Source organism: Adelges cooleyi, unplaced genomic scaffold (genome assembly GCF_023614345.1).
Source record: "Adelges cooleyi isolate 19-005CV unplaced genomic scaffold, UGA_ACOO_1.1 ACOO_flye_CR_arks_rails_tigmint_CR_PRNA_30, whole genome shotgun sequence".
Taxonomy (NCBI): Eukaryota; Metazoa; Arthropoda; class Insecta; order Hemiptera; family Adelgidae; genus Adelges; species Adelges cooleyi.
Window position 1 is genome coordinate 13,300,773 of NW_026095971.1, and position 288,358 is coordinate 13,589,130.

General features: G+C 31.0%; 21 protein-coding genes and 2 long non-coding RNA genes across 49 annotated transcripts; 8 read left to right on the forward strand and 15 right to left on the reverse strand.

Annotated features, from left to right (window-relative positions):
* The first annotated feature begins 12,381 nt into the window (after positions 1 to 12,381).
* On the forward strand, positions 12,382 to 14,184 carry LOC126838577 (peptidyl-prolyl cis-trans isomerase NIMA-interacting 4). Of its 2 annotated transcripts, none has more exons than XM_050573099.1 (4): positions 12,382 to 12,530; positions 12,604 to 12,731; positions 13,145 to 13,264; positions 13,915 to 14,184. In XM_050573099.1, exons 2-4 carry the CDS (start codon positions 12,615 to 12,617, stop codon positions 14,071 to 14,073), a joined length of 396 nt encoding a protein of 131 aa, XP_050429056.1. In that variant the 5' UTR covers positions 12,382 to 12,530; positions 12,604 to 12,614; the 3' UTR covers positions 14,074 to 14,184. The 2 variants fall into 2 exon arrangements, with proteins under 2 accessions (XP_050429056.1, XP_050429057.1); XM_050573100.1 differs by having other exon boundaries at positions 12,392 to 12,500.
* A 555-nt stretch (positions 14,185 to 14,739) lies between these two features.
* On the reverse strand, positions 14,740 to 91,331 carry LOC126839239 (collagen alpha chain CG42342). 10 transcript variants are annotated; one of them, XM_050574413.1, is made up of 26 exons: positions 90,719 to 91,331; positions 50,800 to 50,861; positions 48,089 to 48,124; positions 45,366 to 45,401; positions 39,550 to 39,621; positions 38,958 to 39,032; positions 37,070 to 37,135; positions 35,920 to 35,958; positions 34,132 to 34,170; positions 33,191 to 33,332; positions 31,545 to 31,621; positions 30,626 to 30,715; positions 30,412 to 30,456; positions 28,581 to 28,613; positions 26,284 to 26,322; positions 25,938 to 25,980; positions 25,815 to 25,867; positions 23,978 to 24,022; positions 23,856 to 23,906; positions 19,739 to 19,765; positions 19,581 to 19,634; positions 19,427 to 19,453; positions 18,464 to 18,499; positions 18,266 to 18,400; positions 17,990 to 18,161; positions 14,740 to 15,651 (listed from the first exon to the last, which is right to left on the reverse strand). In XM_050574413.1, exons 1-25 carry the CDS (start codon positions 90,969 to 90,971, stop codon positions 17,997 to 17,999), a joined length of 1,740 nt encoding a protein of 579 aa, XP_050430370.1. In that variant the 5' UTR covers positions 90,972 to 91,331; the 3' UTR covers positions 14,740 to 15,651; positions 17,990 to 17,996. The 10 variants fall into 10 exon arrangements, with proteins under 10 accessions (XP_050430370.1, XP_050430369.1, XP_050430374.1 ...); XM_050574412.1 differs by lacking the exon at positions 48,089 to 48,124 and adding an exon at positions 48,737 to 48,772 and having other exon boundaries at positions 17,990 to 18,164; XM_050574411.1 differs by having other exon boundaries at positions 14,742 to 15,651; positions 17,990 to 18,164.
* Positions 91,332 to 98,088: 6,757 nt separating this feature from the next.
* Positions 98,089 to 113,621, reverse strand: LOC126839379 (putative peptidyl-tRNA hydrolase PTRHD1). Its single transcript, XM_050574682.1, has 3 exons — positions 113,498 to 113,621; positions 100,672 to 100,865; positions 98,089 to 98,442 (listed from the first exon to the last, which is right to left on the reverse strand). The coding sequence occupies exons 2-3, from the start codon at positions 100,855 to 100,857 to the stop codon at positions 98,269 to 98,271; spliced, it is 360 nt and encodes a 119-aa protein (XP_050430639.1). The 5' UTR covers positions 100,858 to 100,865; positions 113,498 to 113,621; the 3' UTR covers positions 98,089 to 98,268.
* On the reverse strand, positions 101,046 to 104,514 carry LOC126839377 (TWiK family of potassium channels protein 7-like). The gene is made up of 2 exons (XM_050574680.1): positions 103,751 to 104,514; positions 101,046 to 101,748 (listed from the first exon to the last, which is right to left on the reverse strand). Exons 1-2 carry the CDS (start codon positions 104,303 to 104,305, stop codon positions 101,263 to 101,265), a joined length of 1,041 nt encoding a protein of 346 aa, XP_050430637.1. The 5' UTR covers positions 104,306 to 104,514; the 3' UTR covers positions 101,046 to 101,262.
* On the reverse strand, positions 110,209 to 113,621 carry LOC126839376 (aspartate aminotransferase, mitochondrial). Its single transcript, XM_050574679.1, has 2 exons — positions 113,498 to 113,621; positions 110,209 to 111,688 (listed from the first exon to the last, which is right to left on the reverse strand). The coding sequence occupies exon 2, from the start codon at positions 111,629 to 111,631 to the stop codon at positions 110,357 to 110,359; it is 1,275 nt and encodes a 424-aa protein (XP_050430636.1). The 5' UTR covers positions 111,632 to 111,688; positions 113,498 to 113,621; the 3' UTR covers positions 110,209 to 110,356.
* A 270-nt stretch (positions 113,622 to 113,891) lies between these two features.
* Positions 113,892 to 115,325, forward strand: LOC126839378 (uncharacterized). Its single transcript, XM_050574681.1, has 2 exons — positions 113,892 to 114,685; positions 114,764 to 115,325. Exons 1-2 carry the CDS (start codon positions 114,107 to 114,109, stop codon positions 115,028 to 115,030), a joined length of 846 nt encoding a protein of 281 aa, XP_050430638.1. The 5' UTR covers positions 113,892 to 114,106; the 3' UTR covers positions 115,031 to 115,325.
* Positions 115,326 to 117,550: 2,225 nt separating this feature from the next.
* LOC126838917 (E3 ubiquitin-protein ligase RNF19A-like) lies at positions 117,551 to 140,042 on the reverse strand. 3 transcript variants are annotated; one of them, XM_050573707.1, is made up of 14 exons: positions 139,749 to 140,042; positions 139,552 to 139,688; positions 129,495 to 129,692; positions 128,535 to 128,644; positions 126,275 to 126,473; positions 126,090 to 126,204; positions 125,327 to 125,517; positions 124,480 to 124,624; positions 124,270 to 124,406; positions 124,089 to 124,186; positions 118,859 to 119,063; positions 118,621 to 118,777; positions 118,251 to 118,532; positions 117,551 to 118,146 (listed from the first exon to the last, which is right to left on the reverse strand). In XM_050573707.1, exons 2-14 carry the CDS (start codon positions 139,559 to 139,561, stop codon positions 118,089 to 118,091), a joined length of 1,905 nt encoding a protein of 634 aa, XP_050429664.1. In that variant the 5' UTR covers positions 139,562 to 139,688; positions 139,749 to 140,042; the 3' UTR covers positions 117,551 to 118,088. The 3 variants fall into 3 exon arrangements, with proteins under 3 accessions (XP_050429664.1, XP_050429665.1, XP_050429663.1); XM_050573708.1 differs by adding an exon at positions 129,857 to 129,957 and having other exon boundaries at positions 139,552 to 140,042; XM_050573706.1 differs by having other exon boundaries at positions 139,552 to 140,042.
* LOC126838918 (uncharacterized) lies at positions 120,377 to 123,366 on the forward strand. Its single transcript, XM_050573709.1, has 2 exons — positions 120,377 to 120,795; positions 121,880 to 123,366. The coding sequence occupies exons 1-2, from the start codon at positions 120,451 to 120,453 to the stop codon at positions 122,783 to 122,785; spliced, it is 1,251 nt and encodes a 416-aa protein (XP_050429666.1). The 5' UTR covers positions 120,377 to 120,450; the 3' UTR covers positions 122,786 to 123,366.
* A 211-nt stretch (positions 140,043 to 140,253) lies between the features above and the next one.
* On the forward strand, positions 140,254 to 142,704 carry LOC126838920 (uncharacterized). The gene is made up of 8 exons (XM_050573711.1): positions 140,254 to 140,406; positions 140,581 to 140,675; positions 141,165 to 141,260; positions 141,324 to 141,478; positions 141,590 to 141,683; positions 141,940 to 142,091; positions 142,193 to 142,404; positions 142,490 to 142,704. The coding sequence occupies exons 2-8, from the start codon at positions 140,597 to 140,599 to the stop codon at positions 142,554 to 142,556; spliced, it is 855 nt and encodes a 284-aa protein (XP_050429668.1). The 5' UTR covers positions 140,254 to 140,406; positions 140,581 to 140,596; the 3' UTR covers positions 142,557 to 142,704.
* On the reverse strand, positions 142,548 to 145,829 carry LOC126838919 (pre-mRNA-splicing factor 18). The gene is made up of 4 exons (XM_050573710.1): positions 145,504 to 145,829; positions 145,306 to 145,426; positions 144,232 to 144,404; positions 142,548 to 143,395 (listed from the first exon to the last, which is right to left on the reverse strand). The coding sequence occupies exons 1-4, from the start codon at positions 145,564 to 145,566 to the stop codon at positions 142,724 to 142,726; spliced, it is 1,029 nt and encodes a 342-aa protein (XP_050429667.1). The 5' UTR covers positions 145,567 to 145,829; the 3' UTR covers positions 142,548 to 142,723.
* A 172-nt stretch (positions 145,830 to 146,001) lies between these two features.
* LOC126838922 (uncharacterized) lies at positions 146,002 to 147,097 on the forward strand. Its single transcript, XM_050573715.1, has 3 exons — positions 146,002 to 146,355; positions 146,417 to 146,582; positions 146,769 to 147,097. Exons 1-3 carry the CDS (start codon positions 146,181 to 146,183, stop codon positions 147,034 to 147,036), a joined length of 609 nt encoding a protein of 202 aa, XP_050429672.1. The 5' UTR covers positions 146,002 to 146,180; the 3' UTR covers positions 147,037 to 147,097.
* On the reverse strand, positions 147,055 to 148,454 carry LOC126838921 (transcription factor IIIA-like). 2 transcript variants are annotated; one of them, XM_050573714.1, is made up of 3 exons: positions 148,299 to 148,454; positions 148,068 to 148,149; positions 147,055 to 147,979 (listed from the first exon to the last, which is right to left on the reverse strand). In XM_050573714.1, exon 3 carries the CDS (start codon positions 147,916 to 147,918, stop codon positions 147,103 to 147,105), a length of 816 nt encoding a protein of 271 aa, XP_050429671.1. In that variant the 5' UTR covers positions 147,919 to 147,979; positions 148,068 to 148,149; positions 148,299 to 148,454; the 3' UTR covers positions 147,055 to 147,102. The 2 variants fall into 2 exon arrangements, with proteins under 2 accessions (XP_050429671.1, XP_050429669.1); XM_050573712.1 differs by lacking the exon at positions 148,299 to 148,454 and having other exon boundaries at positions 148,068 to 148,291.
* A 753-nt stretch (positions 148,455 to 149,207) lies between these two features.
* On the reverse strand, positions 149,208 to 153,700 carry LOC126838294 (uncharacterized). Of its 2 annotated transcripts, XM_050572608.1 has the most exons (7): positions 153,199 to 153,700; positions 152,960 to 153,078; positions 151,624 to 151,782; positions 151,056 to 151,308; positions 149,719 to 150,602; positions 149,518 to 149,661; positions 149,208 to 149,450 (listed from the first exon to the last, which is right to left on the reverse strand). In XM_050572608.1, the coding sequence occupies exons 2-6, from the start codon at positions 153,062 to 153,064 to the stop codon at positions 149,524 to 149,526; spliced, it is 1,539 nt and encodes a 512-aa protein (XP_050428565.1). In that variant the 5' UTR covers positions 153,065 to 153,078; positions 153,199 to 153,700; the 3' UTR covers positions 149,208 to 149,450; positions 149,518 to 149,523. The 2 variants fall into 2 exon arrangements, with proteins under 2 accessions (XP_050428565.1, XP_050428566.1); XM_050572609.1 differs by lacking the exons at positions 152,960 to 153,078; positions 153,199 to 153,700 and adding an exon at positions 152,658 to 152,820.
* A 112-nt stretch (positions 153,701 to 153,812) lies between these two features.
* LOC126838295 (AP-1 complex subunit sigma-2) lies at positions 153,813 to 160,919 on the forward strand. 3 transcript variants are annotated; one of them, XM_050572612.1, is made up of 7 exons: positions 153,814 to 154,016; positions 154,153 to 154,416; positions 154,485 to 154,631; positions 156,071 to 156,249; positions 156,312 to 156,420; positions 156,653 to 156,790; positions 160,562 to 160,919. In XM_050572612.1, exons 4-7 carry the CDS (start codon positions 156,071 to 156,073, stop codon positions 160,604 to 160,606), a joined length of 471 nt encoding a protein of 156 aa, XP_050428569.1. In that variant the 5' UTR covers positions 153,814 to 154,016; positions 154,153 to 154,416; positions 154,485 to 154,631; the 3' UTR covers positions 160,607 to 160,919. The 3 variants fall into 3 exon arrangements, with proteins under 3 accessions (XP_050428568.1, XP_050428569.1, XP_050428567.1); XM_050572611.1 differs by lacking the exons at positions 154,153 to 154,416; positions 154,485 to 154,631; positions 160,562 to 160,919 and adding an exon at positions 159,378 to 159,796 and having other exon boundaries at positions 153,813 to 154,016; XM_050572610.1 differs by lacking the exons at positions 154,153 to 154,416; positions 154,485 to 154,631 and having other exon boundaries at positions 153,815 to 154,016.
* Positions 160,920 to 163,097: 2,178 nt separating this feature from the next.
* Positions 163,098 to 211,246, reverse strand: LOC126838730 (FMRFamide receptor-like). The gene is made up of 4 exons (XM_050573390.1): positions 210,859 to 211,246; positions 182,719 to 183,055; positions 169,957 to 170,327; positions 163,098 to 166,325 (listed from the first exon to the last, which is right to left on the reverse strand). The coding sequence occupies exons 2-4, from the start codon at positions 183,047 to 183,049 to the stop codon at positions 165,840 to 165,842; spliced, it is 1,188 nt and encodes a 395-aa protein (XP_050429347.1). The 5' UTR covers positions 183,050 to 183,055; positions 210,859 to 211,246; the 3' UTR covers positions 163,098 to 165,839.
* A 9,480-nt stretch (positions 211,247 to 220,726) lies between these two features.
* On the reverse strand, positions 220,727 to 224,724 carry LOC126838513 (60S ribosomal protein L21). The gene is made up of 5 exons (XM_050573006.1): positions 224,584 to 224,724; positions 223,103 to 223,244; positions 222,894 to 223,027; positions 222,375 to 222,504; positions 220,727 to 220,856 (listed from the first exon to the last, which is right to left on the reverse strand). Exons 2-5 carry the CDS (start codon positions 223,229 to 223,231, stop codon positions 220,773 to 220,775), a joined length of 477 nt encoding a protein of 158 aa, XP_050428963.1. The 5' UTR covers positions 223,232 to 223,244; positions 224,584 to 224,724; the 3' UTR covers positions 220,727 to 220,772.
* LOC126838514 (uncharacterized) lies at positions 220,976 to 222,364 on the reverse strand. Of its 2 annotated transcripts, none has more exons than XR_007685706.1 (3): positions 221,613 to 222,364; positions 221,353 to 221,482; positions 220,976 to 221,223 (listed from the first exon to the last, which is right to left on the reverse strand). It is a non-coding gene; the product is annotated as an uncharacterized LOC126838514 (long non-coding RNA). The 2 variants fall into 2 exon arrangements; XR_007685705.1 differs by having other exon boundaries at positions 220,976 to 221,482; positions 221,613 to 222,130; positions 222,261 to 222,357.
* A 156-nt stretch (positions 224,725 to 224,880) lies between the features above and the next one.
* LOC126838515 (uncharacterized) lies at positions 224,881 to 225,631 on the forward strand. The gene is made up of 2 exons (XR_007685707.1): positions 224,881 to 225,180; positions 225,445 to 225,631. It is a non-coding gene; the product is annotated as an uncharacterized LOC126838515 (long non-coding RNA).
* Positions 225,632 to 236,034: 10,403 nt separating this feature from the next.
* On the reverse strand, positions 236,035 to 256,652 carry LOC126839109 (ankyrin repeat domain-containing protein 17). Of its 8 annotated transcripts, none has more exons than XM_050574144.1 (33): positions 255,996 to 256,652; positions 254,028 to 254,205; positions 253,777 to 253,918; positions 253,562 to 253,706; positions 253,101 to 253,248; positions 252,876 to 253,027; positions 252,687 to 252,815; positions 252,324 to 252,609; positions 251,899 to 252,200; positions 251,309 to 251,839; positions 250,777 to 250,905; positions 250,046 to 250,175; positions 249,707 to 249,939; positions 249,222 to 249,597; positions 249,047 to 249,150; positions 248,346 to 248,439; positions 248,000 to 248,278; positions 247,567 to 247,898; positions 247,303 to 247,504; positions 247,082 to 247,236; positions 246,608 to 246,783; positions 246,253 to 246,511; positions 245,870 to 246,170; positions 243,990 to 244,336; positions 243,597 to 243,916; positions 243,131 to 243,403; positions 242,934 to 243,060; positions 242,749 to 242,842; positions 242,588 to 242,665; positions 242,104 to 242,507; positions 241,080 to 242,039; positions 240,629 to 240,886; positions 236,035 to 236,272 (listed from the first exon to the last, which is right to left on the reverse strand). In XM_050574144.1, exons 1-32 carry the CDS (start codon positions 256,230 to 256,232, stop codon positions 240,638 to 240,640), a joined length of 7,872 nt encoding a protein of 2,623 aa, XP_050430101.1. In that variant the 5' UTR covers positions 256,233 to 256,652; the 3' UTR covers positions 236,035 to 236,272; positions 240,629 to 240,637. The 8 variants fall into 8 exon arrangements, with proteins under 8 accessions (XP_050430101.1, XP_050430102.1, XP_050430100.1 ...); XM_050574145.1 differs by having other exon boundaries at positions 248,114 to 248,278; positions 253,777 to 253,939; XM_050574143.1 differs by having other exon boundaries at positions 242,588 to 242,662; positions 253,777 to 253,939.
* A 1,448-nt stretch (positions 256,653 to 258,100) lies between these two features.
* On the reverse strand, positions 258,101 to 264,630 carry LOC126838751 (transmembrane protein 135-like). 2 transcript variants are annotated; one of them, XM_050573427.1, is made up of 9 exons: positions 264,518 to 264,623; positions 264,299 to 264,455; positions 264,102 to 264,232; positions 263,409 to 263,535; positions 263,117 to 263,271; positions 260,315 to 260,528; positions 259,233 to 259,400; positions 258,890 to 259,030; positions 258,101 to 258,630 (listed from the first exon to the last, which is right to left on the reverse strand). In XM_050573427.1, exons 2-9 carry the CDS (start codon positions 264,446 to 264,448, stop codon positions 258,349 to 258,351), a joined length of 1,368 nt encoding a protein of 455 aa, XP_050429384.1. In that variant the 5' UTR covers positions 264,449 to 264,455; positions 264,518 to 264,623; the 3' UTR covers positions 258,101 to 258,348. The 2 variants fall into 2 exon arrangements, with proteins under 2 accessions (XP_050429384.1, XP_050429383.1); XM_050573426.1 differs by having other exon boundaries at positions 258,102 to 258,630; positions 264,299 to 264,630.
* Positions 264,631 to 266,780: 2,150 nt separating this feature from the next.
* LOC126837876 (stress-associated endoplasmic reticulum protein 2-like) lies at positions 266,781 to 268,674 on the reverse strand. Its single transcript, XM_050571832.1, has 3 exons — positions 268,372 to 268,674; positions 268,155 to 268,227; positions 266,781 to 267,207 (listed from the first exon to the last, which is right to left on the reverse strand). Exons 1-3 carry the CDS (start codon positions 268,453 to 268,455, stop codon positions 267,170 to 267,172), a joined length of 195 nt encoding a protein of 64 aa, XP_050427789.1. The 5' UTR covers positions 268,456 to 268,674; the 3' UTR covers positions 266,781 to 267,169.
* A 2,834-nt stretch (positions 268,675 to 271,508) lies between these two features.
* Positions 271,509 to 274,451, forward strand: LOC126837873 (MTOR-associated protein MEAK7-like). The gene has a single exon (XM_050571829.1). It carries the CDS (start codon positions 272,012 to 272,014, stop codon positions 273,230 to 273,232), a length of 1,221 nt encoding a protein of 406 aa, XP_050427786.1. The 5' UTR covers positions 271,509 to 272,011; the 3' UTR covers positions 273,233 to 274,451.
* Positions 274,452 to 274,494: 43 nt separating this feature from the next.
* LOC126837874 (stress-activated protein kinase JNK) lies at positions 274,495 to 286,623 on the reverse strand. 2 transcript variants are annotated; one of them, XM_050571831.1, is made up of 8 exons: positions 286,344 to 286,623; positions 278,753 to 278,969; positions 277,820 to 277,949; positions 277,475 to 277,672; positions 277,257 to 277,391; positions 277,056 to 277,185; positions 276,164 to 276,322; positions 274,495 to 275,809 (listed from the first exon to the last, which is right to left on the reverse strand). In XM_050571831.1, the coding sequence occupies exons 2-8, from the start codon at positions 278,893 to 278,895 to the stop codon at positions 275,538 to 275,540; spliced, it is 1,167 nt and encodes a 388-aa protein (XP_050427788.1). In that variant the 5' UTR covers positions 278,896 to 278,969; positions 286,344 to 286,623; the 3' UTR covers positions 274,495 to 275,537. The 2 variants fall into 2 exon arrangements, with proteins under 2 accessions (XP_050427788.1, XP_050427787.1); XM_050571830.1 differs by lacking the exon at positions 286,344 to 286,623 and adding an exon at positions 278,010 to 278,202 and having other exon boundaries at positions 278,753 to 278,876.
* Positions 286,624 to 288,358: the final 1,735 nt, after the last annotated feature.

Here is a 288,358-nt window from a genome sequence, read left to right on the forward strand (position 1 = left end):
GAGGACCAAAGGACGATACCTTCATTATTTACTATTTAGTTGCACTTAAACGTTAATTAAAAGGACAAAACACAAACATCTACTTATTACTTAAAGAACTAGAGGTCTCTTAATTCAACACCATATATCACACTACCACATCACGTCAAATATTGTACAGTTTCCTGTTCTTTAACTAATAAACTGAATGCTGCAATACATTTATTAACAATGTTATTAACCGTGACCGGGAACATTTTATAAAAAGTGACTTATTATTTTTAAATTTGCTATTCTAATAGTTATTAATAATTTTAACTTATTTAATGAAACAAAATTGCTATTAAAAGTTATATTTAAATCATGTGTATGACAACACCAAACAAATATTCTAAATCTTTATGCTAAGGGTGTATTATATATAAATATAAAATGTATTTTGGATTGTATGTACATTTTTTTATTTATCTACTATGATCTATAATTGTTTTTAATAACCATATCAAACAAATGGTAATAGAATATCAAATTAATTTTATTTTTAGTACTTACAAAAAGTAGGTTAGGATAGGTTAGGTTAGCATTTTAATGCATTTTCTTTTTTTTTATGATACCTAAAAATATTTTGAATTTCATTATTTAAAAATGATTTAAAGAATTTTACTTAAAAAATGGTTTTTAAACATTTTATAATTACCTATATTATATTTATCTTACCATTTGGCATATTCTTGGTCTACCGCGGTCTACGATAGTAAGTAGAAAACTAAAAAAAATATTGCCTCGACGGTGTACTAGTGTAGAGACCCTGATAACAAGATTCCCGTAAATATTTTTTTAAATATAATATGGTTCTTTGCTGACGCTTTATTTTTAATGTCAGTCGATAACCTTATTTGATTTTATGAATTATTGTTATTATTAAATAGATTGCTTTTAAAAAATAACATAATATATTTAACTGATGAGAAGTCAAGCGTACAATAATAAAGAATACCTACTTAATTAATATAATTACACGAACATTTTCTTTCAAGCTCAAATGGACTACTGCATTGATACTGTTTATACTGATTGGTAAGACAGTTTGATAAATTTATCATTTCACTGCATTAAATGATATTATTAGTAGGCACTCAATTCGTCTAAAATATAAAAATCTTGTACATTGTTATAGAAAATATATTTTTCATTTTTATTTATAGTGTTTTTCCTTATCTTGACTTAAAAAGTGTACAAATAGTCACGTGTCTAAGTCATCATTTCTCTCGTTCCGACGCTTAAGATTAATAATAATCATAAATCATCATCATAATATCGTTAGTCATTTGTCTTATTTTGTTTTCGTTGTTGTATTATACGGTGATGATTTTACAAATGTACTACTTATAGCTTTATAGCTGGTGTATAGCCTGTGAGCGATAAAAATACAATCGCATCTCGTCTTAGCGTATCTGATCGGTTGACGACAATGTGCGGGTACGTAAACTGGGGCCTTAGTCGGTTAATATCGCAAGCTAAAATTGTAAACTCTACTTTAGATCGAAAATCACGTTTATAGCCGAATCAAATGTTATTTAATATTTTTTTTTTTTTAGTAAAAGACATTACTCGCTATATGCACTTTCATTTTACCATTAATCCGCAACGTCAAAAGTTTCTTGAAATAAAACGACGGTGACTCTTTTCGCCGTTCTACGACAGGAGTCCGGCATAATAATGCTCCCGTTAATATGCTCTTGTATGTATTTTATCAGATCGGTCACAAATACCACAAGCTTTTATGTGCACGTGCTTCGTGTAATTTAACCGGAACGGTCCATTACCGGTGCACGACGCTCGTTGTTGTTATTATTATTAGGTATGCTTAAAGTAGCAATAATTGTATGATGATTCTGTCCGATATATGCATAGTGCACACAAATACCGGTACCGGGCCTAGCTAGTCTAAGCCCGCACACTCCCCCAAGGTCGGTGGGATTTCCCACGTTTTCTCCCAGTATCTTGGTGCGAGATCTGTGAAACCACAGCCGCCGCCATCGGGTACAAAGCTGTTATACCCGTGAGCCAGCTGGGAATCGTGATTCAACGGCCGCACTTATTGCCCTAAGACCAAAGGTCAACACGCTGCCGAAGACCGCCGCTAACAAACAGACTATAGGTCTGCCCAGTATAAACTTGTATCATATGTGTATAGGCCAAGAGCGACTCCAACGTCAGCACTATGGTCATATTATTATACTGCAATATAGTGTATGTACCACACGCAGAAAAAGCGGTATAAGACAGTAAGTGTACATAGATTCTTTTTTTTTTAAGCGGACACGGGAGGTACGAGGCGACCCGGTCAGTCGGTAAGTAGGTTATTCCTTCCGGTTCGGTACGCCAAGACAAGTCCTGTATATGTATGCGCACGCTCACCACTCGATAGCGAGTTAATATTATACACGCACCGAAGTATATTTAATAATCTCCCTTTCGTTTTTTTATCCTAATAGTATATTATTTAAATATAATTTCGCTTACACCAGTCTTCCCCGACTCGCATCCAATTTATCGAGTTTCGCAGGTTTATTTTTTTGTTTATCTTTCGTTAATTTATTGACCGCGAACTGACCGCATAATGTACAGTGGATACTAATATAATATACACGATAATGTGTAATTATAGTATTGGGTATCTGTACCGCGGTTTTCGCTCTCTTTCGATAAATATAGTATTATATTATTACATACATAAGTATATTATATGCAACGGATATTGCTCGAAGTCATAACCACTACGGCTAATAACAACTGGTACACCAAACATGTAACAAAAACCGATAATGCGCCTTGTTGTTACATTATATTTTATAATCCTCTAGTATGTGTAGCTAGAAAAAACCGTAACCATGTGAAGAAACCGAGCAACGGTATGAAAGAAAAGGAAAACGAGCGATTTCGGCAGGCAACTTTATATCGGGTTACTTCATGCACAAAGAGTCCCAAGAGCATAAAAAAGTCTCTTGAAGAAATTAATATTTTCAAATTTAGTTAACTCTAAATACACGCTGAACTCATACACGCATTCGTGATTTTTTTTAAGAAAATATGGATACAATATATATACAAAGATTTATTCGCATGTAAAAATATTCTGAATTTTTTTAGAACACTAAATGAATATAATAATGTGCACAGCTATAGTTGTAATTACAATTTTCATATTTTTTATTTTACATTAAAAAAAAAACTAAAAAACATTATGGTATAATATAATTTCTTATAATATATAACAATCTATAAAAACAAATTAAATTAATATTAATTTAAGCAATTCGAATAACGTTTTTAAAAAAGTTACCAAATTTACATAACCTAAAAGTAATAATATCCTTTTAGTTTCGTTTACGTATATTTTTGATAAGATTTTCAATCTTCGATCTTTTACAAACAGGAAGCTCTGGGATTGAATGTACAGCCAATGAGACATTTAATTTTATACTACTATAAAATGTTCTCTCAGTAAACGGATTAGTTGAGTAAAATATATACCCAATAATAATAATTATTATTATCATCATTATTATTGTAACTCGTCTAATTGTATTAACTTGTTTTGGTCCTGAAATTTCTAAACGCTTATTCTTTTATTATAAAATATATTGCCGTAACTCGTGACTTGTTCTCATGGTTGCTAAAATATGTCGACATTAACAACACCCAACTAAATTTCAATCGTAACCTTTAGGGGATAGTGAATCATTGTTTTCATACTGAAGTAAAAGAAACCCCTTTTTAAATCCTAAGCTCGTGTATTCCTTATTATATTATTAAATGTTAACACGAATACGTTAATGTATTATAATTATTTATCCTTGAAACTAGCTGACTCAACGACTTCTTGTTTGATATGTAATACAAATTTCAATTAAGGTTTTATGTACTGTAAAGCTATGTTGTATGTATGCTTTAGGAAAAAACTCCTTTTTTTCGATAAACGTATGCGTTGTACTTCGATCGTTATAATATATTAATAATATCTTATGTTTCAATGGCGTACATTTTTCGTGACTTAAATAATAAAAAGATGTCGGGAAACCAAAAAATCAAATACATTTTTTTTTAATAATCTGATTTAGGAAGTGAGACGTTGTATGTGAACATTTGGTTAATATACATAATACATAAGCTTAATTTCTATTTTTTTTAACTTTGAGATAGTATATAAGTACCATTACAGTAAGGTATACTGTATAATAATTGTATAACAATTATTTGTACAATACCTTATTATGCATAATATCAATGGGTTCAATAAATTATCGGTTGCGTTATATTTACACATAAACTGTTAGATAATCGATAATGAATAAAAATACAATTAACATATTTTTTTCTCGGTTTATTCAATACCTACCGAATTGTACAAGCGCACAAACCAGTTAACCGCATGCAACTGTATTGCTGCGTTTCATTAATAAAAAATAGCAGCACGGATTTTCTTTATTATTTGTGGTCCATCCACGTAGGCTACTAAAATTATACAACGTTACTATCATAAATAAATATATGTAAGCTTTTTGGGTGTTTTCCTCGTTTTAAAAGGGAATGGGTTAACTAATAAAACATTTGGCCCAATAAAATACCTTTTAGGAACAAAATTTTGATTTATAGACTTCAAAATGAAGAAATCGGTTTAGTGTTTTATTGTGAGTCCAGACACAAAAATTAAAAAAAAATACTAATCATTGTAACAATAACATCTTATCGCCTACGCATCAAAGCTAAAAAAAATCATTAAAACACGACATCTATTTTTTTAGTTATAGGATTTCTTTTCAAGCCAAAAATGAAGGCGTATAAAATTGTATTTTGGGAATTCTTAATAATATTCAAGTCACCTCTCTACAGTATACAATGTTTTCTTCACATCGTCTGGCATTATTTGTTTTTACTATACACAATACAATTTTTATATCACTGCTAAAATTATTTTCAGTTATAATACTGATATTATTATCATTATTTACCGGTCCGTTATACTGTTATGACATGTTATGATAATCTAAAAATCAAATAAAACATTAAGGTACGTTTCCTGAAAGTGCGTTGAACATAAACACTGGTAACAACACCAACAAAATAGATTGTGAATGAAATTAAGAGAAAGTAAATGCAGAAAATTCACATGGTCCATGTTACAAGCGTGTCTTCTAGTATTACAATATGTAATTTTATAATCTTCCGCTTCTTTTGTCTACGTTAAAACAATAAACATCTGAAGCGTTTACACGGTTATTTATTACAACGGTAATTATTAACAGCTGGCTTTTGTTACCGTAAGTCTGATAAGATATTAAATGCGTAATGTGTTAAATTATTTAATATTAAACAAAAACCTTATAGCAACAAATTAATATGAAAACAGAACACTATAATATGATTTGATATCACAGATATTAATAAAGTAGACAAAACCCATCTCTTAGATCAATTTCAAATACTTAATTTTAATTATTTAGGTACACACGTATACGTTATGATTATAATTTATAGTTCATTTTTGAACGAGGTATTTAAGAATACTAATAAAACGTCACCCATAAGAATAATCAATACAATGAAAATATATTTTCTCTTTTACTATATTTTGTAAAACTGTTTAAAAATTTAGAATACTAAAAAGTATGGCTAATAAAGTGTAATTTTGTTACAAGATAAATTTAAACAAAGTACAACAATTACATGAAATATAAAATAATATATTTATCATAATGATAGTTTTATTATTTTACTAACAAAACATTGTTAAAAAATACTAGGGTCGGTGTTTGAAATCCGAGTTCATATTTTATTGTATTTATTATTGAAATTATAGTTCATTTCTAGTAGTTATTAACATGCAAGAGGAGTATGTTGGACACAAAGCCTCTCAGGATTTAAGGATCTATGAACTACAATCTACAATTACATTTAATTAAATCTAGGGACAAAAATACGTTAGATTACTTTTAAGAACTCTATACAACATGTACCTATACACTATACACTTAATATATTATCATAAAATATACAATAGTTACAAAGATTACCGCAAATAACAAATTTTCGGTAAATACCGTATTTACTGGTATTACCGTTATTACTGGTAGTATTTAAATACCGTATTACCGGTATTCAAATATCAAATACCACTAGCCTTATTTTAACGGTCTGTTCTAATGTAATGAACATATCTATTTTTTTATTCATATATATGAATACATTACCTATCTATTGACTGCCAATCCTTAACACTATAGCATAGACATTTTATTGAATAATTATTTATGTTGTCGGGTACTGAGGCAGCTGAGCGCATTACTATAATATTATAACTATACTTAATTAAATATTTGTATAATAAGTATTAATGTTAGTTATGTTTTTTTAAATAAAAAATTGAATATCAACTTATGAATAAAAATTAAAATACTGTCGGTAAACAAAAAAAAAAAAAATCGCTTTTCTTAATAGCAAATTAAATGGTGATGGTTTTGAAAAGGTCAACGAAAAAACAAAAAATCAATTACGTGGCCTGTATTGTTTGTTCATTAGTTATTATTATCTGGAACCCTTTTGTTCCATACTTCACTCTACAGAAAAATGTAATTTGTCAAACGCCACCAATGGGAAATCGCTAATGTTATTATATATATTTTCCGAAACCTACTGCTGTGGAAAAACATAACTCGTTTGAGCCTAAAAACTGTACACCTCTAGGTCGAACATTTCATAGCAATCAATAATACGTTGACTTCTGCAAGAAATATTACAGACATATTAAATCCGAAAAAATGTTCTACGTAACACAGTAATCTCACAAAAAAAAAAAAAGTTATTCTTATGTAATGACTTATGAACGTCATTGTTAGAAGGTTTAGACAGTTTTCCCAAATCCCAATAGTCTTTTCTGTCCGGTTAAGTGAAATTCGATTCAAGCACTCATAAACATTGTATGAAACAAAAATAGTTGCGGGATAAAATAGTTACTGAAAGTATATTTTTTGTTAAAAAAACAAAATCGCAGGGATTTAAATTTTGTGCATAATATTTTAATAATAAAGACCAGCTATTGAATACAAAAACGGTTAAAAATAAAACTGATGTGAAAACGTCATCATTCCGTGCATTTTATTCATTTCATTTATATTCTCTACAAAAACTCTTTAAAGATTCTCCATACATACAAGAACACACATTATGAATTAATCGTTGTGCTACAAAGATAATCAATTAGGTTAGGATTTACAAATACAATTTTTCAATAATGTCTGTGAAATGTCAAAACGATAGTAATAAAAAAATCTATACTTCTTTAAGCGAGATAGTGTTGTTTAGCTAGAAATTAAGAATTATTTTGCTTGATATTCCGTATATGTATTGGAACAGTAATACATTTAATACATTGTCGAACAATTATTATTATCTACTAATAAAGAATAATAAATGATGACGCCTAATACCATGAAAACAAATTGAAAAATTGACAAATGAAAAATTGTTTTTTTATAATATGAAACTTTAGAAATTTAATTAATTTGTATAATAAATCTTTAATAAAATAACAATTAATGTCGTATCATTTACTTAAAATTGATCATGCCACTATCACTCGTTATTTAATACTATGATTACAACTAAATAAAGAACACAAAAAAAAAATTGTAAACGAAAAAACAAGAGGACTATAATTCAAACCTAATTATAAAGATTTTATGTACCTGTACATCAGAACTAAACGAACCTAAATTACGTAGTTTTTCTGGACAGCATAAAAACGTTGTCTAGCATACGCTCTTATGAGAACAGAGAACTTCCATTAGTATACCCTTGTAAATTATAAAATAACATAATTTTCAACAGAATTCCGATATTAACACAAAATTAAATTCTTCATGCAAAACTGTAATAACCTGAACATCGACATTTTAGGACTTCTTTTAAGTATTTCTAAAACAAGGTTTTTGTGAGTAGAATTTTAAAGAAGCCGTTCTATCATATTTGTAATTATTGTGATTTAAAATTGCTTGTATTTAAAAAGTCCAAATAAAAAAATAATCTCCCTCATCTCTCATCCTCGTCTATGAAATCTGATATTTTTAATTAAACAACATTTAACATTATGTAAGCATCGCTCAATATTATTTAGATTCTTCAGGTATTTCTGAAATTTTTATATTTTATAACCTTTTATGGTTCTCTCAAATGTGAAATGGCGAAGAAAAAGCTATTGCAGAAGATAGCCTTAAGTTATGTCGTTAACGTTTAAAATTCGTTATTTCCATCGGACTGACTTACTAAATAATTTACTTGAATAAATTATTTGTGTTGCTTTTTCTAGACTTACCGTTTAGGCAGACTAAACAAATGTATAACACGGTCCGTTCGTAATCGCTTAGGCACGCTGCAACCTTATCTCGGTTGACACAGAAAAGTGTGGCAGATCCGTTATTCTGTCGTGCTGAATATAATGCACACAACATGAAATTAAGTTTATTGTATTTTATAAGTACACTAAATGCCGGCGTAACGCGCAGCAGTGGTGTATGTTTACATGAAATGAGTTTTGGTTGACAAATTGATGATTACAAATTATTGAGGTCAGATAAAATCGATTAATCCATTAGGCTTACCTATACGTATAGAGTATCTGTACCTATACCTGTAGTCGCATATTTATGTCCGGCCAAAATCGTTTCGGGTTAGTGCCAAGGCGGATCATTTGACCTAAACGGGTAGTGTTTTTTTTTTTTTAAATATATATCGGTGAAATACCGCTCTGGGGTTATTCGAAATTAATCGAAGAGAGAACGCATTTTAATTCATCGTGAGCAAATAGTAGTAATAATAATATATGCGCCATAATTAATTCATACACGATCAAAATATGAAATGTAATAAATAAGCAACGTCCGCCCGGATGAAGTACGTGCCTGGCAAACGTTTTATTAGAAAAATCCAAACGGTGATCATCATCGTGTACCGGATAATTATTAAGAAAAAAACAACTATCTTCGATTCTCAGGTTGCAAGTAATTTAAACGGAACGTAGAAAAAAAGAAGAGGTATTTTTTTTATTAATATCTTAACCACTTGTGGTCATGCGATCATCCGGTTAGCGCAGAAAGTTGCGGTAATTTCGGTAAAATATTATATTATGTAGATACACACAGTTTCCTTTTTTTTAGAAATATTATTAACAACAAATAAACCTGTCACGTTATATAGCTACATAACGTTATATACAGCCAGGTGGGCAGTCGCTTTTTCAATTTAATATTAGCATATTATGCATTCTGAAAAATGCCGTAGCGTTGGGTTAATTAAAAAAAGTAAAAAGCTGTAAGTAGGTAAACGACTTAACGCCTTCTTATTTTTCTTTGGCCTAGCGCGCAGCGTTTACTTACTTATATATAGTCTATAGAAATTAAAATTGTTATTATACTAAAATATTTGTTTTAAGAAACTCAAAAAATTCCACAAAAAAGGGAGGTAATGACTCATATAAATAGAATACCCTAAAAGACAACATATTTCTTTATTCCTATGCACCATAAAAGTAAATTTTTTCAAGTTGCAACTTTTACTTTTAAATACATCATACATCTTTGAATTATTCCACATCCACAATGTGTCTTTTATTTGTGAGAACACTTTCCAATGTTTTTTATCTTTAAATTAAACCATATAAGTTATAACCTGCATCCTGTCAATTTGTTTTTTTTTTGAAAGTTGGGGCCTATAGTAATGCCATTAAATACAAAATCTAATAAAAATCAATAAGTTATTTTATTGATAACAGTAGGATGGGTTAAGAGAACGTTAAACCCCCTCCAACTCGGGTTGTTCAGTATGGGCAATTTTTTAAAATCTAAACTTTAAGCTAAAACTATTTTCATAACCTGAACATAGCTTCTCATAATAAGTTGTACTCATTCTATGATAGTTTTATAGCAAAAATACTTGTTATGAAAACAAAAGATAATAACATATTCTATTTTTAATATCTTTATTGTTTAGCTTGATACTCAATGTTAAATAAGATACTTTTTACTTTTCTAGAACAGTGATAACTCTTTTTCTAAAAATTATGTTGATGAAAACGATAGGCTCTCGTCTCTAAAATGTTGTTTTATTTAATTTTCATCATGGGTAAATTTAACTCTAAATCCATCATGTTTCTAATAAAACGCATTTTTCGTAGTTAGTTTTACACTAGAAAATTGGGAGTATAACATCCTCTAGGTAGTAAAATAATAATTCTCGATGGCTTCAAATGTATTTATTTAAATGTGTTGTTATTGATTCTATGTAACAATACAATGTATAATAAGAAACCTATAGTTCTTAAAAACGAATGTTATACAAACGCCATTGCACAAGTTAAACAAAAGAGTCACGCTAAGTAAATTAAAATTATAATTTTTAAGGATAATATCAACATTTAAACAGCTTTTATGACAAGCTGAAACAGTCTTAAGCGCCATACTACACCAATGCAACGCGATATCAAGTAGCAAAATCATGGTTTTAATTTTAACGTTTTGCAGGAAAATTATGTAAAATAGCTGTAGAACAGTTACAACCACGGTTGTCTACTCAGTAGACAACCGTGGTTACAACTATGGAGTATTTAATAATTAAAAATGCTAATTTTGACCGTAGACTTTTGGCTGTGTTACGATTACTGCGACAGAACAGCGTTTGAAATTTGGCTATCATTAATTAGCCAATCATTATTAGCCCAAGAGCCAACGCCGGACATATCTCTGTGAAATGCTAATCATTGTTTGGATTACTTAATAGTAAATAGAAGCAAATGAACCTTTGTAGTAGGGTTGCTTGCTGTGCGGCTTATCGCCCTATACCAACCTCTCAGTAACGAATGAATGAGTTTTTTTTTTACAAAAGCCAAAACGTTTCTAACCAAAAAAATAAGAAAATTTGGTAAGCCAGAAAACGAATACTTCCTTTCTACTGAAAATAAATCTATTTAAGAACACTCTATGTTTAGTTTATTCTAGTATTGTATAAATATTATTGTTTGGTATTTAATTGGGACTGAAAATCGTTTAAACGTTAACGAACCCTTAATGATCGTTTTCACACTGGTACCTGGAATTGACCATAAGTAATGAACTAGATTACGGTAAAATATTAAAACTTTGTATAGACACTAATTTTGGCATTCGATCGTGTCGTTCGGAGTTATTTATTTGGCTGGTAGAAATATTGTTAAATAACAAATAAATATACAATTCTGTCAAAATAATAACATATTTAACATAAAACTTTCTTTGTTGGGAATGTTTGCGCAAAGTTATAGAGCAATTAATGTCCATATAACTTTCTCGCAAAGTTTTAACCGGTGAGACTAAATCTAAAACGGTCTGTCCAAAAACATTAAAAGTTTGTAAAATCAAACGAAAGTTTCGGTACCACGAGATCCTTTTGTGATTAATAACCAGGGAGTGTTGTTTGTAAAATTAAACTTTAATATAATTATAATTCGCAGCAGCGAGCAATTTGTTAAAGGCTTCTTTGGACATATTCAATATAAATACGTCAAAATAATTATTCTTCGAGTTTTTGATTGTGTTTCATCAGCATGCGTTTTCCTTCAAAATTCCGTTAAACAACACCGGGGTCACAAATTATCATATAAATTAGAAATATGATAAATATTGTTGACACTCAGTTAACGAATGAAGAAAGGAACTTAAGCTTTAGACAAAATAATTTATTTTATTCAGTGGTAATCATTACTTTTTATCACACAAATTGTGATCTCACTTCATAGAATTTTGTTGAGAATATGCCAAAAATTAGTTGTAGTTTGTTCCTATCATGTTGTCTAAATATGCTAAAAATGTACAATTTAACACTTTCTAATTTTATCTTTTTGATTTTGCAGTGGTCACTGGAATTATATCATTGACTTTTTAAATTCGGTTGTCATATTAAACCAATAAGGAAGAAATTTGCCTTGGATTATAAATTTGAGTATGACCGATCACCCCCTTCTCCTCTCTTCCACCTTTAGGCTTAAAAGGTAAATCCTTCAGGTAAATATTAGTAACTTGGAAATTCAGACCTTCTATAACTTTCAAAACTTCTGATTTCATAACTTTTCAGTTATCATAGAAAACTACAGGTACGGTACCGTACATATTATTATTTTAATTAAAATTAAAAATGTGTCATTTACAAGTTGAAACGCTTTCTAGCGGACAACTAGATTGATTATTATTTATGATTATTATTTTTGTTTAGGAGAGTAACCGCTAGATACCGTTAGGTACACATTATTATATTTCATATCTAACAAGTAACCGCGTTATTATTAGTTATCACTGGATTTCCTTATCAGTTATTTTCAAATGAGAATTAGATTACACTTAAGACTTTTTACTTTTTGTAAAATACTTCTAAATAATAATAGGTACCTAGTTTTATTAATTATTTTAGAAGACAAGATTAAGATTACTATTTAGGTATACTGTTTAAATTTACAACTTTATATTGTAAGTAAATATTTTAATTTTTATGTAGTATACCTACTCACATTAAACATGTATAATTTTATTATATTTCAAGATAATATTATCATGCCTCCCAAGAAAAAACCTGCAGCTTCCGGTCCTAAGTCCGGTGGTTCCAAAGGATCTAAAACAAGTGATGACGGTGGCAAGACTAAAGAAACGAAAGGTGGAAGTGCTGTAAAAGTAAGTTCAGAATTTCATTGATGGAAGTGTGATTCATGTGGTTACGTTTTATACAGGATTCGATTGCCTGTATAAATTATTTTATCACGATGCTGATAAATGTAATGGCGGAGTTATGGAAATGTTCTGATTTTCGATTATTTCATGGCGGTTTCATGTATATGATTTTCAGCTTATAATTATTATTGTTTAAAAGAGAAAACTTAATGTTTATTAAAAAAAAGGTAATTTTAATTCATAGTAAAAGTATGATTGATCTCACCTGTTCCTACTAAACTAGTAATTCATCACTAAAATATAAATGATACCTATTAGCTCTCTAAAAACAACCTCTATTGAGAATTAATAGTTTTCTAAATAACTATATTTACTTGTACATTTAAATCATATTATAATTTTGTTTGTAATTTTAGGTAAGACATATTCTTTGTGAAAAACAATCAAAAGTTTTGGAAGCATTAGAAAAATTACAAGCTGGAGGAAAATTTAATGAAATTGCAGCACAATATAGTGAAGATAAAGCAAGGAGTGGAGTAAGTTTTAATTAAATGAATAAGACTGTACAACACAATTTCTGAACAAGAACCAAAATACATCCATGTCATAGGATTTTTCACGTTATATCTCAATCTGGGCTTTAGATTTTTGTAAATTTTTTCAAAAGTTGTAATAGACATAGTTTCTTGCTAATAAAATTTGAAGTTATTACACGTATAACAACTAAATTTTTTTTTTTTATTCTTAATTATTAATAATACTATATCTTTATTATTTTAACTATATAGGGCATGTCATAATTTACCTCTTATAATGTATTAAATTATATCTTTAACTATATGAGAAACAAAACGATAACAAGTAGTCGAGTGCAGGGGGAGAGGAAATGTGTAGTACTCAATGTTGCTAGTGCTCCATTGGCTGGGCGAGAAATCGTTTAGGTAAAACGAGTTGCCCCTCTCCATCGACAGTTTATAGTCCTGTTTAGGAATAAGTTAATGTTAAAATAGAACCAATTTCTTGGATAATTTTAACATATTTGATTGTTTGGTGAAATAAGTCTTAAGGTTTTATGTGTTTATGAGATTACATTTAGATTTTTAATGTTTCTTGTACAAATATAAAATATACAAGTACGTTGGATCAATATTTTAATGGTGTATTAAATTATTTTTAAAATTTTTAGGGCGACCTAGGTTGGATGATACGCGGTTCAATGGTTGGTGCTTTTCAAGATGCTGCATTTGCCTTACCCATATCTAGTTTGTCTAGTCCAGTATACACCAATCCGCCAGTTAAAACCAAATTTGGCTATCACATTATAATGGTTGAAGGAAAAAAATGATTATTTAAACAACTGCACTAACTGTATTAAAATAATTGTTTTTATTATAATTCTACTCGCCTAAGCATAAAATTTCACCAATAAAATATTATGTATTTGTGATATTAATAATGTTACTATTTTATTTGAATTTTAAAAAAATATGTCTTCATCCATATGCACAATTTACATAATGTAAATTATAAAGTAACATAATATAACTCATGACTAAAAATAACAAAAAAAAATTTACTGGCAATAATAACTAAGTTTATTTTTAGGAAACAGTTTTTTTCTGTTTTCAATTACATAACATACTCAACAAAATATTATTCAAAAATATGTCACAAAATTACATTACATATGTATTTTTCTTGATATGTTTACAAACTGAAAATGTATATTATTGTAATTAGATAATAGCATGTTCACATAATTTTAAAGTTGTTAATGAAAATATGTTTATTCATCAAATCTAACATTTAAGTTTAATACAAAATTTAGCTTTCCATTAGTGTTTTTAATGATACTGAAAAACTTATATTGTTTTTGAAGTTTCAAAAATGATAAAAGTTGTTAATTTGAGTCAATAGTAATAATTATTTAAATAGTTTAATTAACTATATAAATAGTTACTCTGACGAAATAATATAAAATTAGTTTAAGGTAAAAGGTAGTGTTTTCCTTTTATTCTTAAGTAGCTTACTTAATTAACTGTTTAAACCATTATTTTTAACAAATAGAAAACTAAAGTACTTAAAGCAAATTATAAATTATGATTTTTTTATTAATCTACTAAAATACATTAACAGAGGTAATTGTACATTCTACTGAAATTAGAAACAACAATCTGAGTTAAAATAATATATTAATAAAAAAATAGTATTAATATAATTGAACACAATATAAGAGCTTAAACAATGTTCGATAATAGTAGAGATTTAATTATTGTTAGTTACCTAATGAGGAACTGGGCATTTAACAAAGTTAATCATTGGTGAGATTATACACAAAAGTAGAAGACAATAAAGTATATTTATAATAGTGATAGGAATTGGAAAATCCGGATTTTCACAAAAAAAACGCTTTTTAAGCTACTTAAAAATCATTTAAGTGTTAAATAATTTTACAATATAAACCTCTATATCTAAGTAACATTTTTTTGATAAATATGTGAAAATAAAACAAAACACCAAAGAGATAAACTGCTTTTGAATTTCGGATTTGTTGAAATCCGAAATCCGAAAGCATTTTATAGACAAAGTTAAGAGTTTTTTTTTTAAATTTTTATCAACAAATTTTACTTAAGTACACATCTTTATATTGTAATAGTATTTAACAATTATATGATTTTCAAATGACTTAAAAAGCGTTTTTTTGAAAAATCCGGATTTTCGGATTCTCATCACTAATTTATAATCGTTCGTACGGTTTCTATAAAAATAGAAAAACTACTTTTTTTAAAATTTAAATAACTATTTACACATTTTACGATAATGTATAATATTTGTATCAATGTAGGTACGTCCAACAGCTTGCTGTCCGATAGCCACAGATACTGATCTAAGACAATATATTGTTGTCGACGCTGCTTTTCTTCTGAAAATTATTATTATAGTAAAACGTTAAATTCTTCATAAATATTTCTTTTATGATAATATTTTATCGTATCGCTGTTTCTTTTGCTGTTCATTGTTTTATTTCAAGCCATTGAACCCAACTGTACTTTATCGTCGCTCACCATACTCCTCAGTCCATCAATATATTTTCCCTATTCACCTAAGTAATCTGACCACGTCTCCTATGTGCGTTAATCTGTCTGTTCTTTATAGTTTATGCCTTATAGTTTTCTCCACCTCTCGTTTCCTACACGTTAAAGTCTTCTAAGCTTGTATTTTTTCACTTTATTATTTAGTTATTACCTAAGTGGAAGAACGTTGGTAGGTTTTAAACGTAATCACGAGGCAAGGTTTAAAACACTTAAAAGTAAAAAGGTATGTTTTCAAAATTAAGTAAATCATATAATTGTAGAGTTCAGAGTTACTGCTGTCCCATGATAAAATATAACCACTGATATATCTTAATACAAATAATTTTATACTCCATGTTAAATTTATTTTCAGAAATTAACAGATAATAATAATTTATAGTTTTTTTTATCGCAAGATTCAACACTTTAGGTGTTGTAGAACTTTTTTTGAACTAGTCAACTATTTTTTTTTTGTGCATTCTTTGATGAGTACTTTTTATGAAAGTTTGGAACAAATAGAAAAAAAAGCTAATTAATCTGTAAAGTTATAAATTATTACTTTTTATATGAACTTTTTATGTTATAGGTACTTGTTTATTTTAAAAGTATATTATTTCAGATTTTTAAAAATATACATTGTATTTTTTGTATAAAGAAAAAAATTGGTTATTTACTGTTTTTTTGTTGCTTATTATTATAAGTTATAATTTATAACTAAACAGTGTAAAAAAAGTATATCGATGTCAGTGGCGTAGCTACCGTAAGTGCAGGGGAGGCGGCACCTACCCCTTATGCGCATTCTATTTTATGGCGTTTTTATACGGTTTACTATACACGTCAACACGTAATATAGGGCGCATAAAAATGTCTTGTTCCTGGGCGCTTTAGTCTCTAGTTACGCCACTGATTGATGTATACCTGCATATTTTTGTACATTAGAAGGCGTCGCACCGCCCATTTTTAAGGAGTAAAGTATAGGCAATTTTTTACAAAATCTTAATTTAAAGGTTAATCTGTTATGTGTAATTATTAGTTCAATAACTAGGACTCTATTTCGGTAGTTAATTTATTTTTTGGACTATCACAGCATCCTTGAAAGCGATTTAAAAATGTTTTTTCATCTCTACTTTTTTAAGCAGATTGAAAATAACTCGCTTAATTTTGGATTTAGAGTAAAAGTTTTTATTATAAAATTAAAAGAGAACAATATTTCGGAGGGCAAGACTAATTTTTTTCATTATTCTAAGTATAACGCTCAATACATAGTTTAGAAATAACGACTATTTTAACATTTTTAAATTACTGTAACTTTTCAAAAAATAAATATTTTTTAAAAAATGTACCGTCTTGTCCTCTGGAATATTGTTCTCTTTAATTTTATAATGGGTACTTTTACTCTAAAACCAAAATTAAGCGAGTTATTTTCAGTTGGCGTAAACGTGTTTTTACCACTGAAAATCACCGGTGCGACGCCCTCTTAACGATAATAATTTTGGATACTGGACTACTAAATACATAAACAGTTGTATACCGGTTGTGTATCATTTAATAGTAATTTTTAGACATATCATGGTTTTTTTATTAGACACACCTGGTCATCTTATTTTATGAGTTCCTGTGCTGAAAATATTGCAGTCGCAAACTGTGCATTATTTGTATTACCAAATACCAATAAAGTATCATATTTATCGTACGTTTTCTTTCAAGCATATCCTACCTTCACATATCTTAGTTCTTTTTTTTTCTTCAAAATAACCACTATAATTATACCGCACACTTTAGTCTTTATTCTATCATAAGTGGTTTAAGTCCTATGTGCCACAGCGCTTTATTACATGTCATACTATGAAAATTATTGTATCATTATATTAAACGGTTCTACAAAATTTCGGGGAATTTTGTCCAAAAGATGAAACCTACACTATCCGAAGAATTTTACCGTGTCAAAAAAACCAAAATTGTCCTAGCACTTGGTAAAATGACCCCGTTGGTGTAAAAATGTACTCCCCGCACGTTGTTAATGGTTAATAATCAACTAAAACAAAAATCCTTAAACCGGCAAAGCCGCACTAAAAACACCCGAAATTTCGTCAAACCGTGTTTTATTAGTATTGTCATTAAAATCGTTAATAATAGGTAGGTATGTCATTCTTAGTAAGTAGGATAAAAATATAAAAATCTTCTCACGATAAGGTTATTTTTTAACACTTGGGTCATAGTTGTTCGACTCTTCAGTGTACTCGGTATCTCCATAGTCTCCGGCCGTCTCCTCGTCGGCACCTTCGTCGTACTCATCGTGCGGCGCCTCTGTTGTGTGTGTTATCGACGACGAGCGGTACGACTTAGTCGTGGTCGTCGTCTCCTTGGTTAGTGCACACGTTGTTAGTTGGCCCATATTATATGTATTTATTAATCTAATTAGTTCACACGAGTACCGTATCGAACACTCGGTTTTGGGTTTACCTTTTGAGGTCTCCAACCGCATCCCGGCAACGGCAGACCGTCCAAACCGATCGGACACGGTGCGTCCAGACCCGGCACTCCTTGGTCGCCTTTGTCGCCCTTGTCTCCTTTTCGGCCTTTCTTGCCGACCGGGCCCTGAAATCCAATACGGTTTATTTTTTGTTCCCTCTTTACGGCATATCACTATTTGACACTTACCGGCTCGCCTTTGTAGCCTTTGTCTCCTTTAGGACCCTAAACGATCATAAACACAAGATATTAATAATACACAACGTCGTGGTCGACAAACACGTGCATAATATTGTAATAACAGTGACGGACCAACAACTACGCACCGGATGAACGTTTACGACTATGGCCATAATATTATGGTCAGGGAACCATATTATATGACCATAGACCATAATATAGATGGAAGGGATCGTCTCAGAGAGACAATAGTATATTTTATTATTTTGTTTTATAGTTAAACCAAAATGAAATTTAGTTTCAAAGAAAAACCTCGGCGACGCTTCAAGGTCCGTCACTAAAATTTGGGAAAGACAGTTCCGAAGAATTAATTAACCATTAGCTAAGCGGGTGTACTAAATTTCTTACGCGAATATCTTTAAAATATAACATTTAAAATAGTTTTTATGTAATTATTAACAGTCAATCTAATCTTGGAGTAAAAGTTTCTTTATTTTTATGTGACATTACCACAAAGTTTGGCTTAATTAATGAATTTTATTGTTTACTACTTTTAAGATTAATCTAAAGTATAAGTTACACAAATTTCAGTTATTTAAGATGTCATCGGCAAAACATAGAAATAATATACAGTGCGAAAAGAAAAATTAATAGTAAAACTGTACAAGTCCTAAATAAACAAAAATTTCAATTACTATACAATAATTTGAACACTGATGTTAATGCGTTTCTTCAAATTTTACACTCCAAAATCAAAAATTCAGTTTTTTTATATGTAATACTTAAAGTACTCCCAAGCAGAACTGTATTTGATTTAGGCAACGCGTTTTTAAAAATTAGTGTTAATACATTAAAATAGATGAACGAAGTTAGTATGTACATATGAAATACATTTAGGAACGCGGAGAAGAATAAATAAATAAATAAATAAAATATAATATAGAGTTAAGGTTTTAGATGAATGTGTTATACCTCATTACCAGGAATGCCATCCGTACCCTAAAACAAAACAGAACTAGAAGTATTTCATAGAAACCATGTTAGCCGTTAAGGATGGAAAAGACAGTTAATAAATTAATTAACGAATGTTGTTTTTTTTTTCAATTTTACTGTGCAACATACATACAGGCAGGCCAGGATCTCCACGTTCCCCTTTGGTACCAGGTTCCCCTTGACCACCCTAGAAATAGGCGATAAAGCGATAGAAATAGAAAAAAAGCTACCGTGGCTTATTAATTATATTATTATTTTTTAAGTTACACATTTTTATGGTATAATATTTACCTTCATTCCGTCCAATCCGGGAGGTCCCTATAAAAAATAATGATCTTCTTAATTACATTTGGATATTTTGTATTATGTTTTTATAAAATATGTGATGTGTTTGGCTTTTGACAGATACGTTCAAGAAGGTTAGTAAATGGTATAGCGTAACTGTTAGATAGGTACTCACCCATCAGGCACATGCAGCATTCCAAGTCGGCTTTCATTATCAAAACAAAACGAAAATGCAGCGTCCTAATTATTATTTTAAGTATAACGAGAAAAAGTTGAAGGCTTTGCTAACCAGTACTCGCATTCTTGTCAACAAGTACGAATAGCTTAAAGGCCCTCTCCCCTCTCTTCATCAAATATATGATTCTACAAATTTAAAATACTCGTTTGAGTATAAACGTGAAACGAGATTTGATAATTTGACAATTTTTTGCTGAATTAAATCCCAAATTTATTATTACAAACTATTAACTATACTTAGCAGTAACATGTTATATTGCGTACGTTCAGTTAGCATTTTTTTTTAATTTGAAATTGCAATTGAGGCCACCCGCGAAAGGTGTACACTTTAAAAATGTATTTTTATTTCTTAATATTAAAATGTATTATTCAATGAATACGACTTAAAACTAAATATGCACTCTCAATTGAAATCAATGGAACCTTTTAGAAAGTTAAATGATCAAACAATTAAACATTCACCAATGATTCAAAGCGTTTTGTAGTGTATGGACAAAAATAGAGCGACAAGTTTCAAAGTAATTATAAGTGCTTAAAAATGAATTTTCGCTAAGTAAATTTAAACGCTACATTCATGTGAAAAAAGCATATTTCAGTAAAAATAGTAATATTAACAAAAGAAATAGATGTCTCTACGAATGTATCAAAAAAACACGAATAAACAGGAGGGGAAAAGAGTTAAGTGAAAATATTTACATAATTTGATATATTATACATTTAGGAAAAGCTACGACCCGGCTATTGATTGCTCAACACAGTCAAAATCTTTTTTTTAATTGTTTTTATCATATTTTATATGTGTTAAAAATGTTTAAAATTGTTACAGTAAATAAGTAAAATACATGATTAGTTATACAAATTAATTTTTCTGTAATATATTATAAGTATTACAATTATTTGTATTTTAATGACTGTACTTTTTTTCATGGCTATCCACTACTTATCTATCAAATGGACTTGTTTAATAAACATAATTTTATTAATTCGAAAATGTATTAAATCAATTAAATTTGTTCGTTTAATTCACCTGTTTTGATTATAGATTATAGTGCTATTACTATATTATTCAATAATCATCCCAACCTGGCGAGTTGCTACATTGCTAAATTCTAGTTCAAATATTACATTATTAGTTTTCTTCCCAAAAACTTTTTTTTATGTATGGTTTTTATTTATTTTTATAACTTTTAAGATACTTGTTCTATTTTGCCCAAACACTATAACGAATTTGTTAGGTCAGATAAAGGTATACTCAATGCGTGCAATATATTTTTTAATTTCAGTGTACATAACATGATAATATTATTGCACTTAATAACAATAATAAATAATCATACACCTACTAGTTACTGCCATATAGTGTGCGGTCATTCGATTCAAACGGTAGACAAAATGCACTAACTAGTGTTTGCTTAATATTAAATTTATTATTATTTAAAAATTAACATAATACAATGTATTCATTTAACATACATATACGCATTATACATTACGTTATATTGTATATAAATAGTTAATAGTATCGCTATACATATTTAAAATACAAAAAAATTAGATATTTTATCGTCCACGCAAAAAAAAAAACGTACAATTAAAGGTCTACACAATATAAATTTAATAATGTTTTGAACGATATTATATGCATAATATAATGTACTGTTTTAATGGCTTATTCGGAGCGCAGGTATACATGAATAATACTTTGATATAATATAAATAACTTTTACAGCATAATAATCATCTCCATAAAAAAAAATCGCTTAATATCTATTAATATAAATACTATATAATTTTATTAAAATAATATACTATGTACAAAATACTGAACGCACGACATGACTCGTGTGTAACATAAAAAACTACGTTAAATACAATAAAAAAGTATTGAGTGTAACATAGTTCTATTACATAGGTAAATAGTTATAGCCAGGTAGGTACGTGTTTTGTATATTTTTGTTAGTTAAAATATTGTGTTATCCGACACCGAAAAAATAACACTTTCAAAAAGCATTTCGGTAGAAACATAAATAGCTACAAAATGTAAACTACTACAATATAACATAATTTAACGGTCGAGAAACCATACGAGGATCCAACTCCTGTTTGTGTATATAAATTATAATAATAATAATAATAATAATATAATAATTTTGTTTGTGAAAACTCTCGCCAGCGTCTACCCCGGGTCTTATAATAGGAAAACTTTGCATGGATGAAAAATGGATTTCCATGAGTTTGGAAGTCGCCTAAACTGATACGGTGAGCTCGGTGGAGACATATTATTATTAAAGGCGAGTGACAGAAGCCGCCAATCATAAAAATAAATGATAATATATAATAAATAAAAAAATCAATATTATCCGCCAGTTTATCAGATCAAGCGAGATATATGAGCATGTACTACGAGAGACCAGCAATTTTTAATTAAAATTTCACCTTGTTTAATTAGTAGACAGTTTTATCCGCGAAATAAGTTTTAAAAAACGTATTAAACAAATTAATTTAGGGCCGACTAGAGTCTATTACGATATAGATGCTTTAGAGGCAGATTTTTCCTAACAGAGAACAGATATTTTTTTTTAAACAGTGTAACAATCTACAAAAATATGTTAAAAGTAAAAAAAAAAAATGTTATTACTAACAGTTTGTGCTAGGATTGGCGATGGTGCAGCGAATTTCCCGTCAGTTAAACCGTAGTGTCTACTTCAAATTTAGTTTATAAATGTTGCTATTAAATTTCAGGAAAAATTATTATTATACATTTAATTGACCATGTTTGTAAATTATTACAATGAAAAACTTGACTCTATGAGAAAGACTCGCTGTTTGTGTATTACTTTTTTTTTTTACTGACAAATTAAATACTCTAAGGCATACGTTGTGTATGTTATACTGGAAACTCGATGGCAACATTTTGACATTTTAACAGGAAGGTAAATACGGGACATGTTTAGTTTTGGTATTGTAAAATTATTGGATTTTAAATGTTAAGCGGTAGTGCCTGTAAAATATATTAATATTAAAAAAAATACCTCAAATCATTTTTTTTTTTGCCCAGGATGAAAACGAATTTCACAAACTATCATTACTATTATTATTATTATTATTACCTAATAGTACTAATACTCGTACGTCGCGTTTCCTATAAGTTATAGCCTGTATAAATTAATATACCTTTATAATAAAATAATATTTGACAAATAATATTGTACAGCGTTAATTGTGTTATCCGTCGCTCGTAACGAAATAATTGTATAAATAAATATATACGTTAAAAATAAGGTAGGTAAAATAAAATGTCAATAACGCCGTCTAAAATTTAAAAATGTTTTTTATAAAGTAATAAAACAAATTAAAATAAATACATGGTATCGTGATTACGGATCTAATAAGACTACTATTTTATTATGTTAGTCACTTAATATTATTTCACAAACTAACTGGAGAACTGATCACCGCAAAATAGGTATTAATTTAAAAAAAAATAAAACATAAATGTTAAAAAAAAATAGCGTCAGACAAATAAATACAGAGAGAAAACACGTCTAGTTAGTTAAAAACTATATTGTAGCATAATATTATATATTATTATTATTATTATGGTACAGCAATGAAGATTTGTTTTGTTTTTAACATTTTTTTAGGGTTGTTTATAATGGATAGGGGTTAGTGTTCGCATCAAAGAAGTATAACTGCCTTAAACCTGTTGAAAAAGCATTTGTTTAGACATAGTAATATTATTTTAGGGGCGGCACGGGTTAATCATAAAGGATTAAAAGTGTATACACGTCACATAATATGATATCATAATATTATTATGTCAACTAAAACAAAAAGAAACGGCTTGGTTTGGTTTTCAGTTAAACGTGTACGGGTTATTCCTTACCATGGGACCGGGTTTGCCCGGAATCGATTCTGATCTTGGTCCCATTGGCCCCTAATTGACAAATTAAAAAATAAGAATTACACAATGACCAACGCCAAAGATCAGCAGTTTTTTGTACATACCGGTAGCCCCATTGGTCCGGGATCGCCTTTAGTGCCTTTTTCGCCCTAAACAGAATATGCGAGTGAATACATTGTTAAATAAGTTCTATCATTTTAAAAATTCGCACAGGAAAAATGTATAGCATGAAATCTACACAAATGTGTTATGTGTTTACTGTATTATTATATAGTAGTATTACCATTATTAATATATTATAATATAATTTGTAAATTATAAGTTAACCGACCCTTTTTGCTCCCAGACGCGACGGAAAGAAATTAAACGGTTTGGCCGGAACTATCTCGTTTAAAATACATAATTTTGATAATAAATTAAGTGGTCCCAAAACGGTTCGGTTGTGTTAATTATTATCCTGTGACAGTGTGACTATATTGTAACTAGCACCGTTGATAAAGATAAAGCCAACACGTAAAATAAAAGAAAGTATGTATAATGTAAAACTAACGTATAATTACTAAATTCCCATACTATAATAATAATGATCATAACAGTTTGCTGAGATCAAGTTTTACGAGATAGAAAATTCTAATGAAATTATTGAACAAACATTACTCTCTTAAATAATTAACATACTTATTCCCAACTTTATATACTGTATTTTCTAGGGTATTATAATATTCAGGAATTCAATAGTTTACAGCAACTGGGTATAAGCCAAATTTACGTTTTTTTTTTAAAACATACTATAAAGAAAGAAATTTGAACTATAATATATTTCGTAAATATAACTTAATGAATCCATCATCCTTTTGGCTAGCCAAAAGAAAATATCTATGCAGTTTAGACTTTTGACCTCACTAATTTAATACTTAGTTTACAAAGTGACAGCACAGTTTACACCTTAACTAATTGTAAAAAAGGGAATGTACTTTTTACAATTTCGATTTGTTGTTTGTTAGAAAACCAAATAGAAATGATGATAATTATTTGTTATCACTCATTCTGGACAAAACGGGAAATAATATTTTCAATTACATTACATTACAGCTGATGACTGGTGAAGTGCAAACATAGCCTGACAGCTAAATGAGCTTAATACACACAATAAAAAAAATACATTTTAACAAATGGAATTGCTAGAACGTATATAGGCACAGTAAACAAATAATGTTCGTGCTTATGACGGACTAATTGAATAACCCGAAAAAAAAGTTATTATAATTTTCTAATTGAATTGTTGCGAAGACCAATAATAGAAAATGGTTCTTCATCATCTTGTCACAGTCATTCAATTAGACAATGAAGATAAAAATAAATTAAAAAGCGTACGCGACCGAAGACTATAAAAAAAAAGTCTTGTGTAAACACCGCGAAATTAAATGTCAATAGTTTGCCGTATTTTCTACAGGTTGTGTAAGAATAAAATCTCATTACTTTAAAGTCAAATCCCAACGAATTGGTTTAATTTACATTTTAATACGCTTTTGTTAAAAAAAACCGTAAATACTCAACGCCGACTTTGTTAATTTAGATTATTTTTTATAAACAGTAACGTTTTGTGATAAAATCTTATTTTATTAAAAAATGATTAATTTCTCAATTCTCGCTTGAATGAGTTACAGTGCGATGTCGGATCATTTATTCAAATGTACTTACAAATATTGTAAATTGTAAAACCTAATACTATTTAGTTAATTTATAAATTTAATAGACTATATATCCTACAAAGTTTTATACATTCCTATATTATATCTTTAAACGAAGCTGCGAAGTTATTTTTATTAAGTTATAACTACATTTTAAAATTGTAGGTTGACATCTTGAAATATGTTATTTTATTTGTCAAGAACTTAAAAATATAATTTCAAGGATTATAAGCAAAAGGCCAATACTCACGGTTTCGCCTTTATCTCCGTCTCGGCCTCGTTCGCCCTTGATGCCCGGCGGACCTAATCAAACAAAATCAATGTTATTTTAATAAAAGTTTTTTGATTTTTTCGCTATGCTTAGGACCCAAACCTTGAAGCCCTGACGGTCCCGGAGGTCCAGGAGGTCCCACCATCTGAAAATTATTTTTAAAAAATGACATTATAAGTAGGGTTTAATAGTCATAGTCATGTAATCCTATATACCAGTTCATCTTGGCCTACGATTGACATGATAAAATCGATAATATTTCTAATAAAAACTTTTAATACCATTATATTATAATTTGAAATTTCTCGAAAAAAACCTTTTTTTATTTCGATATTAGATTTGTAAGACAAGTACGTCAGTGATCAGTTGTCAGCTGAAGGTTGAGATGAACTGTCGGATTATACAAATATTAAATATAGTGCATTTCTTTTCTTTAATATACACTTACCGGTTCGTTTGCTGGTTCAAAAGCGCCGTCCCCTTGGAACTGTAAAAAAATAGGGTCATTCATACATGTAATAATGATTACAATATTATGTTCGCAGATCAGTTAACAGAGGAGAGGTCTCGTTGGCGGTAGGTCTGACAATAAGTAATATTTTGTTGAACAATAACCCTCCTAAATCAAGGCAAGTTATTATGATATTGTATACTGATGTATTGGGGTTTAGCTAACTTTTCGGGCTAATCACAGAAACCATCTTCTGCAATCAATCGAAAACGTCTGCGTTGAACAAACAGTGGCGTAACTTCTATGAGATGTGAACAGTTGTTACAAAAGTATACACATTTAATTTTTAAGGCGCATCTGTACGGTATACTCACGGTCTTATAGTCTTACTTATAGTCTCTATACGTCTTACAGTTATATATTTAAAGAAAATGTTCTGACGCTTACGGCTTAATACACTTTTATAGCTCAATTAAATTTTACAAAACATAAAAACGAGTAAGAAAAAATTATTTTTTACAAACGATTATCGTTTTGTTTCATTCAATTCAGTACAATTATCTGGGTATAGGCGCATTTCGAGGAGGCCAAAGGAAGATGTTTTGTGTGTTTAGAGCACAATCCGATCCAAAATTTAACGTCTGTTACATAATAAGTGTCAACTGTTAATGCATTTCTACGTTTTGCTAACCAATATTCTGTCTCTGTGTCTCATTAGTCATAACCCATATAGGTATTAGCAATGAAATAAGAATAAACATGACGATATAAATTATTAAGAACCCTTGTCCGGATGATCTCAGCAATGACGGGCCTCATCTAGGTTAACACCGTTATATTGATGTAAAACATGTATTGTACACTGCAATAATAATAAAAACAAAAAAAATGCATGGTTTAGGGGTCCTATAGGTTAATACTATGGTGAGCTTTTAAACGTTCGCGACAACAAAAAAGAGGATGTACGTCTCAACGAGTCTACGAACCAAATTGCTGCCGGGAGTGGCAAGTATCATAAACTCGAGTACCGTATAAAGTCGAGTATCATAAATATCATTTGTCATAAAGACCATGTGCGTTTTACAAAAGGTCAAGTGTAAGCCACGACGCAATTTTGCAATGTACCATTATAATATAACCGTGCTAACCGAGATGTTTGTATATAACATTATATATATATTTTTTCTTTGTCTTTTAAATTAAACGTTTGTACGAGGACTATAGTATGTATATAACAATGATGACAATAATTAAATTGTATTTAAAATTTGTTTTATGATGAAGCGAGAAATGTTAACATGAATAAAATTCCTAGTTTCAGGGTGTGATCAAATAGTTCCTTGGCTTAGAAACTTTACCAGTTAATCACAAATTCAGCAAAAATCATGAACTAACTCAAAATATTGCAATTCAAGAATTGTAATTTTTTACTCATATAATCCAGTTAATTATTTTCGTACAGTAAGTAAGTTACACGGAAAAAATGTGTTGCCAATTGACAGTTTGGCTACACCAGCGACAACCAGATTTTGTAATTTTACCTTCCAAATAACGTTTCTGGCAAATAAACATATAGTTAAGGTAACTATAATTGTGGTGGACTGATTAATGATTATATTAAAAGAACCAGTTAATACAACTGTATTAACTGTATTGTTTTCCGTGTATTTTTATTTAAACATTTTCGGGTGAGCCAAATTCAATGGACCGAGTGCTTTTCTAACATTGAGATCACTTTTGGTATTTGACCGAAATTAAATAATCGTAATAATTTTTAATGTCTAATCGTTTGAATCTTTACCGCAGAATATACTATACTACTTTACCGAAGTACACAGTTTTGAATTACTTGTTTGCCATGTGGCGGAATTCGGCGCAATAAATTCATGCAAGGAAGCAAAATAATGTTTACTGCGGAATACTCCGTTTTTTTTTTGGATTCGCTTATTATGTTTTCGCGTCACGCGTGTACTTTGGTAAGGCCTTAATGCATACACGCGCTATAGGAAAACGTTTGCCAAAAACGCCATCAACGTTTGCGAAGAAACGTCTGAAACGACTTACGGGTAAAAAAAAGTCACGTTTTCCTGTAGTTATGAGTAAAGTTTTGTCGGGGTTAAAGAAAAAACAAATACCCAAACATGTACAAAGGCATATCGATAAAAGCATAATGGCCGAAAACGGATACCGGTGTTTTAGTAACAATAAAAAAAACAGCTAATGTGGACCATCAGCTCCTTGATACCTCTCCTCGTTCTCACATCGCTCACGCTTAATATTGTTATGTTACTCACTTGACGTCTCCTGATCTTCTTGTTGTTATATTTCTGAAAAACAAAAATAACGTCATTAGTATGCGGCGCAGAAGGTTAATCATGAAACCCTACGAGTTCCGGCCGACGACATAATATTATCAAGTAAAGTAGCTGTGTGTGTGTGTGTGTGCACGTTTTATACGGCTAATGCGGACGATTACTCTTCTTCCTTGTATACTTTTCTCCCTCTGAGTGTTTTATCGTCGGCCTAGCGCGATTAAAAACATACAATTTATCATTCGTCGTAGTCTTGGTCGCCGCCGCCGCCGCGCCGTCGTCCAACCGAAGGAATGCACACACACACGCGTGACACAAGCCAGATGATTTATACGGAAAAAATATAAATCGAGCGAAGACTTTAAGATTCTTCTTTTTGGGTTTTTTAAATTTTTTATTCAACTTTCTCTGACCACGCGTGATGCACGGAAAGAAAAACATTAGAAACGACCGATAATAACGTTTTATTTTTATGCATGCACATGTTGCATATAGATAGGTGATGGAGAAAATACACAATAAATTTATAGTTGGCCGAACTAATTATTTAGTAATTCACTTATTCCTACTATACATTTATTTTGTCCCTATATTAACCATAATTTTACTAAATCCAACTATATTATGGGTACTGTTACTATTATTTCGCATTGTAACATTAACCTATTTTTTTTTTAAATGCAACTTTTCGACAATAGTAAAGCAATAAGTAGGCTTAGAACAAATGTTTATCAATGTTAAAGGAATTCTCTCAAAAACAGAAAACTCCAGAAGTTTTGTTTTAGAACTTTAAAAAGAGTTGTATTAATATTATTTTAATATAATATCTATTGCAAAAATGTTTGCGTTCGACTTTATTTTAAAAAAGTGTTGGTAATTATAAGTGTTTTAAAAAACATTACCATGTGTTCTACGAGTTTATATTAAACTCCAGCCACTCGGGCTGCTATAACTTGTAATTTTGGGTATAATCCCTGTCTTTGATGTTTTACACTCAGATATAGCAACTAGTCCAGTTTTAACTATAATAATATATAGTTCTTAATCGACTAACAATCTAGTTAAGAGTTGCTGTGCTAATTATAGTTCTAGCGTGGGTTATGTCTACTGGCTATAGTGTTGTTCCTAAGAATCAGGAGATACTGGCCTAATACATTTGACCAACTCAGTCTGTCCCAAGTCCAAGTGTTTTTGTGTGTTACATAGTTCGTTATTGCTCTCAAACTAAAAAACCATTAGGTACACGATCTTAAAAATTAAAATTAAATAAATGTTCAGGTTTCAGATACAAAACCTGTTTATTTTATTGTAATTTAATATTAAATTGTATTTTTTAGGTTAGGCGCACAGCCGAGATCATGCTTGGTTTAAAAATTAAATTAGCTACTGCATCAAAGATAACATAAATAAAGTAAACATTTAAACATATAAAGTTCCTATTAAAAAACAAAGAATAATTTTGAAACTACAAGTAGTTTTCTATTACATATAATAAATTGAGTATTTAGTTAGGCCTTTTAAATGACGATTGGTTAAATATTTATTGATGTACAATATTGTTGTATGGATACTATCAAAACACTTACTAAGTACGAAAGTACACTACTTTTGAATATTTGGTTTATAGCTAGTTTTGAAACTAGACTAAATAGTAAATTTACAAGTAAAACGAACATATTTACCCCATTTATGTTAAATAAACGTTCATTATTAATATACATTTATTACGGTGACGTGATTTAAAACGGTTAGGTTAGCATATTATTTTATTTTATTATATTTTTTAAGCGGTACATGACTTAATTTTACTCACCGACTCTCCTTTATCGCCTTTGTCACCTTTCTGTCCTGGATAACCCTGTATAAAAAATGAAATTAATCAAAAAATAAAGATATAAAAGCAAATTAATGCGTTTGTAATTCCGTCAATCAGTCGAGACGTTTGAAAGTACATGGCGAAATTCACAAGATCACTGCCTTCTGTTATACTTTCGTTTATAGAATAAGTGCGTTCGCGTTATACTTACAGGAGGTCCTGGCAAGCCTGGAGGTCCCATTAAACCGGGAGGACCAATATCTCCGTAATCGCCCTTTTCACCTTTAGGACCAGCCGTGCCCTGAAAAGAAAAAAAAACAATAAAGGTACAACAAATTGTCGACGGCGTCGAATGAGACTTGCAACAAACGGTTTAAGTATTAACATCAAGAAAGAAAAAAATCTGAGCAATAAACTGTTACATACAATATATATATATATATATATATACTTGTATAGGTGGTACATTGAAACATTTTATCCGAAATTGTTTTTGTTTCAGTCGCATTACGGCGAAATAAATAACCGAATCTACTTGCAAATAAATGCAGTGGAATAAAGTGGATGCTATTATACAAAACTCAAACGAATACCAAGTGTTCTTCAAATGTTAGCCTTGCATATTGTGTACACAAGACAAACGCGTTTATTCCACTTTGGCTGCACAGCTTTAAGCGTTTTTTTTAAATTAACCTTTGAAATGACCGACAGAAAGTAAATACATGAAAGTTAACTAGGTTATTTGACTTATTTAATATCTTCTATAAGCTTTGCTGATTGAAAACGAGATTCGTTTGAAACAGCAAACATCGAGAAAACCTTTGCGCGGGTATTTATTTGACTACATCCATCTTTTTTTTTAGATTAAGTTCCACAATATATATATATATATATAGAGAGAGAGAGTGTGTATATATACTATATATATATATATATATATAGATATATATACTATATATATATATATATATATATATAGAGAGAGAGTGTGTATATATACACTATATATATATATATATATAGAGGATTGAATTTCGAAATCAAACAAACACAAGGCGATCCACGATGAAATATTTTGTTAACCTTTCGAGCCAAAATTGATTACCGAGCGATATGATTTGTTTACTTACCGGCAAGCCAGGAGGTCCTTGGGGTCCTGGTAAGCCTGGTTCTGAAATCCCATCCGTGCCATTGCGACCTGGTAATCCTGGAGAATAGTTGCAATACAAAAACACATTTCACATAGAATTTACGATGAAACGTTAAACAACAATAGAGTAACGTTGTAGAAGAGTACAATTTTTGTTTTGTTTATCTACATTACGAGACTTATCTAAACTAAACATATCATATATCTAAGACCGTGCATGTATAATATTATATTATATATATTTCTACTACAGGACTACTACTACTTTCTACTGCAGGCTGCTAATTTTTTTATTTGGATGCTATGTTGCAAAACGCATGCATTTAAAAAAGATGCATTTACCGTATAGCTTTACTTATCTAATTTATTTACGTATATTATGCTACTATTATTATGCGGCCTCTTGGAAACACGATGCTCACTTTACTTGCACCAATGCCCTTAACGCGGTCTAACATATCTATTTGTATGATTATAGAAATTACGTTTCATGCTGACACTCTTGCCTCTCACATTGAATCCGGAAAAGCATAAAAATGATTTGGAAGTTTCACTTATCCTAATAGATTTTATAAAATTATTATTTAAAATAAATATGTATTATATATAAACTAAATGGCTTATTTTAAAATGCATAGGTTTTTTTTTGCTAAAGAGAGTATCAAACGTTATAGTAAAATTGACATAATAATAATTAATATGTACGATGTATAATTTAATATTATTACAATGAAAACAGAACGAATGTAAAGGATGGAAAATAATAGCTATGCCTCAAACATATCACATAATATGTCTGAGAAGCCGATTGCGTTAGACAGCGAGCTAATCCCTCCATTGGTAACGCCTATTGCAAAATGTAAATAATGCACTAGGTGTCCCCCCCAGAAACATGCCAATATTATAAATAGGATTCGACACACGTGCATTCGATCGACTATTCGGATTCAATGTAAGTTTAGCTTATGCTGGTGGTGTCAATAATGGTAATATGATAATATTCTGCTTTATATGATATATTCCTTTACCCGTTTGCCTCTCTTTCCTCGACCTTTCTCGCCCGGCGGTCCCGGTGGACCCACTGGACCCACATCGCCTTTATCGCCTCGCAAACCGACCGGACCTTAAAATGCATAGGCAAATAAAATACAATAGGTACAATACATGATTTTATTGGCAGCATTTCTGTCAACATAGTGTCTCGCTAAAACGCATTGTAAAGCAAATTTTCAAAAAATAAAATAACTACTACTATAATACTACCAGTAGCTAAAGTACTACTAGTACAACTTTTAAAGTAAACTAGTTCTATAATGATAATTCTTCCAGAAATAAGTTTATACAACCAAATATATGATATGATAAAAATTGTAACTGCGATAAATAGTTGGTTAAAACTTTACCTAAAAATGGGTCACAATAAAATATAAAGATGTGAAATAAGAATGAAATCAAACAAAGCGTTTTGGGAAAAAATCCGTAACTACTGTATAGTAAGTGAAAATTTATCGATGCTATATTATGGATAACATTATTAAACGGTATCAATAGTATGTATTATAGTTATAATATCACTATTAACACGAGGATATGTTATAATAGTTTATCAATAGTGTTTGTGGTTACCAGGTGGTCCTGGAGGTCCTGGCGGTCCCTCGATTATGCCGGTGGGAAACTGATCGCCCTTCAGCGTCGTTGTCAAGCCTCGGTCACCCTTGTCGCCTTTGATGCCTTTCTCGCCAACAGGGCCCGGTAGACCGGGTGTGCCCTATAAAGTCGATCACCAGTTGTTTGTTATACATACGCATAATGCATTTTTAAAACACTGGCAAATAAAAACACTGAGCCGTCGAGACGACAAAACAGTAGCGCATTATAAGTATAACATTTATGTTTGTTATCAGACAAAACCCAATTAATTTCTATACTCTTCTAGAAAGGTTTGGAATACAGTCGTCAAATAAAACACTCTAGTGCGAATCATAATAATTATTATAACGAAGCGCCACAGCTACGATCATGGCGGCAGCTTATTCCTGGACGCTCGAACTCAACACGTACATATTAAAGTTCAATTGTGAGAACGAAATCGTGGAGTTATGTGAGTCGCGAAGGTTCTTAAAGGATTTCGCCGGAAGTTATCGTCGTTAAACAAAACGTTATAAACGCGATTTTTCGAAATCCGAAACAGAACAACAGTTGCCGACTTAAACGGATTAAAACCTGACAACAGTCGTTGAACCCCGAGGAGGCTCGGGGAGAATTTACAGTTATAATTATCATATTACTTTATTGACGACTGGCCGAGTGTAAACTTTAATGCCGAGGAGATTGCGAAATTCTCTTCGATTAACGTTGGCCTGGCGGTACGCTCCGCTTCTCCGATGAATTTCATTAAGCTCCACTCCCCCATACTCATACGACTTTTCGCTATGTTTTGACCTTAGATAGTATTTCGTAATTTCAGCTGACGCCAACACAAAGTGTGTATAATAATAGACATTGTCGCGGTTTGTATGTTTTTAGAATAAAAAAATTCAAATGGCGATGTTCTACGCCGTCCTTACCTGCAGTCCTTGTTCGCCTCGGTCGCCTTTAGGTCCTACCTGTACAACAACAAAAAAAAATGTGTTTTTTTAATAATGCCAAAACCGCGTTTTATACGTTAAGTAGAAGTTAACGACACGTTAACGAGCCGGTTGTACACAAAAAGATCATAAAAATACATATTTTATGTATTTTACATAAACAACCATCTTATGTCGGCGTTAATAATTTATTTTTTATTAAACAAATTAGTGTCTATAACAAAAGAGGGGATTTTTTTTATGATTTTACAAAATTGCACTTAAACAATAGTCCCTTGTGGAACAAAGTATAGTTACGGGAGGTTTGTGTTTTTTTTTTATAATTATTTGCCCGATGAGCTAGTATGAGATCTTTTAAATGCAAACCTGTATAGCAAGGAACGATGGTATTCTTTTTAAAGAAGTATCAATCTATAAAGGAATTTTTTAAAATAATTATTATTGTTATTATACAGTGCACTATATATCTGACCCTAATAAGTTTCTGTTACCCACCTGTTAAAAATATACACTTATAATAGAGTGGTTATTTTAGCGTTAACTAGCTTATAATAGTCTGGATAAACATTATATAACCGCACAAACAAGGGGAAAAGTATATAGATATAACACGATATTTAATTAACCCTTCACGTGCGTGACAAGCTATTCTACGCCACAACTGAGTAAATATTTTCAAGGCGCAAAGGGTTGTGTATGATTACACGCCTGAGCTGCTCTTTTTTCTTTCTGCAAATAAAACCCAGTACGATTTTCGAAGGGGAAATTACCACAAGAAGAGTACATTTACAACCCTTTAGTCATTTTAAAGACCCTCTAGATATTATTCTCAAACCTACTGTGCAAGCCATAATTCATTTCCTTGGACTAAAATATATGTATAAGACTTGATGTGAAATAAGTGTACCAATAGTGTAATTTTCTTAAATCCGACATTAACCAACCTTGTTATGTATTCCGATAAAGTACGGAGGAAAAGTAATACTTTCCTAAAAAAGGCGAAGAAGGAGATAGCGCAGAGTGGGATAAGGCGATTTTATGATCCCCAGTCGCCTATTTAACTCTTATAGCATTAGATTTATTCGAGCGATTTCCCCTTGCCACTTGGTGTCCAGACTTACTCTATTTGAAGAAAAAATATTTCTCTTTTTACAGTAGGCTTGTTTAGCCTTTGCCATCCTACATACCGACGCCCCGTGTACGAAAAGTAGCACCGTTCGTGAGTTCTGACGATGACTAGCACCATTCACAGAGTCTTACGAAAAGTAGCACCGTTCAAGTTCTTACGAAGACTAGCACTGTTCGTGCTATTGTTCCCATTGTTGCCAACAGTGCTAGTTTTTGTAAGAAATTCGCGAACGGTACTAGTTTTTGTAAGAAGCCTCAAAGGGTGTTAGTTTTCGCTGGAATTTGAACGGTGCTACTTTTCGTACTTTTCGATACTGTGTCTATATGCCTTTTCCCATCTTTTGTGATTTTACTCCTCAGTGAAACTAGTAGGTAAAATTTAGAGCTATTGCTAATTTAACAAACCCAACTAATATTGGGAAATAATTTTTATAATTAATGTTATGGAAAAATATGTTGTAGCCAAATCGCGTAAATATTAATATTAATCTTTCTATTATTAAAAAAACTTAATTATACATAAGTTAGGTAGACATGTGTCACAGTAAATGGATTGTACTAAACACTTCTTATTTCAAAGGTAACAAAACGCTATTCAGTATTCATATTACAAACGATGAAATTCGATACAGTACTTACCAAACCTGGAGCTCCGGGTGGTCCTTGTTTACCTTCTACCTGTAATTAAGAAAATCAAATTATTAATTAATTTTGTTTCAACTTTTAGAAATAATTCAACCGACGGTATCAAGTTTTCAATAGTAGTGCCCTTTATAAATGCGTACCAAAGTGAACATATTTATTCGGATTATACGTACAGCCTAAATAATTTTAAAAATATCACTGATAATTTGTAAAAGCTCTAGTTTAATTAAAAGTATACTATATATTATATAAATTTAACACTTTATTCGAATATAATAGACAGTTTATTATTGGCAAATTATTATTATTCTTTAACGTTTTGGTAGATAATAAGTAATTATAAAGAATTTAAAATTAAATTAATTATAACGACGAAAACAATATTTGATTAAAATAGGAGCTATAATTAAAAATGAAATAATAAAAATCACTAAATCTCATTGTTTACACAAATATGTTCTAGACATAAAAACTATATTATGCAAAAAATAATATTATACGATAATTCTTGTTTAGCCGAAACAAGAATTATTGATTTAATTATTATTAAATTTGTTTCACTTTGGCAGGTGACATACTGACATTCTAGTTTCAAAAATTACAAATTACCATAATTTATTGACATAAAATAAATTTTGTTATATACATCCAAACGCTTGGCATAATTGATAATTTAAAATATTATGTTAGACTATTATTATCTTTATAAGCATGCTTTTTATTTATCAAACTCTTTAATTTGTACCATCGATATTCATCCATTTTTGCCACAGAGAGGCATCATTAGTTGGTCACACCAAACGTTCTTGCCAAGTTGCTGCTAAAAATAAACCACTTACAACGGCTAAAACTATGGAAAGTTGTTTCACGGGCTAATATTTTTATTAATAATTAACTATTCAAAGGGTGGCTAACAAAATGAATGGTAATTGTTTGCTATAGTAACCATATGGTTTTGCGAAACCACCTGCACGACCCATAGAAACCACTAAACCCCATCTCCCCCCTAACTGATACTGATATATCAGCGTTAAATTATATTTATTATCATTTAAATTTCGTCTTATTGTACCGACTCCACCGTGGAGCACATTGAGCTACAATGCACAGTTTTTATACACATTACATATGTATTGCAACTTACCCCCATTGCGCCCTCGGGTCCTCGTGCACCGACCGGTCCTGGCGGTCCCGGTTCTCCTGGTTCACCCTGTAAACAAGTCGTCCGGTTAGTTTGAAATCATAACAATAACAATATTATAAACATGCAACGTTACGCATAATATAAAATAATATATTTATTTTATGTTCTGCGAGCGGGCGCTAGTACAATCGACCCTGATTGGACGCGTTCAACGATAAACCTCATTTTTAATTAATACACATAAGCACATAATTAATTTAACCGGAATGGTTAAAATAAACAACAATATTTGCTCGACACTGTGTTGTTTTATGAAGACTTTTTAGTATGCTCATCGCCATAATTATTTTTTTTTAACCGTCAAACCCAACAAATACAAAATATTATATTTTAAATTCCCACTCAAACATCAGTGCAAATAGTACGTTTTCCGAACGAAATGAAGTTTCTTTTTTTTGTTAAATAATCACGGACTAGATACTATCTCGTAAAGTTAGTACAATATAGTTGATCTAGTCGAGCGAATATTGTAATAATGTGTAAAGCGAAAGAAAACCTATTGTCACAGCAAACGAAATAAATAAATACAACGAGCGGCTGATATGTTATTAAATAGAATCTGGCATGCAAGAATGTACTCACTTTGACCATGACTATGCTTTCGGCCGATACGTTATGTCCACGTTCTTGTAGTCCCTATAACCAACCAGCCACCGACTACCGTAAATAATAAAAAAGAAAAACAAAGCATTTCATGCAAAAATAAAAATAATAGTTCAAAGTATCATAGTAGGTAGAGAATTGGACCCGTGGAGGAAACTTGTGAGAAAGATCAAGTATATGTCGTTAAAAGTCTCGGGTATAACAATAATTATAGTCATAATCGTAACGGTACGAATTATAATATTAATATCATAACGCGTTTGCCGTTTCAACTGTAAAGTTTACACCGTTAACGCGTTAACGTTGCGGCGGGTATTAACAGTGTTAAATTTAATTTTGAAAAGTACAGAAAAGTAATTTAATAACGAAACTTTAACGCGTTCCGTTTGGATCGTAAGCTCTTTTAATAGACACTTGCTGGTCGTCTGTGCTCTCCAGACGTTTTACTGCACCGGTTCCCTGAGTTATGTTATTCCAGTCCGGAGAGTCGTTGTGGTATTTTAATATTGTACTATTGTTATTACTTTTGCTCGAAAATACTAGTAATAATGCATGCGTTTCCTACGTTGTATGCCATTTAAACGTAAAACAAACGTTTACGGAGACCGTGGGATATTATGCATACTGCAAAATAATATACCCATGTCGGGCGCGTGGTCAACAGATACGGTTTTTCGATTCCGCGTAGATCGGTAAAAGTGAAGTCATGCAAAAATAAAATATTTAAAAACGTGTCTACCGTTGTATTCGCATACAATTGAAAAATAAAACCCTATACGGCAAAACCGACCAATGTAACACTCGGAGACATAAATAATAATACGTAGAATTTTACTCGATAACCTTTTTTTTTCGATCCAATGGTTTTCTTGTATAAGAAAAACAAAAAAAACCAACCGTAATACCCTCTAAACAACGTTTAAAAGAGAGAAATCGCCGGACTCTCACCCAAATACACACGCGCCCTCTCACAAAAGAACTACTATAATGCACACTACTATGCGGTTAGCTACTACAAAAAAAAAAAAAACAAGAATAAAGTAAAGAAATAGATTTACGCCAAAAGAAAGAAAAACAGTAAATAAAACATAATGAAGTACATATTATTATCTACAAGAAACACCAGCGAAACTATGTATATGTATTATATAGTATTGTTGTTATATAAGAATAATAACCAAAAATATTTTAAAAAAACACCCAAGAGCTTTAATATTTTGTTCACCTTAACGGCTACGATTTCTGCGTATCCGAGAGTACCTCCTCTCAGTGTGGTCACAGATCGTTTACTGCTGCTTCCCTGTAATTTAATCGGTACAATATTTGGTGTAATAGTACAAAATAATATACTAAGTCAAAATATTATGAAAGGTATCCGACGACATATTATGAGTAGGTACCTAGTAAAAAGGTCGATAGTACATAAAATAAAATAAAAACAAGTTTAGAGCATCCTTTCGCGCATAAGTAAATAATAATTTTTTAAAAACAAATCTTGTCCGCTTTCGTCCAGTATTGATTTTCGTTAAAACCTTTTTAAGGCCACTGTAGACTAAATATTTCAATAATAATAACATGTACATCGATACTATTGAGACATTTTCTTCTGTCAGTAAAAAATATTCATAAACAGGCGGGTTTCAGTTTTTCTTTTTTTAACATGTTTTATAGTCGTTTATAGCGTAAAATGTAAATACACAAATGTATACTTTATCGGGTTGGAGACAAATACAAAAAAAAACTTGTAGAGGAAATAAGAGAAACAGAGGAAGATATAATTAAAAAAAGACTAAGTATATGTTATGATCTGTCGTTACCTTGACCGCGGCGTATATGTCAAAGTTCGGCGCTCCGGAATCGCCTTTCTGTCCCTTTTCGCCAGAATGACCCTATAGAAAAATTAAAATAGTATATTTATTATTTAAATTACATTAATAGACACAGTTGTATATACATAAACAAACATATAATCAAATGCCACAGTTTGACTTGAATGAGTATGAACTAATTTATTATGTTTGGCATTATAAATGCGGGTTAAAAATCCCAGGATTCTAATGACACTTATTATGAACACGTTAATCTACCAAAGTTTTGGAAGTCTTATACTGCATATTTTACACGTAGGGTTGGAATTGTTGTTCGTTTAACTTCTGTTTGTGTATACTCGAACAACTCTCAATATGATATATTTAAAAATTCCGAAACATTAGTAGACAGGTAGATGAAACAACATATACACAATTTGATAATAATGACTGCAGGTAAATTGAGTCCACGATTAATTTTTAAATAAATATTTCTTTTTTGTGTTTCAATAGGAAAGTATTAACTTATTAAGTAAAATTTTTATAAAACAAAAATGTTTCTCCAAAACTCTAAATTATACTAAAATGGCAGTGATGGTTCCATATTTATATGAACGGCTATCACTTTCAAATTATGCATAGTTAACAATTTCAAACCCATTTGCCAAAAGTGACCCTTGTTGCTTACAGTAAGTCGCACAGTATATATATATATATATATATATATATATATATATATATTTACATACAATATACATAATTTAAAGTACACACTGAAGATTATTCGTACACGATTACATAAATTATTTATACACTCGTTTTATATCCCTTTGGCTGATTTTTCGAATAATATACAAACAAAATTGCACTCGCTTTAAAAGTAAAAGATGCTACAAATTGTTCGATCCTGGTCGATAAGTAAAGTAGATTTTTCAGTTTTCGTTCAAAAATATATAGAAACACGTGATCATGTTTTGTTGGCAATTTTACGACCGTATGGACCTTTTCGACCCTCGACTAACGTAACATTGATGTCCGGTGGATGGTAATCGACCAAAATATTTATTCCCCCATAAAAATCCGTACAGCTTGTATACCGTACAATATTGCTTGTGGTCCGGGGTCAACTGTGAAAACTATGTTTTGACTTGTTATTTTACAGTTTTACGGCTGAGTCGACGCAAGCCGGTTGACACTTAAACATCAACGATAGATCACATCTGCAGTATGGCCTGGATTTAACTACCAAAACATAGTGTACACGGCGGTGGTATTGACGACCATGTGATATTAACGGTTTCTTCTCATGTAGGTACCTATATGATTCAAGTTTCTGTTTTGTAATATCCAAACGTTTGCTTTGCATGTTAATTTAGTATTATTATTGGGTTATATTATTATAGTGAGAGCGGTATCCGATGACAAAACTGGTTTTTTTTAAAGTCCCAAAAAGGAGTCGCTACTCCAACCCACACCGGGCCCGTTTACCGAATATAATCGGTAATTAAATTCTATATCGCACGATAAGTTATGTATTACATTGTGTGTAATATTAGGTGTATAGAAAATCTATAATATATATGCCCACGGAGGTTTGTAATTAAGATATCTCTACAGCGTTTTCGGTGATTTAAAACGGAGTAATAAATTTTCAAAAACACTTTAATTATACACAACCTTTTTGGTTTTCGCCGGACAGCACCCAATTAAATCCATTCTTTTTGGGTTTGTGTCTATATTATTGTGTTTACATCGACTTGATAACCGAACGACGATCGTGTGTAGGTATACATATATTATTATAATTTATAAGGTACCTATCATCGCAAGCACGAGGTTTAAGTATTGAGCCATTTTTATTTGTTAGCGCTTGGCAAGTGCCAACGATTAGTAACGATTCGTCTCGCGACTCGGATACGGATGGCCGTAAAAAGACTTACAATAATAATGTCGTCAAATTTAATAATTTTTATTATTATTGCGGTATGCTACGAACGAGGTCTCGACTTTAAAATCTGAGACGTCAAGACGTTAAAAACGTTTTTTTCCTTTTTGCGTACTTAACACAAAGAAACGTACGTCAAACACGGACTAATGATCTCATATATATATTTTTATAATATTTCAGCGTTTCACTGTCTTTTATTTGTAGTGGGACGCTTAGGACATAATAGGTATATCTTTTCACTAATAATTTTTTTTTTATATTTCTTAATCTAATAGCCTATATATCTATTAGTGATAAAATTATATACAACCGATTAGTCAAGTTATGTTTTTATGTCGTTTTTCTTACATCGTATTAAAACAGTTTTGATTTCTTTTGTTTTTGTATACTTTTTTGCAACTCTATAAAATATCTAAACATTATACATTTAGTTTTATTATATCATCATTATCATCAGCTTTACAGGCCTTTAATGACCAACACTGCCATCATGATATGATAGTTTTGTTATGTATCGAAAGTAAATATTAACTCATAATTGAATGTTCTAATTAGAAGCTAAAACATAACAATTTTAATGGAAAATAAAAATACTCATAACATAACACAAATTATAGCTCAATTCACTCATATATAAATAGACATCAATTAGAAAAGGCAACCTATTAAACATAGTATTAAATTATATTGTTTATTTAGGTCAGTATACGTATCACATTATTAGTTAAAAATTAAAACTTATAAAAGATTGTTAATTTAGAATTGGTCCAGTTATACGCAGTGTCAATAGTTCCAATATCATTAAGGAGACACGGAGAAACTACGCCCCCTCACTATGGTAGAAAATAATAACGTAAGCCTAAGTACGATGTTGACATAATAAAGATCTTTAGTGTACTAACTGTAATTCAACTAATACCCTCCCCGCGTTAAAAATTATTTTTAGATAATTTAGGAAAGAACAATGTTTACTATATTTCTATTATTATACACACAAGGAAACTATTCTGCCCGTGTAAGTTACAACGCTCGCTGGCTGTGGTTTTAACAGCTTTGAAGATGTTTGTAGTATTTTAATGCCGTGATTTTACAATAATATTAGTAGTGGATGGACGTCCTAGGAGACAGAGAAAAAACAATAACAATATTGTGTTTCAACGTCAAAACCGAGGGATCTCATTTTAATATGGCCCGACTCTAATGCAATAGATCCAAAAAAATCATTACGATGGTGAGATTTTAACACCTATTGACGGCTGGCCGCCTGTAGTTTACCATTTGGAAATAAAACTTAAAAGTCTAGTCACGAATTAAAATCAGCGATTCATTGACAAATGCATCACGTCAAATATAGACTGTAACACGCTTAAGTTATAAGGTTTAATAAAGACTACACGGTAAATGGTATCCATACATAAAAAAAATCACTTTCATTTTTAATTGATTGTTTTAAAACGATAAAACAACTAGAAAAACTTGAACAACTTAAGAGGTTGAGATTCATCAAAAGAAAACGCATACGTTTAATACATCCCCAAAGATAACAACATTTATTCTAGTATAGTTTTCGGATTAGTATTAAAATATTCTTATTTAAAAATAGTTTTACAGAGAACTTAATTTAATAAATAAAATTGTTAAATTTATTGAATATGACGCAGGTATGATTTTTAGGTTAGTTAATAAACATAAATTACCAAAGTAAGTTATGACAGCCTGTTTAGTAGTAATTTAAAAGTATTCATTTTTTGTGGTGCATGGTATTTTATAATATTTTTAAATTTTATTGCTTGAAAATAGTAAAAGCCAAGACAGAAATACCAGTAAAAATAATAATTATCGCAGGAGACAAATAATATAAATTAAATTCGTTTTAAATCAAATTTTAATTAAAATAATATTTAATATTCAGAAGTAAATAAAAGCGAGACTAAAGAAAACCAAAGCGCGACTGAAACTGATTTAAAAGTAAATTACTCCTGGCATATTAACAAACGTTTTTTCTTTACTATAATAACAATTGCGGTTCTTTCTTGTAGCGTTTACGAGCGCCGTTTTTTATATTGTTACATTTTTGTTTCTCCGGGTGATTTTCTTTTAATATGCCTCAGCAACTCTACAATTGGCCGTTGGTTGCTTTTTAATGTATCCGTTTTTTCGGGTTAAAAATGCTGCACGCACAAAGCTTGAGGAGCTATGAAAAATGCTACATTCAAACTCTACCAGCATTTATTGTGGCCAAATTCCGATGACTGCGAAATTTACTGCCTGCAAAGACTTTGTCAGAGAAATTCGCAAATACATTAAAGCTTAGATCCCTTTTACCGCCATGTCGAAATAAACTGTAAAACGAGAAAACTTTTGGAATTTCCACGCGATTTTCTGTTGCGGTAATTACCAATATCCTAGAATAACCTAATCGTATGCAGTTTTCATCGGGTTTGCGGTGTTCGTTACGATTATTTTTACATAATAATGTTAGCCAGATAATTTGTTTACTACAAGTATGCGCTATACTTAGCTGATCCGCCACCGTAGCTACCTACGTATATTTGTTTGAGACAGAGATCTCGTATACATTCACTATTATTGTTGTGTACTCGGCTAATGGTAAACGATTAAAATGTAAATGGGCGCGCGTAGATGTCACACAAGCCAAGATAACGCATTATAAGACGGGCCCAGAGTGTATTACGGCCTATTAAAAATTAAATGCACGATATATATTTTTTAATAGACGAATTAACAGCAATATCGTGTTGAACGTTTTCGGCCGGTCGTCGTGTGATGTACAAACGTCTCGTTTCCTATAATAAACCCGTCAAATTAGGCTTTCACTCTGCATTTCGACGACAAGCTAATGACGGTGCAGATACGGTTCCATTGGCTTTTATAATACAAAATATCATACATACGCTCTTGGCCCGACACCTCAGTAGGCGTTTAAAATACTATATACCTACCATATTATATTAGTGTGTGCGCAAACCATAAAAAACAAATACACATTGAAAATGAAAAATCATTAAACGCGGTGCCAATTTCATGCGGCTGTAGGATAATTAAATTTAATATCCTGTCGGAGACACTAAAAGGCTATAATACAATAATAATAAAAATTATAATATTATTATTTTTTTTTTTACTATCGTACGTCGTCCATTGTTTGTAAAAATAAGAAATACTCATTGTTTACATAGTAGTTAAATTAACCCGTGTCAACGTGACCGTCCAAAAGGACAATAGCGTGTACTATGCTAATCGTATCATTCCTATAGTGGTGACCAAAACAAAAAGCTTTTATTTTTTATAAAACAGAGACACCGTGTTATTATTATAATATATGTTATTTATTATAACATGTTGTTAAATTAGTTTTCTTGGAGAACACCGGGAGGATGCAGTTATTTGCGGCAAATAAGTGGGCGATCACTTAGTCCTAGGTCTTAAACAATAGGTTGTTTCCGTTGGTGCTACCGTTAATGTTTATTTTCTGTACATACAACGACGACAACCTGAAGTTTATTTTGGTTTTTACCCCTCGCCGTCATCAATTTCTTTTAACCTTCGGCGCACAGTCGCGTACATTAGGTGCCGTTTTACCGAATAACAGCACTCCGGAGGTATACAAATATTTCTACGTTTGTCTTCGAGTCTTATTGCCTCGCATGTGCCAGCTGTAAACCCATCCTGTTCAGAAAATTTCTGTGTGATGCTACTAAAATTAATATAGTGGCCATAGTGCTTTCTAATGTTTAAGCTATTACGGATACGTTTTAACTTTGAAAAGTCGACGGGTTCGGGGACAAACAGCCAAAGGGTATATAAATAATAACATGATAATTCGAAATTAGTTAAGTTTTAATGAATGACTTACGGCGTCGCCTTTTGGTCCGTCCAAGCCGATGGGACCCTGTAAAACACACACAAAACAATACAAATGTAAATTAATAAAATATAATGAGTGGGTATTAGTAGTTTGTCTTTTTCAAAGAATAAAAAAACAATATAAAAACAAGAAACCATGGTGTTAAAAAGTGTAATAAATTACGGCATAACAATGTGTTATTTGCATAATAATATGCGAATCACACTCTATAATAAATATTATTATAGAATGACGTGTAAATGAATGAGAGAATAGGTAATTGCGATGGCATGCGGTTAGTTAAGACTTAAGAGGTATGTATAAGCTAATTGTGGTAATCATGCACATGGATATGGATAGGATGGCAATAGTAGTACTGCTATGGGAAAAGGATGAATAGTGTATCCATGTTGCGACTAGTTGAAAAAACAAAAATCAAGTTTGTCTTAATAAATTTAATGGAACGCAAGCCGAACCGGGGGTCGGTGAGTTGATTACATAAACAGGAACTGCCATACAATAAATGTATGTACGAAGGCCTATCTATAACAAATTGCCTTAGGATTAACGGCGGCGTATGTAGGACGGGTTATCACGAGGCAAACCATTACACGCCGCCGTAGTCTTCCCCCGCGGAAAGAATAATGTTCAATATCAATATTGGTTTGGTTTTGATTTACTCGGTAATGGAATATAAGATGAAAAAAAGAACAAATAAATAAAAGAAATCATCCCCGGGCGCGTGATTGTTATCTATTTTTTACGCGCCACTGGTCTTAACATATTGACGAGGTACGTTTACAATATTTTTGTTTTATCTTAGTTGCTTTTACCTCCTGTGGAACTTGTCAAAATCATAACGTTCGGATGAAAAATAATCTTACTGCAACTCTCGGGATGGAAATTCGAACAGCGAACAACACGATATTATACCCGAAACCGATTGGATTTAAACGCTCAGATAGAGGTAATAATAATTAGACGCTGTCTATGAACTCTCGAATTGTATTATAATACGAGTATACAACCCTTTCCCTTACTCCGAATAAGGGTCAATGGTCTCCGGGTCCGTGAAACGACAGTATTTGCGCTGTTTATAATATATTATACTAAACAAGGTAAACGACGGGGTCATTTAAAGCTCTATCGCCGTTCGCGTTGGGGACTCGAATAATTTGATTTTTTCCCTTCAGTTTCGAAACCATTTCCACGGTCCAACAGAGACAATACAATACGGCAGTAACGCGATAAGCCCTCTCGGGATCCGACGGCAAAAACCTTTGGACGGGTGTTGGGAACTCGATTGCATTCCAGCGGTACAAGGAAGGTGTCCAATTACTCCCAATTTAAAATGATCTCACTAAATTCTAAACTCCCCAACCCCCGCCTCTCAACCAAAAAAAAAATTAGTTCATTACTCGATGAAGTTTGATTTATCACTTTATCATTCCTATCGGGAAATTTGGTTTATTTTTCTCACCTTTATAACCATAAATTATTCAGCGAATTCAGGATACTGCTATAGTAGATTCGGTACCCTAAGGATGATGTGGCTTTTGTGCATGACTTATAACCGACATAAGAACACAGACGAGACAAAAATAAATCGAGTTAATTAAGCGAAATACTCGTCTGATAGCGTGTTTTTTTTAATAAATTTAACTGTCCGCATACACGCTAGAGTGGTCTATTTCTATGAAAGCACACTAATCAGGCCAACCCCTCTACGCCAGTAATGCCTTGTCCGATTTTAACTCGGTGACGCATTCAATACGTTATGGTGAAAATATTTTTTTTTTATCAAACCCTCGAAGAATATTATATAATATAATGCCATACAAAAAGTTATATAGTTATATATGCACGCCAAGTGATTGTATAGTAGTATAACAGTTTATTAAATACATAATATTATGAAACTAAACGCTATAAAAAAAAATATCTGTCAATAATTTGAAATAAGAAATATTAAACTACCTAAATGCTACGGGCTCCCCTCGAAGTTAATTACAAGCATCTACATAAGTAAAATATATTATTTTATTTATTCGGTATTTAATTTTCCCTGGGAGCTATCCGCGCAGTAGTCGAAACACGTGTATTTCTTTGGAAACCGGAAAGTCTTCTTTTTCAATTTGTTTTTAGTTGTGTTCGGCCTTGGGCTTAAACTTATTTCCTTAACTTCCTTCGGTTTCCTCGTAATTGAACATAGAACAGTTAATACCGAAAAAGCAAAATTATTTTTAAATAAAATACTTATATAAAGTCAAAAGTCGCGAACGAATCCATTACACGCCATCAATAATATTGATATAGATATATGAAGTAGACGGGAGTGTGGAGTATACTTTATTTACAACACCAAAGTATAAGTAACAAGCGGTGGCATAATTATTAATGTATAAAACGTACGGAATACCACAAAGTTGTTTAAATGCTAATGGTTTTTCGCATAATATAGTATTAGGTGTATTACTACAGGTGAATTGTTACTAAAGAGCGTTTTGAATTTTTAAACTACAGAAGAAAATGAAGATATATTATAATATTAGGTACAAAACCAGCGGTAAAGAAAGTTCAAAAAACAATAGCCGATGAAAACGAAACACCGTTCAATATATTATATTAAAACTAAAATCAGAAAATATTGTTTAGTGAAAACCATAGTATATTATTGTGTTATTTTTTTTATTAATATTATATATTGTGTTTTGGTTTTGGATGGTTCTTACCATCAGCCCTCTGGCCCCTTTCATTCCTCTTGGGCCCTAAAAAATAAAAATAAAAGAACCGTCGAATTGAGTTTTCCTATAAATATATACATATAAACCTAATTGTTTTTACAAAATCACGAGATTAGGAACAGGGACGTCGAACGCGCTGGGGGAAGTAGCAAAGGAGAGCGTAAGGTATTCAATGAAAATTATTTTTCCAAAAACTCATACACACAGAGTCGATTTGTATATGAGTGCAGGTCGTGCAATTCTATGGTATGTAAGTACCGTGTGTGTGTATGTGCCTAAGCGTTTATTATGCGTTTCTGACAAAAAAAAACTGCAGAGTTTGCGGCTAAAGTATTTGTGTGCCCGGGTGGGCGAAATAAAGAAGACATTGCCAAAAAAACGTTCGGTCAAAATACGAGATAAAAATATGAATATTTCATTTGAAGTTAAAAGCCGTCATGTTGTTTTTTAGGAGTCTGGACAAAGTGATGATGTCGACGGTTCATCCAGCCAAAATATGAGAAAAAGTGTATTATAGTATTATAAACCGTGTGTGTGGCAACATGCGATGCTATTGCAGTAGGACGTGCCAAAACAAATAATCGCATAACAATAATATCATTTCGAAAATAAGAAAAATATGCGATGAATAAATACCGGAAAACCATTTTTTCCAGGAGGACCTGCCGGGCCCTGTAAAACATTAGCACAACAATTTGTTTTCACTTATTTATGAAGAATAAATAGAATATATTATTTTTATCACAAAGTTATGTGAAACAGTGGAAATCGTTTGTAACTGTCAATTTTTGCAAGCATGAATTTTAAATAAACTCTAAAATTTAAATTTATTTTGAAAAGAATAGATGGTTTATACCAGTTGACTAATCTATAATTATTTTTAATATATGTGAAAATAAATGTTACTAATGTTAATAAAAATATAAATTTTGACCAAATTTATCTTAAATAATTTTTTCAAATGAACTAAATATTAAAATTGTTTAACGATGTTCTACAAAAAAAAATATAATTAAAAAAAATTAACAAATAATTGTTCTTTAAAGTTTATATTTAATTTAAAGTGGTTAAATTGAATGGATGAAAAAATAACTTAATTAAAACGGTATAATTTTTAGTTTGTTATTTTACATTATTTTTGTATAATATTAGTTTTCTTGACAAATTCGTGGGCGATAGTAAGATTATAAATACTTTGCAGATACTTAACAAATTATTTATGAACAAATGACTGAAAACGATAAATATATGTTTTGAAATACCTACTCGTCTGACTGATGTTAACATATTAATGGATTTCTCGCGTTTATTTTCAAAACTAATGTGAGTACTAAAATAAATCTGAAGTTGATAAAAACATTATGTCGACTCGTAGTTAACAAGCAAGTAGTATTTAATACTGTGGGCCAAACAAAATCTGCTGACTGTTTACTAAATCGTAGAACTAAGATTTTTATGACCATTATAGCGATTGAAATTTTGAGTTATAAACAAAATATTACAATAAACGCTAACGGATAACTCTATATATAAATTTAAGGTAACCTCAAATATTTTTCTATTTTGGTAAAAAAAAGTATCATTAAACAATAACAAAAGTTTATGCAGTTGAATAGTCTATTCTGAGAAACAATCAATTAAAACTTGTATATTAGAACGCTAATCTCCATACGTCACTACTCGTGCATAATGAAAATTAATAGAATGGTCCTGAATAGTAGAATATCTGTCAAAGGGTAACTGATAGTTATTTAATTTGACATAATGAATTGTTTTTCATTCAGAGCGTTTTTGCGACCAAATTTATCAGAAAAGGATTGCACGTCAGCCGAAAATACCATATTATTATTATTTTTTAGCTTCAATGCGTTAGCTGAGAAGGTATTGTTCTATTATTATTCTACTCTGTTGTGAACGCTGCTGATGCCGAAATACGCGTACGCACGCCTACTTAAAAATGTATTATTTTTTGTGGTGAATGGTATCTTTTGGTTGTTTTCTTCTTTTTATTATTATTTATCAGTGTAATAAACCTCAAACTATTAACGGTTGTGCTGCCCTTTTCCGGTTTCGTAATCGTTATAGTGCACTTCAATAACAGCCCTAGCCCCTACGATAATTATTCATGGCACTATAATATATACATAGTATAATTTAAATACGGAGCCAAAGAAAAATATCCGACAGCACTATTACTAGCCGTTTGTCCCGGCATGAATAACGTATAATCAATAATGAAAATAAATAGACTCGTTATAACAATCTATACAAGGTCCGTTTGTAATAACATTAATCCGTAATGATCGACGTGACCTAACGCTTTGCCAAAAGTGTGTTCCACCGGGTAGAATAAGTCGTTGAAATTCTCTGCGCATAACATACTATGGTAACCGCGGACTATGGACATTGAACATGAACACATGACCGACACACGAGATGTTATCCAATTAAACGCCCACGGGTGCATTGCTCCGTTTATAAGTAAATATTTAGATTAGTGTGTCGTTAGATTTCAGTATCACATTTGAACTTTCAGTATGCAAAATTATATTCCGACTAAGAAATGTCACCTACTTATTTTATACTTTACCAAAATAATTATAACAATTGACTTAGAGTGTCGTTACAAACGATTTCCCCCGTCAGGGCGAGGCGTCGGATTGATTGCTTTCGAAATTACATAACAAATGGTTACTTACCGCCGGTCCCGGTTCGCCTTGATCACCTTTCTTGCCTCGTTTTCCCCTTTTACCAGGAGGCCCTGAAAAATGACATAAACGTATTCGATTAGCATCATCTCGCCTCTGTATATATACAACACAGTGATAATTTAATACGGCAATTAAGTCGGCACAACAGCTGCGGGTACCCTTCAAAAAGAAAAAAAAAATCTGGCGGGAAACGCTGTAAAGTTTTGCCGGAGTGACGAACGAGAAATATATGGTAATCTGACTGGGGAGGGCTAAGTCGCGTTAGAGCAAATGATCAATGATGCCCGACACCAACAGTCGCCCCTTCACCTCCTCCCCCTTTTAGGACAAAGAACCGTCGAACGTCTTTACTCAACGTTTTTGGCGGACAGTCCATGCGGTTAAACGAAATAAAAAAAAAAAGTTTAACCGATTCTTTTTCTCAATTCCCTTCCCTTCGCCTATGGATATTTCATATAATTTATCACTCGCCACCAATTGTCGTCTGTTTAACACAATATTACAAAGAATAGAAAACTACAAAGCGGAATGCCGACTGGCGTAAACCACCAATTGTTGTTAGCGACACAGAAAACAAATTCCGTTTATTTAATTTTTTTCTTCTCGCCATTTTAATCGCTAAACGTGTTACTCGAGTACACTATTTAAGTGACCGTTGGGTTTTCTTTAAACTGGTTTTGCCGTATGTGTGGAATATATAAACACACATAACCGAATCCGTAATGTTTTAAGCAAAAAAAAAATTACACTCTAGTGAATAGACTATAGATATGAAACTAAGTAAGTGGTTTAACTATCATTGACGTTTTCCGTTTATGCAATACGAAGTACGTAGGGAGGATGACACTTTACTATGTGATATCATATCACGTTGTATTTACCTTATGACAAATGTAGTAAAATATATTTTCCCTTCGAATGTAAAATAGAAGGCATTTTCGAAATAATCTGAGAAAGGTAGAGGAAGGAATAAGGACCTCAATTTTGACTTGAGACTTTGTATTCAGCGTAAAATTACATTAACTTAAACTCCCTCGCTTAAACTTAAACAAATTAAAGGAATTTAACTATTTCGAAATAAATAATAAACTACTGAAACTTTTACTTTCCTAATTAAGATATCTTTAGTAACTGCCTATATGAAGTCTCTACAGAAACGCCTTCGTTTTACTACTCAATACTATTCAACAGTATAGATTTATGGTTAATTAACCGAGAAAAATACGAATCATCTCATACGAGGATAAATATCGTTAGGTATACAATATATGTAAGTACGTTTCTGACAGACGACCATCAGACGAGTCTAATACGCGGTTGTATAATGTGACCGGCACGCCGGGTGGTAGTTGTAGTGGGCAAAGAAAGGCTTTTGGAGAGAAATGGGAAACTCGGACATGCGACGATCGGCCCCCGCAGTCGTACAATAATACAAGAACCAGATGTTTACCTGTCATTATCGGTAATTGACCACGGCGGACTCAGTTGTAAAGTTAAACGGCTGCCTAATGCACTCCGTTGTGTGCACAGTCTGAGTAACTGCACCGGAATTGTATAAAATATATAAGCGTGTGCAAGTATACATTATTTTAAAAACAAACGGATGGACATGTGTTTCACCTAAAAGCATTTCCGTTTACTACTACAATACGTTTTGCTGTTTTTTTTTAAAATTTTACTCGTAGTACTATAACACGAAATTCCTTAGAGCGTGCGTCTCTTTCCAGAAGTGGTAGTAACAAGGGAGGGACTGTTGTTATGGACCCCGGGGCTTTTAAATTGGTGCTGTTAAACGATCGGATGCGACCTAGGGATATATATATATATATATATATATATATATGTATATGTTCAAGGCGGGCGGTATAATAACATTATGTATTATATACACAAAAGCAATTTAAACTGCTCGTGGGATACACTGCCAGTGTCATGGTGCCCTGCGTATAATCGAAAGCACATTTTAATGAGGAGCTAAAATACCTCGGGCGCCAGATTTTCCGCCATTTTTAGATGATAATAACGTTTATCCACGATTTCCCCCACTATCTCTTTCTTTCATTTAGTCTTTTACCCCTCTGTCGTATGTTATACTCATGTTTTTATCATAACGTCATGTTAACATAAAAAGGTAATTATTTAAAATATAATAACTCCTCAGAATATCACCTCAAATCTCATACGGCGTATTTGAATTCAAAAACATTTACTAGAAACGCCGCTCAATTTAAATCCTTTTAGAATTTAAGATAGACTTTAATAGAAAGGAAAAAATAGTAAAATTCACATTTTAAAAGAATTCAATATTTTTTTTAACAGTTCAATGCGTGCAGACTCATAAAAAATGTATTTCCTAAGCACTAACTAACTAAACTACATTAAACATTTTATGAAACGTCCAAATTTTACCTTATTGTACAATAATGGGTTAAAAGCGTTAAACCAATATTAATAGCGACCGCTGTACGTTATATTTCCCTTTTACCCATTAGAATCACGTTTACTTCAACTTGGATATTTTACAGGGAATCTCGTGTTGTATAGAAATGTTAGAATCAAATTAACGCACGAAAACGATAAGCTTATAGTCTTTAATGGGGACTCTATGTCACCTGTTCTATTTAATCTAGTATTAGAAATGTTATAAGGGAAACTAATATCGGACCCCAGGAGGGGGTGTCACTACAAGAGTCTTCCATGGCATTATTGGCATATGCAGACGATTTGGTCCTTATGGATAAATCACACGATGGCCTAAGAACACTATTCGGCCGTTTGGAGGAAGCAGCGAAGAAGGTTAGCTTACAAATCAACGAAGGCAAAACCGAATACTTGGTGGTGGGGAGAAGAGATAGTACGAGAATGTATCCTTCCTTAAGAGTGGGTAACCATGAATTCAATCGAGTCAAACAATTTAAATACTTAGGTTCGGTATTGACCGAAAAAAATGAAACTGAAAAGGAAGTAGCAGCAAGAATCCTGTCGGGAAAAAAATGTCTTTACGGACTCACAAAGATACTAGGGTCACGGTCCCTGTCGAGAGAAATAAAGATACAATTGTACATTACACTATTACACCCTATATATACATACGGAGCAGAAACATGGACATTAAGAAAAACGGAAGAAAATAAATTTATTATTTTGAAGAGGAAAATCCTAAGAAAGATCTTTGGTCCAGTAAAAGACGAGGAAACTGACGGATGGAGAATAAGAAAAAACAAAGAACCAGACGAACTCTTTCATCATCCAAACATGTTAAATATAATCCAGAGTAGTAGGTTACAGTGGGCTAGTCACGCCTGGCGTAGTCAGAACCCACTACTGCATATGGTATTGGCAGAGAACCCAGAAGGGAAAAGGCCTCTTGGACGACCCCGTTTAAGATGGGAAGACGTGGTAAAAAGAGACGTAAAACCGTTAAATGGAGGCTCAGATTGGAAAACAAAAGCAGCTGACAGAGAGACTTGGAGGATTGGTTGTTTGACGGGATGGTCCTAGTGGCCGTTAATACTCAAGAAGAAGAAGACATGGTAGATTATAATAAATGATCTTTGTCAATGTAATTTTTAGAAAGGTAAATACATGGATTTATAAACAAGATAGTATAATCAGGGATACTGTCATTATATTATAGTGTATAAAAAATACATTACTGGGGTAGGTTTTCGTTGATTGCTTACACAAAAAGATGTTTTTTTTTTTGAGAAGTTTCATGAGAAATCACACACAAACCCGGCCGCTTTTAGGGATTTATTTTAGCCGCCGGTGTGGGTTACAAGAAAAGAAAATACCAAGTTGTAATTCGACCTTGCCGGCCACCGCGCACTGATCCGACGGCTTTACTGCATTGTACCCATTACCCGCTAATCTCGATGGAGAATGTATACGTGTGCTGTGTGCGCGGTGGAAGTTATCGTCCGAAAGATCTGTAAAGGGGCCGGGGCTCGCGTCCATCATGATCGTTTCACATTAGTCACGGACTGGGTACAACAACGATAAGGCTCCACAAGGGAGAAGAAAACGGTATTTTCTTTTATTTGTCCCGGCCGCACGTTGTCGATACAACGCTAATACCCCGGGCAACGGAACACCTGAGCTTTTAGGCGCTAAAAATAAACAAAAAACGATTAAAGTACAAACTGAAAAATGGCTGTAATCGTTCTCCATGAAAATCGCATTCCACATCCCCTTATAAAAAGAAATCAGTTATCACGACTAATTTTGTTTAATGTTCAAAAAGTAATGATTTTAGTTTCCACAAGACCCTAAAATATCAAGAGATAACAATCGTAGTTTTAATAACTATATTCAGGTACGGGTCTAAAAAAACCCAAGAAGTGTTTTAAAAGTAATTTATCTAAAAGTGGTCTACCCGTTCATAATTTGAATTTAAGCAGAAAATAAATGATCAGTTGTACACTATATTTGTTTCCTTATCTTCAATGCGGTATTGTTTTTACAACAATGATTTTTTTAAATTATTATTATTAATTCACTTATATGCCTAGATAATATCTCCTAAACTGCTGAACTGGTTTCCTCGTGTAGCAAGTCTATAGATAAAAAATCATACCTAATACACACACTTTACTGGGCCAAAAATATAAAAGCCTAACCTCCCCTTCAAATTCCATTAAGACACCCTAACAATGTACATAGTTTCACCCTAACATTACTCATTTTTAAAAATAGTTTTTTTGATTTTTCCTTAATAAAAAAAATTATTAAAATTACAGAGTTTTGAGAAAATTGTATAATATAATATAGCACCATTCTAGATCTATTCTCAATCTAATTTTCAGTCCCTATGTCCTAAAACTTCGCCCAATAAAGAGGGAGAAAAGAAAAAGATTTCTAGGGGAACGGGCTTATAATATTTTTTCATTTTGTCAACTTTTATCGATAGTACTTTACTGTCCACCATATTTTAGGCTCTCGCTTCGCTACTGCTCCAATGATATCGTCGTCATCGTGCCAAGAGTGACCAAGTGTTAAAAAGTGACCATACTCAAAAACATGTATAAATAAACATGTTTTTCACTTGGTCATTTTTAACACATTGTCACTTTGGTATAAGACCGACGATATAAGTAATATGTCAATTCAAAAATATTATCAGCGAATTTTGACCGCTTTTGCGTTTTATTCGCCGCGCTTCGAGAGTAGTAAAAATAAGAATAAAATGGTACCACAAAACACAATATAATTGAGTTGTCCCATGTGTAAACGTGTGCGTAGATTATAAGAGAGTAAATAGACGCAAACAAGGGTCTTCCCTGGCGGGTACGGCTAAAATTTATGGGGCACTTAGGCGTTTCGTCCGGTAGTGTACTACGCGTTATTGTTCAGGCGATATAAAAATGAATAAATAACGTATTATTCCAAGGTATAAGCCGACGTGGGGTAAAAAGGAGGCTCACAAAATAATAATGGTGGGTGGGTAAAAAGACGATGATAAAAATATAGGCGCATAATTTCCTAGTTATACACACTACAATGCTATCGCGGTGGGCGTATTGAAGTCTCCACTTGTGTTTAGTCTTATATGCTTGTACCGTATATACGGAAGATATAGGTAGGTACCATAGAAATTTATTAATAAATCCGTTGCGTACCGTTCGTTCAGGGGTAAGTGTATACAACATAAATAATGTCATGCGGGTATTATAACTTTTGTATCAGTATCCCGAGCATGCCATGTGTTGTTGGCGTCATGACAAACCAAAGTTTTGGCAATGTTTTTAAATTATACACGGAATTGCACGGAGCATGGTGGTCACTAAATATATTGGTACCTAAATGGAAATTAGAAAAAATGCAAATAATCGAACTTGAAATCGGAACAATTGCCAAAAAAACTTGACAAAAACATTTTTTTATGTATAAAACAAAAATGTTTATTTTGATTCGACATTTTATAATATCAATTAAAAACAAGCTTTAAAATATCAGTTTAAAATGATTAAGCTTTCTTTTAGTTTTAATTAAAGGATTATTTATGATATATTTTATTACATGAGTTTATATTATTTTAATAATCATAACGCGTTAACTTATCGAAGCTATTTCATTATTTATGTGTTATATGTGTTCAAAAACCAAAATCACTAACCGAGAATGTATTAGTGTCTTAATGAGTAATTACGTTCGAAAAATATTATTTGTTAGATTTGCTAAGATGTTTCTAGCAGAAACTTACACCAACGATTTTAACTTAGTGATTTGTAATGTCATATTCAGCCGTGTTAACTTATCTATATTAGAAAAGCATACGCAATAATTGATTATTGTTATTTTTTTCAGTTGCCTTAAGGTGGTATAATCCTAAAGTCAATTGTTAGAAAAGTCTACATTGACGGTACAAACATTATATAATTAAGACAATTGACGCGTTGAATATTTTTAGATTATTTAAATCCATAAAAAATAATAATAAGTATATTTTACATATAAGTATTATACGATTATAATATAAATTGTATATTATGTACAACAGTATGTATATATAAATGCTCAGTCATCCGTTGAATACAAGAAATCGCATTTAACAGTCAACTGCTTTTCACCAGTATAAATATTAAGAGATATTATATGATAGGTAAAAGAGAAATAAGTAAATAACCTTTATCGGTACTACAGGTATCCTGTAGTAGGTAACGCCGAAGGTGTCTCTTGCCTCAGCCAATCATTAATCAATGAACACGATATAAGATAAGTGATCGAAAAAACGTAACAATATACAAGTCTTATCGGAGGGACTGAAATGCGTTTTTGAACCGATGTCTTTGTTTACGTGAAAAAAGATGTAAGCGCAAAAAGCATGCTACGAGACCGTTGCATAAATCTCAGCCTGTCTGCTTTTCCTTAATCTCTGCAGTAACGTTCTCGTAAATGCATGGAAAAAAAGCTATTTCCGAACATACACTGTCACCTCGTATTTCTCCATCAGTCTTGAAGTGATCGGAGCAAAGAAAAAATACACACACAAAGCAGCCTGTGCGCGCACTTAAACCGCGAACCTTCGTCGTTCGTTCCTATATATTCTGTCTGTCGAATCGAAATACCCCAATCAATTGCTCGAAGCTCACACGGTCGTCAGTCGTAGGCGTATTGACGGGATTTCGATTTTTGGAACTGAATAGGAAAAAATACATCTACGCGTGACAAGGAACGGACAAACTTCAACGTTGTAATGAAAAAAAAAATGCCACCGACCGTTTATTGTCTGCAGTACTGATGACCGTTTTATTAAACCAGCTTTGTGCATGCGTGGTTTTGCTGACTTTTGTTTTTTAGTCGCTTACAAAAAACAACAACATAAAAAAAAGAAAAGAAAAAATAGTCAGAAAACCCTAAGTATTAAATCCGATCGAGTTAGATCTTCTCGCCTAACGCAATAAGTTGACCACGTGACCCTCAACGAAATTTCCACATAATATCTCACTCGTGCACAGAATTGGATGTAAAGCGTTTAACTCGGCCGAAGGGTCGTATAGACAGCCATCGCGTCGTCGTTATTTAACGAGTGTACTAGCGATGGGCGGTCCGCTAAAATATAACTTAGTCGAGTAGGTACGACGAGTGTTGTACTTACCCGAAACTCTAGTCGGATCGTATATTATAATGCATTCGTACGCAGTAATATTATTTTACATTTATAAACGAATATCGACTTAAAACTATTAGCGTGACAGTAACGTCGTATACGAGTTTAATATTTACGCCGCCACACGAGTGTCGCAAGTCTCAAGAAGTCTGTTCGATGAAGACGCGGACTGGGGCGAGACACACCCTCCCCAAGTATATTTAATTTATACCAGGCGTTCATTAGTGGGATTCGACTCTACAAGCTTCCCCTGCAAATATCCCCTCCACCGCCGTCTCATTGCTGGCTGCACGCAATACCCGTCGTGCCATCCCAACGCGGATCAGACAGACCTTTGCAACGGTCACGTATCTCCCCGGATTATAATTGCTACGTCGGGATATGGTTCGTTAGCTGTGGAAAACCCGTCTCAGCCGCCGTTACCTACACTGCTCGTCCAAGTATTGTTATTTTTTATATATCATAATTATCGTTATAGTCCGTTTCTTACTCGCAAAACCCAAAATTGTATCCGACACACGTGACTTTTCCCAATTCGCGTTTCAAATCCGCGATACGTGTTTCTATACATGTATCGCCGGTTTCCGAACACCGTAGTGCCTCGAATTCTAACCAAACAACATAAGTGCAGAGCGAGTTTCAATTATAAAAAAAAAAAAAAAAAAACGCATTAGACCACTCGACAGATTCCTTTGGGTAGACGCACTCATTCCTACAACTCTCAGACCACACGGCGGTGTTTACTATCAGAATTTGTCCGCCAAAGCAAATATCTAAAACCGTTGCTATTCCACATCGTTTAACAAACCACTTACGGCGTATAAAATAATAATATGCAAATGATATAATATTTAAGTGATGATAAAACTCGTGTTTGCGATTACTATATTATACTCTGTAACATAACTTACATAATATCAAACCTAATTTCCCTCTATTTGTCTCTCTCGCCAATTAGGTACCACTATTAAAATAATATCAATAACAATTTAAAGACATATTACGGTCGGCAATAATATTGGGACATTAGTCATGTATGAATACGGATTTTCTCCATCGGTAGGCAAACATAAAAAAAATAAACTAGGTGACGTTGGAATACATTTGATCTACGTGACGTGTAGGATTGTGAAAATTATAATTACCCACCTATAAATATTTGAGATCCTGTAAAGCGTCGTGCGATCAAAAATGGTATAACTTTATACGTGTTTTAGACGTGATGCGACGTGCGCGCTCTCCAGGATGACTCTGGAGTTTTTTAATACAACAAACACGGGACAATGGAAATGTACAAACATAATGTACAGGGAGTATAACATCTAACAATATACACAAGAGAAGTAAAAAATATACCTCGGACAATAACGTATTATTATGGAATAAAAATCAACACCTCAGCGGCAGCGATACCACAAGACACCGGTGGTGGTGGTGAGTTGAGTTTCTACGCAGCATTGTTATCTCGGTTTATATGAGGTTAACGATTGGTAACCCGTATGTATTTGGATACAGGTATCATTAGACGGGCACACGCGTGGACCGCTGAAGAGGGCAAAGGTCGAGATACCTAAGTCCCTAGGAGGAATAACAGTATGTACAATAGTATGTATAATAGGTAATGGAAACGGTAATTATATTTACATCTTGGTTTTTTTTTCGACCAACCCTCAACCGATATTACTCGCAGAATAGGTTTAGCAGTTTAAATACATAATATAGCAGTAAAAATATACGACACCGTGTCTTTAATCACTATATTAATTATTATATTACATTTGTCGGCGACGTTCACACGACTCGCTCTTATCAACCGTAATAATTTTCTCTACACTTCTTTACAATACAGAATAACAACAATAATAATTTGTTTATATTTTCTACGCTCGCAGTCCAGCAACCTTTCTATAAACGTTTTTCCGATTATTGCGATAGGGAGATTAAAGATCCTTTATACATGTATATATTTCTGTTATGATCGTAAGTCTACTTGGAAAGTATTATTTACCGGAGCAACTTCGGATGTGACATCGTAGGTCGCGACACAATGTTATGCACCCGCGAAAAGTACCATTGATTATGAGAACAAACAATGCTTTTATTAAGATATAGACTACGTGTAGAAATATGTACATTTATTAAAATTTCATCACCGAGTAAGAGGGAGAATTGTAAAAATTAAAGAGAGGATGATTTGGTTAAATTATATATGAATACATTTCAAGTGTCCTTGGCAATAATTGCATTTTTGTTATAATCATATATTTTATTATTATCATTGTACACATACGTTCATCTACGATTAAGACGAACCGTTACCGTTCACACGTTCTATTCATTATATCTATATGTTATTACAGTTGAATTCCATTAACTGCAGTTTTAAATACAGCGATAACATAACTCTTCGTTAAGTCGGTGCACGACTGCTACGTTAAAATAACTTAACGGGCATCTCGACAGTATAGTTGTTATTGTGTTAATTTTAAAGTTATGTATTTATCGCCGCTGGTCGAAATTTTATACTTAAGTATAAAGGAACGCCGTTGGAATAAACGAGGAAGTTCTTTAAAACGCACCAGCTCCGGGGCAATAACGCGAAGAATAAATTATTATTGTTATAACTCGGCGGTCTATAGTTTTAGCAAGTTTTCCGCGTTCAAAGTAATTAACGCCTCCCCTTTCCTGCCTAATCACTAAGTGCCGTTTTGAATACCTCCTCCTAATAACTCTCCTGTGAAAGCCATTTTTCGAGTAAACGGTTGGCAGGCGTGGAAAGAAAAATAGGCTTCAAACGGGTCGCAAATATGATTGACAGAAAAGGTCGGTTTGACGTTGATTCGCTGCGAACGTTCTCCGGAATCGAATTACTGTCGGGTTTGATAACACTCAAGGGAAACAATAACCTTACACGGTACGACTTTCGCCGTCCAAAATTATTCCACTCCGAACGGCATTGTCCTTATATTACGATATATACAGTGTATTTTGTCCTTAATACAGTTTGCTGTTTGACTGGCGAGGTGCTAAGCTTAACGTTTGCGGACACATTGATACAACACAACAGCATCCGTCCACTACTATAAATGTATCGTGCCGTCAACACGTCATCTCGTACTTGAAGCCGAGATGTATATCTCAAACAGTATATTATATGTGTGTTCGATGCTGTTGTACGTACGTTTGGAATTCAGTAACGCCTCCGGACGACGCGATGGAGACGTCGGCTATCAGTGAAACGGGATCGTTTCATTGTGACATTTTTATAGGGTTTGTGCGCGTCCACGTAATTCGTCGTCGATTGTTGCCCCGGCGGGCCACATTAAATTTCATTATTTTTTTTTTTACCGTTTTGCAATCACACGTTTTTGTCGCCAGAAACACGCGTTGTACACCTTCTTATCGAGCGGTGCATCTGAGAGCGACGAGTGATGATTAACGGCCGCAACAATACAGACCGAAGGAAGCGTCGTTGACCGATGTGTTTTCCTTTATAAGCAAAAATCTCATTAACATACGTGAGGATACAACAGGTGGACGCTCGTCTCTTTACTTACCCGACGAAGAATATTCAAAACGACCACCTAAAAATTAAATAGACGCGAATATTGCTCGCGTTTCTTTTGCCGTTAGCAGCGACGTGTCTACGGCACTTCCCCGATTTCCGGTTTGGCGCCGGAAGAGGGCGTTCTTTTGGCGGATGAAATTGTATTGGTTTCCTGCGAGGGAAAAACCTTTCGATTTGGTGAAAAATAAATTGAAAAATAAAATACAGAGCCCCTCGAAGAAAAAAAAAATAATAACCTATTACCGACCAGATTTATGAGTTTTGGTCGCTAAAAAATAAAAATAATAAACGAGAAATCAATGACTGTACACCGTTAGCGATATAGATGTCAAGCCGCAGCTAAGTCCGTACAAAATCTAAATAATGTGATGTCGCCTTCGCATGAATCTCGTGACAACACTTATAATATTATTTTTGAGTTTATTAGACGCCCACGATAAGACCAAGTTTCCCTCGGCGTTCGTTATTTCCGGATTTAACTAGTGTAGTCGCGTTGTTCTTCGGTTCGTGAATGACGCAGAAAACCCCCTTGGGCACAATTATTTCCGACGCCTTATTAAATCTGATTAAAAACCATTTTTTGCGCTATTACGTTCTGTCAGACCCTACTCAGCATATACTTGTTAGTGCTTTAATTTTTTTGAACAAGCAAAGAATAATAACATCACTAACCGAGATTTTGAAATAGATTGATTAAAATAATATTAACGATTAATGCCTCAATTAAAGAACTGCAGAAGTACTTAAAACTCATTGTTTCATGACTGTATTGGACGGTTTGAAATTAAATGTTATACTATTTTGAAAAAAGTTACAAAAAGTTACTTGTAATATACCTAGTTTTATACTCAGAGCCGAATGTTATGTTAAAGAATTAAGAAACATTGTTTTCATTTAAAATATGTTTTTAATAATAGTGCGTCAGACTTGTTTTTTAAACAATATATACCCATTGGATATTATAAATTATACTCTGGTATGATGGATTAAGGTTTTGTCAATAAACAAGTAATTTCATACATTGTACATTACAAAAATAGAATTAAAAAAAACACAATTGCAAAAGCTCAAAATCTCATTGTTTACGTCCTACAATATCCATGTTTGATGTCTCATTTGTAAAATGTTATACGTAGATATCCTTCTGTATATTTTATATTTTCTTTACTATTACAATGAATAAACAAAAATAACCACTCTCGTTTAAAATGTAAAAAAGTACACATACCTAAACAAAAGCACAACCAGCATGTAGCTCTCGCTAGTAGAATCAAACAAACATATCTCTTTATTTTGACTGTAATATTTATAAAAGAACCAAACTTGAAATTTTATCTATCAAAAAATTATCAGTCATAACATTTTTATTTAATTGATAAGTACTCAATAAAATATTTAAGTATCTAAATAAAAAATAACAAAACTTAAGGAATAAATATTATTCATAGAAAATCAATAATATAAATATAATGTTGAAATAAGTCAATGAAATGTTAGAAAAAATAATTATTATTTTTATTTGAAAACAATTGTTTATTAGGTTTGATGTGCATTTGTGAATGTAGATATTTAATATGTAGATATCTTGAAGTCAACAAACATTTTAATTACTTGAAAATGGGCAAAACAATAGTTTCATGATAATTCAAGGTTTAAGCTTCGTTCCTCCCCTAATGTTTTATGATATTCTTTTCCGTTGCATTTATTACTGTATATAATATTTTACCATTAACGAACAGTAAAACGAGCGGTGGAATAAAAGGCATTAATTAACGAACTGAAGTCTGTGGCGATAAATCAAAGCATTAATAACACAATATGGTTACTAAGCAAAAGTTTGGGCATGAGGAAATTCAAATTAGATCCTCGAAACCCATAAAGTTAGTTCCCAAAGTCGATGACAGTGCGGCAGCGACGGTGATGACAATAAAAGCGCGACTGAACTTCTTATAAACCTACCTTTTAAGTATTATGAGCACTACAGTGTCTTTTGAACGTTGCTTAATGGGCTAGACCACTTTTCTCGTTTATACGCCTTTTTGATAACGCCAAAACAAAAAAGAAAGACAACAGCAACCACTCGAAAACTTTATTATCGAAATACTGTGAGATGGGCAAACGGAGAAAAACACTCAAATATATTATAATATTATGCACGGAGTGTTGTCGGAAACTAGCAGAGCTGAATACTTAGTCGTCCGGTGGCATACATCCACCTCTTTTTTTTAATGTTGTATTCAAATTCGCATTATCGGCCAAATGATCTTCACCACTTTTTTTAACGACTTTTGTAACAAAATAACAATTTCGATGTACCCTTGGCGATAGTATTGCCGCCCGGCAATTGCACCATAAAACTCCAATATACTACAAAATATAATGTCCACAATTAATATTAACATATTTTTGCTTATAAAGTCCATTGTTATTATACATTTAAATTTCTCTGGCATTGGCCATATCGTACCGAGAGGCAAACCTAGGTCATCTTTCTGATTAAAAAAACATTCAATACAAAAAAAAAAGTTGGTCGAGACATTCTTTTTTTTTATTTGGAATTTTGTATACAGAATAAATAACTCAACGTCTGAAAGTCGCGGTTAATCTACTTATTACCGGCAGAGTATCGAGTTTGAAAAAACTGTATACCTCTCCTATTACTTTGTACTAAGCTGCGTCTTAATCCTCAACCGCTGTCACGGCATTATAGCTTTCTTAATTATATTTATTGTATTTTTCGAACGTTACAGTACTTAGTACTTACATTAAATTCGTTTTAATTACATTTGTATAAACTATTGCGAAGAAGTCTTCTGCTAAGGCATTATATAATATTTCAAACTGGCGTAGTAAGTGCTGTACTCCAGAACGACGGCAATTCGTATGCAAACGTTGTTCTGTATGGAAACTTGGCTAGATTAAACTAAATTTTGAGTGACGCGTTGAATATCCACAAAATAATGTATTCATTTCGATGTACACTTTCCCATTCAATATTAACGTTGCCTTTCCAACGCGTTTACATACGCAGCTCATAACCACTGCATAAACTAACATTATATGCTTTTGCACACACAGCAATATTTCCCCTGATGTCCCGTGCATATTCCAAAGCCACGGTATTTGCCCACAAACCCTCTCCCAGTGGGATAAAATATTATAATGGATATGCTAGTCAAATTCTGGAAATCAACCAACTACTATTATGATTTGGGTATGGGTGGTCTTTGACTTGTATGTAAACAGACTTTTGGATGACATATTTTGATATTAACAATACTATCATTGTAAATTAAATATCAGTCGTAATTTAGACAAGTTTAATTAGCTTGAAGCAATACATTAACTATTAAAATAAATGATTAAATATTTATAAATTTATTTACAGCTTACGTTGTCAATGTTATCGCTAATTATGAGTAAACGTTTTTCAAACTGTTAACTTCAATAATGATCTAAAACGAGCATACAATTATCTTAGTTATAAAATTGAATATACAAAATTATTTTCAATAAACCGCAAACAACTAGAATACGAATACGAAAGCCGTAAAAATGTTAAGCAGCTGCCGTAAAAGTAATAATAAACAAACATTTTATTGTAATCAATCAACTCGATGTTTTTTACTTATTCAATGGCAACCACACAAAAGACTATGGTTGTTCGATTACAAAACAAAATGTTCGCCGTTGCGTTATCCCAAACAAAGATCTTATTATTATTGTTATATTATTATTTGTGATCCGAAACAGTGTACAGATATAATCTTGAATCTGTCCGTTACTTAGGTATATGTATTTCTTTTGATATTTTGTTTTCTAATACAGCGTAAAATATTACAATTGTATTTTTTTATTTTTGTAAAATTTTTTTTATAGTTATTTTGTAAATTAAATTTGAAGTACGTACCAACTAGTACGTACTTCTAGCTATTTACTGTTTAATCAAATACAAAATAACAACCTATATACATATTAATCAAAAAAATATATCGTTTATTACTTCATTCACATTATAGTCGAACGTCTTATTTGTTTTTTAAGAAATGTATAAATAAATGTATGCTATATAATATTATGTATGTACCTCTATGCATTTATACATATATATATATATATATATATATCCATAGACTAGCTATTATTTAATATTATACACGGATATGCGTAGGTAGACAAAGGGTAAATAATTGGATGGTCCCACCGAGGTATGTAGACAACGAAGATCGTCCTCGAACGGGATGCGAGCGTGACCAAGAGGTATGAACACAAGACCGCGTTACAGCGAGATCCACGTTGCTGTTATCGATTCTTTTAATGTACAGACTTCTACGCCGAGTATTACATTTATCATTACAAGGTTTACACCAAAAGACCCCGTGACGCCTGAAATAGGCTCATGTACTTTTAAGGGAGCACGAATAATTGAGAGTATAGGTGTTCTTATAGAATCATGACTGTCCGTCCGACATTTATTTACCCCTTACGGCGACTTATATAATATAATAATAATGATAATATGCTATAATCTTCAGTGTAATCGGATATACTTACATCGGATTGGCAATAATACGTATAATGGGCACGACCTACTTACAGCTATACTAAATTTAATATTATTATATAGTAATATTCGTATTATAATAATTTTTACGTCTCCTCGAGTTAAAGATTTGGAGGGTTTATGCCGGCGACGATAATTAGCCGTCGTGGTTAGAAACGTTTTTATCGTAATATTTTAGTAAAGATCTATTAAACGGTCGTGTGAACAATATAACAATACAACAATATAATTAATAATAAGACATTATAATAATTATAATTTAGACCCCGAAGCGCCGTACTTCAGTTAGACTTAGGTCGATTTATTTATATATACCTATCATAATTATAATACCTTAGATGAAAAGTTAAGAAGGTTTACAATGAAGATTTGTTGCCTGTGTAGTGTACCCGGATTTCCTAGTAGCTAAACCAAATCCTTTATACAATATAAAATAAAGACTAGTAAATATTAATTCGAAATCTTAGTAGTTTGGGGACTTAGAATCAAAGTTAATATTAAGTATTATCTATTTCAACCCATTGTTTTCTACCACTGCAATACGAATAAATAAAATAACATTTCCACCCTACTACTGGAAAAACCATTGATCAAATTTCATAAAGAAACATCGATTTTAACATATTAAAATGATAAGCAAAAAAAAAATAGTCGGAACCAATTTGACTATTTTTATAATGTTCATTTGGAAAATTATACTGAAAGTATTCCAACTGAAATATTGATAATGTTCTTAATTCAAATTTTACCAGTATTTTAATTTCTTCTAACAATAACAATAAAACTGCTCCGCGGCAATTCTAAAAAATTACTTAAAATAAACTATTCTCATCAATATTTAAGGTTGCGTTTTCTAATGTGTCTTCGTAAGCCAAAAGACGTTTAAGACGTTTTAACCGGTTCAAATTTTAAGGAAATTGGCGATCTCAAAGTGTGATAAAAATGTATTATATTTTAACAAGAAGACCGTCGGCCAAATTATTCCCACATATTTATACCGTCAACGAACATGGTACTAAATTGTTATTGATAAGGTCATTGAACCTCTTATGTGTATTTTGTTCATCCCGGCGCAATGCAATGAAACCACTTGATTCCGGCTGGACACAAAGATTATTGCTTATTACGCGAGCGTAAGAATTAGTATTCTGATACAGCTACTACTATTTAAGTAGGCATGTCTAAGAATGGTAATTGTTTAATATTTTAGGGGAAAAAAATCCAAGTACTTTTTGTATGTTATACAAACAAATCGGTCGAATATTGATTAAGAGCAATGAATGGAGAGTTAAATACTTCATATCTAAGCGAGTTAAAACCGTAATAGCCACGTCACATGGATTTTAGTCCATGTCAAATACAACCCATTGAAAGCTCTTGACAATATATTATGTCATAATGTAACAAGTAAGTATATTTATAGGTATATGTTTCGAAGGGAAACGCGTCAAATAAAAATACTTAACCGGCAATCCGCAGCAAAAAACTGCTCTCATTCCACACACGATAGAAGATTACTATAGAGATAAATCTGAAAATGTCGACAAAGCTATTTTCTCTTTTATCGCCATGTGTCCATAAATCAAGACTTGTTTGCAAACGAATCCTACCGACAAACGTTGTACTTCCCAATACGCACTACTTCGATATATCCGCAATTACTACAATACACTGAATTGTAAGTGTGTACTTTCTCTGAAAAATAAATCGATGATAGCATTTTTCAATATTTTAACCAGATGATAAACTGAAATTGAAGCAAACTGTTCTTTTTCTTCGCTAAAAATGTCTTCATCCGATTCATAGCAGAGACATATTCTGAATTTATTTTATGGGACTGTTCTAAAGTTGTATATTTGTATGCATAGATGTGCACTTCTTGTAATGATATTGTACAAAATACAGTGTGATTGTTATAAAACTTGCTGATGCTTTATTATATTTTTTTAACGTGGATATTATGTTTTTGGGCTGGAAATACATCGTTATCTTCATTATTTCGTGACACCTTTTTACGGGAAATTCATTTCGCCAAACATATTATGATGTGATACTTTAATGGCAACTAAACAACGGAACCACGGAATGTTTGCACCTCGTTACAGATCATAATCATATCCTTGCTTTAATGTTTTTCCGTAAAGCGGAAAAAAAATGTTTTTTTTTGTCATAAAAAGTATATGTATTATATGAACAGTAAAATAATATCGGTGCGGTTGGCGCTATTTATAATAGGGTTATTTCGCGCTGAAAAAATTAACAAAAATACACATAAATGTACCTCTTGCTCCTCGTTCAAATGACGGGGTGATTTTAAATAAATAACATTATTAGAGTACGTTTAAGTATTATGACCATAATATATTATAGTGACAACAGAACGATAAACCGACTAATTAGACGTGTATGCTCATGGTTTTACTTCTATTTACCCTTATTTTACTTTACGAGTTTTTTTATAATGCAGTAAACGGCCGTTTTTATTGGTATTGCCGAACCGGTCATCACCGTAATATAATACAAATCTCCCCAAGATGCTCCTGCTTCACAACACGCACTTAGTATGCACCGTAAAAACGTGCCAGACGTGCTCGTCTGATAAACATCTCTCGTATATGCGTGTGTATGCGCGCAGACCACTGTCACATACCATTTTGTCAAAACTGCATTCTCTTGGATTTCTTTTCCACGACGCACGCACACAATACCGTAGGTTTTATATTTAATAAATGTTTTTTCTCCCCATTTTTATTCGAACGAACCATCCGTAAAATATATTATGTCAGCCTACGTTGAACTTAAACACTGGCGAGTCACAGTATACTTGAGTCACCCGAGTCTGGAGTTAACTACACTCTTAAGATGTTGTTGGAAAATTGCGAGTTAGTATTAACTATTATGTCAATATTTTCCTATACGGTTCATACTTAATGATTTTCGTTATCGAATATTTGGTACTTAACTCAACTGCGCTAGCTTATTAGGTTTAACTTACACTCAATACACATAGAGCTATTGTCAATTATTTAAAAGTCACTTCTTCTATAAAACAGAACAGGAATCTACTCTAGTTTTGCCTCAAAGAAATGTATGCATTGTAGCAAACACATTCTTTATAACTACCTACATGATAACTGATGATATTGTTCGATGCTATTTGAAAACTAACTAATAGGCAGTTGACAGTATTGGTAATCGATATTTTTTCGCTAATTTCGATTGTTTCATATTGAAATCGCTACAGTTTCCCTTTTATCGTGTGTTATGATTTATCTGGTAGGCAAACGATTACAAAACGACAAAAGTTTACGTGTATTTAATCTTATTTTTATTATCTTTGAAACGATATTTTAGTCATTTTACATTGGTGTATAAAATATTTAGCTTAACAACTATGGACGGATACGGATATACTGTATTGTCGCCAGCAAGAACGCCGTACGGACAGAGATACACACAGATAGGCAGAACAGTAGTTGCAAAGCCAAAGTAAGTACTAGTTACTTTTTCTTCCCCCAATTGATTGTTGCTTCGACCGCCGTCGACAGTTTAACGAATTTATAAATAGCGCCGATAATATACTACCGACCGCCCTGTATATAGAGAGTAGCTGGTAGACAAAAAGACCGCTCTCCTCGTCCTTTGCCGGATATGTTTTCTCGGACCATTAAACGCCACTTGTGGACAAAAAACGTTTGGCGGCCGCACGTACATATATTTATAGACCCCATGCGTTCCCTAGCCCCGCAGTGTGTGTAAAATGCGAAAACGTAGTTGCGGCAATAAGCCTTTGGGACGTTTTATAACTCCGACTGCACACAGAGGTAGTCGCCGTTTTTGCAAATAACAAATGAAAATTATTTATTGTCCGTATAGACTTTTAGTACCCCTCGGCCCTCTTTAACGACACGAAGCCGCGCCAATCCGTTCGTCTATCCACTCTCTCGCCAAATGGTTTTATTTAATGGCACGTACATTATACTCTTAAGGCTCTTGTCGGCAATTGCCTAACATATTTTACTACGAGAACGGATTTATTGGAAATTATAAATACACGGCACGTTTAGTATAGATATGAACTCGCGTTGAATAAAATAATAGTACTTTTACATTATACATCAGGAGTCGGCATGTATATGACAAAGCATTACTTTAGATCCAAGTTCTTCACTGATACAAATGCTGGTAACGCTGAACCATCAACTGAAGTGTTGGTAAGGAGTTGTGGTTCCAAAAAACAAACGTAATACGGTAGTGGCGCCCGCGGTAAAGATAGGTCATAACCAGATTGACTACCTCACTCGGTTTGAATTCCTCTGAGCGAGAGCTCAATTTGGGAAGAGCCCCAGCGATACGACACTTGATAAGGAGTTAAATTATCCTTCAAGTCGTCGTTGCAGTAAATTAGTATGGTACACCGTCTTAGAAAAAAAATAAACGAGCGAATGACAAATTGACATTCAAAGCTGTCGTGTCTATCTTGTAAACGAAATTAACTCTAGGACGCTGTCGTTAGTAGAGGTAAGTGTCATCGTAATCGTTTCCACTCGTACATTAATAATCATAATACAATTATTGTATATACAGGCGGGTATATTAACATAAAGTGGCGGGGGAAGCGCAATGTGTGGCCGTCAGATATTATTGTAATTAGCTGGTTGGCTGCGAACGGCCACCCACAGGTCCGTCTCTCTACTATACAGTCACTTTTGCTTTTGACCCAATTATTATCCATATAAGTACATATCCACTCGTATACAGGCGAAGAGAATAAATAATAATATTGTAAATGAACATGTGTATGATGTGAAGTGTAAATACGACAAAGTGAACGTAAACAACCCCCTGCCGACAGCAAACAACGTCTAATTGAATGTGAGAGGTTCGGACACGGCCTTAGCGGAGAGATTTACTCAAACCCGATCGTGTTGTATGTATCTTAAGAAGTTCAACCAACCGGAGGGAGCCTTCGCGTCCAAACCGATTGTTATGAAGTCATGTATCGAGCCGGCACAAGCGGTAAGTAGATTTTCTCTGTTTGAATAACAAAAACGAGTCTGTTTGATCAGTTCGGCGCAGACTCTGAGATTATGATGTCGATTCTGTGTCGTATCAACTACAGTGTAAGAACTATGGGGGAAAATGAAAGAAATTAAATCTGAGGTTTTATAACATTTCAACCGTATCGAAACTCGAGACGATTGTGATCCGAACGGCAAACGGATTTATTCCGCTCAAAAGAGCAGTTTCTTAGGGTTTTTGCACATCTTCTATAAACATAAACGACCCAGTTTAAGGCCGCTGTTTCGTGACCGCGTAGAATAACATACTCGATCATAATATATTATTATAATTTTTTTTTTAACCGACAACAGCTGTCGATCACGATTTGTCTATAATCAGCGACTATATGCGTGTAAGTGTTAGTACTGTGACGCGGTGTGCATAATAATACTATAACTTGATTGCCACATCCTTGACGTCTATTTGCCTCTCTCTGTCTTCGAGAGAACCGTACATAAGAACGCGGAGGTACCGCCTCTGCTTCAAATAGGGTGAGAGATACTTTTAAGTGCAACTCGCCGAGTACCGATCCCGGAAACCACCCTCTCGCCTATCCCTTTATCGAGGTAATAAAAATATAAAAAGCAGGTCGACGAGTTGTTTACAACCCTGTACGGGCACTGTGCGTACGTGGCCCCACGCGGTCCCTTTTACAAGCTCAATAAAATTCTCGGCTCTACAAAATGATATTATCGGCCCTTCGGCCTGGCGCCTCTAAGTCATTAATGAAAATACTGTCGAGGAATGTACATAAAAGCCGGCTCGTTTGTAGTATACTATGAAATTGCTCGTTGGCTGTCTGTTTTGTTCGAATCAAACTTCGTTTAATACACTATTTTACAAAATAAGACTTAAACAGGTTTTCACTTTTCGTGGCCTGCACAAAGCCATTAATATTATCAAGTCGTGTTAATGTTCTTATTCGGCGTTTGCAGTGGGTTGTAACGTGTCCGGGACGTGTAAGTACCTATAACGTCAAGTAGTAGAGTAAGCCTTGTTTCAAGTGCAAAGATTGGTGCATCGCACAAGCTTCAGTAGCGTGGAATATCAGCACGTGTTACGCCTCTTAGCGTTAGATATACATGTGCGCGGTCGCGGTCCGATATTAACCTGGTACAATCAACGAACCATGAGGTTATTAAATTATTCATTTCAACTCAAAACACTTGCTAAAACTCATATTTCTTAACAACAATAATGATAAAATAGGAGAAAAAAATCGAATTTTCGTATTTTCATCATGAAACTTGTAATACAAGACTATATTATAATGGAATGCAATGGGCAAATATAATTTAGCATATAATATATAAACTGTATATCTAAACAGTGATTTCCACGCCTATAACTCGACAATCGAAAATATTCTTGTCATGTCACACACATGATCAATATGACAGTATCGCCTAACGCCGTGATAGCTATTATTGAATCGTACATGCATGTTAAATTAAACGGGGGTTTTCGCCGTTTGCATGAATCATTTACCCCGTAAAATCATACAATGTCAAAAAAAACGCTTATGCGGGGATAAATTATGCAACACCCGGTGTTCATATGGGCAAGTAGACCCTGACAGTGGTTGGCAACACGCGATCGTTCGAAATCAATTATACCGACCAACGACGGACTGCTACTCCGAGATTATATTATTGCTCGTAATGCTGGCTTGTATGATAACTCTTAGAGTACATAATATTATTGTAGTATTATTTCCATCGCATTAAAATTCCAGAACTTACAGTAGAAACTTGGAACCGCCGTATACGACAACCAACGCTTTTTTATTTGAGCATCACCGGACAAAGACTTATTATATAGTTATAATCTTCTGGTTTTATGTAATCCACATAATTAAAGCTAAACGTTGTCGTTTTCTTATTCGCATCAAGTGGTCGATGGAACACTCAACCTCCAACTATACTTGGGTATAGGAAGAGTAGCTAGTGTGCTCTAATGAAACTACTTAAATATCCCTCCTTATCTGGACTTTAAGAACGTTTTTAAGAAATTCCCTAATGTTTTTCATTAGACTTCTTTATTCTGTATTAGTAAAATATAATATTAAAAAATTCCTTTTACCACAAAAAATACACTTTTTAGTAGTACTGTACTCTTATTCCCGTAGTAATGATGTTACCATCATCACTTACAACAGACTGTAGGGTATATTTTAAAAAATACAAATCGTTATTTATCTACATATAATGGTCACATTATAATAGGTATCCTAAATAAAGCGTACCCCAATTCGAATTTATAGTATCAAAATGTCGTTTAACTGTTCTCTTTTTTTGTTGTGTTTGATAATTTAATTAAAATTATAGGATTTCTCCTGGTCGAACTTTGTGAATATTATATACCACAAGCTAACATGCTAATATATATGAGTACAAAACTTGTACTACGTTATTATATTAAGATAGTTTCTAGTTTGTAATCTATCTAGAACCGTTACACCCTTCACTCTTTCCAAAGTACATAATGATAAATAATGCAATACAACCGTAAGGCGTGAACTATCACACTACACAGTGAACGAAAATTGCAAACCCTAAAATCATAGCAGACGATCTCTAGATTTGACACTTCCAATTATTATTAAGCGCTTTAGGGCGTGCGTTTGAACAATATAAGCCGTTTAGCACACTAGAGTGTAATTAATAAAACTTAAGTCAAACAATACTCAAGACTTACCCCTTGAATTATTATAAAATCATTTTTCGTCAAGTTTACTTTTCTTACTTACTACGTCTTTTCATCCCATCGTTTTTTACTGCAAACTTAAGGTGGATTTTTGTGTGCAATGTTTTATCATAGGCAATACGTCGTGTAAACAGCATAATCAGAGTACTTGAAAAGTTGAAAATAATTGACGTTAAGAGCGTTTAAATCATTAAACATATTACATACATATCATTTTACTATAAGATGATGTTATAAATATTAAAAAATATACCCCAGTTCATAAATAAATCAAAACGATACACGTGTCTCATCTGTAGCTGCATATAAATAAAATAAATGTTATGGCAGTTAATTCGCTAAGATTTTTCTTTTTCATCCCATGTTTTTTTGGTTGTCCCGGAAAGTTTTTATTGTTATTATTTTTATTATCTAAACAAAAAGAAAAGTTTAAATTTCCTTAGAAAACTACAGTAAAATATATACTGATTAAAACTACCATCATGTCATTGAAAAAATAATTTTGTAAGCTTTAGAATACTGAATAGCACGACGCAACTAAGTTTTTTCCACAAAACAAATAGATTTTTTTTTTAATATTGGTCTAAAATCAGCGTAGTTGATTTTTCGTAGAAGAAAGAAAATGATGGAAAATGTACATTAGAAAACATTATTATATTTGCAAATAAATTTACGTAAATAATAGAACCTAGAATTATAATTCTTTAATAAAAAAAAAAATAAACTTGAGCAAACTGTCATTTCAATTTACATTACGTTTGCTAAAAAAAACTGAAATAATATCCTAGGATCTTAGTAAGTCTGCCAAAAGCCAAATGAGTGAAACACTAATCATAATATACTATAACGCCGCCAACGCTAATGTCCACTCTATTTTGTAATGCAATAGCCCAAAACATAAAAAAATGGCAACTCCAGTTAAGTTTACATGATAGCCAGGGAAAGTTTAAGAAGGCTTCCAAATGTCTGTTCAGAACCTTTTAAAAAAGTCCTGAACGGGAACACTTGTTTTATGCTGTTACAGAGGTAAACTCAATAGTAGAATGCCATGAATGCATCAACTTAAAGTTTAAAAACGTTTGGCTTGTAAAATATCAGAAATAATCACCAAAATATGCAAGGGTTTTTATTTATTAACTGTACTACTCTAAATATTTTGCAGAAGTCCATCACTTTAGAAAAGTATTTTTATTACTTGTAAGTTTCTAATTGTGATCGACGCTACCGGCTATGCTGTTTTATAAGAGGACAATGGGGATAGGGTTATGAGATTATCGTAAATTGTCAAACAAAGGATCGTTACAAAGGTCGGTGCGGTTTATTCTGTAGGTATACTTTGTCGTCATTGTTATAGATTTAACTAATTAGCCAACCTAAGAGGTAATTTTCACATTCAAAAATACAAATCGCAAGGCAAAAACGTTTAATTAACTTTTTTAGTTATTAGTTAAAACAAAAACGGGTTTTAATTCGTATAAAACTACTGTAATTTCATTTAAAAACTAACACGGGTTAAATTTCTTGTTTCATTACATATTATAAATATTTGTATTGTTTTTTGTACCGCAAGATCTTAATTTTTTTCTGCCTATTCATGCTGTTATAAGTTAGTATAGCACTAGAATATAATAGAAACGTTTTTTTTATTACTTTCTTGCTTCAAGACATATTAGCGTATTAATTATTATTTATTATTATTATACCCTAAGTATAAACCGTATTTTACATATTTAATATACAAACACTCTACGGCATATTAACATAATAGTTATAGAAAGTATCATAAATAAAAACAATTGTATTGTATGGTGTATTAAAATATTGTTTTTTATAACAGTCGTTTCTGGCGTCCGGACAACTATAAAATGTTCTGATAATCAAAACATGGAATTTCTTAGGAGTCCAACTGTTACTACTACTGTTTGATAAGTTCGTAATTCAAATTGTCCTTTGCCCCGTGTTGAATATTTAGCGTTCAAATTAAATCAACATCATCGAACTCTAAATTAAGAACAGTCACGGTGTGCGTCCGGAACGTGGGAGTGGCTCACAAAAGTCGCTGTCAGAAGTTAAATGAGTATTCTCTAATAATATTGTAAGGGAGAAGAGTTTTAATGGAATGAATTAGCATTTTGTAAGCGGATCTTTGCACCGTCGTTGTCGACGGGATATGAAAACAAACGACCCTCCTCGTTTTGCATAAACAAAAAATGTATACATAGGTATATTGTTTACTGAATGTGCATAAATTACACGAGCTCTAATAACGCGGAATGAAGTGTTCGCCGGAAGTGGCCGACTCGTACTCGGCTAAAAGTCTACTATACATCATACTACAGGATTTTGGGGCAGCAAAATGACCGTTTTCACGTTGACCGTGTCCGCTTTGACATTATAATATTATTACGGTGGGAATCCGACGGAAATCGTGGGGACTGATCGATGTAGGCCCTCGGATTTATAACAAACAAGGCGAAATTTATTAACGCGGGTCTGGTGAAATCCCCTATGGTGCGTGGGAGGAAAAATCCGTGAATCGAAAGAGAGAGAAAGAGACAAATGAAGAAAATCACCAAATGTATGCGAGCAGTGATTCGCTCACGGTAGTCGGGCTGCCAGAAGAGAATCGATAGAGGCGTATAATATACATGTACCTGAGTTTATATATACCGCATCGATTTGATCTGACCGTGTGGTATGTTACTATGCTGTGTATGATTAAATATGTATATTATACGGTGCACGTGTAGTGTATTACAGGCTAGTTCGCGGCCCGGTGAAATTACGAGACGGCCAAAACGGCGGCACGGCGTTAATATACGATTATTGTTTTTATTATTATTATTATTATGATTTAATATATTTTTCGACGGACCACACACAACGGCCGCGGTTTTCTGTGTATATGTACATTCTCACGTCAAAACAGAAAAAAATATTAAAAAACCGCCCCCGACCCACCGCCGCGGTAAACTCGTTGCACAACCGACCAGTGTGGTGATTAACAAAACGGTTTGACGGCCGTGTACAGGGGTGTTTTTTTTTTTTTTTAATTTTAGTTATTACCTTTGCATTTGGAATGAAATTTGGTTAACGCAAACAATAAAGTTTACACGTGTTGGCGATTGGTCGTGTGGACCAAAATAATAATTATATGTCACGACGATCGGAGTCCATATACATTATAAAAACTTTCGCACCGCCGAAAATGCAAATTCGTTATGATAAATTATTTTAACGACAAGCCCAGAACTCAACAGATAACTTTGTAAGGCATGGAAAAATTATTAGTATTTTATTTTTTTCTAGTATGCGCGTATTAGATCACAAATGGACAAATAATGGGAAGGATTGTGTAAACAAGACAAAGTTCCCAAAATAACAACAATACGGGGATAGAAAGCGGTTGGCCACTGCTTTTGGAAAACTGTCTACATCGCTCGGTAAACGCGCTCTAGTTGTATTGTCGTTTGACACGAAAAGTACAAGATGATAAGTGTACAACTCTTATTGAAGAAAAATATATTACGTGATTGTGACGGTTTCCAGATCGAACGCTTAACACACAATAACGGGCCGTCAAAGTTATTTTAATGGTTCCTTCTGAGAAAAAACATTAAATCCAAAATATCGACGAACAAATAAAAACTTTCTAACGCCAAAATTTAATATATTATTGTGTTTACCAAACGTGTTGTTCTCTAAACAGTAATCATTAACTATAGACTATACAAACAGTGCATTTCTCATATATTTTTATCCTGTAAAGTTTTTCTTCGTCATTAGTACACTGCACGCCTACATAAAACAATACAGAAAATAAATAATTTTAACATTAAAAACATCGTCACATATAAAACTGTTTTTGAATAATTAACTATTTAAAAGAAACAGTACTTTTTTCAAATGCTTTTTAAATAAATATTTAAACACTACTGAAATGTGCAGTATAGCTACCGGATGCCACGGCACAGTTATTTTTAATATTTAAACAGACAATTTAATAATTTTGTATCGGTTGACCGCAACTAAAACGTTTAAATTAATTGCTGAGTTAAAATGTATTGAACTTAATGGTTCGAAATGGAAAAAAATATATTCATATAGATCAAAATATAACCATGGCTTAGCAAAATGTGTCGTGTAATAAAATAAAACCCCCTATGTCCTTACAACAGAAACAATGAAATAAAAATAGAGTTGGTGACTCGTATGGAGTGTGGGCAAGATTGACAGAGAAATTGAAAAATGAGCGTATCGAGTGAAGTAATTTAAGTCACGAAAAAGACTAATAGCCACAAGTCAACGACACGTCGAAAGACGAATAGGGTAGAAAAGTAAAGGTGACGAGTACAACACTCTATCGAGTATATATACCGAGTGTAATGTAAGGTGACAAAGGAAAACTGTATGTATAATTTTAGAGGGGAGACCGAGTGGTGTAAGCCCTAAACGGAATAAATGAAGTAGCAGAGAAACAACGCGACGATGGTGTTAATGATTGATGATATAATAATATCGTTGTCACGGAGCGTTCTTTCAATTACAAAATATTTAATTATCGTTAAGTGTTATAGTGGTTAATTCACTCTCGGTGACGTTTGGTACGTATTGTAGTTCAATAAAAATGATTTTTTACTAACCGAAAATTAATATAACCATTTGAATGCATTGTCAGATATTAAGAGATAGAGTCTAGCCGCTAGTGAAGTATATAGTTGTTGTACTTCGATTTATGTTCATAACACAGAAAATACTGCAATATTCTGTTTCAGTGCACTATAAATGTGCAGTACTTAGTGAAATTAAAATATACCTACATAAATTGGACGCCATCAGACGAACAACCAACAACGCTCACACAAAAACAAAGCATTTCTGTTTTAAAACACACTGAACAACTAATAGAAATCCGTCGCTTTTGATATATTTTTTTTAAAAATAAAACTAAAAAACGCAATCAAATTTCCATAATAAACAAAATAAGAATGTTACACAAAAAATGTTGTTTCTTAAGGTTAGGTATGTGCTTCTGTGTGCGTCGCCTCACATTTGGTTTTATTTCCCGCAAAATTCCAATAAAAATCATTAAAATTCACACCTAATCAATCATCAAACGATTATTAGGTATAATATTATATTATTATTTTAAACAAAAGCCAGTCGAGTTCTATCAGAGAGTCATGTTTTCAGGTATTATTATAACTGAAAATGATAAAATCACTTTCAAATTAACACTTTGATGTGAAACTGTAGATGGTAAAATATAAATATTTATAAAAACCTTGTATTGACAATAACGTGCATAAAATTGTATTTTGAGTATTATTGTGGATACGATTAGGGTTGATCGTCGGTCTACAATGTGTTGTCATTGTTACGTCTTCTAGGGGAAAACAATTTAATTTTTAATGTTTATCGATAGTGCTATGTCTAAATAATGTTCCATACAAATTTGGAACTAATTGGACCGTTTTAAAAAAAATTATAGAGTGTCGTAATTTTAAGATGAAAAAATATGAGCTATATAAATTGTTGGTACAATAAAGTATCTTCCGACTTGTAGACTGATATAGACTTACTACATAAAGAAATCGGTTCAGCGACTTAAAATATATCGTGGGTCTAGACACAAAAATAAATACAAATACCAACACATAATGATAAAAATAATACCTTCTCAACTCCGCATCGAAGCTAAAACGTTTATGTTTATTTATGTTTGTGTACTATAAACTGCGGATTATGTCAGTATAATCTTATTTTTTAACCCAAGCGCTGGTTATAATAACTTGTTTCCTTAAAGAGTAATGTTGGCAATAATATTTAATATTAAACAAAATACCTGGTATTATAAATCATAATAGTGGTGTACAAAACTGTTGATATCAACTAAATATGCAGAAACTGCAAAACATTAACTCAAGAGAATCCAAAATAATAAATATTTATTTTTTCAACAAATCAGAAGTGATAGGTATATAATTTCAACAATAATAATAATGATAATACTGTATTGTTGGGGCAATAACGAGAGGTTTTCGCCCGAGTGACTTAAAACTAACTGAGAAATTAATATCCAATTGTTTTGCAAAGGGGGCAATCACAATCGAAAGTTTGGCTTCAGCACGTATCAAAAATTACAGAAGATAATGAAAGAGCGAGAGGAGCTGTTGAATAATTTGTACATGGCAACGGTCCTTTGGTTATTTGATAGCACACACTTTATAGTTAATCTCGTGTGTGAATTCAGGATATTCGGCATGCAAACATCAAACGATGGTGCACACATTAAACTCAGCTATCAGTTAATAGTATTGTATTCACAGTTGGTTTCCAGGGCAAATTTAGTCGAATTACGTAATCAAACGGATTCCAGACGACTCACAGTTTTATTTAAAAATGTAAAAAATTAATAAAAGAAGAATAATATAAACATAAGTAATTTGAAATTTAAACTTCCAACCGGATGGCTTTAATTAATTTTTTTCGTTGACTTTTCATTAATTTTATAATAAAATCAATGACTGTACTTTATATATCGTTTATCATAAAAATCACAGACTTTTCGATTGATAAACTTAAACTACGTGTTTCCATGGTCCTATCGAGCAGACTTTTTTTTTTATTGAAAAAATATTCTTAAAAAATCTTTTAACGGATTTCAGATGAACATAAAAACGTTATAATAATTATCGTTAGTCGCATCATAAATATTCAGCGAGAGACCGAAAAACCGCAAATGACGTAACAAACAATTTAAGAATTTACTCCGTTTGCTTCCGGACAAATGGTAACCTGATTGTCAAAAACATTTCAAGGATTTCGTTCATGCTGCCAGAGGATGATCGCGCCGATGGTCTCGCCATTTTCTGAACACTGAAACATCTTGACCGTATGCGGTATCTGTGTGGTAATTCGATATAGGTGCGAACAAACTATTAAAATGTGCGACAAACCGGTTCGCAACGACATGTGCGGTATATTAGAAATATAATAGTTTTGTTACGCTACAATGATAAGCATAATCGTTTTAATACTTAAATATATTCACGTCATTATTATAAACGATGCAATTTTTACCGTCGAATCATTTACATATTACATATTTAAACGTTAAGAAAAATTACTATGTACTGTCATAACATTATTTTTTTAACTAAGCAGCAAATGTATTCCGCTAGTGCCAGCCGCCATGCCCATGACTACCACACAGTTAACAATTTGATAAATTAAAAAAAAAAAAATAATAATGTAAAACCAAATTTACATACAACCCAAATAATTTTCAATTTCATTGACAACGAAGGGGGTTTAAGTCCCCGAAACCCTGCTTTAGTTTCTCATGTGACTGTGAACGTTATGCACAGGCGGTAGGACGTCCGTTTTATCATACCTGAGTATATTTCGTTATAAGCCGTAAATAGACACAACCTACAGAACCCACCCACCGATTATTGACCTAAATTTGTTGGAGTATACCTGAGATTACATTATGTTGTACAGATTATACGTGTGTGCCACAAGGAACCAAAATAATTTTCTCTAGAATCCTCCGTCGCATTGCATTCAACTCAAGCGTAAAATTAAAATCGAGGACTACCACCGGCTTAGCGGTTACACTACCGATTAAAACGCCGCCCATACAAACACAAACCTTTAAATACTTTTAGCCTACCACGTACGTTTACATGGTCACGGTAAAATCCATCATCAATGTTGTTTAAACATCCCGGGTTTTCGACCAGATTACAATTCAAATTATGACCGAAAGAGTGAACTTTCATCACAGATGGCGGCAATCCTCTTCACTGTGAATTCATATAATATTTTGAAATTTAATTTTCGAGCAATCTACGTGACGGGGGTTGGGATTAACTGAATTATATGTAAAATAAAATAAAAAGGTTTTTCATTTAAAATACATAACAAAAGATGCATTATAAAATATTTTAAAATCATGTTATTTTAAACAAATTGATACTGAATACATATTATGGTCGTTGTTATTATATTTATTTTTATGCACAAGATGTTTTTGTTACCCGTTTCCTTGTTGTTACACCGTTCCTCTTTGATACACCTCAAATAGTACATGCTACATTAAATTTAATATTTTATTATTTTATGAATGTCTGTGAAGATACATTAGATTATTTTAGCCAGTTGCTGAACTTTTGGTGACGTTAAGACAATCGGGTGGTATTATGTCGTCATCTTAAGAAAGACAATTTATAATATTATACATTTCTACCGTCTCACAATCTATTAAAACATTAATTACATGACACGGTTTAGCATAAAGGTTCCCGCACACAAATTGTTTAAATTAAGAGTCAGCTAAGATGACATGAGTAAGTTTACAAAACTTAATAGTATCCAAAAATTAACCCACATAGAAAACATATGCATGGCATCAAATTAAAATAGATTAAAATATTTTATAAAGGAGTATATTTTTATTGTGCCATTATACTGATTTGTGTAATAGATATTATTAATAGATAATTGTTCGACTATTTGTATTTGATAACATATATATAGCAAAGACTGCAATTTAAAGTGTCATAACTTATGGATACTTGCAGTATCATTTGTTATTCAAATAGTTATACTAAAGTATTTAATGGTCATTTATACAACACTATTTTTGGTCTTAAATATACTGTTAAAAAAAAATTCTTCCTCAATGGGAAAGATATTGGATTATGAACATGTCTTTTGGAAAATCGTCACAAAACAAATTTGTCGCACATTTTTGATAGACCCCTAGCCAAAAGACATGCCTATGACAAAAACCAATTATGGTTACTGCAATATAAAATTAATAAAAATGCGCCTTTGAGTTATAGTTTATAAGTGTAGTGTGGACATCAATTGACAGGCTAATTTAGCACGTGATTCGCTGGTTTAGACATAATTTATTACATTTTTCTGGCTACAAGACAAATCATATAATGCGGTAACATTTTTTATTTTAGTTTTTTACAACTTCTTTAAAATAGTTGTACGAGGTGTACAGAAAAAATGTATAGGTAGTAATAATGAATAAAAATGGACTTAGAAAACCATAAAGAGTATTGACAGGATGACGGGTGGCATGTCACCGCAGGAACAGGAGCCGAGGGATTTCCGAACCCAGTAATATACCCGTGAACGTCGCACGAGTTCTTTTGTGTGCGGTCCACAGTTATTTTACCCTCTCTAAGTTACACCCCACGCTTTCTCCAGATCATGGTAATAAATCAACAAGGAACGCAGGCTGAAGGAAAGACTGAACTGCGAAATCCAACAGAGTCTCAAAATGAAATACTTATTAATAATAATAATAATAATCATAAAAGTCACTTTGAAGAGTGATGACGACCTTCTGTTTTTATTAAATACAAGTTTTTCCATAGCAAAAGCATCACTAGTATACTACCATATGTTATATCGGCGTAGGCGTGAAGAAAACCTTATAACCGAAATCTGTCCATGACTTATCATCCCCCTCGTGAGTGGTAGTGATTTTGAAAATCTAATTTCGACTCGTCGAAAGACAATCCCTTGTCGCTTGCACTCAAAAATAGCCGCCAGACGTTAGGCGGTAGTATATATTATCACGGTTATAGTGTTATGGTGTTAATGTGCATGTACGGTAGGTGTTGTTTGCTAGGAACACAGACAGAGCCGGTGAGGGAGGGCACGGTTGATAGATATTGGCGGTTCGTTTCCGGACGATTTACAATGACTGATGCAAGCTTTTCACCAGAACTGCGCGGTCTTTGGATTTTTTCGAATATAAATAAGACGAGTACCTCGTTTTAAAAGATTTTCTACTACAAGTCATCTAAAATTACATTATTCGAACCGTGTACAGTACACGGCTATACTCCATAGTCCTATATTCAAATTACGCATACTAAACCGTCGTTCTCTCACATGCGGACTGGATGGGAGCCAATCGCGTGTGCGGCGTGCTTTGCATTCTTATGTCCGCGTTTCGTGCAATTAACCAGTCAGACGATAAATTCACCCGCTGATGGCCGACAACCGAATTAAAACGAATCGGCTATTATTCCATGGCACCGTCGTAGTACAACTCTCGTTATATAACACATAGCGACCATAGAACAACGTCTAGAATTCAATCGACGCAATTCCGGTTCAAAGTTGTCGGTCGTTTATGAACGTCGTTACTATTAATACTAGTATAATTTGAAGCGAAAAAAAAGCCGCGCGCGTACCCGTTCGTAAAGGTTTTTGTGTATATAAATGGCGACCGGCCATTATTGTTCGTTTTACAGTTGTGAATCATCATGCTTTAAGTACTGTACAATTTAAGTATTTCTTTACTTTTTTTTTTATCTCTTAATTGATTTTTTTTAGTATAATATCGCATACGCGACACTTACTTTTTTTGCGGAATCAATTTGTATAATCTTGTAAATTATTATACTACAATATTACGCCCTATACTTACTGCGACTACCACCGAACATTACAATAATAACATTACTGCCGCCGGGACGGTCCGGGCGACAAACCATGGGAACGGATGGGAGATTTGTGTGAACCGTATCCCGGATACAGGTAATCAAAGCCACAATTGGAATTTCTATATGTATTGCTCCTGTACGCGCAATCCTCCTCCTACTACTATCGTCTGGTTTATATGTACATTTAGACAACGTGTAACTGGAGAAGACCGGTTGCGTGCGAATGTAACATAGAAGCTATTATATATTAGTATCGTACGTGCGCGAGTCCAAAGCCCTTAAAGCTATTAATTTTCGTCCAATTTCAGCCGCAGTCCCTATCTAGTTCCGGGCAACCGCGAACGATCAGTGATTTTTTTTAAACGACAATTCCCAAATGGTCGTCAGTGAGTGCAGATAAAGGGAGAATAAAATCATCAAACCCACTGCAGTTAACAATCATCGTTGATTGTACCGAAACCAAAGAGGGGCGCCGGCTCGGGCATCAAACGACGTAATGGTAGGTATACCGACAAATATTTGTTCAAGATTATCAAAAAAATAAATCGAATCAAAATCAAAAAATAAAATTTAATTTATATCTTTTATAGTTTATATAGAACGGCGAGTAAGTTTTTAAACGTTCTCGTACCAATAAATTGAGTTAACCAGCTGCCACGTTTTTCTTATTGAAAAAGCAATAGAAATATTTCCTCTTCATACATACACACGCGAGACCGTGTAAAAAGCGAAAAACTTTCACTTGAGAGGTACGTTTGGCAATTTCTCTGAAAAGCACAAAGTCGTCATTTTTTAAATTCATTTCCTTTTCATAAAACGAAAATGGGCTCGTAATACAACCACGCGTTGTAAAAGCTTGTGGGGGGCGGAAGGAAAATAAACCTAAATTTTTACACCGCTCTCGTAAAAACTTCCTCAAGTGCTTTTCCAAATTCCATCATCGACGTGGAGTATGTTACATTATAATATATTCGAGATAAAAAAAAACCTTTTTTAACGTACAACCGTATACATATCCACACATGATATGTCACAACCTTTTGGTGGCTTCTTAGGCTTTTTGCCAATTTATCAATCAACACAACAGTTTATTAGAACATGCAAGATCAGACAACATAAGAAACACCGTTTTTCACTTTAACCTTCTAACGCCGGTTACAGTGTTATAACACAACACTAACAACTAACAATGGGTGGAAAATAATATAACAATAATAATCAAGATGCTGCTCGAGGCGTCATAGAATATGAAAATAAGAAATAAAATACATATAGTTACAAAGTCGTCACCTATACTATAGTTGTGTATGTCCAATAAAATGCCAAAGACCATGTTGTAGTGTAGGTACTAAAGACGATTTACAGTAAATCGGCCAGCATTCCAAGACTTACTGTAGCGTACCTAACGTATCCATTTTCTAACAACCGCTCTACTAATAAAATCAATAACGACTACTGGCTAGTATTCTTTGTTGTTACATGTGTATATGCGTTCGAAAGGGTTTTTAATTATTTTGCACATTGCATACAATTTGCTAGTAGGATGACTCGAAACGGACCAATTATGTGTCCCTTAACGGATATTTAACTCGGTTTTTCCGGTTACGAAGCCAGAGCGCACGTATTTTAGTTTACAACACGTTTATTGAAGATCTGTCGATACAATACTAACTATTTATGAATAGAAATTACTTGTAAAACTGGCCGTATAAATACATTTATACAAATTTAAAATTCACCAATACAATATCATCGTACTCGAGGTCCTAAAACAATATGATAATGCTTAAACAAATCCAATCTTCAGGCTTTGTCATAAATTAATATTTTAATTAGAGTGTCATCCGTTATTCAGTAAAATGGATTGGCGTTATTTCCCATTAACGTCCGAGCAAATGCAAAGTAAACAACACGCTACAGTAAATTAATTAAATTAACTTTACTCCTGAAAAACTACCTGCTACTAATCAGGTACGACATCGAGCAATTAGTAGAACAATATAGTAGTGAGTTGTATAAATACTAATACGCAACAAGATAAGTTTTAGTCAGGGAAAATTATTCAACGACGTTCTAGGGCAAACTCCTGGAAAACCGATATTTTGATCGTGGATCTATTATTAAGAGGGCGTCGCACCGGTGATTTTCAGTGTTAAAAATATGTTTTCGCCAACTGAAAATAACTCGCTTAATCTTGGTTTAGGTGTAAAAGTACTCATTATAGAATTAAAAGAAAACCATATTCCGGAGAGCAAGACGACGGTGTGTTTTTTTTTTAAAAAATCATTTTTTGAAAAGTTACAGTCATTTAAAAATGTTAAAATAGTCGTTATTTCTAAACTATGTATCGAGCGTGTTAAACTTGGAATAATAAAAAAACGCACCGTCTTGCCCTCCGGAATATTGTTCTCTTTTAATTTTATAATGGAAACTTTTACTCGAAAACCAAAATTAAGCTAAGAGTTATTTTAAGTCTGCTTAAACATGTAGAAATGAAAAAACATTTTAAAATAATTTTCAAGGATAGTAATGATAGTCCAAAAAATAAATTAACTACCAAAATAGAGTCCTAGTTATTGAGCTAATAATGACACATCACAGTTTAGCCTTTAAATTAAGATTTTGTAAAAAAAATGCTTATGACTTTTATACTTTCTCAAGCGACGGTTCCTTATAGCGAATTCGTTAGGATACCTTCTCCTAAGAGTCAAGATAGAGCAGCGATGAACCCTACTACATGGGCTATACTTGAGACGCTTCTGATATCTTTAGTATCTGTTCAATCGGGGTAGAAAATGTGGGCAAGACAACACGGTCTTAAATATAGAAAATTTCTTTGTGCAATTTGATAAATTACAATAGTAACATTTTTCTTTCTTCTATACCGTGGTCCGTGCGTTTAATCCAAGAGAATGTTCTGTAACGCTTAAGCTGTTTAAAAACATCCCGTTATAAAAACTAACCCGATTTCTATTGTACACATTTAAACGTTTATAATATCTACTTCGACGCTCCTTGTAATCCGATTAAAAACCATTACACGATACACGACGACCGTTTGTATACTCACACACAACGACGCTCTTCTTCACTAACGACTACCCGCATAGTGTTTTATTTTGCAATCATTAAAGGTTTATGAGTAAGAAACATCTAATTAGGTATGAATTTGACGTCATACCAGAAGAAAAAGTTGTCTTGATCTTTCTCGGCGATATACCGTATGCGTTGAATAATTGATAAGAGATGTTTGAAAATTGTTCACATGGCATAAAATGAAACAAATTACTTTGAACTGTAAACCCAATATACTTGACGTAAGTATAGGTTAATTAGTATGTACATATTCGTTTTGTACGTAAATGCAAATCCTAACCCTGCGGATTAGGTAAGGTTACAAACACGCAACGCAACTACTTATTTATATTATTTGATATGTTTTTTAATACAGTGTTTTATCATTTATCGTGTGTTCAAAACGATTATTTTCCCAATAAACTTGTCAAAATCAGAATATATGAATTTTAGCATATTATAGTAGCTTATAGACTGTAGAGTAATTTTCATATAGACAAACAATAATAATCACAGAGGCGTATTGTACGCCACGGAGACAATAGCCCGAGGTTTCATACAGCAATTTGCCACTGGAATTAATAAACACAAGAGTCGATTGTTAGTTTACATTGTAAATTATTTTATTTCAATTTCCGAGACTTGAAACACAGTTAAAAAACATGTGAAATCTCAGGCCCCGAGGCAAACATAATGAAAAATAAAAAAAACCTTGCAGAAGCGGGGGGTATTATAATATTTCCTTGTCGTGCAAACCATAACAAATAATATTGATAACGTGGTGGAGTAAAAACAAGACATCAATGCGATATAACGTTAACGTTCTAGTTCGAGTTTTGGCGAAAACAGTTTGGATTTCCGGCAGAGTCACACATGGTTATTTTATATGCCAAAGGTACCAGATGCCGCCGCCAATTCTATGCGTCTATTGTCAGACATCACAAGGGCGAGTGCGGTTGTATACGCATAATATTATACTATTATAAACGCGGATAGGTGTGTAACGATGGGGTGGGACGGCAATGAATAAAAAAATAAAAGGAGAGGAGTGCACACATCCACAGAGCACATAGTGTTTGACAACAAACAACCGTACACACATAACGTATTAACGAGGGAGGCGCGTGTGATCGAACACGAGTGAGGCGTTTTGTCGTGGACCGGTTTGCAATATTGGTTTTTCAGAGTGTATCATAAAGTATTATTACTGTGCGGGTCGAGTTTATATAAAATAAAAAAAACGTGCCTACTATATTGTACACAACGTTATTATGTTTGTATGACAATATGAAAAAAAACCGGGGGCCGAGTTGTTGCCGTGTCTTTCACGGGCCATAAACCTTAGGCCGACGCAAGGGTCGATCATTAATCAAAATACTGAACCCGAGGGTATTTGCCAAAATCCTATTGGAGACTTTTTACCGATTTGCATCCCGTATATTATTACACGTATCGAACCGCGTGCGATCTTCCACCGAAAAATCACCCTTTTTTTTGGCGGCCAACCAATAACCAACTCCGTCCAACGATTATATACGATTCACACCCAAAGCTCAGTCGTCAATATCCAACGGTCCCGAGAAATAGCCAGTACCTATCACGGCCAACATATATAAATACTGAACGAGATTACTTCGCTAACCGTGTAAATATTTCAAGCCAGCATCCTATATTTTGTTAAGTCCGACAAGAAGGTCGCGGCGACGCAGTGATTGACTTTTTGCTAAGACAGAAGACCATTGCTACAACCTTTATGTAGAAAACTAGAAAAAGGTTTTAGTGAATTGCCATAGGATTGTTAATGTTTGCACAGTACACGGTATAAACATAATATTGACTAGAAATTTCTGATAATGATCAGAATTGTTTCGGTTCCAGTTTACAATTTTAATCGAATAAGAAACAGACGAGCGTATTAAGAATGGAAAAAGTACCTTTGTCGGATAAGGAACGAACGGAATCGATTGTTTTCGATCTAACCACACTAAATGTCGGTGTACACAGATGAGTGATGAGTTACATCCTTAATCTATAGTTTTTGTTTATCCAAATCCGTAGCCTGTACAAACGTTCTTGTGTTTGTTGTCATTAACCATAACAAGTGATTATGACAATATTATTGTAGTCAAGTCGAAATACGGCTTAACCTACTCTTCTACGCACGCTTTGAGTGTTAACTCGAAAGACACAGACTCGATTTATCTTCAAACGTCTGTGGAAATGGTTTGTGTAATATATTACAATATTATTATTATAGTATATCACACTGAAGCGGTGGCGGTTTCTCCACGCCGGACGACCTTATTATTAAATTTCAACGGGACTGGCACATTAATCTCCAACTCCTCCCCGAGATCATTATTGCTCGCTGGTGTAATAAGACTACGGTGTTGTCTTATTATAATAACATATATTTAAAAAATGTATATTCGAAGGAAATATCAAGTAAGTAATTTTCGTTTGTTTACCTCGGCCGACACTGTGGACATTCGAGGAGGAAACTTTTCACGCGTTAACTACATACAAAACTTACAAAACTAATGTCGTCGATAATTGAGAACCGACCGAACAACGTCATTTGTAGCTACTGACTATTTGTCTATATTCGATTAATAGTTAAAACGCGATTGTCATTGCACCGGGATCTGGGAAACGCGACTGTCTAAACCTCGATTCTGCCCTCGCTGAGCATATATTATATTATATTATGCTATTACTTATAATACCACAGTTACCATTTACTGCGGTCACTACAGTCAGTCGACAATTCAAGGTTACAGCGCATTCCAATAGCTCGTTAAAATGGATTATTATCGTTATGTATAGGTGGCTGAGCTTACCGGGAGGGCACAAACATTGTCCGGACGTCGCGTCCCGCTTGCTTCTTAGCGGCTGTGATGCCATTTGGTATTCGACCAGCTGCTTCTGCATGCCGGCCACTATAGTCTCCAGCGTGGTCACACGGTGCTCCAGCGAGGTGTGCGCGTGCCATGCGTATACCGCGACCGTCAGGCATAGAACCCCGGCCGCGGCCCAACGGCCCACCGACGTCCGTGATCGGCCAAGCCGTTCGCCCGTATCCTCTGCCGCCATCGAGTCACAAACCTGATCCTTAAGTGATCTGTTGCAGAAAATCTCCGCGGTATCCGATCGTCTGCACTCGTTCAAACATCACACGAATAAAAAAAACCCAAACTAAAAATTTGACGATTAAAAAAAAACTCCGGTAATAATAGTTTTTACAATAAAATTAAAATTAAAAAATCGTCGTAGAAAAAAACTCCGTCAAAAAAGATTTTTTTTTTTTTTCGTAAAAACGATCGGAAAATATTAAAATTAAAGAAAGAAAAACTACACAAGAAATTCGAAACGACTGACGGAACACACGACGTCGATGACCGGCGCAAAGCAGTTAACGCTGACGATACGGCGTGCGAGTACTGACTGAGAGTAGTGACGGGGACGGCTTGGTCGGATGCCGCGCGGCCGACGACGGTCCTGTTTGTTACGATGGGCGGGAGGACGGGGACGAGGGATGGTAGCGCTCGACGCGATGCCGCCCGACCGCAAGAAGAATATTGTATATTTTTAAGGGGGAACTGTTATGTGGTACGCGAGGGGTGGGCCTTCGAGTAATGTTTACCTTGTTCAGAGCCACGCACACACATGCGAGAATAGTATAACGTCTTAATAACGGTGCCTCGCACACGAATCCCTCCGGGCCGTTTTCGGAGAGTGAAATTGGAATTGGGAAGAATACGTATGTTTGTACACGACCTCCTCAGTCCTCGTTCGGCACTCGAAGCGACAGGCGTGCAAAAGAAATCAGTAGCTATTCAACGAAAAGTTTTCTTGGACGACGTTTCGGCCCGGTCGTTAGCAGTATTATTTCTCAATCCAATTATCCCCCATACATTCAAGTATTCAACGGACGCGCTATGGCCGTGGAGTCCTTGCAAAGTTTGTACGGGGAGGGTGAGGGCAAACAACAACAGATATGCGATTCCCTCGATACTAGTCGAAACTGACTGTTAACACCCATCGAACGATGACCGTATTTTACTAGAAAAAAAATGCATATTGAACTAAATGTTAGCGCCAAAGTGGTATCTAGCCAGTAGCCGCAATTCATTGTCACGTGTATTTAGTAATATATTGAATAAGAACTCCATTGTAGGTACCTATTTGTTAAGAAAAACACAAGTTTTGATAAATGTACTGATGTTTCTTTCCAGCTCAAATAAACATAATAGCCTTTATGAAACATACGAAATAATTGGCTGGAGTTTCGTTTTGTTCTGTCCCCACAGTTCTTATTTCATCGTAACAAATCTAAAATAAGACTTCTCGTTGAAGCACAATTAATTCGAATACACGTTTTATAACTCCGGTGAATTACTATGCGACTATATAAAATTTGTTCCGACTTATTGAAAATTACAAACGCTATCTGAACATAATGCTTACATTTAATATCGGTGACTTCCTCAGAGAACTAACATAATCGACTACTAAGGACTAAGTCCAACAATATAGCAATACAATTAATTGATTTTTGTCTATGATATAATTTTTAAAAAAAATTTTAAGCTGTTCTGTCAAATTGACAAGTTACTACTAAAACCTAGAAAAAACTCGAGAAACACTTGTGATTATATTACATAACAATAATTAAATAATACATTTTTTTAAGAAAACCTTAGTCACAAAAAGTAATGCACTTTAACGTATACGCAAGTTCGGTAGCAATGCTACTATAAGTGCTCACAGACTGAACTTATATCAGTTAAGGTTTTTTTTAAGAATTTTATAATAAAATAATAATAAGTATACAATTTGTAATCTTACTTATACTAAAAACAAAAATATGTGACAATGCGTTTTCAAAATATTATAATATATTCTCATCAAAATTTGTAAAAAAGTATAAATATAATTAAAACATACTACTATACCTTATACTTTTATTTCGGTTGCCATTCGATCAAATAAAAAACGTTTCAGTTTAGTTATTGAAAGGTTTTTGTTGACATTACATTAGTTTAATTGGAAACATTTTATGATTTTGAAAATATAAAATTCATAACACATTAACGATACAATTATTATAATTAAAAAACACAATCTAATAAAAATATAGTGAGGCGTAAGCTTAAGACTGTGGTTCTTTAGGTGTATACATAATGCATAGAATGAAACAGGTATCTTAGACGCCGCGACGTTCGGCTGGGGGAGGAGTTTATTATCGGATCAGGCCTCATAATATAATAATTTTATTCACTATGGTTGTCAGCTTTCTTTGATTTATTAACTTTAAAATACATAAATATAATTAATTCAATTCAATGAAGATAAGTAGATAAAATAATCTCATTTCAGAATACAGATTAAATTATGAAAGATATTCTATGAATGTTCATAAGAACAATAAAAGAAGATATAAAATAAAATATTAACAACAAAATCTACAAAATTATTATTATTATTATAACCTTTTAAATGTTATAATATTTATATTTCATAAATATTAATAGCAAAAACTAATATGAACAACCCGTACTTTGCATGCCAGAAACTAAATTATACATAATACATTTGAATTTTGATAAAAGGAAGCATTGTAAACTACCAAAACTAACAACTTGTTTTGATTATAAACGATTTATCATTATTCATTAATTTACTGTCAAACACTGTGTTTAACTGACCTAAAATTTAATAATTTGTTTCTAAAATAAATAAATTAACTTAGGCTACAACTGTGAACTTTTGTAGGTTCGACGTTTCTTATTGTGATCTGACAATACCTATCTAATGAATTTGCATCAAATATTATAATGAAGTCTAATAATATTGTACATGTTTTGTGTACTACCAACAAAATATATATATTATTAGTTTTATATTAAAATTATAAAACTGAATATTATCATTTTAATTCACAATGTGCTAAAATGTAAGTTGAACTGTTAAGTTCAACATTTATAAATATCGTTATTTTGAAACTGGTTTCTTTTACTCGTGTACTTGTTTACACGAAATGTAATTGATTACGATCACGGATTGCGGTTAATCTCTTAACGACGACATAAGTCTTGTGAGCTGACAACCAGTCGTGTCTATACAACATTGTCGCTACAGGTGATCCATTACCACTGTGATCATATTATGTATATTAAGTTACACATGGCACATTTGGGCGTTCGTGTTTGGAAAAATAAATATTGAGTAAATACATAATATAACTGACCTTTAATAGTTTAATATGTACTTTCTATTTAGGGAAACAACATATTTTCTTTAAAAATATATATATATATATATACGTACATTGTAATTCAATTTGAAACTAATCGACCTCTCCCCTGAATCAGCATCCGTGTTGAAAGCGCGACGATGGTTTTACAATTGTAGAACTCTTTATCTTGTTATCAGTTTCCCTCACACCCACCAATGTTGTATTTTTTTTTTTACTATCCAATATCCACGTTTAATATATAATTAATTTTCTTTGGGTTGTCGTTCTATGATAAATAAAGGATGTTTATTTTATACGTATGGCATGTATCACTTTATAATAAAAAACATGCACTTCGTTAAATTATTTTGCTATTGAAACATGGTAATAGGCGCCAATCACACAAGTAGCTATTTCTATCAGACAGCGCTATAGGTGTGCCCACGTCAAAAGTAACATAAAACGTTTTATTTTTAAAAACAATTTCAGCACGAAAACAATGTACTTCTATAGTTGATATATTACATTGGCTGTCTAAAATAGTTTAAATAATGTATGTAAGACCATCACTGCCCTCTCATAGAGGGGAGGTTCCCTGGCGCCTTATATTGACTACCATTAAGAATTATTAAATCTATTTTTTAAAAGAAAAATAGAACAATGAGTTATATTAAGCTTTTACTTTAAAGGAAATATATTTATAGCTGTATCATTAATGTAATTATAGGACTTATATGTAATTTTTAATTTTTGAGAAATGTTTGGATAATGAGATTGTGTAAGTAGAAGTTGGACGGGCTGTGACACAAGTATATTATGATTGTATAATAGAGATATGAAATAGCTACCCTAATATTTCGAAAGCTGAACTTGAACTGACCGCTCTGACGGATATAAGTGCTATAGAGGTTTATATAATATAATCGTAGTAGGTAGTTGGCTTGTAATTTGTATACTGCTATTGCTTAATTGATTATCTACGAATAATATTTTTTCACTTCCGATTCTATGAGAAGCGTGTTTCTACTAGATAACGTAAATAAAAATAAATATGAACAAAATAATTTATGAATATTGTTTACAACCCATCAATATCAATATTTTGTAAAGAAACACATATTTTCTTAAGGGGCCCAGCTAAACAAAAATATTTTTATCAAGGGTGATAATTGTAACATCCCGTGTAGTAAATTAAAAATCATTATATAAATGTTTATAACAACAATTGTTTTCCTGTTGTCACTCCAAACATAGTAGATTAGCGTACATATTTGCCTCAATTGAGTTACACTAAAAAATCTGTAATACCTGTAACAGTATTTAATAATTTTTAGCAAGTTGTATGGTTAGTTATTAACTCAATCTTACTTTATTAAAAAAAAATAAAAAATTTCAGAATTTATACCTTACATAAAAAAAGTTTGATGGCTGGTGTTGGTATTGTTGGTGTTCGCGGTAAATAATAAAAATGAAAATTGAATTACAAGAATATTACAGAATAGTTAAAAAGATTCAAGTAGATTTATATAATCCTAGTTTATTAGTAGGTAATATAATTCTTTATACAATTTGTCGTCTCTAATGAATAATTAGTTTTTTCTAAACCTTTGAAGCAAATTGTATTTTTACAAAAGGGTGCTGTAGAAACATGCTGATGAATGAATGAATTGATTACTAAGATGTATTGGTAAACCGTAAACAAATGATCATGTCATTTTTATAATCACCAAAACCTATAAATGAGTATGAGTTATAAGTATTTATAATCAATGGTATAATTTTTAAGTTGCAATTTAAAATTGTCGATTGTTCCTATACAAAAATTAAATCTAAACATACATTTAAATTACTTATTTTTTTTTTACAATTAGAAAAACTATGTATTATCTAACACATCACTTTTTACAGTTTAAGAAAATTGGCCACAAAATTCGACGGTATAAAAAAATTATTTTCGCCTTGTTTTGTTTAATGGTATGCAACACGATGTGCATAAATGCAAATACAACACGTAATCGTATTTTTTATTCGTTCAGCATTCGTTTACTTAAACATTAAAATGATTTGTTGATAGCTGTTAACAACGGGTCGGCTGCGCTGAGATACTTTAGAATTAGTAAACAATTCTAAAAGACTTAAAATTGCGAGTTGGTGAAAATTAACATGCATTTATAACTCATAAGAACACCGGACGCGTTTTTTCTTTAATTTTTCATTGTCATAGTTTACGTTGAAGTCGCATTGTAATTTATTGTTAAGAACGTAATACCTGAAAAAAAAACCCAACTCCTACAACGGTACAACTCTAATCACAATAAATACATTTTTGAAGAAATGTCTAACTAAAAAACTATAAAATCCTTATTCAGTTATTCCTACGCTGCGTGTTCAACCGATATTAATAGGTCCACTATTTAAATTGAAAAAATTAGTAATAATATAGTATTCTTATAGTACATAATGTTTAAGCCATTTTTAATTATCGTTAATAAATATATTATTAATTGTTGACGGAAATCAAACGCAAATGCTTTATACTACATAATACAAATAACAATAACAATAATAATAATAATTCCCAAACTGTTGTACACAACATCAATTTATTGTGTTTGTACTGCATACCATGTATGATTAATAATATGCTAATAAACATAATTTAGATTACGCCTGAACCGAGACCGTTTGAACCAATGACCGGATTAATAACTGAATTTTTTATCGTAGAATAACGATAAATGTAAAATTATGTTCACCTACATACAAAGTATACTTTTATTATTATTATTCATTAATAATTTGTATTTATTGTTTTATTATTCTATTTTTATATTAAATAACTATAAATCAGTAATTATTTTGTTTGAGACTTTGGTTTGTCGAATCGCGGACTATACAGCTTTTAAAACTTCAATGTAACCTCACCGAATAGTACAAAATAACACACAATTAATAATATTTATGTCCAATTTGTTTATTTTCTACTAAAAAAACGTTATTAAACTTTGCCACTATATTGGCATTTTTATCAAAATTAACTTTTAAGTGTAGGTACAACAAAATTACTTATTACGGGGCCACGTTGTTTAATAAAAAGAAGTTGAGTGGAATCAGTTTACCTGCACCGGCCGGTAAGCCGTGTGTTTGTACAACATCGGCACTAATATTATCTACCTATTTGTCGTTTATTCGAGTAGTATAGTCAAAATGTTTACACATTAAAGGCAAACGACTAGTATAATAAAATAAAATAAAGTTTACGAAATGTGAAAGAACAACCGCATATATTAGATGGCCGGTGAAAGTTTAAGTGTGGTCGCGGGACTAACGGTTTTAAAAGTAATAGCCGTTGACAAATTGCCAAAAGTTTGGAAAGTCTAAGGTTTTTCTGGTAGTAAGCGAACGCGTTTCTCGTGTAATATACTGTCGGAACAGTGAATTGTCGGCCAACTGCTACCGGAGTGGGACCAGCTATAAACTTGTAAACATAAACCATATTTCCCATGAGCGCCGATGCAGCTGGTAATTTGACACGGTTCTCTCTCCAAGTTTAATTTATATAATATCTCAAACACGCATTGTTCAACCATTTCGTACGACCGGTATTCAATTAAACGTCCACCCCGCGCACACCCAAATATTATAACAGAAGCATTTTCTTAGATATTTTTTTCACTTCTTCTTTACAACGAGCCCATTAAAAAATACAATTTAACGCGTTCCGGACGCTCTCATCATCGACATCCAGATCCCAGCAGCTCGTACGGTAAACACCCCACAACGACTAAATTATCGGATAAGCCCGTAAATTACACTTATGTACAATATTATTGTACTGCAAGCGGTCTCACGCGTTTTTTTTTGTCTCGCTTCCGATCGAGACCTGCTGCTTTTTTGGTCGGACCTCAGTCGTTTAGATTGGGAAATAAAAATAGTACACCCATACGGTTTAAATGAACACAATCAAAACTATTGTACAAGATATGTTCAAGTTTATTATTGAATTCCGCGCGGCGACGGCCAATTAAGTGATTGATGTCAATTGACGGTGGCCGTTGATCCCCGTCGGGGGCGTTGATAGTTCCGGGAACGGTCACTATACCCGCGCCCACGTCACCCTCCCTCACTGCTCATTGCCGCCTCAGGTCGCCGTCAAGCTCCGTACAGCTTGAACTTCCTCACGTACTTGCTCACTGCAGCCTTGGCACTGGGTTTGATAGCCACGCACGTGGCCACGTCTTCGGGCTGTTCCTTCCACACCACGTGATGCACGCCGTCTTTTCTCAACGCCTCGGCCACGCTCAGCAGTGCCGGTTCATCAGGTACCTGCGACAACAATAATACTTATGGTTAGGCGGACGTTATACTGCTTATTATTTCTATTATAGTTCGGAATTAAGGCAGTTTTTGGAAGTTGATTTATTTTTCGGACAATCACAAAATCCTTTACAACGATTATTAATATATTTTTACATCTAAAACATTGTTTATTTGGTTTACGGTGGTCTTAGAGTAAAAACAAATTGCAAAAATCAAAACATGATAGCATTTTAAAGAAAATTACTTATCCATTTTTAATATGGCTATTATTTAGTTTGATACTAGATTTAAAAAAGAGATTTTTTTTTCTTTTTTAAAACAGTGAACTTTTAAAAAAACGAATTCTGCTTAGTATGGTTTTTACATTAGACAATTATTTTATTATTGCAACTAAACCTAACGAAAAGGTCGCTGAAAAACATTTATTTCTACTTCTGGACTGAATGATAAGCATTGGTACATCAATGTTACATATACATTAATGTTAAACAGTACAAATATTAATAGGTATTGAAAATTAAGGTATAAGGGTTTAAATGTTGAAGATATAAATTTAAATTATAAATATTTTATATTATCTTAGCTCACCAAGTTATGTTGCAAAAAATACGACATAGAACTTAACTTAGTGGGATTAACATGTTAACATTTTGAAATTTATATAGCTTTTATCAATAAAACAAAAATGTATTAATTAATAACAAAAACTACAAATAAAAACAGCCATCAAAGTGGGGTCGGGGCATAGTGAAGACGCAGCACATTTAATTGGGGATGGGAAGGTCACAAGTCAGAGGTCTTAGGGAGTTACTAACTGAATAGGGAGTTAGCATTGATCGTCTATCTTCCTTAATAATACTTTGCCATTGTTAGCAATAGTTAATGTATTAATTGGTTAATTATATTATCGAGGATCTTTTTATTGACTTTGTTTTAATAAAACTTATGAAAAACAATAAACTGATTAAATAAACTAATGACGTAATGGCGGAAATCAAATTATTAGTGCGATAATATCAAGGATAAACGTTGAACTGTGTACTGTTCTTTCCGAATTCGAAGAACACAAGATTGTTAGCTTTTTTAATTCTTATGTTATCGTTGCGGACACCAAATAAACGGTTCAACGAAACTTACGCATATAATATCTGAATATCTCGACTTTATTATACGAAGAATAAAATTCGGCTTAGAATAAAATTCATTCAAATAAAATTCATTAGAAGAAAATTAATTTAAGGAACCATTCTTGTGCGAGTTAATATATTTATTTTAACAATAGTATAAATATTACCTTAAAACATAATTAAAAGGTAATAATATTTTAATTACGTAAATTGATTAAATTTAAACTTGTATCATTGATGTCATTGAGATCAATAACCTATCCTAGCCTACTAGCTGTACACATCAGCAAAAATTAACTTGATAATCTAATAATTGTTTATTTTAATTATCTAAGTACGACTACGGAGAACTTCAGGATCAATAATGTCATATTAATTATTTTTCTAATGCAGACAATGAACAAACGATGTGTATAAAATTAATAGGTAGTAAAAAATTTTACAAAATGTGATGTTGGGTGTTTTAATTGCAAAACGTGTTTGCGAAAAAAACATGCTAACTTATTGCCTGATTATTTTTACTATTCTGTACACCCATGTTAATATTGGAGAAACTAGCAGTAAAGCTAAATTGAATGCATAACCATATTACTAAACTCATATTACTAAACAATTTATTTGGTTTTTCGTATTAAAATTTAAACATTGAAATATTATCATTTTAATAAGAGTTTCCTATTGAATGTTCAATAAAAAGTGTTCAAACAATTTTTAGGCATCTTTTCCTGATAGACATTATTTTCTTAGTGCCCGTAAAATTTTTAATGCTTTTAGTTCGAAATTCGCCTCTTTCTAGTTTGTTGAGCCTAAAACTAATCACCAACTAACTAGCCGCAAATTACCTTTTTTTTTTTTTTTAACATTTATCACTAATTCCTTAGTTTAAATTATTGGCCGTCTATACCCAACTATAGGGCTTATATTACAATCCCAAAATGAGCATAGTCTGACAATGATTTTTATCACTTTAGTCTTGATTATTACCTCCAAATCATTAATAATTTCATCGTAACTGTTCTGTTTTCTGACTTGTTTTAGTTTAAGAGTTAATTTTTTAGAGCCAACTCCGAGGCCTTTTAAAGTCTGTCGTTTAAGTTTTTACACTCACTTCTAAAACGACTTTGTGCATGTTGTTCAGGGCACGCAAATACTCTTGTGTATCCAGATCTGAGTAGTAGGTATGCGTGACGGCCACACAAGCGTGACAAGCTTGGGCTATCACAGCTCCGGACGGCCACTTCAACGATCGGGTCAAATCGCCTCGCACCAGAACGTATTGTACGAGAGACGTCATTGTGCTTGCTGAAAAAAATCGAACAGGTTTATAATAAACGTTACATTAATTGGTGAATCAAACACTCGGTTCAGCGTCTACAGCAAGACAGAATTAACTGCGGGTGGTGTGTTATCAGTTTTTACTGAATGACTGTGAATATCATTGTGCCTAAGATATATCATACGTATACTAAACAGAATAAAAACTTTTAAAAACACCCAAGGAATAGATGGAGATTGATCACCGAATCTTGTATTACAAAACAAACAATATTATATTTATACAAATTCAAAACAAATGTATCTTAATAGTAGTAAATAACAATTATAACATTATTATTATTATAATATATAATAAAAAATAGGTAAAAAAAAATATTTATATATATATATATATATGTGTAGTAAATTTCCGTGTTTCAAGTCAGTCGAACGAGTTCCTCCGCCTGTATACGGCCACGGCCCTGAGCCGTATGTCTTCAAAGCACAGTCCTATGTCCATTTTGAGGTTACGGACTCGCACCTGAACGTCCTCGCGCATCAGATCAAAACACATGGCGATGATGCCCATGCCCAGCAACAGATAAACGAATTTGATGACAAGTTTCATGGGATGGTCAGCCCCAAAGTCCTGTACGCTGCCCACCGGCACGAAGTTCTCGATGCCGATCTTGCACAAGCTGGTCACGCAGAAGAACGTGCTGTCCAGGTACGTCCAGTCCTCCAGCGTAACAAACGTCACCGTCCCCGTCGCCACGTACGCCACCAGTACCCACAGGCACGCCGTGGACGGTACGATCACCCTGGACTTCTGCGGCAGCTGTGAGTTATAACCGTCCACTCCGACCTTGTCTTCCATGCTGCACCGGTATAACGACGTGTATAGCCACCGGAAGGTCTGTGCAAGCACCTGCAAACGTGATAAAAGGGTTCGGCTGTAATGTACCACTTGATAAATAACCATTATAAACTTATGCCAATTTTGTTAGAATGTGTACTAAGAATTTAAAAAATCGTTAAAAATGTAGTAGTCACTAAATATCAAATAGTGATTCGTGATACTTTCCAAATAGTAACAGACCATTACATTTTTATAAATAGAAAGAAATCCTATTTTTAACTTTCGAAAAGTGCAAAATGATAAAGCTATTTTATTATAAATGAAAAATAACGAGCATCAACTAAATTACACAGTTGTAATTTTAGTTTTTAAATATTATTAATATATCTTTATAGTAAAAGAAATACCTTATAACCTTTATCGTTTAAAATACATAATTATTAATGGGAGTATTTTACCAAAGGTCTAAGTTATATTTTATCCTATCCATGTATATTTCCAGATAAAATTTCCCCCTCCCCAGCATAAGAAAATAAATACGTTAACAAAGTTTATTTTAAATATGTAAAAATAACGGTTATTTCAATGATCACTTAATTTCTGGAGGAAAATAACTCCTTAACCCGATACTCCCTTTGAAAACGCTACTGAGCGAAGACAAACTGAGAGGTTCGACGATATGACCAAAGAGTCAACGACAATTTATAATGTCTAGTAGCTTACAGATAAACATAATAATACTGATACTGCATGATGTTTATACTTTATATACACGTTATATTCGACAACGTTGCCAAACGATTAATTGCTATTTTTCGGTCCACTGAATGATTCTGGACTGTCTGACAGTGTCGGCCAGATATATATAATTATTATTATTATATTACAGGCATCGAGCTATATTTATAGAGTCTGGTATCACACAAAAAACAGAAGTGACCGAAAACCAGGGAGGGAGTACTTGATTTTAAATCGAATTTCTTCCAAAAGCCAAAAAGACGAAAGCCGGGAAACAAGCCAAAATCCGGCCGCGTGTGAAAGCGGTAATAAATATAGCTGCGTTGGGAGGTTTTTACATATACCCACAAGTCTTTATGAACGCGGTCTCGCTAAATATACGGCTCAGCTCATAAAAAATACAAAAATATACTAAATACTAAAAAAAAAAATCGTTCTCTATGTGATCATTGTAACCATAAACGTCAAATGTCAGCTTTACTTTTAGACGGGCCAAAACGTTTCTGTTAACCTGACACAATAAGTGTCTCGATAGGATTAGTCGTTTTATTCCAGCTTCATTCACTGGATTTGTTAACAGTATTTAAAAACTAGCAAAATATTAACTTAACTAGCGAATTCAGCTACTTTTAGGACTTGGTTGTAATGTAGTTGATCTTTATCGAAGCCCCAAGAATATAAAAACTGACACTCAGTTTCTATTTATTCTCTGGTTAGTTCTTAATTTATAGTTGATTATGAATACTTCGGAAGCGCAATTAAGTAAAAAAAGTGAATCCAACTTCAATTTTGGAATTTTATTCTAGCACATACTTTAAATAGATGAAAATTGTCCAAAAAATAAAAAATGCTATAAAGGACAGGGTTAAAAGTAACAAAAATATTATGTTCTGACACTCAATTCACGAACTGACAGTAATATTCTATTAAAATTTGGTCTCATCAGTTCGGTTTCCCTAAAGGATATACATTTTTTATTGTAATTGTTCCAATATTTTTGTTTAAACGTATAAATTAAGTCTTAAACTGATTATTTAAATTATCACTGTTATCACTAAAAACAACACGACATCTAGTAGGTACACTATTAGTTATTAATTTTATCTGTAATAAAATTAATGTATAATAGAGACGTTTCAATTAAAAAAAACAGTAATAACCTAAAATAAAATGAGTGTAATGATTTCACCAAATAATCTGCCATTGTTAGCGATTTAAAATGGGTAACAAAAGTGTGTACGTTTATTGAATTAAGATGAGCAAGAGAAAAAAATATTATTGAATATTTAATATAATACTGGTAGGTTAGGTAGGTATATTGTTATCGACTCACCTTTCCCATGTTTCGGAAGTAGAGCACGTACAACGGTATGCCGAACACAGCGTACACAACGGTGGCGGCTTTGCCGAGCGTCGTCTTGGGCACTACGTTTCCGTACCCGTTCATGGTAAATATGGACAACGAAAACATCAGGGCGGCCGAGAAGGACCACGTCTCTTCGGCCGTCTTGCCATCATAGCCCTTCTTGACGATCAACGCCAATTTCTCTTCAAAGTGCTTGAGCGCTCCCGTCACCTGCCGCGTCCAGTTGGCTTTGTGCAACACGTTGAACGTGCTAGTGGCATTCCACACGTTCGCCGAACAGTTGTGCCGAAGTTGCTCGACCGATTGCTTCTGTGCGTCGCCCGCTTGACCCTCGATTTGGATGAAGCAAAACGCGCCCACCACTGCGTAACCGACCACCAGGCCCCCAACGCCTACTTGCGTGCACATGAACGCCACTAGCTTGCGACAACACTCCTTTAGTCGCTCTTTGGGGTTGTCGACGCCCGACGCGTACGGCGCAGACGACGACCCGGTACTACTCTTGTCGCCCACCGGCACCATTGCACGCCACTGACTGACACCGCCGCCGTCAGGGCCCACTCAAGCGACGGCAGTGGCCGCCACGACATAATATAGCCGGTGCCAATAAGAGCCGCACCAAAATAGAAACGGCGCGTTTGAACGCGAGGAATACTAACGACGCGACACCGGCTGTAACGCGTACATTTTATTATTGTAATCGTCAGTAATGTAAAATTCAATATTAGTATTGGCAATAGTACTCACATACAGTGGCGTATGTACAGGGCTTATCAGGGACCAGGGTGATATATCATCCCCTAGCGCCTTAATTTGTATAAATATATTATTAATAACTCTTCTTGTAAACGTAGAAGTAGACGTAATATCACAAGAACATTCCATTATAATATTAAGTTAAGTATTATATTTTTATAATAAAAAATATCTACTTAAATTTTGTTAATTTTTTTTTTACCTAACAAACCCGTTTTTTAAAAACTTACTTTTTCTTGATAATTAATTAGACACAAAATACATGTCCGATTGAAACTCGAAAACAACAAACCATGTAGATAAACAAGCTGTTCCTTATAACTTACTGTTAAGCTCAAAGGAAAAAAGTTGACCTTTTTTGGTCCAGTCATAAGGTCAAGATTTACATAGGGAGCCAGATGATATTTTATTTTTTGTTGCATATCGCAAAAGAAAATTGTAAATACACCAATGTACACATATAACACATTGCGGTCATAAAAAGGTAATGATTTGCACGAGTACACGGTACATTACAGCACACAGTCAATATTTTATAATTATCGGCTTACGCGACCGGGAAACTTTAAACGGCATACCAAACTTTTTGGAAAACATTTTTTACGCGTTGCATCCGTAGTACGTCATATTTCACTACTTTCGGTTGACCACTTCGTCCGAGCACGTTTAGAAGTCTATTGAAATTCATGCCGAGCTCCGTCCCAACAAAAGTTGAATAAATATTATTGTAAATTATAAACAAAATTGTCTTTTTAGTTTTTGACGCGTTTAAAGTTTATCAATAATTAATAACAACAATAAAGTATTTGTATTGCAACGTTTAGAAATAAAAACAACAGTCTTATTACGTTATATTAATTTATAAGTATTATAACAATGAAATGTAATAAATATATTTATATATGCGTAAGCGGTAAGTAAATAAATTCAGTCTGTCTCAAAACCCCTTCCAATTTTTTTAATTAGATATAAACAATTAAAAAGTTTTAAGAATTAGATGTCATCATATCATAGATAAAAAATATTACCAAATCTGTACTATTAATTAAGGTACTATATTGAATTTATTATTGACAACACTAGAGTGGCTGTCAAACAAGGATGGGAAGTAATTGAAGTACAAGTATTTAAAAAAACATAATTGAAATAATTTTTAAACTATTAGGGATATTTTGGTGCCTCAAAATACTTTTATTTTGAATTTTGTACTTAGATTTTAAGATACAAAATTGAAAATACAATGTTAATTGTTATCATTATTAATGTGTCAGTTTTCTGGTTAAGTTTTATATTATAGCTGATATTGTATTTATTTAAATAATACTGATACATTAGTGGAATCAACTAAGGGTTTTATCTTAGACTTTTAAGTAAAATAATTTTAAATGAGTATTGAATTATTTTAGAACGAAAATATGATAAGTTAACTGGAGACTAATTTGAGGAAAAACACAATAAATTACGAATGGAGTTCAGGAAAAAAATATATACAACTTGTCAAAATTGTTAATAATTACTTAATTCCGTTCAAATGATAGTTTCAACAAAATCAATTATTTTTACAATAAATATTTATAACTATTTAGCTATATAATATTATTAAATAAAATATATTCCTATAATAATTACATAATACTTCTATTATAATAAAGTGTTTTGCTTGCTAATAAAACAACACCAATATTTCAGATTAAAAAATAAGAGTATAATATTCATAGTTTGTACCTAAATTCATGGTTTTTAAACGCGTCAAATTTACATTATTTGTCACAGTAGCTGTTTTTAATTATGATTCTTAATTTGAGAGCTCCTAAATGTCCTTGTGATTTAGTAGGTACACAACTTCACGACTTGACGATAGTTTTAAGTGTTTTTTTTAAATCATTACAGTCCGAAAAACAATACATTGACTGGCATATAAATACCAAACATTAAAACACTCACCAAGTGTCACTCAGGCACAGGTTAGTAATAAAAAACAATAGTTTTTGAAAATCTACCGAAGTACATTAAAACAGATTAGAAACTTCTATATTATAATATAATAACAATTCGCCGTGTTCAACATTAACGATCTCACAGCTGCTAAACATGTTAGAAAGGCCCATGCCAGAAACTTTGGTAATTTCTGAGAATTGCTCTGAAAACCAACGACAATTACAAAACTTTACGTTAGAAGTATACGAGCACATTACGTTTAAATATTAAAAGTAGCTAAGAAAATTACAAGACACCATAAATAATCAACCTAAAAATGTAGGTAAATAGGAATTAGGAATTAAATATAGTTACATATATTTAAAAACTCGACTATTTTAAGATTAAAAGAAGTATTAGAAACAAATTACCTCTGAACTACTACTTTGTATTTAAATATCTATTTAGCGATAAACAATGGAATACATCAGAATAATAACAATATAGACAGTATTATTGCGTGGCTAATTTTAGTTGTTAAAATAATTAGGGTCGTGCCAGTTTGACCTGCTCTTTATCTTAAACAGCAATCAATTTACTGGCCTCTTTTGATTGCGGTATTTCAATACGCTATCTGTAAAATAATTACCAACGTTCAATTCAAAACAACAATTTTAACAATCTAATTATATTATTGTGTTAACACTTTTTCCGTTATCTTTTTGTCAAATTAATTTATAAATCTCAAATAAAATATGTCGAATAGGTACCGTAAAAGTGGGTAACTTGGGGCAGTTTTAAACTTTGACATTATATATCTCAGTAAATAATCATTGTATGGAGACAATATTCATATAAAAAGTTTTCTCTTGATCTAAACTTTAATATGTACTTCAATTTAAACTTGTATACTAAATTCCTGATTTTATATTTGTTTTTTGTAGCTGTCCCAAGTTATCCTTGAAAGGGCAAATCTTGTGGTAGCTACTTAATTTTGTCAAAAAACTCATTTTGTGCCTTTTGTAGGGCACACTTGGGGCAAAACAAATGAAAAAAATGGTTGTTAAATGTTTTACCTTATAATCGTAAGATACCCAATGTACATTATAGTGAAACTGATCCCTCAATATTGAATTATTATTTATTAGCTAAAACACCATAAAAAAAGAAACAGGAAAGAAATACAATTTTGTTAACATAATTTATTAGTACTAACTAGGTACTATACTATAAAGTATAATACATTTTTACTATTGAATAATATAAAAAATAATAACATAAACCATACAATGCAAAGATGTTTACAAATATACCTACAGTCAAAAGAAATAAATATTTATACATACATAATTTGAAGAAAAGGCAAAGGTTAAAACTTAAATTTGAAATTTTGGGGAAGATTTTGGACTTTAAAATTAGACTACGGTAAATTTTAGTGCTAAGACTATAAAGTAATAAAAAACAATGTATATTTTCTATTTACAGTTTCGCATCGAAATCAGAGACGAATCCAGGGAGAGCTATCACTCCCCCCCCCTTTTTATAGATTGGATCCACCCAGGGCTTAAAGTGGGAAAAAATTACAGGGGGGACTAATGTCTCCATATAGTTTTAAGCGTTCCATATATAATTTTATGTATAATGTCTAATGCATATAGTATATGTAATATAGAAACAGTGATTGTATAACATACTCATCCCACTTTTATCCCTGAATAATGTTCAAATTTGTAATTTATTTCATAAAAAATGTAAACCACAAATAATACAACATTTTTTAAGAATAACTCGTGTTTTATACAAATTTAACATTTTGAAAGAGAATATTTTTTCTTATAATATTAAGTTGTAAGTAGTGGTTGTCTTTAAAACTACAAAAAACCAGCCAGACAAAAAATATAAATACATCATAAAAATGTAATGTTTTTAGTGCTTTCAATTGTACAAGAAAAAATTTAAATTCTACGCATGGTGGGGTGAGTATGAATAAAAAAATCACACATTCACACTTCACCTACATATATATGTTATCACTTATGGGCTAATCGAATACCTATTTATCACAGTATAGCCATTTACAATAACTAATAAAATCAATTATTTTTACACGTATATTAGATAGTCCATAATTTGTATTAAATACATTTGATAAAAGTAAAGTAACAATTGATAAAAAAATAAAAACCAAGATTTAATCTCAACGGAATTCTGAATTGACTAATGTTTGGTTATAATTGGAGTGGTACGGTGTACCTTACGAATGATTTGTTTAAGGGAACGCTTTTTAACTACCATTAGAGGTAGAGGGACTAAGTCCCCCTGCGTCCCCCCCTTTCTTTAACCCCTGGATCCACCTAAGACCATGCGTTTATTTGAAAGTTATAGTTTGAGTGTTTATTTGGTTTAATTACTTTCATTAATTATAGTAGTTATTTATCCTAAAAATTGGTTTTTCTTGTTACCTACATGTTAATTAGGACTTTGCGTATTGGAGGGTAGAAACCGTAAACTACGATTAGAACAGTAGTAGGAAATTCCCATATAATTACAAATTACAATTATGTAAGCAGGTATTCAATTACATAAGTGACGGTTAAGTTAGGTTAGGTTAAGTTTCTTCACATTAATTCTTAGTGTGCCCAGTGCGTCATATTTACACTTAACTGAATTGCTCGAGCGCTTGATAAAACGAGAACGATGGTTTGTGAAAGATAATACTCGTTACCTGTTTGATGTCTGGAGAGTTTATTTAATAGCATCCCTTTATCATTCCTAAAAAACGACCTAACTACTGCCTACATAGGTACTCTTCTAATTTATTTTCTTATGAATAATCTTCGTCGTATTAATTTAGGTAGTGAGCAAGTAATATTTGACTAATGTAGTCCAGTGGCGATCGCCCATAGCTATTATTTTCCTCTATGGCACCTTCTAATTAGTTAATTAAAAAGATAATTTTCAGATACATTCATGTTTTCAGTTTTTCACTGATGTTTCGGACTCATTGCAGAATTCAACTTCAGAGCAACGGCTGACAGATATTCGGTAGTCACGACGGCGAAACAGTGACTATCGCTTTGAAGATGGACTCTGCAACGAGTCCGAAACGTTAGCAGAATACTGATACATCTAAAAAGTTATCTACATAACATTTCAATCCATGAAAGTTTTAACACATTCAGTACTATTATTCAAAAAATTATAAGGTTGAATACTTATCTGGTTAATAACCAATTTATGTATTATATACCTACAATTTTTTATTATTACTATTAGCTTTCATTGTGCTGTATCAACAACTTAATTTTATTAAAATATGAAATTTAAATACAATGAATTATAGTTTGACAACACAATTTATCTTTGAAAATTATGTTAGTACTCAGTAGTACAGCAAATACAAATGTGTAGAAGTTTATAGATTATACAAAGTCTGTTTTAAAATATTTACTATTATACATACATATAAATAATATTATGTTAGTCTCAAATGGTGTGATTTAAAACAGACATTTTAGATTCATACATTTCTTGGGACATATTTTTTAAAGGATCAAAAACAGTTGTATTCTAAATAAAAATATTTTTCCAACAAATTTAAACATTTTTTTTTATTTTCTAATAGGTATACATTATTTGTGACAAACTTAATTATATAAATTATTACAAAGATGTCATTACATAATAATACGTAAAACGAGAGCATTTTGATAACTAAATTATGATAATTGTATTTAAAAATATAAAAACATGATTTTAAAATGATAGGATAACAAAATAAACACTTATATAATTAAGTTTTGTGTACTTTTGGTTTTTAACTAACAAGAAAAGAATTAAATAATTTAAATATATATGTATAATAATATACTCTTTAAGACCAAGTTCGATTACTGATTCTCACTGACTAGTAACTTTGTGAATTGCATTGGCAAGATAACCAACATTCTTACTAGTAACACCTGCCATTGAAATACGTCCATCATTTGTTAAGTAAACACTATGATCCTCTATTAATTTCTTAACATGTTCTTTTTCTAATCCAGTATAACAAAACATGCCAATTTGATCAGTTATGTGTTGCCAGTTTCTCGTCGAACCTTCATTAGCCAATAACTCTTTCAATTTATCTCTGACCGATATAATTCTATCCGCCATACCTTTGACTTCAACCATCCAATGACTTTTGAGTTGAGGATCAGTTAGTATCTCTGACACTAACCTGGCTCCATGAATTGGTGGGTTTGAGTACATTCCACGTATAATAATCTTAAGTTGAGACATAATTCGATTTGCTTCGTCGGTGTCTAGTGATGTCAAGGAAAATAAGCCGGCTCGCTCACCGTACAATCCCATGTTCTTAGCAAAAGATTGAGCTAGGGCAATTTGATGACCATCTGACAAAAATGTTCGTACAGCCACTGCATCACGGTCAACATTACCGGAAGCAAATCCTTGGTAAGCCATATCAAAAAATGGAAACAATTTTTTCTTTTTTAATAAATCAGACAACTCTTTCCATTGTTCAGGCTTAGGATCAACTCCTGTAGGATTGTGAGCACATGCATGTAATAAAATAACAGATCCAGTAGGAGCAGATGACAAGTCATCGATCATTCCAGAAAAATCGAGACCACAGGTCTTCGGATCATAATACCTGTATGTTTTAACTTCTAAACCAGAAAATTTAAATATTTGCCCATGATTTCCCCATGTTGGTACAGGAACCCAAATTGTTTTAAGAGGAGCATACCTTTTTAAAAATTCGGCTCCAACTCTTAAAGCTCCAGTTCCTGATATTGACTGAATGGAGGCAAAACATCCATTCTTAATAATAGGCGACTCAGCAGATAATGCCAATTTTATAGATTCATTGCAGAACTCGAGAATACCACTAATCGGGGCATATTCCTTATTCAAGTTTTTTTTTAATAAACGATTTTCAGCTTGGATAACACTAGGCAAAACATAAGGGCTTCCATTATCATCTCTGTAGGCACCTACACCCAAATTAATTTTTTGGGGATTTTTATCACGTTTAAATGCTTCAGTCACACCTAAAATGGCATCTGGAGGTCCTTGTTCCACATTAGACCACCACAAAGACATCAATCGTACATTTTTTTGCTGCTTAAACAAAGCAGATGATAACTGCTGACACTTTGACATAGACATGGTTTTTAGTTTTGAAGCACGTCAGTTGCAGTTTAAGTACAGTATCACAATAACAATCTATAAAATTAAAAAAACACAGAAAAAAGATAATAAGTAATGATTTTTTAAAATATCACTGGAATTAACTACACTATTTATGGAAAAACAAAAAAAAAAACCAAATTTAGGTATGACTAATTTTATTTATGTTACTTAAAAAACAACCGTAAAACCTTAAAAATAAAAGAGACAGAGTGATTTATTTTTTAGACTACACACCAAGTTGAATGTTAAACATAACATCATTTATACAAATTAAGCAATTATAACCTATTATGTAATTGTATACATGATAAGGTTTTTAAAACCCATAGTTAAATGGCATTAGCAACAACTTAAAATGTATACTAAAGTTACAAATTTCTACTTACAAAAATCAATTATTTTATAATTACTTTCAAATTCTAGTAATTTTATTTGATAACTTAGAAGTACTTAAAACCAACAAAATTTATCACGGATAAATGACAATGATTAATGGTTATTGTGAAATAAAATTATAAAAATTATTTATAGTTAAATACTTTTAAAATAATGTTGATACCCATAGTTTTCTCCAAAATTGTTAGTACTGAACACATTTTAATTACCTTTTAATTTTATATATCTCCTAATAATATAATTAAGGCCTAATAGTCTATAAAAAAATTAAAAAATTATGAATATTTCATAAACTCAGATAGTTTGGTTAAGATAATCCGTATTTGACTAATTGTATACTTCATATTATACTTAAGGTGGCCACATACTACAGTTTTATTTTAATAAAATAATAACATTTAATTGACAGTGATTAGTACTTAATTTGTATACATCTTTATGATCATTTTGGTATATATTATTATATAATAATATAATCGATACTTTTGACAGTAACATACTGTTAACGATCTTCCAACCAAATGGTTCAACTCTTTTCCCAATTTTAAGGTATATTTTTTTGGCTTACAATTTCAAAAGTTCTTAACGATATTTCCTACTTTTTTTGTTGTTGTTATGCTATATAAATTTAAATTATTTTTTCTCATTATTTTATTATTCAAATTAACAATATTAAATATAGTATATAAATAATACTAATAATAGATACAAATATGTATAACTATATGCATATCTCATAGATTTATTTGGTGGGTTGGTGCTATATACTAGAAGTTTTGAATTATTTATTAATATAATAGAACGATGTCATAAAAAATATTAATTGAGCCTTGAAATAATCACTTAATTAAAATATTTATTTTAAATAATGATCATATTGTTATAGTGGCGTACACATGCCCTTATTGTGTTGCCGATTGCAGCCCAATATGATTGGCCAGAGATTATTATGTTTAAAAAGCTATACTTTAGTTTAAGTACCTAGCTATAACTTATGAACTTAAGGAGTCTGTGAATTTCAGACTTCAGTTTTGTATTTATTGTGAAAACATTATAAGATACCAAAAAATCAATAAAATGTTTAAGGTTAACACTTAATAAATGTATTTCTAGTTATTTAAAATAATACAAAATACATACACTAGAAATTATTAGTTTTTTAAAAAATTAATACTTGAATAAATCATATAGTTGAAAATATTCTATTAATACAATTTAAACTGTAACATTTAATAATTTTTAAAATAATTTGAAAAATACTTGCTTGCAATATATTTCCAATTTAAAAATAACTACAGATATGATAAAGAACATTAAGGTAATTAGAAATTGATGTAGATATTAATATACTTATGAGGAATGCAATAAACATCAGGGTTAAATACAAATAATATGCAATCATTTATATGAAATTTAAATACTAGATACAATATTGAATACACTTACTGTTAAATCGAAGAGCTTCCACGCAACTGAAGTCTGAACGTTTTATTGTTAATGCCGGATGAAATGTTTCTAATACGAACCTTATGAGTTATGACAAAATTCGAATATCAAAGCCGAATGCCGATTGCCCAAACGATCAGATTAGATAATACATATTACTGCGGGCTAAAAAGTAACAACTTTACGAAAGGCAAGAGCTACAGCCTACAGTGTTGTTTTCCTCACAACAGTTTAAACTTTAATTTTTAACATAACCTATAAATATACACATTTTTGCCAATATATAAACTTCAGATAGTAATTTGTAGAGGGGTGAGTGGTGTTGGCTACCTTGAATTCAGTAGACAATCAAATGATAAAAAGACCGACTGATTAGAAGCGTTTACGGTTTAGCTTTCTAAAGAAAAAAAAAATAGTGATTATGATTATAGAAAATTATTTATATTTGATTATAGCGACGGTTAAATAATTATTTCACAAATCGTTTTCAGATTTTAATAGTATGTCTTGGAATTTGCAATAAATGTTAACGTTTAGTTTACTTCGCGGATTAGTTCTACAACATAATTTCAACCATTTTTTTGTGAACGCATTGGTGCATTATCAAATATGATGGAATTGATTGACAGTTACGTAGTAGCCAGTCAAATAGTGCTGCGCGCCGATTCCTCAGATCCATCAAGCTGGCAAGAACTACATACTCTGCTGCCTCATCTACATGACGGATTATCTTGTCAAACCTGTAAGCAATTAGTCAATTATCCAAGTTCCCATCCTAATGGATTGCTATGCTCTGCTTGCACTAATGTCAAAAATGTCAAAGAAGACACTTGGTCAATTCTACAATATTACAAAAAATTATGTTCTTTTATACATAAATCACCTTTGTTTAATGTCATGTTAACAAGAGTTGAAGATAAAAAAATAGTAGAACTAGTGACTGAAGCTATCCATGTACCAAAACCAATTAATGGTTATAATGGCTTTTTAAATATCAGTAGACCAAACTTGGATGAACTTGAAAGACAAAATAATGATGAACTACATTTACCATCAGATTTTAACATATCCGTTGACAATAAAACTTCAAAAGGATTTTTTAACATATTATCCGATATACAAACGCCAAATGATAGAAAACAAGCAAAACCAGTACTTAAAATTATCTCTAAAAAGAAAGTTTATAAGGTAAAACATTTATAAAAAACGTGTTCATGTATTGTATTTTTATTAGAATATTTATAGATTTTAAACGTTTTTCATTAGAAAGCTGCTCGTCATTGCGGTTGTCGTTGTGGTAATGCAACATCTTCACCGGGAAAACTTACGTGTTTTGGACAAAGATGTCCATGTTATATAAAACAGAAGGCATGTGATAGGTGCAAATGTCGAGGGTGTAGAAATCCTAAGTCCAAACCATCCAACAATGGCGATATCATTGAAATGGAAAAAATTCGCCGCAAACCAGTAACATTAGAATTGGTATCATCTCTAAATACATCACTTGTCAAGAACAAACCAGTAACTAATTGATAAAAAAAAAAGATGTATGACGTATCACAGTTCTTATCATGTAGTCGGAATTTCAACCAGCGAACTGAAGTGGCATTAAGACACATAAATTCTATTTTTCCTCATTATCCTTATAAAAATTGTGATTTTGTATTTTATATATATATATCTTATAGTCGTGTAGATCATTTATTTTTGAATGGTCTAAATGGATATCACATTACAGTTTATTTATAATTTAAGAATTGATTTTGAATTTATCAAGTTAAATAATATTTGTTAGTTTAAAATTATATTCAAAAATTTTTTTTGTTAATTTTGTTAAATTATTATACATCAATATCATAGTTAATGGGTGTGATTAGTGCATTTCTGTTGTGAAACAGAGATAATTTTAGTAATAGATACAAATGATGTACAAGTATTGGAAGCGTCTAGCAACAAAATTTTGCTGCAAATTTCCATGTTTAGTTCATTAAATACATGGAACAATTTAACATTGTAAAATGTTAAATTATAAGTTATGCACCTAAGACACCTTTAGACTATGCCTTTGATAAGTAGCAATTGAAATTCCTAATTATTTATTTGATTTATGTATTATATTTACATAGGTATAGATTCTATTATAGTTATAGTGTTAACCATTAATATATACAAATGGGTGTTGGGATATAAATAAACCTAACATTCATATTTTTATTTATTTTCCCAAATTACTCCTTTATAATACATGCTATTATTAAACTTAATAGACATTTAAAATTTTAAACTATTTTTGTTAATATTATTTTTATGAATTATTATTTGTTAAAACATAAGATTAATTAAATATGTAGTATATTAATATAATGGCAGAGTAATAGTACTAGGAACTGCTGTACTATTCTTGTTAACTAGTCATTAGAAATAAATAATCTTATATAATTTTGTATTATTATTAAATATAATATGTAAATCTTCTGATTTCATTATCATAATATTCTTAACTTAGTTATATCTATACTTCAGTCAACTGTCATATAAATCAATCATTATGTATACATCATAATGTAAAAATTTTAAATTATTGATGAATAAACTTGTCTAATGTTCTTAAGTACCATTCTAGTATAAAAATTAAATTCTATAAATTGATTTGTTTTTTTATACATTATTGGAGACAATTTGGTATGTTTTTGAAGTAAGGTACTATTATTTATGAATATAAATAATCGTATTGATATTAAATTACTTTGTCCTTTCTGTTAATAAATAAAATACAACACAAATTATAAAACTAAATTTTTATCTTTGGCCCTTAGAACGGGTTTTAACAAATTCACTCATCAATTCCAAATTCAGTCACCAAACTATTAGAGTATAAGAGCAATATTATTTTATAATTTATGCACTTTTTATCTAAATAAATCAATCGTTTTTAATGATAATAACATTTTTTTTTATAGTCTATGATTATATTTTATATTATTAAATGTATATTGATGACCATTACGAAAAGTAGTAGTTTGGTTTAAAAAGTATTGATAGGCAAACAACGAAACATACTATTTTTCACTTAAGGCAGACATACTATTAAAACAAATGAAGGCACAGTAATTGTAGTCAGTATAGTTTTTACATAATTCTGCCTTAATTAATTGAAGTTTATACTTATTATATATATTTAACAATTATATTATTACTTATAGGTACAATTATACTATATTGTACAAATATTAATTTATTTTTAAAAAATGCCTTTAACTTTTTGCTAACTAAAGGTAAAAAAACTATCAGTAAAATCCCATAAAAGCAGTAAATTATTTTAGTTCTTATTGTAAAAAAATCATATTATTTTGTAATCTATATCATTTCAAATAAATCATCTATCTACTATTTTTATTATTTATAGGAATTTAAAGTTTCTTACACAGATATATACCAAGCAAAAATTAACATTATTCGTTAATACTACTATAACAAATACTGATATAAATTATTAATAGTATGATATTATAATAGCTTAACTGAATACAAACTCATAAAAAAAAGGAAAGTCGATTGAAAACATTTTTAAGTTAAGTTATTCTTTTTGGAACGACGTGAACCTTTCGTTCCAGGAACAATATTTTATATTGTCCCAAAAGGCCATAACTTAAAAATGTTTTTAATTGACTTTTATTTATTTACAAGTTCAGACTTAGTTAAGCTATAAGAAGATACTATTTATAATTTATAACAATATTTGTTGTAGTCATAACAAGTTAACTAAGTTATGGCTTTCTAACATTTAGATTAATTTGTAGTTAACTAAATAATAATTGCTAATTTTGTTTATCATAGCTGGATAGTTGTTTAACTATTCACAGTAAAATAGGAAAAGAATGAACAATTAAAAGTTAAAAATAAAAAACAAATTATGTAAGCATAAGTTTTTGGCAGTTTATTGTTTCTTAACTGCGAGCATTTATTTTATATCTAAATACACAAAAGAATATTTACTATTTAGGAATGAGGATAATGGTTTTACAGTTAGACTTACTGCTTAAAAAAAATCTAATTTAATCTTAATTATAAATCTGGGGTGAAAAACAACACAATATACATGTATTTTATTATTATAGTTTTTTGGTTTCTTAATGTATTTTTAATGTTAATGAAAATACATAAATTAAAGCAATACCGATGTTTTTATTAAAATTGATTTTTATGCATTTACTTAGTAAAAATGTATAAAATTTCTAAAATTTGTTATAATGTAGTACATTAGAGAGTAATATGACAATAGTTACAACATAGTATAATATAATTAAAAAAAACCCAGTGATCACAGTCGCTTTAAAGGAAAAATTTAAGTTCAAGTTTTTATAGATAAATGAATATTATAATTTTTTTGTATATACAATATACATACGTATAATATATATATATAAATCGAGGTATTTTAATAATATTTTATAGACACAAAATGAAAATAAAATAAAAATCAAACACAATAAACAACAAAATAGAAAGACCAATTTAAGTGAGGCACATGGTCCCTAAACAATAATGGTTTGTATTTGTATATAATATTATATTTTGTACATTTGTATAATTATGAACTTGCTGCCATTTCAGTAGAAGTTCTGCACAGTAAATTTCGAACAAAACCTCTATGAAAAAAAAATGTAATAATTAATAAAATACCCTTATAATACATTTATTAGCTACATGAGACTAAGTCCCTACTTGCTATATAATAACAAGATATATTTACCTGAGTGGCAAAAAATGTTGACGGCCATCTGTTACTGAAGGAGTGATTATGCTGACGGTATTGCCAAAGCGCACTTCAGTAGCAGTGGAACGTGCTCGAACAATTGTGGCGGGTGTATCGGTTTCTTCAGCATTGCCGAGGACTCGTCGCATCAAACCAGCAGTTAATTCTTCCAGTGAACTCAGTGACAAATTGTGAGGCTGTTGTGATTGCGTTTCTTCTATTCCTTCAGCAGAGGTTTTCTGACCAGATCGCATGGACGCTGTCTCACTGTTGTCCACTCTTAAGAAAAATGTTTTAATAAGTTTAACGATTTCACAATAACATGAAGAATAAGACTGATATATGAAATATTGTAATATAAACTTACTTATGGGCTAATAAACTGCCGGCTAATGCAACAGTACTAGCTGACTCTCGATCAGCATCTCTTCCCAGCACAGTTTCACCATCCCAATCATTCCAAAATGAAGGTTCACCAATTGAAGGATTACCTATCTCAGCTCCATGACTAACGGTATCACCATCTAGAACAAAAAAAAAAATTATAATTTAATAAAATAATGTGAAACAAATTTTTTTTTTTAGCCAAAATCATTAATACTAACCTGGGGCAGTAAAATAATCGGCATTGACCGTTTTCGGAGAGCTATGTTCTTCGTCAAAATCAAAATGTACACCACTAGCAGAAGTGGTGACACCACAGCCTCCGGAACGGCACAAGGAAACTGGCACTACTCCGTACACGTAGAACAACAGTATTGGCACACCTATACCAACAGCTAGGGTGGCCAAAACTGGAGCTGCTACCAACTAGAAAAAAAAAAATTAACTAATTTATACTAATATTTGATTTAATTATACAACAAAAAAGTTGATTTTTATTTAGTAAACATGCTGAAATAATATTCCAATTTCTATATTGACTATTGATTATTGACATAGGATGTAAAAAAAGGTTAAAAACTGTTATTATATAAACGAAACATGCTCCAAAATTTATAAGGTTTCTTCAGATCACGTGTTACTTATATGTTGTATAATTAATTGTACTTTTATTGATTCCTTCATTTCGACATAATTAACATTAGTTTTCATGGAGTTCCGCGACTCAAAATGATACCAGTTACCAAAAGTATTTTTTACTTTCCAAAGAATTTGATTAAAATTACAAAAGAATAAAATATGGTCAGCATTGATGTTATACACTACTTGTATAGACACAATTTAATATAAGATATTGGGTAGCAATATTTTTAAAACTAGTTCTAAGTATCAAGTTACAAGCCGTCTGCTATCATAGTTTATTGCTTCCTGACAATTATTGCAGTTTTTAAGTATACGAAAAAATTAAAACAATAATAACGGCGTTTAATTAAAATTCGATTTTTATATGACTAGGACCTAACTGTAATGAAGCCTGGTCGGCTGGCTGTCCAGGCTTAACTATTCTAGCTATAGAGATTATACACTTGAGCGGTTTTAATAAGCTATACGCAAACTGTCAACTATTTATATCACAATTTATTTGATTACAAAATAAGAATATTTTATTGAAATAAACAGAAAGGAGGGGAGGGTTTCTATATTTTTGATAAACTCGGCAATTGTCATTTTTAAATTAATGTTACAATAATATTAGACTTTACAGTATTATAAATTTCGAGTTCGGAGTTTTGACAACAGCCGTGGCCCGTGGTGTATATTATGTAACATAATAGTATTTTTGGACCTAACTATATCGTGATGATTGGTGAAAGTAATACTTTTATATGGGAATAAAATATAATACCAATATTTTTTTTGGGAAGAAATTGCTTATTCTTTTCTCCCAAATTACATCACGGTACGCTGGCTGGCTCTCCGGTATTGATGGGTCACACGGATGACGCACACGGCGTTGTACGCGCCTCAACGGCACGGCGGATGGGCAAACGCGAGAGGACGCATGGCAACAAACGAAAAGGGTGGTGGAGAGGAAAAACGTACTTTGGTTGGCGGGGAGGGGGTTGTCCTGATCTGTTTTCCACGGGACAAGGCGAGCCGGGGAGTCGAAGGGAGGAAAAGGCGGTGGCCGGGGATGCAGGTCGTCGACTCACGCATCCGACAAACCGCCGCCGCCACCACGGAGCTGTGGCGTACACGTATAGTACACTTGAGTCGCGGCACGTAGTCAGACGCCGTGCGTCCACCGTCCAGCATGTCGTCTACAGCTGACCAAGAACAGCAGAACGCGGACCAAGAACAGCGACAGCCGCTGCCCGCCGATCCGGACTGGCTGTCGGGCGTCATAAGCCGGCTGATTGACCGACCGAAGCACGCGGTCACCGTGATCGCCGACCAAACTATGGCCACACCCGCCGTGGCCGACCCACACAACGTGCTCAGCTCCATAGTGGCCGTGCATATCGTGTACTCCGTCGAGGGCGTTAAAGGCACCGACTCGCTAGATGTAGTCATTAAGAGCCTACCACAGGAGCCCTATTCTCGGGCATTTGTACTGGAGGCACAATTCGACTACAGAGAAGTGCACTTCTATAACACGGTGGGTGTTTCCTAAGTTTATTAAATATGTCCTTCAAATATAAAGTTAAAAAAAAAAACCTTAGAAAATAAACAAGGTTTTTGATTTTTTTGTAATACACCAACGCCCCTCTTAGCCGTAACTAGAAAAAAAGCGTCTCGGTCCGCGGTGCGACCTAATCGCCACTGTGCTAGCTAGTAGCTATACACATCTCTGTTGTGTTCAGTAAACCTTGACGCCAAGCCCAATGCTATGACTACGGACGATATCGTATTTTATTGTACGCCTAAATATATAAATAACAATAACATAGCAATCGCATAGATTCGATTTTATGACACGAGACCCGTGAACGCGTCCCTGAAGTTTCGAGAATACGATCAATCATCGACATCGTAATTATTGTGTACAGCCCATTGCAGGCACAGCTTAAACGATGTTGAGTATAGACTAATTTTATTTTATTAATTACAACTTCCAAAACACAATAATATCCGAATAACAAGATCTGTTTTAGCCTGGGGAAAACGGCTGCCAGCAACAGTTATTGTAAACATCCTGTTAGGTTACGTATTTAAAACTAAAGAAAAACGTTTATAATAATAATATAATAAATTCATATTCATAAATAATTATGACGATTTCTTTATTAATTATTTTTATTTATTATTAAAACGTATAAGAAATGTATATATTTTTAATATAAATCTCGTTTAATTTACAATCACATCAATAATTTATAAATTACGATTTACAGATGGCTCTAGGAAGAATATTAAACTAAAATAACATTATTTAAAACAGTATCGGTAAACACTCAATGCCATTTTTAAGCACCCGTTTGCGTCAATATTATTTATTATCGTGATATACAGGAAAACAACATGTCTTGTATCGTGAAAAAAAAGTGAAATCGAATTATAGCTATGCAAGATTCGACTGCACAAACAACAAATTAATTTACATAATGAATTATTATAACACTAACTGTACAAAAAATGTCAAAACCAATGATGATATCGAACCTGTTCGAGCCAATTGCTCAATACGCGACACAACAACTAAAATATGTTGGCTAGACTTGACAGAACACTTTATTTTCCAGGTGCTAACAGAATTAAGAAATTTCGAAGAAACAACACTGGCTGCCTCCGACCGGTTGCAGATGGGCGACATGCCGGTGGCCAAATGTTACTTCGCCGGCATGAAAGCCAGCGGCCGCGATGAATCTATGTTGGTGTTAGAGAACCTAAGCAAACGCAGTTTTACGGCCGCCAATTTCGCCGCAGGACTGACGTTCAAAGAGGCCCAACTGGCTTTACGTTCCATAGCCCGCGTGCATGCCACGTCACTGGCATTAAAACTCCAGAGCGGATCGCTTACTGAACGCTGGCCGTTCCTATTCCAGACTTCTCGGGCCACCTTATCTTATCAAGCCTTAGTGGAAAGGGGCATGCCACAACTGAACGTCTTCCTTCGGTCCAGGGGTCCACAATACGACGCGTTGATCAACACGCTCAGATCCATTTGCCGCGTCACCAAACAAATAATTGGCTCGCTAATGATACCCAAAGAACCAATGGGCCTAATGACTCATACCGACTTTTGGTGCAACAACTTGATGTTCGGCGAACATGACGAGTGCGTCATACTGGACTGGCAAATGATATCCTACAGCAGACCGACAAACGATGTGGCGCTTTTACTGGTCAGCAGCCTGTCGACGGAGACCAGGCGAAACCATTCTAACCAACTGGTCGACTGTTACTGGGAAGCGTTTACTGGTCATACGAGTAAATTGGGAGTAGACGTAGAAGGGCGACTGGAATACAGCCGAAACGCCCTGAACGAGGACATGAAGGAATCCAAATTATTAGCCGTATTGCTGTGCATAGGGTCGGTGGACGTGGCTTTGGGTAACGAAGAGACCGAACAGCGACTGTTAGACCTTCTGACCGACTTACAAGACGAAGAAGTGTTCAGCAGACATTTAACCGAAATTTCAGCCTAGTTTCGTTTTAATTTTTCAAATATTATCTTTCACCTATCTAAATAGAACGATTAGAGCTTTCTATCACAATTAAGAGTAAAATGTCATTGTTAATCTTAAGCATTTTATTTTACTGTTACTGTTAGCAATAGTTATGTAGTACCTTTCGAATTTTAGACGCTGGTAATTTTTTGTTTTTAAATTTTGATTTAAATACATTTTTATTATAAAGAAAATACATTTTTTAAACTAAATACAAATGTAGTTGAAGCCTTCAAAGGTTAGCATAACTTGTTTACAAGTATACAACATCACAATGCTGACCTATATAAAACTAGTGATGGGTTAAATTTATGACTTCACATTTTTTTAAACTAGTTATTAATAATAATTATTATTATTTGAGTCTTTCATTACTTAATTATTCACATTGAATTGTTTAATTCGATACATTGGTGCTGTCACTATCCACTTGTTTTATGTGATTTATGTACTTACAATTTTAATTATGTAACTAAATAAATATTAATAAATAATTGTTATTGATAACAAATAACACATTGTTCGCACCCAGAAACTTAACTGTACAACTATCTTATTTCATCAGGATTTGATGAAAATGTATTACTTTATATGAATTATAATATAGTTGAAAATTTTGAATTTGTAACAATTGTTTTTACATTTTAATGCCGTACCACCAAACTATAAAATGAGATTATTGTACATGTTGAATGAAAATAAACAAATAGGCTAAACACTTATGAACTCCTAACAGGCAGGCATTTAGGCTAAATTTTTGTTCCCAGTAAAATTGATTTTAAAAAAGGCTCAAAGCTACTTATAAAGGACTTATTTGAACCATGGAAAATGAAATAAAACATATTAAAGTAAATATTAAAAGTGTAAATCATGTACTTATAAATTAAAAAATACATTTTAAGTTAGATAATAATAATTTATAGATAACTGTAGCTATTTTTGTTTTTAGTTTTTCTTAATCTTTCTATTTTTTTTAGTCAGGGGAAATACTTAAAACTATTATTTATTATTAGGAAATTGGTTGAGCCCTTGTATATATTTGCATAAGTTGAGTGGTGAAGACTAGTAAACGAATATATATTATAATATAAATATAAAAAAAGCCTAGTAGGATTTGCCCAGTATCCTGGTGGACCTATCCACCTATATCCTGAATATTTACTGCCTCATTCAACTCAATTAGTCCCACATGATACAGATTAGTATCCATATCATACTTTTTTACAAACTGTTGTAGGTCATATATTATTCTAATTATTTACAAGTTAGTAAAATCACTTACCGCAGACAATACACCACCAGCAATTGCAAAATTTCGTTTTAATCGACTTGAATTTCTGTAACGTGTAAACATTTTACGTCCAGTCCAAACAGGTACACCTGAAACAATTCATTAGACCCATATTCATTTTAAAAAAAACTTGTTTATAATTTTGGCAAACAAGTTTCTATGAACAGCTTACCTATAATTATTGCAGGAATTGCAATGCCAGCTATTAAACCAATACCAGCTGGAGCACCGATCAAAGTACCTAACTGCCACAAAAGTTTTTTCTTTCGAGACCATGGCTTTTTTCCCCAAAAGGTACAACCGGACGGACTAAACACAGAAGAATTGATAGTTTACCATCTTTAAATACCAAAGGAAAATTTTTTTTTCAATAATTGTTTACCTTAGGTAGTGTAAATCACTGACTACTTTCATGCATAACCAACAGAATTCTGCTCCACAAACGGCACATGTCATATGATTACATGAGCCATCATCCATTTTTACAATTAACACTTGACAACGAGGACATGGTTTAATATCTTCTCCTAAAATGTTATTTGATCAGAATAATAATAAATAATAATGTACTTAAAATCTTTCAAAGTATTGCAGCTAATAAGTCTTTTTTGTCTAATGAATGCAAACGTTGTGTATAAATTACAAAAACTTTGCATGTACTTTTGACAAATGCCATTGAGAGAATTTTACAAGTGTTGTATTTTAGAACAAACATTTATAAATATAATACACTGATAATGTGAAATTAAATTATGCATTTATTTTTAACAAAATTGTTTTTACTTTTGTATATTATAAATTATTTTTTGACAAACACGTTTTCCAGTTGAAATGTTAAATAGATTTTTATTTTTATTATATTTTATTATGAAAATAAGACACATAATATGCATTGGCGCAACTAGAGGGGGTGCTGAGAAAGGTCAAATCCTTCTTAACTTGTTCAGGTTCTAAAATAATGTCAGCAACAAAACAGACACATCACCCAAGTAAGGTTTATAATTTTTACTGAAATTTTGAGAGGGCTTTCAAAGTTTTAAAAAAGTCTGAACTTCCTCAGCACCCCCTCTAGTTGCGCCAATGATAATGTGAGAGAATTGAAAACTGTCCATTTAAACACAAATTAAATTTTACAAATAATTTATAATCAAAATTCATTTTCACTGCACTATAATGACATTTTTGAACTGCTCTTTAGAAAATATATACACAATATTGATAATACTTACTTGACGATAAATCTAAACTGTAAGATATAGAAGCTGTCCTTATGTTAGTTGAACGTTTTGCCCTAGCTGAGTCACAAGTCTGATTAGGATGCCAGGGGGCTTTACAATGGTAACAAAAATAGGAATCACAACCAGGGCGTTCACATTTTATCTTTGGACAGCTAGCACAGCCAGCAGCTATAACTGCATAACTAAATAAAATTATAAAAATAATTAAGAAATAAAATTAAATCTTTTAAATCATGACTATTTTTTTATGTACCTAAAAATAAATATCTAATTGTAAACATAGGCCAAATTCGTTGCTGATAAGTAAGTCGGAGATAAATTAATAAAAAAATAATAAACCCCTTTACAGCTTTGCATTAAAATTTAAATACATTAAATTTTCAAACGCCCGAGTGTATTTAACAACCACCCTTAAAAACATGCAAAATAGTTCTACTACAAAAGAAATAATAATAAATAAACCAACTAGAAATATCAGTTTATTAAATAATATATTTTCTAAATACTCAACTACAAACATCCTAAGAAAAAAAAAATATTTAAAACAATTATAGATACCGGAGAGGAGTACATTTTTAAATACTAATATTTAAATTCATATAATTTGTTTAATATATAATAAAGGTATAATATATTTATACGTTTTGAAATCAATAGTTTTTTAAAATTAAAATGTCAACTATTAGCAAGTTTTTTAGTAAAAAAAAAAACCCTCATAAATTCAGTTTTTAGGATTCATTAAAATATTTATTACCTGCAGTCTGGTGAAGGACAGTATCTAGTATCGGGATCGACGGCCAACACTCGCCGAACCATAAAGTCTTCATATTTATCGTAAAGAACTGGATTATTAAGTACACTTTGAATATCTAAAAATATAAAATAAAAGTATTAAAACAAATACAACTATATAAACATGTTATGCGTGTAATATTTTACCATTTGGATGCATTGCTTCTGAACATTCGGGACATGTTATGTTCACGCGAGATTCGCATATTTCTATGCGCAAATATTGTTGAAAACAGTCGAAACAGGAACGGTGAGCACATGTTGATAATTTGGCAAAATCAGTTTCGTCGAATTTGGCTAGACACAAAGGACACTCCAACAAACCGTCTACAGGTGTCGTCCCATTCTGTGTAAGTAATTAATAATTATTAAAAAAAAATCCATAAACAAAGGCATTGTTATTATTATGATCTTTTCAGGGGAAGATCTGTCTGACGTACACAAAGTAGGTAGAGGTATTTAAACACCTCGAGGTGTTTGCATTAATAATATCTAAGCCATTGTTATTTACGTTTTTTTTCGTCAATATTCGATACTGTTATACACGCAAAGCAAAACGAATCAAGATGATACTAGTCCTTGATCATTCAAGGTTCGTTTTTACAATTATCCGGCAGGTACTTAGTTTGGTATAAATAAATCAACACAAAAGTATACATGTATAAGTATATATAAATATAAATATATATATATATTTATATATATACTTAAAACACAGACACAATAGTAAATGTTCGCTATTCCTTGTTTTTTTCTTTCTTATGACAACTTACAATGATATAGGACACATAATTTCCGCGATGGCCGTCCACTTCCTAAATTACAACAATATAGTATATTATAAGAAGCTTTAATATAAAAATGACGAATTTACTGTATATTTTTAATCGCTTACACAAACTGAACTACATTTAGCGGTAATAAAAATAAATTTCTTAAAGAACGATAATCGCGTTGTTACAGGTTAAGTATTTAGGACAACCTTTAAGTTTTATCAATTCTCGGCGAATAATAAAAAAAAACAAATCGAATCTCAAATTCAAAGTTCATGGTTAATATTACGTTACATATTATACACAACCCAAAAGTAAATAGATTAAAATCTATTAGTGCTTTATTCATGCAGTTGAAACTTAATAATTATTATAACGAACAACTTTATAAAAAATGTAAAAAATACGTAATAAAATTAAAAACTTCGAGGAATATATTTATTTGTTAAAACAATTTGTCCCATAAAAATGTCAATAATTTTTCAAAAGATTCTGCGGTATAGCATCCGATTTTCTTTTTCATAATTAATCCTCAACTGCGCGGCACGAATTTCATAGAGGTTTCTTAATATTTATTTAAAATTATATTTTGAACTTAGATTCCAATTCTTAGAAAAATATTAATATATACAGAATTTTCTAGTTAACATTCAACTTTTGATATTACGACGTATAAAAAATTATAAAGAAAACGAGTTCTTGATGAAAAATCAAAACACATTTAATAACAAATGTCCTATCCTTCAATAAAAAAACCGCATTATTCAACTGGGTTTTTCCTTATGTTATAGTAATAAAAACAGCTAGACAAATGGTAAAATGTACTGGGTGATTGGTTAACTAGATCCAGTCAATAACTTGGAAGATATTGACTTATAAACAATTTTTTTATACTTTTATAGATATTTGTTGGGACAAATTTAATATATTTTTAAAAAATGCGCGCATATAAAAATATCTCTACTCTCCAAGGGTGATCCGAAGGGTCCTCAAGTCCTAAATTTTAAACTTTAATAACTGAAACTAATTATCCAAAACTGGTTATCAACTAGTCAGTGTCCAGCAATTTATTCTTAATTTAAAAAGTTACCTTCATTTACATTCAAAAATCTAAAATTCATACGGTTTTAACATACAAGGATTGGGGTTATATTTTTTTAAATATATTAAATTTGTCTGAACTATAAAATATAGTATAAAAAAAAATTAAAAGTCACATGACTAATATCTTCTAAGTTATTGTCTGGGCTATAGTTAACCAATCACCCGGTATACTACTATTATATTGTGTAATTTTTGTAACACGTGAAAAACGTGAGAAAGTTTGTTATTTTGTTAATTACGAAGTAAATACCAAGTATACGCGGTATCAAACGCGCCTCAAGATATGTTCCTACTTAAATTTCTCTAAAAATATTTACTAAATAACAAAATTATCATTAATTTAGTTTCTAAACGCGTGTTATGTATAAACGTTAAGAATTTTTAAAAATTCACATTAATAGATGTATAAAAAGACAGTAGTAAACACATGCAAAAACTCACGTAGGCCTACCCCCAACCGAAGACACACTAACTGATTCATCGATATGTCCTTCTATTAACTAAAAACTTACGGAAATAAAAATACAAACCTTAACGACAACACTAGGATTCTGGACAGCTTTTTTCGGGTCGACATAGTTTTGACTGAATCCCAAAGGCGCTTTCTCGAAATCGGTTACATCCGCTACGCTAGGGCCGCCTAAAGAATATTTATATTGGAATAAACATATTTTCACGGTATAATCACTTATAATTTATTAGCATATTTACAACTGCTAACGTTTAACTAACATATTAATCACGTGTAAAAAGAAAAAATATAATTATACAGTAGGCCAATGACGGGGAGACGGATTGTTTTGTTTTACCACAGTTCAAGATCACCTAAATCAAAAAACGCGTAGGCGGTTCAATCCACAAGCTGCCTCATTCTCGTTTCCCATATCACATCGGACACGCGTTACTCAATGCTTTATCTAGCTTACAAAGTGTGCAATAGTTTTATAATAGTGAAAAAAAGCAATATTATTATTTTTAAATCGATATGTAATTAAAAAAAAAAGAATCATCGTAAAAGGAATTTAAGAGAAATAGCAAATGTTTAGCACAATATTATATTAATGTTATTATACAATAACTATTATATTATACTATTTACTTAGTAAATAGTATATAAATTATAAATAAGTCAATAAAACATATTTCATAAAATAGTTTAAAAAATTTAATTATTGAATATTAATTATTATAATAAATATTAATAATAATTTAAAATAAATAATTTATATAAAAATTGTATTAGTATTAATCATTACAATACAATTAAGCATTATTGAATAATTGCTCCTCGTTTAGACGGGAATAAATACTATTTATATTGACTATAAGCTTTAATTATATCGTCTCATTATAAATTATATTATGTTTTATATCGTATTCCTGTGTTTTATGTATTTTAAAGGTCCCTTCTCAGTATCTGACATTAGCAGTGTAATGCATTTACATTATCGCATCATAAGTGAGTCATTAAAACAAATTATGTAGCTTACCTGTGATTATAGTCCGCCGCCTACCGTTCTGCGAGCTGCCCAAATGCCTGGCCAAAAATGTGTTAGAGTACAATAGCCGGCGCAGGGAAAATCTGGGCATACGTCTCTTACGGGTCGGTGGGGTCGCACTAGAGCTGGCTTCCGGTAAATCTTGTAGCGATTTGGATCTCATACCGTAACCCTTATCGTTAGAACTGTCTACGGCACAAAAATAAAAATAAAAATTAATGAATCACACACACGCACGTTTTTATTTTTTTGCGACGGTTTTAATTCACTACATATTTCTTTCTGAACAACGTTATGGCTGCGGCAGAGTAAAATATCAAAATATTATTGATAAATAACAATTCAATACTAACGCCTCGCGTACACCAACGATACTGAACAAGATGAACGAACGCTCGCACCACCACAGGCCGCAGCCAGGACGTTGGTCGGATTAGTGAAAGTTGGCGTTCACCTTGACCAATAAAAATATTTTATTATATACCTGTGTATCGCGAATTTAGATTATACTTATTATTATTATACATAGACGTTGGCATTGAGAACAATGTCATCGACTATTACAATTGCTTAAAATATAAAAAAAGTACCTACACACATATAGCATGTATATTACTAAAAAATATATGAACTAGATCTGAATAATTTTATTGGGTTAATGACTTTTGGGTGGTTCGTCTATCGATCGAACTATAAATATTACTTTCTACTATCGCGTTGCTATGTTATCCCATTCGTGCGGGCAAAAGAATTGGGTTAATCAGCCAATCATTTTTAATTAATCGAATTCTATCCAAAATAAAGCTCAATATTAAGCAATGACTTTAAAATATATCTAATAAGTAATAATCAATGATACTGAGTAATTAATTATACGTTTAAGCGCAGAGGTAACGTCACCACCAATCGTGATACACGTGTACTGTTATTAAACAAAACAATAAACCGTGAAAATTCATTATTTCCGTTATCAATAAAACTTAAAAATATATTGTATTCTAATAGCCATACATGTAAGAAAAGTTCATGTGGTGAATAATTGATTTTAGAATTTAAACATTTAGTTAGTCGGCGTGTATGTGTATTGCAGAGATATTACAGAAAACCATACAGTAAAATTATCTTAATCAAAACGTTTTAGCTGCATATTAAATGAGATTACTTCGCAGTTGAATATGTTAACTGTTAAGTACATACGTAACAACGAGACTTTCTTTCGATCATCACATAAGAAGAAAGTAGTCTGGCTAATCGCGTATACCTACAATTGTACGTTAGAGTTACTACTAACAGCAATCGAAAGTGTTGTAGAGATATTTGCATTTTGTACATTATAGTGATACACAATGCTAATAAGTAATTGACAGGATAATTTTAACGCAAATGTTATGATTTAGTTTCGACGCTAAACTGATAAGATACGTTTTTTAATTTTTTGACTGAAAGCCCGATATAATATTTAACACTGATAATGATTACTTTTTAAGACTGATTTCTTTAATCATTATTTATCAATTCACAATAATCAAACACATACGTTTTGTAAATAGAAGTATGTTAGAAACTGAAAAATGTATTTCTTTCAAATTCCAAACAAAAAAATTCTTCCAACACTAGCAAATTTATCAAATTGTAATTCTCTCTTACGTTTTTACACAAAACAATATTATCGAAGAAAAAAACAATCGCCCAATCTTGGTCGTTTGTCAGACATGCAAACTAATATCTTCGTATTAAAACGATATTTGTATAGGTTCGGAGTTAATGTGAAAATTGTCCATTTAAAACAACACAAATTTAGTCTGCTGATACCGACCCCGATATCGTTCTGTCATCTGTGTGAAAAACAAAGAATAATCGAACAGAATAAATATATTTTTGGCCTCGAGGCCATAAAATGTGTTTGACATACGTGGAATATTATATAAAAAAATGCATACGATACCGCAATTTCAATAGCATGATTTATGGTCGTTCCACCAGTTTAGCAAAAGACAAACGACATATGGTTAAAGATAAGATGTTTAAAAATGTCTAAGAAAATACTTTTATTTATTAAAATTCATGATTCTGTTATACTATTGATACACACGGGTTTTTCATACAACCTACGTAGTTTTCTTAAAGCTAATAAATCAATTGACAGGGTAGGAATGTATCACGGAAATTTTAAAGGAAATTTGTAGTTGAGTCGATGAGCAAAGAAAAATGAGCAGTCCTGCCGGTGGCGGCTTTAGTTCTTTGCCCACAATGGGCCAATATTTTTTGATATGCATAAATGTGTACATATATAAGTTTTCACGTTCCTATGCAGGGGCGACAACCAAACCAAATATTTTCAATGATCACCTTTTATATAGATTTAAGTTCCTATCAAGACAAAATTATTATTATTATTAAAATTTTAATGTTTATAAACAAAAAAATTGGTTTAACTGTAACCCATAGAATGTTTACCAAATACCAATGAACCAGAGGACAATCAATGATATGTTTCACATTTTAATAAGCAAAATTTTTTAGATTCTTAGATTTCAATACAATTTTCTCAAAGAAAAAAATTGTATAAACAACTAATAATTGAATTGTTTTCCGAATTTATTATTTATCTTATTAAACTTCAAACTAACCGAATGGCGACAACGCATGCTGTCAAAAATAAAAAAGTAAAATTTCTAGGCCCCTATGCCCCCCCCCCTAAACGGTGCCCCTGAGTCCTGCAAAATATTGTACTGTAACATTTGAAATGCTTTTTTTCTAACAAGTAAATTTTTTCATGCTAATATAAATGTGAATTGAAGGCGTTTTCTTGTTATTTTATCACTTATAAACGTATTGCTGTTAGACCTCGCTGCCCGGAGTTTTTTCCAGTGTGAACGGCTGTACACGTTTAATGACAATCCCAGCACTCAATGCACATACAGTATTAGTATCTGTTACATATCTGTTTTTGAAAACTGTTTCTCAACAGCTACAGCCCACTTAGAACACGCAAATAAAAAAATACGTAAATTATGATATTGTAGTACACAAACAAATCGGAATAAAATGAAAATATCTTGAATTCATTAGTAACAAAAAGATACAATAGATTTGTAAACTAATGTATACTATTAGTAAACTACATGAATACATCAAAGCGATTCGATTTGCGCCAAAATAAACATTGGAAGATAAATAAATAGGCTTTTAAGAGTTGACAATGTACACATAAAACATTGAAAAATATAAAATAGGTATGTCATTAAGCTTTGATTAAACACATTTATACGAATATTTGTATTGTATGCCTATCAGTTACACGATTTAATAATAGGACTCTACACAGTCAAATATTCAGTAATTTTTTTCTTGGAGGTTTAAGAAGTTAATGAATCAAAAGCTCTTCTATCGATGTCACTCACGCAAAAAATTGCTTAAAATGAGAAGAACACGTTATTGTTATTGTGGAAGATTTTACCCGCTAACTTTCATGCAACGTTGTCGTAATTATGATAGTTATTTTCCACATTGATATAAAATGGTTTTTAAGTTTTCCATTCCATTTTCCAGTGGCGAAATGTTATGGGAGAAAATGAGATGTTGTCTACATAGTATAATAATTAATAGAAAAAAATTTGGTTTCATTTCATTTAAATAACAAATATTTTTTACAAATATCTATGAAAAAAATATATTATATTTCAATACCTTTTTTTTTTTTTTTGTTATTGTGTTTTTAAACTGTTACACAATTTGACGTCACACAAAAAATCGTTCGATTAATTTTTTTTTGATAATTGTTTGCAATCGTGTTATGAATAGGGTAAAACATTTTCAATCGTGTAGCACCAGCTTAAAAGTAATCAACCCGTTTGCAACTATAGTCTATAGACTATATCACAATTAAACAGACACACACACAAGTTGCTTACTGGTGTGTTGCTATTAAAACAGACGATACTTTAAAATAATTTCTTTTTCTTTTTAACGAAGCCATTCGAAATCCAGGATACTCGATTTCCGTAAATACAGCTCAACAACTGTTCATACTACGACGTTTGTATTAAATAGCCTTAACGAAATTAGAATTTCACATAAACAAAGAGTTGGTTTACATTATTGGTACGAATGCATTATAATAATGCATTATAATTGCTAAATAATAAATTATAATAATGCCTGTACTGTTAGGTAGTATTATTAATTAATAATCAATGATAGTAAACATCGCTTCAATTATTTAGCTTACTTAATGTACTTGAAAACATTACTCAATCATTTATGTCATCTAAACAAAATCAACATAGAAAAACATTAAAATGCCTGTATTTATACATGGAATTTCAACATTTTATTTTATACGTCCCTTACTCAATCTTACATGAAGGTTTTTATGTTTGCCTCTCAATAAAAAAAAATGTGGGTGATTGCAATAAAGAAAAATTAGTCGTTAGTCCGGTCAGCGTGAGTCACGTTGATGATGGAGCCATTGCCATAATGTGCGATGTTTCTTGTGCCATTTTATTCACGCTTTCGGATTCTATACAACATGTACCTTTCTTTCCTGAGGCGACCCAGTCGAACACAAGTATCCAAACCAAACATGAACGAACAAATGAATTAAGGTTGAGTGTTGACGATGTTTTTAATATGTAGGAAAAATACTTTTAAGTCCCCGACCGATAATTATAAATAGAAACAACAATGTAATATTTTTTCTGAAACCTTATCAGTAGATTTTTTTTTATCAAATACAACTTCTTAAAAAAATACTATGTAACGTTTGTACCGAATTAAACAAAGGTAGTAAAAAATTAATGACACTATTAATTTATTACCGAGAATAATAGCATCGTCATTCTAAACAAAGAAAAAAATTCTCTTAATGTTTCAAACGTATTATACGATGACAGGATATAAAAAAAAAAGTACTTCATTTGTCACGAAAACTAAAATGTTTTACCATTATATTCAACTTGGTCTAGACTTCGTCTTTACGATTGATGTTCAATCCTATTCTGACATAATGTTTTATGTTATTTTGCATAAGCGCAAACTAATACTCTAATTATCATTTCATATGGTTCTATTTATAATAATTTATTAGTTAAATATAGTTTTGGATTAAATTGTATCAAAGTTGAGAAGAAAAAGTCATGCAAAATTATTTTACATTGAAGAGTTGATTAAAATCTGTACAATTAAAATAGAATATGTACATATAAATAATATATAAGGCATCCAGATTATAATTTACAAGGAATAGAAGTGAAATTTGTACTAAATATAAGTTATGTGCAAATGAACTACAAATTTTCCATTCTATATAAAAATAGAAAGATTAAGATTTACAGATGACGTCCATAATTGTGATTTGTGAGAATACATGAACTTTGAGCTTGATTATTTCAAAATTCAAGTAATTCACTTACAATTCTTGTGTTCTGAGAACCTCAAATATTTAACTACAACAAAATAAACTGTACTTCAATAAAAGAACCTTGTTAGTTTAGTTAATTGTAGTAGATTGTCGAAAGTAAGAAAACAGGCCTAAATTTCGGTTTTTACAAGACTCTTTTGATATGTACATATAATGTTATTTACTGGTAAAGGTATTTACATAACTTACACAAGACTTTATCTGTTGGCAACCCGCAACAGTGTGTATTACATTATGATATTTCATATTTACCTGGTTCTCACTTTATATCACTGCACCATTAAGTGTTTTTGTTGGGGTATCAGTAGTAACGATACATATAGTTCACCCATTATTTTATAGTGTAGTAATAAAATTGAACACAAACATATTATTAAAAGTTATATGAAAACTACCATCTAAGGTTTGAATTTACTACTTGAGACTGTTTTAGACATAAGATGAAGAGCTAAGAAGGCAATGGTTTTTACTTTTTTTTTCCTAAAGATTTGCATAAAAATAATTCAATTCTACAATTATATGCAAATTAAAACAAATAAAACTAGGTTAGAAACATTGAGTACTAATAAACTTTAAAACTCTTAAAACTTTAAAAATAGTTATCAGAAACTGATTATCAACCAGTCAACATTTTTAGTACATTATTCTCAATTTAAAAAGTCAATAAAATATATATGTTACCATTTAAGTTTCAAAAGTTGCTATCAAAAAGTTGGGAGGTGGGTAAAAATAAAAAAAATTGTGAAAAATTGAGATCACATTGTATAAAAACAATATGAAAAAACAAATTTTAATTTCTTATAAAACCCTATGAAATGTTGAGTGGCTTGTGTTAAAAAAATTAAAATAATGCTGGTTTAAACTGGTTAAAACCAAAATTTTTCTTAAAATGGTTACAATCTGTAATTTAAGTATTTTGATAAATTATACATACATTATTTTATAATAAAACAAATTCTTTGGCCTTTAACTAGTTGTGTCAAGTTGTCAAGGGAAGTTAAATAGTTATATATATATATTAAATTTGTTAAAATCTATAGAGGCACAATTTTAGAGATAGCAACATTGTTCCCCCATATGTTTGCCTAAATAATTAACCAAAGACTTGTCAATTATTACACCTAGTTCCACACTTGAGTATAATATTATGATATGGGGGAAAGTGGCTGCTTCAATCTTCTCTATTGGTGGCATGTACAGTTAGCATCTAGTTTTATATATATATATCTGTGGGTAAAATCTATAATGAACCTGAAAAAAATTTGTTAATTTTATATATAAATAAAAAATCAAAAGATTTACCTCAAAATTATACACCGACTGAATTCTAGCATTTCTATCCAAATTGGCCATACACTAATACTAAGTAGTAAATTATTATTTAATATTTTAAAACTTAACAACCTATTGGTAGGAAATTTATCAAAAATATGATAAAAAAAAAGGCCTATTTAAATTTTGGCATCCTATAAAAAATCTGAAATGGTGTCTTGCTGGTAAACGATTACTTTAATAGACCTTTTTTTTAATGATTGCAGACCTTATCTTTTTCCAAACTTAGCCACTGCTGACTCCTTTTGTATCTTTCCATGCCATGTATTTATTTATTCTACTTGCTACCAGTGCCGTACGTAGGGAGGGGGGTGTCAGGGAGATATGACACCCCCCTTAAATTGTTTTAAGTATCTTTTAAAACAAAAACCGTCGCACTGACTTTTTTTTATAACTATGCATACAATATTTATTTGATGTTATGATTATATGTGTGTGTATTTATCAAATATATATATAAATATATACATTTTTTCTTTTATTTTACTGTATTTATTTTATTTTTATTGATTATACTATTATAACATAGTGGAAGGAGGAGATTTTTTAGAGTGATGAGCAAAAAAAAAAAAGGTCATCAATTTGTGTATACTATGACACCCTCCTTGAAAAAATCCTGCGAACGCCACTGCTTGCTACAATGTCTTCTTCAACACCTTTAAACTCTTACATAACCAAGCTTCAATACTTATATTTGTCTAAATACTAGTTGTTCTTACCTTCTGGCCAGAGTGTTGATATCCCATATATATATTGTGATAAAGACTCAAATTCATAACCGCGGATAAATTAAGGGGGGGGGGTTGGGTATTAAAATTTTTTTTTTTTTTGTTAACTGAATGCAAAATACCTCAAGAATGTTGTGTCAAAATTTCAAGTCGATTGGAACAAAATTGACGACGTTATGAGTTGTCGGAATTTTATAGCTGCCGGCCCGAGCGAAGTATCATTAACTTTAAAGCGTTTTTCCCACAACTCACGTTTTCAAAGTCGGTGACCACCATAACTTCAAAACTACTACACCGATCGTTTTAAAATTTTGAACACTATTTCAGTACATAACTAACGAGGTAACGCTGGAGACTTTATTCAAATTTGTTAATATTTTTTATTTTACAATAACAAATTAGCCGATTTTTTTCGCAAAAATCGCGTTTTTCCCTTTAAAGTGTTCCCAAAAAGTGAAAAATTAAAATTTCAAAAAACCCTCCCAGTGTTACCTGGGGAAAGCAATTATCTAACGAAAGAACTTGATTTTTTTAATTTCGGATGATCCAGCATCGAGTTATGAGGGGCACCGCAATTCTACTTTTTTCCGAGACGCTTCCGAATAATTGCCGCCATTGCCGTATTTTTTAATATTTCTACATGAAAATATTACACAATATTCTTCGAATGTTATACTTTAATGTACCATTAGTTTTAATAAACATATTTTAACTGTGTCGTCAAAAAAAATTCACAAATTAACCATACCCCCCCCCCCCTCTTAAGCACAAGTTTTTTCTTTTACTAATACATTCTTATAGCCAACTTCAACCCTAAGTATTATCCTAATTTAACCCTAAGAAATGTTATATAATATTAACATTTATTAGCTAATAGGCAGGAGAAAACAAATTTTAACAGTTTTTCATTCAGAAACCATATAAAAATATTTAATAATGTCTTGATGAAAATACTTTCAATCATCAATCAATGAAATGTTTTTGAAACTGTCAAAAATGAAAATTTTAATAAATGTCAGAAGGACAAAAAATTAAATAACCAATTGAATTTTAATTAATGTTATAAATAGTTAATCTAAAACACAATGTAATATAACACAGTTAAACAAATTAATGTCTACAATATTTTTAAAAAAATGATAACAAAATGAATACATCATACATGTACACTTTTATTATATGTACATATTTACAATGTCAAATATTCATATATTTATTATTAAAATGAATCAACTCAATGGACTATAAATTATGAATCATTGACAATGATAACATTACTTAGTTACATGTCAATGCCTGCCCTAAGTGTTTAGAGCAGAAAACTAAATTAAAAAATGTTATCATTATATATTTATAAGCTATTAATAATAAGATTATCCCATAGTACATGATTAACATAATTATAATTACTAATTTAAAAAAAAAAATTGAACAAGAAATTATATAAATATAGGTAGTAGTTGTTGTTATTGGTAGTGTACAATTAAATATGTTTATTACTCATAAACATATGACACCAATGTAAATAATTAAAAGGAAAAAAATGCTTAAAGTTGGTAACCAAAATTAACTTATTTTATGGCTGTATGTTACTAACTTTACTTCATTTGTATACCTACATATTTTTTAGTAAGTATAAACTATTAAGATAATAATAAAAACCCTTGAGCCCAGACATGTTATGCCTGAACATTCTAAATAAAAAGTCAAAACTGGTATTATAAGACCCAATCTTATATTTTTAACTACTCTATCAGAATTAGATTATTCACTACTAGGCAAATAATATTTACCACTTTTTCACCATAAATTTATTTTTATATAATAACTCAAAGATAATACAAAAACTTTGTCCAAAAAATATAACACAAACCAAGAGTTTATGTTGCCTGCAAATAAATTAAATGCTGCAGTTCAACCAGGTACAGTATTTACTACACGATAAAAAGTTAACAAATAGAGGCAAATAGTCAAGGCAGTTGTTAAATCTAACTGATCATTGTCGCAAATTTAAGGGGGGCAAGATATACTCAAAAACTCCAATTTTGAATTAGTAGTACTAAAAATGATCATAACCATTTAATGAAGAAGCGAGCACTTACAGCTATTGATATATATGCGGAAATATGCAAATTACAAGTTGCTATAACTTTTGAACTAAATGAGTCTGCCTAATTTTGGCTTCAGCACAAAAACACTGTAATATGGCAAAAAAAGGGTGTCAGTAAAGTGAATTTGTTCCAAATCTAAAATTGTAGGTTTTTGGACACTTCTAAATTAAATCTTTAGAGTTTGATTATGTAATAATGAGCACATGCATCTATCGCGTCACTAATGGCTAAATTCCCCAGCTCGCTATGACTGGGTTAGGAAGCAGTTCTCACGCAAAGTAAATCTCCAAATTAAATTTACAATAACTTCTTTTGACTAGAGTTTGTAGATTTCTGACTTCAGATTCGTAATCAGCGAAGAAAAAACATTATAAAATAGCATAAATACATATTATTAAAAATAACAAATGCCTAATAAGATATAGGCAATAAAAATAAAACAAATTTTAACTCACCAGCATTCATTGACACAGATTCAGAACGAAGCGGTTACAATTCTATGCCTCGCAGCTGTGGAAAGTACACACTACAGATGCTGCGTTCGTATGTAATACTTGAATCGCGCCCACAAAACACAACAACCGTAATGCGACTTCAAAAGTGACGAATTTTATAAACAAAATTTAAGTAATATTATGACTGACGTTATTACTTATTAACGGGCGATATTGGTTTCCGTATTGAGGTTGCTAAGCGCCGTCATTTGTACGAAACGATTATTATAGATATCGTAGGATTTACAAATATTATGATACATTTGCTATTGATAAAAACGTTAAAAAAATGTATATTAACGTACGTATTGTAATTATAACGATACGAATTGTAGAAGAAAAATATTAGAAATACTTAGACGGAATCACACGCTCGACTAGTAATTACCACAAAGTTCATGAAAATTTTAATATAAATTCTAAAAAAACAAGAAGAGATAAACAAAAAGAAAAACAACTTTTTTCGACTTTCTAAAAAAATTACACGTCCAGCGATGGACTAACGGGAGTTGAGTAGGAGAAATTGATATATTATGAATAACTATGATTGGTTTATTTCAGACGTCACAGATCATGGAATAGTTTACAAAACCCATGGAAACTAAGATAATTACAGCGATTCTATTCACCTGAAATCTGACTGATAACGTTTATAATAATAAAAATAATATCAAAGGTATGATCAAGATAATATGATCGATTCGTAATTATTAAATTCATAGACGAGAATATTCAAATCGTATATCCGTATCAGATGACAAACGTATTTCAATTTCGAAGTTTCAGAGACAATATCAACTGACAACTAACAAATATGTATATAGACTATAGTATATAAAATTATTTGGTTTTTAGATAAGTAAATTAAATAATAATGTCTGATGAGTGTGAAACTAAAATGATACAATTATTATTATTACTATCGTTCAAATGACCAAAAATTCCTACGATATTGCGTCATAAAATAAATTGTAACACTTACATTTCTAGTCGAGAACAAAAAAAAATGGCTAAAACCTACGAAATCGGATTTATTGGAGCTGGAAATATGGCTCAAGCCATTGGACTAGCATTTGTCTCTAAAGGTAATTCGGAAACATTTCTTAGCTATTATAGCAATATAAAAAACTTGGAATAACAAGGACTAGGGAGGTTTAAAACACCCCATTGCCTGTGTAAACCAGACAGGTAATGAGGTTATACAGTTCGTTCATTCATTTTAAAGTAACTAGTAAGCATATATAAATTAGGGTATTACTTTTTATAACGAGTTTTCTGATTTTTTAGCTTTACTTAATAAGTTAGTGTAATACGATATTTGTTACTATTATAGTATTATACAATATAAGTTTTTGTACACATTTAATCTGTAAGATACATGTTTATGTAATGTCTAAATAACAATAAACTATTTATGTGGTATATATTTAATGAACATTGAATTCCTCAAATTCATAAAATATTCTCCTTACTGGTATAATTAATATTTTATTTTAATTGTTAAGAATTATATATTTTTTACAATTTCAACTTTTTATTTCGAACATAGTTATAATAAATGTATTATGTTATAGGGATATGTAAAGCAGATGATATAATTGTATCTGCACCATCTGAAAATAATAAAAAACCTTGGAAAGATATTGGAGTTTCTGTTACAATTGACAATAGTAAATTAATTTCTTTCATTTTTTATTGAAATAATAACCACTATTAATAAGCTTTTTTTGCAGATAAAGTGTTTTGTAATTGTAAAATATTATTTCTGGCTACAAAACCTCAATATTTCCCAAAAGTTGTTAATGAATTAAAACTCAAATCTCAAGGTTTACCCCTTAATATTATCATATCTATTATGGTTGGAATTCCCTGTCAAGTATTAAATAAGGTAAAATAATATACTATTCAAACTATTATATTCAATTTGTATTAGTTAATCCTATTGACTTATAATATAATAGCTATAATTTATTTTATTTTTTATTCTTTTAATTTATAGATATTTGTGGCCAACTCTAATTTAAACTTAAAGCCCAGTCGTGTATTTAAAGTCATGCCTAATACACCAAGTCTCATTGGTGAAGGATTCTCAGGTATTCTCAACAATATGTTTTTGTTAAGAACATAGTATGTGTGTATCCATGTTATATTTTCTTCTGACTTTCCAAGTCCAACCAAAGTTTTTCAATTTTTGTATTTTTTCTGTTTACAAAAGATTCTTGATCTAGTTACAAATTATAAATATTAACTTAAGGAAAAAACTAGAGAGTATTATGCCCTAACAATAATAATAAAAAAAAGATCAATATCTTTCAAACATATATTTTAAATATTAAATTATCGTCTTAGTTATTTGCTCTGAAGCCTGTGCACAACCAGAAGAACTGTCATTAACATTGCCAACCGTTATATCATTAATGAATGCTGTTGGGAAAACAGAAGTTATACCAGAAACATTGATTGATGCTGTAGGAGCATTATCAGGAAGTGGTCCTGCTTATGTATGTAATTTAAATATGTTTTATTAGTAAAATTTAAAAAAAAGTTATATTTCTAAAAATTAAAAGAAATGTAGCCATATTTTATATTCTAATTCTTTTAGACATTTTTGATCATTGAAGCTTTAGCAGATGGTGCTGTAAAACAAGGTGTACCAAGAGACTTAGCAGTACGATTGGCAGCTAGTACTTTAGCAGGATCAAGTCGTATGGTCTTGGAAACCGGCAAACATACTGCACAACTCAAAGATATGGTCACATCTGCTGGAGGATCTACGATTGCTGCATTACACGCTTTAGAAAAAGGAGGTGTTAGGTATAATTTATCATTATTTATTAATATTAAACACTTGAAATGTTGATATAGTTTATTTGAATATACAAATATTTGAATTAAATAGATCTGCTCTAATGGATGCAATTGAAGCTGCTACCAAAAAGTCAAAAGAAATTGGAGAAAAGAAATAACAAAATAAACCACAAGATTGTTATTTAAAATTATATACTCAGAGAATATACTAGTTATAGTTAAATCAGTTTACACAAATAATATTTATACATGGTTATTATAGTTAAGATGATCATACATTATCATATTAGATATTTATATATTTTATTGTTTATAGTAAATCATTTTATTTTGGGTCTGGTACATATTCTACACATCTTGATGGATCAGTTGGAAAGAAATATTGACACTTAGTCATCAAACGTTTTAATGCTTGAATATATTTACGTTGAGTTTCATCATTGAGTACATGTGCAACATTTTTAGAAAAAATTTTCTCTCGTCCAGTACGAGCATGAATACCTACCATAGTAACTCCAATAGGCCAAGGAGCGTTACCAATTGCCATTTCTAAATAAGCATCACTAGCTCTTAAATAATCTTTTTCTAACATGTGTTTAGTTATAAGTGTAAGACTATCTAAAATGTCATCTGGTAAACTGCTATTTTTTAACTTTCTTAATAGTGGTTTTAAATAAAGTTGTGTTTGATTATAAGTAGCTAATGCTAATTTTCCTTTAGTACTAGCTTTTTCTTTAACTGATCTTGCATTAAGCTGAACTTCCCACATTTTCAATAACAGTTGTAACAACTGAAGTATTATTTCCATATCTTGAGTTCGATCACGTCTTCTTCCTAATATACCTGCTTTAGACTGAATAGTTTCATAAGTTTTCATTGCATCTTCCATACTTTCCAACTCTGTGCAGTTTTTCTCAGTTGTCTGATTTGTCATTAGTTCATCTAAATAATCTTGGTCAACTTTTTCCAGAGCTTCTTGAAAATCGTTTCTGAAACCCTAAGTACAAAATTTAAAAAAAATGTATTTTGTAAATAGTTATCAAAGCAATCAATATAATGGGAATTCGTTTAATGCCCTACACAAGTTTATTCTTCAAATAATTGTAATTTTGTAGTTATTCTTTAAGAAAACATTCTTGTTTGTTATATAACAAAATAATAGACAATATCCAAATGTTTACTTTTAAACATTTTTAAAATGATAATAATTTGCTGAAAATGTGCAAAACTGGTCGATAACCAGTTTTGAACCAATAGTTTTAGTTATATAACAGGAGTGGCCACAACGAGGCTCTTAAATCAGCTTCGTGCATCTCTTAAACCAAGCTTAGAGTAAAATTAATAAATTTTCATTTCTTCATTTAATAAACATCTCTTAACAATGTGGCTCGCTTCGAATTAGCTTTATAAATTTTAGGCTCCCAAAATTAAGGTTAGTGGCCACCCCTGTTATATGAGATTAAAATTTGGGATTGGAAGAAAAGAGAAGTGAGTTATTACTCAACCGCATTTCATCCCGTAGGGGGACTCCGTTTCTAAATTTTTAACTTTAATAACTAAAACTATTTATTCAAAACTGATTATCGACCTGTCAACATTTTCAGCATATATTTTTTAAAAATTATATACGTATATGTTATCGTTTAAGTTTCAAAAGTTGCTAAAGCTTTAGAAAATACTAAATAAGATAACAATTTTAATACTGTCTAATATTTTAAAATAGCAAATACAAAAATTTTTCAAAAAGATAAATTATAAAATTGCAATAATTTTAAGAGAATACTGGTGTAGAGCATTAAAAGAATCGTCCGGTATATATTTATTTATATATACTTTATTTGACTCCGGCTCAGCAAGTTCATTCCTACGCAGTCTCTTAAAAGAATCCAATTCTGTTTCTCCAAAAAGAGTAATTGGTTCTCCTCGTTCTCGTAATCGTCGAACAACTTCTTTTCTTGATAATGTATGTTTCTCAGATGTAGTATTGTTACTTTCATCGCCACATCCTAATTGTAAAATGAATTATTAGTAGTAAATTGTTTTGAACTGGTTTGATGTGTATACAGTTGCTTACATTTTTTATGAATTCATATTTAAAACTAACATTGTGTACTGTAACTAATAATATGTTGTATATTATATACAACCAATCACTCATAGCAGAAATAGTTCTATTAAAGATAATAGAACTTGGATCTTTCAAGAGAAAGAACCCAAAATTGAGCAGCAGTGTTTTAACATCAAAAGAGAAATAAAATCTCGATATTAGATACTATCACCATTGAATATAAATATTATAAATAGTATTTATAAACAATGCTATAACTTTTACGACTCACTATCATGCTTGCATAGTAAACGTCAAACAATAGTTATTAGTCCTTTTGTTCATATGGCGATAGTTCATGAGAGACAGCTTCTACCTATTGTGTTTTTAGTTTCAATACAAACAAGAAAAGAAACCTATCCTAACAAGTATTGATTCATCGTACTCACTTGGAACTTGCTTGCCATTATAAAAACAATATTTAATGTAGCTTTAATAATGTTAATAGTACTAATAATAGTATCTACGTAGACTTGGTTTAGGGCTTCAAACACAGTCACCAGTTTAATGTTATGCCACTAACAAATTATTATTTGGATATGCTCCTGTCAAGAAATTTAAGGCATTTTAATCTGTGCAGACAGGAATGACACGTTTTGGTTTCTGCACAGTACCGTTCTTTTGAGAGACATTTTTGTAGGTTAACAGCAAATATGCCAAATCAACAACTATCTTATAAGGAATTAGAAAAATTAAATATTATGAAGATATATAAAAAATATTTCCTTACAACTGCTAAACAATCAATGTCTTAAATAAATGAACATTGTTCAAAGACTTATAAATAATATTTAACTTACCTAGAGATTGATTTTCTATAGGATTGTCTAACCCTTTAATCTTAATGGTACATTTTTTTAGATACTCTTCCCGCTCTTTTGATATCAAGTCTGATCTTTTAAAATACTTACGCCCATCTTTCTAAAATTCAGAATATTTGTTTAAAAAGAAAAAGATGTAATAGTTGTAATACTCGCAGTACAATTCTTATCACTTACAACTAAATTCGAGTCTTCTATTTGTTTTCTCTTTTTTTCTAATTCCGCTTTTAAAAGATCCATAATGAAATTTTTAAACTATTATACTGTTATTGTTTTGTTGTATAAAAATTGTGGTTTTTTAATAAGACTTAGTGACAAAAAATGGAAATGTGATCAACAACAAATTGAAAATCTGATTTGTTTACTGATAACAAACCAACAACTATTGACTACTGATTAAATAATAATGGTAAATAAATTTACTATAGCACTGCAGCAGCTGTTGTTAGCCTTGTATATAAACCATATACTCGAATCAAAATAAGATCATGACCAGTCGCGCATTCAAAACAAAATAGACCTATAAAAATAATATATATTGTTGACATTATTGTTTTTATCATCGAATATTTGATGAAGAAGGGGTATATGTACAATAACCTTGTATATTTCAATCATGGCATGCCCTAAGAAGATAAGGCGGTGGTTATGTGCCATGTGGTTACGTCTTATCAAATTATTCATTAATCATTAGTCAATACAAGATTTCTGTTTTTTTTACTTATAACAAAAACTCAAAAGTAAATATGAAATTTATACAGTTTTCTTTCTGAAATTAGTGTTCTCAATAAAATATAAAATTTTTGTTATATCACTATTAGCAATATAAGTTTGTGTCTTTAAAGTAATTTATTATGAGTGATTGTGAAACAGCATCATTATCGTCAGTGAATTCAAGTTTGAAAAAAAAGAAAAAAGGGATAATATACATTTCGTCTATACCAAAATATATGAATGTGACGAAACTTCGAGAGCTGTTGGGTGAATATGGAGAAATTGGCAGAGTTTATTTACAACCAGCTACAAATCGTAAAATAATTTTCTTTCCTACACTAAAGATATTAGGTATTATTAATTATTATTTTTATAGCCAATTTAAAAAAAAGACCTGCTAAACATTTTACTGAAGGTTGGATAGAATTTGAAAGAAAGAAAATTGCAAAACAAGTTGCAGAGTTGTTAAATGGAAAAAGGATTGATTCACGCAAACGAAGCAAATACTTTGATAGTATTTGGAATTTAAAGTATTTACCTAGGTAACTAACTTATATTCTTATAATGGGCCTTTATTTATTTAAATAGTAACAATTTTACCATTATACCATAAGTTCTTCCTAGCTATATTTATCATTATTTCAGACAAAATTACTGTAATATAAAATTAGGATAAGCCTGTATCATATAGTATTTGTAAAACGAGAAAAGTACATTTGTTTGTTTAGATTCAAATGGATCCACTTAAATGAAAGACTTGCTTATGAAAAAGCTGTACGCAAACATCGTCTTAGAGCTGAAGTCTCTCAGGTTAAAAGAGAAGCCAATCACTTTTCATCCAATATTATAAGAAGTGAAAAGTACAAGATGTCTCAACAATCAAATATTATAATGAATGTTCAACAGAGACTACCTGAAGAGGAAGTGTTACTTAAAAAACCTAGTAAATTAGAACCAGAGTCTAGGACCAATTTCTTAAACAAATTATTTAATTAAATAACAAATGAATAATATTGTACTATATTTGTGAATAATAATTTACATTTTTTTTTTATGATTTGGTTATATTTTAAATGCTAGTGCAGCTAATTTCTCTGCCATAACACATTTTGATTTGTTTTTATTTTTTTGTACTTTTCTCTCGGCCATAGGAACAATTCTTCCATTTGATTCATGTACTTTAATGTGTCTCTTGAAACAAGTTTTATACTTAAAATTCCAGTCACATCCAACTACATTACACTTATAAGTCCTGTTACCGTGAACACTACGAATATGATTTGATAAATTTTTAATTAAAGCGTAAGTCTTATTACATCCTGCAATGGTACACGGGAAATTAGGCATATGTGTCTGAATATGTGTTCTTAACTGAGCCTTGCGGACAAATTGTTCACCACAATAATCACATTCAAAAGGTTCACTATGGTAATCTTCCATATGTTTAAAATAAACTGTCCAATTGAATAATCGAGTGGCAAAAGGGCACATAGGAATATCACATTTGAAGCGTTCATGTCGAAGAGAGTGCCTTTCAAGCTCATCATGGTTGAAAAATTTACAACCACAAATAGTACAACTATGTTCTCTGGTGCGTACTTTAGGATTTTTTATTTTGGCCTGGTGGCGATGTAGACCCCACGTTGTGTTAAATTGCCGATCACAATGATCACATGGTATTGGCTGCTCAAGGCGAGATTTATTTTGATGAGCTTCATCTACATGACGTTTCAAATGTTGCTGTCTATGATAACTACGGTCACATTGTGAACAACTAAATTCTTTAATTCCTTGATGTCTTTGAATGTGTATTCTTAGGCGGTATGGACGACTAAAACTTAACATACAATTATCATAAGGACATTTATGTTTGGCCATATCTAGTAAAATATTTGCACTCGCATTTCATGATGAATCATACAGTGAAATGGTTTGAATCCTATAAATAAACATATCGCACGTAATTATTGTTATCAAAATAAAAATAAACAATGCCCAATATTAATAATAATGATGTTGATACATACTTATGTACATTATAATCTGAATCGCCAACCATGACCAGCCTCTTAAGTTTAAGTGACAAGTAAATATTTGAATTTTAGGCGACTATAAAAGTACCAAACAAGTATGAATTAGATACAAATATATATATTTATTATTTAATAGCTGATATCGGTACTCGGTAGGCATTTTAATTTAAGAAGATTAAATAAGCATTAAGCTGATACGCTAACTGCAGTAAATCAAAATATTACCAAAAGGCAAATCGATATAACTGTTGGTTGTTAGTTATATAATGATCAAAAGTTCTTGGATGCTGCATTATCAGTTATCACTATAACAAAAATATGCGGTTACGGTATTTTAAATTATACCACGGTTCAGTGTTTAACTTCAAATCAAGGTGGATTTCTAAATCCATCAGCTTGTTTCTAATCATTTCACGTACCTATAAAACACCAATGATTGAATGTTCCAAAAGAAAAAAAGAATGATAATAGATTGTTAATAATAGGTACTTCTTCACTTAATAAGATCTAATATTACTGAAATCTAAATACTATAATATTATTTTCGGTGATTGTATTTAATCAATGGTAATATCTAACCTACTTATTGATTACCATTATCCTTTACTTTTTAGTGGCTGCTCTAGCGTATATCGTATTATTTTCCCCTGTAATATTAACTCAATAACAACTGGATAACAACTCAACGTAATAATATTAGTTTTAAAAAAGGTGGCTGGATACAACATAGATTATAGACGTTTAAAGATATATATTTATGTCTGGTTAGACTACTATCACCGAAATGTAATTAATTATTTATGAGCCAAAATGTATTTTATATATGTATTGAACTGATCTTTTGTTATATTATACATTCATTTAGTAACAATGAGATAGTGTCGGTTAACTATTTAATGACCCGATATTAGATTACTAATTTAATGAACTGGACATCACCCTCAGAAGGAAATCATAAATACGCCATTCTACTTAACAAACATATTTGATACCTTTAAGTATTAATTAAATATTTTACAACTTAGTTGATGAGTGCTGAGTAATGTTGTGGTTTAAATTTGAATAATAAAATAGTTTTAATATTCTAATACTTCCCTTGTACTCACTAGTGTTAGTAATAATTTAGTCACAAAATCAGCATAATTTATTACATTTTAATTTTTTAAATAATTATAAAAAATACACAAAAATCAAATGAGTTTTCATAATTTATAACATTACAATATAAAATTTAAACATGGCCATTTAGCCCAGTAACCGACATTAAATTTACAGTTGAAACTTAATAAACTTGTAGGTAATCATTGATTTTTAAGATTTTTCATTTGGCATCTTTTGTAACAAATTTTGTTGTATTCTTAGTTCAGTTTCAAAAAACTAAAATAATAATTCATTCAAATAAATTTAAGATAATAACTAAATAGCACTATTATAAATACAATACCTATTTTTATAATTCAGAAGGTCCGATTGCATTTAAAAATCCAAATGGACTAATAGCTAATAATATATTTTTAAGATTTTGTTTTGACCTTTTTTTTAATAAACTTTGTTTAGCTCTTAACACTCTTTCCTCCATTAATGAAACCTAAAAAAAAACATTAGTTAATAATAACATTAAACATAAAAGCTAAACTATATATACCCGTTCTTCAAGCTGCTTAATTTCCCTTGCTTTTTCATTAATTCCTGCTTTTATTTTTAAATAATTTGAGTCTTTGGAAACTTTTTGACAGTTGAAACACATCATAGTTGTATGATTATTTAAGTCATCTTCAAAATAACCTTTACAATTCTTACTGACTACTCCAAAATTACCCAGACATATCTCAATATTATCTATTTGTTCTAAAAGACTTTCCAATTCGATTTTATTTTGAATTGATTTTTTGTAATCATATACTTTTTTATTTATAACTATTAGTGGTACAAGGCTATTCTTAAACCTGATTGTTTTTACTACAGTATTATTTTCATCATATTGTAAAAACATAGTTGTGTCTTGTGTCGGAATATATTGTCCAGCCCAAAGAATATTAGGTAGTTCTAATTTTTTACAAATTCGATGAAGAGAACTGATATCTTTAAAAATTGAAGAATCATTACTATCAATAATTTCACTATTTAATAAACATTTTTTATATGGCAAATCATGTTTTGAAATCGAATCTTTATCTAATAATGTTGATGGTCCACTAATTTGAGTAGTAGGGTTATTTATTTGAGGCGTTTGTGAAGGTTGAGATATACTTTTACTAATTGTAGGTAATAGGACAGGTGTGACATTGGAACAATTTAGAATAACATTTTTTGAAGATTGGCTATTTGACAAAGATACCGATATGTTTGGCTGTTCAATAGACTCAAAATTGTTTGTCACTGCATTATTTAAAGAGATTGATTTATGTTTGTTAATACATTCTGTAGCAGTCGATGTTTGTTGTATAATAATAGTTGTGTTGACTACTTCAGTAGTTTCTTTTTCTTCTTCATCAGTTATATCAATACATTTAATCGGTTTTGGCTGACCTATGAAGTAAAAGTGTTACATTTTTAATTATTAAAAATATTAAAAATAATATTAATTAATAAAAAAAATTCCAAAGGCTACAGAATTGAGGGCAAAGAAAAAAAAATAGAGAAGATATAAAAGTTTCTCCTTTGAGAAATATGTTCCATTGTTAATAAAAAGTTCTTGATGTGGTTATGCGACGTTATAATAAGTTTTTTTTTTTATTATTAAGGTTTAGCATCTCAGGTCATTATCTACTATAGTAAGTACGATTAGTTGGGCAAAAAATAATGAAAGCTCACTCGGAAAGAGTTATTTATTTTTCCTATTGGACAACAACTGAGATTGTTATGAATTTTTACATTAGGAACATAGCTTCATTGCTAAAATTCTTGAATGATTATCCATCTAGTAATGGGTTTTATTTTTTGAAACAGTTTTAAAACTTTTAATTTAATCTATAGATTTACCTGTTAATTGAATTTTATGCTTTTTAGATAACTCATCCTTGTTAATAGTAGAATTTGGTCGTTTTACACTTGCATGTGTTTCTACTACAAACGGAATAGCGCCACTGACCAATGTTGCAACTTCAGTAATACCACTATTCGGAACAAAAACTTTTCGATAAACAACATCTTCTTTCCTAAAGTGTCTCTCACATACAACACTATTCTCTGTCAATTGTAAGCCAAATGCTGCATTCCAAGTACCTAAAACTTTCTAAATTACATTTTATTAACCTTCAAGCAGTCGCACCTTTAGAAATGTTGCTGGCCATGGAGCTGCAGTGTTTACAACGTTCTCAATTTTGCATTGAATTTTTTTTTTTGCCTGTGTGTTGACAACTTATTAACTAGAAATAGAGAATAGTTTGCTATGCTGACTTTCTGAACTTAGATGCAGCACATAGTTTTTACTTAAGGCGGTGTAAATACTGCAGGCACTACCTCATAGGTTAAAATAATACATTGCTTGACTTTTTTTTATAAAAAAGAAAATAATCTGTTTTTAATTTATAATAAATTTAATACTAACCTTTGAAGGACAAAACATAGAAGCTTTTGGAACTTTAAAGTTTATCATATTTTGTCTTTCACGAGCAGTACCACTTATGCAACCTGGTATACAACATTTGCTAATAATATTCTTATTTGTGACCAATAAAACAGTTTCTTTTTTGTTGCTATTACTTTCCTAGAATAAAAAAAAAATAATATAATACACATTTAGTAGTTTTGTTAATATAGCCTTTAATTTATATTAGAAATAAATTAGGCAAAAATAATTAATTATTAGTACTTATTGTGGTACAGCAAACTAGTGGTATACATTTAATTGCTGTTGTATACAATAAATTGTTAAATATAAATATATAAATATAAAAAACTTTATCATTATATAATATCTACTTTTGTTAAAACTAGGAAATTCTCTTAAGTAATGATCAAAATGAAGAATGGACAGTATCTAAATTACTATATTTGAACTATTATACTTAAATATTTGTATTTAAGTATTTCGTAGGCTTAGTTTCAACAGATTCTACATTAATAAATAACCTTAATTTACAAAATATTCAATGTTTTTAATAACAAATAAACCTCACTCATGTTAGAATAATTGTCATAGAAAAATATTATAAATTACTAATTATTCTATTTATGTCATAATATGATAGAAAACTTTTACTATAAAAGATCAACTAATACAATATTTACTTTCACATTTGTTGTCAGGGTTATCAGACAGATAATTAGGTTGATTAGTTTTTATTCAGCTGCAGATTATTGGGCAGGATTCGTTAGGATACGTTTAGTTATATTCATACTTTATATAGGGACCAAACTTTTTTATCCTATTTTTTACTATATTTTATTGATAAATATAAGTTTTTAGTATGGTGATCCAATGTTCTTTATCAAAAGATGGAATATATATATATATTTATAAGTATATATGGAATATATTTTAACTATTAGATATTTTAAGCACCATTATTTTACAACATTAACTAAAAACATTTCATTTTCTAATGCAATAATATTAAAGTATACACTTGTAAGCCAAACCTCTCCCACGAATCCATTTCCATCAATTTATTTGATGAACCTAAAGCAAACTCAGTAAAAGTTTGGACAGTATCGTTGAAAGTTCCGCTCGCAAGCGTATGTGCACCTTTACACTTAATATTTTATAAAAACGTTTAGGTATACTATTAATAAGAAAAATTATTATATAAACATTTGTTTTTAAATATTTTTTAATAAAAACTAGTAGTAAAAGTAAATTTGGTCACTTATAAATAATTTGTCCCCTTGAACTAATGTTATTTACACAGAAATTACTGATGAATGAACATATGTATAAATACCTGAATTTTTAGCAATGTGGGGGGTTGAAAATTATTTGCTGAATCAGTGGACAACTTGGATGATTCATTGTTATTTGAACAAGACTCTTTATTTGTATCTTCCATATTTTTATTGATACCTAAATATACATATATTAATATTGCAACAATTTTATCACATCATTTATTATACTTAGTTGACTATAAGTATAAGAAATCTTGATAAAGGTTATGAAATAATAAAAAAATTATATATTTACCATTTAAATAAAATGATATATCTAACTTATGCTTCAATTAAATTTCTCATATTATGCTTTAAGGGTCTTCAATCTTTTAGCGAAGTACAAACTTTAGTATTGTTTTAAATTGTTAGAGCTACTCCAATTAAGTAGTTATATACTATCTCAAAGTCATTGAATATAAATAAGCTAAATTCATTACGTTATTATTAAAGAATTAACAACTAATTTGACGGGATTCGCTTCACTTTGTGTCATGTTCTCTCACACAAATCTGTTATAAAACAGTACATTCAGACAAAAAAAACTTAAAATATAATAAAAATAATTGGTTTTGTTTTTATGAAATGTATTGTTGTTTTAGTTTACTAAACAAATGGAATAGTTGGGTAACAAAACAATTTTTTTTTTTTAATAGTAACAACTTAATAATAAATAATATGTGGGTTGCATTAATATTTAATTTAATATCTATTAATTTCCACAAAAACCCGCGAATTGGAAGGACGGTTGCTTACGTTTCTTGATTAATTATCATTTATCACTATCATCACTACGGTTTGTAGACATTTTAAAATTGTTAGCTTGGTAACAATGATTTAAGACTACGAGTCACGACAAAAACAATAGTTTATATACCATAACCATATTTTATGATTTTTGGTCTTTAACGGCACTTTTCTCCTATATAGTGTTAGAGATAATATCTACTTTATTCTATAGTAGTACATAATAACATGCTTTCGTTCTGATTCTGTTTAAACTTTAAAGTCGTGTTAGGTATGTCTGCAGCAGCTAAATTTATTAAATTATGCTAATACTGGACACGAACCAAGGTAAGGTATTGATCCTATACTACCTGTAGTTAATAGTATTATCACAGAATAGGTTAAACTTTTGTCTATTCTGTAGAATAATAACTTGTTTACTAAATTCTCATTAATAATTAAATTTACTATTTTCCTATTTAAGAGTGCAGTTATTCTCTGGAATCTAGTCACTAGGGCACTCTGATTGGTGGACGTATGCATTGTAGTTACACAGGTCACCACTTAGAACTTTTGTTCCAACTATTTTGTTTTTACATTGATAGCAATATTCAACAGGAACAAGTATGGCAGCTCTTAATGTTGTGATAAGACTGATTAGACACTGATTATTTAGGCTCACATTTAACTGGTACTGCCTAGTGCCTACTACCTATTTGGAATTTTGATTTTGGTGACTAGATAAGAAGTAAGAACACTAGTCACTAAACATATAATGCCTAGTGCCTACTACAAATTGTGTGATTGCTTTTCTAGCTATAGATAATCCCCAAATATATGTTCAATAATATTTTTATTGATTTTTCGAAGATTAAGAAACACCATTTTTAAATAATTGTATCAACTTCCTACTTTGCCAAAATAAAAATGTATAACTCCGGTGTATAGTATCCAAAAAATAAGGTAAGCATTTTCATCATAGATATTATAACTGAAGACAGATACTTAACCTTCATTACTCAGTTAATGGAACAAATGTACTTTACCGGGCACCCTTTTTTTTTCATTTTTTTTTTTTTTTAATCGATATTATGTTTAATGCTGATGAATTTTTTGCCGGACGAACTTAGTTTCGGAGTTACAGACGTTTTAAGTTTGCGATTACGGCCGGCGCGCACTATACAATAACACGGTTACAGCGGGGTCGACTAACTGCTCTCACCCGTAATGCAAGGCGACGCGATCAGAAATATAGTATAAATATTAATATTCTACTTGATTTAACTTAAAATCGCAAATAAAGACGGCAGGTCACCGAGTATTTTGGCACTCGCTCGCTCGGCGTCATCGTTTTGCTCCGCTAAACCAAAAATATCCTAGGTTTGCAGGCTACAGTCTAGGAGGAGGTCACAGTTTTAAATTTAAGTAAAAACATTTATTAGCCAAATTTCATCAGCATTAAACGTAATATCGATAAAAAAAAAGTGTGCCCGGTAAAGTACACTTATACCGGACTTCTCTTATTCAAAAATTACAGATACTTGAACTTTGAAGTTTTCCCTTTATAATAGTAGGCAATGGGCGGGGCGGCAACAACTATGCCCCCACCCTTTCGTAGTACTTTTTAAATTTATTTGCCAGACACGTAAAACAGTTTCCAAGCCTGCCGACGCAGGCGCCATGCCGCGGTCATCTTACGCAACAATTATTTAAGGTTCAAGTAGTTTTAACTTAAATTAGTGGAGTCCACCAATTTCTGACATCAGATTTGTAATCAGTGTAAAAATAATCGCATTAAGGGTTTCTGGTAAAGTGCATTTGGTCCATAATTCCTTAAAGGTTTATACTTAGGGAACAAATTTACTTTTTTAATCCAGGTAATTATAGTTTTTTTCTTCTTAATTTATTAATCTAAAAAGAAATTTTCATTTTACTGGTTCAAAAGTTAAAACTACTTAAACTTAAATAACTTTTTGTTTAAAAATATGGGCACACTGAGTGCATACTGTGTTGATAGATAGTAGGATTCGGGAAGATTGGAGCATATGTAATATTAACAATGCATATTATTTCAAAAATTAAACATAATAATTTTAAGTGTTTTTAAAAAAAAAAATAGACCACAAAAGGTGAGTGACTGAAGACTACATAATAAAAATGTGCGATGGCCGTTGTTGATGATGACATGACCATCTTGTGCACAGTGTACTGATATACTTAAACGACAATATACTTAATCATCTAATTTTATTAAACTAATCTAGTCTGATTTAAAATTTGTAATCAATATTAAAAAGAAATCTAATATTTTAGTTGGCAAAAGTACAATAAATTTATATTATATGTTTGAACATTATGATATAAATAATAATTTGAGTTACATAATTTATTTTGTTTTATAGATGCATTTTATGTTATTATTCAGCCGCCAAGGCAAACTCAGACTCCAAAAATGGTATGTTGCTCATCCAGATAAAGTGAAGAAAAAAATTACAAGAGAGCTTATCACCACAATATTAGCCAGAAAACCAAAAATGTGCAGTTTTCTTGAATGGAAAGAATTAAAAATTGTTTATAAAAGGTAAATTATTTATATTAACTTGTTTAATTTGTATGTATATTTTATTATATGTTATATTTTAGATATGCAAGTCTATACTTTTGTTGTGCTATTGAGCAGAATGATAATGAACTTCTCACATTAGAGATTATTCATCGTTATGTTGAACTTTTGGACAAATATTTTGGCAGTGTAAGTCATAGCACAATTAATAATTAAAATAAATAATTTGTTAAACAATATTATATAATATAGTTTCACAAAATATTTTTATCACTGAGTGATTAGGGTGTACCGATTCCTAATATAGAGCATCCCTCCCAAATATCTTTTTATGACCATTCACATACTCATTAAAAAACGAATACCCTGGAACACCTGGTGATACAAATACAGCATAGATTAATGTAATTTTTTTCAATAGGTTTGTGAGCTGGACATTATTTTCAATTTTGAAAAAGCATACTTTATATTAGATGAGCTGTTGTTGGGTGGTGAAATACAAGAAACTAGCAAAAAAAATGTGCTCAAGGCAATATCTGCGCAGGATCTCTTGCAAGAGGTTAGTTATGGAAACACTCCATTAGAACTTTAATTTGTTTTCAATTATTTATGATTATTTTTATTATTGCATTTTATAAAACATCATAGGAATGCTTTTGTATTAGAAAATTAATAGTATAGAGAAATATAATATTAAAATTTAAAAGGCTTGAATGCATACTAATTAGTTATGTCTTGCCATTATTAATGAATAATTATATAAAATAACTGACATGCTCAGTTATATGTACAAAACAAAGGTAAAAAGCTGTCTCATTAAAAATCAAATTATTTATATTTACCTTTTTTTATTTGATTAAAATAATATATTATTATGGTGTTAAATTTTAAATTATTTAAAATTTCCATAGTTTAAAATGACAAAAAAATTAACTTCATATAATACATTTGAAAAATTCATAAATATATTATTTTTGAAAATTTTAATCAAGTCTAGTCATTTAAAAATAGTCACATGTTATTTTCAAAATTAATATAAACACTTAAATTACCTATATACTACCTAATAAAAAATAACCAAAGTTAAGTTATTACCAAAGTATGCCAGCCAAAGTTAATTTTAAGTACACATTAAGTTGATCATTTGTTATGTATTAACACGTTATGTTAATGTAATTATTCAGCTGTTGAGTATTAATTTTGTGTTCTTATGCCAATCTATTGAGCTTGCCATTATAAATTTCTCATATTGCTATTAATAAATGAATATGCATTAAAATTGATCCTAATTGTATATTTTACCAGTATAAATAGAGTATAAAATTTACTTTTCTTAATATTAGTGTTAGTTAAATTCAGACTTGCAATGCATTTATGAAATGGTTCTGACATACTTTATAACACTGAATATGGGTTGGTCCTGATTTAATTTTTTTCAAAACAATATTTCTATATTAGTTGTTTTAATTTGTTATAAACAATACAATTAATTTAATAGAATAGTAAATAAGCAACTTTAAAGTCGAGTTAAAAAATTGTGTTTATTTATTTTTTCTTGATTTATTTTCTTTAAATATTAAACAAAATATATTTTTTAACTAATAATCAGTATTTTTTTTAATCCATAATAATTTAAAATATTTTCCTGATTTTTACTTTAATAATTATAACTAATATAATATATTAGCGAACTTAGGTACAAACTAATTAAAATTTTTAAAAAAATTATAAATTTTTAAGTTATAAAAAAGTAGACCAAATTAATTTTTATTATTTTTTTTTTTTATAATAAAAGATAAATTATTTATGTTTATTTATGTTTTTGCAATGAGTTTATAAAGTAATACAATAAAAATAAATGCAATAATTTTTTGATTTTGATAAGTTCAAAATTCTAATTTTATCTAACTTGGTTATTATTTTAATTCTGTTTAACCCATTAAAGCCAATTTATATAGAATTAGACCTAATAATATTAACAGCTACGCATATTTGCCTGATCATTTGCTTACTAATCTAATATATTTGCACTTGTTTACTAAATTTATGAAAAATGATTTGTGATTGTTTCATTTAAAATGAATAATGTTTTATAATTAAAGTAAATATAGAATATAGAGTAGGTACACATATATTTACTTTTATATCACACTATATAATATATTTCTCATTTAATTATGGAGTTCTACTAGTACAATTTTTTTATCATTTTGATTGATTCCAACCTTCATCTTTATAATTGTATATTTATTTCTGTTTATTTATTCATTTGTTGAATTATGGAGTAAGTATTACTTGCTTTTTTCTGTAAACAATAATGGTAATATTAATTAAATTATAATAAAATAAACTAGCTAGTCCCAGCCATAACTTTTAATTATTTATTTGACAATAGGTAGTAATTAATTAGTAAATTTTAAACATAAATGTCTACTGTATTTATTGTTTACTTAATAATTATTTATAATTTACATAAATTACCCTCAAACAATTACACTGTAAATATTATTTTTTCATACGAGTATAGACAATTTTCTTCTGTATAAAATGAAGCTATACTACTAAATTGTATTAATTAATTTTGTGATGTAAAGAAATTTAAAAAAAAATTATTTATTTTAATTTTAAGTAATTGTGCATAAACAACATTTGTGTTTATGCAAACTATTTTTGACTTATTAACCAAAATGTTTATGTATTATACTTACAGTGTTTGTGTACCTACATAGTATTTAAGTAAAATTGTTGTTACATTTGTTTAACATTGTTTGAATTTTATGGGTTTGTTTGAACAATACAATGGGTTATTATTTTTTCTTATTAGATTTGTTTGTTTTTTATTTACCTTTAATTGATTTACTCAAATCTGTATTTTTAATGTTGTTTTTGAACTGTTTCCTGCCATCAATCTAAAGCTATGGGTTGTAATACTCTGTTTTTAATTAGACATAATTATTATGCGTTTATTTACAGTATTTTGTGTTTTATACAGCTTTAATTAAGTATTCTAAAGTATCTGTCTTCATTATTCAGTTTTTGTTTTACAACCTGCATGAAGTCATATTCATATTATTTAGGTACTTTCTATATTCTTGTCCATTTTTGGGATATTAATTTACAATTTTTTAATATGTGTTTGTGTGTAGGAGGAGGCAGTCGAAGGCGCTCTGAAAGAGATTGGCCTATTATGAGGGCAGCAAATTTGATTAAATCTTTTATAATTTTGTTAATTCCTAGTACTACTATTATTGTAATCATTTTTTTGTTTGTGTGTATTTTTAATAATGTTTTAAAAATTCAAACAATGTGTGTTTTGATTTACCATTAGTGTGTTAAGTGTATCAAGTTAGAATTTGAAAGTCAGTACATGTTATGACTTTTGATAGAGATAGTTCCTTCTATGTAAAACATGAAAGTAATAAGTTAAATGAGAAGATTGAACAAAAATGCCAAATTATTACAAATATGTCATTTGCAATAATTTGTTTGTACTGTGTATTATAAGTATTGTTTTACATTTAGTAATATTAAGTTGTTTAAAAAAATGATTTGCTCGTCAACCAAGATCTGTCAATAATAATAATTATATTGGATAATATATTGAGTATTTAACTAAAAAAAAATATGTCTTGTAATATTTATAAAAGATATATTGCTGTATAAATGAAAACATATCCAACCCGCTTTACATTTTATGCATAATGGTTTAAGGTTTTTTTAATTTTTATATGCTAACTGTTTTGTTAAAATAATATTCGTATATATATATAGTGTCTCAAGTAATGTCAGCAAAAAAAAATTGGCGCTACGGTATGTTTAAAGAGCACAAATAATAAATAATCATATTTAAATATGTAATACGTTTTCCTTGTATCTGATTTGATGTTATTTTTGTAATTTTAATTTCTTTTAGTCCTGCACTTCCAGATCCGGATTTAATCAGTAAATAAACTAAAATAATAAGTATTGAATTCACAACATTTTAGCAATAAAACCTTTTATTTTTAAAGTCACAAAATCGTGAAATAAAAGTTTTTGATGGGTACTAAAACACACTGTAATAATATATAATATGGTAGTTATAAAATAAAATAATTTTAAGAAACAAAAAATGTCAACATTTATAAAAAAATTAAAAATCGCAATAATGTGGCCTATTAGCATTTCAAAAAATTAATTTAGAAATGTTAAATAATTTAAATGTAAAAACTTGTGGAATTGGTGGTATCAATCCGGATCTGGTAGAATATAAAAAAAAAAATGTTTTATTACCTTAATCCAAATAAGTTTCTGAATTTTATGGATTTTTTTTTTTATTATTTTTTTTCAGGAAGAAACGCCTCAGACTTTTTTTGAAGATCACGGATTGGGTTGACTTGAACGATTTGTTAAATTGTTAAATTGCATTCCAACCATCTATTATATTTAATCACTAAAAGGAGAAACGTAACGAGCATATTTTCTACTTATCACTCGTTTAGTTATTATTATTACACAACTATTATAATCATTTAATTTTTACATGTAACTATGACTAAATGAATTTAAATTATTTTTTTTTATAGATAACACATAAATTGCATCTATGTCCGTCCAAATTGTATTACAATTTTTTTTACGTTGCTGTTTGTCTAAATAGGCAATAAAATACAAAAATAAATTAAAGCTAATTTTTTTCTTGTTTTAAATCATTTTTTTCTTTTTTTATACAACGGTCATCTAAAAATACCATTAAAGAATACGTGTGCCAAGCAGCTCCTCTGCGTTAACAGTTTGTATATGTGTGTACGCAAATCGTTACACATTCTTATATATATTAATATTGGGCGAACCCACAACAGCCCGTTATAAATACAACGACGCCATGGTTTGTACTCGGATGACATCCACGTCACTTGCTGGAGGTGACTGGTGAGACGTCAATATTATATTATTTTATTATTAACATAATATTTTAATATATTGTTCAATATGCTAGGGATTTTTGAACGGACAGCTTTTAGGTTTTCTTTTTTATACAATTTTTTTTATGTAAAGAGATGTAAATCCAATATTTAGTAGAATAGCCTATTCTAAATACCCTTACCCTGGATTCAAAAGCGAAAAATTGTCAATAATTGACATTACAGATACAATCGTCTCAATAGTTTAATACAAATATTTCTCTTGAAATATGTTTACCCCTTAATACACCCTTCTGTTGAGAGGGACAATTTTCCCTTCTTATCCCGGTTATAATATTACCATCGTCAGTCTTAATAATTATTAATTTTTTTAATTCATAAAGGACTAACAAAAAATAATAATTAGGTCGATAATAGGTTTTGAATTTTATTGATCGAGTTAAAAGCTTTTTAAAGTTTAAGAGGTACAATGTTGATATTATATTTTATGCGTACTATACCCACGCTCTACACTTTCTGTACTAACTTTCAATATGTTTTTTTAACTTGTAAAAATAATAATAGGGTAATTTAAATTAACTCCAAATATATTTTACGAAAATAAGAATATTATTTAGATATAACCTATGTAAAGTTTGGTTAATTACACAAGAGCCAAAAAATGTATTAATGGATAACCAGAAGAGATCGAAACATTTTCTTTATATTCCTTTTTTATGCGTAGCATTTGAATTTGAAGCAAACAGTTTTAATAGATTTTATTGGATTTATTTGGAATTAGAATTTTAAAAAAGGTATAATAGAAAAACGGGTTAATCACCCCCCCCCCCCCCGGCAGAAACTTTTTAAAACTTACCATGTCTGCATATCTGACTACTACTTACATTCTTTTCATCGTAGAAAAAAATGTTCTCAAATTTTTTTGTCCATGGGCGTATAAAGTATTTTCAGTTATTTTCTTTACTCTTCTTTATTAGAGTATCTTGGGCCATAAAAAATAACCTCGGCTTACTGAAAAAAATATTGATTTATTTTTCGAGAAACATAAAGTCATTAAAATTGAGTTTATAATCTAAAAAGTTGGTTTTTAATGTTACCTAAAATGTTGAGCGTTTTCTAATATTTTTTTGAGAGAACTGATATAATTTTACATATATTTTAAAAATTAATTCTCCATAAAAATGCTTAGAAAAAACAAAAAAGAAGTAAAATTTTATAGAAAAGTCGAAGAAATAGAAAATTATCTTATTTTTACACCTTATTTTTTTTTTTTAAACTATTTTGATTACTGTGGTCGTTTTTCGACATTTTATGAAATTTCATTTATTTTTCTAAAAAAATTCAGAAAGCTAAGATTATATTACATAAAAACATGATTTTTAATCATTTTTTTTATTACCGAAGATTCTAAAAAGAAGAGTAAAGAAAAATACTGAAAATACTTTTTACGTCCATAGATAAAATAATCGAAAAAAAAATGTATTGCATCGTAACAGATTTGCAGGGTAAGTTTCAAAAAGTTCCGAGGGAGGGGCTCCAAACGTTAGTTCGTATTTGGCGTTTGAATTTGAACAATTTGAATTAGGCTGTTGAATAATTATTGTGAGATGTTAATAAATAATTAAGTAAAAAACGTTCAACTCTAGACTCCTCACCATCATTTGATCTAAAATTATCTTTTTATTTAACATTACTATCGACTTAAGCTAACAAGCAAAGCGCATAATATCGATACTTGACTCGTAGAACATTCGACGCATTTATAAATGAATTCGTTATATCTAACTTAATTTAACCCCAGCTAGATACGTCATCTTAGCTCACCTTGGCCTCATATATTATAATTTGTTGTACAAAATAGAAACAGAATAGATAGTTACTTTGAGTTTTTATATGCGTCTTTATTTCATATATTACTATTTATAACTTATAAGTACCTATACTTTCATATTATATACGGTCTAAAAACGTGATACGAATATAGTATTTATTATAAAGCTATTAGTAATATAATTATGTATACATAAGTATTTAGCTTACACTACTGGCTAAAAGTATTTACGATCATATTATAATAATAAAATAACAATACACGAATAAGTTATAAGAATTACTTTTGAGTATCATATCATCAGGCATTACAAAATTATGCTGGGGCTATATCTATTATAAATTATAATAATATTAATATAGTATGATTAATAGTACTACAATGTTACTATGTCTATAGTTATGATAATATTACAGTATCTAAGTAATTTATAGGTATTCATTGAAACTTAAATTAAATACCCAATATTTGTATTTCACAATAAGACCGATCATTTTCTTTATAAACAGATGAGAAAAAAAATGCCTAAATCGTATGACGATAATACACAAATACAACATAATATAATATAAACCTACCTAACTAATAATATATTATTGAATATAGGGTGAATATAATATGACGCTTATATTGTATATTACATTAATTACAATTTATAATGATAAATACCATACTATATTACTATATTATACTTCTAAGAATATTACGTATAAGATGTATTGCGACTTGCGACAGTGGCGTTGACTGATGTGCGTTTGAGGGGCACGTGTGGAAAGAGGAGTGGTGGGAGGGGAAGCCGGAAAAATAAATAATTCGCTCGGACCACAAATTAATCGTGGCGGCCAAAACACTTGTATAATATGCACGGTGTTCCTCTTACTCTATATCTCTCTTCTCTTTGCCCGAGTGCATTGTAAAAATAGCGGCGAACCGCGCCGGTGTATGCAATGGCAAACGGAAAACGTTGTCGCCCGTCGTACACGCTTTTTGTTGCCAGATATTAAAATTAAAATCTAGTTCACACGCACACACACAACCAAAAGTATACAATTCCAGTTTTGACTATTTCGGGTTGAGCCGCCGCCGATCTCCCCGAACGCGGGGGGTCTCAACCCCGGTGTGGATGAAAAGCCAAATTCCCATATGGCCCATACAATAAAAATGTAATAAAAACTTTAAACGTCTACCGTTTAGGGGAACAGAATTAATTAATTTAAAACGTTTTCGAAACAAAAAAACCGCAAAAGGTTGGTTTCAAAACGAAAGAACTGAGAAAATAATATTTACAAATTTCATATGATACTATAAAATTACTAAAAAGCTATATGTACATTCCTATATGAGACGGTATTTTTATTTATATCATTATAATTAGGTATTTATATTGTTTAGTAAAAAATATCCGATTAAAACATTATTTATGACCGAAATACATTTAAATTGGTAAGTCACAATTATTATTTAGTATAGTTTTGTAGCCTTTGGAATAAGTAGCTTTCGGAGCTCCAAATATAATCGCAATATCCAATATACATTTTTATAATTTCTAGTGAGCTATCAATTTTGAATTTATCATATTTTCATTATATTATATTACATGTACTTCTATAATTTTATGGATTATGATGTTTTATTCTTTAGTGAAAATTAAAATGGCTTACGCATGAAGATTAGTAGTTGGTTTGAAAAATGTGCTATGATAAAAAGTATTAGTATATAAGTAATAGTTAAGTATATTAAGTATTAATGCCACTATTTTCTTCTCGACTATGTTTCTAAACAGCTGAAAAACAGCCTTAGAAGTAGTTTATTTAAAATTTGTTATTTACTAGTAATTTTGTTCGTATTAATTAGTATTTTTTTTTAATTAAATAAAAAGTATATTATTATACTTTAAATATTGTCGGATAACGATTTCCTGTTGCCATATTAACGACAAAACGCACCTATAATAATAGTATTCTTAAAATGAAACGTTGAAAACAATACAAATTGTTTCGTCTTTTATATTAACAACAATTTTCATATCAGACGTTTTTACTCAGAACAGTTTTTTTTTTGGAAAAATACCATACATCACGAATCTAATAGATTAGATCACTGGTAGGGTTGCCTCTTTAAAATTACTAGACCTCTTATTATTTAACTTATTGTGGTCATAAAATTTGTAATCTAGTTTTTTATGTTAGAAACTTTCAGTCGGTGGCCGTGGTACCTCCCCTGAAATTAAGATCAGATCCGCGGCGCGGCGGTTTTAGGTAAACAAATTGTATAAATATTGAATATTTAATGGTCATCAGAATTGTATATTATAATTCAGAAGACCAAGTTAACACGATTGTTACATTTTTCGTAAGTAATAGTTTTTAATTAGAGTGTCAATATTTTGTATACAAATATTTTTACGATTAAGTGTAGATTTAATGGGCGGTGAGGCCCAATTCAAGTGCGAGAAAGAACTATAATATTATTTTTATTTCGCGTTGAAATGTCGCCGTGATCAGAGGCATTCGTCATTTAGAAGGATTAACCGGGAGACTTGTTCTACAAGAAAATGTAATTATGTATAAAAACCAACCAAATAAACAAATTAATTAGTTGCTGTGTTTATTTGAACGGAAAAAAAAAATGTTCGCCCTTAGAAATCACCAAATGGACGCCAATGGTGTTTCATTGGAAATAAGATTACCTAAGTAATATGGCCCTCCCGATAGCGGCACTTACTTTTCTATGCGTAAGTACGTGTACGCGTATTCAGAAATTTCGAAACGGGTTGGCAAAAATCATATGAGCGGTGGAGTAGGGCCAGGTGGGTACACGATGGGGGCGTGAAACCACGCTCGACGGGAAAATAAATCAAAATGAAGTACTCTTTACAAGGCGTCGTGTTTGTTGGAGGAAGCATTGCTGGTCTTGCGGTCACCGCCACCGCTTATGCGGAGAAGGGGCTCGCGTTTGCCGTAACCGCTCAAGTCAGTCATCTGCGTAACTTCGGTGTTATTCCGGACAATGGTGGCCGACCGCGGACAGCTGACGGATGACTGTAGCGTGGTGGCACGCGAGTGGCGGGCCGCTAAATATGGCAGGAACGTGATCATCAGAGTACGCCTATACTTGCGGCTCATGGCGCAGTACAGCATGAAGTTGGACGCGGCATTGACCACCATGAGGAAGTTGAATATCGTGTGCAGACCGCGGTTGACGTAGTACGCAGCCGTCTTCTCCGGCGGCTCGTACACGGACGCCAGCAGCATCATCACGGCCGTCGGAGTCTGGCACACGCAGAACATGATGACGACTGCGATCAGGGTCATAGTCATCTTGTTCTCTTGTCGTTGCCTGTTCCACACTACGTTACCCTGTGAAAAAACAACAACAATGGCGACTGCCCGATTATAATGGAGTACCAGTTGTTAATGTGTACTTAATAATAACAGTATTTTTGTATTTTGAAAACTTTGCGCTGAGTTTGCTAGTAGGACGCTTAAAAAATCAAAACAAAAAATAACTTTCCAACAACGTTTAAAAACGTCACCGTACCGGGTTTGTGTATATTTTACTGAGTACATAGCCTGCAGAAAGACAGATATAAAGTTTTCAGGTAAACATCAGACTCTCGTTTATAAAATCTTATGTCGTCAGTATGGATCGAGCTATAAAGTTTATTTTGCCCGTCGAAACAACAAAAAAATCGTGGGTGTCGCATCGTCCGGCCTAAGAAAAAATCTAATTGAACACGTCAACACGTCAAGTACTCGGATCGTGTAATCCACTAGATCCTCAAGAAAAATAATAATTGGAAGTGTTTCCAATATAGGAATGTCGCATGCCCTTTACTTATAGCCGGGTCGGTACAACCGTAGTAGGTCTTAAAAAAGAAAAAAATAATTATAAAAGTTGTTTGACGCGAACGAAAACAGTCGAGCAAAAATAAATAATACATCTTCGCAGTCGGCAACGTTTTTTTTTTAAAAAATGTCTACAGCGGCGACAGTATCCGTATGGGACGTTGGTAACGATTTGACTGTTTTCTATCACGATTCTGTTTATTCGGTAATTCTATCTACACACACTACACGCGGTGTTATCGTTTGCCGTCGTCGAGCTAAGCCAAAACAAACAAAAATAAAAAGAGCGTTTTTTTTTTTTTTTTTACACAGCACAATAAAATATACCGCGGTCGGTTAACTGCCATTTCGCAAAACGCGCGACAGTAATTATTATGCATATTTTAGAACCGTTTCGTTATCGCTGCGGTTAACCCTTACCGCTGTTTAAGTACGCTATTTACTAGTGTTGACCGCCGGTCAGGTAAATAAACCAAACGGACTAAGTACTCGAATCGGCCCTTTTTTCGGACAGACTGTGCAAAAATGGGCAGCAGATTGTTTTTGTTTCAAGATAAATCACACGGACTACTGACTAGGACAGTTAGATATCTGCAAACGGTTAAATACACCATACGACCGTTGGCGATGAACCGGATTATTAAGTTATTATTACATATTTAGTCAAACTTAGCAATAAGTGAAGAGATGCCGCTGTTTTGAACAGTTAAAATTGCTCAATATATTATATAAGAACTATTAAGCATTCTGAGTAGTTACAAATAAAAATACCTTTTTAGTTTCGCGTCATATCATGCATTTTAGAACTACATTCCCTAAAGCGGCATTAATTTTGAGAAAATTACAACTTTCAAATTTTTCCCTTTAGTTACACTATAAGACCTGCCTCTCAGCTAAATTTCACGTTTCTACCTATACGGGAAGTGTTTTATAATTTTGATGATGACTGATGAGTGAGTGAGTGAGTGAGTCAAACAAAAATAAGAACTTTGAAATTCTCCCCTTTTGAAAAGGCTAATTATTAAAGGCTCCATTTTTACAGTATCCTAAGCTACTCGAGCCTAATCTATGTTTTAAATTTCAAAAGCTTACCTTAAGAGGAAACAGAGATATGTGGGTTAGAAAAACTGGGTGAATCGGTTCGTGTAAAGATACACTGGCATTGCTGGAAATTGGCCTGGCGCACTACCGTACGCTCGGATAAAATTTGTATAATAATTTTGAGTTTATAGTAAGGGGGAAAAATTAAAAAATCTATAAATAAATCAAACATTTTAAATATAAATTAAAAAAATGGCAAGTCACTTGAGTACCTAGTTATTATTATTTATTATTTCTAGTATACTGACAGTATGCGGTATACCGTATAAATTATAAGAGTGCAATGAAAATGATGACCTTACTTTATAAACTTCTTATTTACCGAGTCTACTTTTTATCTGTATTTTATGTTGACATCATAAACATCTAGTAATCTGATCTGTAATATCAGAAGTTTAATGAAAAATAATTTTAAAAAAAGTAAGTGCTAAGTGATACAATAGGTGGCATCCGTCCAAATTACACGATAAGTGTTTGACGTTTGTATATAAAATAATTTGTACGATGGATTTCAACCATTTTACCAACAAAAAATATGTGGTAAAAAAAAGCTAATTTAAGAGTTTGTCTGAAACAACATTATAAATGAGTATATAATAAATATATTATTTGTTACTGTAATTATTACTTTATTATTTTATCAATCACTTGTGAAAATCTAAGAATGATTATTCTGAAACATGAAACATTAAAAAGAAATGAACCAAAATATTAAAATAGACTGTAAGGATAAGTGAAAAAGTATTTTTTATAACAATATGATGCCGATTAGAAGCATCAACCGTACGTTTTTATATATGTTTACTTTCAATAAAAGTAGAATAATTATTAGCAAACCCTTAATGAGTACAGTAACGTCTAACGTATAGTGACTAGCTATTTTTACCAGTGTGATTATTGCTATTACCTTAAGTGTTGTATTGCCTTTGGGATGTATATGGATTCGAGTAAATATATATTGCAGTTCTATCTGCTGCTATAGCCCTTAGGGTTTTAAGTGTTAAGTACGCCCGGGTGTAGGAACTCTGCGATTGGCTGTTACCTCTAGTGATGGGAAATATTCGAATACTCTGGATTCGAATCTCAATAAGGATTCGAATCCTTCAAATAGTATTCGAATCCTTCGAATATTCAAATAGTAATAATAATTAATTTACAATTTATACAATTTTCAACTATTCGAATATTCGAATAATTATTGGAATATTCGAATATTCCAATCTTTAAAAATTAGGTATTCGAATCCTTCGAAGATTCGAATCCAAATTACAACACTAGTTACCACTACAGTTACTAAAGTTACTGCATAGTATATACCTACTTGTTAGCAGATGGACTAAAACCCTTCTAACAAAATAAGTTTCACTTGTAAACGATTGTACCTAACCTGTCAAAATACACCAATCAAATATTATATAGATAAGGGATGTGCATAATATTATATTATTTTGTACCGATTTAATTTAATATTATTGCATATCAGTTATCACGCTTGTATAAGTTAGTTTTTCATCTTTATGATCCTGTCTTTGCATTGCAATTACTCATTTATGTCGTCGTCGGATCTCACTAATAAATTATTATTATTAGTATAATAATTACAGACATTGACAGCAGTTGTTATTGATTTACCTCCACAAAACATTTTCGGTGGAACATGTAACTATAGTACACACATTAAGATTATTTAATCGCGTCGTGTGCACGTTCTGGAACTGATCGACAATTCACGATATTTAATTATGCGGATAACACGCTTAACCCTAAAACTGATTTCGAACCTCCCGATCGTTGTAACGCATTAATTACTACTTATTTAGTCTAGATCCGGAGCTCTTAACAAAGTTTTAAGTACAAAGCATGTAATCTAAACGTATTCGAAAACGCTTACAACGTTGACAAGGATATTACTTGGAAATGGAAAAAGAATCAATTCGGTAAAATCGGGCGATACCTACTATAGTTATACATTATTACTATACTGAACAATGGAGCTAATTGAGTTTTCTCGTTAAATATTAATAACAAATAATAATAATACCTGACAGGTGAGTCGTGTTCGGTTTCTGCGGCTCTGGTTGACCGCATTGATGAGAAACCAGTTGAGCACGGCCAGTACAAGCAAAGGCATGCATATGAAAGTCACTATGCAAAACCAATTGTACGCTTTCTTGTAGATATCGTTGCGGCCCAGCTCCGTGCTGCTCTTTTGGAACTTGCCCGTCTCCGGGTTCAACCATATGTGCCATTCGTGTGGCGTAGTGGCCGTGCAAGCTATGCAGAAAAGAGCCACGATCAAGATGACGCGCTTGGCCCGAGATTCGGTGCACAGGACGCGTCCCCGGAGAGGGTGGCACACGGCTATATAACGTTCGACAGTGAACGACACGATCAACAGTACCGACGTGTTACCTGTAATTTGAAGTTTAGAAAAAATATCAGTATCACGCCGTTTTAAATGAAAGGTAAAAGTTTGTGTCCATAGATTGAAATTCTACTTGGGGCGTGCGACAACGAGGCCCATACACGATTAATAATGTAGATCTTATGTATTAGCTGTATTGCAATATAAGAATATAGAACAGGTTAAAAATTGTTTTTACTGACGCGCTGTCAATTTTTTTCAATATTATTAAATATTGCCACCATTCATAAACGCACAGTATACATAATTGACTGCGCATTTATAAAAATCAAACATTTTTAACTTGTTCAATACACTGATTAATTTTTCAAAACCGCTAATACACGATAAATATTATTGATCGTGTATGTACTGCAATCTTTTTTGATGTGATGCCTTTGCCCGGGAGCAGAGTTGGGCATTATTAAGATAATTTTTTATCTAAAAAATTATTTAAATAATATTTTTATTCGAATAAACAATCTTAGGTATAGTCAAATAAATATTTTATTATTCGTCATTCGAATAAATAATGACCAACTCTGCTCGGGAGTAGGTCTGTTTCTACCTAGTTCGGTCGTCGGGTGGCAGAATTTGTATTTTTCGCCATTTATGTTTCAATCGTGTTTAAAAGGAGAACCGAGAACCTCTTAAAATGTTCGTCAATATTTTTAAACAATATTGACAATTATAATTGACTGTGTATGGACCGCATAACACATGTCATATGCAATAAATAATCATGCTGCGTTCTGCACTGATATTCATAATTTTTAATTATTTACTTGGAAGGCCGAATTCTTCGACAAGAGGCTTTATCCTTCGTCTGAATGCCACGTTGTTCCTATTCATTATAAAATATAATATAGTCGAAGTAAAAAAAAAACTTTCTTAAGTCTTTGCCGTTTATTGTCGTCGAATTATAAAGAGCATTTATTTTAAAACAGCGATAACAACGTAATTCTAAACTTTTATGTATTCAAGAAAATTAATTTTGTTAAGATAAGGGGTTTTAAATCTATCCAAAGTATTTGTTCGTTTTTAATCTTCTCTTCTCCCAAAGGACCTAGCGAATACCCTGTATATATCACTGAACATGGTAAAAATAATACAAATGATAACTTTATTATACACGACTGTATTATAGTACCTATAATATGTAATAAGTACTGTCAGTCACAATTAATAGTTTATTATAAAGACCGTACGCACGGTAATTTATTCTAACCGCGAAACCTCGCACGAGAAACGGCACTATACACTCAAATGAGGCGCGTGGGGGGGATATCATTGCGGAAATCTGCATGAATGTGAACACGCACGATTTAGCACACAAAAGAGGCATAATATATATATATATATGTGTATGTTATACAAATGATAGCTTCTTATTCTTCACACCATGCATGAGTGTAAACATGATAGTGTAGACCTGCACATATGTTGATTTGAAGCAATAAACCAAGAATAATAATAATATTATATTATATGTTTACGTTTTCCGACAATACTCGTTAATTTAATTATACTGGGCGTAACGGCATTTGATTATTTTCCAGAATAAAATAAAGCCACCTAAAACATTATCTTGTCGTAGTCACCACATACTTAAGCTTATCTTTACATGAATAAATTAGTAATAACTAATACCACTACTAAGTACTAGTTGTTCATAAGTTATGACTTATAGTCTCCAATGATCCTACAAAATGTTACATAAAAGAAAGTTCATTTGAACAGAGTAAATAAATAATAATCGTTAAAATGACACAAATTATACCGAGGACGATTATTAGCAAGTACAAGTTCGCAGCTAGATAATTTCATAGCTAAATTATTACTGAACTACCATATTTTCAAAATGTATGTTTGATAAGTTTAAAGTACAAATAGTACAGCCAAAATGCTAATATTATTTAAATTAGGTTGAATACACTTAAGTGCTGTATTACGTAGGAACTTAAAATTATACAAATAATAATTATTTGTATAATTTTAACAAACAACAATTATTGTTAAGAAAACTTTTTTAAGTTAATATTTTGTTATTAATTACAACGTATAGTTTTCCAACGGTTATTTTGATTATAATTACTAACACGTTATATAATAGAATTAAGACCATGGAGATACCATTAAGATAATGGAATTAAACTGGAATTTTACCAAAAACCGTCATTTTAGACATATAAAAATAAAAGTTTTATTAAAAATTATTAATTGTTAATAAAAATTGTTTTAACACAACTTTATACAATTTTCCACGCACATTTCTTTTTTTAAACGCCAAATTAATTTGTTAGAAATGTTTTTTGTTTGCTGAATTAATACATTACTTATTTAAATGAAGCCTATTGAAAAAATTGATAAATTTATATTACAAAATGGTTTAGCCTATTCGCTGTTTAGATGTCTTTAAATATCACACTAGGCACCCGGTTCATAATAGCCTAAATATTTAAATTCCAAAGTCAAAAAGGCGCGTTGAAGTGTTATTATAAGTTCAGGTGGTTCAGTTCGGTGATTTTAGAATCGCGAAATCCCGGGGGTTGATCGGCTGTGTACAATAGTCTTGTATATTCTGACTGCGCTGCGGTGAAGAGATAATAATTTGAGATTAAACGGCGTTTGGTCTTTTGGGATTTGCTAAGAAAGCGTACCCCATACCCAACCACGTTGTTTGTCCGCCGGTTCAGAGCACGTCCAAGGGCCATTCCATCGCATTAAACCTAAGAGAAGCGAAACGAAAATACTTAGCCGGTCCTCTTCTCACCGCCGTGCCGTCGTCCCCGCTTTTATGTGACTCGACTTGGTATAAATTATACAGTCACTAGATTCAGTATACGCCTCTTCTGATTATTTTTACAGAGCCGTGACGATTATCATGGAAATTGGTTTGTGTGTATCGTCTTAATGCTATTTGGGCTAAGACTCGTTAATGTCATTGGCGCGCGCGAAACAAGCTGTACCTATTTATACCATACCTATAATACTATAGCTGTTCCTCTGCTGCAATGGCAATAATATAATGATGATGGTACTGCAAATGAAGGGCCGCCGACGCGAAGCTGCCAGATGGGGATTTCGGATCCTTCGCTTGTAATGATTGTCGTTTTATGAAAAACGGACGGATAAAGAGGTGTAGGTACGGTGTAATCTCTCCAAAGCTATAATCCATTCATCCGCTCTCGCTCCCGCCCCTTTGGCCAAAAGGCGACGAATTAATTTGCACGTCTATAATGTTGTTTCGCGGGCCCATTTTCCATTAACAGTCCACCGGATGTTTTAGTTTTTACATAATATTACAACCAACGGAAAGACGCCGGACTTCGAATACTGTGACCGGATACACGAGCCCCCTTCGTCTCGCACCTCATCGTTTACGGTGGGCACTTACATGTATACACGATAAAAAAAGAACGTGGAAAAGACAAACGGATTTTTTTTTTATCATTTGAGGTCGACTAAAACGGACACGTCACGGTCGAGATACGCGCGTCTCCCTGTATTATTTTGTACCGTCCGGTTGTTTTCCCATAATATCTGATCACGCGAAATCCTAAATCCCGGTCATGTATATTATGTTCGCGTGCGAAACATTATGCAAATAACAAAACAATAACAAAAATAATTGTTTTAAAAATAACGCCAACACGGTTAAGCCTCGCGTGCGTACAAATCGGTGGTCAAAATTTAAACGACAAAACTCCCTAGTGCGGGTTGTGGATTATCTTGAACTCGTGCAATTACTCAACGGTTCCCGACAGTCTGTCGCGCTTAACCAGAGATCCGGCCATATTATTCTTCGGTAGCTGAGAAATTCGTTCCTACATACCCGCGAGTTAGCTTTTATTAGACGTAAAATATTAAGTATAAAAGCTGTTTGATTTTTAATTTACAAGTGACACTACAGTAAACCAAACAAGGCTTCATAACATATTCATTGTTAAAGCAATCGCAATTTCAATTTACAAACTGAGAACAAAAGTAAAAATGTTTAATAACGATTATACCGTGACTCTTTTTTTTAGCTTTTAAAAAATAAGCTTTGACGTTATTAAAATAGTTTTTAAACTCAGTGTTTAATTTTTACTAAACACTTCATAACTTTTTCAATTTTTATCTTGGGAGTGTAAATTTTTTACACAATGAATAAAGGGTGAATGTATTTATTGATATAATACAACTCACGCCAAAACGACATTGGTTCTCTTTTACCCAAGATTTACAAAGACTCCTGTGTTATAGTAGCACAGTTATAACACCAAAACTAAAACAGCTACCACCGAAAAAACGAGAAAATTATCTGGGGTAAATACGACTCCATATAAATAGACAAATACGTCAGACAAATACGGGCTGTCTAAATGTCCACTCTATATTAATCAGCTAACATTAAATTTCCTGTGCAAATAAAAATCAATTGTAACAACTAACATATTAAAATATAAAAACTAAAAAGAGAATACAATCGAATATTATTATAAGAATAAATAGTAATGCCAACTAGTATGACTGCGTTGAAAATGTCGAAAACTTAGTGAGTAATACATTTGGTACTTTGTTGTTTAGTTTTATTTTTTTTTTCTTCTAAATTATTTTATATTTAGCCATATCTAAGAAAGTGTGTCTATACATATCTTATGGTATCGTAGGAAGGTACATAATAGCTAGTATTCAGGTGTTAGTTTTTTTAATTATTTCCTACTTTAGTTACGATGAAATTGTTTTAAAGACTAAACCCTTTCCGAACACAATCTATCATTAATTGGTACAACCTAACAAAATATTTATAGTACTCAAGCGAGGAAAATAAGACAGCATTATAACTATGTACAATATAAATTCACTTATACACAGAATCAAGTGCAGCTATTGAATCTTTACAAAAAGCAGCTGTCGTAAACCAATATGATAAAATAAATAACTCTTACAAAACTTTACAAATAATTCTTTAAATATTCTACAGCCGGTGTATCGATAAAGTTACTTTATTTCACGATTAAAGAATAAAGTATATACTATACAGTGAAAAAATGTTGAGACGACCATACTTGGTGAAGTTTACCGTGGTAACAGCTATACCGTTTAATTTCCTGTGGGTACTATATAAACTAATATAACCGAGTAAATATAAAAACAGTAGGTATATTGTGAGTAATGTAATACATGTCTTCTGGTTTTGGGCAATAATTTAATTGACTGAGCATAGTGATTCATTGCCTAGGCGAGGTAATACTGTTTGTTGTATACTCGGCCAGTAGAAAATTGTGGCATGTATAGTAATCTCAATGGTATAAACAATGATCATGATGATCTAGACGATATAACTAAACCGTCGCGTTGGTCGACGTTTTCCTATTGATTCGTGAATAATGTTAAATTAGGTATGTTTTTAATTGTTGTTTCAACTTCTCATAGTAGCGAGGGTTTTCTAGCTTTATAAACGCGATTTTCATTTTTTTTTATAATGTAAATTTAAATCAAATTTCAGTTCATTATTTTGATTAAACCTAGTGTAATGCAAAAACATCTAAGGAGAAACAACTGAAATTATAACCTAGCAGTCAAAAATGTAATAGGGTGTCAACTTCCAAATTTACTACCCAATAAAAAAGGCCTGGGTACTGCTTTTTAACAAATATTCAGTACTTTTTAAAAATATTATAATATAAATATAGTCATTGTTATCCTAACGTTTAAATAATTCTAAGCTTCTAAACGGTATATAATTCAACAGTGTTAAACATAAAGGATAAAGGAGATGTTTCACAATCGACTACTTCCGCAATGAACACTGTTCGATAAGCGATAAACCTATAACATAATATACGAATATATATATATATATATTTAAATGTAAAGTTTCTACCAATATTTGATGACGAAACAGAATGCGATACGAAGAAATCTCAAAAATGCTGCCGTATAATACACATTAATATTCACACTTATGTGCGCATAATAATTGTAAATAGCTTGAGATTTAGGAAGTTTGGCGCAGAAGTCTTAAAGACATTTGACCTGAACACCAAAGGCACTTCTGGATAGTTGGGTGAAATATGACATACATATTACATATACACCAACAACTATACATATGTATAGTATTATTTATATATACAATTCTGAAAACCGTTGGTATGGAATTAATAGTACTGAAACCCCCAAGTGCCAGATGGCACCAAATCTGCATTCAGTCAGCTAGGACGAATCTCTAGGGTTAGACTTCTATATATTACATAACTCGCATATACACTGTATAATGGCACACGTAGGCGTTTGGGTTAGACCTTCATTATATGGAGTACGGAGATATTATGGCTTTGTTATTTCGTTGTCGACAAACAAAAATAAATACATGAAGAGATCAAACGAAAAACTTTTTAGCGTGCAATTTACAATCGAGAAACTCTTTAAACAAGTTTGTCGAACACGAGGAAAACTTCTTTGTCGTCAAAGTGTAGAAATTAATGTTACCCGTGTGTTTCGATTCAGGATACCGTGTTTACTTATATGTGTACACTGATTACACGGCAGTTGACTCGAAATTCTCAATCTCAACGGGGGATAATATTTTCCTGTATCGTTGAACAATAAAATCAAACTGTTCGTAAAACGAATTCTTTAGTAATCCACACAATAAACTCGTGAGCGCACGGTGTTTGTTGTATATTCGTATTCTAATTGAAAAACATCCAACTAGACTTAAACAATAATACCTCTTTTAGCTAAAGACACCGGTCGGTCACAAACGGTTTTAAAAATTGTATACCTATCTTGATAAAAATATAAAATGTAAATGTTTAATAAAAGACGTCCAATATTATATATAGGTACCATATAAAATCGAGATGAAGCCATTTCAGAACACTAGACATTTTATGGACTCGCATACCTCTGGTAACTTGTAAATGTCATTTTGCAAGCTAAGTGGCGTGTGTGTACGTGCATGGTCAAAAATAAATGAACATTAGTTTCTGAAAAAAATGTGTGACCGGCAGTCCTTAGGGATAAATCACAAGAATATAATTTTACACTTACTTGCACAAGTCAATAAATAAAAGTAACCGATTTCTATGAAACTCGATGTGGTCTGGGGTCAAAAACAGGGATGGCTTTAGGTATAGACTAACTAGGCAGTTTTGTGGCAAACGAAAATATATAAATGTGAAGACAAACAAATTTTAAATTCATCTTTTTTTATACTGTTTTGTGTCTTTAACTTTTTTTTCACTTCAATTTTTGTCTCATAATATATATTTTTTGTTATTATTCCTTTTATTTTTTCTTGAGATGCCGCCCTTGTCCCGGCTGCTGCATGTCTTCAAATAATATTCATAACTTTTTAAATCCTTGTTCGAAAAACATTTACTGTACAAAGTGTTCTAATTAATTCAATGGTCAATCAGCACCAATTGCGTTGCAAACAATTATTTAAAATCCGTTTTGGAACGTAATATTTTGTGATATAATTTTTGAAAATGGCTGTGGTCGAGAACTGAGAAGTTATTATTATTTTAAAGTTTTATATAAAGTTGAGTGTTCAGTAACCTTACCAGTAAACATTTGTCTGTGTTTAGTTAGGGGAAGGAATATGGGTTAGTATATTGATTATTTCTCAACTCAAAAACTTTGAATTCAACATGTCACTATGACATGACTTGAGTATCAACTTATAACTTAAAACGTTAGTCTATATTATTGGGAAATTGAATAATACGTAAGACAAACAACAGTTAGCCGATTTAATACTCATAAAAAATCAAACTTCCCAAGAAAAGAGAAAAATGCTGTTGTCATTTTAATTTCTAAAGCAGTAGGGTAACATAGGATGACCATAAAATTTGGGAGTTGCTAAGGATATACAGGGCAATTCATTACGGATAAGACACTTATTTTTTCGGAAAATAATTACAATTTTATAGTTTTCCTTTTTAAAAACATTTCTATTTATATTATTGTATAAAATTATCAAATGTTTATCTTTGTTAGTATTTTCCGCAATGCTATCGACTTTTGAAACTTAAATGGAACGTATACATTTAATTAACTTTTTAAATAAAGAATATTTTACTGAAAATGTTGACTGGTCGATAACTACTTTTAAAGTTAAAAAAAGCTTAAAATAAAAAAAATGAGAAAAGATGGATTGTAGTATTATTCTACCGTACTCTACTTCCTACCCTATACTCTAAACTGTAGTAGTTTTAAAAGTAATTATCCAAAAATGGTTATCGACCAGTCAAAATGTTCCTACGGTTAACATGTATACTTGAAATACTTGAAATGTAAACTCCTGCTGTAAGAAGTTTAATGAATAATTTTGTACACTATAGGCATTTAACTTTGAAGCAAGTACTAAAATTATTTATGTTTCGTAATTTAAGTAACGTGGGAAAGGAATAATTTCAGTTTACTAATTGATATTGTTTTTTATAGTTTCATTATGTGTTCATTTTGGTTTCATAATTAGTTTAAAATAAGTTTACGATATAAGTTAATTATAATGAGCATAAAAAAAAGGCGCGTAGAAATCTGAAATATCATCGAAAAGAGCACAATTTTACTTTAAACACGTGTTTTGTATATTGCTAACAAAATATTATCTGTTTATTAAAACCGTACTGCGTATATACCCAACGAACATTTATACTCAAAGATTTGAACAAACAGGTTTTCTAGTGGTATTTTAGTTAACAGTTCTTGATAGAATCACAAAAACAGTCGTCAGTCATTATATAATTTTTAAATTAATGGCGTTGTATAATTTAAATACATCAAATAAATGAATAAATTAAATAATTTGTATATACACTTCAATAAAGCAGCTTTCAAATATATTTTGATCTAGACTACTGAAATATTGAAAAAATTTTTATTGCTTGGAAAATTAGTTTATCATTTGAAGAATGAGCTCCTAAATTTTCAAAATAAAATTCGAAATCTAAACGTACCTATAGCCTTACTACTACTTTTTATAAATTTTTTAGCTAAATATGTTTTTAACTATGTCAATACTGTATTTAAAAACAACGAATTATTAATATTAATATTAAAAGTCAATACAATTTCAATGGTATAGTGCACAAGCCACAATTTTATAGGTGCACTATGCCATCGGTATCCTTCATATATTATACATGTGCTTTTTAAGATATTTGTTATGCTCTTTTGGTATTATCAATTTGTGTTCATTTGAATTATTCCATAACAAATTTTGTATATATTTTGGATAGTTTTTTGACATTTGTATGTCTTTGCTTTGGCACACAAACGGAAAAATCGAAACCGGTAATTATAACGAAAATATCAGCTGACTTATCTAATAAGATAAGAGATTAGAGATAAGGAATAGGAGATAGGTTTTTACTTTGGAACACAACCATTTTTGGAAATATCCGACATTTGGAAATATCGACACTTTTTATCATAACGAAAATTTATCCTTAAACCTTATACATTCTTCTTATAAGGATGAGGATGGGGATTGGGATGTTAAATTTTTTAAATTATGTGTTGTTTTCATAACGAACAAACTTGAATGAATGGTTAAATTGATTCAAAATAACCAAGTAAATGTTTTGCCAATAAATCGATTAAGGCCAATTATTAAAAAACTACTAAAAAATTTTTGGCCACAACATAAAGTTAATCGTCACCTACCTTTTAAGTACCGTGGTTACCATTGTTACAAACCAAGTGTTTATTTTGGGTTAACAACGAAAAATATTTAAAGAGGTATCAAGGCGTACGCGGAACGAGACATAAAAATGTATCCCGAGGTGTTGCAGACTCGTACGCAAGCTGTTAAAATATAATATGTGATACCTATGTGAAACCCTTTAATAGCCTTGCTAACATTTCAAATTTTCTCTGTGTCCTCTTTTGGTTTTGTACATAATATCACTTTTTGGAATCTTATGGGCGTATTTTAGTAAAGTATGCTTTTTCGGGTAAAGTTGAAACATACACGATACAATTTTGCAATAAAACGTACGTTCGTCGATCTCGTCGTTATCACACGTCGGTAGGTACTCTACACAAATAGAACAACACACATTCTTCACTCCGGTAAAAGCACTTAACGATTGTACTTGCCTATGCACGCATTTATTTTCCTGTACAAATATTATTCACTACAGAATCGCTTAAAATGGCAACAGATTGCGTGTGCTCGTTAATTGTTTTCTTTCCAACGGCGGAACAATACTAATTACAAAAGAACACAAGTGGCCACCCGCCGACACCGCCGTTGGCAAAGCATTGATATCTGCTTTCTGTTAAGACTTTTACAAACACTTGTTTGTATGTTTGTGTATATAATATACACTATATAACTATGCGTTTGTGTAGTATTATATACAACTGAACAATTTGTACGCACTTTCTTGTTTTTGCACCTTTAACGCTTGCGTACGTACACGATTTATTACACTCACTATATATTATATACTAGGTGATCCATTTAACGTAGGACACTCATTTTCTTGGAAAATGATTACAATTTTGTAGTTTTTCTTATTGAAAACATTTGTGTTTATGTTATAAAACTACCAAATATTTACCTAGTTAGTATTTTCCAGAACGCTATGAATTTTTGAAACTTAAATAAGACCGTAAAATTTATTTTAAAAAAATAATTGTTAGTTTTGAAAAATAATTGCATCGCTAACTGCAGAAAACACATATCATTTTTTTTTTAAATTGCTTTATGCTGTTGTTACAGCCTGAAGAGATATTTGAATCGCTTACTACGGAAAGTTCCAAGTCCACTTTTTCTAAGTTTTCAGGAAACACAAAAAACTAAATAATACATACATACATAGTATAGGATTTTGAAAATTCCGAGCGCTATTTTTAGACGTTTGTGGTTGGTCGGATTTGTCTCTTTTCTGCAATAAACGATGCATTTACGTGTGCTTAGTTCAAAGTGGTAATAAAATCAAAATTGATACAAATGGACTTGTCCCCTTTCTGTAGTTAGCGATTCATTTACTCAATGAGTGAAGAGACGACACTAGTTGGTTACTAAAAAAAATTTTCATGGCTAGCGAGCAAGAACTTTTATTAGTACCTACAGAAACATTAAAAAATGCATCAGTTTTTTAAAATCAACGTGTATTTTCTGCAATCAGCCATTCAATTACTTTTAAAGTTATTAAAATTTCAAATTTAATGGAAGAGAGGTTGAAATGTAGTATTATTATTATTATATACACGCGTTACTCAGACGGGACACCTCAGTCCTAATTTTTTTAAACTTTTAAGTAATAATTATTCAAAATTGGTTATCGGTCAGTCAACATTTTCAGCAAATAATACTTTAAAAAGTTAATTAAATATTCTATACATGACCCTATATGTTTTAAAAGTTCATAGCGCTCAGAAAAATACTATAAAGGTAATTTTATAACATTATAAAATAACATAAATAAAAATGTTTTCAACAAAAAACTTTTTTACAAAAAGTTGTAATTATTTTACGATAAAACGAGTGTCTTACGTTAAATAGATCACGTGTATAGTCTATACGTTTGTCTACTTCATTAGAACGCGCATATAAAAGAAACTCGTTCTCTTGAAAACCCTCCTAAACGTAACTGTATGAGCTTTATCTTCTGAGATTATGAGACCGCATGGGCACTTTATTTATTTTATAGTGTAGACAAAAAAGTAATCCGTCGGGTCAATTTTTCCGATGTTTGTGATTCTTGGCCACCGTCGTCAAAAAAGTGATAACAAAGCGCATGAACAATTTCCGCCAATCAAGGAAATTATGAAACCTAATCGAAATACATTTTCTTCCGGTTTTGTGTTTTCTCTGGTCACGCAAAGACGTGTTATGTGCAGTAGACACTGGACTGGGCCAACGTCACTAGAGGTGACTGTTAGAAGGAAAAGAGGGATTATTTTTTTCTCCTTTCCGCGGGTCCTGCATAAAGGCAGAATATGGCAGGATATAGCTATAGATTTGTTTTTATTATTATTTTTATTCAAAGTTCTTCTATCTAATCCATCCAAATGATCGAGTGTCTGTGTGTGTGTACATTGGAGACAAGAAATAATGAGCTTATGAACTTTCGACTAAATAAACTTTTCGACTCGGCCGGCGTTCAATTTTTCGCTAAATTAAACAACGCCGAAATCACCCCCTTCCCCACTCCAGCTATGTCAACCGAGATACTTCGTACTTGATCAGTGAGCGTGTGTACGACCATCGGACGCACGGCGCTTGCGACCCGGTCCGTGCTGTCCGTTACACCTAAAATATGCTCCTGCTACACAAAACTTTATTTATTTTTCACTTAGTTTATTGGAAAAACTTTTATTTTTCTTATAAACCGGCTACGTGTCTGTTTGAAATATTGTTTTTCTAGTTTCTTATTTTATACTTACTGGCGGCGTCCGTCAACCACAGACCATACGGGTACCACTTCCAGTATATGTAGTAGTCAGCGTCCACGATCCAAGGGTAGTTCTCGAACGATATGGTAAACACGAATAGCAAGTAGAACAGATCAGACACGGCCAGTGCCGTCAGATACGTGCTGGTGGAGCTCTTCATCGGTTCTCGGGTCAGCACCACCACGGACAACATATTGCCCACTACACCTACGGCGACGACAGCTGGAAGTAGCGCCTGTTGTGCCCAAAAATGTACTGCCTTTCGAAAATAGCAGTACTTTTGGGTCTGCGCTATTAATTCCGCACAGTTCTCCATGGTCATTGGCGCCTATAAGAAAAGAAAATAGCAAAATCAGTTTTGTTGGGAACCACCATGTTATAGTTGATGCATCTGTACTTCTTTTTTGTGAATACTGGTGAATACGTAGAAAGCTTAGTGCATTTAACCTAAACTTTCAAACTTTTACAGAATCGAATCTTCAAAATCGCCAATTAAAACAAAATAAACCCGCTGGTCCGCGTTTTAGTTATTTAATTTTGAGGAACAAAGCTTAAAAGAGTTTTGGGGATTGAAACTCTAATTCCCCCCTTTTTTTTTTACTTAATAATGGTTGATAAAATACTTTTATTATAAGAATTTTTTTTTTTTAGAACCCTAACACAATTAAAAATGAAGTTATTTTGTTCATTAAGACTACCATTCAATGGCCATATTAGCACGATAAGCACCGACGGCATACTTTAAAGAATTTTGTAATGAATCTATGCTAATAAATTAATGTACTAAAATATTGTTTATTAATTTTAATAATTTATTATTAAACCGAAGATAACGAGCTGCTGTAGAATTAAGTCCTAAGTTCACTGCAATAATAGTACTTTTGTAGACGACAGCTGAATGGGTTTTCTAAAGAACATTATGAAAGAACAAAAGGGTAAATAATTCTCTAACTGCATGAATTGACCGGGTGCGTTTTAGTCGAAAGGTTTGCAGCTCTCATAATCATAATAGGTCGATCGTGGTTTTAAAGGTTCAGACGAAAGCTCAATAGACTTTCTTTATATTATTGATTTTCGAATTTCCAACATATTTTAAAAAATATAATGCATATCACATCTAGCTTAGTTTTTTTCGTGGTAGCAGGTTTGTTTAGCAGTAAATTATAACTTTATTTTATGTTGAAATCTCGTTTCAGGAAACGTTTAATGCAAAATGAAAATTCGACGAACAAACCTTATACGCTTAACTGTTGTGTTTTAGTCATTTAACGGATAAACGCAAACATGTTTTACATACAAAACGCGACAATATTATTTCTTAGAAATTTTGCGATGACTTGGGTAGTTTTTCATTAAGATAAAATTCTGATTATGTCTATATTTTAAGAAGTTTGTTTTAAAATGTTTTATGCGCCGAGAACCTGAAGTTTTTCTAAAAACAAATCGTATGATTTAAATGCAAGCCGCACTTGTTGTGTGTAAAATTGTAATTCTGAATTCAGACCCTTCCTCGATGCAAATGTATACATAAGAAAACGATTTGTAGTGTCAGGTGTTTGTGAAATTAATATTACCGTGGTTATTGTATAATTTTGCAAGCACGGGATTTGACAGCGTACAAAGTACTTTAATATTGAATAGTTAGGTTTAATAAAGTATTAATACGCATGCGGCTGATGCGCGTTTAATTTATTCATGTCGTCACATTATCACTTCTATGTATGTATATTAAATGTAAAATTTATTATTTTCCTTATGTTATATATTGTCGTTAATATAATGGGAGAATACAGCGGCCTCCCCTTTGTTTTTAAACAATTATAGGTATCGACGAGTGCACAATACAGCCAAGAAGTTTTCCTTGAAAGCGTCTATAACGAAGCGTATATATTCCCTTTTGAGAATGAAATTGCATCACGTATCACGGAAGCGGTAAAGATTCCAAACCAAAAGGGTAAGCCGGCTTAATTATTTTATTTCTCCAAACTCCGGACCACATAGGAAATAATAAAGAACACCTTTACGGAGGGCTGATACTGGTCAGTATGGTTTTATTCTACGACGCGGTACATTATGTTGTGCAAAGGAAAAACTTCCCATATATATATTTTTTTTTTGGTTATTCGCTATATCTCTGGGGAAACTTTGACGTGGAGTTCTTTTGCACAGTATCTCAGGGCTAACAAAAAAATTTAATAATATTGACAAAAAGTTCACCCGTATTCAATGTTCAGTCAATGGTATTTTCTTACTTCTTTTTTTTAACGTTAATGCAATACTATGATAATACATTTTTTATCGATACACACTTCTGATCATATTGTTAGCAATACAATACATCTATTTGTATAGTAATCTAACATCACTTTAGGTGTAGGACTTTTTTTTAGAAGGCCTCTAATTTTATTGAACACATTGATATAATATGTATAAAAGTTTTAACTTTATTTATTATGTGATATGTCCTTAGTAAATTACGAAATGTTCGTTAAATTTATAGTAGTACGATAAAATTATATAAAATTGTGAACATTAATTGTTATACAAATATTTACTCATATTCATATTTTTAAATTAACCTTTGACTACGTCTCTGTAATTTTGTTTTTTTTAATTATTAATTGGCATAATAAGTATAATGTTTTATATTACTTCGTATTCACCCCTTAATTGTGCCTTTCTACTTTCAAATAAGTAGGTATTAAATACTTTTATTTAAAAATTATTGTGAATACATTTTTTTTAATTGTTTGGTCCATAAACAGTATAAAACATTTTAATAACTTTTTACAATCATAAATACAACTAATTATAACTATTTATTATAATAATAATACTGTTTGTTTATTCTTGATAACTAAAAATGAAATCAAATGCTAAGTAGAAATTATTAATCTGGAATTGCAAGTCAAATATAAAAAGTATTTTTATTTTACAATATAATATTCTACAATATTTTTGATCAATCAATATTTTGTACGTTTTGATTACGATTACATTTTAGGATCAGTATTAAACAAAATAATCCTATTTACACCATTAACAAGTCTTCTTCTAATTAAAATTAAAACAAATGTATAAACTATAGTTATTATTTATCACATTGTATTTTATAACTTCCCAATTTTTCCTCTTCCCCTATTTTACCTTTGGTGTTACTTAATAAAGATTTATATTATGTGATAAATTATATATAGGTCAGACAAAACGAAATATTTGGGTTATGATTAAAAACATATTTTAATGAACATAAAATATTTAAATCTCCTGATGTGGAACAATATTATTTTTATTAATGTTAGCTAATGCATTAATCATCATCTAAAATTGGTAAAATTACTTAAAAGTGTAAACAGTACTAAAGAACTTAATATTAGAAAGGCGACCGAAGTTTAATAAATAAGATCAATTTGTTAAACTCGACTTGTCCATAAAAACATTTTACTACAATTTTTAAAAACACGTGCTAACGAGTACTTCCGATATGACGCTGCTGTATAAGTGTAGAGCGAAGTTGTTAGCTGTAGTCGATGCACTCATTTTTATCGCCATAAAAATATATCTCTATGAAACGGCTAAATATGCGTAAATTATTTCATTTTTTCGTATAATGATAGAGGGTTATATTATTTCCACAATATCTTTTTGCGATAAAAAATAAAATTATAATACGTAGTGACTTTTGGCATCAGTCAGAAAGATGTTATTTCGCTGATACATATGACGTGGCCCTATTTATCATTTGTTTATGGCGTTAGACATATGGAACGACACGCGGTAAACACAGCAAAAGAAACGTATTTTGTTTGTACACACTCTCAAATAGGCAACATGTATGCAACACTTGTCGCTGCGGAGAAAAAATTGATTGAACATAATTTGCACACAGTGAGGAATTATTGCTGACGGCACACTCACACAACATTCAATGGAAATAGATCGGTCGGCTATTAGTGTTCCCGTGAACGCAAACAATGTCAAAATAGTAGGAAGGTACACATATACAGCTGTATTCAATAGTTGTTGCCTATTCATATAGATTTGTCAGTATCGGAGACCGAGAATTGTTGCCGAGGATTGTATTTACGCATTCATCACTTTTTTCTCTCCTACACCTATATACATAAATAAATAAATGTATATATATTATATGGCTTGTACAGTGAGATCAATAAACACAATCTATGTGATGATTGAGTACCATTCATTCGTCATTCGGTTTTTTTTGGTTTTGTGCACGTGGTCCACTATTTGCCTTGGACTCGCAAACCGAGAGAAACGGGAAGAGAAGTATAACATTTGACATAAAAATAACGCATTCCGTGTACACCTATGATCTGTTTTCAACCCAATAAACCCTAGAGGCTAGAACGTAATGTAATAAAGTCGATTCGGTTTTTTTTTTCAATAGCTCCATAATACCACAAGTACCAAATATTCTTTAATATCATATAAAAGCACTTGAGATTACAATCCTACACATAAGTCATAACACATTCCTGTATAATATAATTATTATGTACCCATATGACAAATAAAAACCCCAGTATAATAAAGTGAGAGGCATGATGGGGACGGCGAGGTCACATTTGAAACTGTAGGTAACAACTATTATACATCAGAGTAAATAATTTTTTGCCAATATTTAATGTGTTATTTGAATTTTCTTCTTTTTGGATTTTCTCGATAAAATAAAGAGATTACAGAATTACTTAGTTTAAAAAAAAATAAAGTATTGTTTATGTGAATAACATTATAAGTTAAAAATAATCTCATAAAAATTTTAACTAACCAATAAGACAATTCGTAATATTAAAAACAAAAAAAAGAATAACTAAAATAAAGAAGGAAATCTGTAAAATTACTAATTTAAATTAATTAATGTGCCTTACATTAACGTTATCAGTTGGTGTACAAGTAATATTGTAAACAAATTTTAAAAAATCACCATAAGTAAATGTTAATAAATAGAACAACAATTGAAGACCTTGGGGCAACAACAAGACATGTCCTTTTTTTTTAATTTTTTTTTTTTTCAAAATGTTTTTAAACCCAAAAATTTGTTTTCAAAATATTCTAAACATTTTTTTTTTTCAAAACGTTTTAAATTCTAAAAAAAGATTGTTTAGAATATTTTGAAAAAATGTTTTTGGGTTTAAAAACATTTTGAAAAAAAAAAAAAAATTTAAAAAAAGGACATGTCTTGTTGTTGCCCCAAGGTCTTCAATCGCTATATTTTTATTTTATAATTTATCTCTTAGATGTGTGGTTTATTTTCTCTGTCATTACCAGTAGCGCTTTTGCTGATCCCCAAATTATTGCTTTGATCTTGACCTAACCTACCTTCATTTAAATAACATTTTTTTTAATGAATTTTATCTCGTCAAGATTAAAATCAATATAACAAAATATTCACTAAAAATTGTTTTATATATTTAGGTGTTTTTAATATCCCTGAATACTATAGCCATGTTAGAATGTTATATGTATGCTTTTGTTGACAGTTTATTTAGATTTATAATATTTAATTTATACGCACGCCCGTATCAAGATTAAGCTAAAATATATGTTTAACTATCATAGCATTATAATAAATGTCTGTCGAAAAAGATACAATAATAACGTATTATAAAATGCCTTCACGGGAGTATAGTTCGCATGATTCGCAAAATGTCGTTCCGAAAACAAGCCATATGTAAATGTGACATTATGTACAGTCGTTTATGAACTGAATACATAAAGTTGATAAAGTATGTATAAATTTAATGTTATACAATGTGTAAATGTTTATTTTCTGTGGAGTTTACTTAATGTAAATGGAAAATCCCTTACAACACTTCAAAAGTCTGGAAATACGTTTTTTCACTATACTTACAGATACTATGTATATGAAAGTGAAAAAAATATACACTTGCCAGAATATACTTGTACGTGTTGTAAATCAGAGACAAATCAGCTTAATAATATAAAAATTCCAATATTAAAGAATGAAGGTTTTTTGTAATTTAATTCATCCATAGGATATATAATAATAGATGGTTATGAAAACGACAACTGCGGGTCAGTAGTTTTATATAATGCTAAATATATCCAAGTTAAGACCACTTATCATTTAATTATCCCATAAAGTAATCAAGATAGAATCCCGTACTTCGTTAGGATTATCTGTGTATAGATGTTTTATTACACGGAAGAATTAGCTGAAGCCACCTAATATCTTTGTTTTGGAATCGAGATTTAAAAACTACTTAACTTTTAAATTATTTTTACTTAACCCACTAAAACATTGAACTGGATTTATTGTTTTTTTTATTTCCTTTACTATCAATACTGGTCATTACTCTTTCCAAAACGAAAAGTTCCTTATTGCGTTTCTATTTTCATTTATTGCTAAATAAAGATATTAACTACCTACTTATAAAAATTCAACTTTTAGATATTTTTTTGTGTACAGCTTTTAAAGATAAAAATTTAGTATAAAAAATGATTCTAAAAACTAACAAATAAAAAAACCACTACCAAATCATAACTTCTTCAAACCCAAATTCAAAACCATTAAAGTTAAAATATAATACTGAACGATATGAATGTAACAATTGCTAATCTTTACACAACTTCATGCAATTGTAACCAGTCGAGTCGTCATATTTATAACAAATGTAAGAACCGCGGTCAAATCGTTAAACAACTTCCTCAAAACTAAAGGATGTAATTATTTAAATTGAATTATTGCAGCAAAAATGTTTTTTAAGATCTCTTATCAAAACTAAACAAATATTCGACTTATATTGTTGTTCTTATTCTCGTGTTCAAGCACAAAAATCATCAGAAAGTCTACAATGTTTAAGCTAGAAAACCCAAATTTCTTTTACCTATTAAGTTTAGCTAGCTGTATTAACTGTGTAAATTTCAGAAATCAATTAATAGGTCGCAAGAAAAATAATAAAAATGAAAAATCACCCATCACCCGATCGCCACCATAACTTAATTAGTTCTTGTAGAAAACTGAGAAACATACAAGTCAAACTTAAATAAAAGAATAAAATACGCATAATATGGGCTATCGACGGACATAGGAATTGCACAGACCAACGAACTAAGTATTTTCGGTAAGGATACATATGATATCTTTCCTTGAGAAAGCAAAAGGTATATGAGACGCCTTGAACACAAGGGTTATAAGTGACATTTTTACAAAATCTGAGTTAAGTTCACAGCTAAACTACAAATTGTCCATTCGATTTGGTGATAAATATAAAAAAGTGAATTATTCATAATTTGCTGTGATCTGGTAGCAAATCACCTAATCCCTAAACAAACACGTCATATAGATGTAAACTTTGAGCTTGATTTTCTCGAAATCAATAAAATGTGACATATAATCCTTGTGTTCTGGCGCCTCGTGTGATAAAAAAAAAATGCATGAAGTTGTAGAGCATATAAAATAGATTAGACGGTCAACAAATTTTCAATTTCACATTGAGGATTTAAAACTTGGCATAACGGAACTTCTAATTTAATACTTTAAGATTAAACGTTCTGTAAATTACAAATTGGTTTTATATCATTATTTTAAATAATTACACAAACTTAATGATATCGTTTACTATAATTGTATAAGGCCGAAAATGTCAATACGTACCTGCACAAAAGGTATCACTAAAGGAGTTGCCATGGTAATTAAATGGCCATTCAATGCAATGGAAACAAGAAAATATTAACTTGAGTTTAAACTTGTAAAATTTAACAAAGCTATTTTTCGTTATACTTCTGTCGCTAGACAAGAAATTTTAGTATATAAACTTCATAGTAATAGTTTATAACATTTTTAAAATAATATAACTCATAAGTATAACTAATTGTATTTACATTAGTACGACTAAACAACGTTGAAGCTGCAAGCGCGGTAATGAGTGGTCACAGTTGTGAAAACATATGATACTGATATTCAAATTTTGCATTCACGAGATAAATAAATATTTGCTTAAGTAAAAACTGCCAGCAATCTTACAGCTGTTGTTATATCGATGCTAGCGGTGTTTGTGGTTAATTTAGAGTAATATAGATAGGAGGAGCCGTTCCATCAAAATATTGATTAGAAAATGAGTACTTTTAACAATGTAGATAAAACCCAATTAATACGGTAATTGGCAAATAATTGTGGTGACATAACTTATGTTATTATTTATCACATGTAAAATATGGGAGTAAGTTGTCAGGAAATAATATTTCCAATTTTTATATATATATATATATATATATATATATATATGGTCAAATTGCAAAAAGTCACTTTTTGAGTCTACGTGGAATTTAAGGATTAACTATATTTACATGCAATACAATCGATTCTAATTTTAAATACCGCTGAGGAAATTAACGGAGTATAGGAACAAGTCGGTGAGAGAGAGAGAGAGAACTCGGCGACGAAAAAGAAAACTAGTGACAAAACCTGAATTAGTCAAATTTTGTATTCAAATAATTTAATTTTAATAAATCCTAAAGGGGAGACGTAAGTCTATTTTCGGAGACATAGGCCCAAATCTTCTTCCTAGTTACGCTTATTGGCTATTACGTTAAATTGTATAAAAATAGGTTTTATTTATAATGCAGACCACGGCCAGAGAACGGAGAAGAATTTCGTTAACCTATTGACTAGAACTATAATTTAACGTGTTTAGACTCTTGTTAAAATAAAAAAGTTCGAAATTCAATTGCCTACACGTTGGTGTATAACTAATACAACCTATCTCGTATAAAAGGTGTGTCGGTGACTACTGCGATTTGTCTTTTTGTACCATTTTAAGTGCCCCGGCCGCGTGAGACTATTACAAGGGCAACAGATAGATTACACCAGGAAAACTACTATTAGTTACTAATTCAACGATTCTGAACGGCTGATATTTTTATTCGGAACAAGCCTCTTAACGGTGGCAGCATTAGGAATATATATATATATATCATTAGAACCACAGATAAAGCAACAAAAGATACGAACAAACTTTTCTTTCGCCTACGGGCATAGCGGTTTTTGACTGAAAGTAAATAGGAACAATTGTCCAGACTATTTTTTTTACCCACAAAATAGCACATCTTTTACGCCACCTCGTTCCATTAAAGAGAAACAAGGAAAAGTCTACGTAAAATACATCTTTCTCCGTTAAACCTTCCGTTTTAGACTTAAATAACGACACGGCGTAAATCAAATATGAACTAGAATAATGGTCATTTTAGACTTTTGTACGGGCTATGATACGATTTTTTCTTATTTTATTTTTTAGTTTAATGCCTTTGACACGACTATATGTAATCATGTTATAAAAAGTATATTTACTATTTAAGTATTAATAATAAAGGTTTAGCGTGTTGATTAAAAAATGTTACTAAATTCTAATCACCTAAACCAAAGATTAATAGTAATATTGACAATACTATAGGTAGACAACACTATTGTTACAATTATTAGCAACACAATTTGCCCGGATTTCACTGTATTAAAACTATTATGAAATAATAAAAAAGAGCGTCAACAGACGTAAGATATTGTCCATCTACATTTATACTATATTGTTTAATTTAGGTCTAATATAACTAAAACAGCAATCCGGACAAATTATCATGTATCAGTATAATATTATTCGTAAACTGGAAATTTTACGTGGAAAACGAACAATAGTGTTGAAAATAAAAATACAATTTCCAAGCAAATAAAATCTATAAGTATAAATAAATACTATGTACAATAAACTGATTACAACGTTTTATTATTGAATAAAATAAATGTAAGAAAATTATAAAAAAAGCTAGTTTTTTAAAAGAAAAACATCATCTTTATTCTTCCGAACTGAGATGTACATTTTACATTCAAGTTTAGTAGAGTTAGTTACGAAATGGTCTGTAAGAATTTTTATGTAGCCTAGGGCCTTCACGCATTTTACCTTCATTTATCAAACATTTATTTCCTGCGTACGTGTTTAAAATATTACAAACATAATAATTTTACTCGACGAATAAATTCGAAAACTTTTCTTTACGAAGATTTTTTTATTTATTCGTTCAAATTAATATACTCAAAAATATTTCAAATATATTATTTTTTACCTCGTTAAGGAATAGTTAATTAACAATTCAATCAAAGGGCTAGGGATGTCAATCACGATGTGTATGCTTGTTTCATTGACTATCAAAAGGCTTTCGATAGAGTTGAACACGATAAACTTATAAAAATACTAGAAGTGACTGGAATTGACGATCAAGACCCGAGTATAATAAGCAATTTATACTAGAATCAAACTTCTGCTATACGAGTAGAAGCAGAAATGTCAAACGATATTCCAATAAAAAGAGGAGTGAGACAGGGATGCGTCCTGTCACCTCTTCTATTTAACTTATATTCGGAATTCATACTTCGAGAAGCTTTGGATGAAGTTAACGAGGGTATAAAAGTAAATGGTGAATGCATTAACAACATAAGATACGCTGATGATACAGTTGTATTCGCGAATAATATGTCAAGCCTCCAAAAAATTTTAGATAGAATAGTGGATATAAACGAAAGTTTTGGGTTGTCTCTAAATATAAAAAAACCAAATAAATGGTAATTTCAAAAAAACAAAATGTAAGAGAAAAGCTAGGGGACAGCAATAGAAAAGGTTCAAAAGTATAGCTATCTCGGTATATGGGTAAATGAGAACTGGGGACATGGGATGGAAGTTCAATGCCGGATTGAGATGGCCAGAGGTGCACTCGTAAAAATGTCTAAGATATTTAATTGTCATGATTTTTCACTGGGCACTAAGATTAGAAAATTAAGATGTTACATATTTCCTATTTTATTTTATAGTGCTGAAACATAGCATTAACTGAAACATCGAGTAAGAAAATTAAGGCATTGGAAATGTGGCTGTACCGCCGAATCCTAAATATCTCATGGACAGATCGAGTATCCAACGTGTGTGTACTACAGAGGATGCAAAAGGAAAAGACTGAAGATTATAATAACACGGAAATTAGAATACACATAATAAGAAATAACCAAAGAAGTGTTGGTAGACGAAGGATATCTTGGTTAAAAAATCTCCGGAACTGGTTTAGTACAACAACAATTGAACTATTTCGTTCATCGTTAGAAAGAGAAGCAATATTCAATATGGTTTTCAACATCCGAAACGGATAGGAATTTCAAGAAAAAGAAGAATTAAGAATAAAATAACGTGTTAATTTTCCGCCAAATACTAGAATAGTGTAATTAACACTAAATACTAAAAAACTAAAGTATTTAACGTTAAAGCGTTATCGAAACTATCGAATTTATGTGTACGGTTCTATAATGACTGTTTTGTAAAGTACAACAATATGCGCATTGTCATCAAGTGAAATCAGATTCCTTTATCTACTTACAATGCTTTATAATTAGTGTTAACTGATGCTATTACGCTATTGTTTATAATTAATTTCCAAACATATCATTTTCATTAAAAAAAAAAATGACTTGCATAATATTATACTTCAATACCTTATATTAAGCTTCATACCTTGTTGTTTGATAGATATTAAATGTTTATGCTCGTTCAAAAGTATTTTCATTATTAACATTTACTTGCTTTCCAGTCATACATATAATTAAATACTCCTATTTTCTCTAACTTATTTTTAATATTTATCTCCAAATGAGTAAATATTTAGCCATAAACATATTATTTATTAGGTACCCATAAGTCATTACTAGGAATTATAAAAACGATTATTACATCATATCTATCGTTATTCCAATATATATATATATATATAAATTAAATGTATTTATACTATATAAAGGTATATGTCATATTTATGTACAGTAGTTAATCTCATTAAGTTGAAATTTGAATTAATAACTGATTTTTTTTCATAGTGTTTTTTTATAATGTTATCTGGATTTTCCACAATTTTTTGTGTTCCTATCCTCCTACCAAACTAAATCCAAATATCAACCAATCAAATTTTTTAGTAAAATATTCTTAATTTTAAAAGCTAATAAACTATATACGTTACCGTTTAAGTTTCAATAGTTGATATAAAAAATATTAGTTTTGGAAGGGGTTAAAAACAAAAAAAAAATGGAATTTCTTTATAAACCCTATGAGATATTGATAGTTCAGGAATTACAGCATTGTTACCTGGAAAAAATTCCCATAGTTTTGAAATTTGGCACAACTGTTCACCTTAGGGTACTTATTAACATACTAAAACTCCTGACCACTCAAGCGAACGCTCGCTCTGCTCTGCTCTGCTCAATATAAGAAAAATCAGTTTTTCGCTATTTTCTCAAAAAGTTTCAGCTTGGCAAAAAATGTACATCTATACATTTTTGTTAAATGTTTAATTTACTATAAAAAAGATTCTTTGAAAATTTCTTCCAAAACTAATATTTTCTTCAATAATTAGCAAAATGCAAAGGGTAGTTTACATTTTTTTCTATAAACTGACTATTACTGTTTTGTATTGTAATGTTTATAAGCATAATAAATAAAAATTGTTCGTAGTTTATTTGTATTCAGAATATTGGTATACGCATGCCTCTGACACCGGTTAAAAAAAAAATGTACATGGTACATGAGTGGTTTGCGATAAAATGATCATCCAGTATAAAACGTATATAATCCATATTTATCAACAAACATCAGTCACATAATTTCCCTAGAACTTTAAGAATTAGTTCCTAGAGATAACAAGCTAAGAAGAAAGCCTGAATACTGAAATCCTTTCTCCTACTTTACACACACGTCTTCAATTTGTAATTATACAAGCCCTTATTTATTACGAATTGTATATCTTGTAAACCATTTTTCATCATTATACTAATATTTTTTTCTATTAAATTCAATAAATATTTTTTTTTAATATTTTGCATTTTACAGATAAGCGAACGAAAAAAATGAAAATGATCGATCATAAACCAAAAGTTCGTAATAAAACCGAATAGGAGTAAAATAGTATAAAAGTTCACTCAAATGTAACGTGTTCAAGGTCATTGTAAGTATATATATTTATTTATGATGACTTTGTTATAGGTATATTAATATATATATGTATATATATAGAGTCAATTCTCTTTTTCGTTTACTCAAATGACCTGGAAACTTTTAAAGTAAATAATATAGTAGTTTAAGTACCATTTCATAACAATAAACAGTGCGGCATTATATATTATACTACGTCATCCACATAAAACACTATTGTAATGATTTTACGTTAAGATAATAAAGAATAATATATTATGATTGTTATAACACGTATATGTAACAAATGACCTGCGTTAATCATGTATCTTCATTTAAAAACTATTCAAAGACCAAAGTCCTTCATTACCATTTATAATACTGTCCAGCATTATCTCAACGAGAAATATAGAAGTAAAATAATTAAAGTTACACTATGTCTGATACCAAAACAGTCAACACAATTGGAAATTTACCTGAGTTGTGTGAACAATAATAATATTTTTAACATAAACAACATCAGTATATTAATTCGATGTCAACGCAACTTACAATTTGAGGTAAACATTTTTTCAAGTTCAGTATTCTCAAAAGTGTCATCGCAAATGATAAAGAAGTAAAAGTAGATCTATCAATAAAAGTTTCAGTTTACAAATATTTTACCAATTTTTTTTCTCTAATTTCCAAATTTTTCGTAAATGCGTTTTTGGAACATTGCGACGGTACTCCGAATTTATATTAACTATGAGTAATCTATACAAAACTGAAATTTTCGAATAATTTACGAGATAATGCTTCTTACAATGCTTCGAGAAAATGAACTTATGTTAATCAAATAATATAAATTCCAATCGCTATAAAATAACTGTTACTGTTATATAAAAAACGGGAAATGTTCTGGTTGACAACGTTTATCATTGAATTGTATTATTACAGTTTTGCATAATTATTTTTCAATATTTGTATTTTTAACATGTTAATATATAATATTTCTTATAACTTTTTTTTTCCTTACACTTTCAATAGCAATATCTTGAAAATAAAAGTATATTTTTATAATTTAATTGTAATAAATCAAGATTATTTACTTTTTTAAAATAAATAATAAAATAAGAACATATTTTCGATCTAAAATAAACTCTACTAGCATCCGAACAGTGTTATTATAAAGTTTAATCGAGTGTGCGAAAGCCTTCAAGTTATAATATATAAGTGTTTGACTTTTAAATAGTTTCGCATTAACAACAAATGATTAAAACTTTTAAACATAAAGTCTCTTGGGGGAAGCTTATCATATATATACAGAGTGTTCCAGCATGAAAGGTAAGTAATAGGTGATTAACCAGTCAAAAATTGAAGGTTTCAACAAATAAGTAAAAAAAAAATGACCTAAAAAAACAAAAAATTTCCATGTTATTCTCAGTGCAAAGTGCTCACATTAAAAGAGGAATCACATCATTTTCAGTCTTTTTCAGGCCCTAACTCTAGTCTTATCACTTATCTTATCATTTATTTCTTACCTCTAGTCTCTAATTATTTATCTCTTATCACTAATATCTTATCATTTGTTGCTTACATCTTGTTTCAAATTATTTATCTCTAATCTCTCATAATTTATCTCTTACCAATTATCTCTTTTCTTTTATCTCTTATCAATTATGTCTTAGAATTTATCTTTTATCACTTATCATTTATTTCTGATCTCTAATCATTTTTTGAGTTAGGGGCAGAAAGGTATAGAAAACCATGTGACCCCTCTTTTAAGATGAGATTTTTGCATTGAATAACAGGGCATAATTTTTTTAATTTTTTTTAAGTCATTATTTTTTTACTTAACTGTCAAAATCTTCAATTTTTTACTTATCGAAAAAATGAAAACGGGGGATTATTTGGGGGTCCCCCAGATGTCTAATCAACTATTACTTACCTTTCATGCTGGAAACCCTGTATAAATATTTTAAACATACAACGTTAGGTGAATTGACAGAATTGTCATTCCCAAATTACACTTTTAGTCGCCATTTAAGTTAGGTATGTTGCTTGTATTGTGGAATAAACATAATACAGCAGCTATTAATTAACAAATATTGTGCTACTATATTGAGCAAAACAATTTTAAAGAGAAAATGTACATGTAAAATAAATAACTTTAAAATGAATTTTTCTGGGGTACTTTAATTAAAACTCGTTTATTCTCTGTTTATATATACTCTTTGTATATTCTAAGAACTTGTATTTTCTCCTGAGGGAATGGCAGCATCAATTAAGTAGTTATAATAACACTGAGCACTATACAAGTATTCCAAAATAAATAAATAACACGAACACAAAAATATAGGCCGTTAACCCAACTACTTGAAGAGCTTCGCCGATTGCCATATTTTTTTTTGTCACCTACGATAAGTATAATTTAATATACTTTGCCTCTTAGTCGCACGAACACATCTTATAACACGCATTAAAACATCTCATATAACAAAAAAGTTTCAAGTGTAACCTAAAGGAAGCCTGGGAGATTACTGATTAGACGTCCTCATAAAAAACCCTGGAATTAATTCAACCCCCCCCCTCAAAAAAAACCTTAATAAAGGATATTTTCGCTGTATGGTTATAGTAACAATACTGTTAAAAGTTAATGGCACTTTTTATTAATTGTTTAATATTAATACTGCAAAATAATGATTTTTCTTCCAACTTTTAAATAAGACACTGCCGAAATACATTACTCTGGCACCGAAGTTCAATGCAATGCTATCACAGCCGTGCCACAAACACTGATTTCTGTTGGTTATTGCCATAAAATCGAATATTCATTTAAAACTACCTGTTTTTATAAAATGTTCGAACAAACAAACCAATTTTCACATGTTTTGACATGAATATGACTGTGAGTCTCTCAAGAATTGTGTGACACTCATCGTTACGCTCTTGTGACATAATGAGGAAAAGTAATAGATAGAACGGTGAGGAAGGCAGGTAGGGGGGGGGGGGTGAGGTCTGAGAGGAGATGGTCTGAATAACTGATTTTATAAAGGCTGATGCTCCATAAGACATGTTCATGATCCAATGTCTTTCCTTTAAGATAAGATACTTCAAATCGTAAGATACTTCAATTTGTTTTATTTATCTCAAATCTACATATGTAATATATCAGTAAATGTAGTCGATTTAAAAAAAAAATTGACGTAAAATTAACTAAGCTACTTTATTCGATTTTTTCGCTTGTCACCATTTCTTCATTAAACATTAAAAAATGCAAAACGTTATAGTGAATGTAGTACGCATATGTCAGACCATTTAATATTCGCAATGCTGAAATCATGACAACCGAAAAATTTAACGGCTGCAACAAAAAAAAACTGTTAATGTATTTCATATCTTATAAAGCATAGAAAAATGGTAATTTTTCTAAGCGTAGAAACCTCTAATATATACATACATTAACTACGAGTATAATTTGTCTATATTGTCAGACCTATTTATAAACTCCCTTAAGTAATTCGCGAAGTTTTAAATTGTCAATAGTGGTATTTCGTTCCAAGTAAATTAAAGACAAGTAATGACATATGTGATGCAGAGTCCAGAGAAACTAAATAAACATATCAAAATGTTATACTCTATTATCCACGCACAATATATTGTTCATTGCGCTTCACATATCATAGTTATGATAAAACATTATGTAATAATTATTGTTCTAATCGTCTATTTAAAGAGATCAATGGTCCGTGGTTAGAGACAAATTACAATTATTGGCAAAGCTGGTTGTGATACCGCAAAGAGCGATATAATTAATTTTCTACCAAATATAATTTCATATTCTACTAAATTACTTTCCAATGGAATTTATGCATGAAAAGTTTCCATGCATAACTAACAACATGAATGGAACGTAACTCTTTGAAGAACAACAACAAGATAGACATGACCATCGCTCATTTATAATACTTTTTATGTCGTGCTAAAATTCGTTGTTCTGTAAAAACTGTACGAAGACATAAGATGCACCTACATGTAACCGCCAAACCCTCGTAAATTATACTTAATGTGCGTGTATAAGACATTCTTTAAATTCCTTTATTGGTTATAGTCAAGTTGACCACGCTTGCCGAAATCTCGCCTCTGTGGAAACAGTTGTCTAATCTTACCTACACTCGCATCGGACTGTAGTTACGAAAATGGTTTGCTCTGACGATCAGTTACGTGTTAACCATTCAAGACGTCTAACACCAGCAAAAATTACCCCGGGGAGAACGTATCTTGTTACGGCAAAAAGCTATCCACACTTTATATTTTACCACCCTAATGTAAACCGTAAGGATTATATTTCTCGCCACTGGGTTTAAAACTTCCTTTGCAATTAACTTAACGCTGTAAAACCCGCGAGAGCTGTAAAGTTAATTGCGACTAGATCATAATGATAATTGTTCATTTGTCAAACAGCATCTGATTTTTATCGCTAAATTATAGAGCATAATATTTTATACCTGGATAAATAATCAGTTTTATACTCTAAATTCGTCAAGTGACTTAAAGGTATATTTATAAACGTTAAAAAAATCCTATGGAGATAAAAATAAAATAATATTGAATAGAGCTGGTGAGCTTTGAATTTTTATTGAGTATCGACTCATTATAAAATATTTGCTTACCATTTTCATACTTTATGTTAATTTATTATATTATAATACGTTTAAAATGCAAATATGTTTTTTTTTAATTTAATACTTAAAAATCAATAAATAATATTATTAATATTTTTTATTTAAAAAACTAAGGGGTCTCCGGCCTTTATCTATTTTTGCCACTCCCTCGTCCGTTTTTAGATTTTTTTCTTAATACATTTAATACTAATATTACATAGTTATTAATAAATATTAGTGATGGGAATCCGAAAATCCGGATTTTTCAAAAAAACGCTATTTAAGTCACTTGAAAATCGTATAAATATTAAATACTATTACATTATAAAGATATGTATCTAAGTAAAATTTTTTGATAAAAATTAAAAAAAAAAAATTCATAACTTTGTCTATAAAATGCTTTTGCATTAAATTCCGGATTTTCGGATTTTATCAAATTTTGGAAAAATGAAAAGAACGTTTGATATATTTCAAAATGCATAAACATATAAGGACTTTATCAAAGTTAATAGATATTAAATAGTAAAATTACATTCTGTAAAACATTATTATTTTCAAATGTAGTTTAGATTATTAGCATTTAAGTATAGTGGACTTTTAACATGAATGGACGCGTCTAAGTAAAGTGATAACGAATCTGTAATAATCACGTTTTTGAGAAAATGGTGACTTAGGCCCTTTTGCATGAAGCAATTCAGCTAGTAATATCCAAAATGCTCTACTATTATTACTAAAATTATAAATATGTACTTAAAATAAAACTATCAATAAATAATATTGTTTAGATTCAATAGCATATTGTAGGATAGTAAAATATAAGGGAGATTTAAGAGTATTACATTAAAATACTCACAGTTTGATGGCATATATACGACTTATGAGGGTATATATAATATATATTTCTACATCAAAGATGAAAGAAAACAAATGCAGTCCGAGTCGTTATACCGTAATACCCTATACATACGCCCTCGACCGTTTAGTTTAGTTTAGCGCACGAGAAACGGCTGCTTCTATTTACGCATTCAAAATCCTTACAGGATTTTTTTTTCCTCAAACATCAAATGTCTAACTTTCGACTGCGTTCGGCGTCCTATATATAACCACGTTCGCATGTTAATCGTCTTTTGTACGTATGTCTTTACGTGCAAACCAATCTTGTATTGATTTGTTATTCCTTCACCTTGTAGACAAATGGCAATACTATTATCATGGCTTCTGGTGAAATCCTTTAGGGAAAAATATCCGTTGATTAAAATACCTATATACCATAAAACAGCAATTTACATTGTTTTTATACAAGGCATTTTATCGAACAAGTATACTAATTATCACATTTATCTCTAACCTGACTCCAAAATATTGACATCGTCATGTTGGCCAAATGGTTTCGGAGTTCAGCTCATCACAAGTATATATATATGAATGTTTGTGTGTTGGTGAAGCGTAAGTAATCTCGAAGGGGTCATAGTCTCGGCCGAGAAATTCTTCTATTCCAGTGGATTTCACACAGGGCGATTTATAGGAGAACGCGTCGATTTGACAGATATGCGACCCTCACCATGACACCTTCCCCCCCCCCGCTTTTGGCCCGAATTATATGACCACCGCGCCATCGACTCTACCCATGGCATGCATCGAAGGATAGGTTATTTTTTTTCACTCTCTTCCTCTCGATTGACGCTTAAGCTCATAATATAATATCACCAGACCGATGTTGCTATTATGATAATACAATTTATCGCCCACGCACACTGTATAGTGTGCAGAATATAATTTTTATATATATATAGTATATACCTATGTTGTATACGCAATGTCGGATGACGTTAAAGTTTCACACAGAAATGTATATGATACACATACTCTTTATTGTAGTAGTGGATGTGACGAGACACGGAAATTGTTCGCTTTTACCACCCGAAATTTAATATACTTGAAACTAATAAAACGCAGCTCAGACGCTTCTGAGTATTGCCGAATGCCGAAGAATTTTTCGGACATTCCGCAAGACATTCCAATGCTACCGCCACAATATTCACAATATTATAAAAGGTTTTATCATCCATCCCTAAACAGCTGTTTTCTATATCTATCAAGTATCACTATTATATGATATGTATATTATGGTTATTATTGTAAGTGAAATAGAGCGCTAAGTCCATAATTTCTTTACAGGAGGGATTATGATCATCAAATTAAAATCATCGACATCAGATAAAATTAAAGCCATCCGACGATACATAGCAATAATACTCTTTATTTACACTTAATATTATTTTTTGAGCAGTTAGGTCGTAAAATGCCATGTTTATGTCGCACAAACGCAAGCAAACTATTTGTATGAGATTGTGTGTGTGTGTATTATACCTATATAATTTATTGTTAACTCGGCCGGATTTCCAGGGAAACGTTGAAGGAAAGCGAAAAAAATTTAAAAAGATGCGATTTGATGTTGTCTTGTGTTTTAATATGGATATGTTTTTGGGCTGGGGGTCATTCTGAAGTACGTGTGTTACGATTCGTGTATAGACATAAAGATGTAACCGACATAAAGAACGTTATTTACAAAAGCGTTATGTTACAAAGCGTTACGCTTTTGTAACGCTGTGGGTGGGTGGGGTGGAAATGGAGTTGGGGTCAGTGGTGGAAATGGAGTTTGGGGTAGGAATGGGGATGGGGTGGAAATGGGGTTGGGGTTGAAATAGGGGTTGTGGTTGGAAATGGGGATAGGGTGCGGTGGGAATGGGGTTTGGGGGCATATATGTTGTATTCACAACGTGCAAACTAGAACTAAACTAAAATTAATTCAATAATTTAAGAGGTTATATTTTTATGAATTGTTTTAAGCCAGATATTAAACACTAATATACTAGCCAGAAACTTGATATGTTTTAATATACTAGCCACTTTAGATACTAGAAATCATTATAGTTATACGGACCCGTAATGCTAAAACATATGCATGATTCAATGTTTTTACGTGGTACGGAGAAAATAACTAGGTTTTTTTAATGGTGAATTTGTCTACTCCTATCTCAGTAGGAAACAGATTATCATTCTGAAATTCGCCATAACTATTGCATTTAGGATTCTGCTAGACTGGACTTTTGAAAAAACTCATTTACGTTTCATACATTTTACAAAGTACTCTAGATTTGTAAAGTAAAAATTATACAACAACTTGACAACATACACCTTGTGGTCGACCAAAAACATTAGATAATTGTTGAAATTCATATATTAGTAGTATTTTACTTTTTTAACTGCCGTGGTTTAATAAAATATACTATAATATGTCAGAAAAAAATAGCAGTGAAAACAATAATTTCTTACTGACGGGAAAACGATTCAGACCCAACGGTGTTTTAAAGATAACTCACAATCAGAAACAGGATAATCAATTCACCCTTTTTGCAGGTAGTCATAATCAACTTTAGCCAAAGAGAATTAAGGGAGTTTAAAAAAATCTCCCTTTCTGTGAATCACTTACACGAAAACCTTTTTTTTTATAGATAACATAAATTTATAAATTATTTCCTTTTTTACTGCTATTAATTTACTACTGTTAGTCTAAAATTTCAGTAGGGTTTTCTTTTTTTGCACGTGCATTCATAGAGATCCGGGGGGGACCAGCCTGGTGGGGCACTACTTCCCCTCAAATCGGTATGGTTGAGTCGTGATAAATTATCGGATTTCTATTAGTCTGTTGCAGATCATCAACCACTGCACGATTAAAATTAATAAAATTCTATAGAACCTCAATACAACTGAAGATAAAATACGATTTTGTGCCAGGCAAGCGTTAACATCAGGTTTGTATTTCTTTGTAGTACCTAATTGACTGTTCCATAATCACGTTTTATGAGTCAATGATCTTTTTCAATATCAGTTGGAGGAAGAAACATGACGTTTAAAATTTTAATGAAATCAGCTAGGTTGGTGGTCTTTTGGCATCTCTCTGTAGGCCTCATTGCGCTCAACCATGTTAAATATGTAACACCATAAATCCAAAATTAAGTCAACGATTCGAACAAATGTAAAAGCTATAACATTTTTCTTTATTATCTTTTTACTGACCGAAACTAAAACGGTAGTGTGAGCGAACACACGTACATTGCAGTACATACAAAACACTTAATATCAGTACGATTATGATCTCCCATTAGTACCTACGTAATAATACATTACAGAACGGGCGACGCTGGCATTCATGATACTCAGCAACTTATCAACGAAATGAGCCTAAATCCCAAAAGATTAAGCTGTGTAATCGCTGTGGAGTTAGCAAAATCATCCATACCGACTACTAACAAATGCGTAGTGTTACATTTTAATGCGTTAATATTTGGAAATGGTCCATGTTTAAAACATTGGCTTAAACATATATACACACATACTCACGCGCCACACATAAATCTGCCAATAAATCACTCGGCGTCTTTATTTACAAAATATCAAAAATAAGTATTATTGAAATTTAACTATTTTTGACATAAATTGTGTATACAATCATTATAAACACGGGGTACATTAAAACATTATTTTTTATTTATTACATACAAATTAACCTAAGTTGTAAACATTGTATTATATGAAAACCAAAAGCAGAAACTTTACGAATTTGTTCCGTTCAATAACTGAAAATTAAAAATATGTATATGAAGGATGATAAATGGCATTCAAATTATTTTGTCTACTTAGACCTTAGTACAGCTTATTGGTACAACAAAGTCGTCGCGTAAAAATAAATAGGTACCTAATAATGTATACCTACTGTTAATTATTCGTAAAAGTTGAAAAACAAAATAAACAACATAATATTTACAGTGATTCACTGTTTCATAATCAAACAGGTAAAAAATACATCTGAGCGCACGACAGTGCTCCAGGCAAGTTCCAGTAATGCCAGTGTATCTTTACACGAACCAATTCACCTAGTTTTTCTAACCCACATATTTCTGTTTCCTCTTAAAATAAGCTTAAGATAACATAGATTAAGCTCGAGTAGCTTAGAATACTGTACAAATTTAAGCCCTTAATAGTAAGCCCTTTCAAAAGGAGAGAATTTCAAAGTTTTCATTTTTGTTACGGATTCACTGTGAAATTTTCAACGTAAAATTTGGTACAGAGGCAGGTCTAATAGTGACAACTAAAGGAGCAACAAAAACCTAACAGTGAAAAAGAACCAAGTTCCAGCCCCCTCTCCAAAAAATCAGCCTATGAAAGTAGGGATATCTACATTGTGGTCAAGTCTGCTTTTTCTTGAGCTCATAACCTTACTTCATAGCTCACTCCTACTTTAATGAGCAACACTTATCTTTTATTTGTATTGCTTAACACTTGGCCAGTTTGAATGAAGCATAAAACATCATCGTTGTTCCAGCTAAAATTATGGATAACACAATTCATTTCTAGCTGGAATCACTGAATTAATTAATAGTTGGCCCAACTTAACATAGTTGTACTTGGGTCAACTATTAATTTAGTTATTCCAATTAGAACTGTATTGTGTCCCTATATTAACCATTATTTTAGTTGGACCGATCAATTTTGTATTTTTTCCGTGTAATGTTGATGTGAACTATGTAATATTTGCTGCGATTAACAAAATAATTTCCATTGATCATCGGTCTGTTTGATTGCGTTCACAATTCATTTAAACATTTCTACCTAAACAACGCCATGAACATCTTAAAACAAATGTCGCGTCGTTTTGAAAACATGACATACAACATTCGAAAAATACGAGACTATAATGTCGTACAGTGAAATAAAATACTTATAAATATTCTGTTAATTTAATAGTAAGTATAGAACCATTAAAATCTCCAAATTCTGGGTAGTTGCCAACTTTAAGTCGAACATACAAATACATGTTAATGATTATATGATTTCTGTTTAATAGGTTATTTTCATTTTTGTCGAGAGTGAATCTAATAGTTATTACGGGTGTATGACATATTACATAATACGTTAATATTGTGGCAAATAACAGGTTATTAGTTTTGCAATTTTACTAAAGTATTTAATTGCTAATTGTTAAGTAGTATAACATAAAATTACCCGACTATATAATGTCTATATGTGACCTAGATTTTTGTCAAACGGAAATCGGAATAGAGGAAAACTTCCAACGGTTCATTTATTCTATTCAGAAAATTATCCGAGAAGAGCGAAATTGATGATTTCGGTTCTATCGAGTTATTTATCACCGTATATTAAAAGTGTCGTTTTGGGGGTAGTCCAGGTTTTTTGGGGATAAGTGAACTATTTACGCTTTCGGCATCCTACAAAGATGCCCGTATACAAGTACAAATTTCGAGCTATGACCACATCGCTATTGAATACAACAGCAAACTTAGTAACTATAACCACCTACTAATCATCCGTATCCAAACTACACAGACGCTCTCATACTTCAATCAGTGTCAACTGTTAATACAGTCTTTGGAAGATTTATTGTATAGGTACAACAAACAGTACAAGTATTTCAAACATATTTGCGTCCCTTTAAGATAGTGTTATGCGTGGATGCCAACATCATCAAGGCCCGCTCATGCTGATCAAAATTAACACGGAAAACATACTACACATCACAGAAAAACGTAGCGCGCAGCTATTAATTTATATCACTCGTCATCAAGGGTCTGTTGTCAACATCAAACCTTTGGTTGTTTGTCTGCATTGCGCACACATGTATAAATACAATTCTGTAGTAAAACGACAAAGTTGGCAAGTGTGTAATATTTTTATCCGTTTTTAAATTATTTTGTGGATTTGTTTTATAATACAATTTAAAATACGTTTACACAACAAACCGAAAATTGGATAAATAGTGGATACATAGGTAACAACTTTTGTCATTCTACCGCAGAAATAATAATACTAAAAAAAAAATAAGAATATGGTGCTACATTTTTTTTTTATTGCTACATTGTAAGTCCATTCTGATCACACTATTAATACTGTGATTATTTTATAATTTAATTATTAGTATTATTTATATTTATTTAAACTTAATCATTATTATTAACAATCAATAAGTATGCGTAAAACAAGTTATTGTATTATGCCATAATATGATAAATGTTTCTCTGAGAATGTTGTTCTCAAGTTGCACTTTGGCATACCAAAGTGTCTAGGTAGATCCTAGGTATAATAAGAGTTATGAATTTTGACAAACTGTCATTGCGAGACTTTCATGCTAAGTTATTAACAAAATAGAATAATCTAAAAATGGGAACTAATATAAGCGTACAGAATGTCTATCGTCGAGATATTTTTAAGTATATTAATTAATTCGAATACCTCTGTGTCGTGCATAACATGACAGTGTTATAACAGAGGGACGTTAAATATTAGATGATTACTCATTAGGAAGTACCTTGAAATATTTAGGCGGATGAAAATCACTTGGAATTTCACGGAAACACATTTAGTACAAGGATTTATTCAAAAAAGTAACTAGATACTTTAATCCCTCGTCTAGTGGGAGACGCTATTTTTGTTTAAGCTAATTATTATTTGAGTGCCAAAGTTTTTCGAATGTTTTTTATTTAACCAAAAAAATATACAAATACTGAAAGCTCCAGACAATTTAAAAACTGTAGAAACCTATCTGCTAAGTTATCTGAACAGAGCAAATATTATGACGGTGTCGTTTGGGCAATATATCCTGGTAAAAAGCGCAAACGTCTAATATTGTATTTTATATATTATGTTTTTAAAATGTTCTAATATAAAATCAAACAACGTTCTGGCCACTTTAGATATGCAATCAATTGTTGTTATGAATTATTAAAATCAAACCATTATATACGTACGAGGGCAGCGCTAGCGTTATTGGATTATGAAATACACACTATCAAAGTTTAAATAAAAAAATTCAGGACCACACACTTTGTTTGAATTCATTGAAGACGAGCAATAGTTACTAAATCATTTGTTATTTTTTTTATTAATTAAAAAACAACATAAAATTCATTACCACCAATAAAATAATATTGACAACGTTTAAAAATAAACTACCTCGAAAAGGATTTGTAATATATTATAATAATATTATTATTGAATTAATTAAAGAAATAAAAATATTAGTCTTAAGAAACGAAGATCAGTAGAACACGTTAATTGACCATTTAATTTGTAGTTGAACTTTTAATAATTTTGCTTTTCTTTTTCTCTTTTTTTCAATGAAAACGCCCAATTCAAGATGTAACGCCGGAAAAAACTGTTTGAAGGAACACCGTTTCTTTCAGCATATAATTGAATTTCCCAAATGGACGCGTCTGTTTGTAGTTTGTAATAAAATTGTCCTCGTCGTTTATATACGACAGAGTAACGCTTTTTTTTTTTGTACCCGCAAATGCCGTTAATTTTTAAAACTTACAAGATGAACTCAGAATGATATCAGTTTCTGTCAAGTCCTTGTGACTTACTCTTTCATATAATTAAAATCAGTCGCACTAGTTCACGCAGAAAGAGTGACACAAAACATAACGATTTGTATAATAACTAATAACGTAGAAATAATTAAAATTACAATAATCATTTGTCTATCTCGAAGAGACTCTAAGATAACGTTAGTGGAAATCATTAGGATAAGGAATATAAGGATTAAATCTTTGGTATCACTATATTTTTAAAAAAAATAATAATTATATAAGTATTTTTGTATTTATAACCACATAACGATAAAAACGAATTGAAATAAACCGCGGCGCGGGCGCGACTCATTTTAAAAAGTTATTATAGTATGCTTGTAAACGCCATCCAAGGACGAAGAACCAAACGGTTTTTATTGCATCTGTAGGTTATAAAAACTAACAGAAACACACACAAAGATAATACCATTTAGTACCAGAATAATCGGACAACGATAATATTGACTGATAATAATTAATTTGTGAGAGCTGATTGGTTGACAGTCCCAACAAATGTGTTTATTTGTCTATTCCATGTTGTTAAAAAAAAGTAATATCTTACAGCAAACCAATTGGAAAACAAACGACATACGTGTCTGTTCACTCCACTTTCGGAGAAAACAAAATGAATTTATAATTATCTTACACAAACACCAAACTTATATAATACTCTCTTCCGGAGCTTAAAGATGTTACGTTGCTTGACGAATACCAAATCCTGTATTTAACGCTAATACACCAGAGTATTTAACGTTTTATTTGTATTTTTTAACATTATTTTATTTTTTATAATAATTCTTTTAAACCCGGAATAATTACTGCTCTAAAAAAACACAATAATAGTTACGTATAAAAATCTATTAAACAAATGTAACTTAAAAATGTAAGACATAAATGCAAATTTAAAATCTACAAATTCATTTTTTTTTTGTTAAAAATTTTTAATATAGTAAATTATACATATTTTATCATTATTTTCGATCATTATTATTTTAGAAATACTGAAGCAACGCTTGTGGTTATATAAAGTAAAAAATTTAATAATAACTATAGCTTTTTTTTTGGTAGTTAAGGATTTATTTAAATATTTTATTTCTTTTCCATAATTATTTTATTTGTTGCAATATAAGTTTATTTTAGAATAATGGTTTTTGGAAAATATTATACAACAGTTTTTCGGAGAGATTTATTTATCTTTGTATACATTTTTCGTATGAAATTTATACCTAGTTAGTAGTTACCTAAGTATAAATACTTATATTATGTACAATATGTATATAGGTTATCTTAGTTGAGTAGTATTGAAAACATTTATTTGTGATTATCCGGACTTGTCGGGTACCAAATTTGAAAATCTGCCGCTGACTATACTATATCCATAATAGTAATAATTAAATAATAATAAGGCGAATTTTTTTTTTTTTAATCTTAAAACCATTGATTATAAATACGTATTACTTCAAAGAATACTAATAATATCTGCTAAAGCCAAAATACTCTAAACAAAGCCTGGATTAGACCTTACCAGGTGCGCGCGATCAACAAGAGCTACCCTACCCTTATGAGTACTGATTTGTACTAACTACTATGATATTATGACACGGGGCCCTTGGTGTCATGAGACACTGCATAAAAGCAAGCGTTTTTCTTATAGAACAAAGGCGCTTTCTCTATGGTTTTCTACATTATATTGGCCGTGATTACCTGACCGTCGCGACAGTCCATTAGGATCGACCAGCGATCTATTTCAGCAAAAAATAATAATTGTTCGGCAAATAATACCTTTAACCCCGTGATAGGATATGCCGTAACTCCCGGGGCCCGACTAAAACCGTCATGTTTGCCGGAAGTCGGTATTGCTATGTAACATGTTGACTTTGGCGTGGTCGTTTTATGAGTTTTCAAGGGACGCGATGCAGAAGATATAAAAAAAAATACAATAGCAAAAACAAAAAGAACAATTATTCAAATGTTATACTGTAATGCGCGTTGTACCTATATGAATGCATTGTTATCGTGAACTGAATTTTTATTTGATCGACGCCGTAAGTATTAAAATGCATGCCGGTATAGGCTACTCACCTGGACATCGTGTATTATTTGAAAAATCAAAACGAGCAATATTAATAATAATATAAAATTATTATTATTGTCGTGAGTATCTATAGCCAGCCGTTACTTTGGATTCCGTCGAATACGGCACGGACACGTTCCGGACTTATACACCGAGTTAACTCACCGCGATGGTTGTGCGGATCGTCCTCGTGAGCGAAAAGCGCGCGCGACTGGTAACAAAACGCGAGTGGCGTTTACCACCGGTGATCGTCGGTCGTCGACGTCGAAGGGTGGCTGCTGCCTGCAAAGGCTGGCGGCCGCGGCGCGTCAAACCGTTTACAACGCGTACGATGCGCGCGGCAGTACGGACGCACACGAACAGCACTCGGCGGCAGCGGACTCTTGTCGTCGTCGAGCGGCAGCGATCGCGTCAAGCATACATCGCCGTCGCGGCCACTTGGACGACGGCGTCGGCGGCACGCGCTTATGCCGTTTACTCCGTTTTCTTAACGTACGCATACGCGCGTCCGACACCGCCCACTTCCCGTATCGTCGCTTCACTATGGATGCCATCCGCCGCCGACCTGTAAAGAAAGGGTACAACGCGCGCTCATTAAAAAATTAACTATTGTCGACTACATTTTGTAATTGCCGATACTGCGGTTGGCGGGGTACACGCGGTAGGCTCTAGCAATCTGAGAACAACCGGTGATGAATTTTATATTAATTTTATTTGGGGGTATACACGTCCATCGCGATAATATATAACCCGTTTCCACCGACACTATGGCCATGGGTGATAGTAAATACTATATTTTTCCCAAGGGAAATTTCCGTGACCAAACGGTTACGGATTTTGGATTTTTTATGCTTTTAACTCACTGCCCAGTTGTTGTTTTTTTTTTTTTTTTTTAATTTGTTTTCATGATATATGAATATGAGCAAATATTTAAAAAAATTATACTTTAATAGAAATAAGTAATAACTAGGAACTACGTTAATACCTTTTAGCTTCGATGCGGAGCTGAGATGATGTTTTTACAATAGTGTGTTTTATTTATCTGTTTATTTAATAGATGAAACAGAAGTAATAAAAAAATAGTTAAATGAGTTTAAAATTGGAATCCAATATTCATTTAATAATCTACTATTGATAAACATTAATAAACATCAATAATATCATGAACCCTTTCCCCTAGAAGGGTTGGACACTTTTAGGACATTATGTTGTTTAGGTATGTCTTATTTATTTTTAAATAATCACTTTATAAATAGTGAACAAAGAACAAAAAAAATAATAACAATTATAAATAAGGGATGCTTTTTAGATCAGTATTTATTTTTGCTTATCAAACGACTGGCAAAAATCATAAAAAACCTTTTACTATAATTTATTGATAACCTTATTTAACACTTTAAAATGTAATACTTCCAAGAATGAGTCGAACAAGGTAATAGTGATCCATTCCGAACTGTGCTCCAATATTTGAATTAATAATATTTACTACTTGGTATATTGGTATTAAATTGATTAATAAATTTAATCAAATTAATCAATTTGGTATTATAAAAACTGTACCATGTGGTCCTTAAAATTGGATGTTTCACATTTTGAGTAAGGGATTACACTACAAGACGATTTAAAAGTCACGTAACCCAAAATATAAATTTAAATTTCTAAGAGAGTTCTCCGCGTGATTCTATTTTTCTTTTTCCTTGAACTCATTAGCAACTCAGTTTTATAAAAATGTGTACATTTCTATGATTAAACTTTGTTTTTCTAGTAAAAATAGACATTTCTATAATATAACCAAGGGATTATGAAATATGTACATTCAGTGGCGTTAAAAGGGGGCCAGAATTCCACCGGGTATAGGGAAATTATCCGACTAGCTATGGGCCGCAAAAATGATAAGTGCTAATTTATTCATTTTATAAGCCGGTCAGTTCCTCTCTCTTTTAAAAACGTAAATTCCAAATATTTATTTTCGGTTGTGCAGCTTTTGAATCACACTGTATTATGAATAATGTCCATAAAAATTAGTATGGGAAAACTAACGAAAAACCGTAGTATAAATTTCCTATACTTAGCTAAAAAGTTATAGAAGCAATTACTAACATAACGTAGAGTCTATCCTTTTTATAATATTAGAAACTATTACATCTAATGTATCTATGTACAATTAAATACTTAGCGCATTATCACAATATTGAGCTACAACATTATTTACTTATTAATATAGTGTTTAATTACACAGCTTCACACACACAAAAATTCACCGGTAGACTTAACTAGTGTGTTTATATGTATTTCAAGCCACTGAATTCGAAGCTGAGGTCGAAAATTGAAAATTAGTTTCCATTTTCAATATAACCCAAAAATATTCATTTGTTGTACTATTTTACTATAATAAAAAAAACGTGAGTTAGATTTGCAATCCTAGTCGTAAATTAAAATCTACCTTTTGCTATGACGGCACCCACACGCACTTGCCCAAGGACTCACCGAAATAAATCTATTGCCCACAGTCACCACGTGGAGGTGCCATGATTGCAAAAGGAACAACTCAACAGTACGCTTTAGCCATTGTGGTTAAAAGATAAGATAGTTAAAAGCGTAGGATTTCTATTTCATCTGTTGCAGAATCTGCTTTGAAGCTGTCCTTATCAATGTTGTGAAGCTATTTAACTATGGTGTGCTAATTATGTAATTCTGATTTCAAATTCAAATTTTACTAGTATCGTCTGCCAAAGCAACCACAAAATGAAGTCATAGGGTTTTATACTCTGCACAGACCCCCTCCCACTGCCCTTCCGAAGCATAAAGTCGAGTGGTCCATACTAGTGAATTTTTGTATACTTCGGGGTGCTATATTTTAACTTACGACTAGGATTGCGAATCTAGCTCTCGTTTTTTTATTATAGCAAAATAGTACAACAAAATTATGTTTTTTGAGGTTATGTTGAAAATGAGAGTGAAAATTTCTACCTCAGATTCGGATTCAGTAGCTTAAAATACATAGGAACTGACTATTCGAGTACGTCGGAGATCCGAATTTTTTTGTGTGGCTATGTTTTAAATACAATTACCATTGCTACTTTGAGTCGTTATTGATAACCATAATAATCACTATTGGTTTTTAAACTAATTTATTGTTCAAAATCCAGATTAAAATACATAAGTAGAATAAAAACTTCGAATGCATGTCAATACGCTTTTGAACACAAGCTTACGCGAGAACGCGGTTTAACGGCTAAATACATTTTTTCTTTAATAAAATAATTTTTGACAAGCAAAATAATAAACGAACTTGGCCAATGGTTAATTTGAAGTACTCCATACCAAAAAAAAAAAAATGTACAAGGTTCAATAGTTTTATAGAAAGATTAATTATAATTTACAAACAAAAGTATCTCATGAATTTGTAAGACCTTTTATCAGCTTCCAAACCTTTTGAAATGTTAAATAAAATAATTTCTTTTATCGTCATCAGTCATCACTCATCACACAACATAATTAAACATACGAAAAAGGAACTATAACTTAAAAGCACTGTTTCCTAGAAATTAAATTGAGGCATGATAAAAACTAAAAATATTAACTTGAAAGTATTTCGCCGTAAAATCAACAATATCGCATTTTTTTAGTCCTCGATTAAAAAAATGAACCATTTGTCCTGGCCAATCACAAACGTTTTATACTGTTTCCACTTTTGTTAAAAATATTTATACTTCCCTAATAATACAATGCACAAGGTTCCGGAAAGAGTAGCTCAGTTAAAAAAATATATATTTTTGACTTTTTTAAGGTGTAAAATTATTAATTAATACAAAAGCATTAAAATAAACACACTCATTGATGTATTTTATACTGATGATTAATATAGTTATTTTATTAGTTCGTTTTCGTTTAACACTTATGCATTTTATAAATTCTACTGTTCAACGACTAGTAAAAATAAATATATTTTTTATTAAAATTCTATAAGCTTTTAATTAACTAACAATTTTATCAATCATAAATTATTAATTAATCGTAAAAAGTTAAAATACATCAATCACTATTTTTTTTTAATTTACGGCCTACAAATATTTTAAAAATCAATCAGTATCTTCTTTAAAATATATACTTATATTCACTGAAATGATATATTCCATAACTGTTTAGTATTCATTGTTATTTTATTAAATTATCGATTGTATAATATGTAGTGCACAAAACGTGTCATAAGTGTATTTTTATGAAAATTACAAATTTAGTTACGTATATAAATAAGTGTTTAATATATAATAACCTTTTTATATGTTTGTATATATATCTGTGGCTTGGAACAAGAATGGCCAATGGAAAATGAGCTTGTCGGGTATCCAATACTTTCGTATGATGTATTGTTTTAAATAGATATGTATAGTATATCGGTAGTAAATACGTAAAAAACATTACAATTTCATTCGGTTTTATCAATGAACATTCTGTTTTACTTTTCATAAAACGTGTAAGAATGTTTTGATAAACAGTTTTTCTTTACAAACTTTATAGACAATTTATTGTTGGTAAATTATTATTATACTAAAATATTGTTTTACATTCTATTAGTATGCTGTATGTATAGGGTAGCACCAATGCGTATTTCAAAAAAGGAAATTGACAATAGATTAGCTGTCGGTGATTGGGCAGATTATAAAAAAAAAGTTTGAGTACAAACAAAATGTGATACAGGTATTTGTCGACTTCAAAAAAGAATCAAATGGTTTGAGCACGTAATGAGAAGTTCAAACACAGAGTACCTAAAAGCGGCCGTCGAATTCCAAATTTACATTGGAAAACCAACATGAGGAATTAAACTGATGACAATTAAAATTCAATATTTTAATAAGATGAATTAAACATTTTAATATAAAAATTTCGTTATCGGGTTTTATCATATTACTATTTCTCCATGATATAATAGTTTTTATAATATTCTTCCATGCCATACCTAACACTCTCTCTGTCTCTTTTTAACGATGTCGATAATCGGACCTCTCTCTCTCTACTATCAGTCCATTTCTTTATATACTACATTACAAAAGAGGACATACCGCTTTCGCGCAACACGAATGACGGCTGGCGGCCGCTGAAAGGCAAATTTCTCCCACTCTTGCCGAAATGTGGCGCCGATAATACCCGACGGTCGCCGTCCGAGCTACGAACCTAACCGAAGCACGTCGCGGTGGGAGGTGCTAGGCAGGAGATGTGCGCCGCCGAACGCAAACCGGTATGTTCTGTTTTGAAATGTAGTATAGGTCTATAGATAGGACCCTTACTCTTTAGACAGGTTTCGGCTAGAAATCAAACAGTAGCATTGATTCAATGGGGTTATATTGTTAACAAATAAATCAAACTTGGGCTGACTATTAACTATAAAATTATGAAAAAGAATAATATAAAAAAAGTCTTATATCTTTTTGGAATTAGGATATTTACTAGGTCTTAATTATTAACCAATTAACATTTATAGTAATATTTCATGCTGTACATACATATCAACATATAGATTTTAAATAATAAGAGATCAATAAAGATTCATAATTAAGTTGGCTTACATTATTTATCATAATATATAACTAATAATTAATTAATGATCTATTTTATACATCAACTCTTCGTGGTATAACTTATTTTTATCTTTTAATGTAGAAGACGAAAAAAGTATTAATATAAATGAACTAGGTATTATAATATAGGTATGTTAATTTTATAAGTGAGAAAGTCTGTTTACACATTTATGTTTATGGAATACTGTACAATATTCAATTATGATAAGAGGACTTCAATGACGGCGACTTGTAAAGGTAAAAACTTTCGAGTGGAAGTATATAAGTACAAACATCCGTAAAGAAAAAAGTGCGAAACGCCGTTACAAAGGGGATGTTTTTTTACTTTAAAAATGGATCACACGAATATCCTATAAATATATAGCATAATAGTAATCCTGCAAGGCTAAAAAGTTTCATATCAGATTTCCAGAGGCATTGTTGACAAAAGACCGACTGCTGTTTATGAAATGTAACACTAGGTTTGCATATAATAAACACTAAAGTGAAAAAAAAATTTTCTTACATTTTTTCATAAATGTGTAACGCTATTAGTCATAGGTACTACTAGTTAGCAGGAAAATATCTATTTGAAAGTTACTAGTAGGAAAAATTTTAAAATACTCAAAAGAAAAATTGCGTTAAGAAATAAAGCCTAAATAAGAAAAGTATGATTAACTATTCTAACACTATAGTATTATCAGTGACGGTCCTACAAATTAGTGCGAGGCTCTAAATTTTCCTAATTACTTTAAGATTCTTCTACAACTTTTAAATAACAAATATAGATAAAAATGTAATACCTAATGAAATCACAAAAAAATGGAAAATTAGTATTAGGTATTATTCCCCCCCTCCCTTTACAATATTCTCGTCGCGGATACCATTTCCTAAATTTAAACTTATTGCGGACAAAATTACTAATATGTACCTTTTTTTATTACCTAAGTTAATCAATTTCTTTATTTATGGTTCTTCTTTATGATTATATAAAGTATCCTACATCGTCACTACATGAGCATACAATCATTTTAATAACAAGTTATCACTTGAATTCATATTGTGTTTGAACTGTGCTCCATACTTTACTTTGCTAGCCGAAATAGTATTGTCTTGATATCATACAATACCTTAAATCACGTTAAAAAGTTTAATATTTTCGTTTTTCGAACAGTATTTATTTATATTGTAAGCTCTTCGACTATAGTATTTGTAAATATAATCTTGTATAATGAAAGCGTTAACAATAATAAATCCTACTATATAAATATATATATATATATATATATATAGCTTAATACGGGTAAAAGCGTGACAAGTAAATATCTAGTAACATAAAGATATACAAGAAGTCGATGATATAAACTAACTAACATAAATGTATACAACTAGGACTCTGGTAATATAAAACTAATGCCCTTAGAATTATTTTATATTAGGAATTCTTTTTATTATAACGTCTTTTTTAAAGATTTAAGATAATAGGATAGGTATACAACTGTGTATTTTATCGAGTTTTTATTATCCTGAAATATTAAACTACCAATTAAAATAAAATTCGTGGAATTTCAAGAAAAGGAGAAAGCAGAAAAGTAACTGAATTATGCCAGTTTTAGGACATTACCTATTAACGTCATACAATGTGTTCTATACATTCACTCGGCAAAACAGACAGTAAAATTCCTATTTAACATATTATTTATACTATCGACAAACTTATTTTTCTGTTCCACTAATTATTTGATTATCCGTATTGTTATTCTCAATAGGAGCACAAAGTTTTGTCTATCAATGAACATCACTTAAAAAAATGATTTGTAATACAGAGTGGCGGATGAAAGACCACATTTGTAATGGGCGCCATAATTTTAATTTTTGAGGTAGAGGGGTGAAACAAAAAACAAGTTGTTGCAAATTCAGGAAAGTTTTATTAAATATGAAAAAAATATTATTTTTGAAACAGAATGTTCGATAGATGGCGTCCTTGAACGGAGATGCATTCTTGGAGGCGCTCGCCAAAGTTTGTCATCACTTTCTACAACATTTCCACCGGAATTGATGCGATTTCACTTCTAATTGCGTCCTTTAAATCGGTAAGGGTTCGTGGCTTGTTGACATAAACATTCTACTTCAGATACCCCCATAGGAAGAAGTCGCAAGGGGTGAATTCGGCGAGCGGGGTGACCATTGAACGTCACCATTTCGAGAGACCAGACGTCCGGAAAAAATTGAACGGTTGAGGTTCCATTAAAATTCTCGCCGTGTGGGTATAGTGGCACCGTCTTATTAGAATCAGATATTTTCAGTATCCATTTCGTTTTCCTCTAGGTAAAGGATGAAAAAATCTTGGAACATAACGCTCAGAATTCACCGTCGCTGCATGCCCTCTTTCATATTCAAAAAAATAAGACCCACTTATTCCAACTTTTAACAATGGACACCAAACCGTTACTTTCCCACTGTGAATAGACTATTGGTGCAATTCTCTTGAGTTACCGTTTGCCCAATATTTCCCAAATCATATTTTTTTCACATCCAATAAAACTTCCTCTAAATTTGCAACAACTTGTTTTTTGTTTCACCCCTCTACCTCAAAAATTAAAATTTTGGCGCCCATTACAAATGTGATCTTTCATTCTCAGCCATCCTGTATTAAGCACAATTTTTACTTTTTCGATAAGCCACGAATACTGTTATTTTTGTGTACCGATACATATAATTTATCTAAATCAAAATTTGAATTTCAAACAGCTTTTTGAGATAGTATTATGAAGTTAATATTCGTTACATTACTGATTTTGACACACCAAAATCCGGGTTTTAAAAACTAACAGCTTAAGTTAAAATAAGTTAGAAAAGAGGAAATTAAGTGGTAAACGATGAAATGGCGCAGACATCAAATGATTACCACACCGTACACCTGAACCAAACTTTTTAACGATCATAATTTGTGATATTGGAACTGAGATTAGGGTTTTGGTGTATTACTCTTTTTTTTATAATGTTTATCCCGTTGCTCGTTTATATTTTCGTTTGAAATATTTGCAACTTAAATTCTCTGATACCAATTAATACTGAATAATGATGAAGAGGCTAAAACTAATAAACAAAAAAATAGTAATTTTAGTAGTTGTTGACGTACGTTTAAATTCTGAAACAACAACGTATGTTATTAGGTAGTAATTAATTTTTTTAGAAATACAAATTACTGTGTTTTCCCAATTTTATGTAAATTGAACTACTCAAAAATATGTTGACAAAAAGATTTAAAAATAATCTAGTGTTTTTTTTTTTGTTTTGCTTAACAATGCTTGATTAATAAAATGAATTATATTATCCTAAGGTGAACATATTTATTTGAAAACTCAAAAAACCACACACAATTTTGTCCAAACTCTAAATAAAGACCTGACAAAAAAATGTTGGTTTTTATTTCTTACATATTTTGATATTAGTTTATAATATTATTTTTGCCACTCTAGTTGAATTAAAAAATGTCCTTATTTTTCCAAACAGAAACATACTTGGCCATATCATAAAATGTTGTTTTATTTATTATTTTAAAAAACTTTTTTAAAGAGCTATTTAAAAATAGTTAGCATTAAATTAAAAATTATAAATATCACTACTTTTACCATGCTTATATAATCCAAATTGAAAGAAAAAATGATTGCTCTATTAGTACCAATAAATTTGATTAGAGGCGGACAGGATTAAAATGGGATCATCTTCTAAAATCCAAACAAGAAGCCGAAAGTCAAAAGATAGTCGGGACAAGTCGATATTTTGCTAAAAAAAAGGGAGAATTCCATGTTCAACAGGACAAGTTTGGTTCACTATTTTATCCTAATTAGCATTACAGAAAAAAAATTGATTAAATATATTAATTAAAAAAACAAATATTTATCATGAAAAATAGTTAAATTAATCATGATTCAAAAAGTTTATTTCAGACAATAGTTTAATTAGTCACCATTAAATGAAGTTTATCAGGTATAATCATTATTTGTACGATTATAATTTATGGTAGTATGAAAAATCAACTTTTCCTTAAACTATTATAGAAATAATATCCAACTCTGGCGATAACAAGCAAAATATTTACATCCATCATCATCATATGTATACTGTCAAAAACGGATTTTAAAAGGTATGTTGCAGACAAGAGACCAAAAAAAAAAACACGCACTCATCTGTTCAGACAGCTCTGGCAATATTTGATCGCAAATCTCACCAAACCTAGGACATCATTTAAAAAAACTTAAACAATTGAGTTAGCAAGATATGGCTAATGAATACATAAATAACATAAAAACGATTTGTCTTTAACCATACATTTATTAAAAAACATATTACACCATCGTTTAAGCAATAAATTCATAAGGTAAAGGAGCTAAACTAATGGGTTCGGTACCTCTAACAATATGACCAGGGCGGGGTCCTTGTGGCTGAAAAAAAAAATTCAGTATTAATTAAGATAAAAAAATGATATTAAACATTAATATTTAAATATTTAATTTATATTTATAATATATTCATTGTTTAATCAGATAAAACCTTCAACATGAGATTCTGTCTGGGGCGGTATATTGTCATCATGTAATTGCAATTATTATTTAACTTTTAAACATTGGGCCAATTATAAAAATGTCTTATATTTCTTTGAAAAATGTAATCAGATAAAACCTTCAACATGAGATTCAGTCTGGGGCGGTATATTGTCATCATGTAAATGCATTCATAATTTAACTTTTAAACATTGGTCCAATTATAAAAATATTTAATATTTCTTTGAAAAATGTAATCAGATAAAACCTTCAACATAATATTCTGTCTGGGGCGGTATATTGTCATCATGTAAATGCACTCATAATTTAACTTTTAACCATTGGTCCATTTATAAAAATGTCTTATATTTCTTTGAAAATTGTTATCAGATAAAACCTTCAACATGAGATTCAGTCTGGGGCGGTATATTGTCATCATGTAAATGCATTCATAATTTAACTTTTAAACATTGGTCCAATTATAAAAATGTCTTATATTTCTTTTGAAAAATGTAATCAGATAAAACCTTCAACATGAGATTCAGTCTGGGGCGGTATATTGTCATCATGTAAATGCACTCATAATTTAACTTTTAAACATTGGTCCAATTATAAAAATGTCTTAATATTTCTTTGAAAAATGTAATCAGATAAAACCTTCAACATGAGATTCAGTCTGGGGCGGTATATTGTCATCATGTAAATGCAATTATTATTTAACTTTTAATCATTGGTCCAATTATAAAAATGTCTTATATTTCTTTTGAAAAATGTAATCAGATAAAACCTTCAACATGAGATTCAGTCTGGGGCGGTATATTGTCATCATGTAAATGCAATTATTATTTAACTTTTAATCATTGGTCCAATTATAAAAATGTCTTATATTTCTTTTGAAAAATGTAATCAGATAAAACCTTCAACATGAGATTCAGTCTGGGGCGGTATATTGTCATCATGTAAATGCACTCATAATTTAACTTTTAACCATTGGTCCATTTATAAAAATGTCTTATATTTCTTTGAAAATTGTTATCAGATAAAACCTTCAACATAATATTCTGTCTGGGGCGGTATATTGTCATCATGTAAATGCACTCATAATTTAACTTTTAAACATTGGTCCAATTATAAAAATATTTAATATTTATTTGAAAAATGTAATCAGATAAAACCTTCAACATGAGATTCAGTCTGGGGCGGTAAATTGTCATCATGTAAATGCAATTATTATTTAACTTTTAAACATTGGTCCAACTATAAAAATGTCTTATATTTCTTTTGAAAAATGTAATCAGATAAAACCTTCAACATGTGATTCAGTCTGGGGCGGTATATTGTCATCATTAAATGGAACCACAACTTAGGAAAACTATTAATTTTTTACCAATAATAAAAATAAAATAAAAAATTACATACTTTACGTTTAAGACACACTCGAATGCCCTTTTTTTTAGCTTCTGCTACTTTTGTTTCATTTACTTTAACACGCTTAAGGAAGTCATCTCTGCACTTAGATGGGTTAACATGTTCAATACGGATGTTTATTCTGAAACAAAATTATAATAATAAAAATAATTGCACAAGTTAAAAAAAATTTTATACACACACACAGAGCCATATTTAAAATAAAAACTTAGTTGTCAAAAAAATCAAAATGCTGATATATGAAATAATGATAACATTTTCCAAAGAACATTATTTCATTAAGATGAGGTACATAAAAGAAAATAGGAAGATATTTATTGCAAAATTTAAAGTTTGTTATTAAAATAATGTTTAAAAATGACATACTTTTAAATAAATCATTATTTTACTTTTAATTTTTTAAAAGAAGTAAGTTATTGTTTTTATTAAGCTAAAAAACATACATTCTTTAGATAAATTAGATTTAATGAAGCCTACTTTTAAAATGAGACTTTGTTTATTAATACTTGCCTTTTGGGGATAATGCGGTTACGAACACGTTTATTAACGATTACACCAAGAGCGTGTTTAGATACATTAAATACACGACCCGTTTTTCCATGATATACTTTGTATGGCATACCTTTTTGAACGGCACCATTTCCCTGTAGTCATTACATCAACATATCATTAATATTTTTAAAATTGATAAATATGAAAAATTGAGAAACAAAATATACCTTTATATCAACCATGTCACCAACTTTGTACACTTTCATGTATGTCGACAATGGAATAACTCCATGCCTACGGAATTTTCGGGAGAACAAATCCCGGGTTCCGTGCCGATAACCTTTCGAGTTAGTCATTGTAATGTGTTATCTGGAATTTAATATTTGTAAAAAAAATTATCATAGAAAATCATCATTATAAAATATGTTGAACACCTATAAATTTTCTTAGTTAAATTGAACAAATATCTATACTCTATCCCATATAAGAACGATAGTGCGCAGATACCAAAACATATTACCTACTCTCATATGCGCCTGCGCAACCAGATGCAATGCGTTTTGGTTTTTGCACAGTACTACTCTTATGATATAAGAGTGTATATAATTTGCTATTCATTATTAGATAACTAAGGAAGATTGACATTGTTTTTTAAGAAAATAAAAAATTGGGCAGTCAAGGGCGTAGACTCATAAGCATGTTGTAAAATTATTTCTTCTAAAAATGTCAGTTAATTGTTAGTTCTTCATAAACAAAATGTTATATTTTAGATACAGATCAATCCTTCTGCATGATATTCAGTCTGGGATGGTATGTCATAAAAATTGTATACTAAATTAATATTAAATTATATTTATTATAATATTTTATACTTTAAATTCTCGTAGGGTATGATTTTAACAAACACCCTTTTTTTTTTAGATTAGGTTAGTAACTGCTTGCAGAAGAGTATCGAAGTTGGTTTTATTTCTCTTTGGGCAACCTATAATTTTTTTTGAGAATTTAGGGGCAAGAACTCCATTATTTTTACGATAGTTGATAATTCTCAAAGATCCAAGTTGAAAACTACTTATGAATCTGGTTATAAAAGTTATAGAATTTGTATAACCAGATTCATAATCAGCGTAAAAAAACACTACATGATGATAAACAAAATATCACAAAATGGTGTTCAGTCAAGTGAATTTGTGCCTCGTTTAAGTACCTCAAAGTACTGTTATTACTAATGAGATAATATGTAAAATATTATTTAACATATAACACACTCATATCATACAATGCTCAGTTTACACCTTCAACATAATTATACATATTCAGCCTGGGGCGGTATATTGTCATCACTGCATTGATATTATATAAAATTACGAATTAAGAAAATGCAGAACGTATAAAGTTAATTTATGTCAACATACAAGTCACATGATATGCACATAAGGTGAAGTGTTGTTTAAATTATTAAATCTAGAAAGAACATTTTCTACTTAGGACTAAGTACCATTAACGAAAATTAAATCTTGGATTAATAAATACTATAAAACCACACATTTTTCATTAGACAAATGTGGATTCTATAGCATAGCTTGAAAAAGCCAATCGATTTTTAAAATTAAACCTAAAAACAACATAATTCTTTTAAATACATTAACCATGAATCTAACTTAAAGCTAAAAACAATAAGTAATAAATAAAAAAGATATATGTGACTTACTTTAGGTAATAAACCTTTAAAAGTTAGTTAGAAGACACCAAACACTACCAAAAACGTGTACGTGAAACCAAATGAATATAACACGAAAGAATTAACTTTAGGTTATGTTTATGTTCGTGAAATATTGAGATTTTCCATGGAATAACAAATCGGTTACTGTTATCACAGAAGAGATGTTATCATTTTATATAAATTCCATTCCATTGAATTTGATCATATGACAAATGATAATTCTTAAAATTTACCCACTAGTATAGATCATTGAACTGAATAATCACTAATAACTAATAAGTAATAAGTATTTACTATTTAATAATCAATTTTTTTTTGTCAGTTGTCTATGCCGGATGCCCTCTATGGTTCTGGCTTAATAGTTTAGGATTTTACTATACATTTTTTTTTGAAATATGATAATTGAAAAATATTCAAAATTAAAAAATTAAGGAATCTATACGCATATTAGTCCAATTTTCAAAAAGGAAATATTCTATAAGTTTCAAAAATATATAAGAAATTGTGTAATTATTTTTCAGTTTAAAAATTGTTTAATTTTTTTCGAATTCTAGTTTCCATTGTGACTTCGTTCTTCTAAAATAAGTAAATTCATAAATAAGTACCATAATATTTAAAAATATACTTTAATCTACCAACTTTCAGGCACAAAAAAAAGTCTATTTCTTTATATTAAATAAGCTTTAAATAAAATATAGTTTTAATAGATTTATTATAACCCTGAACTTATTTGTAGTTGTGCGGAGTGCTGTTACCGAGTTAAAAAGTGGAAATTTTGTTGATACTTGAAATGGATAGCTTTCATATGGCTTGTAATCAATTAAAAGATGAATATCAAAATTGTTTCAGCTCTTGGTTTGCCGAATGTTACATGAAAGGTGATTATGATGATAAAAAATGTGCAAAACGTCTAGAAAGCTACCAAAAATGTATACATGAAGGAATGATAGAAAAAAAATTGGACATTGATGAAGTATTAAAACCCTATTTGGGAACTGAACGCATGAAATAATGAAGATGCAATATTTAAATTCTGGTTAGATTATTTTAAATCTCCTCTGTTGTCTATTTTCATGTCTAATTAGTGGTGTTTAAAATACTTTGTGTTCTAGAAAACAAACCTGTTACAGAAAAGAGTATTATTTTTATGGTGTAGATGTCTTTTAATATTTTATTAACAATGATTTTAATTAATATGGTTTATAATATTGTATACTATTTATTATGTTCCGAATTAGTTAACATAACATAGACATAGTTTAATATTAACCTCATAAAAAACATTTTAGTACTTAGTTAAACAAAAAAAAATTGTATTAATTTTGAACATTATATAATACCATTCATATTAGTAGATGTTTTTAATTTATGTACATATTTTTTTTTAAACTTCAATAATGTGTACATTTTTTATTACCATAATAACAAATATCAAAATAACAGAGATAATTTAAGAACAGTCTTGAGTAGGTACTTATTACATTATTAAATTCAATTTAGGGAAATTAAGAGTAGTAATAACAAACTTATTGATATTATTTTTAAACTTTTTTATTGCTTTTACTAAGTTTAAAATGTAAAACATACTCTACTTATAACCTAATATTCATAATTTAAGATCATTTTTTTTATACATAAAAATGTCTTCTCAATAGTTGCGAGTTTCTTGTCCAATCATAGTTAATTATTGTAAGTTTCATTCACAAACAGAACAACAAAAAACAACAATTTGTTTTCATTTTATTATCAAATTACTTTATTTATATCTGCTTTACATAGTATGTTTACTATTGTATTATATTACTTTAAGTACTTATAAATATTAAATGTGCAACTCTGATATTATAACTTCAAACATTTACATTTATATAGTAAAGGCTATAAAAAAAAAAAACTTTAAAAATTAAGTATCCATACTATTTATTATCGATGCTACAAATTTACAATTTTCAGTTTTTTTTTTTTAGATATTTTTCAACCCTGACAAACAATCTAAAAATAGTGAAACCTATTTACGAACCTGTAACAAACTACAAGAGACCAAATGAAAATATTGTTTAAAACTTGTGTTGAACTTAAAATGTAAATGTTAGGAATACTTTTAGTAGTCCATGACACTTCCATTAATATCTATACTTTTAAAATCACTAGGCTTTAGCTATCTTTTCAATCTTTAAAAATGTAGAATAAAATAAAACATTAACTCTAATAAAGGGGCCCCAATAAAAGTGATTAGTTATTTGGTGTATAAATTAAAAAAAATATGCTGTAATTGACAATATTTTAACAAACATTATTATAATGTTTAACACATATTATATGAACATTTTTTAACTAATTTTGAAAAAATACAATTAATTTATTATTTAATTATATAAATTATATATATTATTTAATCAATATTATATACAAATTTAGTTAAATTAAATTTAAAATCATGATAAATGGTTCATTTTAAAATATGTTGTGATAAGTGAAATAACTCACTATATTAGGTGCACAAATTAGGTACATAAATAATAATATATTATCCCAACTAATATTAAAGAACCATCCATATTACATCTAAAAATGACATTTTTTTAAATCTTATTTACTAGGCGTCTTTAAACCTTAAACGTGTAATGTCGTAAATATATTACATACATCATTTAGAAAGGTAGCCTTTTATATCAAAAGTAATGACCCACATTTTTATCTTAATAGTTTTTGAGTATTAGCGTTTTACATTTTACTAAAGTAGTATCAACAATAAATATATCTAATTATAAAACGAAATATGTAGTGCTATTTGTTGACTAAATGAAGCACGATATCCTGCAATTTTTATCAGTAGTTTCATTAATTATAAATATTTTTATTACGTCTACTGATACAGATATCAAATATCAAAATAGACAATTAACACCTATACTTAAAACTCAAAAATTGATACATAGCAGATGGGCTAATTTAATTAGAGTATAACAATTATTCTTATAAATACCATGGTAATTATATGAACTACATGTTTAGCTCTGCAAAGCTGATAAGATATTGTTTTCCCGATCCTTAAATATTACAAATTTATTTATAATCTATATATATATATATGTAATAATATATATGTCCTGTATGCATTAGTATGCTATTCATCCGATCGCCATGAAACTTTGGAAAGTTATTGAGTACACTCCCGCGAACCTACCTGGCATAGTACTTGTGGTAAACCTACTAGTTTCACTATAATGCAATAATTGTTAAATATTTAGATTAAAATGTGTAATTAAGAACCTAGTATAACTAAGAACTTTCCATTGAAGTTAATAAATAATTACATATTACGAAATTATTATTGTAAATTGAAAGTATCTCAACATAAAAGATACCCCGATCGTCGCATTGTCATTCAGCGATTGTTAACATTATACTAGTTTTTAGTTATTTCGATTCCTTCCTGACTACACTTATCCACGTGCTCTGAATCTGGACTTAAAACACCCAGTTCTCTACATACTTTTCGAAAATTCCACCCTTAAGGATGGACTCAAACACGAACTTTCTACTTTAAATACGAAATGTAAATAAATTAAATGTTTGTAACCACGGTACTCGAGCAAATGATAGGTGATGATTAAACTAAAGGAACATGCCGACTCTATGTACCACGATTCTGGGCGTGATTTTAACTGTTAGAACGGGATCTGAGACAGGGACTCTTGAGTAAGAGGAGGACATAATAACCGTAAAAAGTGTCTCAAAAACGCTGTCACGCTGTTATCTGATAAAAGATAAAGGCGGTATCACAGCTACGTAGTCCGTCGTGTCGTGTGCCTTATATCGCCTTCTGATTGGCCGTTGTAATCACGGTATCATTGAGTAACCATGACCTACCGGGTTATTGCTAGAGTTGAGCTGAGCTCAACTTTTGTATCGTGTGGTATAGGTGGTTAAAGTATGGTAACCGCGGTCAATTAATTTTTTATCAATTTGAACATACTTATTACTATCACTATCTGCATTAAATGCCGTTTTGTCATTGATGGGCCGTATACGGTGTATTTAAAAGTAATTATTTTATCAAATTTCAATTTATTTCGCGAGTACTCTATGGCATTCACTGATTAGGTAACCACGATAGACAATTACCAAATTGGTATTGTACAGCTACCATTAGTAACCTTAAGTGGCCACGCCCACTTCTTAAATCGCACGACACGACAGACGACGTAGCTGTGATACCGCCTTCAGAGATGAAGGATGGGGAAATGGGAATAATTATTTTACTTAGCCCTGGCTAACCAAATCTCGGGCAACGCGGGGTCCGGACAGCTTGTAATTCTATAAAAACGAGAACAATATTTGTGGGTTTTTAACATGTATTTTTTATTTAAAAACCCCAATAAAACTACCCCTATGCAAAAAGTTGACCCCCTCCCGTGGATTAAAAGATTTTATTAAGAACTAGGAAGAAAAGATTATTTCACTTTATACAAGTATATAGCTTCAACTAAGCATCTATATTTAAAAAAAACACTTTTATAAATTATCTACACATAAGATATAAGACGTCGGCAACCTACATAGTCTTTAACATATAAATAACTCAACGCCCAATGGAGATGCATAAATATGTTGATTGCAGACTGCAGTGCGATGTACCACAAGCCCTTATTATATTATGTTACACATATACATATCATAATTCACATGAATCCGTGGTGTTGTGTGAAGTGTGTGTATACTGCAATAACATCTAGCTCTTTTGGATGGGAAGGGTGTCCTATGACGCACGAGAACACCGGCTATAACAGATGCAATTGCTCGTGAATCACCTATTTTTGTGCACAGACGACATACATACATATATATATATATATATATATATATATATTAGTCATTAGACATATTAAAAAAATACTAATAATGAACGATCTGTGTAACTAGTTTTCCTTGGGAATAATTGAACTGTGTGAATTCGTCTGTATAATGAGTATTCATGCCGATTCGATTACTTATTTCATCAGTTATATTAATAATAGTGAAATAATTAATCAATAAATTAAATAATATTGTATTAAAAAATGTTGTAATTATTTATTGCTATTTTTTATTAGCTTAATTCCTATTTTTTAAACTAATATGTACCGTTAATCATAATAATACCATAAAATAACGGCTTACATAGGATGTTCTAATCTGAATAGTAGGTAACTAATAAAAAAAATTACTTGTTTTTATACACTGAAAAGTGAGCAACTAAAAAGGGGTTATAATATATCATTGTCAGTTCATCTCGGACCCAGACTTCTAAATTAACGCTTAATAGAGAAGTTTACACTAAGTTACGTAGTAAAGTTATTCACGAATCAATATTTATTTATTAACATTATAAAAAAAAAGGGCTTCAATTTTCAAACAGTTACTGCAGTTGTTAACTGTACTTAACAGTACCTACGGTATTTACATTGTGTTTGTTGTATTGACAATTACACAAAAATTAAAATTATTTACGATATGACAAAATTAATTAAAAAATAGCTTTGTTTTGTCAAAAATATGAGTGAAGGACTTAGCTTTGTACTAATATAATAACGCAGCTATAGAAAATCACGCATTAATATAAATTATGCATGTACTTATAAATTATAAGTATACTAATAATTACAACCTTTTTTTATAATTATCAGCTTCGAATTTATTATTTCACGATGACGTATAACAATATTATATACGTACGCTGAAGGTTGTCAAAGCTGTTCACTAAAAACGCACGTAAACACCTCCTGCGACTATGCAGAATTGTATTGTTTTTATTCGAACTATTTTTCAACGTATGAGTTTGAGCCAAAAATATAACAGAATTACGTTTCTCCTATACGTTTACTCGACTAGCTTTATTCGCCAAAATTATATTTTGTAGGAACTTAAGAAAAAAACGCTGCTAAACAATGGCACACAACTATCTCAATATTTTTGTTTTTTAAATTTTAATATTAATTTGTTTATATTCGACTGATAATTATATATATATTATAATTATATAAATTAGAGCCGACGATTCTACACGTGCATTTTAAATACACGTGTAGGACAAGGGTCGTGTAGTTCGAATTCACGTGTAGAAGTTCGTGTAATTCGTGTAGGACCCGAGATTCCACTAACTTGACCCAATGGCTATAATACTTTATTTTAGTGACAACCATTAATTAAATAATAGTATCACGTAAAATTAGAGGTCTTATTAAAACTTACAGTTGTAAGAATACGTGTAGTTGCAGGTACACGTGTACTTATAACTACACGTGTTACACGTGCATTTACTTACACGTGTAATCGGTAGCTCTACTATAAATGGTCTTTACGTGTCTACAGAAACAAGCATTGATACACTGCACACTGTACACATTTCATGTAGGTTTATCGATTTTAATGACTTATTCGTCGGGGTAACTATATAGTATATAGGTTAATGGGTATGAGGTTATGACGTGGTGGATTTATACATTTTTAATAACTTATAAATAAATAATTTCTTTTTTACTAATATAGCACTGTATGACCAGACATTAGATTATTATAATAAATGAGCCAAAACAAAATTAAATATAAAAAAAAATTTCAAGTGACGAAGATATATACAATTATAAATGTGGATTGGTGTTTTATGGATATTGGTTTAGTTTTTAGGTTTTAATACTTGTTTAAAAAATAGTTTTATCGCTATCAAGAATTTTAGATATTTTATCGATAATGACTTATTCATAATAGGCTAAGGGCTGTACTACTAGATGATGATAGATAGTATTTTATAGTAACACCCACTCAATTTATTTATTACCTTCAAATATTTTTGTACACCAGATTCGACGAAGAAAATACATTCCATAAACACTTCGAAATACCTATTAATTATCATAGTCACTGTTAGCATTCAGATCAATTATCTGTAGGTATAATGAAAACAAATTGTTGATGCAATTTCACGATTTCAATATTTCATAGACATTTAACATTTCGTATTTTTAAAAACATAGCACGTTGCTAAAGTGTTCAAGATTGACTTGCTAACAAACACATTATAACTCGCCATAGTAATTACTAATTACCTACTAGGAACTACGAACATTCGAACAAGATATTTAATTTCCGTTCTGTCTCATCGCGGTTGTACAATTTTTAACAAGTAATAAAATTCTCGATTTTTATGATGATAATAATAATAATATAATTATTATGTTTAACGTCAAGAAGGCACTGGCGGCACACGCTTAAAACTACGTATGTTCGTGTCCCGGCCGTGCCTAAATTAAAGCGGTAGGTAATAGGTATAGACTATAGTTTATGTAGACTAGACGTCATTCGCGCTCAGGAAACCCGGCGGTATTTTCCCGCTGTTCCCACACCAGATTAGTCGGCATTGAGCCGGCCGTCGTTCGTGCGTAATAGTCTGACAGCGCGACGTCATTTGGCCGAAAATCGTGTATAGCTGCGCTGCCGACAACGGCGTGGGCCACTTCAGTACGTTTTGCGCACGAATCGTCTGCGGTCCACACAACGGCGGCAGCTAATGACGTTGATCATCGTCGCCGGATAAACAAACAGTCAACCGACCGCCGACCGCAGTACGATATCAATAATCACTCGGATGAAGACGCAGTAACCGCCGAGTCGAGCAATTTCAATCGTCTTCGCTACCGCCGCCGTCAATATCGCTACCAGCAACCCCGCGAGCACGCCAACTTTGCGGCCACACCGACGCCGCCGTTGCCGCGTCTCCCTTCGTCTTCTCACCGACACCGGCAGCAGCCACTTTCGCTGGTCTGCCGCCGTCGTTTGATGCCCAGACCAGTTTATCCCGTAGTCAAACTGCCCTACGACCGACCAGCTACAGTGGTTCGGGTCCTCGATAACATCAAGAAGGAATTGCAGAAAGCGTCTACAGCCGTCCGCCGCTGCAACACACCCGTGTCAGCACACTGTGCCGCGATCGACTCACCTTCGACGGACACCAATACAAACGACACCATGACCGCCAGAGTAGCTAGAGAACCCGAGAGGGTCGCTGCGTACGTCGACCAGCAGACGGTCGACCAAGTGACGGTTGGCGTCCGGGAATGTACTATCACTCCGAAAGCTAGACCGGAAATCAAGGTCACTCCCGGCGCTACTCTGTGTCCGAAAACCTACCTAGAAAGTCTCGCGCCCAGTTCGGCCGACCCGTTCTTGCACGTGCCGCCCGTCAACATAACCGCCGAAATCAGAAGACCGCCGTTAGAACAGTACGCCGAATACATGAACTCCTAAACGGTGAAGTTGTTGGAGGCTCTTTCGAAATTGTATACATTTTAAACCATTCACGTTAAACTAAGCTTAACGAGTTCCTATTTGTACGTCTTGCATGTAGTCTCCTTCGTACGTCTTAAAGATATAGACGTAGGTGTTTAACGTAAATAATGCAAATTATGTGGTATTACGACAATAATTAACTGTAGTTCAATACATTTTTTCACCATTGTTTTTATTAGTATATTGTTATTTTATTTTAGAAAAACATGTAAATGTGTTATGTGATAGCTCAGATTTAATTATTATTAAGCGTTATACTAAATGTTCGGCTAGGTTATTGGAAACATGATTTATTAAATTATAATAATCGACAGGCGGCAACTTCATTTATAATCATGGGCATCTGGGAAAAGGCTAATTGAAAAAGAACGTTATTAAATCTGTCGAACAGTCTTTTTCACTTTTGGAAATTGCAACATACAGGACTATAGTTAATTTTATACCACCCGTATTTTACAGTGTTCATTTTAAATGATTTACATGATTTTCACTTTTCGGTTACATTACACCTATTTATACATATTGGCTCCGCCAACGTTTCAGAAGCCTTTCATTTTCCATGATCAGGGCTTTGTTGCGTGCTGGTTACGAAGTTCATTCCGCTGCTGCCTGCAGGATTATAAGTATACGCAACCGACAACACAACCCTGAAGATGGAAGGCTTCTGAAACGTTGGCAAATCCAATATGTACTTGTAAACATAGGTGTAACCGAAAACCATGTAAATATTTCAAACAACACACCAATACAAAATGTTATTATTTTTAACGACTTTTTTGTTTTGTTAGAATACGCTGTACTTATATTTATTTAATATATCCATTTATATTATTTCCATGCTGGTTTTTCCTTGTAATTTATCAATCTATACAATTGGATGTTAGGTATTAACTTTAAAGCCATTTATTATAAAAACAGACAGTGTGACAAAAAAACTTCTGTATAGCAATAGATTTCTTTTATATAAAGTTTTTATTATAAATGTTAAAAAGTCAAAATAATTGTATGGCTTGTAGACGGGTGTCTATTTTATTATAGTACTGACTATCCGTATACATGTTTTTGAGTTGTAAACTGAAATTTATTACTTTTTGATCAAGCACGACACGTTTTCCAACTAACCCAACTACTTTGATATGGTTTTATGCATATAGACTGCAGTATACTGTATAATAATTGATTAAAAGTACACGAGAATAAAATGTAATAACACCCTCAATAATACAAAAATAATGCCCTACACAGTACACATACGCCATTCATAAGATAATAACGTATACTACCTAAGTTTTTAACTTGGAGCAATACAATGTGATATTAATTATACATTTTAGTACTATAAGCATAATAATAAATAATAAGTATTGTATTATGTTATAATTAATTATATATGTAATAATACATTATGCGTATAATAACACTTATTGTTAAGAATTTTAAGCGTTAAGATAATTGTATTTAATAATTTAATTAACTAACGTATTGTTGTGAAAGTATCTAAACATTTTTTTACCTTTTGGATACGAATAAAGCGATGTTTGTATGTATTTTTTATGTGTTCCTTCTACGTATTTTTTAACCAATACCAACTAATTATGTTGAGGAGCAAAGAATGTATGTACATTTTAAAACATACTAATGCAAGTGTATTTTTGTTTTTTTAATTATTGGACGCTTCTTAATTCCCGGGAAAATGTAGCAATTTACTTAATCGAACCCATAAATGATATACAGCTCAATATATTTGTAAAAAACATAAAGATATGCGTTTCTGAATTGTGTTATTTTTAATAACATGAACAAAAAAATGGCGTCTACTGTCTACATTTTAATTTCGTAAATACAGTGCTTACATGATAGTCGAAATCTTAAGCCATTTACTTAACACTATAGTTCATAAAAGCATCTGATAAACTAGGTACAGCAGAATCCAGTGGCATGTAAATTGGACATAATTGATTTTAGCAAACAAGTATAGCCAGCAACATCGAGTTTTTCTTTCATCCAAGCTACAATAGTACTTTTTAATTTAATTGAATCTATAAGTTTTGACGCATACGAGTGATCCTCACATACTTTATCATTTTCTATAAGCAGAGTTAAATGTATCGGATCTCTAACTTCTCTGGCCATTACTAGTTATGTATTAATATACTAGACATATTGACAAACATTAAAATTATTTTTTACCTTGTCACGTCATAATAAATAATCTAAATAATATACAAGAATGAGAGATAAATTGAGGAAATTTTGAAGAGGAAAATAATCAAAAACTAGTAGGAGTGATTTGTCTTAAGAGTTTTAGAGTTAGAGTAGGCCAAAGAAGTGAGTCAAAGCTATAAATAAAGACATCGAAATATATGGTCTATGGAGTGAATATAATGTGATAACTGATAAGAGAGGGGATTTGTGGAAAGAATTTGACTGGCCCTTTTCTATTTAAATAGTCTATACTCTATAGGAATGTTGAAAAATTAAAAGAGAAAAAAAATACACCATACACGTCAGGATAAAGAGTTGCGTTAGGCTACAATTAAAGCCATATTAAAAAAAAAAAATATTTTAACTTCCATTAATATATTAAACGGCATAATAACTAAACGTTTATCACATTCAAAGAGATAAAAATAATAAATAAATATTTAGTTAAAATTTTTTAATATGTATATATTATAAATATATACGGATATATACATAACTATATTATATATAATTAAATATTCATTTTAATAAATTTTTAAAAGTACAATAATAAATATATAAATAAAAATGTAAATTTGTTTTTTTAATAGGCTCTAAAATATAATATACTATATGTTTTAATATTATAGTAGATAAATTACTATATCGTACTCCACTTATAAATCGGAATTATCAAAAACACATAGATTCGATAGTATATAAATAATTATATTTTTCCATCCGTATATTGCATTGTATGCCATTATTATAATAATAATATAACAATTTCTTTAACAGAGTAGGTATTAAAGAAACCCTAAGCCATAGTAATTAAAGTGTAATAACATATCGCTAAAAAAAATATAATAATAATAATAATAATAATAATAATAATAGAATAAAAAATGAAGAACTTGTAGTATTTTAAATGTAAAAAAGATCGTTCCAAAAAAAAAAAAAAAAATGAAACAATACAAAATAACGCAGCATTACAAGTTCGAATTTGTTTGATAGGTATTTTTGTTTGTTTGGTTGAATTATGTACTTGTCTTCCTTTTAAAACAAGAGACCGAAGAGTTTTTTTTAATAATGGAGAAACAAAAAACAAATTATATGTACGTCTGTGTGTGTGATTCAATTACTTAGGCATAATTTATGTTGCTTCCTGCAAAAAAAAAAATATATATTCATTAATAATACGTTTTTAAAATAATTTTTATTAACAGATACTTCAACAGAAATGCAAAATCAATTAAATAACAAACAGTGAATTTTCTGTTAGTTTACAGAATGTCCTATAAGCTTATTATCGTTATTTTTTTTATAATTCATATTTTAAAGGTATTTTGATAAAATGTGACCTTTAGATATTAAGCCTACCTATAGATAATTGTATTATGTCTGTCGTAATAGGCCCTTCAAAATATGGCTAATAATAAGGGGTTTCTTTGGCTATAATATTCGAAATCTTAATGTGACCTATTATATAGAAAAAAAAATGTTTTTGTGGTTAGGTATTAATATTATAAACTTAGATTTGTAGAAATGTCGCTAGACACCCATAGAATGGGAAAATGTGTATGTTTATGAAGCTTAAAATTTGATTTTATAACGTTTTTTAGTTTTAGTGTCTGAAGTTGAAACCAACATTAACTTTTACTTGCTGAATGAATTTTTTATTATATGCAACATACATTTTAATTTTCAAATGTAACTTTGTATAGACAAAAGTTCTTGCAAGAAAAAACCTTCTTATTTTCTTGTTCAGACTTATTTTTTGGGGAATAATCTAAAAATTAGATTGATGGTAGACCTATCATGTACCTATAATATTTTAAGATCGAGAACCTTATATCCAACTTTTTATCAAGGATAACAAAAAAAACCAAGAACATAGTTGAGGCCATCAAAAGTAAAAATACACTACTTCACTTGATAAAGTTTGATCTATTATTTAATTACTAGATAAGGATTAAAATCGTTCACACCACTTTGATTTTTACCGTTTCATCATACTTGAGTGGTCTAGTAGATTAAGGCGGTGGAAATTCCGGCAAGCACTGTCGCGGGTTTGAAGCCAGCCACAAGCAGCTACTTTCACTAGGCGGGGCGATCTTTCAAGGAGAGACTGGTTGGGCTAAAATTGGCCAATATGCGTTTTGCGCTCAATTTGGCTATTGAAGAAAGAATTTAATACCCTGAACATGAAATGATGATAAGCAGACGTGGATCGCAACTGCAAACGGGGGATTATTGGTTAATTGATAATTATTGAATCAGACTCAAAATACATACTAAGGATGTTTGCATTTTTACCCCCCCCCCTTTACGGTCACGATTCACGTCTGCTAAAACCATTTCATGGTCAGGACATAAAATCCTATCTATAATGGCGGAATTGAGCATATTCGGCAATAATATCACCCCCCCTCCCCGTCAGAAACCTAATTGGTGCAAAATAAAAAATGTTCATTTGACAATGACCAAACAAACCGTTCCCGGAAAGTTTCATAATGCGCTATATGAATGAAAATGCCATTATTAATGTTGATTTTATACTTTTAATTTAGATATTTAAATGAAAATCGTTAAATAACAAATTTTTACTGTAGTTCACATTCGTATGTCCACAATATTGCTACAACATCCTTTGTTAACACATTTTACAGAAAATAGGTGTTTTGTACCACTATCAAACTACCTCTTAAAAACTTATTCTTATTACCTAGTTACTCACACTTTAATTATATTAAATCTAATTTAAAAAGTAAAAATATCCAATTCATAATGTGAAATTTTTAATTTAAGTTATATTTTTTTGAATTCAGGACACCGGTCGGCTGGTAAAATATATAAACATTTTTTATTTTGTGTAACTTAATTAATTAATTTCTCTTTTAACTTCACCCACTCGCGTGTGTTCATTCAACTCTAACTAACTACACTTTTGGATCATTTACTTAACATTTACCTATTTAATAAAACACTTCATTAATCGCTGCATACTAGAGAGTAAAATTATTTAACATTATAACCGCCCGTTTAGATTCTCGGCGTTGAAGTAAATTTATATAAGGTTTAATTAAATGCAGACACGAGATAGCCATCAGTCCTACTAGGATCCACTTACTTAACCCTATCGACGGCTGCTTAGTTTAGATTTTTCAACTAAACAAGCTAGCACATTAAAATATTATAGAAAAATATCAATACATTAACTCTATTAAACGTAGAAAACAATTATCACTTTATTAACTGCGGAAAGGGGACAAGTCCACTTTTTCTAATTTCTCAAAATAGACGAAAAACTATATAAATGACATGTCTTCTTTCTGCAGAAAAAAATCGTTAATATAACCTGTTTATTAATATGAAGAGTATTAAAATAAAACAAAAAAAAAAGCAAGGAAGTAGAAAATAATTGCTATTAAATAGCGTGTTTATTTTACAATATAGGGCTCATTACGCTCAATAAATTTCGCCCAACAGCGAACAAGGTTTTTTTATTCCGTCAACGAAAAAATCTGGCGGTTTTTCCTTTATGTACGACTGAATGTTTTTTACATTTGTAAGGATTATGTTTCTTATGCAAATACAATAATTATTAAAATGCCAATATTTCAATTGACTTCACTATACAATTAACTTTTTATCAACTACTATATTATAAGTTTGACAGCGTTAGTTTTTAATATTTACTGATCTTTTTATTTTATTTAAATAATATTTACAATCTATGCTACGAGGCATAATAAGCAAATAGTTACATTAATAAACAAGGGTCGTTCAAAAAGTAAGTTTCCCAAAGCTGTAGAAAAAAAACTACAAGGAATATCGATTTTTTTTTTTTTTTTTTAGATTCCTCGATACAAAAACTATTTTTCCACATAGTCACCGTTTTTTTCAACACATTTTTGTAGCCGCGATATAAGCTTTTTCAATTCTGCTTCATAGTCCGCCCCGCCACCTCCTTTAAAAATTTGTAGACTTTCACCTTGAGTTCGTTGTCGTTGCTGAAGTGATGACCGCCCAGGTGAACTTTTAATTTCGGAAATAGATAGTAGTCGCTAGTGGCAGTCTGGGGAATACGGTGGATGCAAAATAACGACGTCCCATTGGAATTTTCGAGCACCTCAACAGTCTTTCTTGTGCGTTGTCATGGAGGAGAAGGACACCTTTTGACAACTTTCCACGTCGTTGTTTTGGATTGCCTTTCGAAGGTCCGTCAATACTTGGCAATACCTATTAGCAATAACAGTCTCACCCCTGGGAAGGTAGTCAACGAGCAAAACACCCTTCTGCCTCTTCTACCCTGCCTGCTGAGTGGACAACTTTAGCTTTTTTGGGTGGAGGGGCCCCTTTCTTGTGCCAAACCATGCTCTGCTGTTTCGTTTCAGGTTTCGTAAGGTGTACCCACGTCTCGTCCCCAGTCACAATACGGTCCCAGATGGCATCTGCCTCCAAATCAGGCATTTCAAACAAATTTTGAGCCGTTTCAATACGTTTTTTTTTGTGATCAGAGGTCAGCCTGATGTCAACAAATGTTTAAAAGAGGGGGCGGGGGCGGACTATGAATCAGGAATGAAAAACGTATGTCGCGGCTACAAAAATGTTTTGAGAAAAACGGTGACTATGTGGAAAAATAGTTTTTGTATCGAGGAATCTAAAAATTAAATAGAAATTTCTATATTCCTTGTAGTTTTTTTCCTACAGCTTAGGGAAACTTACTTTTTGCACGACCCTCGTATATACAAAAAATAAAAATAAAAACAGTGATATAACATGAGAAGAGAGGCCATCCAGTGATAGAACCCTACGTTATATTTTTTTACTGATCTTCAGTTATATTTAATGGATACCACAACTTTATTTCATTAAAATGTTGACAATAATTGTTTATTTTATTTATAAGATTTTGTTTACTTGTATAAGAATTAAGAGATCAAATATAGATTATCAGTATAGAACAAATTTAGTGTGTTTATACATGACATTTCAAATACAATTTTAGCTTGGTGCTGGATTTACAATTATGTGTCTGTAATCGCGATAATTGTTTTTCTCTAGACCGATTTACTCAAGTAGCAGCTCTATAGATCCGAAATCGATGCGATTGATACTTTGGTGAGTCAAAAGTAGAAAAAGTCAACTTCTTCACCCCCAAAATCCGGAAAAATAAAAAAAAAAATGGCAATATTTTCAATTTTCTATAACAGCGAAAAACTATCCGGATCGAGTCAAAATTGTTAATATTATTCATTAGGCGCATCCTCCCTCTCCGCAAAGCTTGAATTTTTATTATTTTTTTTTGGTCGCAATTTTTATTTTAAATTGTTTTATATTACACTAACATGTTGTATGAAATAATTAACAATAAAGGTCAAGAAATATGCCTTTTATAGTAGTGTAGTTAAATATATTTTAAATTGGGTAATGACAATAAAAAACCCAAGCCTATTTTCTTTAAATTAATGATCTATATTTAAAATTCTCAATATTTACAAAATTAACATGCACTTACGCTTCATGGTTAAAAAATGAATGGAAATGGTGTACTCAATGGAGCTTGCTGTTGCGATTGTTGTTGAGCTTGCTGTTGTTGGTTTCTGGATTGATCCCATTCCAATTTTGGGTCAAACGTCATTTGGCCAGCAGTATGATGATTAGATGCCAGCAAATGATGAGCTTGTTCCATGTGACCATTAGAAGCAAACAAGGGCATAGTTTGCATCATTGCCGCATGGTGACTAAGATTAGCTCCCGTTAAGTGGTCTGTGGACTAAATAAACCAAAAAAATGCATCAACTATAGTAAAAATAACAATAATTATGACCATAGGTGGAATTGAAGATTTTTTTCGAGGAGGGGGAAGGATAGACATTTTTCAGCACAAACACTAATAATATATAATTATGATAATAGAACATGGTATTTCCTTTGAAATTAAAATATTTATTTTATATTTTACATACCTGATAGGTATCAAAAAGATTATGTTCATCTGGCATAGGTAATCTTGGACCTAATGGAAAGTTAACAGGTGGTGGTGGGGGCGTTCGGAAAAGGTCATGATGAGCCCATTGCATTTTCATATCAGGCCAATTGCCTTGATGTTGTTGATGGGGATTTTCTCCAATTAGGTTTTGCTTCCACGCTCTTTCAGTTCCAATTGGTTTTGGCGGGGCTTTGCGTTCATCGAGATTTGGAGACATATTTGGTGGACTTGCAGTGGCTTCTAATCCTGCAAAGATTTCTGCACTTCCATTTACAGGATGCAGAGTAGGTCGGCCAAACGGTGGTGGAGGCTGATTGATGAAGTGGGTCCACCGATTTGGATTGTTAGGTGCTACTCTTAAGTTAGGTAATTGTTGTTGAAACTTTTGTTGATATGGCATGACATTTGGAACCATAGGGGGTTGAAGAAAGTTTTGCGGTACTTGATTGTTGTAAACTTGTTGAGGCTGTACCACGTTTTGATTTGATTTAATAGTTGCAAAATCAGGTGCTCGAGGGTTTAGCCTTGATCGCTCAACATTTATTTGTGACGACTGATGAGACTGCTCAGTCATGTAGGCATGTTGATGGTAAGGTTCAGACTGAGGTTGTTGAACATTCGATTGAACATTTGAACTGTTATTATACTGTGATACCGGAGAACACATTGGAGGTGTAGTTGTACGACTTCCATTGGCACTTCCTGTACTTGCCCCTCCAGTTTTAGATGAAATTGGCGATGACAAACCTATCCCTCTGTATCCAGGAGCCTTGGAAGCATCTGCCATAGGTGGATCTGTTTCTAAATATTTTTTAGGCTGACCAATTGCACCAATTGATGGCGTTACAACTGGTACATGATTACCTCCTGTGAATGTTACAGTGGGTTTTTGCCCTCCACATTCTCCATCTCTACCCCACATAGTTTGAACAGATATCTAGAAAAAAAAATTGATACAAAATTACATTTAAGTCATTTGAAGTGTTTATAGATTTATATACCTTAGAAAAAGAATCAAATAACGAGTATTCCGATGCATCTACCACTTGAGGTTTAATTTGTGGTTGGGGAGGTAATGGCGCACTGCTAACCATTGGGGACACAATTGCCACTGGGTGATGAGGTGCAGATAACTCTTGTTGAGGTTTCAGTTGAGCAAGAGGTACAGCATTGGTAGGTTTGGTTATCATAGTTATTGATGATGCCGACACATTGACCGACGAAGGTACACTAGATACACTCGTAGAAGCAGTGGATGCTGGCGTTACAAAAGCAGGCTGTACAACTTTTGGAGGCAATGGTTGTGGCTGTTGTTGGGATTTAGGAGCTGGATCTGAGGAAGATATTATAGCATTGGTATAGGACATCGTTGGTTTAACTGTGCTTGTCGTAATCTTCTTTTCACCTGAAAATTAATTAATTAATTAAATACAAAATACTTTAAATTAATTTTCTTAATTGCTAAAACTGTAATGATTTAATTACCTGCAGCTACAGCAGCAACAGTTGGACGAGGTCCATTTACAGAGATTGTAGGCTTTATCGTCATTGAAGCAATAACTGCTAAAAATAATTAATTTAGTTTTAATTTAAATTCAATGGATGAACTTCATTTAATTCAATTTATTATATTAAGATCAATTTACTTGGTGCTTGTGGTTTAGAAGTGGAAATTGACACTGGTTGACTTACAACTAGTTTCTGTGATACTGCACTGGCAGTTTTTGCTTTTGCATTGTTCTAAAAAAAAAAAAAAAAATTAATAATTTTTTTGTAACTACTTAATTATAAAACATATATTAATTAAAAATAAAATTCATGTTTTAATTACCACAGATTTATCCCAAGCACTTGTCACTTTAGGATTCTTAGCAATTACACTCATGATATTTACTTCAGGGTCTTTAATGAGCATAGCAATTAGATCATGTGCTTGTTTGGTAACCTCTGTTGACCCTCTGTTTAAAGAAAGAATACAGTATTAATAAATGTACAAAGCTTTAGTTTTACAAAAATGAATTTACATACTTAATAGTTATTATTCTTTCTCCTTGTCCTTTACTTTGATTGTCAACTTCAATTAATGCACCAGTAGAAGCTCTTATGGCATTTATATTACTACCGCCACGCCCAATCACACGACTAATTGCATTTAATGGCACTGACACCTTTTTACTTCTATATGGGGATGCAAGATATCTGGTTCGCACAACTTCTTTCCAACCTTCTTCTCGTCCTCGAGTTTGCTTCACAGGACTAATATTTGATGTTTTGGCACCAACGTGTGTATATTCTTCAGCTCTAAAATAAATAATAAAAATATATGTAATATAAGTACACTTAAATATAAATAACAAAAAAACATGATAGAATACTAGTTTTCATTCTACACCACAATTGGCAAAGTATACAAATTTACTACTCATATTTAGACCTAAAAATGTATTGCCTTGTACCAACACTCTCATAATATAATAATTTTGCTTTTACTTACTGTTGTTTTTTATGTTTTGTGAGAAAATTTTCATTTCCCGTAGCTTCAAAATCTTCACGCGCAGCAGGATTTTGAGTAGATTCGAATACCATATTATTGACTACTTTATTTCCTTTATAATTATTGGATTTACTTGATTCTTTACGAGCATTGGCCATATTGTTATTATTACTATTAGCAGATTGTTGTATTTTAGCTTTAGACAATGATGATGTTGATGATAACGGAGTTGCTCTTGAAACAGTTTGTGATGTTTCAGATTTTGAAGAAATAACTGTAGTGGTCTTTGAAGCAGTTGAGTTCACTTGGGTTTTTTTCTCCTATAATTAATAAATAAATTATTATTAAAAATTATAAATACAATATGTAGATTCTTTGTTAATTAATACATACTTTATTTGATTTGACTTGTGTGGAATTGATTTTAGAAGTATTTGTTTGAGTGGCAGCTGAAGTAGTTGCTAATTTTACGTTTGTAGTCATAGCAGCTTTACTCTCTGAAGAAGCTGTTTCTTTGTTTTTCTTCTTTTTATCTTTCTTACTGGCATTTGTATTTTGGGCCTGAGTAGCTGTTCGAGCAGCAGCAGCAGCATTTTTGGCATCAGTACTACTACAGCTTCCTTGACTGTTAGCATCAATTCCACTATCGCCCTCTTCAATATCAGCTAGTATAACACTGCTCAAAACAGTTACTTTACCTTTTTTCTTTAAGTCAACTTTTTTCTTCATTTCTACCAATACTGAAAATGTATAAAATATTAATATCTATTAATTGGTAATTATGCTCACAAACTAGATGTTGCAGTAAGCAGGTTATAAAGGACACAGACATTCATTAAGAGGCGGCTAATAAAGAGAAAATATGTATTTTTCAAACCACTTAGTTTTAAAAATTACTATCAATATGTAACTACAAATATGAACAATTAATAATGTATTTTAAAATAATGAAATGAGAAAAACTCGCAATTGAAATTGTGAGTTTTTCCTATTAAAAAAATGTGTGTAGTACAAGCATAAATTATGTAATGAATTAATACCGAAGGCTCAAGTTTCCATGATTCATGTAAATAAATTAAAAAAATTTATCAAATGTCATATTTTAATAGAATTTTTCAGAATAATATGGCAATCAAATTTAATATTTGGGGATATTAGAACCTTATTAAAAAAAAAAAAATGTAATATGCGAAAATGATCAAAACAATTTTCAAAATTGAAACAGTGAGTTATTTCCATATAAACATTTTTTAGTATAATTTGCATGGCCCTTAACAATAATTAATTTGATGCGACTAAATTTTAGTACACTTTCTCCTACCATTTTATAATGAAATCATCATATTTTAATACAAATTAAACAATAGTTCCAACTAAATTTTACTCTACAAAATTTGTTAGTTGAAAATTTTAAGTAGTGAACTTCAAGTTAAAATTTATATTGTTTAACATCAAAGCATTAGCTATTTTATTTTACTTTAGCACTAGATAGGCTATAGCTCAGATTTGTAGTTGACAAAAATGTAAATCTGGTTCTAATGATAAAAAAAATTAATACTTTTTTTATATCATATAACCTATACATTTTTTTTTTCATATTAAGTATACAAAGTTAATAGTTCATACAAATGTTTTTTTACTATTGAATTATTTTATTAAAATTAATTTTTTAGTATAATTATTTATTATTCTTTAATTAAAAGTTGTGAATAATAATTATTCGAATACATTTGTTTGTATACAAATAAGAATTGGCACAACTCTGCCTTCAACTTTATGTTGGGTAGTATTAAATTACATTTATATATTTATTTAATTTTTCATACATTTCAGAAATATACCCATTATAGTCTGCGACACGAAAAGTGGTGGTTGGCTGCTGTCGTACCCCAGCTTCACGTACCGCGTGAAGCTGTATCACGAATAATACCTACAGCAAGCTATTGTACAATTTCAAACTTTGCATCCCTTATTTTTTTTTTCATGCATTCATTGTAGAATCATTTTTAAAATATTTTAAAAGGCGCGCAAATTATTTGACAACCACTATTGCAAAAAATCCGCTTGGTGACGGTCACACGCCACTTTTCATGTCGCGGAATATAGTCTCTAAAAATATAGCCATATAACATACTCTTCTAAAAATGGTTCTTTCCCAATCATTGATAACTATTTTTATGTTTTACACTCAATTTTGTAGTTTCAGCTACTCACTCACTATTGGTTATTCAATACCCAATTTGCAAATTGTTAAATAATTAATTAAATCAAACCTTTAACGGGCACTTCTTCCTCTTCATCTTCATCTTCTTCTTCCTCTTCATTTTCTTGGCTTTCATTTTGATCTTCAGGTGGTTCCTCTTCATCATTATTCTTTTTACCGCTCTTTGCTTGTTTCTTCTTCTTTTTCTTCATTTTGCGACGAGCTGCTGAAGCTTTTTTTAATTCTTCTTTTGTTTTTTCCATGTCTAATTCTTCTAATAATATTGAAGCATTTTTATTAGCTCTAGCTGCTTGTTGATCTTTTGATATTCGAATAGCAACCATACATTCTTGGCATTTATCAATAGACTCCTTAACATACATAAAATGGAAATATACTTCAGGTAAACCCAATTACATTATAATACATTTAATAGTTGTTATTATGTCATACCTTATCACTTAATGTAGCGATAAATCGTGTCATTTCTTGATCACTAGGAAATTGGGATACATGGTTCACCATCCATTTAACAACTTTAACGTGACCTTTGCGAAATGCAGCCATAAGACAGGTAACTTTCCTATTATCTTGGGAGTCAATATTGGCACCGACTTTATAAAGTAATTCAATTACACCTAAGTGACCTCCATTTGCAGCTAACCAAAGAGGAGAATTTCCTTTTTTGTTTTTTACTTCAACGTACGCGTTTCTAAGTAATAATATATTGATAAAATATTAGAAATAGAGAAAATAATAAGAAATCTATTAAAAACATAATTCTGAAGTTTGTTGCCATAATACTCACTTTTCTAATAACAACTCAACGAATCGCACATGGCCTTTATCAGCAGCAATTGTGAGTGCAGTATCCCGAGAAGATGGAACTGGATTGGCGTTAACATCAGCTCCCTTGTCTATTAATACTCTACCTACTTCTACATAACCGCCACTAGCAGCTTCCATTAACGGAGTTAGTCCAGTCTACAAAAACAAGTAAAAAAATAAATAAAAATATAAGATTATAGTAAACAGTACACCCAAAAAATTGTTTAACACATGTTTAAAATTTAATTGATAAATTATTTTATAACTCAAATTTCTCATGATGGACATTATGAAGATACAATTTCCAAAATTATACATTCCTCTTAAACAATTACAATGTAGTCGTGGAATTTTTGAGATACACTATACATGTTTTTTAATTAAGCATTAATTATGTTTGCTTTTTTAGAAGCTAACTAAAAATATTTATTTCAATATTGTAGTAATATATTACCTTAGCTCTGTGTTCCACATTAGCCTTTCTGTCCAACAATAAAGAAACTACTTCGTGTCTCCCTTGAAAACAAGCTAAAGTAAGAGCTGTATTCCGATTTGTCTCAATCTGAGCATTGATATCACTTCCCATATCCAACAAAAGTTTAACGGCAGCTACAAATTAAGTAATTTTGAATATTGTTGATTATTATAATTCAAATAATTATATCTCAAACTAACCTGTGTGACCATTCATGGCAGCCAACATTAAAGGCGAGATTCCTAATTTAGAACCGGTTCGGGAATTTATTTCAGCCCCATTATTTAATAACAATTTTATTATATTAACATATCCACCAGATGCTGCTAAACTTAGAGGAGTATAGTCTGATACATTTCTGTGTTCCTTGTTGGCTCCTCTTTGTAGTAATAGTTCACAAACCTATAAAACGAAGTATTTGATTAATAACAACAAACAATTTTACACATTTAAAAAATATATACTTCATAACGGCCACCAGAACACGCCAAAGACAAGGGTGTATCTTTAGTTCGTTCAGACTGTGCTTCCATATTGGCTGCATTGTTCAATAGGATTTCGACAATTTTATCAAAGCCTCCTGTAGCTGCTAATATTAACGGTGTAAACCCTTTTTTGTCTCTGTGTTCAATATTCGCACCCCTCACTAGTAATAATTTTACCAACTCCTCATGCCCCCCCGCACAAGCAACAGTAAGGGCTGTGTCGTGGTTGCTTTCTGTTTGAGAGTCCACATTGATGCCATATGATATATCTGCATCACTTCCGTAAGATTCACCGGTGGTTGTAGAGAATCCTATAAATGAAAAAAGTTCATTAAAATTTAACTATAGGAAATTCAATTTTATGTAATTAAATCATTCTCAATATGAGAGATAAAAGAAATTGTTGTCTTACTAGAGCTGGCAACATCCGATTGGGCAACAGAGTTGGACGATTGGGTGTTATTTGACCCAGATTGGGGGGCCAAACTTGGTGGCTGGGGGCGAACTTGATAGCGCGCCTTTTTACCTTTATTTGTTGTGGTTGTCGTAGCAGTGGTAGTTGACGTATTTGTTGCTGAACGCTTATTAGATGTCACAGATTCTGAAGGTGTTTGAGTAGCAGCTGCGACTTGTGTTGGCACACAGTTATTTGGGCTAGGTATTGCTACAGTTGGTTGGGTGGTCGTTTCATCTAATTATTAAATTATAATTGTTAACGTTATGGTGATACAAAAAATTAGACAATATATAATAGATACCTAAACTAAGTTGTGATACAGCTCCTGCAAAATTAGATATGTCTTTCGGAGATAGTCTAAAATCAACGGATGTTTGGTGGTTTTGTACATAATTCTGTAATAAAAATAAAAATTAAGTTATATAAAATCAATGGCATCATTATCAAGTTTAAGAAGCCTTTAAGACCCAACGCTGCCATCATGAGATGATGGTTTTTAGACAGATTCATTGTCTGAGACAGATCGTCAGGCCGATGCCGGAGAGGGGAATGGCGGTTCCTTTTCACCGGACGATTGCTCGCCCGGCAAACAGAGTGCCTGTGACAGTGTCGAGCCAGTGACAGTGAGCGCTAACACACTGCCACCTTACCCACTCGGTCACTCCTCCTCGTTGTCAAAAATCAAAGGCAAATAATTTTAAAATTTATGTTTGATTATGCTAGCTTTTAAACAAGACTCCAGATAAAATTCCAGACAAAAATCACATTTATCTCTTTTACATTTTTTTTTATCATATTATATATTTTTTTTATTAGGATATTTTTTCCAAAACTTGAATAGAGTAACTCCATAAAAAAAACAATGTATTTTAAACTTTTTATTATTTAATATGATTGCCCAATTTTGGAAATTTTTTTTATTATTTAACTAAAAATAAAAAGTAAAATGTAATTTTTGTTCAGAACATTACCCATACCATTTAAGATACAGAAACTACTTACTTTAAATGATTGAGAGGGAAATGTTAGTGTAGATTCTGAAGGTGAAGAATTTACATTGATACGATAATTTTGAATTTCTTTTTGAAGTCGTTCATCAATAGGTACTAAATATAACAAAAATTGTTTAATACAAATTTATAGATTATAAATAACAGTATAGTTAGCTATTACTTACAATTTGATATTTCTTCAAGAGTAAGAGTCTCGCTAACTAAATTTTCAATTAGGTCTGCATCAATACAGTTGAATGTTTTAAAATCAATGTGGGAATTATCTTCACCGGGTATAGGTAGAATACCCGCAGAACCACGAGGTAAACTGTCATGAATTGCACCAGACAATGGTGGTAACAAATTTTTCACCATATTATCAGGAAATTGAAGATGATCTTTGCGAACTTTCATAAGATGTTCTTTCATTAATGAAGTAATCATCAAATTTTTTAGACTTTCGTGACCATCATCACATTTAGCTGTTTGTTCTTCACAAAATTTAATCATTCGAGCAGCTAATTCTTTATCACATCCATCACCAGAGTGTCTTTCAATAAACTAATTTTAAATTTAAAAAAATTTAAATTATTTTTGTTTAATTAATAGAAACTTATCTGTAAATATTTTGATGTTACACTTAAAAAAAAGTTATTAATGCATGACATACTTCTGCCTTATACTGAGGTTTCATAGCCGCCACTCCAGCCATTACCCCTCGGGCGTAATTGGCATCCAATGTTGCTTGAGAAGGGTTATTAACATTTAGGTTTCCCGGAGAAGGCTGAGCTGGTTTCTTTTTGAATTTAGCTTTAATTTTTGGTCTATCGCTTATAGCTGTAGTTTGCACTACATCTGAACTGGTAGACACGGGTTGACTAGGGCTAGCTTTGGACGTATCTCCTAATTAGTGAGCAAATGAATTAATTTTGGTTTAAATTATTATTTATTTTGACACTTTTTAAGAAAATTAATATTATTTAAAATTGTATTTTTAGTATTATTTTACCTGAGTTTGAACCACTAGACGATGTACTAGAATCTAAAACTCCAGGTGAAGAAGCAGGCAACGGAGGTGGTGTAGTCATCAATGTGGCCATTGAAAGGCTTCCATTTTCTTTCAACTCCTGTTCGACTCTCTAAATTATAAGTAAAAATTCAAATAAATATTTTGTAATTAAAAAAAATCTATTATTAATCAAATACTAAGAAAAAATAATATCCAATACCTAATTTTGTTAACAAACCGTTTTAATTTGATGTTGTATTTACGCTAATAATAATTTGCTAATCAACAGAAACTTTTTTATTATTGACATTAAAAATGTATGATTTATTATATTTCACAGATTTTTAATTTAATTAAATTTAATAATAATAATATAATTGAATTTGAATGTTTATACGTATTGAAAGTATGTTGAAAGAAGCAATGATATATGTGATGAGGGGAAAGGGACCAGTCAGAGAATTACTAGAAGAAACTGGAGCAGACTGCGGGGAGCTGGCTTGTATAATATAAAGAGTGATAGAAGGAAATAGTTTTGGCTGCCAAGAACCTAAATGGCTCGTTAAGCCTAAAAAATAAATTGGTATAATTATCTATAATACTGCTGACTGATATATTTTTAATATATCATTTATATAGCATGAAGAGTTTAATATAGGCAAAAACAAACTTAAACAAAAGTTCCTAACCTTTTATTATTAATAATATCAAGAAAATTGGTAATAGCTAACCTTTAAGTCCTCAGCTATTTGTTGTCTTTTAAATAGCTGTTGCTCAATGGCTGCAGTATTAATAAGAGATTTGGCCGTTGGGGTATTGTTCTTAGTAGGTGTATTATCTTTATGCGTTTCTATTTTAAACTAAAATAAAACATTAATATTACAACAAACTATTATAAAAAATGCTATGATTTTCGCTATATTCATATAAGTAAATTTTAATGAATACCATAATAAAGATTATTTGTATTATTAAAAACCGAGATTATTTATTACTTAACTATAATACAACCAATAGTTTTTTCTTAATTGATAGAAGTAGCAATTAGTCTAAATTGCATTAAATTGATTAATTATCCAAATAATTAATATTAATTAAAATAATATATGTAACAAGTTATATAAAATGCAATTGTCAAGTAGTATTATGAATTATGGATGATCAAGATTTTGTATCTTGTAACAATGTAAATTTCTGATTAAAACTATAATATAATGATTTATTGAAATAATTAAAATTTATTTTTATTTAAAAATAACTTACTTGAAGGTCATTTGTTGCATTAGGTGTGTTTAATTGTGCCTTCCTAATCATAGCTTTTTGTATACAAGAGTTAACATTATGCTTAGCATTAGGTCCATAACTCTCAACTATTCTTCCTGCAATAGCATGAGCCTTAGACATTACTTGTACTTCAGACAAAGTAGATTCATCAACAATTGGTGTCTCTTGAACTGGAGTACCGGGTACAGGTGATACAGGAGGTGTCAGCATCACCGAATGGGGATAATCTAATAACAATTTAACAACATTGGTATGGCCCCCTTTGGCAGCCTCAATGACCATAGTCGAATTGTCTTTGAGCTTATGGAAGGGATCGGCTGAATGGGCTAGCAGTAATTCAACAACAGCCAAGTGTCCTCCAGCACAGGCAAGAGATAAAGGAGTATGATCATTACTGACAGTGACTCGGTTAATTTCAGCATTTTTAGAAATGAGAAACTGGACGGTACATAGGTGACCTGCTCGACAAGCTTTCATCAAAGGTGTACGACCTCCTTCAGATTCGTGTTCCTAGTGATACAATCAATTATTAACTTTGTTTTGTAATAAAAATAAAAATTGTTACATACGAGATTAGCACCAAACTGCAGTAACAAATCAGCAACATCGGTATGACCATTCTCACAAGCATAAGTCAATGCTGTATCAGCAGATGTTGTCTGAGCGTGTACATCTGCACCACATTCTAATAAATATCTGACCAAATCTAAATGACCCTCTTGAGCTGCCTCCATAAGTGGTGTCGATGCTCCTAGTTCCAAGATTGCACCATTTTTAATTAGAAAATCAGCTACATCCAAAAAGCCACCACAACATGCTAATGTCAGGGCAGTCTCTTGAGTTTCTTCAGTCTGTGCATTTATGTTAGCACCTAAAATAAAAATTGAATAAGTAACCTAAGTAATAATTTGTATGAAAAAATTATGCTTGATGTGATGCAATATGTTTAGCCTTTAAAATTCTACATAAATATACATTTTTTAATTTTATTTACCTTTACTTAGTAAAACAGATACCATATCTTCATGGCCCTCTCGGGCAGCTTCCATAAGAGGAGTGTAGCCTTCATCGTTAACTTCTTCAATATTTGCACCTCGTTCAATTAACAATAAAGCCAGCTCAACATGTCCTCCGCACGCTGCTAGAGTAAGTGGAGACTCAAAACTATCAGTTGGCATGTTCACTTGAGCGCCAGAATCCAACAGAAGTCTAGCAACCTCAACATGACCATCCATCGAAGCCTCCATTAAGGCAGTGTGCATTTCATCTGTTTTATGTTCCTAAAAAAAAAGACGGTTTAATCAATAATACATAATTGGCAATTTAAAAACTTAATTATTAAATGACAAAGTATTACTTGGTCAGCTCCAGCAGCTAATAAAAATCTGACCATTTCTAAATGACCTTTATAGCATGCCAATGTTAGAGCACTTTCTTTAAATTCATTTGAATGGGTATTTATACCAGCTCCGTGTTCTAATAATATCTATTAAATAAGTAAATTGGTTATAATACAAAATTTTAGGAAAAAAAACCGCAAAATTACTTTTGCCACCATAACATGGCCTGCGCTTGCAGCTTCCATAAGAGGAGTATGCCCATTTTCATTGTGGTCTTCTACATTTGCTTCGTAATTTAAAAGCTCTTTTACAGTGTCAACATGACCACCAGCACATGCATACATTAATGGAGTATTTCCTGTAATAGAAAAAGAAAATAATATTTAATTATTTAATACATAAAATGTATTTAAAAATTGTAAACAACAAACCAGTGGATGATAGAGCATTCACATCAGCGCCATGAGCAAGTAATAATCTTACAATCTCAACAAAACCTGATGAGGCTGCCTCCATAAGCGGCGTACAGTCTCCTTTAATACCCCGGTCTTCAACGTTTGCTTGCATTGCAAGTAAAACCTAAGCACAAAAATTGAAGATATTTATATACTATGAATAAAAATGTAAAGAAGAAGTAGGATGTTAAATTTATGGAAAATATTTAAGTTGATAAAAATGTTCATGACTATTAAGTAAAATGTAAGCTAAATAATAACATAATTTGCCTATCGATTTTAAAATTAACTGATAAGCCCCTAGTTTAACTATATAATAAAATTGTTTATAACCATCAGCTTACGTGACTTATCTCTTTAAAACAAAATTAATGATCTGATGATATACTTATTATTATTTATTACTTTTATGGTAGTTATTTGTGTTAGTCGCTTACCTGAGCTAATTCGTAATAACCTGCTGAGCAAGCTAGGGACAATAGACTTTCACCTTCTTCAGAAGTTTCATGAACAGATCGGCCTTCAGTTAATAATTTTCGAACAGCACCGACATCACCTTCATGGCATGCTTCAACTAAGGTCCTAAAATATTTAATAAGGACATAGATAATATTTTTTTTCTTTAATTTTGATGAATATTTTTTAAACTTACTTATTATCGTTTTTGGTTTCCGCTCTCATCCGCGTGAGTGCTGCAGCCGCTTCGTCCAAGGCACAAGAAACACTATTCGTTAGTTTTCGCAGCACTTCAGGGTCAGTGGTGGTCTCGATTGGAACTCCGAGTTTATTAAGACCTAAACCACACACGTTTCCACCTGTTAGTTAATTTTATAAAACAATATTGCATTTTCAGTTTAAACATACTTCTTTTTTTGTCACTTCTAATTATAAAATGGTACATACTTGGCCTGAGCATAGAGCCTGCTGCTTGGAGAAGAGCTTCTAATTGACGATGGGTATCAGGATCCCCTTCTATACTTTGTTCGGTGTCTGTATCATCAGCAGCTATTAGAAAGGTTGAATTTAATCGGGTATTAGGGTCTTCACATAGATCGTCTTGATCAAGACCAAATGATCCAACCTGAATATTAATTAAATAAGATATAAATACTAATGCTAAAAGTTAAGCACATAATGGTAAAAAAAAATTCAAATTTATTTAAAATTAACACTTAATAAACACATAGGTTCAGATTCAATACCAATTAGAATCTGAACATAAGGTAATATAACATTTCTAATATAACCGATTAAAAATGAAGATTATTTAAGTGTGTGATAGGTTGGCTAGCAACTGCTAATTTTTATATTATTAAAATACAAACTGACTAAACACAAACCAAAACAAGATGGAATTAGGTTTCTTATCGCTATTTGTTACCCGAGAAGGGTTGTTAGTCTACTACCATTAGGGAATGGCAACTCTGAGTCAAAGAAACAGAGCTACTCTTATTTGAGTGCCAAACTGGCAACAATAAGAACTGCACAACGTGTTACTTACTCGTTCAACTTAAAGAGTATTGCAAATTGCTATTAACTTCATCAAACTAAGCTATTGTGAAAGGGATGGTAAATTTGTATATTTTAGAATGAGAACTAATTCACTTTACCATGGCGGTTGAAGGGAATCACCCGTTGTCACCTATGATTACACATGGAGAAATTTGCAAATTTCAAGTAGCTATAGCTTTTAAACTAGAAAAGTCGGCCTAATTTTGACGTCAGATTCGTAATCAGTGTAAAAATAACACTATAAAAAAGATTTTATACTAAAATGAAAAAACAATCTCATAAAAAGGGTGTCCGGTAAAGTGAATTTAGGCCTTAGAATGTTACACATAAGGTAGACAAATAATAAGTTGACAATTTGGGTTAGAAATATAATAAAACGCCCAAAAACATATCCATGTTAATATATTAATTTAGGATGAAATACAACATTTTGACTGGCAACAAAACATTTAAAAAGTATCACCATTACGATGACAAAATGTGTTTCCAAGGTAGAACCTAATTAATAGTTGTACATGTTATTCAAGCATTAACTATTTAAATACACTACCTGGGTAAAATAAACTGTATGAAGGGTAATAATATTTAAGGATAGTACAATATTTACCAACGCTAATTGAAAGTTTCCAACTCTACAAGATTAGTTAATTCAACAAATTTTTCTCGATCAAAAATTGCAGTTAATATATTAGTAAATATCCCATCTGTGTGAGAACACAACGCGAACGTGCACACGATGTAAATGGACAAAAGCGTAAACGTATTTGCTAGTAACAGTATGGGAATAGCTAAAGTGCGGTATGTATCATGAACATTAGAAAATCTCAATACGATTGACCCCTCCGACTGGAGGAAAAACAACACACACATATAGCGCCATTGTTATTGATGGTATATAGAAAAAACAGTAGTATAACATACGACAAATGTAACTCAACTGTGGGCATGGACACAATAATAGTGAATTCCGTGGTATACGACGTTTGAATAGAATACGTCGATGTCCTCTCACTGTGTACACATATTTTAATTGACGAGAGAAAATATTTAAAAAAATGACTTATGGTTTTTTAGGTTAGGTTGTCATGCACACACATCACACACACACACACACTCACTCACACATTTCCCCTCACCATGCCTAGACTGGGCGGAAACCAGTTGGGACAAAGGGTGCCCCCTCGGCAGGTTGGAATGTTTTGGGGGGGAAGACGTATGGGATTTTCTTACCGAAAACCCCCGAAAGGTCATACGGTGACGTCACATACGAGGAAAATAATAATAAAAAAAGTACCGTGCTGATTTGTAATCTCGCCACTATCACGGGATAATATTTTTATATAAAAACGTATTGCGTACTTCGGATACTTCTTCCTCGGAACCGGACGACCCGGACAAGTACAATTGGTCGGGTTCGTCGTACTCTTCGTCTTGGTACTCCGACTCGGACACCGACTGTAATCTCTTGTCGATGCAATTGTTGTCCGAGGGCTGGACGGCGGGTGTCGGGGGCGTGAACGATGAGGGGCCGGCTGACGACGGTGCAGCCGTGGCGTTTCCACCGCCGTCACTAGCTGATGTGGGTATTTGTTCCATGACGACGTTTATTCGGCTCCTGTTGGAAGGCCGACGGTCGCCCTTTTTCTTTAATTTACCGATGTTTGGGCACGCGCAGTATCACACACATATACACACACGCTGTAGTTGTAATCCCAAGCGAACGACGGCGCACACGAAAAAACGCTCACTACTGCTAGTGTTTCTGTATTATATTATACTATTATACTACTGAGTACTGACTACGGTACCGCTGCAATGACCCGTGCGCGACCACGATTTCAATGGCCCATTACGACGACGAACGACCCTGCGGTGTTTTTTCACGGGTAACACTATTGCTGGCGGTCGAAATGCGCCCGGTATGCGTGCGTGGGGGGGCGCGATTGTACGTTTCGGGGGAGTTTCTATCGGATTCGATCAGCGTTTCTTCTCTATGAATTATCAAAGGCGAGTGAGGATTGCGGAAAAATAGTTTGCCATGTCTACGCCAGCGCCGCCCCTCTACTAGAAATCGACGGCTCATTTTGAAACTGCCGGACACGATAACGCCATCTATACGTTTTTGACAGAACTTCCAAACGTAGACGACGTTATCAGCACTGATAACCCGGCTGTTATCATAAACGCGACTAATATAACATGGATCCTCAATGAAAAATAACAAGTTCCATAATTTTTCCACGAGGAGCGCTAGCAGTATCTCACTTTTTCATATTTTCAGATAAGATTCTTAACTCTTGTGGCTGCATTTTCATAGCTCGTTATGCAACCATCTATCTATAGCCGTGGCATAGATAGATGGTTGCTGTATAATATACTAAAATGGGAATTCGAATGAGCACGTGCAAAGATTACCAGATCACGCGCTCTCACATCGGTCTGCTAGAACTAAATGCAACTATCCGTCTATTTCTAATTGGTATAAGCTAATAAGCAATATAAGCCTAGTGGTAAGCTGTCAGGTTCTCAGCCACCCATATAGTATAAATTCTTCAAACGGTAATCGGTATAGCTTCGTTATAACCTCGCAAAAAAAAGAGACCACGAGGGGCGGGGTAATGCGGGACGTCGGAATAACCGTCATAACCAGTGGTGACTTGTTATCATTTGGGAACCTATGACCGAATGCCGCCCAATGGCAACAAGCAAGTTGCTCCACAGTGTCTACACAAGTGATAAACTTCCTCCAAAACCCGTTAAGCAATAAAACCCAGTTTCTGAAAAGGGGTTTAATTGGTTAACAACGAAGTCCAAATTATTTCAATAATCAATATAGCTTTACAATTTTATTGTATTTCTTTAACATTTTCAAAATTTTGTGAGCGACTACAGATAAGAGAGCTAGTCAGTCATAAGTTGTCTTTATTATGTAAAACATGTTATTAAAGTCATTGGCCATTGCTCATTAGTTTTCCAATCGTTTCACCGAAATTTGCAGTTTAATTAAGTCGACTCATTATATTTAAAAATTGTAATAAAGATCAAAGTAAAACAAATAATGGTAGTCCACCAAGTATTCAAGTATTAAAATAAAAATTAATACTCTGGTATCCTCAAATACATCCAAAATTTGTATTAGAATACACCATGGTTCAACATTAGTATAGTACAGTTAAATTAAACACTAGTTTAATTCAATGACCCATTTAATATTTATTTTTATTTTGCATAAGTAATACAAGTTTAATAATGAATGATTTATAAATCATTAAAAATACCTAACTAAAAAAGTTGAAAGAAAATGTTTTTAAATGTAACTTTTACAAGTATGTATAAATAAGTATATTTTTTTTAATTTTACTAAATACATTTTTTACTTAGTTATGAAACTTATATTTTTATTAGGACAGATAAATAAATAGTTTATATTCAAATAACAAGTATATTTTTTATTTGATACATGTACATAAATACATCTGTAAAATATAAACTTGAGTCCCACGTAACATTTAACTTAGTAAGAGTTCACTATGAAATAACAAACAAGGAACATAAAGGTCCTCAATACCTAGATATAAAGTTTAAAAATACCCAACTTTTCAGTCCTTTTATATAAAATTCCAGTTAAAACTTATTTTAACCCACCATATCCTACAATGATTATATATAATATAAAAATGGATTACCCTGCAATACTTAAACACTAATTAAACTAAAATTTGATTAACTGTAAAGGTACTGGCTTATGTTTCAATAGCACTTTTTCAAGTGATTCACTTGATCGCAGCCCAAATGCATCTAAGCAATGTCTATCAATCAATCCTATACAGCCTCCAGATACAGTTTGTAGAAATTTCCAGTACGATGGTCGTAAATTGTGTGGCTCTAGTATAGCAGCATGGAATAGTATAGCCGTAGAAAAACAATAAATAAATACATTTGCTTGCGGTAAATTGGGTAGTATTCTACCATTAGAACCTTTATTGTAGATTAACTGAAACAAAAAATGTTTGAAAAACTATAAAATTAATTTAATATGAAAATATTAATGTACAGCTACAACAAATACTTCAGCGAGTTAATAAAACACATATTTAAAAGGAAAAACAAACTAATAGAAAAACAAGTACTTTCCTATACTTGTTTTACTCATCTCTTTAATTGCTATGATTTATCACAACTCTAACCTATTTTTGAAAGATGACGACTTCAATTTTATTACTCATTGTAGTATAAACATAATTTTACAATACCTGTAGTGACTTTAACATGACATACAAAGCAATTGTATTATTACGGTACAAACAAAATGTAAGACTGGCTAATAATCCTGCTGGAATACATATATATTTGGAATCCTTTGTAAGTACTCTTCTTGAAACACACGAGACTAACTAAAAATAACATAAATTTATTATCAAGTATTCTATTTAAATCACTGCTCATGTAAGAAAAATAAAAGTCCACTTTTGAGCATTTTCGCGGCTTAAATATCTTTAAAAATGTTTATCAAAATACATCTAGAACTCGATGTGTTCCTTCTATTGTATGAGACGATTCATTTAAAGTAGTTTTAAAAAAAAGTTTAATTATTACTCTGTAAATGGTAGAAAATCCTCCTAGAAATGCTCCCAAACTAAATGTATCAGGAGTCACCATTAATTTCAACACAAAAGTTGGCTTACGTATTACTCGTTTTACTTGTAATAATGATTTTAAGCATAATTGTAGAGTGTAACCAATCAAAAATAATCTTGTCCCCGACTAAAAACAACAAAACATTAAATTATATTATTTATGTTTAAACATCATATTCAAAAGAAACTGTTCTTAAACTATAAAATACTGATAAAGACATGTAATGTCCTCATTTGTAATTTTAATTGCTTTTTATGCACTACTGATGGAATTTTAGCAGCAATGCAGAAGCCTAAGGCGAAATATTTTTTTGATAAACTTTATAAAAATGATAAGTCAGGGTAACAGAGATAAGGCTGCACAATGAGCCAATAGTCACAAGCACTGTGTGCAGTTCCCACAACAACCTTTATTTCTGGATGCTGGCACCACAAACACCCAAAACCATATTTTAAAGCTATAATTGAATTATTAATATTTTATAGTTTACAGTGAACTATTTCTTTGATTTTTATATTTACCCATCAACATTACTAAAAATTATACTACTACCAAAAAAAAAATTACACATTTAAATTGAGGTATTCTATGCAAAAGAGTAAATACTATAGCAGCGTAACTACAGACTATTGTGCCTGGAGACAAAACAATTTTTTGTGCTTTATAGTACATGAACTGTGTATAGTATATCATACTAAAGCACCCTAAATCAGAATGTGCTCTGGGGCAGCTACCCCTCTCCCTACACCATTGTCTATAAGCCCTTATTGCATGAATACTTCAACTGATAATTGCATAAACGCCATGAAACATAATTCATGGCATTTCTGTATTCATTAGTATTATTATTTTTGACAAAGAATTGAACTTCTATAAATTTGTTCTTCAAAAAAATTATTATGTTATTTTAGTAGATGAAATTAATTATTTTATAAATATGACAAAAGAAAAAAATAAACAAAACTGATTTAAGTTATCATAATTATAATTAGAAATAATACAAATATTAACAAAATTGTTTTATTATTTATTTTACTTACAGCTGTTATATAATGAAGACATCCATGAGCATGTGGACAGGACTCGTTAATCCAGATTTTTTTTAGTTGATCATCTATAGTATGATAGGATGCATGAATATCATGGATAAACTTTTTAATAGTATTTTGATTTGGATATTCATTAACTAGATTGGGCTGAGAAGAAACAGAAGGCTTGCTATAATCATTTTCTTCGCAAGGGCCGACAACGAATCTTAAAAGTTAAAAAGTAGATAATAATTTTTTTTTAAGACCTTTTTAGGTCAGTTTGACAACTCTTGATCTACTAGAAACAAGAGTTGGCATCCTGGGGAAGTGGTATGGTGCAGTGTTTTACGTTGCTTTCCGCACCAGTTGGGTGGCCATTTGTCTTTACAGACGGTTGTCCACCCAGTTTGAGAAACGGCCAGGGACAGAGATTCGAACCACAGTTTTAAATAGGGAAATCAAAATAAATGTAATAACAAAAACTATTAATCATACAAATAAAAGTAAAATTAGAAAACATTTATATTATATGGCTCCTTTAAAGTTTGGTAAAAGTAAACTGAACAAATAAATGAAAATCCAGCCTATACTGAACACAATTAGCAGAGCTACAGTTAGTTTAGAAATGTAAAATGTATAAATGAGGTTGCAAAATTAATTTTTAAAAAGATGTAACCTAAACATACAGGTCCTTGTAAAATATACATTTTTATAGGAATTGATTCTGTGTATAGGTTATATAGTGTTTGCCCTATATGTAGTGCTTGACTTGGGGGGACGCAGGGGGACTAAGTACCTCAACTAATTTAATGGATATTCTACGTACGCCTACTTCATTTTTAAAGGGGAACGCATGGGACAGGTTGTTATTTAGTCATACCTATATTTATAAAGTTGCTCAACTTAAATGTTTGTGTTAAATACATAAATCTTACAAAATGTTCTAATTTTTTCAAAATGTATTGATATCTTATATCTGATACGTATATTTTATTTTACTATCAATATTTCATTATCACTTATCAGTGACTACGCGGCGGCAAAACGTTTTTCTGTTCGTGCCCGTTAATCGTCATGTTGTTGGTCTCATTGCGAAATGTTACAGCAATTTGATGGAACTAATCGCTCCGTTTGCCTGTTTAAACTTTAAATACGCTGTCTAGAAAAGTACCGTCATTGATTAAATACCGGGTGATTACAAAAGAATAAGTAGGTTTCAAATATCTGTATTTTTTAAACGGTACAAGCTACAGAGCAGCACGAACTCTTAAAATTACCGCTATAACTTCAAGTTTTTTTAAAAATAAAAATAAATCATAAATGTTCAATTTATCCTCTTTAAGTAACCCGAACAATGACAAGTCGGTATGCAAATTCCTCCCACACTCCGTGGAGCATGTCAGCAGTTACTGTCTGCACAGCCAAAGTTATGCGTGCGTGCCTTCAAATCTTCACAAGCAATGGCGGCACAAAGACTTTTCCCTTCAGTACCCCCATAAAAAAAAATCATATGGCCAATTTTTCAACATTTAAAGGTACAAGTTGCCTGTAACAGTGGCTTCATTAAAAAAAAAATGGTCCATACACTTTCTCATGAAACATAGTGCAAAACACATTAACTTTTGGCGAGTCTTTAAGTGTTCCAGAATTGCGTGTGAATTTGGTCCACCTCAAATTATCCTAGCGGTAACTTAATCTAACTTGAGGTTACAGTGGCTATTTTAAGAGGTCAAGCAGCTCTATAGCTTGTACCATTTAGAAAATACAGATTTTTGAAACCGACTTATTCTTTTGTAATCACCCTGTATAATTGTATTTATATTTACATTTAATCAATGGTGCCGTGGAATCTTTTAAATGAAGATTGAAGATTTTTAAAAATGAAAAATGATTAAATTATATAAAAAAAAGTTTGTAATAAGACAAGTTATACCTAGATAACTTTTCTATTACTCTGTCTTGTTTAATGATTTTTTATTAATGTTTCTTAGGGCACCGTTAAAGGGGGTGTGGGGGGCGAAGCCCCCCGTGGTAATGTGAGGGATATTAAAATGCTAGTGGCGCTACTTTTTTAAAAGTATCTAGAGTACCTCTACTACTTTTTTCTCAAGTCAAGCACTGCCTATATGGGTATACTGTATAGTTCTTAAAAAGGTATAGCATGTAATATTGTATGCTGAAATTAATAACATATAACTGTAACCATAACTGAAAATTATCTTTAACAAAAAATGTACAAATACACCTACCATGTTTATATTTTCTAATTTATTTGTTTATAATATTATAATGGGCAAGTGAATCTGTAGATAATGACAGGAAAATTCGTACAAAATTATCATTAAGGGGGCCGCATCATGGTTTTTACAAATAAATATTTAGTAGAGATACCAAAAAAATTAAAACGCCACCCTATAGATAAAGATTTTCTCTATACATTGTGAGAATTTGGCGATTTTAAATTTTATCTTTTGAAGACCTCCAAAATTATGATTGAAAAATTCAGTGATAATTCCCGAATTACACTTAAATTTATTTTAGGCACACCAAATTTTAAATCACCTCCCTAAGTAACCTAGAAAATTCATCAACAATTGCATACATATTTTAAAAATTAAAATCCAACATTGGAAAGTATGTCTAATTTAGCACCGCTTATTGGTCTAAAACGAATGAAAACTAGTTGTGCTCCGACCTCCTTAAGGGGTAGATTTACCAAATTCTTACAATATATAGATAAAAACTTTATCAATAAGGTGGCATTTTAATTTTTTTGTAAGAACCATGCTGTGGCCCTTTTAACATAAACCTTACCTCAAGAGAGAGTATATCGAATCAGCTTTATTATGTTGGCCTCGGTAAAAATACAATAACAATGTAATGGCTGACCCAAATATAAATAAATCACCATAAGGAATAGGTTTAATTACTCCTCTACTGACCATCATATTATAGAATGTTTCTGAAGCCTACATTAAAAATAAAACTATAATTATAAAAAGCTATACATAAAAGAACTATTATAAATTTGTTAACATGTCAATTACATAACCTAAGTCCTAAAAAGGATTAAATAAAATAACAATATTATAACTAAATTACTTACAACATTTGTAACATAAAGAGTTAGTAATCCTCGTCTTGAAGGTCTCTCAATTAGTATAGCAACAAGACATGTTAAAAAACATGGTACAAAAGCTACGGTTAATACATTGAAATTACTGAGCATCCTCCTAAAATAAAAATACAATTATTTTCTATTTATTAAGTATGATAATCTTTTTCTTCTCCTTCACCTGCAACCCAACTTGGAATTTGGGATTGGCTATCCTATTCCTAAACTCCATCTTAATCACATCTAACACCCTTTTTTCGATCTTTCTCTTCTCTTCTTTCCTTCTTACGTTTATTTTCATTACCACCTTTCTTACTGCTTCTGATTCCACAATCCTTGTAACATGCCCAAATCATCTGTCTATTTTGTATACTATTGAAGTGCACTTTATTTTATGTTTCACATCCTCATTAAAACTACCGGTCATTTGTAAATACGATTCTAGGTACTTAAAACTCTTCAACTCACATGCTACGTCACCGCATATTGTCATTACTCGTCAACCTCTTGTTCTCTTCCTCCAAACTCATACTCTATATATTCTGTTTTACTTCTACTAATCCGTAATCCCTTTCCTTCATGTGTTATTCTCCACTCTTCAAGCCTATTGCTAACTTCTTCCTGATTTTCTCATACTAAAACTATATTATTCTCTTAAGTATGATAATAACTATAATAAATTACCGAAGTATACACACTGCAGATGAAAAACCAAATGCATGACAAGTCAAAAATGCAGTTGACTGTAAAATACTTAGGAAAGTTTGTGAAAGTTCCTTCTTTGTGGGCTTACGGCCTTTCATTAACAAAGTTAACTGAAAATAGTATTGAATAAATAATTAATATTACTTAAACAAATAATATCATACTATGAATAATACCATGTAAGTAGTAACGTATATACGAAAAGAGGCCTGTAATGAATGAATAAATAATCCAGCACTTGCGTCTGAACAGGATGCAACCCATGGATGCATATACTCATAGCAAGATGTGTCAATTGTTTTTAGAATTTTACTTGCTACAGCCATTGTTTGACTAAATCAAAAATTTTTAAAAAAATATATAAAATTAACTTTTAATAAATGTATGAAAAATACCTAAACCATATCAATTACAATATATAACTACTAAAGTCTTATATCAATCTTATTTTAAGTAAATAAAGACGAAAAATGTATATTAAGTAGTGAATTATGATTACTATCTAGGTAATTTTTAAGTTTTATCAGAAATTACTCAAAAGTCATTGGTAATTATAGAAAGCGCCAATCTTATCATAATGAAAGATTATCTATGATGACCACGGTTAACTACAAAGACGGTGGATGTGTAAACTACGAGCGTTAGTATCGATAGTATGATATTACTCAATGGTATGAATATAAATAAAAATTAATAATATAGATAACTTGAAATTATTTTACGCGGGAAAATAGTCTGAAAAATAAATATATAAAAAAAAAAACGTTTAAAAACATACTTTTCTAAAAAATAGTAAAAAATAATTTTACTACAAGAACAATTTTTAAAAATTTCAACCTAGTCCAAATGTATACTAAGTATAATGAAATGTATGTCACACATTAAAGTGTAATCAAATTTAAATTACAAAAAACTTACAATATAAACCATTATCTGAAATTTTATCTGGTAAATTTATTAGGGACTTAGTTGAATAGGACCCACGCTTTTTTTTTAGTCAAAAATTAATGACGTTTAACATTATTTAAAATTGTAGTTAATTTTGGTTGTTTTCAAAGTAAATGACATTTAAAAAAAATAGGCTACAATTGATTGGTAAATAATTGTTCTTTTAGTAATTATTTTTTAATTTTTAGTCCTATTAAAGGTACTTAATAATTGTGAATAGGTTACTAAATTAATTTTAGAAGATTAAAAATGCAATTTTAGTCGAATGACTCCCCGGCATTTGCAACCAGAATGTCCGGGTCCCAATATTATGACGGAACATTGTATTGTCATTCAAAATAGAGTGTCTGGGTTATCAGTATGTTGAACATCGGGAAGTTGGTTAAATTAATTTTGCAATATTTTAAAAGTACCCGTACAAACGTACGTACGTGTTGGCGAGTTAAGGTAAAAAAACAGCCGCTGGCCGCGTAATGATCGCGGCTTACTTTACGTTATCCGTAGCCCGTACTTAAGTAGTTTCTGGCCATACATTTACGATTACAATATTTAAAATTGTAACTTTTTCATATTTTTTGGATTATAGAATTAGAAGTAAATAGTAATGTTATACAATTTACAATAGTGAAGGGAATTAATGTTAGGTGTTGACAGTTGTGTAGTTGCCAGTTGGGTGTTCTTCGGGGTATAAGATATTAAGTATGTTATCTACACTAAATACTGTGTTAAAGAGGGAGAGCAGTATATTGAATGTATTAATTATTCTTGTATTTGTTTATTTCTTTCTTTGTGAATTGTTTCATTAGTACCATTAAAATATATAATAGGTCTTATGAAAACGACTTCGAAAAAATAAGACAAATTGCTATTCCAAAAGAAGAAAAATTTCGTTTTATTCTATTCAAAGGTTATTTAAAAAAAAAAAAAATGTAATACAAATTATATTTTGAATTGTCTAATTAATGTACCTTGGGAAAAAACCTGTGTATAATTTAAATCTATTTTCATGATATATTTTAACTATGCCTTAGTTAGCAAATAAATTTTAAAGCTATTTAAGGAGTTCTAGTAATGACTTGTAAACAAGTACGTGCTACTTTTTTTTTTAAAAAGCTCTAATTTTATTAAGTTTTTATCTCCCTTCTTAATAATTCGTAATGTGTGTTTTTCTTTTCCGTCTATACTACTGGACGGATTTTTTCGCGGTTGGTTTTATTCGATTCCTCGCATCACGGTGCTTAGAACAGGAATTATTTCTTGACTGATCATTATATATTTATCTAAATATATAATTATTAATAGCCAATAGGAATAAGTTAGGATTAGCTTGTACTATTCAAGCAAAAAGTTGTTAAAGAAAATGGATTTCAATAATCTAAACATATACTTAGTGTAGGTACGCTTAATTATTGGTTTTATAATAGCATAGGTCATAACAGATGTTTAAAAGTATATTATATTATGTCAATATATTTTATTAGGAAAACTGATGTTGCAACCTCTAAAAATAATTTACATAATCTTAAAAAAATAGGGAAATATTTTTTTACTCAAGGAAACATAATAAAAAAAACAGAAAGACATATAATTTTCGACCACCCTAATATACTATTGTTATGAACGAAAGAATGATTAAAAATGTGAAAGAGTTTACTACAGTGTGATAATAAAATATTTATAGAATGAGTAAATCAAGTACATAATTCAATATAAAATAAATAAACGATAGTATATTAGTTTTAATAATTTTATTTACAATATTTTGAATATAACATTATATGATGTAACAGTGTTTCAAACCATTACAATCACTGTTTAAAGATATTATTTATTTGGATGAATATATAAATGTGAATTTGAATTATAATATAAAACTGGACATTGGCTAAGATACATTGTATAATTCAAAATAACAAAAATGTAATATTTTAACATAGGGAAAAACTATGTAGTTAATTTACATAATATTGTACAATCAAAAGAATACAACTGAACATTATTCAATAATATTGGATTATAGGAATTTAATAGGAGGAAATAGCACAAAGATGGATGGGTACCAGAGAAACATACATTTTGCTCTCTTAAATGACTGATGTTTATGCACTTCTTATACTTTGAATGAGTTGGAATATCACTGTAACAAAATCAAAATAAAGATTAAACAAAACTTATTGTATTATTACAAAAAAAGTAATGAAATTAACGAGAAATATACTTGGTGTATACGATTATTTTACAATGTTGAAATAATAAAAAAAATTTACTGGTTGGATTATTTTCAGTTGATAATTGACAACATGTATTATATTATAGTCACATTTGATTGAAAAATGTGTTGAATCGAAACAGTAAAAAGGGTACAAAATTATAGATAAAACTTGATAAAAATATATTTATATATTTCTTCAACATATTTTCAAGTTAACAATAATAACAGGTTATAAAGAAATAAAATGAGAAAAAAATTCTTTGCTTTTGGATTGAATTGTTTTCTGCAGTAATTCATGTACATTCACATTGTACATAGTGTATATGGTAGTGAACTTGTTTCAATAATGCAACTGGTGATTAGTTTTATCTTTCATATCGTATTTTTTATTTTAATTTATTAATATTAAGTTATAAATAGAATAATTTTCAGTTGTTTTAGTTATTTTTAATTATAAACATGGAGTATTTATTCTTATACATTATTTTAAATACTTGTACTATGTAGTAAAATACTGATCGAAAAATAAAACACCGAATATTAACATTACTATGTATAGTACGAGCAAAATTTTAACAAAATAGAATAAGAATTAACGAACACCAAAAACAATTTTGACAAACAAAAATTTGGTTATTTTATATTATACATTAAACATAAATTTTGAGTATTTAAACATGAATGATTTCAATCATTCATGTTTATTTATAATTCATCATTTCAATCAATTTAATTTAATTTGTAAAACAATTAAATGTATTAACATTTATTATTTTAGAAGACCTTGTATTTCATTCATATTCCCTTACTTTATTACGATAATTGTTTCTAATATATGTATTATAGCCATTTATTAAATTTTAAATACATACCAGACCCACAAACAACAAATAAGAATAAGGCCAAAAGCCATGGACTAACTGGCGTCTTGTTTTTCTCCGTCTTCTAAAATAAACATAATTTCAAATTAATTCAAAATGTAAAATAGATACATTTATCTATTTTATACCTAACCAAGACATATTTAATACATTTTTTTAAAAATTATCTTTCGAATAATTTACATAATAATCGTAAGTATTATCTTACAGTTGATTTTGGTACATTTCCTCGCTGTGTGATGTTTTTGCTAGCTTTTTCATTAGCTATCCTCATTCGTTGTTTTGGAGCCATTTTACAAAAAATGTTATAAGTTCAAACTCAATTTACTTAAATGAATACGTGGCAAACTGTTCTAATGGAATGTAAAATACAAGTGTGTGCTGCGTCGGAAACGTTTACACCCGAAGTGAGGCGATTCGACGATTAACAAGATCTTAACACTATTTTTCCCGTTACATTCATAACAATCTGGATGAGAACAGAATGTAGATATTATAAACTGTGTTGTTGTCACTTGTTAGTTGTTAGTGGCGTATGTTTTGTTGAGTTGGAAATGATAAGATGTCGACGTGGGCAGAGATAATGCACAGTACAGCCAGCCAATGCATATAAAATGTAGTTTGTTGAAAATACAACAATTGTTTTTTTTCCGTAGCTATTATAGATGTATCGACGCGTCTACAAAAACTATGACTTCTTAGTTCTTACGATTTACGAAGACGGAAGACTTGCACCGTTCACAGATTCTTACGAAAAGTAGCACCATTCAAGTTATTATGAAGACTAGCACCGTTCGTGCTATTGGTGCCATTGGTGCCAACGGTGCTAGTTTTCGTAAGAAATTCGCGAACGGTGCTGCTTTTCGTAAAAAGCCTCAAACAGTGTTAGTTATCGTAAGAACTTGAACGGTGCTACTTTTCGTACGACGCGTGGATATTATCTCGGAAGCAAAATACCTATTAAAAATAATCTATATTCATTATTCATAAATAAACTTATCAAGGTTCATCAGTTCATGAATATATTAGTTTTTAGCACATTTTTATTTATATGAGTGTGGTAACTGGTATTTAGTCATACACCCACTGAACATAATATAATATGTTGGTTTAGTGCGTACACCTTACAGTTGAGGCATCTAGTTTCAAAACCAGCCCTAAGACATATTGACAACGTATTTGTTTTTTAAGTGACCACAATGTATTACATGTTATGTAAAATTTGTATTGAATTATGAATTCAAATGAAGAATATAACTAATTCAAACTGTGGTTGTTTGAAAATCTTGATTGGTTCTATCTAAAGAAATTATTTGTTGTTTTGTGAAAATTTTCAAAAATTGTATAGCTTATTTTGAAACTAGGCGCCTCAGTTTATACCAATAAACCGAACTGTAAATTACCTTAAAAACTAAGGAAATCAGATTCTGTAATTCGGTATTAATCTACTTTACCGGACACCTTTCTTTTCCATTATTTTTAAAGAGATAGTATTTTTAATACCGATTACGAATCTGCCAAAATGTAGTCGCTTCACGCTTGCACTTCGTTTAGAAGTAACAGATATTTTAAGATCGCTCGTAATAGTGATATGCGCGTGCACGCACTATGATGATTATTGCCAGCGTTTTAGTGCTACCCACTCGATATGATTAATAAAATAAAATTATAACATTTTTAATTAATAAATATATTATGCAAACAATTTTAAAAAAAGGTGACCGATGTATTATAGTAGATTTCTTTCCCACTCAAGGCTGAAGACCCTCTTCCATATTTTAGATACAAAAAAATAAATACTTAAGACTTGGTTGTGATGTATAAATTTAATTTATATTTAAGGGGATTCAAAAAAGCTATTTATAAGGGGGAGGGTCGTGTGAAAAAAAAAAATTTTATTGCTTAGAAAATTAGTTAATCATCTGTAAAATGTTTTCTTCAATTTTCAAATGAATTAAAAGAATAAATATACCTATATAAGCGTACTCTAGTGGCGCGTTTCAAACCGTGCTACGCGCAGTTATATTATACGAACGAACGCGTAAACGCTTTACCTTTCAGTCTATTGGCCAAATATATTTGTTGATTTGATATTTTGACAGTCCAGTGGTGTATTTACGAGGGGGGGGGGTATGGGGGTTATATCCCCGCGCGCCCCGGGAGATTATTTGAAACATAGACCATAGTTTAAAATATAACAGTCGCACCTGATGAACTACTCAATATTCTTTCACTGTCCTCGAGAAATTTAAACCTTGTTTTACAGTTTATTCAGTTAAGAATCCAAATTTTTGTTTACATGCAACAGCCAACATGTATATAATAATATGAATATATGTTTATATTAAATAGGTATGCCTGTTAAAATCTGTATATCAGTACCCCCCCCCCCCCCCGTGGAAAAATCCTAAATACGCTACTGTTTGACACTAAATGGTAGCATTATTGAAGAGATTTGATATTTTGAGTCTAAAGAACAACATTATTTGACGAAAAAAAATCATAAAATTTGACAAAAATGCAAAAACAAATTTTCAAATCCGGTACAGGATCTACCAACAGCGCGCGCCGAAAACTTGGAAAATTGGCAACTTTAAAAGAGATTTTCTCAAAACAAAAATATTTTGCACGCCGTGCAATGTAGCTCAATGAATTTTAATCCGATTGATATGTGGTTTGGCGCATTTTTTTCTTACACTTACTGGCCTTTGGTTGAATCTAAAAGTTTATTTATTATTATTACTTAATTATAATAAATCAGTATTTATTTTTAATACAAAAAATAGGTACAAATCTACTTTACCGGGCACCCTTTTTTTCGATTTTTTTTACTCTAAGGCGAACTTAGTTTTTGAGTTCTCGACATTAGAACATCGCCGATATCGATCTATACGCAGTTGCCCGCCGGTGCACATATACACTTTATTTTTCAATTTTGTATAATCGTCATCAGACCGGGGAAAGTAGACCCGTCGGTTGCGCAGGTCACTGGTAGACGTGCACCGCCGGGTATGTCGATATCGACGATCTTCAATTATAACTTCCAAGCTAAGTACGTCGGGCAAATTTATTATACAAAATCTAAATATAAAGTTTATATGTGGACCGGCGGGCACCCGCGTATGGATCGATATCGGCGATGTTCTTATGTCGATAACTCTGAAACTAAGTTCGCTTTTAAAGAAAAAATGCTTGTAGATTCGTAATCAGCATTAAAAATGCTATCGATTAAAAAAAAAAATCGAAAAAAAATGTATATATGCACTGCCGGACGCCCACTTTTGTCGATTTCAAATGTTTATAACTCCCAAGCTAAGTTCGTCCGGAAAAAAATTCTTACAGATTCGTTATCAGCATTAAAAGTACTAACGATTTAAAAAGGTGCCCGCTAAACTAAATTTGTACCACTACTATAAAGTTATTACTTATAAGTATAAGTACTTATAAGTTATAACTTTATAGTAGTAGTCACTCAACTAAGGTGATAAGTGATAACAGAATAAACTGAGGACTAATGTGTTGATATTTGATAAGCTGCAAGCAGACTGCAGCATTTTTAAATTTTGGGATAAATATTGATTTTTGTTGACGTTTGGCTTTGATTAGACGTAATTTTTTGTTAATAGTTAATACCATTGTTATTTTAATAATAATCGTTACTTTTTTGTTACCTAATGTGTTAAAAGGCAGTTACAATAAAAATATTATTTGTGTATTGCTCAATTGTTGCACAACACTTTAAACAAGAGAATGAAGTTATCAAAACGAATTTCATTTTTATAATGCATACAATTATCGTTAATTAGTTGCATGATCCATAAAGTAAGTTAAAAAAATTCAAATTTTAAATGGGTGCCAAAGGAAGTAAGGGTCCACGTTTGCCAAAGTTGCATACTGAAGAATGTGATGCTATTGATCATTTAATGAACTTCAACGACCATGTTCATGTGGATTATTTAATGAGTAAATGGAAACCTTTATTGACTGATAACATGACACAACATATTAAACATTGGTTTGTTTCAAACAAACTAGATAGATCAGATATTATACATATATATCAATCTTTTGCGCTAAATGAAATTTACCAAGAAAATTATCATGGCCTAATTAAGAAAATATTTTCAAAGTCAAATGTTCGACAGTATACAATTGATTTGATTGAAACATTAATAATTTGTTTAAAATCTACTGATGAGTATGCACATTGGATACGGATTAATGCAAAAGCAAGAGCAATACCACAATTAAGTTTACAATTTTCTAATGAATCTTTGTCTTCAAGCTTAGATACTTGGTTGCAAAATGAAACATACTACGGTTTAATGCATAGAATATTAATCACTACACTTTATGGTGTACCAAAGAATCATAATTTGTTCCCGGCTGTGATAATAAATAAAAAATTCAATAGATCATTTAAAACTATATTAGATTTTGGATGGATAATGTTTATTGTTAAACATTTACCAGTAGATTGTCAAAAAAGTTGGCGTTTATTATATTCATCTTGTTCACATGGAGAAAGTTTTCAAGCATTAAGCACAGCAATAGTTGATCAGGGATGCACAATTTTTATTGTAAAAGATACTGATGGTAATATTTTTGGTGGTTATGCTTCACAACCATGGTTCTTGAAACCAACATTTTATGGAGATTCTGCATGTTTTTTATTTACATTATTTCCAAATTTCAATTGCTGTGTAGCAAGTGGGCATAACGACCATTTTATGTACATGAATAATGGTCAATATACCCTACCTAATGGTATAGGTATGGGGGGACAGATGAATTATTGGGGTCTATGGCTGGATTCTGAATATGGAAAAGGCCAGTGCAATGTCTCATGCTCAACATTTACAGATTATTCAATGCCAACAAGAGAAAAAGATTTTCGCATTGCGTCTCTAGAAGTGTGGTGTGTAAAAGAAAAGATAAATGATGAAAGCGATGAAGAAGAAAGAAAGGTACCCACAAATACAGATAAGTGGGACATGAAATTATTAGAAATGGCCGGTAGACCAAAATATACTGATAATCTTAAAGACGATGAAGAAAATCCATACTAATAATACATTTAATTAAACTTAATACTTATTGAAAATTAATTAATGCTTTTCTTTATTAAAATGTATTTTGTAGACTAAAACTATAATTAATTTATAAACACATCCTCAGTTGTTTTTATTTAAAAAAAAAAATTTCAATGTACGCTTTTATTTAAATTTTACTATATTAAAGTAAAAAACCAAAACTGGGTTAGTTTTTAAGCATAAAATAGTATCCTACTCTAGGTTATTAGCTTTGATATAAAGTCAGTAAGGTATCCATTTAAGTTCAAACTCTTACCTTAAAAATATACTTATGTAGTGTCCATTAGTGTTTTGCACAAATAACAATTTTTATTTAAGAGTTATTGTACCCACCCCACAACTCTTCAGGTCTTTAACTTGTTTGATTAATTTAATCTCTATTCTATAAAGCCTGTGTTGAACGAGAAATACCTACTAGTGTTAGAAATACAAAATTATATTATTAAAACACTATAATCCTACATTTCAAAGATTGAAATTCAAAATGTTTAAATGAGTAAAAATATAGTTTTTAGAGATCTTTAAAGTCTTCTTTGTTTATGACTGTAGTGAAAATATATTAAATTATATATTTATTATTCAAAGAGCTACTACTGATGATTATCTTTTTTCATATAATAGTACATAGTTTTAAAACTATAAAATAAAAAGCCATTACAGCAGGGTTGGAGCGTGGGAGGTTACAGGTCTACATGGATTAATACAACTGAAAGTTTAAATCACTTTAAATTAACAGCTTTGATGCAAATCTGTAATGGTAAATAAACAAATACCTATTAATAAATGCATTATACCTAACAACAATAATGTGCTTAAAAATATATTAATACAAAGCATGTCTATAATAATTTATTGTCATAGTTAACTAACCTAACCTAACCCGTATTTAAAAAAAAAAAAATTGGATCGTAGTAATTTTATGTTGAATAAATATGTACATGGGCCATTTTCTAGATTTTGAAGGGAATAGGGTAAATTTTTGTCTACTAAAGTACCTTATAGGTACGATTTCTAATCTATAGAGTTACTACATGAAGAAATGTATTCAGCAGTTTAAAAGATATTGTTGTTCCAAAAACAAAAAAAAACACATCATTGTAAATCTCAGCTTTGCATTAAAGATAATACGTGTCAAATTTTTACATATTATAAGTTTCCTTCGCCAAATTAAGGACTAAACGTGATCTTATTTATAATCAAACAACTATTTATAAATTTAAATTATAAAAATAACAAAATTATAATCTACATTTTTTATTTTTTTTTTTCATAGTAAATATTGTTTACATTTCATGGATAATCATACAAATATCATGTCATTGCATATGAAAACAAATTTACAAGTTTTGTAATTTTATTAATCTAAAAAAACTCTTAATAGATATCCCTACAGACCTTAGGATGCTATACAACTGTGCGTGTTTATCTTATGACTACCAGTAACAGAAACGTAACTTTTAAATGTAAATAAAAAAAATGTATATTATATATTTAAGGAATCAAACTAGGAAAAAATGACAAACCAAAACAATTTTTTGACATGAAAGAAAATTACTATAATAGTATAGCGAACAAATGTTCACATATTAACTGAGATCAGATTTTATACTTGTAAAAAAAATGTATTTTAGCTTTTAAGGACAACTACAATATTGCAATGATAATTATGCCTTTTAATTAATATAGGCATGCAAGCAAGAAACTGTAACCTATAAAAGTCTGTAAGGTTTAGAATAATTTAGGTCTTATAATTTATAATTATAATAATTACTATTATTTATAATTTGTATAATATATATGTAGATATATACACATACATAGAATTTACCTTTTTATAAGGCAGCATATGTATAAATTAACTTAATTACAATTATTAAATAGTTGCTCGTATAATATATTATATAAATGCATATACGTATATATTTATTTACAATGAGCAACTTATTTTATTTTTATATTATCCTACTTAACACAAAAAACTCACAACCGTTAATTTCTAATTTGTTAAATTTTATGGTTTTAAATATTTTTCTAGATAGAAAATTTGATTAAAAATATTTTTTTTAATTTTGACATTTTTCTCAAAAATTTACTTATAAAGTATAATTATACAATGATTTCTTTATTTTACAGAAATTTTGTCTACATCAAAAGGAGGGTTATTACAATTACAATTTAAATTAATTTGAATTATGGAAGACTATACCTAAACTTTTTTAAAACTAAATTATTATGACTTAATTGTCAGACAGTGGACGGAGGTAAACAATGCCTGTTTGGCCTATCGGCTCGGTTGTGGTTCATTAGCAGAAGCAGCTGCAGCTGTTGTGGGGTCGTATTCCATAACTTCTTGGTAAATAAGCTCTTTCCACTGATCAACAGTGTGTTCACGTTCATCTACTGAATGGTCCCATGGTCCGGGTGCTGGTGCATTAACTTCGCTTTCATCATACCAAACATTGATGTATGGATGCAACAACGCATCATCTACAGATATACGTCTTTCTGGGTCAATCACTAACATTCGAGACAAAAGATCACGTGCTTGGCTTGCTGTTGAAAACCAAAACACAATACATTTTTAAAAATTATTTAAATAAAAGAAATAGAAACCAGTAATAAGGTTTCAAAGTTAATATATCTATAACTGTATGACTGTAATGGGTGAATTTGTCTATCTTTTAAAATTTACATCTTATATATAATTTGTTTCAATAAACTGTTCATCAAACAATTTTACTTTCTATTAAAAATTAATAAATTAGTGAAAAAGGAAAAGTACTAAGCATAAAGCATGTAAAATGTACACGCTTGCATCTCTCTTAAGTCAATTTTTTTTTTTTTAATTTAAATGAATAAAGTTTAGTAGTAGTAAAATAGTTAAGCTAAAACCAAAAGAAAACATACCTTTAAGTTTATTGTGTTCAGAAGAATCTGATGGGAATAATACGTCCGGAAATAGACGATCAAAAGAATAACCGGGATAACGTGGTCTATTCTCAACATAATTACGCACAGTTGGTTGTAACCGCCTCATAAACTCTTGTGATGGTGTACCTAGTTGCTCTGGAAAGTTATACAGTAACAAGTAAATATTAGTTATGAAATAAAATAATAGAAACACCAAACTCTTTATTACATATTAGTCTAATTTTGTATGCATGTACATTTATAAAGGTTATATCAAAAAACTAAGCCTTCATTGTCAGCATATTCTTAAGCTGGTATATTTAAATTCCTTAATAGTTGGTACTATGCTTTTATGTACTGCAAACCCAGTTCTAAATTGATGTTGGGTCACTAAATTTACTGAAGAGAATAGTTGTTTCTTGAATATCTATCGTTGCAGTATCATTCCATCTAATTTCTTGTAGAGTCATTATTTTTAGTTTGCATTTGTCTACGTCCTTAATGCTCTTGATACGTTCCAGGTTTATAAATAGTGCGTAAGTTTTATGTTTCAAAAAATAAGGCATTTTCCCAGTTTCCAGTCTAGTTATCTATAGCTCCATGAATCAGAGGCATATTTATTAGATCCTGAACAATATGTTTTTACTAGGCAGGGTTGTTAGCCCTGCGCTTAATCGCCTCAATCTGGAGGATTAGAGTATCCCAATCAGTTAGGTCAAAGTATTGGCTATTGGCATACACGTAAGTGTATTGGGCAATGGGTGCACCACTTTCCCTACGCCAATGACTGAGGTCCGCGGACTGTCACACCCATTATCAGTTAAAGTACCACAAGCAGTTATTCTCTACATGTATATGTTATAATTTTATTTAATAAAAATTAACAAACCTATAATTTTATTCCATTGATCTATGTGGTCAGTACCAGGAAACAATACACCTCCTCTAATCATTTCACCCATAATACAACCTACTGACCATATATCGACGTTTTCTTTGTAGCCCATGCCCAAAATAACCTTAAATCAATAACATATACGTTTTTTTAATTTATAGCTTAAACAATCATAAATGAAAACACAAATTTTACTTCTGGTGCTCGATAGTATCTCGTGACAACATATGGTGTCATCATGAAAGTAGTTCCAGCAGTTCGCGCTAATCCAAAATCCAATATTTTTAATGTGCAGTCTGATTTTACAACAATATTGCTAGGTTTTAAGTCCTGAAAAATATTTTTTGTAAACATACATATTTAATGTTATATAATCTATTTATAAAAATACAAATAATATGACTGTTACGAACTCTGTGAATAATTCCAGCTGAATGTAAATGTTTAATACCACATAACATCTGATATAACAGATAAGACATCCGTTCATGGTCTAAATCCATTTGAATAACCTGGCATAAGTTAGCATCCATAAGCTCCATCACCAAATATACGTCTTGAAAATCATCTAGAGTCCTTTGTGGAGTAAACGCATTTAGCAAACCAATGATCTAAAGAAATCATACATTTTTTTATTTATATATATATATATATATATATATATATACATAGGTACACACATCTAAAACTTCTGCATTTTCTATTAAACAGAATTATTTATGTATGATACTTAAAAATAATAAATTCATTCAACTTACATTTTTGTGATTAACTAATTTCATAAGTTTGAATTCTCTATATGCCCGTTTGGCATGTGTAACATTTTGAAATGGTCTAGATAACTTCTTTATTGCAACGCTTTGTTGAGTAATAGTATCCATTGCAGCACTATTTACATATTAATAGATATAATTAAATTGAGATAATCGAAAAACTATTTATACTTACACAACCATGCCCTGGGCACCTAGGCCTTTAGGGACAAGATTAGTGTATCGTCTGGGAACTGAAAATTCAGTATCACCAAATACTAGAGTGTAAAACATATCGGTAGCTTCAGCCTCGGCGTCTGGCTCGCCTTGAGGTCTTTGAACAAACCTTGATTGCGTTCCAAGCATTTTATGAATAAGCTCAAAATCAACTTTACCAAACAAAAAAAAAAACAAATAGTGCAACTACAGAAATAATAGACAATAGTTGAAAAAACACAAAATTATATTTTTTAATTACTATGTGCGTAACATGCTTTAAATACAACAATAATATATTGGCTGCACATTATTACAATTTACCGCTAATATTATAATTAATATACTACATTTTAAATTGAAAAGAAATAAATATTATATGGGACTAAATATAATAATTAAAAATCAGGTTGATTAAGGGGATTGAAAGCAGATGGTTTAAAATGCAATTTTTTACATAAAAAAAGAAAAAATCCGTATTCAACAAAACCTAGTAAAAAAGCCAAAGAACCTGTATATCTTTACAGAATTTAAATCCGAACTCCTCAATAGTCAAAATTTTATCAGATTTTTTGGTTTAAATTGTTAAAAAAAAAACTGACAGCTTTCAATCTCCTAACTATTAACTTATAATCAATTTCCAAAGCTAATTAGGCACTTTAAACATACATTTAATAATAATCATGCTATTTGTAATAAATGTACTCTTTTAATAATACTTACCAAACGATCCCCTGTGCACCAGATCCAATTGGTTTTAAATTCTGATACCGTTTCAGAATGGTGAACTTAGTATCGCCCACCTCCACTGTGAAAAAAATGGAGGAGGACACTCGAGATGTCATCCTAGGATTGATATGAGGCATACGACTGATCTCTTGTAAATGAACTCCAAAATGACAAAATGTTATAAACCAATCAAAAATAATTAAACTTTTGCCTGGAATCAAAAACCAATTTTCTATTTACTCTATACATCAGCCACAGATCACTATAAAAAATATTACATTTAAAATTATTAATATACAGTTTAAATAACAGAATAAAAGTTGCTTCTTAACCATTTTATTGTTTGAGTTATTTAAAATTGTGTACAAAAATCAGGGTGGGGCTTTAGGAGCCAATTCAATGATCACCGTATTTTTTTTATGTATTTATGAAAAAATTCAACAAGTTACCTAATATATTATACCTTAATATATTTAAGGAACTAACAATTTTTCACTTTTTCTGAAAACTTTGGAGGCGAAGGTTTCAGTTATGGACCTATACATGCATCATTCCTGTTATCGGTTATAATATACTTATAAATGTATTAGCTTTTAGGCTTAGAAAACGAAAACAAAATTGTGGAAACAGACGAAAGCTTGCTTTCACATGGTAAGGTATATTCCGCTATAATCCGTATTCGTACTGTGCTCCTAATATAGAACATGATAATGTAGTAAATCGTAATAATTTAACATTTTAAATTAAGTTTTAAAAAGAAAATGTTTATTACATTTTCGAGGTACACTTTAAGTACCTATAACTCGTTTTTTACGATTTTCAGAATTCTGTAATACCATTTCCCGCGTATTATGTAACTGACTAAAGCCTATTATTATTACTTTACAGATAAGCAAAGTAGGTATTTACGCGGAAATAGGTCATTGGGTTACAGTCTGTACTCTCTCCCAGATCCTAGTAAATACACCACTGTCAAGTGTCAACTGATACAACATACACACATACAGTCATACAGATGCATTGAAATATTGAATAATATATTTTTAAACGCTAACTATTCATCGTACAACTCGTAATTGTAAATTTGTTGTAAAACATGTAAACACCTGTACGCGCGTTTGGCTAATTGTAAGAGTAAAGCTGGAAACGCACCAGCTGCAACATTTTGTTGCGAAGAAACTGTTGCAGAGGCAAAAATGTTGAAATTTGTTTAGATAATTAGAGCGACCTGTACGCTGCACGGCGCAAAATCGAAATACCAAATTCAAGCAGCCGTAACGCCGCCATTTAAAATGTTTTCGATATGAAATTTTATTATTAAATACTTTGAATGGTCAATTTCATGATGTAATTTATTTCATTTTAATAAATCTTACCCTTTTTTTAAAAAAAAATCCTGGAAAAAACGGATTTTTACACGACCCTCCCCCCTTAAATCAGTGCAACCGTTACGGAAGTATTATTTAAGTATCTCTCTCTATGGTTTCAATCCGTAGATTTGTTTGCAGCCATCTTCCATTCTTCTCTATTATCTGCTTTCCTTTTCATTTCTACATACGAGTCACAACCTTGGTCCTTTATTATCTGTTGAATGTATTCTATTCTTGGTCTTAACCTGTGGTTCATTCCTTCTACTCTTCCTTCTATAATCAGTTTTAACAATCCTTCGTGTCTCATTATATAGCCTATCCACTCGTTTCGTCTTCTAACTATATTTTTCCATAGTAACTTTCCCTCTGATATTCTTTCCAGTACATCTACATTGGCTACTCTGTCCATCCAACGTATCCTTAACATTCTCCTATAACATTTCAAACGCCTTCAAAAGTCTTCTTCGTTCTTCCATTGTTATTGTCCATGTTTCACACCCATATAGGGCAATTCTCATCACATATGTCTTCAATAGATTTTTTCTTGTTTTTAGACTAATGTTTCATGGTGTAAATATAGTTTTCTTGTTGTTAAAGGCTATTTTGGCTTGACAGATATGTTTTATTATTATTATTAAAGTAAAAATGTTAAAGCAATTTTTATTGTTTTTAGATATGTGTAAAAATTAGTGATAGGATTTCGAAAATCCGGATTTTTCAAATAACGCTATTTAAGCCACTTGGAAATCTTAAAAATAGTAAATAGTATTACAATATAAATTTGTGTACCTAAGTAAAATTTGTTCATAAAAATTTAAAAAAAACTAACTTTGTCTATAAAATGCTTCGGATTTCATCAAATCTGAAATCCAAAAGCAGTTTATCTTTTTGGTGTTTTGTTATATTTTTACATATTTATAAAAAAAAATTGACTTAGGTGCACAACTTTATATTGTAAAATTATGTAACACTTATATGATTTATAAATAGCTTAAATAGCGTAGTTTTGTGAAAATACAGATTTTCGGATTCCCGTCACTAATAAAAATGTACAACGTCGTTATAATGTAACCATATTAAAGTTGAAATTTTAAGATAAATAATATCGTAGTTATAATATTAGGAAACTTTTTTGAAATTACTTTTTGCACAAATTTAAAAAAAGGTTTTCTAAATTCTCTACTTCAACCCATGTGTTTTATTCAAATAACGGTTACGTTACGTCTCTATACACATAATACACATCGGATATTTTCTGAGAACCTTTTATTCAAAACCATTTAGTGAATATATTTTTGTTTTGATGTAAGGCCTTTTCACACTTGACGTAAGAGAAACGCATACTTTTTTATACATACAAAGTGTGAAATGTTAGGTCTAAAAGAGTTTAATGAGTGATTTTATCATTTATGAAAATACATTTGACTTTCCAAAAACTAGAAAATTAAGTGACCGTCGTCCGTCACAAAGTCTAAAATCCAATGTATTGGCTTTTTCTTTATTGGTTGCAAATGTATTTACTATTTTCGCAATTTTAATTGTACTATCAGTGAGAATGGTGACACATTATAAAATCTTTTAATAACTTGATCCGAATATTATTTTTAAAAACTCGTAATCAAGGTACAAAATCCCACGGAAAATATCCTTAAATAAATAAAAAACATATTGGTTTAGTAAAGTTGTCACAAAATTTGGTATAATAAGAATTTATTTTGTACGATAATTACACAAGAATAATAATAAAAAATTTCAAATCATTTTTCAAAAGGGAAAATATCGCACATAGGTGTAATAGTAGGGTGTGACTACTGTGTATGCCATTCAGCACACGGTAAAAAGAGATCAATAAAGTCAAAGTACTCGACTCCTCCCATTATTTTACGTACGGCGAAGGACATTTTTTTATTGTCATTATATTAGCGAATTATTATTATAATTATACAAAAGCCATAACAATATTTGTTTCAATGTAATTGTAAATTTGTGGTTGTCCAAAAACTTGGGAGAAAGTTGTAGTAAAATGTATTGTTTTTGATAACATACAAAAGTTAACTTTATACTTCAAAGAATAAAATTAAAATCGCGATGTATAATACAATTATTAAAGCACACCTATGTGTACTGACTAATAACGCATAATTCTTGTTTTTTTTTCAAAATGTTACGAGGGAATTTCATATTCTATATCTATTAAAAAATAAGAAAATTATAGCACCTATTAACAGGTTTTAAAAATCATGTTTAATAAATTGAAAGCGTTAAAACTGCTCAAGGAAATATTGACAAATAACTTGAAAAAAAACAACTAAAATATCATAATAATAAAAAAGTTGTTGTTTACAAATCCATATTGTTTAGTCCTATGTATAAAGAAATAATGAAACTAGAGTTGTTTTGGCAATTTTTTGAGTCATAGTTTCGTATTTTATGTTCAAAAAATAGGTCGATTTTGAAGATGATTTTTTATAGAATTTTATTAGATTATGTTTTTTAAATTTTTTTTAAAATTTTAGCCTCATCATTTATTAATTATCAATACACACTAAGAAAATGTATAATATTTTATAATTTAACTAGTTTTTTAGTTTATTTATTGTATGTTTTATTTCAGGTCTATCATGACTATATACAATTTTTACATTAATTTGCGCCAATGCGTTGTCTAAAACTAAAACTATTCAATATTCTCTGAACCTGAGAGTTTTGTTCAAATCCCAAGAAACTACTCTATCGTTTGATATAATATAATAATACAAAAATCTAAGCTCGTTTAATATGGTTTTTAAAGAAATTTTAATTATTAAATATACTTTTTTTAAAATTATTTTTAAAGTCAAACTCAAAAAAAGATTGAAGATTTTATTTTTAAAATCACAATTTTAGGATATAATCTGTCAGTAACTTAGCTTAGCTTGTCGGTATCTTGTAATGAAGATAATTGTAGGAAATGTATTTGATAAACTTATGGGCCCATTGTCTGGGCCAGACATTACACTTTTTAAGCAATTTTCGCAATCATGGAATTTGATAAATAAAGACTATTATGAAAGTATGCTGGTCGACGATTTGGTTAGTGAAAAAATGATTTCACATAAACAAGAAATTAAATAGTTTTGTTTAAATCAGCTGTAATGTTTTTCTGATCGTGATGATTATAAAGAGCTCCTTAAATTATGTTTGTTGTGTGTAGGAGAAATACTACCTAATACTACAATTTTTTATAAGCCTGGTGCTTACCTACCATAAAGCGAGATGGATGGCTAAAATATTATATTGCCTTAAGATTTATATGTTTAGAAAACAATTTAAGTTAACTACGTTTGAATTAAATGGACTATGTCAGTTTAAATTATGTGTTAATATTATATGTAAGAAACTGGTTTAACTTTACTGATACATCAAACGCGCCAAGGAATGATTTGCAATTCCTGAAAGAGTTGTATTGTTATAAGTATACAAATTTAATTGTTGCAATTAAGTCATTTTCTCGTAATTTATGGTATTTGAGTGAAACTCTAATGGGTCTATCATTTTTTGATGAGCAAATTTTAAGCACTGAAAAAAATGAAATGGTTCAGGCGTTAAAAATTTGCGGTGACGAAGAGTTCCAAACAGAATTACTTTAACAGCTGCAAATATTTCTACAACGACAATAACCAGTTTAATTACACAAAACAGATTTTTACAGCCTTAAATATAAATACAAATTTCTTGTTAAAACCATCTCAAAATTGGAAAGAAGATAATCATTATATTTTAAGATTAAATAGAATAAATATGCAGATTGTAATAAAAATAGATTCCTTTAAAAAAATAATTAATATGAATATTATTAAAATATAGTACCTATACAATGATAAGTAAAATGATAAGTATGCAAAACAGTTTTAATTTATAAAATACTATAAATTGAATACAATTTTGAATTATATCCTAAAATTATGCAATAAAAAGTACAATGTCTGGCCCAGACAATGGGCTCATAAGTTTATCAAATACATTTCCTATAATTATCTTCATTACAGGATACCAACAAGCTAAGCTAAGTTACTGACAGATTATATCCTAAAATTGTGATTTTAAAAATAAAATCTTCAATCTTTTTTTGAGTTTGACTTTGGAAATAATAAAAAAACATATATTTAATAATTAAAATTTCTCTAAAAGATTAGAGCTTAGATTTTTTTACATTATTATATCAAACGATAGAGTAACTTCTTGGAATTCGAACAAAACTGTCAGATGCAGAGAATATTGAATAGTTTTAGTTTTAGACAACAAATTGTTCAAATTAATGAAAAAATGCCTAAAATTTATATTAAATCGCGTGGAATTAGATTTTATCCATGCCTTCCGGAAGGACTGTAAATATCAATAATATCTCCAATATTAAAGTTTTAATAAAGTGGAAATCATAAAATTCAAGTTTAAGATAGGGTTGAAGAGGTACAAGGTTTGATTCCCAGGGACACTACAGCCAATTTTGTCAGTCCCTACCTAATAGAAGCTTCGCATATTGAGGTCAGAGACGTATAGGCACGTATACACCTGCCGAACACAGTAAGCCTAACCGTTTGCAAACCGCTCATGAGAATCCATCTACGGACGGGTTTTTTGACAAGCCAAATTAGGACGGGCTCGCGATAGGTTTGACTTGCTAGTGTATACACTGCTTAAGAAATCAAAAATGAAATCTTTAAAAACAAAACACTTATGTTCTGAGTCCCTTAAATTTCCTTATACAGAGGCAGATAGTAGATGTTAACGTTTTTATTTTTTAAATTAATTATAAATATTGTTCAAAAGTTTTAGACATAAATATGATCATTGTATACTCCAATTCATAAACACATTAGATCAATTTTTAGCTAATTTTTACCTTAAATAAATAAAATCCAACACAATAGGCCTCATCCTTACTATTAAGTGGTAACAGGGCATAATTTGAATGTAAATTACTTTGGGTGTTATTATAACTGAGAGTAAATAAATTATTTTCAAATTATGCTAGGATGTGAATCTATAAATGGTAAAAAAGTATTTATAATTATGTTATTAAGAAATACATTTTTTAACTGCGATTCAGAATGGTTCTACCTCAGAATACCCCAAAACATTCTGGAACTAATTGAACTATTTCTTAGATAGGTATGGTGTTCTCAGTGCTGTATTTTTAAGTATACTGTGCATCAGAGTATGAGACAGTTGCAACCCAACACGACCACTCAATATAATAGGACAGTAATGTCTTCATTGAAATGCATAGTAGCATTTTTGTTTTGGTCATCACTGCATTCGTGGTTTTCACATTTAGTTTTAAAAATAATTAGTATAGCTTTACTTCAAACATGTTTCTAATATTTCTTTTAAGTTTTACTGTATTTAATTTATTGATACTACATTAGTGCATATCTCGGTCACACTCGTATACTTGCTAAACAAGTTCTTCTAAGCTTAAGATGCTATAATTTTTTTTACTTGACGAGTCCGTGGATTTCAAATGTTAAAATTATTATCAGAGTAATTTACACATAAATACAAAAAAAAGGCATCAATAAAGTAAAATTGTTTCTAATTTAAAACTTATTGTAAGCATAGGTAATTTTAAAATAAGTTTTCTTTTAATAAATAGATAACATAAAATAAATAACATATACAAGAATAAAACATTACATATGAAAGTTATTAAAAATCTATAATTTTATATTTCAGTAACTACATACATGGGTTGGTCAGTTATCTTATCAATAAGAGGTCATTTGCAATAGCTTATGACGAGATGACATAAAATATTACTATATCATATGTCTATTAAATTATGTAACTATAAACTACTGAAGTACAATTAATAAGTCTGTACGATCTTTTAAACTCTTTGGTATGGAGAGCTTTCAGGGGTGGGTTGGACTTCCCAGGCAGGAAAATAAAGAATTAAAGAAAATTAAATCCGAAAAATATGCCACAGAATGGTTAGCACGATTATTTCCTGACAGATATATCCTTCGGCCTTCCTAAAGGGTTTTTATCTAATAATGAATCATAATTTATACAACAAAATATTGAAACCCAAATAAGTGTAAAATAATGAATTTAATATTTTGTTAATATACGTTTATAAAATACTAATTGATATATTATTACACACGTTATGCAATATATGACATGTCATTTAAATTTACAGGTCTAAATAAAAAATATATTAATTTGTGTACCTTAATATTGTTAATATTGAAATGCTCAAAGGAAATGTCCAAAAGCAATACCCTTATGACTGAAGATGTCCACTGATAAGAGGAAATAACACTTTGCACTTGTTACATATTATTTTAAACCATATTAATAAAATAATTAAATTTTACTCATTTAAGCAGCGAATTCAATTATTAATTTTTGGTTGTAAAAACAATGAACCTAAGTGTATGTATTACTGACATACAATTTCCCGTAAAAATGGAAATTTTCACAGCAACAATTCATCACAGACTGACCGACAGACTCAGATGACCCATCTACTAACCAGTGTCACCAACCAAACACGATATCACTTCTTCCATGATACAGTTTAATCAAATATTGTAGTACTCCCTTTGATCATTTACTTTTAATTATTGATCTAAGAAGAATATTGGCCATTTGGAAATAATTAATGTAAATTTAAATAAAATACCAAATGGATAGTCCTAATACACATATATTACCCTATATAATGACTTTAAAAATATTAACTTAATTATCTAGGAATTTATTTGCATGACGCCAATAGATAGAAAACTATCAATAATAATTGTTTGCCCCTTCTACTAAAATTTAGTTCAGCGCCCCTGGATTAAATAGATGACTATTATAATCGAAGTTTTTAAATTATTACTGTTAAATATTCTATGTACAGTATTTAGAATAAATGCTGAAACAATCTGAAATTTTTACAAACAAAAAGTTGAATTTCTTATTGTTTGGATAAATGAGAATAATATCTGCCTATAATAACTTTCGTTTTTCTGTCTTAACCAAAAATTCTATTATTATATTATTCGAGTTTCTATCGCGGATGAACCAAGTGGAACAAGCAAGCAAGAGTGAAGCATGACATAAAAGTTTTATCGTGAACACAGATATATATAATAAACTAGATTGCTAACTAGCGATAAGAATGAAGCCGACAATCCGCCATTCTGGTGGGATTTATGTGTGTTATCAATGCATATAATATATATATCTGTATATATTATTCTATCAGTAATATATACATATGTGATTGTTATAAACATATATTATTCTCGCGTGATAAGGTTCTAATTCCCACTAGGATGGCGGAAAGTGGCTGCTTCAATCTTCTCTATTGGTGGTATTGTCTGCATTCGCCACAGCGGTATATACAGTTAGCAATCTAGTTTATTATATATATCTGTGATCACGAATCAGATTAAACCACAGATTAGATAAAAGTTTTATCTAATCTGTGTTGAGACTAGTAAAAAAAAAATATTAGGTAACGAAAAAAAAAGTATGATATCTATTATCACAAGAACTAAAATTTTCGCGAAGGTACCGAAAGCAAACGGTTTGCTGTTAACCATTTTGGCGATGTTTTTATCTATTGTGTGTAATAATGTCAAAACTGTTTCATTACATTTTGCTCTTAACAGTGAACAGCTTTTCCAGGCTTCAGCAGTTTGTTATGTTTGGAACCTAAGACAATGCAAAATCATTTTTGCGGTAAGCAAACTATCAGCAAATACCATAGGGCATAGACATAGCGCATGATTGAAATATACATGGTTATTGCACCTATACCCCTCTTCATCAAATATTCGATGATAAAAACGAATATGTCAACATAACGAGCAGCCAATCAAAATCAAGAGTATAAGTACACAGTAAAATACACTGAACTCAATATATGGAACGCGTATTGCCTATAGTCGGCTACTTATGAAAATCTCCTTAACTGGGAGGCTATTTACTATTTTGTGAACCGTTATTACCGTTCTTGTTTTTCCAGATAAATCCATGATAGTTTTTTTTTAAATGACATTGTTGCACTTCGTTGTACATTTTTAAGAAAAATATGTACGCTACGTGAAAAAAAAAAAGATACCCCCCTGTCGTGTATTAAGAGGAAACCTGGATAAACCAGAACTATAGATCACGCTATGGCAAAATGCCGAAGAGAACGAAGGTTTAAAGGTTGCAACAGGCAAAGGTGGTCGCCTCATTTTCCACGCAG

What these genes read in the sequence shown, in the direction of transcription:
- LOC126838577 (XM_050573099.1), top strand. Translation starts at nt 12,615, where the DNA reads ATGCCTCCCAAGAAAAAACCTGCAGCTTCCGGTCCTAAGTCCGGTGGT. An exon ending in AAGGTGGAAGTGCTGTAAAA is followed by an intron (nt 12,732 to 13,144) that starts GTAAGTTCAGAA and finishes TTGTAATTTTAG; the next exon opens with GTAAGACATATTCTTTGTGA. An exon ending in AAGATAAAGCAAGGAGTGGA is followed by an intron (nt 13,265 to 13,914) that starts GTAAGTTTTAAT and finishes TAAAATTTTTAG; the next exon opens with GGCGACCTAGGTTGGATGAT.
- LOC126839239 (XM_050574412.1), bottom strand. Translation starts at nt 90,971, where the DNA reads ATGGCGGCAGAGGATACGGGCGAACGGCTTGGCCGATCACGGACGTCG. An exon ending in CTGGAAAAAATGGTTTTCCG is followed by an intron (nt 45,402 to 48,736) that starts GTATTTATTCAT and finishes TGTGTTTTACAG; the next exon opens with GGTCCCATCGGCTTGGACGG. An exon ending in AAGGCGATAAAGGAGAGTCG is followed by an intron (nt 28,614 to 30,411) that starts GTGAGTAAAATT and finishes TTTGTTTTTCAG; the next exon opens with AAATATAACAACAAGAAGAT.
- LOC126839379 (XM_050574682.1), bottom strand. Translation starts at nt 100,857, where the DNA reads ATGACGTCTCTCGTACAATACGTTCTGGTGCGAGGCGATTTGACCCGA. An exon ending in TGCACAAAGTCGTTTTAGAA is followed by an intron (nt 98,443 to 100,671) that starts GTGAGTGTAAAA and finishes TTGTTGTCGCAG; the next exon opens with GTACCTGATGAACCGGCACT.
- LOC126839377 (XM_050574680.1), bottom strand. Translation starts at nt 104,305, where the DNA reads ATGGTGCCGGTGGGCGACAAGAGTAGTACCGGGTCGTCGTCTGCGCCG. An exon ending in ACTTCCGAAACATGGGAAAG is followed by an intron (nt 101,749 to 103,750) that starts GTGAGTCGATAA and finishes TCACGTTTGCAG; the next exon opens with GTGCTTGCACAGACCTTCCG.
- LOC126839376 (XM_050574679.1), bottom strand. Translation starts at nt 111,631, where the DNA reads ATGTCTATGTCAAAGTGTCAGCAGTTATCATCTGCTTTGTTTAAGCAG.
- LOC126839378 (XM_050574681.1), top strand. Translation starts at nt 114,107, where the DNA reads ATGATGGAATTGATTGACAGTTACGTAGTAGCCAGTCAAATAGTGCTG. An exon ending in CTAAAAAGAAAGTTTATAAG is followed by an intron (nt 114,686 to 114,763) that starts GTAAAACATTTA and finishes GTTTTTCATTAG; the next exon opens with AAAGCTGCTCGTCATTGCGG.
- LOC126838918 (XM_050573709.1), top strand. Translation starts at nt 120,451, where the DNA reads ATGTCGTCTACAGCTGACCAAGAACAGCAGAACGCGGACCAAGAACAG. An exon ending in AAGTGCACTTCTATAACACG is followed by an intron (nt 120,796 to 121,879) that starts GTGGGTGTTTCC and finishes TTTATTTTCCAG; the next exon opens with GTGCTAACAGAATTAAGAAA.
- LOC126838917 (XM_050573707.1), bottom strand. An exon ending in TGTCCTTCACCAGACTGCAG is followed by an intron (nt 125,518 to 126,089) that starts GTAATAAATATT and finishes AATTTTATTTAG; the next exon opens with TTATGCAGTTATAGCTGCTG. An exon ending in CGATTATTTTACTGCCCCAG is followed by an intron (nt 118,778 to 118,858) that starts GTTAGTATTAAT and finishes TTTTTGTTCTAG; the next exon opens with ATGGTGATACCGTTAGTCAT.
- LOC126838920 (XM_050573711.1), top strand. Translation starts at nt 140,597, where the DNA reads ATGGCTAAAACCTACGAAATCGGATTTATTGGAGCTGGAAATATGGCT. An exon ending in TTCTGTTACAATTGACAATA is followed by an intron (nt 141,261 to 141,323) that starts GTAAATTAATTT and finishes CTTTTTTTGCAG; the next exon opens with ATAAAGTGTTTTGTAATTGT. An exon ending in CATTGGTGAAGGATTCTCAG is followed by an intron (nt 141,684 to 141,939) that starts GTATTCTCAACA and finishes TTATCGTCTTAG; the next exon opens with TTATTTGCTCTGAAGCCTGT.
- LOC126838919 (XM_050573710.1), bottom strand. Translation starts at nt 145,566, where the DNA reads ATGGATCTTTTAAAAGCGGAATTAGAAAAAAAGAGAAAACAAATAGAA. An exon ending in TAGAAGACTCGAATTTAGTT is followed by an intron (nt 145,427 to 145,503) that starts GTAAGTGATAAG and finishes TCTGAATTTTAG; the next exon opens with AAAGATGGGCGTAAGTATTT. An exon ending in TATAGAAAATCAATCTCTAG is followed by an intron (nt 144,405 to 145,305) that starts GTAAGTTAAATA and finishes TTTTACAATTAG; the next exon opens with GATGTGGCGATGAAAGTAAC.
- LOC126838922 (XM_050573715.1), top strand. Translation starts at nt 146,181, where the DNA reads ATGAGTGATTGTGAAACAGCATCATTATCGTCAGTGAATTCAAGTTTG. An exon ending in TTTACAACCAGCTACAAATC is followed by an intron (nt 146,356 to 146,416) that starts GTAAAATAATTT and finishes TTATTTTTATAG; the next exon opens with CCAATTTAAAAAAAAGACCT. An exon ending in AATTTAAAGTATTTACCTAG is followed by an intron (nt 146,583 to 146,768) that starts GTAACTAACTTA and finishes TTGTTTGTTTAG; the next exon opens with ATTCAAATGGATCCACTTAA.
- LOC126838921 (XM_050573714.1), bottom strand. Translation starts at nt 147,918, where the DNA reads ATGGCCAAACATAAATGTCCTTATGATAATTGTATGTTAAGTTTTAGT.
- LOC126838294 (XM_050572608.1), bottom strand. Translation starts at nt 153,064, where the DNA reads ATGGAAGATACAAATAAAGAGTCTTGTTCAAATAACAATGAATCATCC. An exon ending in GCATAAAATTCAATTAACAG is followed by an intron (nt 150,603 to 151,055) that starts GTAAATCTATAG and finishes TTTACTTCATAG; the next exon opens with GTCAGCCAAAACCGATTAAA. An exon ending in TTAAGCAGCTTGAAGAACGG is followed by an intron (nt 149,662 to 149,718) that starts GTATATATAGTT and finishes GTTTTTTTTTAG; the next exon opens with GTTTCATTAATGGAGGAAAG.
- LOC126838295 (XM_050572611.1), top strand. Translation starts at nt 156,071, where the DNA reads ATGCATTTTATGTTATTATTCAGCCGCCAAGGCAAACTCAGACTCCAA. An exon ending in TGGACAAATATTTTGGCAGT is followed by an intron (nt 156,421 to 156,652) that starts GTAAGTCATAGC and finishes TTTTTTCAATAG; the next exon opens with GTTTGTGAGCTGGACATTAT. An exon ending in CGCAGGATCTCTTGCAAGAG is followed by an intron (nt 156,791 to 159,377) that starts GTTAGTTATGGA and finishes GTTTGTGTGTAG; the next exon opens with GAGGAGGCAGTCGAAGGCGC.
- LOC126838730 (XM_050573390.1), bottom strand. Translation starts at nt 183,049, where the DNA reads ATGACCATGGAGAACTGTGCGGAATTAATAGCGCAGACCCAAAAGTAC. An exon ending in GTGGTTGACGGACGCCGCCA is followed by an intron (nt 170,328 to 182,718) that starts GTAAGTATAAAA and finishes TTCAAATTACAG; the next exon opens with GTAACACGTCGGTACTGTTG. An exon ending in GAACACGACTCACCTGTCAG is followed by an intron (nt 166,326 to 169,956) that starts GTATTATTATTA and finishes GTTTTTTCACAG; the next exon opens with GGTAACGTAGTGTGGAACAG.
- LOC126838513 (XM_050573006.1), bottom strand. Translation starts at nt 223,231, where the DNA reads ATGACTAACTCGAAAGGTTATCGGCACGGAACCCGGGATTTGTTCTCC. An exon ending in AACCGCATTATCCCCAAAAG is followed by an intron (nt 222,505 to 222,893) that starts GCAAGTATTAAT and finishes ATTTTGTTTCAG; the next exon opens with AATAAACATCCGTATTGAAC. An exon ending in GAGTGTGTCTTAAACGTAAA is followed by an intron (nt 220,857 to 222,374) that starts GTATGTAATTTT and finishes TTTTTTTTTCAG; the next exon opens with CCACAAGGACCCCGCCCTGG.
- LOC126839109 (XM_050574142.1), bottom strand. Translation starts at nt 256,232, where the DNA reads ATGGAACAAATACCCACATCAGCTAGTGACGGCGGTGGAAACGCCACG. An exon ending in GAAACCAAAAACGATAATAA is followed by an intron (nt 253,707 to 253,776) that starts GTAAGTTTAAAA and finishes TAAATATTTTAG; the next exon opens with GACCTTAGTTGAAGCATGCC. An exon ending in GAATGCTCTATCATCCACTG is followed by an intron (nt 253,028 to 253,100) that starts GTTTGTTGTTTA and finishes TTTCTATTACAG; the next exon opens with GAAATACTCCATTAATGTAT.
- LOC126838751 (XM_050573427.1), bottom strand. Translation starts at nt 264,448, where the DNA reads ATGGCTGTAGCAAGTAAAATTCTAAAAACAATTGACACATCTTGCTAT. An exon ending in TATACGTTACTACTTACATG is followed by an intron (nt 264,233 to 264,298) that starts GTATTATTCATA and finishes TACTATTTTCAG; the next exon opens with TTAACTTTGTTAATGAAAGG. An exon ending in CTCTTTATGTTACAAATGTT is followed by an intron (nt 263,272 to 263,408) that starts GTAAGTAATTTA and finishes TTTTTAATGTAG; the next exon opens with GCTTCAGAAACATTCTATAA.
- LOC126837876 (XM_050571832.1), bottom strand. Translation starts at nt 268,455, where the DNA reads ATGGCTCCAAAACAACGAATGAGGATAGCTAATGAAAAAGCTAGCAAA. An exon ending in GAAATGTACCAAAATCAACT is followed by an intron (nt 268,228 to 268,371) that starts GTAAGATAATAC and finishes TGTTTATTTTAG; the next exon opens with AAGACGGAGAAAAACAAGAC. An exon ending in ATTTGTTGTTTGTGGGTCTG is followed by an intron (nt 267,208 to 268,154) that starts GTATGTATTTAA and finishes ATTTTGTTACAG; the next exon opens with TGATATTCCAACTCATTCAA.
- LOC126837873 (XM_050571829.1), top strand. Translation starts at nt 272,012, where the DNA reads ATGGGTGCCAAAGGAAGTAAGGGTCCACGTTTGCCAAAGTTGCATACT.
- LOC126837874 (XM_050571830.1), bottom strand. Translation starts at nt 278,179, where the DNA reads ATGCTTGGAACGCAATCAAGGTTTGTTCAAAGACCTCAAGGCGAGCCA. An exon ending in CAGCTGGAATTATTCACAGA is followed by an intron (nt 277,392 to 277,474) that starts GTTCGTAACAGT and finishes AATATTTTTCAG; the next exon opens with GACTTAAAACCTAGCAATAT. An exon ending in GATACTATCGAGCACCAGAA is followed by an intron (nt 277,186 to 277,256) that starts GTAAAATTTGTG and finishes TATTGATTTAAG; the next exon opens with GTTATTTTGGGCATGGGCTA.